We start from the raw sequence: 220,208 nt of genomic DNA, 5'->3' as shown, positions 1-220,208 counted from the left end.
CAGTAATTAAATTTCGCACTCTGTAATTAAATGTTTAGATTATTATATTAATTAAATATATTTACATTATTATTGTAATATAACAGTGCAATTCAAATATCCACGATGTGTATGAAACTAAGAATCCAATGAACAATTCATTGTTATATAGAGGGGGGATATTTATTGTAATTTTATTAATTATGATTTTAGATATTAAAAAAATGAATAAATTCAATTTCAAAATGAAGTTTAATAAAATAATAAAATGAATTATATAAGAGACACTGCCAATGTCGACTAAGCCCAATTTTATGTTTTTATTTGATTAATAGTCTTCGATATATTATTCGTGTTTTCTTATTATATCGAATGCTATTTAATTAAAATACATAGTTATATATTATATACACACATTTTTAAATACTATAAATTTCTTTGTCGTTTAGATTAGGAGGTAAGGGCGTATGAGTTTTGATTTAAGAAGTGCTTTGTACTAAAGGACTATTTAGTCAGAAAAATATCATTTTCAATAAAATTTTTTTTAAATTCTTTTTACACTAAATACAAAAATTACGAATTCGATCTCTTTAGTTTATAAACATATCCTTTTTATTTTATTAAAGTCAAAGAAAAATCATTTTCTATTGTAAAATACCTACCTTAAGTTCTCAATTCTCCTCTGCAGTCTTCACTATGTAATTACAAGTGTCTAAAATTAATAATAAATAGAGAAAACCTGCCGTACCCTGACCCTACTAGGACTAGGGACTAGGAGTCCTTATACGAATAAGATAAATGATTTGTTCCTGTATTGCTCATTGTCTTTCTGTATAATCCACATAATCAAGGTGTGTTTGCCGCAGCCACACTTTTGGTTAAAACATCACAGACTGAGCATAACGAACTTGTCCTAGAGAATCTGTTGCTTCATTCGTCTTCCCGTCATTTCTTATTTTGTGACAAATTTGTTTGATCACTTTCTCTGTATCACATTCGTAAAATTTAGTTCTAGATTGATATCCGGTTTTTAAACATCAGTATAACGGAATGATTGAAGTGATAAATCACAACAAGAGAGTCCGCAGTTTTCATAAGTGATTTCACGTTCGTCTTACGCACTCATCCATGTTGAGGCATGATTACCTAGAACTCTTAACCTGTGGAGAAGATCCCAAGCGCTTAAATAAGAATTTTTCTAATGATGTTTAAAGCAAAAAAAAATTTTATCTCACAATATTTTATTCATTTGCCGTATGGAAACAAACATTGATAATCAGTATATGAACTAGAAATAATCATTGAAAATTTGTAAAATTCAATTGTCACTACCTCCTAGTCTACGTATCTTGTTTACATTGCCTAATTCGGTGTGCGTACTAAATACTTGATTAATTGTAAAGAATGAATTTTTTATTTAGTGTCTATTTGAAAGGGCGATTCGTTAGTAGTGAATAATCTAGAATAAAATATATCAGTTAAAAAATTGAACTTAAGACAGTATGCTTTATTTTCATACTTTCTATAGCTCCATTTAACTGTTATATATGACTAGATCAATAGTTTGCACCGTTTCACTGCATGTTTTTCAAAAATTAATCTAAAAATCCATGTGGCCAAAGCTATGAAGCACAGCAATAAATGAATGTGTTTAATACGCATACTATTTGTTAATTTATGTAATGTACACAATTATTTTGGAAGTAGATTTATTTACCGTTAAAAAAATATAGTGTTAAATATAAACAATTTTTATCTTTTATTTTTAAATTTTCATTTGCTTATTATAAGAGTGAAATTTCTATAGAAAAATTATTTAATCGGTATTTAAATTTAAATTAGCCTCAATTATATAGTCCACGGGGCCCTGAACATTTTAAATTACGCAATAAGTTTAAAATTTATGAAGATCCGTTTTTGTTGTTTTTTAATCGACCAATTTAAACTTGTAGCGCAAATAAAAATTTTCTAGACCCAATAAAACTGTCACTAATATATAGTGCGGGCTAATATTATGAATCAGCAGATTTAAGTTAAAAAAATTTCTTTTTTAAAACCAAAAAAGTTATGTTTTTAATCCCGTCTTTCAGTTCAAATTCTTGGAGGGTACAGATAAGGCAGACCATCTCTGTATATAAAAAGTGTCCATTGAAATACAGCAAATAAGAAAATAGTGCAAGTTTTAAAAGAAGTGCTCAAAGTAATAAGAGTAAAATAAAGATCTAAACACGTTGTTAAGAGTAAGATAGAAAAGTTCACATCAAACACATTTTGCTATACAAGCGACATTCTGGTCAATTTTTAGAACTGTTATTTAATGTTTTCAGCTGGACACTTTTTTACTTTGGCCTCTATTTAAGATGGTCCTCCTTACCTCTACCCTCAATAGTTAAAACTATAAAGAATAAGAAATATTCATTTAAAATTTCAAACTTGGAATATCCCCCTCCACAAATTTTTTTCAAATATTGAACTATTATTTTTATATTCGTTTTTCTAGAATTTTACTCAATGTATCGTTAACTCAATAACTCAATGTTATTTTAAATATAAATATAAATATTTAAATTTTTAGTAACGATACACACTATGCATAAGTATTTACATTTTAATACTTTCTAAATGACTACAGAGGAGGGAAGAGGGGGATAATTTCCTTTACATCATTTGATTCCTGTCATTATTGTTTTATCTCAGAGCATGGATGATAACAGGAGCAAATTTAAATACATCTATCTCAAATTTAACAATAACGAAACATTGTTAAGTTTCCTATAGTAAATTTATTCAAACATGAATATCTAAATAATCTAAAGAAATTTCACTACTTTTGATATTCCTTATTATTTTTAGTGGCATAGATTTTAAATATCTACTATACGTATATATTTTAAAAAATTAATTTCAGAATTTGTTTCTTTTAATTGCTGCTAATTCAATTATATTAATCACACTTTATAAAAATTAAAATTAGACGAATTTTATCCAAAATACAAAAACAATTTTAAATTAATTTTGATATTCATTAATAAAAAATGGGACCACAGTCAATATATAATTTAATAATAATAAATAAGTTACTAATCTTAAAATTGTTTATGTCTAACATTTAAACTAATTAAATATTGCATCTAATGTGCCAAAAATCAAACCAAATATTAAACAAAAATGAGACAGATCTTTAATAAGAGTAATGTTTAATAGTAAACCCAAAACAAAAAAGTATGTAATTAATTTGCTTGAATTCATACAGAATATTAATCAATTAATTTGAATAGACTATATAAATGTGTCAATGTGACCTTGCAAAGAAAATGTGTAGATATAATGATAAATGTATAGATTATACGATAAATCTACGACTACGATTAATCTTTTTTTGATATTTTGGTGTTTGGGAATATAAGCACTTATATAGTTTATTATGTAATATTTTGTATTAAATCAAATAAAAATTATTAAAATTGTTTGTTAAGTCTAAAAATTTACAAAGAAATTAGAAGCTTAATTTAATATTTCAAATGAAATAAATTTGATTTTTCGTGTTTTTATTTTTTACTCATTATTTTTAATGTTCCTATTAATTTTCTTCTTTGGTTTAAAAAACTGGAATCCGGAATGAGATCAGATCCCCGAATGACCTCAAATAGATTCGGAATCTATATTATATTTTATTAAGGTATACTTTACCGAATTTTAGTAGTTTTCGAGAAAACATGCTCTGAAATTTAAAAAATTAAACTTCGTGCTAGTAATTATAGCACACTTTGAAATTAAAACATTATCTCTTAAGACAGCATGTGTTGGTGATAGTTTTTATATTGATAACCATACTTTTGAAACTTTATACAGAGTGGACCATTTTAAAACAACTCGTTTTGTAGTTAACCAATACAAAAATAACTTAAACAAAAGTTTGATGGGATTGCTTTAATAGTCAATTTAGATCCTAAAAGGAAAGGCAAAATAACACTTTAAATTAGAAAGTTGATTCTCAAAAAAAACTAACATTTTTTATTTAAAAGATTTTTTCGAAAATCGTTAGGTTTCGGAGGAAATGCGGCTTAAAAATGTTTCTTTATTGCATTTAATCGAAAGAAAATACGTTAGCTTTAGAAAGTTTTTTAAGACAAAAGTTATAAAGGAAAACAAAGATCATTCGTTTGTGTTAATGACTTTTAAGCCCAGATAAATTTTCAAAATCAATTGAAATCAAGGTCAAATGACCTTCAAGTTAAAATATCAGATTAAAATCATTGACACTAGCTAATTTCCGTAGCTAACGTGTTTTCTTTCGATTTAATGCAATATAATGACATTTTTTTCCAAAAGCTACCGATTTTCGAAAAAAGATCAGTTTTTTATGAGGATCAACTTTCTAATTTAAAGTGTTATTCTTTCTGTTATTTTATAGGATCTAAATTAACTATTAAGGCTTTGCAATTTTTGTTTAAGTTATTTTTTGATTGGTATAAACTATAAAAAAGCCACAATAGATTAAAATGTCGCTGTATGTACCGGTCCGATGCATTATAAATTTAAAAAATTTATTAAAAATGCATGTAATTCCACTAATATTTATCTAGAAATTCCCAATTTTATATTTTAATTTTTGAAAATATGTGTAAAATGTATACGCGCCCCGATCTTGATCAAAATGGCTGGTGCACAATTAGATATTAATTTTAAGTATCACTGTTTTAAAACAGTTCTAAAAATAAGAGTTTATCATTATGGCTAATCATTAATTGATTACAGGTGTATTTTAATGCTGACGCTATTCGCTGAATTTGGGCATCTAATTAGGTCACGTGGTTTATAGTTTAGGTCGTGCTGCCTTCTGGGGAAAAAAACTAGCATCGTCACATCCATGTCACATCGAAAGATCTTATAGGTATATACTCTAGCTTTTTATTCTCAGGATTGATCTCGACAGTACTGAAGGCTACATAAATTTATATTCAATTATCGAAAAGATATAACAATTTAAAATATTTCATACAATTTTAATTAAAAACAAACAATTTACTGAGTTTAATTGTTGAAATACCCTAATTGTTGAAACACCTATACCAAAATTTTATTCGTAGCAACAATTCTTAAGCGTTATAAACTTGGGACTAAAGTTGACATATATTACGTATATACCGGGTATAATAATTGTAATCACCGAAGTTTATCATTACCGTGTGTTCTAATAAAAATGAGGTTAGAGAATTACTTATAGTGTATGTATATCTCGAGATATCGACTTTCGATATTAATAAACATTTTTGTCGCTCATTTTTACAATTTAACGCTGGACATAACTCAATTTTTTTTCAGCTAGGTGGAACCCTTATTTGACGCTCAAAGCCAGCTTCAAGCGTTATAATGAGGTTACATCTTTATGCAAGATACATAATTGCACATACTCGTACAATGCTCTGTTTCAAAACAAACGCACCAACATACAATTCACTTTCGATAGAATGTTTAGGTTTTAAAAAAGTCGGCTATAATTATTAAATATAACTTAGTATATATTGAAAAAATAATTAAAAAGCTACCTTAAAATTCCTGCGCACACTATCGTAGTTAGTTTTCTGGTAGATTATTCATTACTACATCCAAATAAAAAGAGGTGACTAAAAATTCAGTTTGGAAAAATATTTTTAATCTAGGACAAAGTACTTATTTAGAAACGTTAGGAGTTATATTGGTTTATCCGACCTAACTATAAGTCTGTAATAACCATAGAACTTCTATTCTTAATCTTGGTTTAAAACTTCTAGTTCGATTCTGGGTCTATGGTTTTATTACGAATGTAAATACCGTTAAAGTCTAAAAAGAATAAACACGAAAATATTTTTGAAATATTATAAACAGTGACCTCTGTGTATAAATTTTAAGTAAAGTAACGAACATTTAAATTCGTTTGAAGTGCAATAAACATAAGGCAGTGTTTTTATTTTAAAAAAAATTACATAAATTTTATAAAATAATTAAAAATTAGTGGAATTAATTTTAATTAATTGTTTACGTTAATTTAAAGTAAGTTTTGAAGTGTAATTTATTGTGTTTGAATGCCACTGATGCCAGGTATGTAAAAGTTTTTGTTAAGCCACTGTTTTACCTTAAATAACGGTCATTTCTGTAAAGAAAAAAATGACAGATTATGGTTTAATATACACAATTTCATTATAATATTCCGTTTAATATTAATTAAGATAAATTTTATTTTATTCATTAATTTTAGTTGCAATTTAATTGATAATTATTACAAATTTCATTAATTCATTTACAATGGACGAATACACAAAGGTAAGTTTTAAATTGAGCAAACCTGTTTTCTTTTTTGTTAGTTGAAAAGTTTTTGATGAATTATATAACGTTTTAGCGAATGATGGCAAATGCACAAGCACGCCAAAAAAAATTAAATACTAAATTTACGGACTTAGGATTACAACAAAAAATTCCATTACATGAATCTCAACCTAACATACCCACTGAAAATAGTAGAAATCTTGATGAAATATCAAAATTAAAACGGAAAGAAGTTCACTCTGATTCAATTTTATCACATCAAACTTATTCGGTTAAAGAAAACGTAGAACGATTAAATACAGCATGTTCCAAAACAAGCAGCACAACGCGTATTTCAAGTGAAATACCAGGAAAAAATAGTCCTAAATTCACTCATAAAACTTTTAATGTTCAAAAAGAGAATTTCGAAATGGAAATTAAATTCAATTCACCCGACGATGTTCGAGTTGAAGTTGAAATTGTAAGTGATTGTGAAAATGATGATAAAGATTCCAAAGCCGGTAGCAGTCAAAGTTTGTCGTCTAAAAAGAACTTAAGTGTTGGTAAAGATTCAAAGTCTGCTAGTACTCAAAGTTTATCGTCCAAAAAGAATCCAAGTGATTCTGAAAATGATGACAAAGATTCCAAGTCGAGTAATCAAAGTTTGTCGTCTAGAAAAGACGTTAAATCACGTTTGAAACAACTTGGAAAATTATACACAGACGATGCAGAATTGTCATCCCCAATTCAAAGAACTGAAGAAAAATTCCATGAAGAATTAAGTTCAGATGATAAAAATGACGAAGAAATTCCTGCTAGTAAAAAACAACAGAATGAAGCTAGAAAAAAACGATTAGCTGCATTAGCATCAGATCGTAACAATTGGGAAGACGAATTAAATCACCAAAAAACGAATGATGTAAATTCTGCTAAAACTCCTAGAAAATCGTGGAAGCCTCCAGCACCAAAACCACCTGTTCAGGAATCTGCAACTAAGACAAAAACTCCTCCAAAAAAGAAATCTCCAGCACCACAACCCCCTGTTACGCCAAAATCTGACAATTCTGGTTCGAAATCGCCAACCAAACAATTAAAATGGGACAAAAATGTTTTGGATTCATTGGTAAGCCTTTTTTCATTATGATATTTTTGTTGTGTTAAGAAAGTACTCGAGAGTGTTTTTTTTTTATTTCAAATATAAATTATGAATTTCTCTCCTGCATGTAATTTCTACCAGGCCTCCTAAAAAAGATTAGCAATTTATAGCCATACACCAAGTAGCCTGTTTTATATTAAAACACTGGAAGTTTAATTTTGAGAAGATCTTTTTCTCTTAACGTGCAATAAAACCATTAAACTCTTATATGTTCTTAAATTAATATATTTTTGTTAGGAATCACAAGGCTTTTCTCGGATTGAATCAACATCACAAAAATTAGTATTTGATTACACTCGCCCTCAAAACGAAAATGAAACTTTAGATAAATCCGAAACTGAAGAAATTGATAATAATGAAAAAGAATGTCTTGACGAATCAATTGAGAACAATACATCGCCAGTTAAAAAAATCACCACAAAAATAAATATACAAACAGAAAAGAATGATGCAACCAAAATATCTGAAATTGCTCAAAAATTTGATAAAGAATCGAAAAAAGAAACGAAACCTGTCTCAAAATCTCAACCAAAATCACCAAGTAAAAATATTTTAAGTAAAACAGCACTATTTGAATCGAATAGTCCATCAAAAACTAAAGATCCGGCGCTTTTAAGCGTATCTGAACGCAAAGCTTTGTTTGAAAAAAATAAAGGCGAAGCTTTAATCCCAAAGGCAGCTTTTGCAATGGCTGTACCTAAACCTGCCACAGAGAATACAAAACCTACAAAAGAAGGAGTTAAACCTATAGAAAAGACAGAAATTAAAGTTGTTAAGGAGAGTAAGAAATCTCCATCCAAAAATGAAAAAAACAAACCACAAATCAAAACTAAACCAGAATCAACTGTTAAATCTGTATCAGAAAGTAGTGGTATTGCTGGTAAATTAAAAGCTCTGTTACATCAAGCTACAACCATATCTGAATCTCAAATTCGAAATGCTCGTGAATCGGAAAAACAACGTGAACTTGAAATGTTAAAGAATCGTTTTAATCAGAATAAAGAGATTATTCATGAAGAAATACAAGAGGCGAGTGAACATTCCGATATTGAAGAAGACAATGAACAATCCTCGTCAGACGAAGATAATACGGAAGTATCTGAAACAACGAAGATGATTAAACAAAAAAGTAAAATAGTTACATTCCAACGTAGTCGGGAAAGTTTAGCATCATTAGCGTCAAAAACATCGAAAACATCTAGAAAATCTATTGAATCAACCAGATTATTAAGTGTTGATTCATCAGATTCATCTAAGTCGACTTCAAACACAACTAAAAGGCGTAGTAAGAATTTAATCATTAATGAACTTGTTCAAAAATTTTGAAAAATATTTACCGTTTCTCAGGACCTTATATACCTTAAGTCTTTCAGTAAGCTATGATTCATTCTGTATTTTTGAATAGAAATTTTTTGAATAAGTTCATACTTTAAATTAAATTATAAAATATTTTATTATCAAATAAATATATTTAAAATAATTATAAAATACTTTTAAGGTTCTGGAGATAGTCCTGTAGTTCAAGCTGTATTAGAAGATGTAAAACGTATAAAGGTATCACCACCAAAAAATGGTAAATTATATCCGTGCTTATCGGATATAGAAGCATCTACAGCGAATGAAGATACCGAAGTTGAAGAACAGATTGAAGATCGTTCAGATGAAAACAATAGCAGGTGCGATACTTTATTGGATTGGATATTATTTTTCTTTTGTGTTAATTAACTAAACATGATTATTTTATTTTTATTAATTAGTTGATAGTTGAGGTACTTAAAAAAATTAACTAAAAAATGAAAGACTGTTTTTCTATAAAATACAAATCAGAATGATTTTTTAATTTTTATATTTTTTTTTATATGATAATTGTTTGGAATGTTCGATTTGGAATATTTTGGATGTAGTAATATTTAATAATCACGGATTAATTTCTAAGGCATTCCACATGTTCCAATACGAATGTGTATCCTTAAAATATTAATTTTTTAAGTTTACGCCAAAAGTTTTATCGTTCAAATAGGATTCAATTGATTTAGAATTATTTAACAAACTGAGAGAAATAAATGACAAAGATTTAATAAGGATTTCCACAAAATAAAATTAACTAATAGAATATTCGTGCTCAAAATAAAAAACAGTTACTAAAATATAACTTTTGCAACATTTTCATATTTCTTATTAGCACAGAGAAATAAAAAATTATAATTTCGTTGAATTTACCAGAAAGTTGGATTTCACTGTCGTTCTTGACATTGAATTTTTGAAAAAATGTTAAAAATTCCATAACGTCCCCAAATACTCAAAAATTTTCCGCTGAATAAATTTTCAAACAATTTGATAATTAAAATTATATCAAGAAAGGTGAACTTAAGAAAACTATTCAGGGAATTAAAAAGCTTTTAGCATAAATCAAGACAAGCATGTTATCATTCAGCGATTTTGAGTGAACAATTATGATAGAAAAAATTATTTAAAAGGATTACAAATTCAGAACTGTATTTTTACGATCGCTCTCTAAATGTTACTGTTTGAATACTTAACACGATGTCTTCGGACAGAATATATCAAAACTACCCCGGAACCCCAGTTATAGTTATTTATCATCGAACGAGGAAGAAAGGAGATACTGGCTGTTTAGAAGCTGTTAGATTTTGAATCACGAATAATAAATTTTAGAATGCAAAAGAAATACTGAATAGTATATTAGTATTGACCGGGCACAGTGATTGATACATATAGACTAGTAAATGTGTCAATGTTAATATATTATGAAAAATTTTTATTTGTGATAAAGTGGTGTTTGATGTTTTGTGACTCAACGGTTTTAAGTCACTTTTTAATTGGTTTTAACTCAATGCGCACTTTTCATTTTAAAATCACGTTTCACTTTTGTTTCGGATTCAATGATTTATAACTAATATGATAAAATGAATAACAAATATCTTCTATCTTGGTTCAATTTACTGCTGCCAGCCCGAAAAAATAAACTCTGAAATTGCCCTTATGACGTGATGAAAAAGGCCTATTCAAACAGTATTAGTATACAAAAATGAAAAGAAAACACGTGACTTTAATTAATTTCAAGAAGGCTTATTCTTTTAAAACACATTTCTAGCCTACTCCGAAAATTCTCATTCACATTTAATTTGAATAATAACGGTTCTTTTTGGATTTATAAATTGGGTCTGACCGCCATTAACGATAAAGAATACAAAATTGATAACTGGATTTTTATATATTTTAGCGTGCGTTTCGTTTAAATTCGTTTCAATTTCAAGTAACGTCAATTTCAATTTCATAAAGTAACTAACCCATACACCATTTATCAAGCATTTTGAATTGTTATAAATAACTATTAAAATTTGAGAGAAACAATTTTTAATTATAATTTGTCGAAGTAAACGAGTATGAAAAATTCTCAGGATGGGTTAGAAATGTTTTTTGTGAAAGGAATCATTAGAAGTTCGGGGATACTTTTCGGGCTAAGTACCGATTCTTTTCCTCATTTCCCTGTATAGAATACATACTCAAATTGTGTGCAATCTAATTAAAAATTCAGTATAATGAAATCGTGATAATATTGTGACTGGCATTATAATTTTTTTTGAAGCATACAACGAACATTTTTTTATCAGTATTATTTTAGAAAAATTATTATTTTATTTATTCCCTATCAATTAATAATAATGCGTTATTTATTGAAATAAAAAAAAAAAAACTTAATTCATTTTAAAATGGAAATGAATTCATTAATTATACAGTATTTCGTTTTTTAATTATGAATAATGTGATTGAATTATTTTTATAGCTTTGAAAATGGTTTTATTTTTTATTTTTTTTACTAATAAAACAAAAATACGATATGAAAAATATTTTATTGGATAATTTCTTATTTGAAAATTATACAGTTTGAGTGGGCATACTTTTCAAATCAAAAATATATCTCAATTTTTTCAAACTTCTTTTATATTTCCCAGTAAAAGCAACCGTCTCCGTAGATTAAATAAAAACCTGGCAAAGTTGTTTTTACATATTATTGGTGTAATTAATTAATAAATATTAATGCTATATGGGACAATAATTTATAATTATTAATTAAAAATATCTAACAGTATTCTGTGGGTAAATAAATCAATAAATAATGTATTACTATTTTTCGAAAATTATACCACTTAAGGTAGTACTATCGGTAATAGACTTTGCATTCAGAATTTGATGAAACTTGTCATAATTGTCCATTATTATTAACCATTTAAATTTTTAGGGGCCTTCAGAGAACTGAAAAACTGAACGTCGAGTTGTGAAATAAAATAAAATCTGTGATTTCCCATAAGGATCAATGTTAAAATATCTTTTTATCAGTTCTCTGAAGGCCCCTAAAAATTTAACTTATTAATTATGATATAATAATAGACAACTATGCCAAGTTTCATTAAATTCTGAATGCATAGTCTATTACCGATAGTACTATCTTAAAACTGTTAATTTTTGTATAAGATATTATTTAAATGGACAAGGTCGATTTATCGACCGGCCGTTGTTTAAATTGATTGCGCAGCGCAGGCGTACAAAGTAAAAAATATTTACTTGTTTATTTTCATTAGTTTTAACGTTGTATGCCTGTGTATCTTGATTAATTGAATAACGTAGTTTGCATATCGAACATGAGCAATTAAAAGACCCCGTACCTTTTGGTAGGAAAATGACTTTCGCTCAAAGTTCTTAAAACTCATTGGAAAGTATAAATTGCATCATACTTAACAAAAATTTAATCACTGTAAATTGTAATGTCTACTTTTCAACTGAATCGATCAGTTTTAAGTATTATTTCCTATAAAAATATGTGTATGTGTACACATAAGGCTGTAATCGTGTATTTTGCGATCAGTTATTATAGTATACTTGCATACAATGTACAAATACATATACATAATCTTACAGGAAATAATATTTAAAATTGGTACTCTTGATTGACTTACATGGAAAAGTAGCCATTAAAATTTTTCGTGATCATGGGAACTACATCAGGATGATTCATAGAGTATTTCTCGATAGGTTTTAAGAACATAAAACAAAGCCATTGTCCTACCAAAACGTGCCGGCTCTTTGAGAACAAATGTGTGATTATAATATAGTTACTAATAAATATGTAAACAATTAGGTTGTAGATATTTTTTTATATTATGAAAAATGACGTTCTTAATAAATTTATATTTTTTACATAAAATTGTTTAAACTGTTTTTTTATTCTATTTGTACCTTAAGAGATCATTACACTTTCTCGTACGACAATTTTTATTATTGCTAGTGTGTTCGATTTGGCTCCATGAATTGTTTTGAGAAAAATCCCCTTTTCTATGGAGCAAATTATTTCGTTTAAGCAAAAAATTTACAAAATGATGAATCTGTAATTTGACTATCTCAAAAATTTGTAACAAAAATTGAGAAAAATATTAACCAATTATTTTTTTTATAGACTATATTAAGGGTTATTATTGTTGCGTTGTGGAACATTTCAGACCAAATAATTTTTTTTTTTTTTTTTTTTTTTTTTTTTTTTTTTTGCACGGCATAGCAAAACGCGTTTAAATTTAGCAGACAATTTTCACATGTATGTAAAAATTAATCACGTCCAATCGAATGTAAGTTAATTGAAACTTGGCGATTTTACAAAACGGTCGAAATGTACCTCCCGCAATAAATTTGGCCTTCCTTATATTAGGAGTTATAATCGTACATAAGTTGGAATTTGGAATTTTCTTCCGAAAATATTATTGAAATAATAGAATATTATGGAAATGAAATTCCTTCCAATAGAAAATTTTCTAAAAGTCAGTTTTCCGTTCTCAGATAGTGTAATGTTTTCTTAAGTCTGATTATATTTTAAAGAACGAATTAAGTTAGAATTCCTAAATTTTTAATTTGTTCTTTAAAATTTAATCAAAATAAAAAACCCAAATGTCACAAAAAGTAAAAGAAATTTTTCAAATGAAAATTACAGTATTGGTAATGATGACGAGGAAGATGAATCAATTGCTGACTCTGATATTGCTGATACAAGTCTTGGTCGTGAAATATTGGAAGCTGTAAATAGAAATCACAATAATTCACGAAATAAACGGGTAAATATATTATTAAAGATTATCAAAGTGTGAATTCCTTGAAGTAAATAAATAAAATTTTGTAGCAGATTTTGGATGAAAGTACAACAACATCAGATATTTCAGATGTATTAAATGATATGAATGAATACTTAGATGAACAGTCGACAGACACAGATGCTGGACCAACACCACCAAAAAATTCACGCACTTCACTATCGGTATAATTTTTAATTTACAATATTGAGTAGTTTTAATATTTTAGGCTCCTAACTTTCTCTATTAAGTTATTCTGTTTTATTATTTAATTATTAACGTTCTCTAGACAGTTTAAAAGTTTTGAAATGCTGACGTTATTTTTTGGTTGGATTTTGGGTTCAATAACTTTAATATAAGATCAAATTTGATAAACCGATTAGGGTGTTTGAAGCTTAAAGTATTAAGATACAATAAATAATGTTTAAAACCTGAGAAAGCCAACAAAAAACAAAACCCAATCCTATATACCTTCGAAAGTTATTAAGTCGAAATTCATTACTCATACTTGCAATATCAAATTAATTTGTGTTATAAATTAAAATTATACATATTTGTACAGCTATTCAACAAATAACATCTCAAGCCAAGGCACACTAAGAAATCGATTAAAGAATGTTTATGAATTCTACTTGTGTATGACCTCCTTCTCTTAAAGGCACTGCCGTCGTCTAGTTTTTATTAGACAGTATTTTTCCCAGGTAAAATGTCCCTTCTTACGAATACCCAATTATTGGTCATCCTTGTTTTGCATAGAATCGAATTCAGCGAGAAAAACTCGCTTCCAGTTGTCGAAACAAATGTCTTTTTTTCTGCTTCATCCTGATATCCTAAGTGTTATTACTATGATTGACCAAATTTTAACTCGACAGCTTTAAAAGTAAGAAAAAAAGTATTTAGTATTAAAACTTTTATTTCAGAAAACTGGAACCGCAGCATCTCATTCATTTAATTACAAGCGCTCGTCTACGTCATCCTCGAATACATCCTCAAATTACTTATCATCACCAACTAAAGCAACAAACATTGATCAACATAAACAGAATAATGATGCCCCAACACATATTTTAGATGGCGATTCCACTGTTCCATTAATTCATACAGTCAGTTTTTATCGCCGTCAACAGAGTCAAGAGCAACGAACTCCGATTAAAAAAATTGTTCGACAATCTGCAATTGATACTGAATCTGAAGATGATTTCCAAAGTGTTTGTGATAAAGAAAATGATCAGAAGTTGATTAATGAAAAAATTCAACATCTTATGGATGAGGTAATCATTATTTTCGCTAAGATCACCAAAAAAATTTTATGTTTTTCAAATATTTGTTCGTTTTCTTAGGTTTGTAAGCAGCAAACAGTTATTTCTCAGGCAAGTCAAGCAATAAATTTGTGTACATCAACAATTGAATTTTCTGGGTCAAGCGAAGAAGTCGAAGCTGAACGGTTACTGTTACTTGCGACACAACGTCGTCAAGCTGCATTACATGAATCTCAACGGCTACGCATTGAACGAACATTGTATCCAACTTCGAATAACTCAAATGTGTTAAATGTGGATCACTGTAGTATTACGATATCGGATATTGTTCTTCCATTAAAACGGGATTATATTCGAGCTTTAACTGCTGGTAAAATTTTATTTAAACTGTAAATTAATTTTCCATCTTATGCCTTGGGTGTTATATAAACGAAGAAATTTTCATCAAACTAGAAACCAAATTTAGCAGATAGTACCATATTTTTTATGGCATATCTAGAGCTATCGTAACTATATTGGGCGCCGGGGTGCAAAAATCAGCATGCGCCTTTGTCAATAAAAAACCCAAAATTTAATTTTTATATTCCTTTTAATACTTAGAGTTAGGTATATTTTTAAACATCAATTTTTGGAAAAGGCCTTTTGCTTTCTACTACTGTTACAGGAAGTGTTAAATATATGCGTAAAAGATGTTCAAACATTAGGAAACACGAACATTAAGTTATTGGAATAAATATAATTATTACATAAAATCGAGTCTATATACAACGAGCGATGTTTTTTTTATAAAAATTAAAGACAGCAATTCCAACTCATTAGGTTCCCAAACAATATTGATGCCTATATTTTTATGGGTATGAGTCTTGGTGGTGGCTGCAAGCACCCCTTGCATCTCCGGATAAGGCGGCCCTGGACGTTAGAATTCCTGAGAACGATTTTATTTCAATCAAATTATTAGAAATGGTGATTTTTTTCCGGTTGAGTTATTATTTATACCGATTGAATGTTCTTTATCTATATGTAGCAGAACTAACTACCTTTTCCATCACTTGCTCGGATGAAATAAACAACAACTTTCTACGCTATTTAAATGTTTTTAAATTATAATATTTAATAATTTTTAGCGGGAGGACTAGGTCACCACTTCCTATGTTTAATTCGGTATGCTGAACATGTGTTCGCTACACCGTTAACTGCAACAGGAAATCCTCCAAATCCACCACAAATATGCGTACGAATACCTGGTACGTTAAAATTACAACAAGTTCATCCAGAATTTACAATCACTGTTGAAGTATATTCAATGCAAGCACACGAAGAAGTTTTACCACATGAAATAAAGTACCATATTGCTAAAGATAAAAAGGTAAATATATTGTAACAGGCTCTATACAGGACTGTTTTAATAATAGTTACCTTTTATAGAATAGAGAGCTTTAAGTTTTTTTTGCCACAAATTCATATATAAATGAAAGAATAATTAATCTAAAGTATATTTAACTAATATTTTTAAATTAATAATTCCTTTTTTTTATTAATAATTAATAAAAAATAGTTATATTTTTTATTTAAAAAAAAAAAAAAACGGTAGTGACGTATTTACAACCGTTGAGGTTGTGAGTAAATCGGTTTCTATGGAAATATGCATTATAATATAGTGAAAGCCAGTTAAGAGACAAAATATTTATCATTCATTTTATTTTATCATTTCTCCGATCGATGGCGTTACGAAAGCGAATTGTTTACGTCACTGTCGTTTGAATTTATAGTTTAGAAAATCCATTTTCAATTGTAAATTTACATGAAAAATTAATTAAAAAACTTTTGAAAAAAAATTAAATTAAAAACATGCAACTTCTCCGTGTTGCTGTATCTTCGTCTATTTAATAATGTTAATTTTATCTCAATGTACATATATTTTTTTATGTAAACCATACAAATTGTATGGTACTACTAGAAAAATAATTCTAATATTTGGATATAACTTTTAAGTTGTATGAAAAAAAAAATGAGCCGTCATGTTATGTTATGGCGACGCGTCACCACGTCACAATCGGTATTAGATGTTTTACATCAATAAAATTGGTTCTCTTATTTGACTGACTACTTTTACACAAATATACTTTGATTTAGGATAACTCATTTCTACTGTAATTTTTTACATTTTTTAGTCTGGTAAATTATTAACTCCAAAAAAAACAAAACATTCTTCCCAAGATTCAAAACTTGTAAAACCGTCCATTCAATCACCAGCTGGTCCAAACGCAGTACGAACTTCCTCTTTCCAATTAATGGGATACATAATATTCTCTATTAAAGAAGTAAATCGAACTCAATGGTCATTGAATAAAGTACCGTACATAAGCCCACTTGAAGGGAATATCCAAATGCGAGTACAATGTGATATTTCTGTAAATGTTGAGATGCGAGGATTTTTAACAATGTTTGAAGATATCTCTGGTTTTGGAGCGTGGCATCGACGATGGTGTTATTTGAAAGGTGAATCGTTGAGCTATTGGAAATATCCAGATGATGAACGTAAAAAAGTGAGTTCATAAAAAAATATGTCACCAGAAAGTGAGCTTCCTTGAATAACTTTATTTACTACTTTTTATCTTTTCGAGTTGTTCCCAATATACCAAAATTTATTTCACTCATTAAACATTTTAACATTACTACATAGTATAAAAACAAAGTCACTTCCCGCTGTCTGCCCCTATGTATGCTTAGACCTTTAAAACTACGCAACGGATATTGATGCGGTTTTTTTAATAGATAAAGTTATTCAAGAGGAAGGTTTATCATACATGCATAATGTAGTAGAGAAACACTGATATATTAAAGGTGTCTAATGTGGTGTCGTAAATAAACACATTTTTGTATATAAAGATATTTTTGTAGTATATTTAGTATCAGCATTGCACCCGTGCGAAATCGAGGCAGGTCGATGGTTTCTAATCAGCTTCTTTCTAAAGTTCAAAATATTTTATCTTTGAAAATATTCAAAAAAATATGTTTTTTTACACACTTTAAAAAAACTTGGAAACATCATCAAAAGAGCAAATCAAGTTTTTCGCACATAAATTTCTATGTATCAAATATTAATCTCTTTTGTTTTTATCTAGGCTCCAATAAATTCGATTAATTTACAAGGCTGTATCACAGAAAATGTGAACTTAGTTAGTCGAGATATTTGTGCACGACCGAATACATTTTTATTAGAATTTGTTCGTCCTCGACAACCTGGTGATGCTGAAAGTCTTGTTATGGTGATTAAAAAAGATCAAACTTTAATTCGGTAGGTATTTTATAGAGCAATATGTAATATACTGCTGCTATGTAAAATATGTTTCAGGGTTTTGTTTATAAAAAACACAATTTTCGTTTGTTGAATATTTATTTTGTCATCTTTAAATCAGACTACATTGTCGTCTTATAGTATCATGAACAGAAATGAGTGAAGGGTAATAAGTTTTGCAGCGGTTATCACTAGCTAACTACGCTCTTCTCACTAAACCTGGCTGCCACCCCCAAAAACTCATATTTGACTCACGAATAAATTAATTAAATCGATTAGTTTCTTAAATCAAAAGCATAAAATATGCATCCAATTTATGCGTACTATTCTTGCCCTCACTCTTACGTTTAGTTTGTCATTGTGCTCTAGTCTCCTTATCCCACACTTAATAACAACATAAATATAAATATTATCGAAGATAATAATAAATGAGAACTCTATTTTTGTTTTTTTTTACTTGTAATTATTTTAATAAGTGATTATAATTTTTAGGCATCTGTTATCGGCAGACACAAAAGAAGAACGAATTGAATGGTGTCAACAATTAAATAAAGCTCTATTGTCAATAAAATCATTTAAATAACGTTTTTAACACTTGTATTACTAAGAATGGGGCCATTATATTCCAATATATTTGCATTTATCTTAAATATCGTATATATTTTTTATACTTAGGGACGGATACAGCCTTTAAATTTTAAATTAGAGTGTGGTCAGGAGTGCTGGTCATGGACACGAACAATTACAATAATTTTACGCATCCATTTTTATTTTATATTGTAAAATAACTTTTTATAAGCCGTAAAATGGAGTAAGTAATTATAAAGTATTTATCCAAGATGACTTCCAAAAGATTGTATCCGCCCCTATTTATACTAACTATTAATTAAACTTTTTGATACAATTTATTTTGTTATTAACTTATTCGTAGGTATTATTATAATACTGGAAACCTTTTTTAAGGATTTCAAATAATATTAAAGTTTACAATTGTAAAAATATTTCTTCTGTATAAATAAAATTATTATTATATATATCATGATTTGTTTTTATTTGCAAGCTTTTATTTATTTTCGTTTGCTAGCTTTAGATCAATATCTTGTAAACAAAATTTCTACTAGTTGTTTTTAAGTTAGAACTTGAAAGTTTTCGCCAGACGAGAACGTCTCAAGCAGTTATGTTTATGTATTTGAAAAATTAAAATTGTCTAAAAGTGGAGTTCCAACTCAAAACAGGACTTAAAATTTTTTTTAATGGTCAAAGGGTCTTAGAAACCTTTACTTTTTAAATTTTAGACGGGAGTCTAAATCATCAGATTTTTCAGAAATCAAAGAACATCAGATTTTAATAGTTCAACTTCGACTCCACATAATCCATTTGCAATTTTGATAAAATAAAATTTTGTGGGCATATTAATTAACTTGAAATAATAATTTAGCTCAATGCCATATTTTCTTTCGTTTTCGAAAAAAATGAAACAATAATATATTTATACAATTGTTTATTATATAAACAATTTATTTAGTAATGTAAATGGCCTAAATTATAATATAGATTATTTGATTTTCATTAGAATTTAGTGCACTAAAAATGCTATTCTATTTAACTAATTCAGTTTTGATAGAACGAATTGTTGACTAGCATTAATTATCTGCCTGGAGATGTTTCGCTTTCAGGTGACAGATTGTTCTCCAGTAGGGCACCGAGGACCCCTTGATTTAAGTACTATCAATCTATTTGCGATATCCTTCTTATCTTAATTATAATTATTATTAGCTCATGTTAAAAGTAATAAAATATATTTCCCATTTTTACAGTTAATGACTCTCTCATTTAATGTGATACTTAAGTTTGGATAGTTTTAGAAACTATTTTATTATTTCACGAAGTATATATGTAAAATTGTAATTTCCGTCAAATTGTAAACTACCTAGTAAATTGTAAATTTATCTTTCAAAAAAAGGGCCAAAAACCACCCCAACCCGTGCTAGCTTAACTCAGACCAATTAAACTTGAGTTATATTTAGTAATTTCAGTTCATGCTAATCATCAGAAAATTCCGATTGATTTTGATGAAGAGTATTTTATCTTCGTAAAATTCGTGTAAAACTTATAAATTTAAATAAAAAGTCATTAATTCAATATGTTTATTTAAAAATGATTTTACGAATAGGAACAAATCAAAAATTAAAATGTGGCAAGACGCGTGTTACTTTTATTTTTATACTCTCTCTTGTAACATCTTGTAAAAAAAATAGCGCTAATTAGATACATTTCAAAAATAAACGTTAGCCGGCAAAGTAAATTTAAACATTCAATTTTCTCAAAATTTTTTTAATATGATTTAAATTTAAAAAAAATTTATTACTAAATTAAAATTTATGCAAATTAAAATTATCGCAAATTTTGAACGAAATAATGACATATAACCGTGGTTATAAACAAATAAATAAAATTTCCAAATAGAATTCGTAAAAATAAATGCATTTTTATCATAATTAAAATAACCAAACATATTTGCAATTAAAAATTTTAAGTATGCTATATGAATATTACGTAATCATTTGATAAAGAAAATATATATATATATATAATTAACATAAAAATATATTTGAAAAATAAAGTAATTAACATAATTTAATAGTGCGTCTAAATCAAAATTATAAATTATTAGTTAATTTTAAAATATTTTATTTACAATTTAAATATCCTCAAATTTTATATAATCGTAAGTAGTTAACGTGACCTTAAATGAACTTTCATAAAAAAAAGGAGGGAGGTAAAAGTGAATGCAACAGTCAAGTCACTTTCATAAGTATTTAGAGGTGACTTTAAAAACAGAATTGTTAGTATTAAAATTTATTTCCTATAGATACAACAATTTTGAAAATGTCTAACAAAATGAATCCAAAAGGCAATTTATTAGACGATTATAATTATAAAAAATTACAAGAATATTATAATGAAAATAAAGATAAATTAAATATGAATAATATGTTTAAATTAAATCCATCCCGTTTTGAAACATACAGGTAATAATTAAAAATATGTTACAACAATTAACCAAATATATTAATTTATATTTAAACATATTTAGTTTAACATTACCAACTCCAGACGGTGACATTTTAATTGATTACTCAAAAAATCTTATTAATCAAGATGTATTTAATATGTTGATCGCATTAGCAAAAAGTCGTGAAGTATTTGAAGCTCGCGATTTGATGTTTCAAGGCGCACCAATCAATATTACAGAAAATAGGTATATTCATAAAATCCGCGCCAATTTCTTCTTTTTTTAAATTAATATTATCTCATTTTTTAGACCTGTTTTACACATAGCTTTAAGAAATCGGTCCAATGAACCGATTTATGTAAATGGTGCTGATGTTATGCCAGATGTAAAATCGGTGTTAAATCATATGAAAGAATTTACAGAATCGGTTTTGAATGGAAAATGGGTAGGACATACAGGGAAAAAAATTACAGATGTTGTAAATATTGGTATAGGTGGATCAGATTTAGGTCCTGTAATGGTTTATGAAGCACTAAAACCATACGGAACCGGTATTAATTGCCATTTCGTATCCAACGTGGATGGAACTCACGTTGCAGAAGTATTAAAAAAAGTGAACGCTGAAACGGTTTTATTTATAATCGCAAGTAAAACTTTTACGACACAAGAAACAATTACAAATGCAAATACGGCGAAAGAATGGTTTTTGAAAGCAACTAATAATGATGTATGACTTCAATAACTTACGACAAGGATATTCATACACAATACTGTCTCCAGCTTGTCTTAAATTGAGTCCGTTGGAAGGTATTAATCTGGGTTTGCGGTTTTTTTAAATGTAAATAGGACTCACGCTAGAGACCTTATTGTGTACGAATATAGCCAACTTATATATTATTGAAGATTTTACTAAAAAACTTTGTATAATTTTTAGGTGAAGGCTATCGAAAAACATTTTGTAGCATTGTCAACTAATAAAGAAGGAGTTAGTAGTTTTGGTATCAACACAGATAATATGTTTGGATTTTGGGATTGGGTTGGTGGAAGATACTCAGTATGGAGTGCAATTGGACTTAGCGTTTGTTTAGCTATTGGATATGATAATTTTGTAAAATTTTTAGAAGGAGGGCATTACCTTGATAATCATTTTAAAACAGCACCAATTGAGCAAAATGTAATATATTGAATTTTCTTTATTTAAAATTTTTTCAAAAGGAGAATATTTTGCTTTCATTTAGGCTCCAGTTATTTTGGGATTGCTTGGTGTCTGGTATAATAATTTCTACGGGTGTGAAACACATGCAATTTTACCGTATGATCAATATTTACATAGATTCCCTGCGTATTTCCAACAGGGTGATATGGAGAGTAATGGAAAATATATTACCCGTGGAGGACAAGTTGTAAGTAAATTTAAAATAATAGATTTAGGATTCTCTGTAATACAACTTTCCTTGCAAGTTAATTCCGTTAAAATTTACATACATAGTTTGGTTAAAATTCTAGGCCGGTGTATGAGTTTGTAGGGAATGATATTATTCTATGAGGCATTCAATTAAAATTTCATGTGATTAAAAAGAAATACGCATTAGATCCGTAACTTTCTATTATATTGAGGTATTTGGATAATATCACAAAATAACACGTATAAACTTGAAAATCGAAAAGATGAAATTTTTTCCTGAAAGTCATAACACAGTCAGACTGATCTGGATACCGGGCCACTCTGGCGTTAAGAAGAATGAAGCAACGAACTCGTTGGCACGAGAGGGGTCGTCCCAAAAACCCCTTTCACCTGAACCTGTCATTCCCATAGTGTTCATCCCATAACAAGATGTTCCGTAATTTACCGAATCAAAGAATGGCTACAACAAGCCCATCTTGATTACTGATTACTGGGACATGCGAAAGGCCAAACTATGTATAACCACAGGTAGGCCATTCGACTATGCTCACCTGAAGCTTACTAGAACGCAGATGAGAAGAGTGGTGGAACTCTTGACAGGACATTTTCGATTGAACAACCACCTTCATAACATGGGAATCTCTGATGATTCCACTTGTAGTTCTTGTATAGAGGATCATGAAACCTCGATGCATGTTATTTGTACCTGAAAAAATCTGCAGGGCGTCAGATTCAAAGGGTTGGGTCCGAAACCTTGGATCCATCAATCCTGGAAGAGATCCAGCGAAGAGTCTGTGGACTTTCTACGTGGCGTCTGGCCTGAACAGAATACTATATCTTCATCAGATTAAAATAGACGATGAAGACGCGTTGCCTTTGAATAGGGACCCATTTGCGGTACCCTACTTATGTTTTATTATTATTAATATTATTGTGCCTTTCATAGAAGTCCGCACCAATCTTAGTACCCTATTAGAACTAATTTTGAGATATGAAAGGTCAAAACGAAAATAATTTGCATATTTCATACTCCGTCAAAAATCTATTTGACTGTCTATTTTAGACCAAAATACTAGACTACATAATTTACTACCTTTCTAGGAATTCCTTGACTGACACTGAGAGAGGAAGTATTAAATCATGCACAATTTTCCCAATACCTCTGTAACGGCAAACCGTCATTAATTCAAGCTTTTTAAAGGACTCAACATTCAAAATATTTGATGATTAACAGATTAGAAGTTATCTTAGACGTTTGAATTTCTGAAAGTGAGCGGTTTTAGAACTTGTTATAAAGTTTAACGCTAACAACCCTAAATTCGAAAATCTCGAAAAGGCGAACTAATAAAGCACCTCTCAACATTTTTATATATTAAAAATTAGTCATAGTAAAAATATTAAATCATAGAATCCCATAAAGCCAAGGGAGGTTCTTTGTTGATATTTTTAGGAATTTTCTAGAATTTTAAGAAATTTTTTACCCATTAAGTAATATATAAAATATTTTTCTAGGTAGGATATTCAACTGGACCCATTGTTTGGGGTGAACCAGGAACCAATGGTCAACATGCATTTTATCAATTAATTCATCAAGGAACTAAAATAATACCATGTGATTTTATAGCAGCGGCGCAAACCCATAACCCAGTACAAGCTGGTTTACATCATAAGTTATTATTGTCAAACTTTTTAGCACAAACTGAAGCTTTGATGCGTGGAAAATCATCCGAAGAAGTCAAACTTGAATTAGAAAAATCTGGTGCCATTTGTGATAATGTAACAGCCTTAATAGCTCATAAAACATTCACTGGTAATCGGCCTACAAACAGTATAGTTGTTCCAAAAATTACACCATTTACTCTTGGAGTTTTAATTGGTAAGTACAATTTACTTTCATCGTATTAGGTCAACAACACGTGTTTTATTGGTCTGCTTTTCACGATTTTTGAAATTTATAGAAAAGGATTCAAAAATGTATTTTATTTATTTATTTAATTTAATACATTCATTACAGGACTCTGAAACTTTTACACCAGTTAATTCTTTATGAGTTAGTTTATTTATAACAAAACTTTCGAGTAAATAACGTATCTAACGAACTTATACGATCCATCTGGAGCAATCATTTCAGAAATATCCCTTTTGGTTTATGCAAATGAAATTTACAAAATTTTAAAAAACCTCCCACAAATGCGGTTTTTTCTTTGTAGCTCCCTCCAAACTGGCCCGATTTTTTTAAAACATAGCTAAGAACACTCGCAATTAAATTACTTTTCAAACAAACAAAAAAATCCAAATCACAGACATACATAGCGATCAAACTTAACACCCTTCTTTTAACGTCGGGTGTTAAAATTAGGTTGTTTCGAAAAAAAATTGTTTTTTTGATTGTTTTTCAACTACATTTTGGTAAATATGTACTGCTTAATCAAATTTTTATGATAATATTCCTTGTTTAAATAAGTTACAATAAGTAATTTCCAAAATGTAAAAAGGACGAAAATACTTCATAAAACAGGATCGATATTCGATTTCATAAATTTGACTTTTTCGTATCACCAATTTTTTGGCATTTCCACCACAAGTTGTATACGCAATATTTGTAGAGATGTGCTAATAGTGCATCGAATTATATCATTCTATTCGAACAATTATTTTCGTATAATTCGATTATTTTGATAAAAAATAGATAATTTCCAAGGTGATTGTCTAGGGTAGATTGTGTGCATGATTCTTTAACATTTATAATTGACATCTCAAAACGAAAATAACAAACCTATAAAATTATAATACCTGCTACAAGTGTAAACTGTTGTAATAAATTGTAAATTTAAGTTATAATAATCGTTTTTTTTTTTCTAGCGTTATATGAACATAAAATATTTACACAAGGTATTATCTGGGATATCAATTCATTTGACCAATGGGGTGTGGAACTTGGCAAAGCATTGGCTAAAACGATCGCTAATGATCTATCAAATTGTGCGCCTACAACAGGAGATGCTCATGATGGCAGTACAAATGGTTTAATCAATTTCATCAAAAAACGATTCTATCAAACAAAATAAAATGATTGTGAATCACGCACTTATAAAACACATAATGCTGAATGGACTTTGTAATTAATTGCCTTTTAATTTAATCAGTCCATTGTTAGTTTAGTAAGTGCATCTTATGAATGTATAAAATTGACAATATTATTGTAGGATAAAGATATTGTTATTTAAGAAAAAAAAAAAGTTCGTAAATATTTCTAAAAATTGTCTATTATTTTGTAAATATATTATTTTTATATAAACTTGTAATTATTTAATGAACATAATTATTTTTTAAAACATTTTTAACAAATTTGATTGAAAATAATACATTTTTATTTATATTTAAAATTTATAATTTTAAAAATATTTCCCAGAGGTACACATTGATCCACTCCTTAAAAAAAGATAATTTGTACCTTTTTCTTAAATTTTATTTTTGTATGGTTAAAATTACAGCCCATAAATTAAAAGCAGGAGGGTGTATATAAAGCCTATTCTACAATTAGCCTCTTTCAAATTACCAACTGGCTTTAAGTTTATTAAAGACGATACTAGACCTTTTACGTTGCTAAATTTTTTGGATGGTATAATCCAATTGAATCAAGTCTCATGTTCTGCATGATGCTTGATTGATTGATATAATTTACCAGACCTAATCCTTTACCAATTCTGCTAGATGAAGGTACAATTTTAGCAGAATAAAAGGATGATTACAGCATTTTGTGTACGATATAATCTGTTGTCGCAATTTAAAGAAATTAGATCAAGTTATATCTGATGATATTGTTCTTAAATTATATGTAGTATTTAATTCGAGAAAAATAAATAAATATGTCCTTTCAATAATATTTATTAAAGCGAATCATTAAAATCCAACGGACGAGAAGAAAATATTATTATGACCTGGAATACTGTCAAATTATTAAAATAAAAATGTACGGAGAGTTTTAATAGTAGAAACTCTTGAATAGAGTTAGGAATCTCATTATTATTAAATTAAATCCAAACCAGTCCATAAAAATTTTTACGGCTTATTGTAGACTAGGTTTAAAAATTTATATATTAAAATTTCAAATAAACAAATTTCAGATATTTTTAAAATTAATTTGAGCTACTTAATTCTTGTCCACTTATAATGACTTTCATTTAGCGTTCTTTTAAATATGTAGCACCTTATTAAATTCCACTCAATATAATATTAAGTAAAAATAAATAAATAAAATTTAGGAATTCAATCGATCTGAATAGGTATTGGAAAGTATATAATCGAATAATACTAATTGTATACACAAACTCGCCCTACTGTACTGATATAAATGATTCACGATTTATTTTCTATCATTTAATTAAAGCCACAATCATAACTATTTTGGAAAAAAAAAGTTTATTTTAAATTTATTTTCTCTTTGATTTAACTTTAATATCAATATAATTTTTGAGGTAAATGGTAATTTCCCGTAGATATTTGGCAGTGATTATTAAATAATGCTTTTGTCATATCCAATATACACATAGACGATGCGATTCTAAATTGTAATTGAAATTATTGTAAAGAAATAATGCAAAGCAAGCATAAGTATACCTATTACTTACACGGAGCGCTTACACATCATTACAATATTAATAATTAATAATTTAACTGTACTAAAAAATTATATTAATCATCCAAAGTCTAATTTGTTACGCAATGCAATGCAATCTATTTTTTCGAATACTTAATATTCAATATTTCTTACCCCTCAAACTCCACTTCGATCAAATAGTAAATGTTCGAACATAATTTTCTTATTTAATCTTATTAAATTTCTTTGGGTTATATTATAAAATATTGAAAACAGACGTTCCAAAACAAAATCGTTATGATATTTAAAAGTTAAATACAAATGTTTTACACTCATCACATAGATTGCAGTTTTTCTAGCCCGGGTAAAGTTAAAGCTAAAATATTTTCAAATTTTATGATAAATTGATATAAGCTAATAAAATAAGATGAATAAGATTTGATTCAAAAAGGTGCTTTTTCGGGAAAATATAAATAAAGTTGTTATCTGTCAATACGTTGCTCATATATTAAGAAACTAACTACCCGCTTTGCTGTGCAACATTCCCACTTTCACCCGCCCCCCCATCCCCTTGCGAAGGGGTTATAGTTTTGTAATGTGCAAGTCGTGCTTTTTTATTTGATACCCCACTTGGGTATATTTGAAAATATTCGATTATTCATCCCGAATTTCTCGCTCCAACTTTCCACCCCCCGAAGGTTAAAAATATTTTAACTTAATTGATGCACAACTTTTTAAGTTTTTGAAACACATCCCTATCAACCCCTTACTCTATTATGCATGTATTTACATAAAAACCTTCCTCTTGAATCACTCTATTTATTAGAAAAACCGCATCAAAATCCGTTGCGTAGTTTTAAAGATCTAAGCATACATAGGGATTAGGGACAGACAGACGGAAGCGACTTTATTTTATACTATGTATTGAAGCTTGAGCTAGAAATGATTTTGATCAATTTTGTATGGGACAAAATTACTCTTCTATTATTCTAATCAGGTGAATATTTTGTGCAATTTAAGTTTTTATATAATAGTTTAACTTTCAATTAGTGGAGAATAAATTTGAGTATTTATATTGCTTGCATAGCCTAATAATTTGTAGTCATACATTTATAAAATACAATTTTTATTTTATATTTTAATCAGTTACACACCTATCACTCATGGAGCACTGTTTTATTTGAATTAAGATTGTTAAACAAGGCGGTGGGCATAAGTTCTGTTAGGGTCAAGAACACTTGTAGTTATTTGGAAGACTTTCATAAATATCTTGATGAATTTTTTGTACTATTGATATTCTTCTGTTATAAAACAGAGAATAATTTTTTTAAAAACCTTAACAAAATTCTAGGAATATTACATGTTATAGAAAATATAATAATTTGCATATTGGTAACCGTATAATTCATTATATAATTTAAATCATAAATCAAACTGTATAATTAAAAAAAAAAAAAAAAAAACCTTTCGTATATATAAATTTCCTTTTTAACAACCTTAACCAAATCCTAAGAATATTACATATTCGATCATACAATTTAAATGAAATTTCTGTGGGCAGTGTTGTTCAAAGGTTTGTTTCGATTCAATTCTATTAGCTACGATGATTTGATGCTAATGTAAGTTCAATTTGAAGAAAAAAAACACTTCATGGCGATGTATACACAACATTGACAATATTGAATTAAAATATCAATTTAGCTACAACATGGATCTTAAAAATAGATAATTTCGATCATGAAACTAAATATTAAACAGTAAAAAAGTTTGATATTTTCGATTTACGTGTCTTCAACTGTGAGTTTTACCTTACACTACATGTTTGTAATTTCCTGTTTTTATTCGCCATTTTAATAAGTAGTTTAAATTATATAAGATTTATTTTTTTAAATATTACTGTAAGATCCTTGTCCGATTTTGCACGTATGCGGACTTCAGTTTAAATTTCAGCTGATTCTCTCTTTTCGATATTTACTAATGTTACAAACTTTAAACTAAATTTTAATTCTCACTGCATGGGCGGAAAAGTGAAGTTGATTTTTGAAAATTTTTAGAAGTACGCAAAATATGAACGTTTAAAATTTCTAATTAAACAAATAGGAACATATAGGTTGATAACGTCATTGTCCATTATCAACATAGAGATAGATGTAAAACTTTGTTTTGCTAAAAGTAGGTGGGAAATTAATTTTTGAATGCTTATAACTTCTTCGTTTTTTAATCAAGTTTAGTTTTATCAGGCAATTACCATATTATAAAGTTGTTTCAGGCGTGATTTTAATCTAGTTCTAAGAGCATTATTACATTAAGAAAAATACTATGAAAAATCGTTTATAATTATGAAAAATGGACAACTAAATTAGTTTTAAGTATTATAATGTAAACTCACAACCATACTTTTAAAATAAATCTCTTGTAAAGTTACATAGTTTATTTAAGGACAAATAAAAAGAGGTACTCTTAACTTTTTTACTCTTATCATTATGATAAGCGAAACATTTTAAGTTTACAACTTTATTTTATTTCTTCATTTACGGAAAGCTAATTTTTGAAATTAACTGATTTAAAAAAAAATGTTTTTTCTTTAAATTTTTTTTAACCTCAAAGATTGGCTGTTAACTCTAAAGAAAAAAAATTGAAATTCGAATGGTTAATAAGAAAATTACATTACATTGAAACCTCGATAACTCGAACATCAAGGTAAATGGAAAAAATTTCGACTTAATAGGGAATATTCATGAAATTTAAATTTGGTTCAAACAATTTTCTTCAGTAACTTTAATGACTGCACATTTCAACTAAACCATTATTTTAGTAATTAATATCTTTTTAATTACTTAAAATTAATTAATAAAAGTACAATTTCAGTGAGGGCATTTAAAAATTTCTACAACGGAAATTCAAATTTTAATTACTTACATTTTATGGTATTTCATTAAATTATACTATTCTACGGCGTTTTATTAGAAAACTCAATAATAACGAGTGTAAATTCTGTGTTGTAAATTCGTTTTTTTAAAGTGTAAATTATACATTGAACTATCACCAATTGACAGATCACGTACTTATAAGTCATCAACAGAGAGCGCCAAAAAACTGCGTTTAAATATGTCAAAATTATACTGTATTTTAAATATTTTTTTGCACTTAAATACTGCATTTTAAGCAGTATTTATATTTTTTACTTTGTTATAACGGTGTAAACAATGAATTAAAAATATAAAAAAAATACATGAATATTCCCTATTAACAAGTTCGAAATACAGAGGGTTTAATTGTTAATATTTCGACTTAGAAAGGCGTGATTTTCAAATACATATTTTCAAGTCATTATATTTTACTAACTGCGACTTACGGAGTCTGATTTTTTGAATTCGAGTTACAGAGTGTAAATATGTACTATTAATACCCCAGAAATGAGAATACTGAGAATTACGACTTAACGAGGTTCGAGTTATCGAGGTTTCACTGTATTCCAATAGTTTCAAATAAACTTGATGAAGTCTGGACATTTATCAAAATGTAGGTACATATTTTCACAAATAATTTCCCATGTTAATGAAATTTATCATGAATGAATAATTTCGATGGTTCAGGCGATGTGACAGACGATCTTGAAGCTATTCGATCACGTTGTTTTTTGTTTTTATTATGATCCAAGTCAATTCAATCATATACTTGAATCGGGTACAATAATCGTGGATACAAATCTTTAATGGTAATTGATTAGTATTCAACTATTTTTATAATAAGTTAGATGAAGTATGGAAGTATGTCATTCATGGATTTATGAATGAAAGGAGAGAACTGCACCGAAAATAAAACATAATAATTTGTACTACAAAATTGGTTACATCACAAACAAAATGGATGTGTTACGTAAATTTAAGGATTGTATTACCAATTGCATCAGTGGACATTTTATGAGTGATTGCAAGTTCAATATTTTGTGCTGGATATATATGATCAACAACCGATTGTAAATGTTCATTTTCCACAAGTTCATGTAACATATCCAGCATTCTTGTTTCTGTATATTTCGGCGTAAATATAACATTCTGAAATACAAAGTTTAATAAAAAAATATAATTTGTAAAGATTTATTGACATTCAATGTTTTTGAGTTTAATCACTGTTAAACTTTGATATTCCATATTAATATCTGTATGGGTCGGGCCTAGGCTAGAAATACGATTTATTTGGGAAGAAAGCGTAAAACTTAATCGTGTATGAATCTTTGTATTTTTAATTTAGTATTGATCTATCGTCGCGTCGTCTCCCCATGACTGGTCTCCTGCGAGGATTATTTAAGACGTAGAAAAATTAAAAAAACCATAGCACAGAGCTAAAGATAACGAACCAAGTTTGGTAGAGAACATAAGAGGTTAATGGAGATGTTTCCTTACAAACCCCATGTGCTATTATGCATCCTCTCCATTACTTATCTCTACAGTCTTCGCCTTTTTAGGTATTATATGATTTTCAGCATTTCAGACATTTGTTTATGACTACTTTTTCTTTTCAAAGTTTTTTTTTCCCACTTTTCAAGGCCTGTATTATGCTATGCTTCTAGTAGTTTTCACGTCTTTTGGCCAGTATGTGAATGTACATTTTAAAATAGTGTGATAAATGTTTAAGTATTAGTGAAAATAGAAACTAAAACATTGAAATGGTCTTGTAGACTTACTTAAAATAAAAAATTAATTGAGTGAAATCGAAAGATTATTAAATGTATTGACTAACCTGTATAAAGTATTGTACTTTCAATGTAAAACATACAAAATAACTGAATATCGATGAACAATAATCTGAATAATATATTTTAGGCAATGTACTAACAATTTTTCCATTTTTTTTATTTAAATATTTTTTTAAATGTGATTTACTTATTGTTCTATTTTTTGTTATAAAAATTATATCAAATTGTGGTTCTTTTAATTCTAATGACTTTAATAATAATTTTAATTCGAAATCATCCTAGAAAAGAAATAGATTTTTGAATACGTTCTTTAGTACATTTAACATTAAAATTAAAATTAGTTTACATATTTAAATAAATTCATAATCTGTAATTTAAAAATACTATACCACTGGATATGTTTCCATTATTTATACGAATCCACAAAATAAAAATTGTATGTTTTTAATGACACAGGCTAAAAATTAGAAGAAAATAAAACCAGAAACCGATAATAAAACATTTTTTCATTCATAGGTTTGCAATAAAAAGTTTTAACTCAAGGAGGAGCTAATTTCTCGTTTTACACGTCAACTTGATTCGTCCCACATCTTGTTCATTTTTTTATATTACTCATCTCAAAGTACAACTACCAGCTTCAGTGAGATATGTGTAACACCGCTTGTATAATAATTGATTGAGCATTCACTACCGTAATGTTTATCTTAGCCGAAAACACATAATATTTAAATACGCAGTAAAGCAGTATGGAAACAGTAATAAAAGACAGGCTTGCGGACTACGATAAACTCTGCTTTCCTTCCAAAGTAATTTCATCTCACATTTTAATTAAATCACTTCCAAAAGGTTATACAACGTTGGATAAACTATCATTAGTTTATCGAGATCATAAAGAGTGAAGTACAACTTATTTGAAAACAGCATATGGCTTCATTTGTTTTCAGTTCATATAATGTATTTCTAAGTAAATTTTAAGCGAACGCTGATGTTCTATCCGCTTGAGTTTGGGAAAATAATTACATTCATTTTAGCAAGTTTTTTCTCACAGTTTTTGCACTTATTGTAACCCTTCCTAACTGTAAGATAACGTTGAGCAGTTCAAAAAACAGTTGAAAACTGAATCTTTTCATTCATCGAATTCAAATCACGTAAAACAAATTGGAATGAGCTTGTTAGAAATTTAACTGTGTAAGACGGGAATTAGAACCTATTAGTTCAGTAACTTGCAAAAAAGAAAAAGGTATACTTCAAAGATTTTAGCCTGTTAATCAAGCCAAAGGTGCAACCAATCGGTATTTATCTGTAGAAGTTTTATTTAGGATGAACCGATTTTATTTTTTTTGTTTTCTATGAAAGGGAATTTAATGGAAAGTGTTCTTAGCTATGTTTCAATTATGAGTTTAACTAAAAAATTCAGTTTGAGAGAAGGCTTTAAAGAAAAGGGTAATTTAATAGAGAGTGTTCTTTCAAATATGTTTCAAATGTGAGTTTAGGGTTCCGTACCAGAAAATTTTCTCGGGGGTCTTTTAAATTATGCAAATTTCACTTGTTAATAATTATTTTAGTTTCATTCTTCAGTTTTCTTTTATATTCATTTTTAACCCGTATCATTAAAAAGAAATAATATTTGCTTAAAGGTTGAAATAATAAAATTTTTTTTAAATATGCCACTTTTTTGTAGAAGTGTATAATTTTAAACCTTTAAGTAAGGTAGTTGTAGCGCCACAGACAACAAAACTCATCAAAATCGAACAAATGCAACAATTGATTAATTGTTTTTGTTGTTAGGTAGAATATGTAAACTATTTTTAAAATTGATATTTAAATTAAAATATTAAATTACCAAAGAAATTTTCTCATCATCTTTTGGAGTATAAACGATATTATCACTACTTCCCATCGCTTTGGAAACAGGAGCAGCTCGACTACTACTTGATGTGGTTAATATTGCTCCCCATGATTTAAGGACTTGTGTTAGTACACATCCTTCTGGTGTACAACAATTTTCAATGAATACCTTTTTTCCAAAGGCACTTTTTTCATTCAGTCCAATATTATCTAAACATTCTAGGGCGATACAACCTGCATATGACAGACTAGCCGCACCTTCAAAGCTAATTTTTGTTGGTTTTTTACCAACAAAACACTCTCTTGTTAAATGTACTTCACTAATTGTGCCAGGACACCATACTGGTGATGTCACCCATACTTCATCACCGATTTCCACTTTGTTGACTCGACAACCAATATCGAGAACAACACCTGAGCAAGATCGACCCAATATAATGGGGAATACAGTTTTTTTATTCTAAACAGTAAAAAATTCAAATGTTATAAACAAATTGTCGTGAAACATTCATATGACCTCTAACTATCGTATTCATTTTAATGGGAATGAAACTTTCCAACACCTTACAAATTTTACAGGAACTTCAAATATTCGAAAAAAACATTTCATATGTAAATATTTATTGTTGAGTTGGAGAATTGATAGCATTATAAATTCAACAAAATCTATTGGAATAACTGACAAACTGCTTACATATTTTTTTTTTTTTTTGACACCAGGTGTGAGGAGCGAGCACTTACTATGGTTAATATTTTAAAAGTAACACAATTTTCTCAAAATTCTTACGTTAAAAGTATTAAGGTGGAAAGTTTAGGTCGTACTGCCATTTGGAAAAAACAAACTTGAGTGAATTTCGTATGTATTTACAGGTTCCACCAAGCAAGAATTGTATTTCGACGTATTTTGACCCGTGAATCCGAATTTTCAACTTGATCATCTCTCAGAGTGGGGAGAAATTGTTATAAATAAATTAATTCTTTACACGGCCATAGCTCCTTAACTATTGAAAATTTTAGGAAATAATTTTATACATATATTTTACATGAAAAATAAATTTCTTTGTTTATTCGTCTTGACACGACCAATAGAATCGGAGATATGGTTAAAATTGTAAGCAAAAAAGATATTATATAAGGTCGGCGCACAGCATTCGGCCCATATCGCCGGCGCACAGCTCTCGGTGAAAATTCCATAGACTGCCCAATAATTAATATTTTTATACCTTAAAGTACTCATTTTAAAGGTATGGGTCTATATTTTAATGATAAGCACATAAAAATATGTTTCAACGAAGCAACGAAGCTAGCTCGATTGTAAGTATTAAGTTTTATCATTTTTCCTTTCATATCACTTTTGTTTACAATTTTAACCATATCTCCGCTTCTATTGGTCGTATCAAAACGAATAAAAAAAAGAAATATTTGTTTTTTCATGTAGAATAAAATAGTACAAAAAAATTTTAGAACAAAAGAATAGTTTAGGAGCTATGGGCGTATTAATTTGTTTATAACAATTTTTTCCCCACTCTTAGAGCAATATGCAAGAAAATTCGGATTCAGCGGGTCAAAATACGTCGAAATACACTTCTTATTCGGTGGGACCTGTAACTGCATACGAAATCCACTCACCGCCTACACTATTTCGAGTATTATTTCCTCAAAATAAAAGCCTCTCTCGGTATTCCTAAACAGTTCTTGTAAATTTTTTTAAATTAAAATATTCATATCTTACGTCATAATAGGTGGCTAAACATTTCCTAATGTAACGACCATATCCATTACAAATTTGAAAATCAACGTCATGAATTGAAGCAGATTTTACTTGAACTAAAACTTGATCTGGACGGGAGACAGCAGGTAAAATAATATCGTCCACAAAGGCAATTCTCTGTAAAATATAGGCTTTTCATTAATCTTAAAAAACGTTTTTTATTAAATCAGATTTAAGTATTAGAAATGGAGATATAAGTATATATATATATATATATATAAGTATAAGTATAAGAGTTTAGGAAGCTTTAATTCAAGTTTCACAGAAAAGATCTTTCGCACTATGACTGAAGATTGCGACTCGCATTAACCTGTTCTCTAGTTTTATTTTATGAAGTGAAAGTATAAATTATTGGTTATCTTCTGATTAATTCGAAAATAATATTAAAAATATCAATAGTACCGTTTTAAAAAATCCAAACTAGAAAGTTAAAGGCAGGTCCACAAGCTACGTTTTGCACAACCTTTTGTCTGCGCAATCATAAGACGGAATGAAAAAGTTGCAATTTTTAATTGCAATGTTACTGCGTGAATTACGTTATGAATCTAATGATTGACAGAACTACTTGAGAATGGACTTAGGCACGTATACTTATTTATTGGAATTAGTGACACCGCATATCATCAAAAAAAATACTTGTATGAGGACAGCAATCCCACCACATGAAAGGTTAACAGCTACCAAAAATCCGTATATTTTTAAAAATTTCAACTGTTTTTATAATAAAAATAAAACAATCGAAGATATGGTAACGAGTTTCGTTAAATCAAACAAGATTTAGTTAGATATTATGCCCAGAGATGTGCAAAATACTTATGAAAAGATATTTGAAATGCAAAATACAAAATACTTTTGAAAATGTATTTAAAATATCAAATACAAGATACTTTTGATTTTTTGAAAAAAGTATTTGAAATTTAATATACAAAATACGTATTTTCAAAATACTTTTATAAAATAAAATACTTTTTTGTTTTTTATTTTTTGATAAACATTTATAATATATATAATAATTAATATTATATTTTTAAGTAAAAGACTTAAGTAAAACCAGTTCTTCAAACATTTTATCGCTCATTTTTCTTCGATGAGGCCTCAGAATCATACCCCCAAAAGAAAAGAGTCGCTCCACAGGGGCTGAACTCGGCAAACAAGTGTTATATTTCAAAAATATTTTTTTTATTATAGGGTAACTATTTAAGCTCTTTAAGCTAATATCTTTATTATTTAGGTATTGCAGTGTTTCTAAGTCAGCGGTGCTGACTGTAGACCCCGTATTTTCACCACCACTTGCAAAGGAATCAGAATCCTCTAAAAACATATAATAAGATTCATCTCTTGACTTTTTTTTAATATCACTTTCAGTAGCGCCCAAAGCTTCCGACTTTTGCTTTTCAGTTCGATTAATTTTTCGTGTTTCAGCCAAGATCAGTTCTTTTACATATTCCCTTCGCTCTTTTGGTACCCATTTTATTTTAAAGAGCGGGTGTGATACTGAGGCTAAAATTGCATCATTTGCTGCTGGCTTCAGTAAAAAAGTATTTAGTATTTTCAAAATACAAAAATACTTTTCCAAAAGAATAAAAAGTATCCAAATACAAGATAAGAAATGCATTTTTTAAAAGTATTTAGATACAAGATGAAAATACGTATCTTGTATCTTGTATCTGTATTTCAAATATTTGTATCTTAGATAAGTCACATCTCTGATTATGGCTATATCATCGGTTGAATCGTAAGTAAGCCCCCATACTCAATATCTAAGTAAGGTTAGAAGGCATTGATTGACAATGTCTTATTTTGAAATAACTTACATCAATACCATTGTATCCAGAACAAACAACAGACTTCATTAGTTTCAAACATATTGGCGGTGTTTGAAATTTAGAACCAATTAAAATACCAATAAACAATCCTACTAGTATTCCAGCAGCAAAACTATATCTATTTACAGTTATATCTGAAAACAAAATACAATGAAATCAAAACATATGAAAATAGAAAATTGAATAAAACTTACCTCCATCTTTGATAAATTGTACTAAACTTGAAATAGTTTCAATCGGTGATTGAAAGAATTCATTTAAGGATATTTGACATTGTTGTAATCCATCTAAAATCTTTTCTTGAAATTCGTTCACATGTAACTTAATTACTGTTACATTTTCACTATTCCAAAATATTACAAATTTCTCGTGCGCGACCTCTGACCCATGTTGTATAATAGCTTTACTTCGTTCGCTGGTTAATGCTAATCGTACCTATTAGATACATTAATTAAATTATTCGCTTATTAATTTTTTTCAAAATATATTTTATTACTTGTAAAGTTTCCAATAATCGTGATATTCGAAATGACAATTCGTCCATAATTTCAATAAATTACTACATGATTTTCTTTTACTACTGCATTAACGAATTGCTCGGTCTATTTTTAAAACGATACTTCAAAGGTCACTTTTAATTAGAATTAGGCCAGCTATATTGTTGTAATAATGCATTGATAAAGTTTTGATTTTAATTGTTTATTTAAATTACATTGCATTTATCTTATAGTATTTCATTATTATATAACCTATAAAGTATGTTTATTTTTATCATTTTTAAATTGAAAGCTGTATTCTCTTTTACTTTTTCATTAAATACAAAGTAATGACATCTATGTATTAATATATGGAGTGTAAAACAGGTATGATCAAAGAATATAGGATTGGCGAACGAAATTACCTAGAGATGGCTCTGGTGTGAATGCAATATGGCCGATATAGAGGATTTTCGTTCAAATTGTCAAAATAAATTTTTGCATTTTTTTTGTTTATTTGTTTTTTTAACATGGAGAAAGCCCTGGATATTAATATTGGTGATATATTTTATCTACTTGGTGGATCAGTAAGGCCGTTGATGGAAGGAGAGGCCCTTTCTCGTTCCAAAAACTTGTTTTTCTGTGGTATCCAATCGAAGCAAAATAATTGTTTGTTAATCAAATCTTCATGTTTGCAAACGTCGAACATCACCGAGAAACCTCATGAGATCTAAATCAAAGTGTTTGTAGCCAATGACAACAAAAAAATCGAATGCTATTGTTCTTGCAAAGCGGGCGCGGGAAGCAAGTGCAAGCATCTTTTTGCGACATTGTGCGACAACTGACGCCTGTAGATCTTGTTTTCCCACACTGGGGAACACCACAACGTTTTTCATTTTTAATAATTTCCATCTCAACAACAAAAACATTCAGCACTTGTATAGCTGTCAAAACTCAAAATCCTCTATAATAGTTTCACTAATCCTCGCTGCGCGGCGCCACCGTATCTTGCGATCGCGAATAGAGAGCAGAAAAATAATCGTGACACTGGACTCTGTGGCTTTCAATTATTAATTAAGTTTGTCGGTCTTTGCGGGGGCACTATTAATTATGACTACTTTGCGGAGGCAACTATTGACTATTAAGTTTGAAAGCCTAACTCGGAAGGGGCGCTGAAACTCGTATACTTATTTTACATAGACCTTTTCATCATGTCACATGTGCAAGTGCAGAGTTTATTTTTTCGTACTGACAGCAATAAGTAGGACTAAGATAGAAGATATTTGTTATGCATTTTATCACATTGGTTATAAATCATTTAGTACGAAAAAAATGTGAGCCGTGATTTTAAAATGAAAAGCCCTATTAGCTCTTATTGGCTGCTCTTCTCTATCTTATACTCTTTGGGTATGATAACGAATTATTAATTATTAAATAGTGCTCCACTACGTCCACGCTTTTTTGAATGCGGACTTTCTGTAAGTTTTTTTCCTACTACATTGATAATCAATTTTTTTCATAGAAATAGTACAAAACGGGTGCTAAACTTACACAGAGACGTTCACATGAAGGAACGGGTAAGAGCAAAAGGGTGAGGGGGTTGGTTAAGAATTTCTACATGCCCTTATCTTGAAATATTAGAAATCTAGTTCCATTTCGGATGCCAAAAAGTTTTCTTAGTTCTATGATGTACACTTCGATTTACAACTTATTAAGAATTTTTTTTTGTTTATTAAAATTTAAAATTCTTAAATGGGTTCATTTTTATCCATTTTAAATTTTATAAATAACTAGCTGACCCGGCGAAAAGTCACATAAACAAAATTGTAGTCACGACGATTTGCTACAAATTATGTCTTTACAAATTTTTTGAGAAGTCAATAGTTTACAAGATACAGTTAAAAATATGTTTCCACCCCTTTTTTCAAAATGGCGGGCGGGGGAAAAGGGCGCCAACCCCACAAACTTGGGGTTAAGGTTGTATTGACCCCCCCCCCTACATGTCCCACAAATAAAATCGCGTCCTCTAGAAAATGTTCAGTTTGACATTGAAATTGTAACATTTCAATGGACTTATGGGTGAAGTTCGACCTTATACCGTCTCCTGTACTATTTTGATAGATTGGCAATAGGGAATATTCATGTATTTTTTTAATTCATTATTTACACCATATTAATAAAATAAAAAATATAAAAACTGCTTAAAAATGCTGTAATTAAGTGTAAAAAAATATTTAAAATACATCATAATTTTAAGATATTTAAACGCAGTTTTTTGGCGCTTTCTGTACGTAATCTGTCAATTTGTGACAGTTCAATGTATAATTTACACTTTAAAAAAATGAATTTACAACATAGAATTTACACTCGTTATCATTAAGTTTTCTATTAAAAGCCGTAGAATAATAGAAATTAATGTAATATCATACCAAATGTAAGTAATTAATATCATACATTATGTCAACAAAGACAAGCGTGTACTATGATGTCATGCCCATTTAAAAATTTATTTTCCCGTTTTAGAAATTTTGAATTTTCTCACTGAATTTGTACTTTTATTAGTTAATTTTAAGTAATAAAAAGATATTAATAACTAAAATTTCGAAGTGTTACCAAATTAATTTACTTCTCTAAAATACTAAAATTTGTATAATAGTCCGAAGGTTAGTGACAACAACATTGTACTTTTTATTTTGATTATGCGTTTGATACATAACTTTACCAGACCCTGAAATCAATTTGAGAAAGTTCTGCCCAACAGTCAACCCATACATTGAAGGGTGGGTTGTCTTCCTAATAAAATCAGTTTGTACAAATAACTAGAAAGTCATATGTTGGTTGAACCAATAGTCTTGGAGCCCGTGACAGTAAAACTGCACTTACACGGATTTCGAAATTTCGCGTATGAATCAATACTATTTAACGATAGGTACAATAAGGATTAGGTATGCCAGGGTTTATCTTGGCTGAAATATTTTTTGCCAGGATTTTTTTATTTTTTACTGGTGTGACAGATATTTTGGTCAAGTTTTGAGCTGTCACACCGAGATATTTCGAAAGTGGAACTCAAAACGAACAAATAAAAATAATAATAATCCCGCGATAAGAGTAAAATTTTATTGACTTTATATATTAAAAATCGGTGTGACAGGCCTTTCTGCCACGATAAGAGCTGTCACACAATTTCCAAGAATGTGCAAAATACTTGTAATTGTTAAAAATATAAAAAATATTTCTGCCAGGATAAACTCTGGCACACCTAGTTCATATTGTACCTATAATTAAATATTATTGATTCATATGCGAAATTTCGAAATCTACGTAAGTGCAGTTTTACTGTCACGGGCTACCCGCTTACAATGTTTCCAATCCTTGGCTTGACATTATTTCGAGTATCGTGGTATTTATTTCAATAACTATGTCTCAACTCGAAGTCAACAAAAATTCGTCCTTATATGAATTGAATTTTTTTTTAACCAAAATTAGCACCACTGGTAGGAGCGGTATTTAATTGGAATTACTTTTAATTAATAGATCTTTTCATTTAAAAGAGTGATTACCTTTTGTGTCGGACAGTTTGTTAAAAAGCTAATCTGATAAAATATCAAATATATATAAAATAACAAATATCTTGCATCTTTATCCAATTTATTACTGTCTGTCCGAAACAATAATGAATAGTAATTGAAATGCATAGGTCTATTCCAGGAAAAAAAAAGATTTCCCGGCAATCTCATCTCACCTGAATGAAGTCTATGAAAGCTTTGCGACAGTATTTATATATTTATTTATTTTTGATTATTTACTAAATTTTGTATAAAATTTAAACTGATTTTCGATTATTAAAATATTTATGATACAATAGCGTAAATTATAAAGACAAATAAATATAAAGACTTTCCGAGTTAATCTTAATTAAAGAGAATTGAAAAAACTACAAAAATACCAGGAATATCAAACGAGATTAAAAATATTCATTGAGTAATTTTTATACAATTTTAAATTTAAATAATAACATGTGAAAAAATATTATTTATTTTTGAAAAATTACAAAAGAAAATTTAACAAATTTTTGAAAATGTACAATTAAGTTTTTATATACAATTCAATAATAAATATAAAATAAAAATAAGCATTAAAATAAATAAAAATAGTTGCGCTGCGATATTTTTAAAAATCAATTTTATATTTTTGAAAATTGACTAGGTTTGTTATTTTTAATATATTATGTCACATTTTATGGAAGCTATTTTATTTTTGAAATTATCTTATTCATACTCAATGCGAGTATAAGAGCTCCTAAAATTCTTATGAAATGAGGGGTTGATTTGTGGATTGGACGTACTGACTTTTTATTTCTAATATTTACTTTTTAATTTATAATTTGTAATATATCAATGCTCTTATGAAAAATCGATATGTGAGATTTGGAAAGAATCACCGGATTTAAAACTTCTGAAATGTTATTAAAAAGTGAAACAAATTTTTTCTGGTATTTTTATATCATTGTAAAAGTACCAAAAAGCAAAACAATTGAAATATGTAATTAATTTATAACAATCCCAACGGAGTTACACCTTAGTATCCAATCATTGGTGAACGACCTGTATCGGATTCTAACAATACTTCAATCGGTCAAGTTGTTCCAAATTTACACGATTACTAACAGACGGATCAACGATTAAATACATAGAGATGGGACATATACTAGTATACTGGTTTCCGTTAGGGAGCGATTTTTGTAGTTTGGTATATTGAAAGGTTTATCAACAAAATAATTTTTTGAAATTTATTTTTCTAGAACGGATATTGTAATCTTTGTGTAAAAGAAAACTTCAAGAATAGGAGCCGATAATTTAAATCTAATAAAAAAATTACATAATTTTCGATACACAAAAACTAATAAAATCTATTCAAATTTTCAAAAAAAGAAAGGTTTACTTTTTTAATTAATCCCTTCTTCAAATAAACTATTTCATCGACCGGACCGTTAAAAAATAAGAGTGGGAATTCAATTATCCAATTGGCTTTTTTATTCGAATTTAATATAATGAATTAATTGTTCTATATTGATAAACCGTTGAAAATAATGAAATAATCTGCAACTAATCCAAACTTTGTCATAATTTCGTCATGTTAAGCACATTAATTTCAGTGAAACTTCTTTAAAAAATAATTCTAGCGTTTGCAATTAATTTTTGAAGCAAAAATATAAGTGGGAGGATAAATTTTTAAAGATAAATTATAATATCTTTTTAAGTATAGCATCCTCTTTTTATTTTACTCCAGTAGCACATGATTGTTCAATCATAGTGTACATAAGCTGAAACCAGGACAAAACTCATTAATTATTATTATTATTATTGGAATAATCGGATAAGCTGATTGAAAAAATCAATGTCGAAAAAATTTAACACTGATAGTATTCAATATTGATAGTGTTCATTGATCTAATAAACAGCCCTTATAAATTTTACAATTTTATTCCAATGGGTATTTCAATTATTTTAAATATTTCCGATATTGAAACCCTCAAACGGAAACTATTTACAAACAGTGTCTGCATAAAGATTTTCTGTGGCTAGTTTACGAATTACTTTTTGTAACTTATTTTTTTTCGCTTTAGAAGTTTCACATTTTAAACTTAAACCAATTACTGTTTTTAATAATAAATTAAAACAACATAGTATTTTTCAAATGGAAAAATATACATAGTTTTTGAAAATAATTTAGTAACTTACATTCAAAAGAAGTTATGCAATGAAAACCGTTTATAGCGGAAGGTATCGATAATCGAATGAATACCGGAATTTTGTAATTTGAAATAGAAGCACTTTGCATCTGTTTTAAATCGAACGAATTTCAAAAAACAAAACTCGTTGAATGAGCTGAAGGGTGTTTTAATTCTGTATTAAGTGCGCTGCGTCAAATAATACCTACTTTAAAAATTACCGGTACTTTTACTTAAAAAATTGATTAAAGAAAGAATATTACGTAATAATTCTACAAATTAATTATTTATGAATTAAAATTTAGGTTAATTCTTTAATACTTTTTAAGAATATTTTGTTTAAAAAATAAATTTAAGAAGTTTTGAATTTTTGAAGTTCACTTAAATTCAATGCCACTATAAACGATTTTTATGTATATATTTTTAATAACGATACAATAATAATTGTCATTAGTAAATATCAAACACATAATAATTAAAAATTAATTTTAAATCATAAAATTATGATAAATAATATTATTTATCAGAACACCGAATCACTACTTACTTTGTTGATGATAACAAAAATCAAGCCCTGATGATGAATTCTTACTTTAATGTCCTTATTCATTATAAAATTATAATAAATAATTGTTATCCCACTACCGAATCACCACTTTGATGGCGATAGCAAAAATCACGACCTGGTAAGGATGAGTTCTTACATAAAGTTCCCATTCGTGTTTTCGCTGAACAATTTCTTCGTAATGAACCAACTGGACTTATTGGACTTAAAACTGGTGTATTACTAAAGAAAAAATTATAATTTTTGTAAAAATCAATTGAATTTAAGGTTTTCGTAAATGTCTTTACAATGTTCGATCAGATTACAGTTATCAATCTGTACAACAAAAAACAATAAATGTCGAAACAGTTCAAATAGCTTACTAGTCAGAAGAAATGCGTTTCGTAAATGGCTGCGTTTGTAGGACTATATTGTTACTTTAAAATGTGGGGAGAATGGCGGGGGTCGACATTCTGCATATTTCTTATACATACCTTCGAGATCTTGAATGCCGAGATAAATAAACATCTTCACGTGATATGGGAGGTGTTGGACTAGAAAATTCGTGCATACTTCGACTAAATTCTGGAACAATATCATCATCTTCTTCTGCATTTAATGAATCATATTCCATATTCGTAGAAGTTGCTTCTTTATACGTGCTCTTTGTTTCAAATACATTAGGATTTGTAAGAAATTCATTTCTACTGTTTGGTCCAATATTTTGTTGATAATTTAAAGAATGTTTTGATTTAATAAATAATTGTTTTGATGATTTCACCCAAGTCAAAGCTCGTGCGGGTATGTTATTGTCTGACATGAATGTTAATATTGAAATTAATACCATATGGGCTGAAATTAAGAAATATTCAACTTTTATAAAACTATCGAAAATTGTGGGTATTTTTTTTTTAAATCTTATAAAAGAAAAATAATAATGCTCCAGTAAAATTAGGATTTTACCTCGAAAAAATTCAACAAGACCAAATTTCGATAGAAACTTTTATTTGAATGTCTGAAATCTATCCCAAAAAGCACCCTTGATGACATAAATAACTTTATATTTTGGGATGGATGGGTGTCAAGCAAAATATTTTTTCGCTTGATTATTGTAAAAGTGTGTTGTCAAGATTTTCATAAAAAGTAACGAGGTCACTTTTAGACACTGTTAAAATTTCAAAGCGTTATTTCTTCGTTTTAAATTATTATGATGACATAGAGGAATGGGTAGAAAAGGACTCTAATTAGGTGATTTTATTATCAACTATACCGTTTCTAACTTGTTCTACCATTAATTATAGCTTACTTTTTTTTATTATGCTCTACGTATTAAAAATTTAAAAAGTCATAGAAAAATTTATAAAAACTGAGTTGACTAAAATTTAAATGCCAAATTCTATGATCAACTGTTGTTTAGATTCATACACATTAAATGCGATAAAAAATCTGATTTTTTCCCTTATTTCACCCACCTGCTTTCCGAATGAAATTTATTTTTTATGAAATATAAAATGTTTACAAATATTCCTGCAATGGGTTGCATAAAAAATTTTAGTCAAGACTACTTTTAGTAAAAATACCAAAAGTTAAATTTTTAAAAATTTTTCACTGACTTGCATTTCTGACAAATTTTGATCTACTTAAAAGTAAAAACCATAAGGAATATGCAGCAGTTGCTGAATTGTCTGCCTTTTTCGTTCATCTGTTAATTCATTGACTCGCATATCTAAATCAAGATAATTTTATTGCAAATACATAAATATATAAAAAATTAAGTTTACAAGCTTTCCAAGGTTTGTTATTTTTATTAAAAGTAGTCTTGACCATATTTTTTAGTTTTTTAGGCCACCCATAACAGGGATTTTTGCTAATATTTTACATTTCATAAAAAATAATTTTAATTCGGTAAACAAATGGGTGAAGGTGGATCCTAATTCTAATAATGAAACTAATGAAACCGACATCTTTTGAATAAATTAAAAAAAAAAAGTTATGGTACATCGTATGAACATTCATCAATATTACGGTACTAAAATTTAATCGAAATATTTTCTACAAAGCTAGAAATAAATTACTTACCAATTGTTATTGAAACGATTATAAAACTTAATCCTGGTAATGGAAATGCATTTTCAATACCTTTTTGTAATGAAAGTATTAAATTTAAAGGTACTATAGTCACAACCAAATAACGAGTGATTTTGGGTGCATTTAAAAATGAACACAAAATCATTGAAAACACTAGATATAATATGTGACTAAAACAAAGATACAATTTGTCTATCGTATTTCCTAAAAAAAAAAAAAAAATTAAATATGATATATTCTGCACCATAACGAATAAGAAATTTCTCGAAGCAATTTTCTTAGGATTAAAAGTAACCTAATCAGTTTTCAGATTAAAATACACTTTCGACTAAATAATTTAATGTTTATAATATAACAACTCTATGTAATGTTTATAAAAACATTAAATTATTTCTTCGAAAGTGTATTTTAATTTGAAAAGTGATTAGGCTACTTTTAATCCTAAAAAAATATCTTATTTCCCTGAGTAACTAAATTTATCAACTTCACATTTTATAAAATAAATGGCATTTATTAAAAAATAAAGGAAATATCCCTATATATTATAAATGTGAAAGTAAGAATGTTAATTTGTTACGCTTTCACGCAAAAACTACCGAACAGATTTGAATGAAACTGTACAACAATATAGCTCATACATCAGAATAACACATGAGCTATAATTTATAAATTTATATTTTTTTTAAACTAAATTTTATCTGACATTTTACTGTCCTAGCTATGATTATCACTTTAAATTATAAATTAAAGATTTCTATAAAAATTAAATATAGTAAATGTCAAACAATCCATGGCCACCCTTTCTGATATACTTTTCTATATACTGTGCACATATTTTAGCTGCATAAAACAATTTCTGAAAATGTTATTGAAGGAGGATGAGTGAGATCAAGAGAAGTGGAGGCTATTAAGCGATGATTTTTACTTTTAAGCCCAGTGAAGCTTAAGCAGAAACAATAGAAAAAAATTTGCCTACCTTTCTAATATAGTGAATAGATTATAAATTAAAAATTCAGTTTTGAACGCAACGAATTAGAAAATGTATCACTGATTTGGTTTGATAGTGGCCTAAGCCAAATAATATTATTTCATAAAAATTTTTATGAAATACCATCGTAGAGAAACACAATTTTTAGCTTTGCATCTACCGCAAACAAAGCTGTGATATTATATATTTAATTTATATCAGAAGTAGAGACGCAGGATAACTATTAACCAAACTTTTTGGGGTTTTCTTTTACCACTGCTCTACTTAGCAAGAAACAACAGAAAATTTGGATTTTTTAGACTGAAAATCTACTATTAAAAACATAATTCTGCAGATCGTAAAGTAGGAAGACATCCTATACCTGCCTGTAAGTTTTTTCAAATATGGAAAAAGCTATTTCTTGCAATTTTTTGCAAAGCTTATTGATTGCGAAAATATGAGTCGAAATAAGTTTATGAAAGATGGAAAATTATAGAGTTAAAAAAGAAGTATAGCAAGACTTGTTAAACCATGTTTCTTTTATAAGATTGTCTTATGCATTTTTTATTATTTTGATTTTTTTGAACTATGTTGACTTTCGATAATCTATTTAATTACATAGCTTTCAGTTTTTTATACTTAATTTCAAAATGGATGGTATAAAATCCATGTGTAGAAGGGAAAGTTGATTGCATTCATGCTTTTTAAAAATTTGTCGTACTAGCATACTTTTGAGAAATGGTATATGCTTTTCAAAATTTTAAATTCCCAAATTTTATGATTTTGGAGATAGAGAAGGTGCCTATCATACAAAGTATTTTATTATATTAATGATAATTACCTGTTCCTCCAAGAGTATCAGTTAACCACGTTAATTTGTTATCAATAGCTGCTCTAGATTGTTCAACCAAATTGAATACTTCATGTACCGTTGAATTTACTTGCTCTAATTGAGCTAATGTCACCTCATATTGCCGTGATGCTCTAGCACTTTGTTCTAACATGTGCGTTGTAGATTCCTCAATACGTTGCCAAATATCTTCAGCTTTTTTTTGTATAGCCATTAAGTCTTTCAAAATTTGATTATGTTTGTGACGTTGATCCACATTTTGAAGTTCAATTTGAGTTGATGCGTCATCTGATACATTAAATATTTAGTTGAGATAGAAATTTATATAGGGAAAATCATTAATGACGTCAAGCAAACAATTTGTCAGTTATAAGCAGGCTTAAACCTTAAAATAACAGCAGTGGTCTATGGAATTTTTATTAGACAGTTAATTCATACATTTAAATAGTATTGTTGTAAATTATTATGATTTCTAAATCTCTATTTATTTAACGCCTGTTGAAACCCGGTTTAAGCTTATTATCGTAGTTCTATTTTAAATCACTGGTTGTCTGTGTTTTGATAACCTTGAATTTCAAGATAGTTTAAAAAATGTTCTATATCATAACTGAGAAGATATACATGGAATTCTTTAATAAGTTAGTTATTATTTTTAAGGCTGTTTCCTTACACTATTAGAAAAAAATTTTGGCTTATATGCACGGTAAGAGTATTACATGTTTGTCGACAAATTATGTATTATTTTTAGCTTTAGAATACCACGTAATTTTTTCTCATACAAGATATTATGTACAAAGTATTGTTTACAATTTTGTTAATATAGATATCTCTCTTCAACCACCAATACTCTAATTATAGTCGTTTCTATTCAACAATAAAATTGATTAACTTTGCGTTATTATATCTCAACAATAAAACGGTCAATAATTTTGATTTTGTTTGTTTGTTTTTAAGTCAGAATAAATACACCAATGTTCATTTAGTTTTTGAAAATATCTGAAGGTTAGTTTTTTTTCTAGAATTAAAAAACTTGTTAAAAACACAATATCTTCTATGTTCTCCATGTTAAATGTTCCGACTTTAATTAAATTTATCTCGAGTTAGAGACGGTCAATCGAAATTTTTATGGTAATTCGGTTATATTTTATTATTTTTAATAATTTTTGGAAAAAAATTAATTTATTTATTTATAAATATTTAAACTATTTAATAATAAAAAAAATGCTAAAAATTAAACGAATAGGTAGCTTTATCTTGCATATGTAACGTCACTGTGCATATTCTATTAAAATTATTATTAATAATAACCATAGTTATATAATCTTATATATTTAAACGAGCAATTCTTGTATATATATATTTACGATCTTGGAAATGGCTCCAACGATTTTCATGAAAATAAGTATGTAGGGGTTTTTTGGGGCGATAAGTCGATCTAACAAGGTTTCATTTATCAGAAATGTCGTTTTATCCGCCTTTTCATGAAAAACTGAAACATACAATGTAAAATAGGACTGTTCCTGGCATCTATTGGTGTACCAAGGGATTCAAATTGGTAGTTATGTGGAGTTTTAAACGGTTCTTACATATAATGTAAAATAGGACTGTTCCTGACATCTATTGGTGTACCAAGGGATTCAAATTGGTAGTTATGTGGAGTTTTAAACGGTTCTTATTTTAGTGATAAAATTTGTCTTTTTAAGTAAAAAAAAAAACCGAGCAAAGCTCGGTCATCCAGATATTATAATGTATAAGCTGGACCACTTTTATTTATTTATTGAAATATAATTTGTTAAAATTAAATTTTAATCTTATTTAGGTATTTTATGTATACTTAAAATTATATAAATTTTAGGTATTGATATACATAAAATATCAAAGAATTTATTAAATGAATTTTAAGTGCAAAATCATTTTCATGAAAATACTCAATTGTAATATCCTTAAAAAGTATTTATAATTTTCTGACATTATGCCCATAGCGAGGTAACAGCCTTAAAATAAAACAATTTATAAAAAAACATAATAAATTGAGTAGAAATCGAATGAAAAATCTATCAGTATTTTTTTTAAAGTTGTTTTTAAACCTAATTCTTAATTTTTAGATTTATTTTTTTTTATAGAATAATAGTTTAAAAATCACCTAATTTTAATCGAACATCTTGAGTCATTTTTGCAATCTGTTCGTGTCCCGCTTTTATTAAAGCTTTTTCTCTAACCAATTGTTGGATATTATCTTCGATAGCAAGTTGTCCCATTAATTGTGCTTGCTGCAAATCACTTTGTTGTTTTTTAAGCTGTTCTTGTCCTTCCGAAACAGCCTGTATTGAATTTAAAGTAGTCTCATGTAACTTTTGTTGACCAGCTGATAATTCAGACATTGATCTCAATTGCTCATGGGCTGTGTTCATTAGTTTATTAACCGTCATTTCAGTGAGACCTCGAAATTGTGCTTGACGAACCGAATAACAAACGGCGCGTGCTCGATTCGTCATTATATGATAACTGTTCCATATATCTGGATCCATTGAAGATGTACATTCTCGTAATGACTGAAAAAAAAATTATTTATAAATCTAAACATTTAAAATCTTTAATATGCTTATGAGATTTGTTTCCAAAAACACCAAGAAGGTTAGTCGAATATTTCTGGAATTTCCGTAAAGGTAAAATTGAGTGTTTTCATTTTTAATATATGATCATTATAATTTTCTGGGGTTCCATTGCCATGAAGCAAATCGAAACTTCTAATAGTTTGGTCACGAACGAAATTTGATGAATACTTTTTAACAAAAAATTAAGGGATAGTCTCTCTCCCATAGTTCCAAGGTCTTGCTTTGTTTCAATAGCAATTATTTATCTTCATTTTAACAGTTTTTACACTAAATTTTTGTGCAATTTAAAAAATTGAGATTTTCCAGAGTTATTGCGAGCCAAAATTAACGAAAATCTAGTTCGTTTGACAATTGAAGCTTTTTTTTTTTTTTAATTGATACTTATCTTAAAAGTTATAAAGCCAATCGTCAAAAGAATCCGTGTTTTATCGAAATTGAAGATAAAAATAAAATATTCGAAAAATTTAATAATAGAGCAATTTTAATCAAAAAAAAAAAAAAAAAAAAAAAAAAAAAAAAAAAAAAAAGGCAATTGAAATAAAAGAGAAAACATTTGATATTTTTTTCTTTTTGTAATTGATAAACTCAAAAACTATTGGACCGATTTTAAAAATTCTTTCACTAATATAAAGCTACATCATCAGCGTTCCGCACCAAAAAATTAAAACCTATGAAATTGAGAACAAAAGGGGGAATAAATGATAATAAGAGAAAAAAAGCTATTATAACGCAGTAGTCTTTGTTTTCAAGGTTGAAATTTCCCAGTAAAGCGGCCAGATAACTACTAGTTGTTCAATAATTTCCAAAATTTATTGATCCTTCTTAGATTTCCGTTACTCCCTGACAATTCTCAATTTTCCCGATTCGTGATCACTTTAAATAAACTATATTAAGTTACTTTGGTTATTCCAGCAATAAAAATCTTCCCCAAGTTTATGTTTAACGGTAATACCGACAATATCTCAATAATACTAACATTTTAATTCATCAGATATTATATATCTACATTTATGTAGACTCAAAAATACTAAACTTTTCAAAATCAAGTTCTGAGCTCTTGGGAGTTAAATGTAAGATACTTACCATGCGTTCCGTACAAGGGTAAATTGATCGACCTTCTATGGCTGATTGGCAATTCAGCAACATTACAGCTAATTTGGACACTTGTTCATCGTTTAAATTATGACATTCAGTTTGAAGTTTTAAAACTACCTATAAATGAACCAAAATATAACCTCAGAAATGACAATATTGGAGAATAAAAATTTACCCGATGTTGACATGAATCCAATTCTGAAAGTGCAAGACCTGTTAATTGTGCTGCTTCATTTATAAATTTTTCATCGATCGTTGCCACCTCATATGGAATATTTTGATCAATTACTCCATTGTTAATATCCACATTTTTTTTATTTTCGGTTTCAGAACCGAATGATAGAACATAATCTAATAATGAACTTTGAACATACTGTTTGTTTATTATGAAAAATAATATAATAATTATGTTTATATTCATGTTATGTAATTATTTGACAAATAATAATATTTATAAATATACACTTTCGTTTCAATCATGTATAATTTTTAAAAATTACATATCTCTCTCTTTTATATCCTTGTATTTGCCACTAAAAAGTTTAACGGTTTTTATTAACGTTAGAAAGTAGATTTAAATCCGATTCGAGCCTAATCAAAATTCTAAAGGTTTGTACTAATGATTCAATAATAATATTTTATAAAAAGCGAGCTCCGTATACTTAGCAGATAAAATTGTTATTTTTCACTCAAACTATTTCCATTTATTTGGGAATCGTTTGGGAGGATTTGGGAATATAATTTTAGAATTTGGGAATTATTAGTTTTCCTGTAATTAATGATTCTTTTTTCAGCGTATAGTTAGCACATAGGAAATTAAATTCACTTAATTTTTATGTTATTTGAAAGGAAATCATTTGGGAATTACGACAAACACGGTTTCAGAGTTTGGGAATGAATAATTAATTAATAACTATTTAATGTTATTAATAATTAATTAATAACACCTATTTTTTAGTTTATTTATAGGTTATGTTAATTAACCGTACACCTGAACCATTAATTGTTATATGGCAGTATGGCGCCAATATTCAAATACTACTGAATAATTTATTTTTTAATTTATGTAAATGTTAAGTTTTATTTTGCATAAAAACTGTTCTTATTCAATTGGGAATCGTTTGGGAAGATTTTGGAATATAATTTTATTATTTAGGACTGATAAGTTTTCATTTAATTAATTAGTTTTTCAAAGCGTATACTAAGCAGGTCAAAAATTAAATTTTCACCATTTTTAAGTTATTTGGTAATTTACCCGGAGACTAATCTAATTTATTTGGGAATTACATTTAGCACGGTTTCATCGTTTGAGACAGTATAATTAATTAATTATTTACATTTATTTTTTAGTTGATTTTTTATGGTTATATGAATGGCGGCAATATTCAAATATTTAGAACCACTGATATTTCAGATAAAAAGAATCTAGTTTACTAAAACTAAAAATTATAAATTGTTTGATCGGTTGCTATAAGAAAAATAAAATTTAGTACATAATTGATAATTGTTCGTAATAACCGACGTTCCCGAAAAATTACGTCGCGATGTTAAAGCCAAATCAAAAATTATTCTGATGATAGAACCGTGCAATTACGTTTACGTTCAATCAGCTAAGAGTGCGAAAGAAGTTTGGGAGAAATTATCGAATACCTTCCAAGATTCTGTTTTAACCAGAAAAGTAACTTTAATGTGCACTTAAATAACAACGAAGCTGGAAGATTGTGACTAAATGGAGAGTTATATATCATCGATTATGACAACGGCATACAAGTTGAGGGATATCAAGTTTGATATTTCTGATGAATGGTTAGCAACTTTTTTACTGGCGGGTTTATCCGACAATTATAAACCTATGATTATGGCTATTGAAAGTTCTGGTATGGAATTAAAAGCTGATGCCATTAAAACTAAGTTAATGCAAGAAACCAAAGAATCGAATTCGATCCCATCATCAGTGGCGTTATATTCTAAAAAGAAAGCAACGAAAAAATGGAAGCTTCGTTGTAACAAATTTGGTCATTTGTCGAAAGACTGTGGTGTTAAAAAAACTGGTGATGCTTCTTCGACAAAATCAACTAATACCAAACCAGGAACTTCATTATTCGCAAAATCATTAAATACAACAGATGATCTGATTCCAGGAAGTGACTCAGTTTGTTGGTATGTAGATTCCGGCGCTTCTGCGCATATGACCAATAATGAAAATTGGCTTCGAAATGTAAGAAAAACATCTCAGACAGATATCGTTGTAGCAGATAATAAAAAGATTTCCGTGAAAAGTGTTGGTGACACTTTGATACAAATTGGTTCAAAATCCGTAAACATTTCAAACGTATTATATGTTCCAGATCTATCCACAAATTTGTTATCTGTAAGTCAATCAGTGAAAAATGGTAACTCAGTTTTATTTGATTCAAAGGGTTGCACAATCTACGATTCAAATAAGAAAATAATTGTTACAGCAAAAAATGTGGATAAATACACATAAGTTGAATTGTTCATATGAAAAAGTTTTTATTGCACATGTCAATGTGATGGATTATTATGGCACCCTAGATTCGGACATGTCAACTTTGAAACCGTAAAAATGCTTAAAGAAAATTTGTTTCCTGACAAAAATTTGATTTTGCCCGAGGACAAGTGTTGTGAGATATTGTGAAAGGAAAGCAAAACATATTGCCTTTATTGTTTCTTTTAATATTAGTTCGTTGTTGTTAAATCCTTCAATGACCACTTTACACCGTTCATACTTCTGGTGTACGTCCGAAAATGCAGCTTCGACATTGGCCAGATGAACTTGGAACGTGTCACGTTCCTTTACAATACACGCATTATCACGAATTAATCTTGTAATCGTTTTTTCATACTCAGTGTTGTAACTTGATGATTTATTGGATATTTGAAGAAAATAATACTGATAATTCTTAATTATTTATTGAGCAATGCACGTGGTAATTTAACTGACATAATAATATTGCAAGGATACAAATACTGACAAATACAACTACAAAAAAACAATTCACACACTCAGCAAAAACAATATTGAGTTTTTCTTCGTTAGTTTTGACCGCAAGGGCTTGCTGAACCATATTCTCATCTGCTCTACTGTTGGTGGGGGTTAATTCCTTTAATTCTATCACACTACTAAGAATTTGGCGTGCCATAATTGTTGTATTTGGATCAATATCGTCCCGTCTTGAAATGTTTTCAACAAGTGCGTTGACGCCTTCCAGTACTTCGGATAACTCTGATTCTGCAGTCGATATGTGTAACGAATCCGATGGGTCACATTTTTTTTTGTCGTCTACCTCAAACATTGCCAATGAGGTTAAGTCGATGAGGTTACTTTCTAGGCCTGGTGTAGCTGAGTCGAATAAAGTTGTGAGATATGTGTGAAAGGAAAGCAAAACATATTGCCTTTATTGTTTCTTTTAATATTTGTTCGTTGTTGTTAAATCCTTCAATGACCACTTTACACCGTTCATACTTCTGGTGTACATCCGAAAATGCAGCTTCGACATTGGCCAGATGAACTTGGAACGTGTCACGTTCCTTTACAATACACGCATTATCACGAATTAATCTTGCAATCGTTTTTTCATACTCAGTGTTGTAACTTGATGATTTCTTGGATATTTGAAGAAAATAATTAACTTCAACACTCAGCAAAAACAATATTGAGTTTTTCTTCGTTAGTTTTGACCGCAAGGGCTTGCTGAACCATATTCTCATCTGCTCTACTGTTGGTGGGGGTTAATTCCTTTAATTCTATCACACTACTAAGAATTTGGCGTGCCATAATTGTTGTATTTGGATCAATATCGTCCCGTCTTGAAATGTTTTCAACAAGTGCGTTGACGCCTTCCAGTACTTCGGATAACTCTGATTCTGCAGTCGATATGTGTAACGAATCCGATGGGTCACATTTTTTTTTGTCGTCTACCTCAGACATTGCCAATGAAGTTACTTTCTAGGCCTGGTGTAGTTGAGTCGAATAAAGTTGTGAGATATGTGTGAAAGGAAAGCAAAACATATTGCCTTTATTGTTAATTTTAAACTAAACACACTCGCTCAACGAACGTTTAAAGCCCAATTTTAGAAGAACCTTATTGAGCTTTTGGTTCTGAGCTCTACTGGCCTGCTTTAACCCATAAATGGCTTTATTTAATCGACATACCTTAGCACCATCTTCAAAACCTTCTGGGGGTTTCATGTAAATTTCTTCTTCCAGATCACCTTGCAGAAATGCTGTAACTGCATCCATTTGATGTATATCTAAATTATATTTTACTGCCAACGACATAAGGTATCTGATGGAGGTGTATCTGACTACGGGAGCATATGTTTCTTGGTAGTCGATGCCATATTCTTGAGCGCATCCTTTGATTACCAATCTTGCCTTGTACCGTATTTGATTCGGGGACACTTTTGTTTTAAATACCCATTTACATTTTAATGGTTTTTCGTTTTCCGGCAAATCACACATAGACCATGTATTATTTTCTATGAGAGAATCATACTCTTGTTTCATAGCATCACGCCATGAATCTGCATCAGCACTATTTAAGCCATCGGAAACCGATTCAGGATCTGCGTAATTGGGGCACAATGCCTGATATAATACGTAATCTGGCATAGCTTTCGGTTTTGGTATCCGTGCTGATCTACGAAGTGTTTGATTTTCTTCTAAATATTCATTCACAGCTTCAGCTAATTCAGGTTCATTGGCATTTTCATCCACAGTCATTTCCTGAGCCATATCTGATGCTTCTCCCACTTCTTCGGTACTTAGATCTAAATCTAATAAAATCGGAGAAAAATTGTTTTCAAATTTTTTATTTTCGAAGAAAACGACATCACGGCTGATAAAAGTAGTTTTAGCTTCAGGATCATAAAGTCGATAACCTTTAGTATCAAGACTGTAGCCAACAAAAATGCATGATCTAGATTTGCTATCCAGCTTTTTTCGTTTAGTTTTCGGAACGTGCATAAAAGCTTTACACCCAAATACCCTTAAATTATTTAAATTAATGGTTTTTCCGGTCCAAATTTCTTCTGGTATTTTATTATTCAAGGCTTTAGTTGGGGTTCTATTTATAATGTACGCGGCAGTTGCTACGGCTTCGGCCCAAAATGGTTTGGATAAACCTGCATCAAACAACATGCAACAAACCTTTTCAATAATTGTACGGTTCATTCGCTCAGCAACGCCATTTTGTTGAGGCGTATAGCTTGCTGTCAACTGATGTTGAATTCCATTTTTCTTAAAATAACTATTTAAATATTTGGAACAGTACTCACCCCCATTATCAGAACGTAAAATTTTGAACTTTAATCCTTTTTGATTTTCCACAAACGTTTTGAAATTAATAAAACATTGTGTAACTTGATCCTTTAATTTTAGCATATATACAAAAATTTTGTGCGAAAAAACGTCAATAAAAGTCAAAATATACTGAGCACCACCTAAGGAAGCAACTTCTAACGGTCCACATAAATCGGAGTGGATAAGTTCCAATAGTTGCGATGCGTGTGATCCAGTTGTTTTAATTTTAAAGTTGTTTACTTTAAAATTAACAATAAAGATATATTAATTATAGCTGTGTATGTGGACGATTTTTTTTGTGTGCCAAATTCAAAATGAAGGACTTGGAAGGGGTGTGGCTAAAAATATTTTCGGTTTTGAAATATCGCGCGATCGTCAACGAGATGTAGACAACCGCCAATCTGTTACTGCATACATCTTTATGAGTCAAGGTGGTGCCATATGTTGGAACTAGAAAAAACAACAAACCGTGGCATTATCAATAACTGAAGCTGAATATATGGAACTTTCAGCTACGAAAGGCGTTGTGGCTACGAAATTTTATAAAGGGATTGGATGCAAAAGAAGCTGGACTTACTATAATTTATTGCGTCAATAAAAGCGCAATAGATTTGGCATCAATTGCGAATTATAAACCGCGAACCAAACATATAGACGTGCGACATTATTTCGTAAGGCAACATATTTTGAATAATGAAATCATAGTCAGACCGATGGCACTCGTGAAATGGCAGCGGATGTTCTTACAAAAGGACTACCACGTGAACTTCATGAAAACTGTATTAAAAAAATGGGTGTTTTAAATGATTAATACCAGCGGTCCTAGTGGGAGTGTTGTGATATTTAGAACCACTGATATTGTATATAAAAAGAATCTAGTTTACTTAAACTAAAAATTATAAATTGTTTGATCGGTTGCTATAAGAAAAATATTTAGTACATAATTGGTAATTGTTCTGTCATGTAACATTTTGGTGTTATATTAATAAAATATTTAAACAAACTATTTTTACAAGTTTTATATCCCACAAAGAAACAACTTGTTTCCAGAAACAACAATTCGTAATATACTGACTATCGTGTATTAATAAGTATATGTGTAAATAATATTAAAATAATATTACAAGGACGCGGGGGAAGTCACTGACAGTCTTCTCTATCTCGCAACGCATTTCGCATCCACTTACAGGCTAACAAACTCCTGGCGTTCTCTACTTATATTATCTCTATGAGTTTTCCAGCTTTGAAAATGAGCTTTTTCAAAGTGATCCACGGGTTGCCATGCCTTTTTTTTTGCCCTTGCGTTCACCCTTTGTATAATTAAAAACACGGATATCCATTGCTGGTAGCAATAGCCGCACTCAAAAATTATATTGATATTCTTATAATAAACTTTTTGTTTCAAGCACATTAATTTTTAGAACTTGTTTAAATATAATAATATTTTGCAAATCATGTATATATGTACTTATTAGATATTTTACAGGTAACTTGTATTAATACAGGCCACATTTTAATCCATATGTTTCGCATCCATACAATATTTTATTTAAAGTGATTTGTGTAAGTGTTTAAATTTAAATCGGTAGAGCCTTCCTTAGGTGGATTATCGATATAAAAGATTATTGTTTTTACGAGTGTAGTCGGGATTGCCAACGAAATTTATTGAAAATTCTATAAAAAAACCCCAAACATAAAAAACAACTATTTTTAACTTTGAATAATACCTCCGTTAACTTAGTCACTCAACTTCTTTTTTCGAAACTTTCATTTATGCAAATCGATTGAGAATCGTTAGAGAGGGTTTAAGAGTTTCTGAACGTTTGAGAGTTAATATTATTTTATTTCTTTTCGTTCAATATAAAATTTATATCAGCTAATAGCTGAATAAATCATATCTCAATCTAGCTAGGATTATTTTGCTTGCATAAATTAGATTTAAGATGTTGAGTGAATCTATTAAATTTTTGTAGAAGTTACAATCAGTGTCCACGCAACATGAAGATTGAGAAAATTTGCGTATTTTCGATCAGCCTTTTTTCTCTGAAGATCCGCTAGATGGCAGCACTAGAGGGAGGTGTCCATTTAAAAGCCTTTTCCATTTCGGTATGACAGAATTTAAATCCTCTTCAACACTAAATCAACATTAAATGTATTGAGTTCATTGAATGTATTTTTTTAGATTACCAAAGATTGTAAAAAATCGGAGATATGTTGAAGAGGATTTAAATTCTGTCATACGAAAACGGAAGAGGCTTTTATTGTACCCCCAGTGCTCCCAACTATTGGATCTATTTTTAATCTTCAGAGGAAAATGACGCCATATTTTGGTTACCGATTGGTAGATTGGTAGTAAGACAAATATTTATGTATTCCACTTCCTCTATTTACAGATTTGTAAACAACTCACACTTAACCGGTTTTTTTCAGAGTTTTCGCCTTGTTTGTATTTTCCAAGAGGTTGGTGAAATAATCTGTTTTCAATGAATTTAGAAATGTCGGAATAATAATAGAATTACGTGTCGTAATTTTTTGTGTTATCATCTGTTTGTAAGTGACCTTAAAATCGAGTTTCCAAGTTAAAATAAATTAAATTTTTTCAAAATTGTTTAGTAGGTTAAGAAAAAATTATTTATGGTTCTTAACAATTTTATTAAAAAGATGCATATTATAATTCCATTTCTATTTACATGAATTATTATTTAAATTATTTTTTTTCAACCGGTCCTAACATTGATGTTCTTGTTAAAATACCTGAATCTCCCATTTCTTCGTTATATCCATAACGGTATTGCATACCAGGAGCCTGAAATAAGTACATTAAATATTATATTATGAAAATAAAAAATTAAAATTCGCAGGAATTAATATACGAAAGATAAACTACAAAATTAGTCAACACCATTTTTTAATAGTTAAGCACGAGAAACTATTTATCGTGTAAAATTTTTTCCGTTAACCGCATAAGTTAGAATTTTTACTTAAAATATAAGCTCCTTGAATATGCATACGCAGTCATATTTGATCACAGTTTTTCGACAAGAATATGTTCGAATCTAAAAATGGCAATTTCAAAACAAGAAAAATTAAAAAAAAAAAGAAAACGTCGAGGGACCCAGGACAAAAGTGAAACTTAACAAAATTATTTACAATTTATATAAATTACTAGCAAATACCCGCCCGCTATGCTGGTCAAGTTCAACTTTAAAAACAAAGGCTACCGTGTTATCACTCCCCACTTATGCTATCTGCCCCCAGTATGTAATTCTTTTTCAAATTTAATATTTCTTTATTTAGAGCACAAGCGCCACCTATGAACGACGAATGTAATTATGGTTAAATTTTAGTATACGAGCACTATCTGTGAATAGAAAACTAACTTTTGTTAAATTTTAGTCCTCATCTGTGAATGAGAAATAGAACTATTGTTAAATTTTTAAACACAAGCTTCTCTTGTGATTAGGAAATCAAATTATTAAATTAGACAATCAAATGAAAAAAAGGCGTAATTTAAAGTTGCATAACATTCTAATGTCATGACATCACGTTTTTTACCGAATCACTTTCTGTGTTTCTTTTTTGAATGCGCGCAAAGAAGTTTCACTTCAAAAAGTACAAACCCCATAATAATTTTAAGTTCTTATACATGAAAGGAATATATTTAAAAATTATTATATATTTTTATTAATTTATAATTATAGCTATATATACTTTTTACACTAATAGAAGTAGCTCTAATTTTGCTGCACTTTAATAAAGAATAGTAGCACAGAAAGCTCTTACTAGCGAAGATACAACGATTACTAAGATTCTTATTCTACATAAACAAATATACTTACACTTAACCAAACCTCACGCAATTTTTTCGCATCGTATGGTTCAACAATCAATTCAGGGACATCAAATCGTGCTACATTAAAGTAGCTCAAAATATTATCCTTTTCATTTGTATATTTTATACGTAATGCCGCCCATTCCCATTCATTTCGTAATCGCCATTCCCGTAATTGTGTATCGTATTTACTAAATCGATCAAAATCTATACGCTCAATATCTTCTGTTACTACTTCAATGTCACCATGTGAAGTCCAATCATAAATTAATAGCTCTGAATTTGGTCTATAAATTAATCAAATGTTTATTTTTTGATTCATGTAATGTGGTTCAACTATATGGTGTCAAAAAAGAGGTTAAAAAAATAGCAAAAAGTGATGAGGTGTTTTAAAAAATTTTGTACTGTAGTTTTCAAATAATTTAAATATAAAAAAAAAAAAAATTTTATTAAACATTTTTTGATGGTTAAACAATAAATTTGAACAGTCACAAGCCCTTATCAAACCATTCTACTTAATAATGAAAATTTTTCGTTTAGGTGATTCCATTAAGAAATGTGCAATGAATGGAAAAAATATTACTGTTTTTGATTAAAAAAATATTTTAGTATGGTACTTTTATCTTTCAGTATTTATTATGGTTTTGAAATTCCTATCTTTTGCTCTGTAATATTAATTACTAAGGTTTTTTTTTTTAAAATAGAACTCAAAATACAACTACTAAGGTTCTTTATTTTACCATTTTCCAATAATTTGTAATTTGGCATCATAAAGTTTTATGAGCACATTTTTTTTACAGAGGGATAAATATAAAATCAACCATAAAACTAAAACTTTTAACATAATAGTATAAATATTATATATTAATTGAGATTTTAAAAAATCACTAAAATAACATTAGAAAAATGCCAAACATTCCTGGAAAATAGTCATGAATGTAGCAATATTTTGAATTTCCCTATTTTTTTTATATCTTCCTCATGATTTTTGCTAGCTAGCAATAACTTTAGTAACAGATGAAGAATAAAATCTAGATGAAAGAATTTTATTCATTGATTAGAAAAAGTAATCAAGTTAATAAAAGTCATTATAATTGCTTGAATAGAATAAAAATTAAAAACCTATTTTTATGAGTTTTGTGTATTTAAAGCTCCATAAATTTATCTTTAATATTTGGTATGTATTTAAAGTTTTTAAATGTTATTTCTCGTGTCGTGGTATTTATTTATTACTTGAATAATTGAATTTCAAATATTTTTATAATCTGGAGATCTACGAAAATTTATTTTTCCGGATCTTCTGATTTAAATGGAGTATTTTCCAAATTAAATTGGAAAAAATTCTTACAAATCCTATTTAAATAATAAACTACTAATTAATCGTTAAGTATAATACAATACTTACGTCATAGATTTGAGATATTTTGATTTATATTCATATTCAATGGATGATAAAAATTGATCAGTTAATGCTGGACTATTCTTTTCATGGGGGAGTGCACGTTTGGCTAAACGTTTCTTAACTTCGTCCACCGAAATATCCAAATATATAACTAAGTGCGGGAAAATACATTCGTCCATTACATTCTCACGAATTTGTTGATATACAGATCGAGCTATAATAAAACATAAATTTTTGTTTAAAAAAATGTTAAACAAAAAGTAGATCAGTCATTGCTAATAAAGGATGTACAAGTTACAGTAAAATTTAACTAAAATTTTTTATATCGGGAAGGAGAGCATGAAGAAAATCGTTTTTGTCTCGAAATTAGCGAATCGTTTTCGTAATATACGGATGAATCTTTTCTTCTGGACCCTAAATTTTAATAGACCTTTTTCACATTTTTTTAAACTTTTTTTTTAAATGAAAGTAAATAAAACAGACAATGAAAATCATTATTCAAATTGGCGAAAACGATCCGGAAACACACGATGTTACACGAAGGTTGGTTTGACGTCATTTAAAGTTGATAATAATGATATATTAATACAACTGTTGACACTGTTTTATTGTCATTGCTTGTCGGATTGACATCACAGATCACGTGTGCGTTGGAGCAAAAAAAAAAAAAAAATCGTTTTAAAATATTTCAAATATTGTGACTTTTTAACAATTTTTTTCATAGTGTTTTTATTGTTAAAAATGCGTAATTTTTGAGTTACAGGCTCTACTCGACCTATATTTTTATAAAAAAAATATCAAAAAGCATTTCTGTTTTTCATGAAAAAGGTCCATTGTAAAGGTCGTTTTAAACATGTAAATTAAAATAATTATATCTAAAGAGGATTGATTTTTTTCTAATAAAAAACTGTTTTGAACTATTAATTTGAAGGGGCAAAAAATTTGGAAATTTACGATCGAATCATTTTTATAATTAGTTTTTTTTTTAAGTCTTGGTTTTCTTTTTTGAATATTCTAACCTACATACAATATTGCATTCTTTTGTCTTTTAAGGTTTAGGAAAATGCTCCCGAAATTTTTTCGTGATATATTTATTTTTTTTTGTATTTTCGAATTACATTTTCTTGACTCGATTACAGTAGCTTTACATTACAGTTTTATGCAAAAGTGAAAATGAAAAACTTTTATAAAATACTGCTTTAATTTCACGATTTCACATTTGAAAGTTAGCAGACAATAAATTTAATACCAAATCGAAGCGAACTCTAAGAATTTAATTATTTTAAATTCCCCAAGATTATAAATTGTTATTTACTTAAACTAGTATTTACCTCCTTTTGAAACGAATCCACATTTATACATGGCCTCCATAAAAACAAAATCAGAGAATACGCTCCGATCTAAGATAACACCTTGGCCGGTATTTAAAAGATGTGCGATTGCATCAAAATATTGTCCAAAACGAATGTGGAACATTAAAATTTGGAAATTTGCAACATTAAAATGTTTTGGATTTTTACAAAAGTCTTTAACATCAAAGCTGCGACACGATTCTGGTAATTTTTCATCTAATTGACGCATATCGTAGCCGTAATCATTGATGTAGTACATATCCATATTAGCTTCAGGAATGTATAACATTTCCAATTCTTCAGCTAATTGTTTAGCCAACTCAGTTTTACCTGCAGCTAATGGACCATCAATAATGATTACCTGTAAAACATATCATACTTCAAAATTAGGATCATACGGATATTATGAATAGGGTTATTATGTAACAAGAAATTATTACCTTACTGTTTTCATTGAAACGACTGGTGGTCTTATCAAACAATGCATTTAACATTCCATATCCTTTAGTTTTGTAAGGATACGGTGGAGGTCTTGCTAATTCACTTCCACGTAAAGTTTTTCCTGATATATGGCATTTTTGTATGGTTATAAATGTTGTACTTTTTTTTAATAATGCTGGTTTCGAATTTAAAATCCGATTAATACTTAATCGGAATACGTTTGCCATTTTTAAATGATTAATTAACTAAAAATTATTTTTGTCTTTACAAAAATTTAGACTGAATCCTATTCCACCATAATTTCAGATGACTGACATTCACTGTTTTTGCAGTTTTGCACCCCATTCCCAATTTACAGAGTTCTCTTAAATTAAAATGTAGTTGGTTAGTTGACTTATAGATGGCATTCAACTGTAATTTTTTTCAGAATCACTGTAAAGGTAAAAGTTTGATACCTATTTCTGATTCTGAACAAAAAAATACTTCTTACCTAAAATAAAATGGAATACAAAAATATTTTTTAGTATTACCACTTGAATAACACTTTATCTCCTTTATCAGAATCATATCCATATTGATATTTCATCCCAGGAGCCTGTAACAATAAAATTAAGAGATATTTAAACGAAGTTTTTTGGCTCTCTCTGTTGATGACGTATAAGTACGTGATCTGTCAATTGGTGACAGTTCAATGTATAATTTACACTTTAAAAAAATGAATTTACAACACAAAATTTACACTCGTTATTATTAAGTTTTCTAATAAAAAGCCGTAGAATAGTATAATTTAATGAAATACCATATAAAATGTAAGTAATTAACATCATACAGTATGTCAACAAATTTGACAAGCCAGTACTATCATGTTCCGTCCGTTTAAAAATTTGAATTTCCCTTTTTAGAAATTTTGAATTTTTCTCAATGAATTTGTTCTTTAATTAATTTGAAGTAATTAAAAAGTAATTAATTACTAAAATAATGGTTTAGTTGAAATGTCCAGCCAATAAAGAAACGGAAAAAAAATTTTTGAACCAAATTTAAATTTCATGAATATTCCCTATTCCATAAAAGTTTTTATTATCATTTAAGAAAATTTGGAAAAAAAATTTTAACAAAAGTATTTTTGAAATTTTTGGATAAATTTTTAGAAATTGAAAAAAACACATTCATACAAAGTTTATTCAAGTAATCAGATAAGTTTTTTAGGCGTGACGCGTGAGCCTACGGACTAAAATATAATATCTTACATTCATCCATATTTGTAGTTTTTTTCGAAAATCTTCAGCAGGAATAACTAATTCCGGTACATCGTATCTGGGAATATTAATAGCAAGTAATTTATCTTTTTCATTTGTGTATCTAAAAATTTTGAATGACATTTAAAAAATAAATTCGCAAAGCTGGAACCTACATAGTAATTTAGTGAAGGCAATAAGTTTGCATCAGGCGGAAAATTTCCATATTAGAGGTTTTTACACTTTCACTTTCGGAGAATATCTAGGCTTTGATAGTTGATAGATTTAAAAAAAATTCTAATAAAGATTTTTGAGTTTTTTTAAGGATATTTTGCATAAAATGCATCTGTTGCCAATTTAGAATTACTGACAATAGATCTTTTTTGAGTAATAATGGACAGATTTTACAACTGTTAAAAAATTAGTTTAATAAAATTAGGATCTAGATTTTCGGATTTATCGTTATCTTTAATATTTATTTTTTATAAACAGTGATTATACTTAATTCGTGCGAAATTCCAATCCCAATTCGTTCTTAATTGTCTCCAATCAGCTAATTTGGATTCATGTGGATTGTATGTGGCTTTGTTTTTATATTTATCAAAATTTACTCGTTCAATATCTTCAACAACGATTTCCGTATCACCAAAGTGTGTCCAATCATAAATCAGCACCTCGCAATGCTTACTGTAAATATTTAAAAAAGTAATAGTAAATTTTCTGGTCTCTAAAAGTAAGAATCCCATTACGGACGTGTTTGACGGCAAACATTAATTATATGAAATATCTAACCAAACGTGAACCTTGTATCTCTAATAGTTTTAAGTTCTGATATCTCAAAGCACTAAAGGACTCCGCAATATTAGTTAGGAAAATGGTTTTCCGTGAAACTTTTTCAAACCTTCCCCAAAATGTTCTTCGGATCGTTCTGATCAAAAACATTCAAGGCTACAAAATTTTTAACGGGTAATTTTCGACTTATGAGTGATAGAAGCATACTTTTGATCAGAACGATCCGAAGAAAATTTTGGGTACGGTTTGAAAAGTTTCACAGAAAGCCATTTTCCTAGTCATATAGTTAAATCATAATATATGTGTAGTTTTGATCCCCCGTAACTCGAAAACTACTCGTTAAAAATTTTGTAACCGTGAGAGTTTTTGATCAGAATGATCCAAAGAACATTTTAGGGTGGGCTAGAAAAAGTTTCACAGGAAGTAATTTTCCTCATCTTATCTTGCGGGTCCTTTGTGCAATTTAATTTTTACAGGTTTTCTCCGAAACCACGAAAGATAAAAGGTTTCCAGTCGGTACATAGCTTTGAGGTGTTGGTTGATAGAACCTAATTTGAATAGGAATGTTTTTCAAAAGTTTAATTTCCGGAAGTGTTTTACGAAACTATAAAAGACGGAAGATTGCAAAGTGGGGAGCTTTGAATGATATATTTATTTATTCTAATACCAACCTTTACCGGTAGTTTAAGGATGGGGGACCAAAATTCTTTTTGAAAACAAAAATTATTATATTTTTAAAATTCGTTTTAGAATCCGTAGATTAAAAAATATTTTTTACCCTAGGAGATAAATATATAATTTTTTTGCAGTCAAAACAGTTATGGTTGTACACTATTGGCAGCAAAAAATACCATGTTATAGTATAGAAGTTTTAATTTATAAAATAATGGTAGTGAAATTACTACATTATTAACGACTAGGAAGCGAAATATTCCTAAAAAATAATAGCCATTTCCTTAATACTAATGATGATTAAAATATTAAACAAAATAAATGAAACAAATTTGCGGATTTAACCATGAACGTACGCAGCTATTGCTCAAAGTGGACGATAAGAGGAATTTTTAGTCTAGAGTGAGGAAATCAGAAATTATTTGCCTCATTATCTTCACCTCTCGGTACGCCTATGAATTCAACAAACCTGATGCGAGTCAAAAATTCTTGTTTCAATAAACAATTTACAGTATTAAAATATTTTGTGTCTAGTAGAGGCGATGTTTTTTGATAATCTTCACCACATGTTTTAATACGATCACAAATATCCTTCGTAGCTATATTTAAATACAATATTAAATGTGGCTTCAACAATTCATGAATTGAAGATTTTAGGAAGTCACAATACACGGACCTTGCTGAAACAAAAATATTCGTTTATTAATTGATTTCATTCATAAGTTCCCAAACTTTCACTTATCACCCATTTTCCGCCCCCAATGGCTTCCTGTTTAGACATCGTTTTTTTCCTACTAATTTTCATCTAAAGAACGACGCACAAACTTTATGGGAAATGACTCCCAGCTAAATTGCCTATTTTTATATCATGTATGTATGAAATATATCAAGGTATACTAAGTTTAGCCCCAAGTTTGTAACGCTTAAAAATATTGACGCTACGAACAAAATTTTGATATACTTGTTCATTAAATCCATTTCCGGTTGTCGTTTGAATGTCTGCCCGCCCGTTTACCTGATTGACAATACGATAACTCAAAAACAAAAAAAGATATCAAGCTCCAAGGTGAAATTTTTACAGTGTGCTCAGGACGTAAAAAGTGAGTTTAGTTCGTAAATGAGCAACATAAGTCAATTGGGACCGTAGGACCCACCTAATAAACCATTAGAAATTAATAGAACAAAATGTAAAAAATATTCCTTATAAAAAAATAAACAACTTTTGTTTGAAACATTTTTTCGTAAACATTTTTGGATTAATACCTGTTATTCAATTTCATTCATCATTGGTTAATAATGCTTTTGACTGTAAATTTGCGGACTAAAGTGATTTTGACTGCAGCTTTAAAACTAGGTCTAATCACTAGAGGTAAATCGTCATGAATAACTCGATATTTAATAACTCTAGTCAAAATAGGTCGGTCATTACAACTCTGGTAAAAACATCTCGACACAAAAGCAACCCGGTGCCAAAATAACTCCAGTCAAACCAACTCGGTACAAAAACGTTAACCCAGCGACTATGCCTTTTTTAGCGCGGGTCTGCGAATTTTTTCCCTTTTTAGTTAACCATGTGATTGCGTTCGTTCACTAATCCATGTGGGGGTCGCTTTTGTAATGCGTTTTTTTTTTGTATCGAGTTGTTTTTGTGCCGAGTTGTTTTTACCGGAGTTGTAATGGCTGAGTTGTTTTGACATGTAACCTCGCTAGAGAGTCAGTCAAAATTACTTTTTATCAAAAGCCTGCGATCAAAAGTACTTTTGACTGATTTTGCCAGTTAAAAGGAGTTTTTTCCGATTTTGACTGTAACATGTATAAAGTGTTTTTTTCGCAATTCTTCGAGAAAGTCTCTTTAAAATAAATAATTGTCGCTTAGGCATGTGGTTGCAACTTAATGTAGCTGTAAAATTTACCTCCATCAGATACAAAACCATGTTCATGCATCGCCTCCAAAAAAACAAAATCCGAGAATACAGAGCTGCCATCCACTACTACGCCTTGACCAGTGTTTAATAAATGAATCAAAGCGTTGATATACTGCGCATACCTATAAATGCGAAAAGGTCTATGAAAACGGATTTTAAGACATTAAAATTGTAGGTGTCCTATTCTCTAAAATAATCTATTTATGCAATTTATTTAGAGATTATTCATTTTATATCAATAAAAAATTTCAGTCTCATTCATAGTTTGTGAGCCTATAGACTTGAACTTTATGGATATATTAAGCCTGTACTGCGCCTAATTTACTTTATTCTTGATACAACTTATTACAATAATTAAGGACTATTTTATCCATTCCAAGAAAAAAGAAATATAAGAGAACAATTACTTAAGATTATATGTTATTATCTGTAAGGCTGCTGTATTTAAATTTTGTGGTCGTTCCCAAAATGTCTCCCAACTTAAACTTCGGCAAGATTCTGGTAATAAAGGATCTAATTGTCGCATATCATAACCACTCTCGTTGATATATAACATATCCAAATCCACCGATTTCATGTAATACATATCAAATTCACTTGCTAATTCTTTAGCTAAACATGTTTTACCCACAAATGGGGGTCCTTCAATACAAATTATCATCGAATTTTCACCCATTCGTTTAAAGGTGTCGTCAAATAAAGCATTCCAAAAACCATAACCATTCTTTTGATATGGATAAGGTGCTGGAAGTGGTTTTTGTTCTTCGGGGGGTGGATTTGTTTTACCCATAAAATAACGGCTAAATATTGAATTCACAATAATTTTATATTTTTGGGTAACAATTCTTTTCGATAACATTTTATAATAGAACGATACAATTACGATGTCTTTTTAATTCGTTTTCTTTTGTTTGTAAATTATATGAAATCTATAAAAAAATTAGAAATTTTATTCAGAAAGCTGTGCCATTTAAATATTTACATTTTTATGTTGTCGTTATGGTAAATGCAATTTACGTAACATTAACCGACTTCAAACAAAAAAGGAGGAGGTTATCAATTCGACTGTATTTTTTTTAATGTGTGTTACCTCAGAACTTTTGACTGGTGGGTGAACCGATATTGATGAGTTTATTTATCTGTTTGAAAGCTGGTGCTTCCCGTGTGGTCTCATTTCATTTTGATCCAGTTCTGACAACGGCATCCAAGAGAAAACAATAAAAGTCTAAATTTGCATTAAGTATGCATGACAAGAGGGCGCCAACCGATTTCGATGATTCTTTTTTTAGTGACAAATTAGTTAGTGTACTTCAGATTCACTTAAAATTACAAAATAAAAAACTTTTAACAAAAAGAAAACCGACTTCAAAAGAAAAACTTTTCTAAAATAAATTAATATGCATTAAAAAGTAAAAAAATAACGATAATTAAATGTAGTTAAAATTATTGTTATTTTTGGAGACGGTGTCAGTCAAGGAAACAACTCTGACAGAACAGTTTGCTAAATTAGCTTGGCTGACACCGACTACAAAAATATAAATAATTTTAACTACATTATATTATCGTTATTTTTTTACTTTTTAGTGCATATTAATTAATTTTGGAAAAGTTTTTCTTTTGAAGTCGGTTTTCTTTTTGTTAAAAGTTTTTTTTTTATTTGGATGCATGTTTACACATTTTTTAGTTCGAGAACTTAGGTGGGGATGAAGTACGCCTTGCATCTGAGAGTGGTTGCGTTAATTAACGTGGAATACGCTCTATAGTACCTAAAGCAACCATTTCTTACTGACAATTAAATTAAAATCACATTATTTAATTATAAAACTAAATCATATAAAAAAAATAGGCTAATCAAATTAAAGTTTTTCGAAGAATTTATTTCTAGCAAGCTGGAAATCCAATTATTACCTTCATTTGGTCCTAAATGCGTCTAATCCGAGTTTACCCTATCCCAGGAGGTGTGCATAACTTTTGGGAGCAAAATAAATGCGAAATTTGAAGGTTTGAAGTTTTTTACAAATTCCAAAAAAAAAAAAAAAAAAAAAAATACGCATCAAATGAAAGAAAAGTTCAAATGATAGATTTAGCTGGAGTAATTGCGCACATTTTTTCGACTTTCGAGCTTCAAAATTGACCGAGATATGCCAATTTTTAGACGGTGCATTTTTTGCTCATTCAATCAAATGGAAAATGGTGCATCTTTTAAACCGTTAGAGACAGAACAAAAGTTTAAATATAAATGTTATTCCTTATAAAAAAATAAACAGCTACCGTTTTTCGAAAAAATGTTTTGGACAAAAATTGTTAGATTATTTGTGAGGATCAGCTGTCTGATTTAAAGTGTTATTCTATATCTTACCGTTTAGGATCTAAATTAGGCTATTGAAGAAACCCCAAGAACTATACGTCCAATTTGATGTCAGAGCATGATGCCCCCCATCAAACTCTGCAACTTTTGTTTAAGTTATTTTTTGATTGGTTTTCTACAAAACGAGATATTTACGTGTATAGATTAAAATGGCTCACCCTGTATATTTTGGTTTGCGAGATCTTCTTTATTCCTTTATCAAATTCCATGATTTATCCCCCATTCTAAATTATATAGTGCCGACGAAAAATAAACTCACGGTATAAAAATGTACTGCACCGATTTGGTGCGCACTGCGGAACAGATATTAGTTAAAACGACAGAGTATATTTGTGGGAGCTTAAAAACCCAAAACACTCTCTTTTGATCGTTTAAACGCCTAAGCGTACAAATGAAATATAGCCACATATATTGGAATCATGTTTCAATGAATCCTCCTTGCTTTCTTTGAAACATTCAACAACCTTTTTCTTCATATACATCAAAGTTCAACAGTGTGATTACAGTGTGCGTCATTAAACACCTCGGCTAAATATTTCTGAAAATAACAAAATTTCCAGAGATATGTCTTCCCTTAGGTAGGATAACTTTTATTTGGTTAATCTTTTCTAATACGCGCTTTGCTGAAAATATTAATAAGGGAGAGAACTAATTCAACATGAGTTGAATTTCCAAATTAAGTTTTTTTTTTTAATAATTTAGTATACTTACTAAGTTGTTAAATTATTATTACTTTTATGGGTCAGCACCTTGACCCGTACCATTTTAAATCTCTGTATAATAACAAGGATAATAATAAAAACAAATAATAGTTTTAAAATAACTGATTGTTAATTTTTTGCATAATTTTTAATTTGAGGAATTAGTTTAACAAAACTGTTTCTTTTGCAGATGAATGTGAGTGAGTGAGTGATCTGTATGAAGTATGCATTTGATAGAGTGAACTCACGATATAATATACCTCTCTTAATATGATTTATGCAATAATTTCATAAAACAACTTACAATAATATTAATAATAATAATAAAAATACTTCATTGAAATTAAAAATAATATTAATTGTAGGGTGACAAGACTTTTCTAATTCTAAACGTGACACGTGACTAACTGATGTCTCTTTTTGGTTCGAGCAGACTTACTTTCCAAACGCGTAAAGCTGATGTATACCTATACTGAGTTATTTTACCGAGGCCAATATTTAAAAAAAAATATGAAGGCTTTTAAAGCACACAGTTTAACTTAAGTTGTTCGATCTTTTAATTTTGATTTAAAATAACTTATATTTAGCAAAAATTCGAATAAATTGAATTGTACTATTAGGCTCGAAAACACACTTTAAAGTTCAAAAAGTTGCCTCGATAAAATAACTCAAGTATATAGATAAAATCACTGCCAGGTACATGTGAAAAAGAAAACAAACAATTGACTGATTGTGTTAATTGTTGAAATACCATGTATAGACAGTTCTGATTATTCATACACATACATACATGTCACATATATTACACATACATATATAACTAATATTCCCATATAATACATACTATACAATTTGCGCCTAATTTGCACCCTCACGGGTAAACAGTGATGTTTACGAAAAAATGTTTCAAACAAAAGTTATTTATTTTTTTTATAAGGAACGTTTTTACATTTAAACTTTTGTTTTATCTCTAACGGTTTAAAGGACCCAATTGACCTATGTTGCTCATTTACGAACTCGACCTCACTTTTTACGCCCGGAGTACGCTGTAAAAATGCCAGTTTTTCCCTGCATGTGGCCCATCAAACTTTACAATTTTTGTTTAAGGTAATTTTTCATGGTACATAACGTACTACATAACGAACTATTAGCCATAATAGATTAAATTGGTCCACATTTATGTAGGCTGATAAACACTTTTTTGTATCGCGCAGTCAGGCGGACGTAGCTACAGTTTTTATACTTTGCATATATGTAATATGCAAGGTATACTAAGTTTAGTCCTAAGTTTGTAACGCTTAAAAATATTGATGCTACCAACAAAATTTTGGTATAGGTGTTTATAAAATCACCTAATTAGTCCATTTCCGCTTGTCCGTCCGTCCGTCTGTCAACTCGATAACTCAAAAACGAAAAAAATATCAACCTGAAATTTTTACAGCGTACTCAGGATGGAAAAAGTGAGGTCGAGTTCGTAAATGAGCAACATAGGTCAATTGGGTCTTGAGTCCTTAGGACCCAGCTTGTAAACCGTTAGAGATAGAACAAAAGTTTAAATGTAAAAAATATTCCTTACAAAAAATAACCAACTTTTGTTTGGAACATTTTTTCGTAAACATCACTGTTTAACCGTGAGAGCGCAAATTGTATAGTATGTATTGTATAGAAATATCAGTTATGTATGTGTGACATGTATGTATGTATAATGTGATAGAGTAATTAACACTATCTATGCATGGTATTTCAACAATTAACTCAGTCAATTGTTTGTCTTCACTTGTTTTAATTTAAAAATGGACCTAACTACAGTTTTTTAAATTCCACAAATTATATTTTTGTAATGAGTTTATAAATATGCCTGTTCGACCATATCAACTCAATAGACAATTTTTTTATCACAAATAATGCGATGAAAATTTTGCTTATCATCAAACAGGGCCTTCGTAATACGTTAAATACGTTAGAATTGCAGAGTTCCTTTCCAATTTCTACGAAACATAGCCTCGTGTAGGTATATAAACATCTATGATCGTATTATTACAATAGAAAACAGATTCGTAATAAATATGTAATAGATAAGAATGAAAGTAATTTCACATTCATAGAAAATTTCTCATAAATAAAAATGAAGCCTTGAATTATTAAAACAAAAATGTTGTGGAATGACATATTTTTGTTCACAAATGAATATAATTTGTAAATTTTAGAATTTGTAATAACTCGTAACATTTGAAAATTGTATATATATTAGTATATCTACTATTCCTGATAAAAAATGCGTAAAATGAAAGTATAATATTGAAATTATTGAATTATTCTAAAAGAAAATTTCTAAAAATTCTTTATTATATATAATTATATACAAACTAGCTTGATACCCGCCCGCTTCACTGGGCTTAAATGTAAAAACCACCGCTTTATAGCCTCCACCTCTCTTGATCACACTTATGCCTCTTCCACAACACTCGAAATTGTTTTACACAGCTAAGATCTATGCACAGTTTTCAATTTTTTTAAGTGTAAAATAGGCATAATTCATTGAGTATTTCAGAAAAGATGGCCATGAATTGTTTAAATTTTTTCCAGACATCTGTAATTTATGGTTCCCAATGATGATCATAGATGGAGCAGTAAATGGTCAGAATAAATTTAATTATATATATTTTTTTAAATATATTTTTATTAATTATAGCTCATGTGTTATTCCGGTGCATAGGCTTTATTGCTGTACAGTTTCATTCAAATCCATTCACTAGTTTTTGTCTGAAAATGTAATAAACAAACAAACATCATTACTTTCACATTTATAATATATAGGGATAAGAATTTGGAATTATTTTATGTCTTTTCAGTGAAATTTCTGAAAGAAAACGTGGCTTTGAAATTTTTTTTTGAAATTCTGCTAAAAGCTAAAATAATTATTAGCCGATATTATTTTCGTGAAATATCGATTTATATTTTCCATTTAGTCCCGTGTTTAACCGTTGCTTTTGTTCACTTTTTAAACTTAAAATCAAAGGAAATTAATTCGATTAAAAAATACGTCAAATGTCTCCCAGTGACTTTTCTCCTTATGTGAATGCATAATGTTAGATTCTGATTTTCACGCTTTTAAAGACGTGGCTCATTGTGTAAGTTTGAACCATGTTTGAACTTTTGATCTACTCATCAAGAAACTTCGATTTTCCCTACGAATCGTCTGAGGTCGTGTGATACGAAATCTGCATTTGGAATTTGAAAGAAATTGTAAATGGTAATAATAAAACGGGAGACGAGACATAATTTTTGGCGTTTTTCCACTATAATATGAAAGTATTTTGATAATACTCAAATCAAATCAAAGTTTAGAAAATAAAATATACTACAATTTATTTATCAATGAACCATTTTTAGGTTGAGTTACACTAAATTGAAGAGTTATTTGAACACGTTGATTTACAGTTTTAGCCTCGGTAGTAAGGCTGTGGGGACGTCCATCTATCGAGCAGAGAGACTACGTATTTTGTCAACATATTCTACCATTTGTTTAGCCTTAATTCACGGTCTCCATTAATCCACTGTAAGACGTGGGGGCGTGGGACTTGTAGCATTTTCTACTCTTGCTACATGGCTAATCCAATACCAACTTTATTTCAGGCTATACATATAATAAAAAATTTTTTCTACTTACTTTCGTTTACTTCCTTTTTTATACAATAATTAAAGAAAATTCTCTTTTATGCAGATCTTGTATTGCGTGAAGTGAGAATGTACTGTAACAATCACGATGATCTCAATAATTTTTCCAAGGAAAAAGGACGTGCGTAAAATTGGACTGTTTGACGCCTCTTAAGTTCATAAAAATAATTAAGTTACATTGTTTTTATTTATTTTTCAAGCATACCGTTTTTTTGTCTCTACAATGAAAATGTTTAGAAAAATGATTTTCTTTTTCTTTATATCACTTGCTACTTGTAACAAAATTTAATACCTAGAAATATCGCGACAGTTCTAAAAAAAATCTGTAGTAAAATAAAAGTTATTATACAAACACAAAGTATTTTTATTAAAGTGAATTGAAAAAAAAATTATTAAATTATAATCAAGAGACCATGATGTAAATAAATATCGTATGCATGATTAAGAGTAAACAAAAAACAAAAAGTAATAATAATAAATAAGTGGATAAACAAATTAAAAAATTCAATTTCTTGAAAAAATTGCACTCTGTAACTAGAACTCGAATAGCCTAATTAATAGGGCGCTTGACATGAATTCAAGAAGTCTGGGTTCGAGTGTATTTTTTTCAATTCTCTTTAATTAAGATTACTAGACAAGATATTTGTCAATATTTAGTTTACGCCTGTATGTATCATATTAAAAATATCAATTATAATCGAGAGACATGATGTAAATAAATATCGTATGCATTATTAAAAGTAAACAAAAAGTAACAAAGTATTTTATTTTATTTGTTTTGAAAAACATAATTTTTCTTTTACCTATATCCATCTATTATATTCCTGTATTATCGTAATAGTATATATCTATCTAATATTTTATTAAATAAATATATTTTAGTACAGTTTTTTTTTTCAATTATATATAGTAAAATATTTTTATTTCGAAACGGAATCATGGAAATTGAATTTCTCATAAGGAAATATATGTTTTTCAAATATCGATAATGGAAGAGATACAGTCATAATAAATAACATCGTAAAAAATAGGGTATTTACATGTGTGTAGTACATTCCAAATAATAAATAGGATATACCCAACTAAGTGATGAAAGTATTAAGTATGAAATTACTTGAGATTTCCGTTTCAAATTTTTGAGTGAATTCTGTTACAACTTTATACGAAAATTAAGAGTGAATTTTTCTATATATACCATAGTTTTCGAAATATTGATGTCTAAACATTTATAGGAAATCGATTTTAGAAGAAATAACACACAAATGCCATTCATTTCATCACTTAAAAATGTATTTTATGGAAAAACGATTTCTGCTTGTTATAATTTTCTTTATAGGAAAATATTTGTGATGTTTTTAACTGAATGAATATCAATTTTCCAAATTAATCCTAAGAAAGTTACTTATGTGACATAATAAAATATCTCTTTAAAAACACTATAGGAACACAATATACGATTTGTATTCTAAAAATGCAAAGTTAAACAGCTTAAGGAGATATGCAAGGATTGAATAATACTACGGATTTCAATAAAACTTTATAAATACATTTTTTGATTAACAAAGTTTCCAAAAAATCCTGGGTCAACGGGCTTTTATTATTACTTATCGTTCAAAGTTGGCTGAAAAAATTCTGAATCATATAGGTTATCCTTTTCAATTGGATATCTCTATATCAAAAAATCTAGAGAGTGTGATAAAAAACTATCTAAAACATTTAGACAATCTTGTAGTTTATAATAAATAATACCATAAAAATATAAGGTTGGCGATGATATAAAATCAAAATTTACTTATGAGTTCATCGAAGATCTATCATTTGATGAACAGAGACGACTATAGTTTGAGTGTTGATGATTGAAGAGCGATATCTATACTATCAAATTGCACACAATATAATATATGTTTTTGTAGTTGCGTGGTATTGTAAAGCCAAAAATAACTCATTACTTCACTACAAAGCATATATTTGGTTTATTTATATGTATGTACCGTGCAATAAACCAAAACTTTTTTACAATAATGTAGGTTTACAATCACCTTAAATATATAAATTTAGTACCGTATAGGGGTAGTAAAAAAATTTACCTGCTTCTAAAGGACATTAATGAGAATGCATATACACGATTTAAAGTTGATCCTAAGAAAACGTAATTTGCTTTATCCTTCCTTGGGAACGTCTTTAAGGCAATTAAAGAAAACAACTTATTGGTAGTGGAAGTAGTATGTGGTACGTATGCACTTGCAGTGGAACTTGTAAAACCCGGGCCCGATCTAGCTATTTAGCCGCTCCGGGCAAATATAATATTTACCGCCGCCTTTACACTTATACCATATACAGGGTGTCTTATAAAGAGACACATCTTATACCGGCATCGATTCGTTTTAAGTTTTCAGATTCAATTAAAACCCTACTGTGATTCATAACTGACGAACATAAGCTGAACGCTTTAAATTAGAAAGTTGATCTTTATAAAAACGCAAACATTTTTGGTTTGAAACAATTTTTTGTAAACCGAATAGTTTAGACAGTAATTGATATCAAAAATTTACCTTTTTGTGCGTTTGTTCATTCAATTTGAACTAAAACGGACTTTATAAAAAAACGAACCACTTTTATTGAATTTATTGGAAAATTTTTTTCGAAGAGTGCGTAGATTGATTATACGAAATAACAGTTTTGGGTAAAACTTTTCAGTCCGTTTTTGCCAAAACTATACGGTTTGTGGAAAAATGTTTCGAACAAAAAATGTTACTTTTTTAATCAATCACAACTTTCTAATTTAAAGTGTTCATCTATCGATCACCAGTTATGGAGTAGAGTGAGTTTGAAAACCTAGGTTACGTTTAATTAAAGCAACCACATTCAGATTCAAGACGTAGGTACCAACTTAATCTCTGCCTAAGTTCGATAAGTAAAGAAACATCCGAAATGATAATTCGCCATAAAAGAAACTTGTAAAAAAAAATTTTAAAACGTAGAATAAACTTCATAATTGATTAATTAATTTATAATGATTAAAAGCAATAGAGTTTTAGTGTCTATACATTTTTTTGTCATCACAGACATTGAAGGACAATTTTTTTACAAAATTTAGCAATATTAAATTGTATTACTTAAATTTTCAGTATTTTATTTATTTTTAAAGGAAGCAATAAATTTTGACAAATTTTTTTGAAATTTTGACAAAGTAAAAAAAAATAGATTGGGTATTTAAAATTCTGTAAATTGTATGGGAAATTCTTTATCCTGATAGCCTGACTAGAAAATTAGATTCGTAACATTTTGAATCAGTTAGTCTGTGGATATTGTATAACTACAAAAAACTAGATATATTACATACTTTTATGAAAATTTATACATACTTTTATGAAAAAATGTGCCAATTTATCAAGCAATGAGTATAAAATCATGTAAAAAATATTTAAAATGGCAAAAAACGATCAAAATTATTTTTGAATTTCATAATAAATACCATCAAAACAAAAAATGATGTACACAATTATGTAAAACGCTTTTTAGTACAGTACGAATCGGCGCATGAGCATGAACAACTATTCCACCTCCATTTTTTTATACGATTCTCTTAAAATTGTCCTATTGATGATATAAATAATGCACGTTGCCAGATTGGAAAAGTGGTCGGAAAACTTTAAAACAATTTTCCTCAATAAAATTACAAAATTGTTGACGTATTATGGTCCAGGAAAAAGTTTTTAAGATTATCTGGACAATCTGAACAAAATTCGAAAAAATACGAAAATAGCCAATCCTGAAAAACAATATGGAAAAAAAATTATTGTTGCCAAATATTCTTCAAACATCTCTTAAAAAAAGTACCATAGCGTTTTAGGCTTTTATTTTATTGTAAGCCCTTCTATTTTAATAAATAATTAAGTGCTTGCATATACAGGGCGTTCTGTTATTGACTGCAGATCGTCAGCCTACAGAATAAGCTCATAAAGACGAAGGAAAAAGTCATTTACCAATTTTGGATTTGAGCCCTAATTTGGGCGCTACAGGTATGACAAAAATTGATAAATTTGTAAATTCACTGGCTATCATTCGATAAAAAGTAGCCAATGATAAAAAGTAGATATTAATAAATGTCATTTGATAATATTCAACTAAAGAAGGGGTATGAACTGATTTCAATTGGCTTATATTATTATGAAAAAAACATTTAAAAAATACTATTTTATTATTCCATTGGTTTGATCAATTCCCACTTTTTTTTATTATTATATTTTTTCTTGAAAACATTCGATTCTTAGTAAATAAACAAATAACGTTTATTTACTAAATGGCTAACGATATGGTTTACAAACAGTATATGCAAACACTTAATTATTTATTAAAATAGAAGGGCTTACAATAACATAATAGGTTTGTCTGACACTATAGGATCTCTGAAACTATAATTAGTTTAAGAGAAAATTTGCTAGATAAACAATTTTCGCAATTTTATTGAGGAAAATTGTTTTAAAGTTTTCCGACCTGGCAACATTTGACAATTTGAAGAGAATCGTATTAAAAAATTAAGGTAGAATAGTTATTTATACTCATAAGCCGATTCGCACTAAGAAGACAAAAGCTTATGAGCTGGCTGGCCTGAAGGAAGTACGCGGTATCCAAAAATTATCTTTGTTCAAGGACAAATTTTTAAGTGTCTTGTCCATAATCGATGAATCCATTACAATAATAATCCAAAAAAGTGAGATAATTTTGATAATTAAATGTGATGTTAACGAAATTAAACTTTTTTTGTATAAATTATTTTATTTCATATAAACTATCAAATTCAAATTGATAAATTTTCAATTTATATACACGAAGAAGTTGTTATAATGTTTTGACCTTTAAATTTGAAAAATAGTATTTACGAAGGAAAAAATTAGCTTTTACAATTTATACAATACAATTTGTGGAAAAGGGTACTCATGGAAGTTATGCCAGTAAGTAAGTACAAGGAGCACTGTTTCAACATTTATTATGTTAGAATCTTATCTTCTATATTATTACTCTAGCAAGTTTTTTTTGCCCTTCCCTTATTTTCTTTATTCCTTTATTAAATTCCATGATTTACCCCTCATTTTCAAGCTTATTATGTTTAGGTTTGACGAAAAATATACTCACGATCTAATAATGTACCGCTTATGAAAAAATACGATAGACAATAGAATAATAGAGTGATGAGCAGTGTGACAACAAACATAGCGTTTACACCTATACCGAACAGGATCGTTGTTCAATAATGCGTATTGATAAACACGCCAAAAATGATAGCGGGAAAAACAAGTACCAATGACGCATCTGCAATGTAGTAATGGACTCAAGACCATACTGCCGAGTTGAACTTATTTTATACCATTTAATATTGTAAATAACGCCATAGTTATGCTAAATAATTAAACAAAATTTTCAATTTTCGATATTTTGAAAATTAAGCCAGATATCGAAAAATTTTATTCTTACTTTTCGTCTTATATCATCAAGTAATAATATAAATTTTTCATCAAAATTGAAAATATCTATTTTTAAATTTGTGCCCCCACTACCATGCTCATACATCCTTAATAAAGATTCTGTATTATTATAATTATGATATGTAGTTTGGTATCTATTAATTTATGAAGTTACTCATGTAGGTAGGTAGAGAAGGGCTTGTAAGAAGTGGTACTTAGCCGGACTTTAACTTCATATCAGTACTACATAGTCTAGAAACAAATTCGTCTTGTACACAAATGAACTGCATCATGCTGAACACATATAGCATAGCTCTTATTTTGTTTATAACATAGTATGCTTTACAAGTAATGAAATACAGTCAAAATCGGCTATAATGACGAACCGGAATAAAAGATTATACCGAAAATGAAAGGTCTCATAAGAATCCCTATAATATATAATAAAGGTATTATTATATATAATAATAAATAAATATAATAATCCCTATAACAAACGTGTCGAATCTTGTCACCAATTTCTTCGCTCCCATTGGTTATTGTCACGTGCGACCGACACGCGTCAATCACCGGCCCCGCCCAATTTCTTTCTTGTCGCTACTTGTATAATATTCGCATCCGCATGAACATTCGCATTGATTAATGCGGATGCGGAAGCAGATGCATATGTTCAAATCAATGCGGATGTTCCGCATTTGCGGATGCAGATGCGAATGTTCGCAACATCCCTGATATATATATGTGTGTTTATATAGAGCTTATATAAACACACATATATGAATGTATCAGCTATAACAATCTATCGGCTATAGCGACCAATATTCAATATTGGAATTATGAGCCGATATATCGGGTAGACAAAATAATATGGCAATATAGTACAATGAAACTAAATATCTAGAAGGGAAAAATTGATGCATTTTTGAAATTTCCCAGAGTTGTTTAGTAGGTAGTAAAAATTTCTATAAAAAAACGACTTCTCAGGGGCGTACCTAACCCCTTTTTTGGGGGAGTAGCTGAGGGGGGGGGGAGGTTTAATCAGTTTTTTAAGAATTGCAAAAAAACTATGCATCAAATAAAATAAAAGTTCAATTAAAAGTTCTAGCTGAAGTATTTCGTTTTTTTTCGACTTGCTATCTTCAAAATTGACCGAGATAATAATAATAATAATAATAATTTATTATTATAAAGCGTTAGAGATAGAACAAAAGTTTAAATGTAAAAGTTATTCTTTATAAAAAAATTAACAACTTTTACTTGAATCATTCTTTCGTAAACATCACTATTTATCCGTGAGGGTGCAATTTCTTAGTTTTAAAATTCAATATTTCAAAATAACGGCTTGGACTATAAGACCATTTTTGGTAAAAAGTTTCTAAGTTTACGAGGCATCTATGTTAAATGAAAAAGATAAGTATGCGATCAACCAACGAAATTGACAAAAATATAAGAAGTTTAGGATATTAATATGTTGTATTTATGGACGTCGGCAAGGGGGGGGGCAGATAAAGGCAATTTCCCTCCTCTAGAGATTCACAAAAATGGTTCAAAGCACACACTTGCTTTAAAAGAGTAAAATTCTACTGAATTAAATATTTCAGTTATCGGATGAATTTAGTATGTAATTAGAATCCAGGCTACCTACAAGTTTTCAACTAACCATCTTTTATAGTTTTTGAGAAAAAGGGAACTGAATTTTTACCCTACTTTACATTCTCACTGGAAAACAAAGTTATTTACGAAAAAAATTCTTCAAACAAAAGTTGTTTACTTTTTTATATGAAACAATTTTACATTTCAACTTTCGTTCTTCCTCTTGTGGTTTAAGAGACCCAATGGACCCCATGTTGCCAATTTAAGAACTCAACTTGTTGGGTGCGGAACACGATTAAAATAAATAATCTCGATATCTCTTTTCGTTTTTGAGTTATCGTGTTAACGGACAGGCAAACGTAAATGAACTAATTAGGTTAACTATTTGAATACTTATATCAAAGTTTAGTTTGTAGCATCAAAATTTCAAAGCGCTACAAACTTAGGATTAAACTTAATATACTCTGATATATTTCATATTTATTATACAAAAACTAAATAAAATCATTTTTAACAAAAAGTTTTTAGGAAAAGGACGCCTATTCGAAAGGGGGAAAAAGGAATAGTATAAAAAGAAATTTTTTGGTAAGGCCCACATACGAAAACACAAAAAAAAGTCCACGGTTCTCACCAGTATAAATCCGGATTCCAGTGTCTGTGATCCACCAAAATTTAACTCTAGATCCACAGTTGTTTTCAGGTAAATTTATCGTAAAATAGATCTAATTTTAAAATAAAAACAAGTGAAAACAAACAATTGACTGAGTTAATTGTTAAAATACCATCTATAGACTGTGTTGATTACACTGTCACATTACAAGTACATACATGTCACACATACATAATTATTTTTTTATAAGGAAAATTTTTTACATTTAAACTTTTGTTCTGTCTCTAACGGTTAACAAAATAGGTCCTACGGACACAAGACCAATTTGACCTATGTTGCCTATTTACGAACTCGACCTCACTTTTTATGTCCTGAGCACGCTATGAAAATTTCAGCTTGGTTTCATTTTTCGTTTTTGAGTTATCATGTTGACATACAAACAGACGGTCAGACAACCGAAAATGGACCATAAAATGGTGATTTTATGAACACCTATACCCAAATTTTTTTCGTTGCATCAATATTTTTAAGCGTTACAAACTTGGGACTAAACTTACTTGTACCTACAATTCATATACTTTTCCCATTCTCCACAAAGCAACTTGCACTCTTCTTTGCCATCGACTGGCGAGGCCCTTGGTTGTGTTTAGTTCTTCTTTGTAAAAGAAACTTAATAAACAAAACACGCATTTTTCTGATTTTTGATTATATCATTCTCGAAATATTTGGTATCGATATTTATAGCCAGTCTGTATAAACAACTGTATGTTTTCAAATGAATATCATATTTTTCAGCTCCAGACTTTTGATCGAAACTAAGGGCTATATTAAAGAATCCTTTTTGATAAAAAGTTTCTAAGTTCATGATACATCATTTATTGAATGATAAGTAAGCGATCAGCCAACGAAGTTGACAACAATAGAAGTAGAAGAAGTTAAGAATATATTCTGTTGTGTATATTTTGATTCGTGTATACTCGTATAATATGTTCGTTTTTACCGTAAATTGTTGTATATAACACGCGCGACATGTTCATTATTGTTTAGTATATATTATTGTATTGTGTGATTTAAGTTTTAATAGTTTTTTATATTTTATTCAAAAAAACAACAAGAAACAGAAACGGCTACAATTAATAATAATCAAATTAAAAAAAAAAATATACCCGCTTTATACACGTGCGAGTATATTTTTTAAAGTTTTAAACTATTTCGAAAAAGAAAAAAACATTTTAAACTTAATTTTTAGAAAAATATATAAATATTAATGATAGTGTGAATTGGATAAAATTATAATTTTCGGTGTAAATTTTATTGGGGGTATTTTCGGCAAAATAAAAAACTAAGTATTGATGTCCACAGATACTATGAAACAAACTGTTATCAAGTAAGTTAACTATTTTTTTTTGTGTGTGAATATTTATTTTATTATATTAGTTTGTTTTGAAAATAATTTTTAAAAATTTTTGTGTGTCATAAGGTTTTATATTTTAATATTAAATGACCCAGATTTTTTTTTTTGTTCATTCTTTATTATATGCAATTTTATTTGAATTTTTATGACGATTGTAAAAAAAAATTATTGAATTTTTGGTACAGGAAAGTTTTTAATTTAGTTGAAAGCTTTTTGGAATAAACAAGTTTTATTTTTATTTGTTGTTGCTGATGCTAATTCGATTAGATTCGTCAGAATTTACCATAAGTAAACAAAGTTATGATTTAGTATCAGCAAACATAAGACCCAGTTCTGAACACAATATTTAGACTCCAGAAGTTGGATTCATAATTACAAATATTTTTAATTATTTCCAATAATTTTTCTAAAAAAAGGTTCACCTAAAAATACAACACCGGTTCTCTTCCAGAAGCTTTTTGGTATTTAAGTATATTTTACGAGATAAAATGTCGCAAAACTGATTTTTTTACACTTACCAAACACTAACAGGATTATAAGAAGGTACCTATACCCACCTAATAGGATTAAGAAGGATAATTTAAGGACGTAAATTCGTCAACGATATTAATAGAGAAAAAAAAAGTATTATAATAAAAAAGTTTAAATGATTTAAAAAAGAATAAATATAAAATTTTTCATTTGTATACACAGTTCTTAATTTTGGTATGATTTTAAAGCTTAAAGTATGAGGAACATTGATAAAAGTTTTTTATTAAAATGGTAAAACATTTTTAAAAGGAATGTGCTATATTTTTTATATTCATGATCAAACAGGGGCTAACTTTATTTTTTTAGCCTTCTTTTATTTGAAAATTTTTTTTCGTATCTCCTAATTTCCGGCACCTGTTTTAACGTAAAACTAGTAAAGGAAAAAAATTTCGAGAACAAAATTTATTTGCTTTTAAGTAAAAATTCAGAATTGTTGTGCAAAATATCATTATTTTAAGAATTAACATAAAATTTTGTTGGTGGAAACTATTTAACCTGAAAATACATTAAATCAGCATCTGCCACAAAATATATGTAGTTCCATTTAAAAAAAACAAAGTTGACTCCTGTTTGACGGTGATGGCGTCTTCGTATACAAAAACTAAATACAATGTTTTCATTTCCTCTAAAAATGAGCCGATATGTGTTTTCCCGTTTTTAAATTTTTAATTCCGTTTTATAAGTATGGAAACTATTTTAAAAATCATTCTGTATAACGTAACAAGTTCCAGATTTTATACAAACTCATTAACGGCTAAATCTCATTTTAACTGCTCGAGTTCTAAGTTGGAGTTATGTTGGGTTGATTTATGTTGGGTTAGGTTGGAGCTATTCTCACTCTAGAAATATATTTACAAATAAAAAAACGGACTCGGCTCAGGACGAAAGTGACACTTCACTCGCTTTATATATGAAATAAAATTTATACAGAGTGTCCCTAAAAGGTCTTTACAACGCTGTACCACATATAGCTTAGATCAAAATAAGTCGATTTAGCTAAACATGCCTCAGTAAAATTTGCTCCGTTTTAGCGGTAGACGCTCTTGAATTTGTAATTTTGAAATGGTTTTTCTTCCATAACTTTGGAACGGATAGCGCAATTTTGATGACACTGTTTTCATACAAAACAACTCATACTTTTAATTAATATCAATTCATAGGGCGGGTTTTTGGTAGCTAAAACCCCCTAATTTTTTTACGTTATTGGATATTTGATCGTTGTTTTCAATTATAAACAAATACTTTACTTCTGAGAAAAATTTACATTTTTCGAAAAACCTCGTAACGAATGCAAAAATTGATGTCTGCTGATTATTTCATTTTGCTTTTTTTTTTCTATGCAGAACTTTTTATAAAGAATAACTTTTTTCATAAAACAAATAATAAAAAGCTATGTCCACATATGATGCCGACTTAATTGAACACATTGTATATATAAACATAAATCTGTAAAATAATATAATTATAATGATTTTTTTTTAAAGAAAGTATGCTCAAAAGTGTAATTTTTTTAGCAATGCTGTTCACCTTTGAAAATGGCTTTTTTGGAGTTTTTCCTAACACTAAATTTTTCAATGACGTAAAATCATTATTTGATTGGAGTGAAACTTTATTATGTTATTAATCTCTTAAACATTCGTTGGTGGAAAAAAATGTTTATAAAGAAAAGCGGTTTTCCAGATAAGAATGGTTAAAGTTACAATTGAATTTCAAGCACTGTGATTATACATACCCTTTACTTTTTCGATTTGAAATTAAGGATATGTTATAAGTACTCATATTCTACCTGCCCTGATTACTTTTATTTTTCGAAAATCCTGTTAATCTGTAGAGAACTGTCTTAAACGGTGAACTTTACGATAAAATCGTAAGAGATTTTATGGTGGTTACGGATGCGCCCGTATGTGGTATACAATATAGAGGTTGTGTGGTGGCATTTACACCAGATTTACTTTTTAAAATAACAATCTTGAATAAACTTGAAAACTTTATAATAAAATATAAATAATAATTTACTATTATTATTGTTTCTTAAAATCACTATCAATGTCAATGTCGTCATATTGAATAAAATTAAATATTACAAAACAATATAACATTGCAATATTTAGTGGGTGTATCTGATTTCTACATTATTGAAATGGAAGGCACATGAAATTGATTCAAAAAAAATAGTATGAACGTCATACTACCTCCATATCACATAAAGTGAATTGTTTTTCAGAGAGAAAATAACATAATTAAGGATGTATGAGCACGGTAGTGGGGGGCACATATTTAAAAAATTTGATATTTTCAATTTTGATTGTTCATTATATTATAACTCGACGATATAAGGCGAAAAGTAGGAATATAATTTTTCGGTATCTGGCGTATTTTTCAAAATATCGAAAATTGAAAATTTTGTTTAATTATTCAGCTGTCCATATTTGGTAAACCAAGGCAGGTATCGAAAAATTTAATTATTATTTTTCGTCTACATTTATAAAGATATACTAAAATTCATCATCAAAGCTGAAAATAAGATAAAAATAATTTCAACCCTAAATCTACCCTGCTCTTATTTCCCTTATATGGATGGAGACACTTGGCTTTTTTCTTTTCTATGTCATTGCTAATATATGTTTACTTTCTATTAAACAGATTTTTTTTTTTAATTTGTTTTCATTCATTCCTAGTGAAAATTATCAAAAACTTTCAAAATATGTCGTTTTTTTGAGATTTCTCCATAAGAGCAATGTATTTTATATCGATTTTCAATGATATTTTTCCTAAAAATTGGCATGGATTCCTAAGGTGAAATTTTAATCACATATACTATGAGTAAAAATCTACTTATAAAAAAATTTGGAGCCTTTAAATAAATTATTGTTGCCATGCTCATATTTCGTTAACAAGTGAAAATAAATAATTAACTGAATTAAGTGTTGAAATACCTTGTGTCCATAATGTTGTTAAATATTAGTGCTTGCATTTTTTTGAATAAGTTTAAAAAAGAAAAATCTTGATGCAGGAAAAACATTTTTTTCTTTTGAATCTACATGCTTTGAAGCTATAGTTTTTAAACAATAAATATTATTCCCAAAAAATTGAACCTTCTGATCCCCTTTGTATTTTTCGGTAAGTGTGGTATGAAATTGGAATCAATGCACAAAATAATCGAGGCTATACCTACATAAGTTCCCCTATCTTTTATAATTATGGAAAAAATTATTGGCTCCCACACGGAAAAAAAATTCTGTTTATGAAAAGTTGTATCACATAAGGAAAATTTTGTTGTATTTAAATTTTTGATGTATCTCTTACGGTTTACGGAGCCGGTACCCAATTGACCTATCATGCTCGTTTATGAACTCAAAACCACTTCTTAGCTGAATATTTATTTTCATTTTTTAGTGATCGTGTCGACAGACAGACGAACAAACTAAAATGGACCAATTAGGTGATTTAATGAATATTACACCAAAAATTTGCTTTGTACCATATTTCTAAACGTAACAAATTTGGGACTAAACTTAATACACTTCTGATGTATTTCATATAATATAAACAGGGTATAAATATAGCTATGCATAACGAACATTCTCACTTACAAAATATAATTCGAGCAAAAAACAAAACATAACGAACCCCGAACCAAAAAGAGGGGTACTATAAGTTTGACCGCTTTGGGTGTCTGCCTGCCTGTCTATCTGTGTCATCGTAGCTCCTAAACGGATGAAATAACCAATTTTGACTTTTTTGTTTTGCTTGAAAAGTAATTTAATGGAGAGTGTTCTTAGCTTTGGTTTAGGACTCCGTATCCGAAACAACTAAAAAAGAGGCGAATTACATTTATTGTTAAATTTCAATATAAGGATCTGTAAAAGTGGACACTTTTTATTCAAAATAATAGTATAATTTGATAGGTTTTTTCGAATTAATTAATCGAGCTAATTACAATTAATCTTTTTGAAATAAAAACTTGTTTTTCGTGTTTATTCATTTAAAAAAAAAAAAAACACAAGGTTAGTAGGAGTTATTAAATAATGTGAATTTATTTGAAACTTTAAATGATGCTAAATTTTCTTTAAGTTTATATATATGCAAAAGAAAACAAGTAAAATTTATAAAATTTAAAAAAACCCTCGACAAATGCGGTTTTTTCCTTGTAACTCTCTCCAAACTGAACAGATTATCTTAAAACATCGCTTAAAACAAGTATTAAAATTGGTTCAACCGTTTAAGCGCTACGATGCCACAGGCAGACGTGCAGGCACACACAGACAATTATACGCAAAATTCGTAAAATATTTAATTAAAGCCACCTTTCTAAGTAATATACACAAGCATACACTAAATGTAATGACAAGCCCGTTATTGCTTTCACCTCCCTTGTTCTCACATATCCCCTTTCCATAACACTCGAAATAAGAATAGGAATTGTTTTAGACAGGTAAAAGTATATGTATATACAATTTTCAATCTAAAAAAAAGTAAAATAGTCATAATGTGCATTGATTATATGTGAAAACCCTGGTTGAACAGATGACCATAAATTGGATCTTGTTCATCATTTTTACAGAAATCTTTAATTTATGCTTTACAATGATGTTCGTAGATAAAATTTAATTAAAAAAATTTTTTTTGCACTTTTATTAATAATAGCTCATGCGTTATTCTGATGTATTACCTATATTATTACTGTAAAGTTTCATTAAAATCTACTGAGGAGTTTTTGCGTGAAATTGTAAAAAACAAACAAACAAACTCACTTTCACATTTATAATGTACAGGTATATATATAGGACAAGTATAGTAATTATGCAACAAAATAATTTTGTTTTCATGTTTTGAGAACTAAAGAACTAGAACTAAAAAAATTAAATTTGTAAACATTGCATTATAGTTTAAGATAAGAAGACAAAGAACCCTATTGTTTTTGGCCAAAATCGGGATAGAGGGAGAGCTATAGTTTACAGGAGGCCAGATATGAAAACGGTGAAATAGATACAGAAAGTTTACAAGAAAAAAAAAAGTTTATTTGATAAAGACAAACAACTTTAGTTTGAAAGTTTTTATCATACAATCAATAGTTTGATAAGAATAATCGACTGAATTCCATTTTTTCCGTATGTAGTATGTTGAAACTTATCAAATAAAATCAAGATGAAAATTTTCACTATGTAATGGCTAAGAATTACTATCTGGGGTCTGGTATTTCTCATTTAATCACCAGAATTAAAATGAATACGGAGTAAATCTATGTATTAAAAAAAAAAAATCAATCATATTTTATTAGTAAAAGATACGGATTATAGTTTTTAATTTAAAAATGATCTGCAACTCCTTGAAAAACGCGCCGAGCTAGTTTATGTAATTGATCGTAAATTATACGTTATTCGTTAATATCAATTCAATTATATTATTAATATGAAAGCTTATTAAATAATTCACTTCACTGTGATCTCTAGCTGTCAATATTAAGTTAGACTCTCCCCCCCTCCATTCCTGTATGAAATTTGAAAAAACGATAAATTACAATTGAATTATTAATAGATAGAATCGAATAATATAAACCAAAGACAATAGGAGAAATATTGTCAATCATTGTGACAAAAAAAAAATCATATCGAATTTTCAATGAAAATGACAAATCTGTCAACATTTAGGGATTTGACAGTGAGAGGAGGAAAATTGAAAAAAAAAAATGAATAAATGAATGAATAATAATAAAAACAAACATGCAGTAGAGTATATATCGTGTGAAAAAGGATATGTCGCGGACTGTATGTTGTCAAAATATATAATAAATATACTAAATCAATATGAATTTTCAATTTTTATTTATTTTCTTGTCAATCAACAACAACAACAATAACAACAACCGCAATAACAACAACTTGAGCAGTTTTCTCATCAACTATGAAAAACTCGATGTGTATTGTTTATTTTTTTTTTGTCATTTTATTAAAATATTTTTACTGTGTGTAACAAACATATAATTTTTTTACTCCGAAATAGAAAAGCAGCGTCAAAATGACGCCAGCCACTACGTTTTCTAGTGAATTGGTCAGTCTTTCAGGGTAGGGATAGAAGAGCTTTCCTTCTAGTTATGCTATACTTGATATACTACCATAGGGGCTGAATCAGTTATTAGGCATCTAGCTGCAAAATTGGTAGTTAATATCCTTTCGCGATTCCTCCATTCTACCAATTTGACTCCTTATTATCCTTCAAGCCGTATTTATTTGGAGCCTGTTTTATTCTTGATGTTTCTAGTTGATTCATTAAACTCACACCTTATGGTATTCTTTTTCTTCTCTAAAAGCTTAATATAAAAATTGAGTTGCAAGATTCCATCCGAACAAACATAGTTACATACATACATTGATATTTAATATTGAGCGCCTCAAGCTTTTAGCGAGTCATGCATGAGTGACTCCCAAAAAAATAATTATTTTCTACTTTTTTTTGTACAATAAAAGATTGTTCTTGAAAAATATTTTTATTTAAATTTGTAATAAAACTAAGACTAAAAAAGTATGTATATAAAATATGGTGGAGGCGATAGGAAGATCAGAACGCCATTTATTTTATCATGCATTGTCATTCAAACTAAACGTGTATAGAAAGTTTCAGCTGAATCGGTTGAGGATAACTGCTTCAAAATTGAGTTGTACGATTCCAACTTGATAAACATACATATATATATGGTGGAAGCGATGGGAATATCAGGATGCCACTTCACGCTTTTCTTTAATGAATGTGTGAGATTTTTTTCCATTTTTCCACCTTTTAGCTGATTTTTTAGTAGTTGATATTTATTTTGTGTTTGATATAAACTTTTGATTGAATTTCAATTTTTTTTTCTTATCACTAAAAAGTAAAAAAGATGTCACTTAAATTAACGTTACAAGATTTGATGCTCCCAAGTGAAGCTAAAGAAAAGTGTTTAATAATAATGAATTTTGCTTTATAATTTTTGGAGTGTATTCTAAAGAAAACTGAAAAGAACCCTTATGAGTGGATAAACAACTTTTCGCAAAGAGTAAATGGTTGCGGATGTTTATGGTAATATGTTAAATTATAAGGCGTTAGTCTTTGACCGTTTGTATACTGACTGGGATTCGAATCCAGGCAGCGGCAGTGTGAGCAAATTAATGGGGGCGGTAGAAATGATCACATTGTCGTCGCTTGGATAAAAACGAAGTAACCGATTCCAACCATAAAATGTAATTGTATGTATACGGATGTATGTAAATAAATAAAGATTAACAAATAATGATGTGGGTGGCCTCTGTTATAGGCATATGTCAGAGAAACGGCTGTTAAACCCCATTATTATTATTATTATTATTATTATGTTAAATTATGTATCATATATGTAATACGTGTTGAAACATACTGTATTCAGAAGATATTATTTTATTTCCTGTTCATAATATTCAACAAACCATTGTAAAAATGAGTTATTTTTTACAAATTTTCCCAAGGTTAAAAAAATATTATTTCAAAAAACAAAATTGTCTAATTTATTTTTTTGGAAAAAAGTCGATGTAATTTTTTTTTTTAAATATGTATATTAGTGCTATAATAAAATATAATAATTATTTTCACTTTGAAATCGGCACAGTTTAAAATAATTATGTTTTGTTTTGATAATATTAAATTTGATTAAATAAATTACTAATTACTTTGGTAAGTTATATTATAATTATTATAATATTTGGTAAGTGTGAGTTGTATTTAACATTGAGGGCTATGTAGCTTTTACCACAAATCTTAAGAGATTAGATACATAAAATTGCAATTAGTATTTATTTTGACGAGTTGAAATATTGTAAACGAAAAATACATTCTAATATTACTTTTAGTATCGAGTCCTGGTTTTGGGGTTTAGTTTCGGGGATAAGTTAGAAAGCTAAAAAAATATGATTCCCAAGTTTATCCTAGAAAGTTTTAAATTAAAGGGCTCGTTATTAGGAAGATATATTTTCTGTTTTCCAAAATTAACAGTTTTTCAAATTTTTTTATTTCGAAAACCCTTGGTTCTAGAATATTGAAAAAATTGGGTATGGGGCATGACTTAAAGTTTACAGGAGAACTTAAGAGACAATTTGGGGGGTAATTATTTTTATGTGGTTTACTTTATATATCAAGGTATACTAATTTTTGTCTCAAGTTTGTAAAGCTTAGAAATAATGATTATACGAACAAAATTTTAGTATAGGTGATCATAAAGTATAGGTGTATCTGTTCGTCTGTCCGTCGAGACGATAGCTCAAAAACGAAAAGAGATATCAAGCTTTCAAATTTTTACAACATGATCAAATCATAAAAAGTGAATTTGAGTTCGTAAATGTCAATATAATTCAATTGGATCTTGTAAACCGTTGGAGATATAACAAAAGTGTAAATGTAAAAAATGTTTCTTATAAAAAAATTAACAGCTTTTTTCCTGGAAATGGAAAATTTTATAATGTGTTACAATATTTATTAAAGAAATTAAATTTTCGAATACAAAAATATTTCTTTCCCTCCGGCTTCAGTTCACTGAGATTATACTACAAGGCAAAATTCAAAAATAGACATTTTATGCAAATATTTTCCAATTTAGTGTGTGTGTATGCATACTATTTTTCTAACCCCAAACAAATCTGGGTCAGATTTACAAAAGCTATAGATGATTCATGGCAGAACCCTCTCCGTAGGAGTTCAACTCGCACTTGACAATTTTTTTGAGAAATAATTAGGCAAAATTTAAATATTTGCTTAAACAAATTGTTTATTAATTGGGAAAATCATAAACAAATTGGTTGGTTATTTTAAGAGTCATTATCTATTGATCATGTTTACAACTCAACGCATGCGGTGACATAATGTCACGTTCCGCACATGATATATTTATTTTTCTTTATTTACCTATTGATATTTTTATTGATTGGCTCGAATTGATTCATTGATAAATTTGATTGAATTAAAACCGCAAAACTTATAAACAAGGTTATGCAATAAAGTATTTTATTTATTTCAAAATTTAATAATATTTTTTCTAATTAAATTGTCACTAAAATATAATTCTTAATTAATATATATATGATTGATGGGTGATTAAATTATAATTGGTTAATTACTGTAGTAATTTTATCAATTATATTTAGTTTTAAAAATTTATTAAGAAAAATTTTTTATAGTTCAATAAAATTTGTGCAGTGGTGAACTTAGGTCAGATTGTTATCGAATATACTCATACTATTTGATAGTATGAAACATATTTTTTAATTAGTAATCTGTATAGATAGAATTTTAAAATCTGTTTACCGTAATCTGATAAAAAAATAATGAATTATTTATTGAAAAGTGTTTCAAGTGCGTATCGTATACGCATAAAAGTATCCCGTCAAGACTTCAATTTCTGCAATGCAAATTTTTTGGATTCCTATTTTCTACTATCAGTTCTTAAAAGAACTATAAATAGATCTAATGACTAGAAGGTTGACTTGAACGGTAATCTATCCACTGGTGATCACCTTAATATGCTTAAACTAAGTATATGAATTTCCTTAATCTAATGATTATGTTAAATAAATCTAAATCTTAAATCTAGTACATTTTGTCTGTTTAGCCTGTTCACAATGACTGTTAAAAAAACCTAAATCTTAAACCTAGCACGTTTTGTCTGTTTAGTCTGTTCACACTGTCACAATTGTCCAAGAGTTTGATCATTTCAGAGTTGGGATGCTGCTCAATGCACGCCAAGTATCTATCACTAAAACACGCAATTTCTTCACGCACTGTGGTCACTTCGAGACTTTGGTGAATATCGTCATTATACGGACATACCACGGAGAATCACTAATTGTTCGCAAAAATTGAAATCTTGCAGAATTTCGATATTACTATTGCTAGCAGTTCCCCATAGCTGAATGCTATAGGTTCACACAGGTTTAAGTATTGTTTTATTCACGAACACTTTAGTGTTCAATGATAGCTTAGAATTTTGACCCAAGAGCCAGTATAAATTAGAAAAATTCAAGATTAGCTGTTTTCTTTTCAGCCAGATGTGTTTACGCCAAGTAAGTCTTCTATCAAGGTGCATACCCAGATATTTGAGTTCATTTGACTGTTTTGTCCTTTTTTATGAGTCTACTTTAAACTGAACTATCTCAGTGAATACTTATTCAATTTAATCGAAATAATCACCATTTGAATCAGTGCACTTTTGCCAACGTAACACAAGTCGATTAATTTCGTCGGCTTAAAAATTGGGTGCTCGAGATTCGATGAAGTCGACTTAACCCGTTATTTCGTCGATTTCCGTAGGACTCTGGTGTAATGGAATGGTTTGGCTCGGTTGCAGAAAGTTATAATATGCACACTTTTCGCGCTTTTTGACTTTTTCAATACATTTTAAACCATCAAAGAGGCAAAAAATTAAAATTTGGAAAAAATTGAACAACATCAATGTATAGAGTACAAAAAATTCGATCAGTATATATCACGACACAGTAGAATATTTAATATTAGAGATATGGAGCAGAAGCTACAAAAATACATGATATAAAACGTACAAAACTTTTGAAACAACGTAATCTATAGAGTATTTCAACAATTAACTTAGTCAATTGTTTATTTTCACTTGTTTTTTTAAGTATATTGAACAAACAGTCATGTATATAAAGCTTAAAATACATATTGATTATTTAATTCGTGTACTAATATTCTTAAAGGTGTTAATATTTTAATTTCTTACATAAACTGATTAAATATTATAAACATATCATATATATCTTTTTATTTTACATATTTAATTTATAAATCACTTTTAATTCAATTAATAATTAACGACTATTATGTTTTAACTAATAATTTATTTATTTTTATTTTAATTAACTAAAAGGCATATTTGCTTTTATAGATATATTGTTAAATCGCGATGTTATTTAGAATAAATTGAACGATCATATTTTAAAAGTCGTTTAGTGCATTAAGATCTGTATGGCCATCACAACAATTTCTTAATCATTTTATTAAACAAAATTCAATCGTAAGAGAATTTCTAGGTCTGCAAATATTGCTAGAATTTCATGTGCCAGAAGTTTAACACAAAAAAATTTAAATTTAAATAATTTTTTTTTTCGTGACAGTTCTTTTTACACCATTTATGTATGATATACATAAAATCTAACTCAGTCAAAAGTTGCAAATTTTGATTCGGGACATTAGGTTCTGACATCAAATTGGAACTATATTTCTTCGGGTTTCTTTAATAGCCAATTTAGATCTTAAACGGTAAAAGATAGGATAACACTTTAAATTAGAAAGTTATCATAAAAAAACTAACATTTTTCAAATCAACCATTTTTTCGAATATCGTTCGCTTTCGGAGGAAATGCGATTAAAAAATATGTTATTATTGTATTTAATCGAAAGAAAACATGCTAACTGCGGAAAAATACTTTATCCAAAAGAAATAGAGGGCATTCGCCTGGGGTCCATTAGCTCGACCTACAATTATCGATCAACTTTAAGTCTCATTTCCTCCGAAAGCTAAAGTTTTTTGAAAAATTGGTTTTGAACAAAAATTGTTAAATGAAAATCAACTTTCTATTTAAAGTGTTATTCTATCGTTTAGAATCTAAATTGGCTTTTAAAGCAACCCAAAGAACTAAGTTTAATTAGATGCATAGATTAAAATAGCCCACCCTGTATATAACACGAGTGACTTTAACTTTCTTTACTTACTTGACTCTAAGAGTGACTCCATTCTTTACTTACATGACGTTAAAAAGAAACGATTGTGTAATCGACACTGTTTATACATATTATTTGTCGCAAATAAATAATTTTTATGAAAAATTCAAAAATTGTTTTTGTTTAAAATTTAAAATGTGTTTAATCTCTGGCTGTGAGTTACGAGACGATGGCTTAAGACTCCCATAACATTGAAATAATATCCTTCGAATTAAGGCCATTGTCTTTTAACATTAAATATCCATCTATAAAACATTAAATTTCTGTACTAACTGTATTCTTAGAAAAAAATAGAAAAATAAAAGATTATTTGTAAAATAAGTATTTCATTAGAAGACATACCTAGCAACGAAACTACACTCAATTCAATTCACAAATCATTATCTTATACATATAAAATGCTTTGTCCTGAATGACTGACTGACTGACGGATCGAGGCACAGCCTAAACCGCTGAGACCTGAAACTTGGAGATTGTGTTCTTTGCATGACGTAGACATCTTATAAGAAAGGATTTTCCAAAATTCTATCCCCTGTGGGGGTGAAAAATTGTATGGGAAAACGTGATTCCTTGGTCCAATCTACTTTAAATTTTGCACAAACATTCTTTAACAGAATTGATGAAGACGCGATTCGTATTTTATTGAAACTCATCGAATAGGGGGTGAAAAGGGGGGTGAAAGAACTTTGAATCATTTTTGAAGTTAGAAATGTATAAATTGTTATACTGTGTTACTTTTTTATTTAATTCATTCTTTAAGGGAATAAGGTGATGAAAGTTTGTATGAAACTTTCGTCATTATGGTGGTGAAAAAGGAATGACAGTTTGTATGAAAATTCGTCATTTTTGAATTAACTACATCACTGATTTTAAAGATTATTTCACCTATAGAAAGTTACATTATCAGCGAGTATCATAGGCTAAATTTCATTTTTAAAAAAGTTAGAGTTCCCCATCAAAAAATTAAAATCCATAAAATTGTTAACAAAATTGTGAATAAATGAGGATTATAACGCGGTAGTCTTTGTTTTTAAAGTTGAAATGGCTCATCGAAGCGGGCGGGTATCTGCTAGTAATATTTCTAAAATGATAATAGCCAGAGAAGTTGCATTAATTGTTTATCGCTGAAAATGCATGCATGTATAAATGAATACAATGATAATAGAAGAAGTTGCATTAATTTTTTATCGCTACAAATTCATATATATGAATGAAATAATAATTTATTTGAACTATTTTTTTAATTTATAAAAAAATTAATTATTAGAAAACATTATGTACGTTGTGAGAAAAATGTTTCAGGGAATATTTTTAGAATAACTAGAGAGGTAAATAACTAAGACATTGACTTTAACCTGGAAGCTCATTTTCAAGGTCAAATGGAAGTCAACTTTAATTTTTTAAATGGGAACCCTATATTTTGTCTACAGATTTGTATTTTCAAACGGGGAAAAATGGATAGGTTTAGTTTGTAATTTTTTTCTAGAATTTAAATTTATACAAAATGTAAGAAATTTTCAGCTTTAAAATAATCGATTTTTATGATAAATCAATATGACTTATGATCATACAAATCATTATTAATTAGAATTTTTAATTTATTTAGATATGACGGAAGAATTACCATTGACATACTTTCACGATATCTCTGAAGTCGAAGTTATAAACCGATTTAACAATTACTACTACTGAGATGTCGTGTGGACGGTCTCTATGATAATTATGACGTATACAAGGTCATTTGACTGGCAAAAAAGCATTCAAAACTTTTTTCTTTTAAATTGAGAGCTTTAAATTCATTTGAGCTTCAATTCTATCATTTGTATACCGTGTCTATATGAAATATATCGAGGTATACTAAGTTTAGTCCCAAGTTTGCATCTAATTAGTCCATTTCCATGTGTCTTCCCGTCTGGTCGTCTGTTCGCCTGTCTATTTGTAAGCACGATAACTCAAAAACGAAAAAAGATATCAAGCTGAAATTATTATAGCGAGCATAGGACGTAAAAAGTCATGTCGAGTTCGTAATTGAGCAACATAGGTAAACTGGATTTCGGGCACGTAGGACCCATCTTGTAAACCGTTAGAGATAAAACGATTTTTTCGTAAACATCACTGCTTACCCGCGAGGGCGCGAATTAGTTCAAATCATTACACAGTAAGTATTATATGGAAATATCGGTTGTCTGTGCTTCACCATACTCGTGTTATACTTTCTGTAGTTAACTTCTAATGAGTACGTAATCAACTCTATCTATACATGGTATTTCAATAGTTAACTCAGTCAATTGTTTGTTTTCACTTGTTTAGGCTAAACTTTAATACATATGCGTACCCAGATTTTGGCCCAAGTTTGACAAAAAAGGCATTGATTGCCTAGAGGGTGGCAAATCAGAAATTTGAGGTCTAATAAATTCTCTGTCATTTTGGCGTAAACACGCACGTAGACAACTAAATCAATGGTAAGTATGCCTGCTCCTTCCCTCAGTACACCCATTCTCAGATATACACAATAACGTAATAAAAATTACACGTCTTACCATTTAACATTAACAACATGATAAGATGAGTTATCCCGATGATTAACCCTTAATGATAGAAGATAAATGCACGTTTCAAGTTCACGTGCGCATATGGTTGCAGGGTTTTATTTTATTTGTTAATAAACGATGCTATAGTAGGTAATTTACAGAAAAACTAAGCTAATCGTACAGTATTAATTATATTGTTGTATTAGTACAAGGTAAACTAACTAGCTATGTCTATCAAGTAAATTAATTTGTATTTTGATTATAATTATTGTCGACGTCATACAGGTTCTTTTATTTTTATTATCAATTTATTAACAACAAACATGAACGTATTATATGTCTAACTAATTCCCGAGTAGGTAATTCTATTCTCAGGAATTAATTCATTTCGTCAAATGAATCGCTCCTTCGATTCAATGGTATTCGAATTTTTTTAATTTTCGTAAAGTAACACCACATGTGCTCAGAAAATTTTCTTTAGTATATAATTAATGAAGTAATATCAAAATCGTTAGGGAGGTAAATCATTAATAAGTTTTGTTTTCGACCCCCCATCCACGTATCCCAGTACTTCATACTTAGGTTTGCACCATTTTAGAAATTTTAATCTTTTTAAAACTTATTATTATGTAAGTACTAGCTGTGAACTACCCGCTTTGCTGGGCAACATTCCCACTTTCACCCCTCCCCCCATATTCCATATCCTTTTCTAGGTTACTATCTATCACCTAACTAAATTTCATCAAAATCCGTTCAGCCGTTTAGGCATGATAGAGCAAAACTCCCAGCAAAAACCATAAAAAAATCACTAACTCAATTCAGTTTTCTGCCTACTTCCTACCCCCTAAGTACGATGACGTGATCATTTTGATCTTATATCCGTTTTTAGGTAACCATCTATTACCTTACTAAATTTCATCAAAATCCGTTCAGCCGTTTAGGCGTGAAAGAGTAACAGACAGACAGACAGACAGACAGAGTTACTTTCGCATTTATAATATTAGTATGGATGATAAGTATGCTAGGTTAGGTTACGTTACATTGGCTGTCCACGAAGGACACACTTAGGCTATAGAACCCATTATGATATCATGTATGTGTTTTACCACCTTTCCGCTGATAATTTCATTTATCAGCTCCTCAATTTTAGAGGCTGAGTGCACCTCCTTCATGCATATACCATGCACTACACCAGCCCATCACAACTATTAATTAAATTAATAATTGTTTTTAAAAAAAATCCATTTGAAAACACACACAACTATGAAATTAAAAGTCAAAAAGTTTACACAAATAACAAAGTTTATATAAAAAGTAGGAAAATTATCGTAATAGGGTATTATCGTTAGTCAAAAATAAATTATGAAATTTGAAAAAAGTTAAAATTTATATAAAAATATACTTAAATATTCTGATTTCGAGTCATAAAAGCACATTTTTGTTATATAATTTTAAAATTAAAAATCGTAATTTTTAAACTGTATATCACGTGACCTAAAACGTGGGCAAGCCCTGATGTGATGTCATATCGGTATGAACCATAGACCATCAGTTAGTTCAGTATAGACAGCTGGGTATAATATACCCATAGATAATAAGTATTTATATTTATATTATAATCAGATGTCTATGAATATATCTATCAAACTTATTTGTGTTATTTCGTATAATGATATCGATATTACGTCATCAAATTGGATGCCCACGTTTTTGACAGTTTAAAAAAAGGTTTAAAATTTAATTTAAAATTTTTGGCAAGAAAGCGTGTGTATTTTCCGAAATAAATTTTTGGTGGCTTTTTATTAGCAAAATCAACATTTTGTAGTACTTTTTCAAAAATAGTAGAATAACCTATTATAAAAGACTCGGGGAGCAAAAATTGCACAGCACATTAAAATGTATAATAAAGCATATATCTCTTGCCTCTTTAATCATTGAATTAATGAGCTGATTGTAACGAGAATGGTTTACATTTTTTTTACTCGTAGCGCTGACATCTTAGCGTTAAGATCCAAAATCGAATGCACTGCTAAACAGTAAACAGTGCTAGCAGTGTATATCAGAACGCACCCCATATTGACGCCATCAGTGATTTTCTCAATAATAAAATAAAAGAAATCAAAGTAATCATTATCTGAATCTAACTTGTTTGTTCAAACCATCTATCACGCGTATTTCTTCAATAAAATGATTTATTAATAATAAATGATTTGTTTTTATTTTACCTGTTAAGTGCCTAGATCTAGGTATATATTATGTTTTTAATTTGTTTTTGTACTTTTTTTTTTTATTATAACATATATTGTGTTGTCTTCTATAAAAATTGCATTAACAATATAAAAAAATAACATCACATCATGTCAAGGCTAATGAATACACAATGATTTGTATTACAATTTTACCATCCGTTACACAGATTATATTCAAATTGTTTGTATTTTTTTTTAATAAAAATGTGTATTTTAGTTTGTATATAAATATTTAATTTAAATAATACTTTGAATTGGTTTTTATTTTTGAAGATATACGGAAATTTTTTACATATTTAAAGACGATCATTATTTCGATAAAGAAGAGTATGTGTATCATCCGATTTCAACTTTAAAAAGGAAAAATTAATTACATACATAGTATGATAATAAGACTCAACTAGTTGACCTCTGCAAAATTTTCGATCCCCAAAGTAGGCACCAATAATTTTCTATTTTGAAAATTCTTTTTGGTCATTTGTGGTGAAACGTCACCCTATTAGCTCTGTTGGTTAAAGCGTAACCAATTCCGTCCGCGGAATGCTTAGGGTACCGGGTTCGAATCCCGCCGTCGCGACAAAATTAATTTAATTAATAGTTGTGATGGGCTGGTGTAGTGCATGGTATATGCATGAAGAGGTGCACTCAGCCTGTTAAATTGAGGAGCTGATAAATGAAATTATCAGCGGAAAGGTGGTAAAACAATGGGCTATATAGCCTTAGTGTGTCTTTCGTAGACAGCCAATATAACCTAACCTAACCTAACCTCATTTGTGGTGAAAATGATCTTCAACTGAAGCCTATTACCCCAAAAGCCAGAGTAAAAAGGTAGACAGATAATGCAATTTTTTACTGAACGAATTTTCTTGTTTGGAGTATTACTACAGATAATATATAAGCTCGATACTCTTGTCCATAATGAACTAAATTACAGGAGTTATTTTTTTATTTAAATAGGTTCAGTATGACGTACTAAACGTAAATGCACAAAATCCTTACAAATAAAGTGGGTGGAAGTGCCTCAATTGTAGGCAAAACTGTTTTGGTCTATATCTCCGTAAACCGTTGTAACCGTTTACGACATGTAGGACTATGATGATTTACTTATTGACTATTTGATCGATATCTCTTCTAATATTTGTGTAAACAATAAAATGATGATAACTCAACTTTTAAATCAACAAATTTCCTTAAACTTTTACTTTAAACTTTTTTTTCCTATAACTTAATAATTCTGATGTTATAACGTATTAAATATTAGAAGAGATATCGATAAAATAGTCAATAAATAAATCGTTATAGTCGTATAAGTAATAAACGGTTAGTGATAATATTTTACAAGAAAGATAGGAAATTTAATTATCTACAATAAAGTTTATTATCATTTTTGATCTAAATTGCAATTTTATGGAGATGTGTTAAAAATTGGCACCGATAACTATGCTGAAATTTTAACCAATATTCTATGAGTAAAAGTCTGCCTATAAAAAAATTTGGAGTCTTGAAATCAAACATTGTTGTCATGCTCATACATGTCGAGTTTTTGGTATGTGATAATGTTATTATGCATTAAATGATTTCAAAATAGAAAACATAAAAATATTTCTGTTTCATGTCATAATTAAATCTATATTAATATTTCAATAATAATTAATCATTAACTATTAATAAACTATAAAAAAACGTATTTCTTGTAAAATTTTATACAAATTAATAAAATCAGTGGCGTCCTACATATTACAAATTATGAGAACAAAATTGTACTGGTAACAAGAGTCGAGGCTTATCAAAATCAGAAATATCTCTAAAATGATAAGATTTATTCATTGGATTGTATAGGGTGGACCATTTTAATCTATCATGACAATAGCTTGTTTTGTAGTTAACTATATTAATTAAAATATAACTTGCAACAAAAGTTGCAGAGTTTGATGGGGGACATTATGTTCTCACATCCTATTAGACATAGTTCTTCGGGTTGCTTTAATAGTCAAATTATTTCCTAAAAGTTAAGAGATGGAATTACATGTTAAATTAGAAATATGTCATTATTGCATCTGATAGAAAGAAAACACGCTAGCCACAGAAAAATTTTTTATTCAACAGTTATCAACAGCAATGTCTCTTGTTCGACTGTTTCCATGAGTTTGACCTAAAATTCTAGTTTAATGGTCTTGACCATTTGACCTTGATCTTGAAAATTTACCTGGGCTTAAATTATTAGCACAGACGAATGACCTTTATTGTCTTAAAAATTTTTCTAAAGCTAGCCTATTTTCTGTCGATTAAATGCAATAATGGCAATGCAATAAGTCATATATAAGCTAAGGCTAGAATCAACTTTCTATTCTAGAGAGAATCAAGTGTTATTCTATCTCTTACCTTTAAGGATCTAAATTGACTATCATTTTTCCCATCAAACCCTACAACTTACAACTGTTTAAGTTATTTTTTGATTGGTTAACTACAAACGAGGTATTAGTCATAATAGATTAAAATGGTTCACCCGGTATACTGACGCTTTGCGAAGATAATCCCGGTGGCCTCAAATACTGCATTTATTGCTCTAAATTAAATTGTAAAATTTATATTAATTATAAAACAACTAAAACTATAATTATATTAGAATTTAATTTTTTTTTCCTTAAAACAAAATAAAGATAGCAAATATACCAAAAGAGAGTTAGTGACGCCAAAACGAAAAGAACCTTGATTTTCGATAGAGTCGGGCGATAGATTTTTCTAGTTAATCACTGTAGATGATTGGCGTTTTAACAAGTGTTGCTCTCTACTTCAATTAACGTAACAACCGTTGGGGCGTAATTTCAATAAAAAAATTAGAATAATAGCATATTTATGGTTTAACAAAAATAATTTTTTAACCACAAAAAAACCTTTGGCACAGCTAATTCTTTAACAAGAAAATAAATCAAATATGCGTCGTATACAATGTATAGAAATGATAATTATCCATGCCAATCAATAACCATTGCAATTTAAAAAAAATTAAAACGCCAGTCGTCAGACTGACTCAAAATTGGACAATAAATCTTTGAAAATTTAATTAAATTTATTTTAATTACCAGTATGTCGGTATGCTCATCTGCTCTCTCGTATCTTCTAATCTACTAATCGTAATTTGACAAATGAGGTATCATTAAAATCGTGTTGATTGTCCGCTGGTTATAGGCTATGTGGCGTCACATTAAATTTAATATGGCGATCGCTAGACGATATAAAGTTAAAATCGAAAAAAAAATTTCGATTGAATGAGAGTGTGAGTGGTATCAAATAAAAGGGCGTAACTTTTCAAATATATTTATGTTGCTTAAATTTCGCACGAAATTATAACCCCAAAATAGATTAAATAAAAAGAAGTTCAAAAACTAAAACCTCGACGAATAGAGAAAATTTTTTTGTTTTCATACTTTTAAGAGTACACTTCTCTAGTCGTCGGGGGTTTAGTTTTTGAACTTTGTTTTTAGACCCTTGAATTTATCTTATAAAAAAAGGAAATGTAGTTTTCTAGCTTTTTACAGGTTTATTGTTAGGTTTTTATTATAGAAATTCTAACTGAGAAAGTCCCGGCACTACTTTCACATTTCACAATATATCCACATGTGCCTCGTATCTCGTTTCGTTGACACCCCGAGCGTTGATACGCCAATGAATACACAGATAATTTTAAGGAAAAATAATATTATGTATTAGACCTGTCATTTTAGCATTTCTTAGAGAAGTTTTTTGTACATCAACCTATCGAACCAGTTTTTTTTTTTTTAAATGATCACGAAGGTCCACATATCGGAATCTGCATGTAACTTTTTGCCGCAAGAAAGTTTTGGTTTTTGCTATGGGCCAAATAGGCCAATCATTAGAATCCATTGATGAGGTGATTTTTGAAAATTTTAAAACCTTGAAAATATGGGCCAGAAACGTATACTCGGGGGTTTTCGGGGACTCTGATCACTATTCCGAAATCAGAATTTCGATATAATCTCCCCCTCTTGGGGTAATTTACCTCGCTGGTCCAAAATTGCAATATTCTGTAAATGTTCAACAAAATGGATCAAAAAATTTACTCAGGGGTTTTTGAGGTCATTGATCACGATTCCGAAGTTAAAATGAAGATGTTTTCCTCTCTTCTGGGGTTTTTTCACCCTTCGTTGACCTAACACAGCAATTTTCTGTAAATATTCAATTTGGCCCAGCGGGGTGAATTATCCCAAGAGGGGGGAGTTATGAAGTCTTCACTAAAACCTTCTTCTGAAAGATAAATTGACACGCAAATAATAATAAATCAAAATTATGACTTCAGAATAGTGATAAGCGATCCCGAAAACCCGCAAACGTACGTTTCTGGCCCAATTTGTTGCATATTTTCCAGGTTTTCAAAAATCACCTCAAAAATGCATTATATTAATGGGCTTTTTTTGGTCCATAGCAATGGGCAAACTTTCTACCGGCAAGAAGTTAGATGTAGATTTTGATATATGAACCTTCTTGAACATTTAAAAAAAAAACTGACCCGATAGATTGAGGTACATAAAAATTCTTCATTTTAGCCTTTTTTGATCTAAAATGATTTGTCTATATATATCTAAAAGAAAGCGTTTACATGACGCATTCTTTTTAATCATATGATTTATCACAAATGACCAAATAAATTATTGTTGATTAAAAAATAAACAAATTATGTATTATAATTTAAATTATAATCAAAATTATTGTGAAAGTATATATTTTATTAAAAAAACAAAATTCATTACCATGTATAAATACCTATATAATTATTACACAATCCATAATATATATTTAAAAAAAAAAATATTTTAATTGTGTTTATAAATAAATAAATAACATGGTATTTTAATTGTAATTGATTATGTGATAACAACAAAAAAAAATGTAAAAAATATGGTAAACAATCGATTTTTGGGTGACTGACAACCCGTAAAATTATTTAAATACACAATATAATAATTCATTTACAAAATTTAAATGAATAAAAAAAAAAAAGAAAACTGAATTAATGGGTGAACAGAGTCAAGGCACATTAATTTACAAATTAATAATAATAATAATAATAATAATAATTATTATTGTATGTATAAATGTTTTTAAAATATTACTCAATTTATACCTGCAAACGTGTATAATACATTTATTATGTCTATTATTGTAAATGTACAGAGTGTTCAAAATGGGGAGTATCGAGGGGAGGGCAGGTTAGGATAGTTATTCTCCCTTAGATTTGGATTGACCAGGGGAGGTATGCGATTAGTTGGAAAAGTAAACTCAAAATACTGTTGAGTTAATGAAATTTTTGGCTAAACATTTTTAGTCTGCAATAAAAAAAATTATTTAAAAAATCAAAAAACCCGACTGAGTTAAATATAACCTGGAAAGAAAAAACAAGTAGTTTACATAGCGACTTTAACAGTCGGCACCCATTAAAATCTACTTTTTATTTTTATTTTTCTAGGTAAGTGATAATTTCTTAATTATACATTTTAAGAATGGGATTCCAAATTGACGTTGGGTATGTATTCTGTATTCTTATTTAAAATAGTATACTGTGTACCTAAGATGTAAGGCTCCTCCAGAAAACATTTAGGTATACCCAACCCAAAATAATTCTCAGTAATGTTTACTTCGAAGAATAACGATTTAAGATTTTTTTTAATGTAGTTTATATCGATAAAAGATGCAAAACTGAAACAAAACTGATAAACTGCATCAGGATTTTTACATATTTTATGGAGAAACAGGTAAAAGTTTCTGTAATTCTTGATCTTTTTTTGAATCGGGTTTAAATTTAAATTTAATAACTAATCCATAAGGATTTTCAGTTTGCTACTGACATAAATATAGTGTTTAGATTTAAAAAAAAAAAAAAAACTACTAGATATGTTTTTGGAGGATTTTTAACAACTAATGAGAGAGGCGTCCAGAGTACATACCCATTTTTCAGACTAGTATCTCCTATAATAGGATTTAGATCAAATGACATAAAACAGATAGGTAGAATGTGTACCTAATTATTTAGCTCACTGTTTTCGTTACACCTTGTATATTTCATATAAATTATTATAATAATAATATTGGCCGTAGTACGTATTGTTATTATAGGTGGTATATGCATGCATTAATGCCTCATTGAATATTAATTTTCACTATGGGTAGATACCTATATATAAAATATTTTTGTTTTAAATTACATGAGGTGTAAATCCTAAGATAACAAACCGTTACAATATTATTTGTATTAGGTATAATAAATACTATAGCGTATAAAGTGTTCTTTATAAAAAAAAATAGGTAATCATATATGATAAAAGTGATTAAAATCATAAAATTTTACTACGAATTTATAAATAATTTCTTACAAGAAAAAAAAAATGGTACTGGATATTTTTTTACTGTTTAAATAAAATTTCTTGTCGACAAATGTTAGGCTAGATTGTACATAATCACATTTAGGGCTGTCAAGTCTCCGGTTTTCAAGTCGTTTCTTTGATTTACAGTTTTTAAATAAAATTAATCCTTATAAATAAAAATTTACTGTTCTTTACCTTATTTTATATATAAAACAAGTGAAAACAAATAATTGACTGATTGATTACTCTGCCACATTACACATACATACATGTCACACATAGATAACTGATATTCCCATATAAATAATATCAAAGATAAAAAAATGAGAACTCTAGGATATTTCGAAATAAATTTCGAATTTTGCCCCAATTTCCTAGATCAGTTTTTTGTATTTTATAAATACATATTTCGACTTTGGTGGCGGACTGCACCAAATTAGCAAAGAGATTTTTAATTTAATATTTTTAGCAAATTTTTAATTTAATATTTTTATAAAAATTCAAAATTTCTTGTCTTAACGCAGCATAATGATAACATTTTGTAATTTGAGCCCGTAGGACCCATCTTGTAAACCGTTAGAGATAGAACACAACTTTAAATGTAAAAAATGTTCCTTATAAAAAAATAAACAACTGTTGGTTGAAACATTTTTGCGTAAACATCACTGTTTACCCGAGGGCGCAAATTGTATAGTATGTATTATATGGGAATATCAGTTATGCATGTGTGGCATGTATGTATGTGTAATGCGATAGAGTAATCAACACTGTCTATACATGGTATTCCAATAATTAACTGAGTCAATTGTTTGTTTTCACTTGTTTTAAGTACTAAATTAACACTAGATGTGCTTAATTTGTTTAATACACGGTTTGATTTGGTGTGTGCTGGAATTTTTGTGCCGGCTTAATAGACCTAAAAGGGGATATAACCCTGAAAAATATTAGGATAAGCTCTGCGAATAAGATTAAGGAGTCAAAAAATGAAAAACGATTTTTTCTATACGTTATCCTCACATATTTTAATTAACATAGAAATACTTTCTCAATTTAGATATCACAGAAATATTTTGCATTCTTCTCCTAGCTAGAATCGAGAAAGATTTCTAAATGTGTGACGTCTTGTGGCTATCATACGTAAAATTTACTATCTTAAAGTAAAAATTAATTACCTTGAATAAATGTTTTAGTAGTAACTTTGATTGATATTTATAGATATTGATTTGCTTTTATAAATTTTTCATGTAAACACTAATCATCATAATAATTACTTAAATACATAAATTAGATAGATATATATTAATTTAATAATCTTGTTACGTTATTGCCAATGAAAATACTCTTCACACTAGTGGCGTAAGAATAGACTACCTTGTAGGTATATTATTTGACTTTGGATCTTAACCTAGAATTACCAACTGTAAGGAGTAAAGCCAGACAGCTAATAATAAGATTGAATTTCAATCGTTAGCATTTGCATATATTATGAAAATTTAAGACTGGTCGTATATAAGGAAAATTTTTAAAAAGGTTTTTTTTTTCAAGAATTCTTATTTTTTAATTTAAAATTTTTTGGAAACGAATAAAAATTGCTTGCGTCAAGAACTTTCCATGGCCAAAATAAATTATATGCATGTACGTGCATATGTGTGTGCGCCTATGACCAATTAGAGACCATTCGTTAAGTACGTATGCATGACTTTGACGATTTTTACCCCCCCCCCATTTCCCCTTTCCCTTCTTACGTAAGATTCAATCTCGTTTTTCCGAATAATAAAACGTTATTAGAAAAGGATCATGAGTTACATTAAAACTCACAGTTTGACATAAATTTAATAGTATAAAAATAATAAATAATTCTAATTTCAACTCATTAAATCTTGCAAGAATGAGTTTTACCCTTCCCCTCGCTCTATATAAGCGCATGTATTGATTTTTTAAAACCTCACTCCCCCCTTAAAATTCTTACGTAATCAATGAATGACTTTTAGTCGATTAACAGAATTTTTCACTGATGATAATTACAGTCAAATCGGAGCATGGTAAAGGAAAGAAAAGTTTTCATTGATTTTGATTTTCACAAGCACCATGAATGGAATGGAATGGATGATTGGAATACGTAAATTCGGTTTGCTCTAAATAGTATTTTTTAAATTAGGATTCGTCTTCAATGTCTACATTACTGAATAATTACTAAGTATTTAAAGGATTCGAATGGAATTTAATTTGAATAAAATACAAGGTTGACCAATGAGATGTTACCGCATTTATATGGCGGCATATAATTTTTAACACGTAATATGACTTTGTAGGCGAAAATAAAGAAGGTAGCAGTTTTGTCCTTCTACGATGCTCACATTCTTCCTTTTTCCAAAGTCAGTTGTATAGAAAACTAATTATAATATTTATTAATCTACAACGATAGAGTGTAGACGAATGTTCAAGTGGTAACATTTTATTGCACAACCCTGTATAATTCCTCGATGTCGAACATAAAATTTAAAATTTCTCGGTCACTTCTGATCATATTTTTAGTGAGTCAAATATTTACTAATATTTATCATGTGTTGTAAGTGTCAATTTACAAGGATTTTTTTTTTTTGTATGATACAATACCCGGTGTATAAAAGTAGAAAATAAATTTTACTTTAACTGACAATAAATGCAATAATAAACTAAATCAGAAAATTAACTGACCTGGTGTCCAAAAGCCATATACAAGACTGCTTGCTTTTTTGTAAAATATACGATTGATATTACCTGATACTTGTGTATGTTTTCTTTACATTTTTATCATTTTTAAAATGTTTTCCATTCGAATCGTGCCAAGGGCAAGGTTACTACGAATAGATTAAATTATCTAGTATTTTAGATTGATGTTAAATTTGTGAAAATTTAAATTTTGTTATATAAAATATTTGTCAGCGCACTTATTTACAGTTTTATTAAGTTTTAAGGAAACATTCTATAAGTTTACCAGATAACATTCAGTAGAACTAAGAACCATTTTTAAAAAATATTTCTCCAAACTTTAGAATGAATATTTTCAAAATCCATTTCATTTAAGGTTAACTTTTAATAAATATTCTTTGTTTTTGTACATTTTCAAAATAAAATTGAAACAATTTATTGAGAAAATATTTATATGTTTGGAATCTTACTATATTTTTGAAAAAGCAAGTTTTGTCAAATTCACAGTTGTACATAAGTTTTTGATATAACTGTTTTAAAACATAATATTCTAGGATATAGTCTCCTGAGTCGATGTGGAGCATTTTCTCTCATAGGGAGAGAAAATTTTCAGTTTTAACTTACATTGTTTTACAGCAGTTTTCGGGATTTCTTCCATGCTTGATTTCAAATTACCGTCATACTGCCAGTCTGCGATGTCTGCCACTATTTTTCCTTAAAAGTACATGTTGTAACAAGACAATCGCACTGGAGTTTATACGATTAGGATCTGGTTTTTGGGGTTGAATTACTTCCCCCTTCGAAACTGTCAAAAAGTTTTGTCTGCTACAATTTTTCCTGGTTTATGGAAAAAAGATGCTTTGACTTACAGTTGCTTCCAGACGGTTAGGGATCACTTTTTACCAAGGCTTTGAAAATGGTCGATCTGCCATATATGTGTCCTATGAGAGAAAATGTTCCACATTAACTCAGGAGCTGATTTACTAGTAGAAAGTTAGAGTTCATGGATTTTTTTACCTGCCAAATCCTATAATATAATGGAATAAAAGCCTTTTAGAGATACTTCCTTTTATCAAGAGAAGGGTTTCTTTTTGTATTGAAACACCTATCATGTGGTATCTCAATTTAAGTTAATAAATTAAAAAAGGAGGTCATTCGAATAACCACTGACGCAAGTTCTTGAATCACCGATTCAAGTTCAAAATAATTTATTACCATCGTCAGTTTACAATAAATAAATATAATACACCATAAAATTATAGAGCCTAGCCTAAACTCTACCTGTAATACGTCGATTTATTAATTAAGTACATAGAAATATATACAAACAAACAAAAATATTTTGAGAAATGGAAATACATATTTATATAAATAACCACTACTAATATCAAGGGCACCGGACCTATCAGTGTTGCTTTTTTTTGCCGAGCTTGACTCCAACATCACTGAATTCAAAGAAATATTTATAGGTATATTTTAAATTTTTTATAAACTTTTTTGTTGCAAAAACTTGGTTTTTTTTCCTTATTTGTGGTTGGTATCTTTTATGTATAAATAAAAATTAATAAACATGTTTCAATGCCAAGGTGATTTTTAAATTTGAGATATAATTTATTCACATAAGTATAATAAATACATAATTTATTCTTGATTTTTTCCTCAGTGGTTTTTTTAAGCAAAGAATTGGTTTAACAGACCAACTTGGGAACAATAGATGACTAACAATAACTTTGATTTAAATGATATGACCCAGTGGTGTATTTGATGGTGATAGCGCCCTAGATACTAGGTACTCAAGCTACCTTTTTTGTAGCGAAATGTGCACGTACATATACATCAACGAGATTCGATAGCGATTTTTGTTAGGTAAGATTATATTAGCTATCCACGAAGGACACACTTAGGCTATAGAGCCCATAGTAATACTGAGTTAATTGTTAAAATACTATGTATCGACGGTGTTGACAACGCATTGTTTGTTTTTTACATCATGTAAATAAACACATACATAAAATACGTAACGTATAAATTTATAATATATACGATACGAGTATACATACAATATAATGTTTCTTGTCCTAAGTACGCTTCAAAAATTTCAGCTTACTCTTTTCGTTTTTGAGTTGTCGTGTCCATAGACAGACAGACGGACGGACAACCGAAAATTAACTAGTTGATTTTATGAACACCTATACCAAAATTTAGATCGATAGCATCAATATTTTTAAGCATTATAAACTTGGGAATAAACTTAGTATACCTTGGTATATTTCATATATACAAACATGGTAAAAAAATTTATTTGGATATGGTTTTTAAACTCTGTAAGATTTAAAACGAACTTTTTATATGTATAATTTCCGCCAAAGACCTAAGTGGGCATTCATTAATTACGTGAGGTATTTAGAGAGGGAGGAGGTCGAGCCGAATCTTACTAAATCTCACTTCGGGCAGGGGGGGGGCCTTGGCAAATAAAAAAATCCTTAAAAATGCCTCACGCAATAAGCCGAAACGATAAATATTCGACTAAAACCAAAAAACATTTTTCTATGAAAAATAAGTATTTTTAAAGATCTTTTTGGACAATATATATAAAAAATGAAAATAAAATGGAATAAATTTTTATGGAAGGATTTTTGATGGGTTTTTGAATTTAAATCTTTGTAGCAATTTTCATTAATGAAAACAACAAATCAGTCATCTGCAATGCAATAATTTAAATTGTTTACTTGTATACTCATGAATTAAATATGAAGATGATATAAATATTTTTGGCGTCGTAATAAAAATTGTATGTAAATTCTTGTATTGTAAAAAGAATCTTGTAAACAATGTAAACTATATGATATAAAAATAAATTTTTATATATCGTATAAATTAGTCATTCATTATTATACAATATATGAATATATTTATTCGATTATATTTTAAAACTGAATATAATTTTCACACCATGTATGGTGATGACTTATACCTTTGCATAAAGTCATGTTGTAATTCACACCAGTCTGTGAAAAGGTGTATAGGTGTATCGTCATGACAGTGACATTTATCGGTCAAAATTTCAGTTCTCATATCATATACCAGGCTCGGAAAATAATAGAGTATGCAAAAATCAGATTGAAAATTGTTGCAGTCATTGTTAAAAGGTGGAGGGGAATACTCTTCTTAAGGTGGTATAACAACGTTCTTATGATTCAGCTAAAATGGATGGATAAGAGAGGTTTTTGGCCTTTTTTTATCAATATTTTATATATTACTAGATTGATACCCGCCCGCTTCACTGGACTTAAAAGTAAAAACCACCATTTTATAGCCTCCACCCTCTCTTGATATACACAGTTTTCAATTTTGTTAAATGTAAAATAGTCATAATTCATTGAGTATATCTGAAAAGTTGGCCATGATTTGTTTGACATTTACTAATTTAAATTTTTACAAAATTCTTTAATTTATGGTTCAAAATGAAAAATATATATTTATAAATTATAGTTCATGTAACATCATGTGATTCTGATATATCAGCTATATTGCTGTACAGCTTCATTAAAAACCATTCGCTAGTTTTAACGTGAAAGCGTAACAAACAAACATGCTTACTTTCATATTTATAATATATAGGGATTCTAGTTGATACTCAGGTGCCTAAAGATTCATAATTTAGCATTTTTGGTCAAAATTTTCTTTATAGATTTTTCACCTTTTTTTTTAAAATTAGCAAAATGAAGAAACACTTTCATCCAAAATGATATTAAAAATATTAATCAAAATTTCAAATACTTATGTTCTAAAATAATTAAATATGAAAACATATTTTCGGGGTCAAAAAATTCGCCTATATTGACACGCATCTTTTATGTAATCTTTATATTTAAAGTCAAATGTTCCCATATAAAATTAAACCGTTTGGGTCACTTACACTCAAAAGTTTCAAAAAACGATTTTTAGCTTGCGAATTCTAAGTAGCTTTGAAATAAGATGATATTACTTACATCTATAGGTTTCCCGTTTCTTCTACATTTTTTGATAGTTTTCGTAAAAAATTGTTTTATTAAACCTTTATCAAAAGCAAGACGTTGTTGCAACTCTTCAAAAAGTTGTGGATAATTGTGGCATTTATCAATCTGGAAGCCATGGTTTTTTGGTTTCCTGGGATTATGTGAAACAGTCAACAGATCATTCTTTATATTTTGGATTCGCATCTAGCAAGCGTGTGTATCAAGTATACTTTTAATTATCTTTAAATTTACTGCTATGACTATCACTGAACCTTTGCTTTACACGACAAAAACACGAAAATCTAGCTCATTTTCAGACTTCAGGATATTGTCCTTTATAAAATTTTGGGTGAAATGTAAGAAATTACAAATTTAAACGTCCCGATTTTCTAGAAAAAATTTATACTGGAGAATTATTTTCAACCAAATAAGAGACAACAAGTTTTTCTTGCTTTTATATGATTTGCTTAAGAGTGGAAAGGAAACTTTAAAAAGTCGAGAAAATATCGAAAAGTTTTAGAATTTGATTCAACTTGCTAATTTTGTATTAAATATAAAAATCGGATTCATTTAATAACTGGGTGAGTAGTTTTTGAGATTCTGACTAGAATGCAGTTCGAAAAGCTTTTATTTTAGAACGATTCTGCAGGTATCACAATAAATACTCACTAGAGCTACATTTCTATTTTCTTTGAGCTCTATAATAATATTAAATAATTCATAGACATGGTTGACTTTGCGATTGAATGGCAAGTGTCGTTTGAGTTATTAACTGAAAAATTGCTCCGGGATATCAAGAGTTGTACTCAACTTTAGTCGATATCTCTTATATATCTTTCATATAAAAATGAACCTGGAAAATGATTTTATTTATATCGATGATAAAAAAAATAAGGGCGAAATTTCTTAAGAGAAGAAATTTCATTGTAAAAATCGAAAAAATGATAGCAAAAATTTTTTCCTCGGAATTTAATGTAACTTGCTATTTAAGATATTTTTAATACAAAAATCAAGTTCCTTCAACGGTTTAGTGAGTGGTTCTTAAGGGATCGACTAAAATTCTGTGCAAAAAGCTTTTTTTCGCAACGATTCAGAAGATATTTCGAAAAATACCCATCTAATCGATTTCGAAGGAATGGACTACTAAAATGATTGTCTTTGGAAAGAATTAAAAATCCAAGAATGAATTGTAAACAGTTATTCATAAAATGGAGGAGCAATGTTAATATTTTTTAGGGTTATTGATCTGGCAGATCAATATCCTTAAAGCCTCAGACCATAAATTAAAGATAGATTCAGCAGTAAATTATGATTATTAATTTCAAAATAAATCAAATACGATGGAATTGCCCAAAGTTGAACAGACACTTTTAAAATTAATTTATTTTAAATACGTATTTATTTACAATTGTTGCTTGTATCCATACAAAGTTGACTGACTTGATCCTTTATTTAAAACTTTTCCAAAACTGGTTGTAATTTAATAATAATAATTTGGGAAAGTGTCGTACCTTGGAACAAAATATACATTTGTATGTTTATTAAAACAATTTATTTAAATATTTCAACTGGTAAAGTCTTTTGTAACAGCAACATTATTCCTACACACTACGATATTTTTTTAAATAAGTCGATAAAAATTATATTTATATATTTTTATACTTATATTTATACTAGCACTAGCTGACCCCGTGAACTTCGTTTCATCTACAATTAATTTATTTGATTATAACTTTTGATCAGCGATTATTAATCTAAATTAACATTAGCAAGTCTAAGTAAACACGACGGTTGGAAGTTAAAGTAAAATTGTACTTTATACTTAAAACTGAAATATGGCTTAACAGAATACAATAATCGTGTTAATAAATAATCTGTAAACAAATTGTAAACGACTAGGATAGTTAAAGCGAAATTGTTTACATTTTACACAAAAAATTATATTTTACTTGGAAACTAAAGTATATTTGGACAACCATTCGTAGCTTCCTTTAAGGTAAGTAAACTTTGTTTGCTGTCTCATAAATAGCTTCGAGAAAATGAGGAAAGATACATTTTGTCCAAGGTACGACATTGCACCGTAATATAATATACACTTCTTCATCATAATTTGAATAATCTTTTTACATAAATAAAAGTGGTTTTATATATAAATCAAGTTTTATTTACACACAAAACGATTCGAATAAAACTTCTTAAGTCAAGTTCAAAAACCTTATTACAGAACACAAAAATCAAAACACAACAAACACATTTAGTATGCAAATCCAAAACTTCATATAAATTTTAATCACAATCCAATCCATATTAATAAAAAAAACAAATTTAAATAATATGGGTAGGTAATAAAATAGAACGGGTCTCAAAAAATTCATGTTTTTTTTTAAAGGAGTGGTCAGTTGTTAAGTTAGACCAGCATGTGACTATTTATCCGGCGAATGACCCATCATTTCATAGATCGAGTTTTTGAAATTATTTTCAGATTAAGTTCTACCTCTATGTATTTAGTGAAATAATGTACCTAGTTTTTTTTTCGATTATAAAGACTAATGAGAATGTTTGATTAAACAAATTGGTTTGCCACATTAGATTAGTTTAAGCTATGTTAGATAAGTTACGTTTCGGATATTGTCATCCATTCGCTATCGTTTTCTGATTCTATTACAATTTCATAAAATGAATGTAAATTATTTATAAGTATTGGTCCAAGAGGCCACTGAAAGATTTCCAGGGTATCTGTTATATTGATGAAAACTATCAGGAATGGTATTCACGTTTTTAAAGAATAAGCGCCATCATTTCCTGGGGAAAAATATTTAGACTGGGTTGGGTTTCGAACGCAAGTTTTCTGAATGGCAGCCTAGCAGCGATCCAATGACTAATCAAGCAGGTTGAACTCGGAATGAATCTTTAGCGTTCATTTTCGACCACATAGTGAATAATACATTCACATAGGTTTCATCACTATAACATATAGACCAAGTAACCAAGTAAATGTCTGAATTTTGGATCTAAAAATTACTTGCCCCTATCTTGGGAGTCACACGAATCCAGGCAATTATGACAAATATTCTTTACAAACATGAATAGGTACCATCATTCCCGATGATTTTTATCAATATAACAGATACCCTGGAAATTTTGCAGTGGCCGCTTGGATCTTATCTATGGAATTGTTTATAATATAATTAAGATACCTGTATTTGACAATTCGTGGAATGATGGACTCATTGGGCCATCAAAACAATGAAAATCGTATCCGAGAGAGAGAACCTTGCCAAGCTACCATATTCCTATGTATCTCACCCTATCGTACTCTGTCTACCGTAGTACCGTATCTCTAACTATGTATGCATCATATCTCGACGTTTATTTCAGCTTAACAATGATTCTGTGCAGATAATAATAACAAATACATGAATATTGTACCGTAATTAGTTATCAACTTTCTACCAAATAATAAAAAATGTAAATAATTAAATTTTTTACTGCTTAACAATTTGACTGGATTTTTTGGTCTTCTTATATTCGTTCTTATATCGAATACTTACGTATAATTCTTTCCTTATAATTTTTTAAAAAACGATTGTGGCTAATGTGGAAAGTAATTTTGTTAAGTTAAATTTCGAGAATTTTTTTAAGTACTTAATATAAACAAAATAATAAAAACAAACGAATATAGTATATACTTTATTAATTTTACCCAATCAAATTCGTATGTATGTATTTGGAGTATGGACAAATTATACTGATAACTGATTATACATTCATATACATACATTTTTAATCGACTTCAAACAAAGAAGGAGGAGGTTATTAATTAGACTGTATTTTTTATGTGTGTTACCTCAGAACTTTCGACTGGGTGAACCGATTTTAATGATTCTTTATCTGTTTGAAGCTAGTACTTCCCGTGTGGTTCCATTTCATTTTGTTCTAGTTCTGACAACGGCATCCATGAGAAAACCATAAAAGTCTTAAATTTGCATTAAATATGCACAACAAGAGGGCGAATAACCCAATATCCGATTCCGATGTTTCTTTTTTTGGTGACAAATTAGTTAGTGTACTTCAGATTCACTAAAAATCACAACAACAACAAAAACTTTTAACAAAAAGCAAACCAACTTCAAAACAAAAACTTTTTCAAAACAAATTAATATGCACTGTTTTGGAAAAGTTTTTCTTTTGAAGTCGGTTTCCTTTTTGTTAAATGTTTTTTTTACCTTATGCAGCATAAAATTTGTCTGACACGAAAAGAATCACAATATGTGCTTAATCCTAAAACTTAACAATTTTGAATGGTTCCTATATTAATCCGAGTATCATGATAACGTCATATTTAAGCTATCGGTTTGATACAATGCAGCAGGAAATTTGTCAGACACTATGACCAACTGATAACAGTAATTATTATTAACCAACACAGTAAAAGTAAACTTTGTATGTTTTGGCAAAGAAAAATGCGCAAGTACGGCATGTTCGCGGTGGTAGACAAGCTCATTGGCTCAGTATTTCTGTTGGACAAAATATTTTTGTAATTTCTTATTAAATTATCTTGTAAATGCATTAAAAATAAGTATGTATTCATCAAGAAAGAAATACTCATGTATCCAGTATATTTCGATCATGCTCATTTGAAAAGGCTGTACTTTGGAAAAAAAAATCGTATAATAAAGTTTGGTAGACTTGTCAAATGGAAGCCACTCACGAACTTGAAGTATGTATTGATCATTTTACTAAAACCGAGCTGTTCCATGGTCTATTATTCAAGTTTATTCATTTAATTTTTTAATCAGAAAATTGAAATAAATTGACAAAAGTTGGTAATTTAGAGGTTTCGTGTTTTCTAGATTTAAGTAATCATTTTAATTTTGTATATAAAAACGCTTTAAATTTTAAATTATACAAATTCCCTTGTAGACAAAATAATATATTTTAAAACTCGATGTCTAGTATAATTACGATTTTTTATTTTTTGGATCTTAAACAGGAATGCCTTAGAGTTCAAGATTTTGATAATCTCTACATATAGAGGTGGTATGAACGATTTACACCCAGTTTTTAGGTAGTCTAAAATAATAGATAACACCAACTTGATATTCTTTGAACATTTATGGATGGTTTTAGTCTGGCCTTTGGTTGTATCGTATCTCCTTGTGTTATTTATGATCATGTCTATTAAATATGTAAAACTTGTTTGTTTTGTAAGGTAAGAACGTGAATCTTTTGAGAATAGATTTTTAATTGATAATCAAAATCCAACATATATTTGTTTTTCAAAGACACTATAAGCTTCTACCTATCTATACCATTACCAATTGCAAATCAAATTCAAATTACTTGTCAGGGATATTTTTATGCAAATATGCATCATATTTACTGCAATATTATTAAGTCACTAAACTTTAAACAAAAATTTTTTCATTTTTACAATTACTTGCTTGCTTTTCGGCCATTGTAAACTCAATAAGCATATGCACAAAATTAATCGCACGGGGTACGGCAGATTTAGTCAGGAAGATTAGGATTACACATTCTGTGTGAATGCGAAAACCTCTCTCTCAAACGACACCTTAGGATGTGTCTTTCAGTAATGTCTTTCAGAAATATCCTGAAGTTTATTAAAGATGTAGGCTTTCTGAAACACGTATGAATCCAAAGGTATACAATAAAATCAAACTGGTCGCAGTACCAAAGATTTTCTAAAACTTAGTCCTAACTCAAATGTAATAAACGTCACTAAACTTAATATAATCATTTTTTAAATTTTTGTTAACATCGTAGCAGTTATAGACTTTTTTTAGTGTTTATAAAGAATATCATAAATCAGGTTCTCGAAATCTAGCCCTGTTCCAAACTTCTTATGAATTCACATCAATAAATCCTTTTGTGAATACTAGCGAAACTCATTATTCACTGATCCTAGCTGCCACTATATAGCCTTCGAAAATGAATTGAATTCGCAATTTCATTACGAATATTGTAGTACTTCGAATATTGTAAAAAATTCTTGCCAATGATACAAATCATTAAATTTTGATTCGAAAAAGGTTTAGTGACAAAGAATCATGTCTTTTAAATTGTTGAGGTTCTTTAAGTAATTGACAAAAAAAAAAAAAAAAAAAACTTTCAACTCAATAAATATATGCATAAAACCAATATTCGAACTTCGATCGAACTCATAAAAATTTTGTCTTAAAAAAGAAGGAATTAGAATTAATATACTGGGTGAGTGAGAAAACCCTTCTCGAATAATAACACTTATTTGGCATAGGTAGGCAAGTCTCCAACCAGATGATAATTAAATGGAAATTAAACAAGTTTTTGGAGATATCAACAAAATTGGACTTATGGCTACCAAAATTGGAAATGCATTATTTTACTTTTGAAGAAGCTTTGAAGGACAAGAAGTAAAATAAATTAAAATAGTTGCAAAACAATACCAAAACTATTTCAACATTTACTGTTAATTTTAGGTACTCTAATCTAATGAATAACATTCGGAGGAGCCATGATTTTACCTTAAAGCTATTGACTCCAGGTGTAGTCATAGTAGGGAGAATCAGACCGACGCCAGAGCTTCCAGTGGACACTTTTGGCAATAAAAGAGACTGTTATGACTAATTTTTAATTGTTTACATGTAAATGGTATCGGAAATGTCAAATTGAAAATATTGAAAAATAGCAAACAATTAAACTTGTTGCAATAGAAATTGAGAAAATACGAGACAAAATTGCATGCATTATTAATTATTATTATCTTAATTAACTTTTTTAAATATAAATTAAGATAATAATTATTTAAGTTTGTTAGAAAATAGTATTAAATTTTCAATGTAGACGATATATACAATCCATAGACTTATATGTTCATCCATACAATTATAATAAAGTAGTGTCTCGGTAACTGCCTGAAATAAAACTCAAAATAAAACTAATACACGGAGCGAATAAAAATGGATCATCCTATATATGTATTCCCTGCGGCAAAGATGTATGCACAAATTTTCTAAGAAAAATGAGTAGAAATTTAGAAAAGGAGCCAGAAAGTGTAAATAAAATTAAAAATCATTTATCTATGTGTTATTTACTCTGATTGGGTTTTTTTGATAATAATATTCTAAACATGATTTCTTAGTGTTGTTGTTGTTGTTAACTTATTTTTCGTTGAACATCACAGGTAGTAAAAATAAATAATGACCTAAACTCAAATAATTTCCATATTTTTTTATAAATTGAAATTCTTATCATGATACAAGAGTGCAACTTAGTTGTTATAAAACTAACATTTACTTACAAATTCGAGGTTAATGATTTTAGTATGTTTTTGAATATCAATCGCTAACAGGTATTTCTAGTTCCAAGTTCATTTTATTTTGTTTATTTGTATTGGTTGAAGGTTAATAAACTATGACTAGAATATTATTAATTAGGTATAATTTGTAAAGACTTTTATTTTTAATTTACCTTTTATCTCGTAAACTTTTTCAAGTGATTTATTTAATATGTAAATACTTTAATTTAAAATTATAAAATTCCAAAAGTAATACCAAAAAAAAAAAACTTCTCCCGAGGGAAATTTTTTTGGATAAATTCATTTAAAATACGTAGGTAGATTCCAAAAGCTATATCCAGAAAAAAAAAGCATTTATTTTCTGAAATCATTTGTATTAACGGCAATATGATCCGAAAAGAATTTCATAACATTCAAACGAGTCGGTAGAGTTTTTATTTTTTTAAATTTTTAAAACTTTTTATTACGCTGGGAAGTTATTCGTGTGGACCTCAAGGATCGCTCCAAACTTTATCCACGGCTTGTTATATTTAGGATTTAGGATTTTTGTTCAGATTTTCCTCTTTACTATGAGCGAATAATTAGTTATAATGTTATATTATATTCAATGTACGGGATAGGAGATTATTTTTATTTTCTAGTTTGAGTAATTTCTAATTTAAAGACGTTCGGGATAGAATCCATGTAACTTTCTATACGTACCAAATTCCAATAATTTTTAACCTGTAGATTTTCAAAAATTATTTGAGAGTTTATTAAAATTTTTCTTTTTTTTTTCAGGTAAGTGATGAGCTTTACTCTAAGAATATAATAAGATACAGAGGCTGAGTAAGTAGACTTATATATATTTGAACATTTGAAAATAAAAAATTGACTTACTTAATTTAATCGCATCAATGAATGATTTTAGTCGGGAGAGCTCAATGACAGCTCCGATTTGGATGATTTTTTTTCAAAATGTTTCTTTTTGTATAAGCATTTCAGATAGAGGAAATAATCTGGACTAATAAATAATCTGGGAAATAAATAGACTGATATATCGACGCCCAACCTAAGTCGCTAATGATAAAAGTTTCGAATTTCGAGAAGATATTGGTTTTATACTGTATGTGTAACATAAGAAAGAATTTAACGAAATTCATCCTCTAGAGATTCGCACTAAAAAGTTACAATCCAGTAAATAAAGAACAAAAGGGAAATTAAGAGAATTGAAGTCCATAACGTGGATAACTGCTACTTATTTATTTTGTTTAAACAATATTTTTGAAACTTATTTAAAAAATTCATTTTTGCCTAATTTTTTTCTTCAAAAATGTATTTTAACGTAATAGCAATAAAAATTGATTTTAAGTTTTGGTGCAGCATCCTAACTTTTTTGAAAATTAAGTTCAACTCATATTAATTGATGATAATGTAGCATTCTATAGGTGAAAGAATTTTTAAAATCGATTAAGTAGTGAACTCAACAACCCTTTTAGGGGATGAATTTCGAAAAATTCTCTCTTATGTGACACTTACAGTATAAAGTCAATATCTTCTCGAAATTTCAAATATCTATCATTAGCGATTCCGGCTGGGTGTCGATACATAAGTCGCTACATTGCCTATTCCCTCTCCAGATTATTTCCCCCATCTGAAGTGTTTTATGATTTTAAATAATATACAAAAAGAATCATTTTGAAAAGAAATCATCAAAATCGGAGCAGTTATTGAGGACTCCCTAAGAATCGCTATTTTATGTATTCCTTTATCCGACTAATTATTGAATAAAAAATTAAGTTTAGAAAGTCTTGAGTTGCGCTAAAATGATTCAGTGAAAAGTTGTTTATTTGTTATTTAATCAACACAAACGGAATCCTTATTTTTGAGAGAATCTTTTTTTTTAAATAAATTATTCTAATTAGTTAATAAAAACAATTAATACACTTAACAAATTCTTAAACAAAAATATTTTATTTATTTTTTAAATAAACAAATTGATTTATTTAAGTAATAATGCATTTAATTGGCTATTAGGTACTATTAATTATTGATTTGTTTATACGTATAATACTTTTTGTAAACGATTTTTATGTTTTATATGGTTTTATAAAATAAAACTTATGCATAAAAAAGTTTTATCAAGTTTATTTCAATTCACTTTTCTGAATTTTCTTGAAAATCGTGGCAAGGATCTTTTTTGAAATAAAATTTATTTGATTGGTACCTTTAATATTTAAATTTTAACGCGATATCAACAGTCATTTAAACCCTTTGTTTAGAGTGATAATCGGGAAAATTAATTTTTTGTTAGTCCTGCAGCGGTCTTGGGTTTAATTCCAGTTGATTCAGTTTTTTTTTCTACTTTTAAAATTTAAATATTTGTCACCCTGAAATTAATTTTTCCTATTCTTTGAAGATTGCTTGCAGAGAAGTTAATGTAATGGGGCCGATTTTGAAAATCTCCAGATTTACACATTTCCGCGGTTTTAAGGCCGCAATATCCGAATCAAACCTTTTCAATGTGATGTCTTTGTGTATGTTTGTACGTATGTGCGTATGTTCGTATGTTCGTTCGGATTCTTTCGCCTCGATTATTTCGCGAACCAGTTATGACATTAACACGTGGCTGGGCTTATTCGACGCGTATTTAAGAACTGAAAGAGTTTTCAGCAGAATTAGTTGAGTCGTTTTTAATGGTAATAAAAAACTGAATAAACAGAATCTGAAATGTGGATAAAACACATCATTTGTCTATGGAGATAATGATCGTTCCAGCATAAGCTGCAGTTCATGTTCGAAGAATAATCTAAGAAGACTAACAAGACCTTTTTTTAATGTTTTTCCCCTCTCTGGGAAGTTGTTCGTATGTACTACAGGAGTCGCACTCACACGACTTCAGTACAACAACGACTATGTACTACCAATTTATTTACGACTGTTTTGAAAATAAATAAAATCCTAAGTAATGTAAAACGGTTTTTATAGATTTAAAAATATTAATACTAGTAAATTTGAGACAACTTATTTATACAAAGTATTAAATTTAGTAATAAACCTATTTAGACCGGGAGCTAGGCAAACCGGATGTAACTTTCAGGCCTCCTTATGGAAACCCTGATCGGGATTTATTTCATATGAACGAGTATGAATATGGGCTAAAGCCTGTTTAACCTTAGTTAAAATTTAATCTTTACAATGTCGGATTTAAATATTATATTGCAGTCGTATAAGGCGGGAGGAAGAACTCGCCAAATAATTTTAAAAAATTGCACTTAAGTCTCTAACACAGTTTTCGAAGTCGCTGATTACGAAACTGATGTCAAAATTACAAAATTGAAAATAACTCATACAGTACGTCCGCTCATAGAAATAAAATAAATTATTTTTCGGTTTATTTGGTCCTTATCTAAAATATAATCACCAACTTTCTCTTTTGAATTCCGTTAAGTAATTTGATAATTTTACATGTAAAACAACATAGCTTTTTGTTAGCGAAAAAAAAAAAACAAATATTTTCTTAAATCCAATTAAGATTAACCCTTTTTGAACTTTGCAATTAATTTAAAATCATAAGTGAATTTTTTTATTTTAACATCAGCGACCTTGAATACTCCTTGGTTAACATTTTCGTTCGTTTTTGTGGTAGTCGTGCTAGTATTTTACGAGTTTTCAGACGGTTTAATTGTTTCAATTTTTTGAAGTCTAAAGGTTTTGATTGCACACTTTTACCCGCACCTCTCACAGGTGCATATATCACCTTTCTCAAACCATTTTTTAACCCCCAATCATTTAACCCTCCAATAATGGATGTTATAAGTTTGACCGCTATGTGTGTGTCTATCTGTCTGTCTGTCTGTTGGAACCGATTTTGATTTTTTTTTTCGTTTGAAAGGTAATTTAATGGAAAGTGTTATTTTGCTTCAAGTGCAAATTTATGGTTTAGTACCCGAAAACAAAAAAGGGCGATTATATTCAAAATCAATTAACTTTGGAGCAGGCTTAAAGGAAAAGGGTAATTTAATAGAGGTTATTCATATATATGCTTCAATGGTGAGCTTAGGATTCCGTACCCGAAAAAATTATCGGGGATTTTTTAAATTTTGTAACTTGTTTTCTACTACACCTACATAACATTTGATTTTGAAATAAAATTAAAACATGTTTTTAACCAGCGCCCTTTATCACCGTAAATAATTTTAAAGAATCCCGAACAAAGCTACGGTAAAAGGATCTGAAACTTTTATCCGATTTGCACAAAGTTCAAAATAATAGTATCAGCTCTTGGTTTAATACCATTCATATAAAATAAAATGAGACAATTATAAAATTAAACTTTCTTTTGCTGGTAGTTAATATTAATATTTTAATAATAATAATAATAATAATAATAAACGTCAACATCACACACTTCCTGAATATATAATTAACATTATTATTAATTGTAATAAAATAGAAACAAAAGTGTGTTTTTATTTTTAATTGTATGTAGGTATAAAAGTAGGTAAACAAACCTCAAAAACACTAACAATAGCTATGGTTTTTAATTTAACAATGATGATACACTTTATTTTGTCAATCCTACACAAAAATTTAATCATTTATAGGTAGGCACATAATATTTCAGTATGAGAAGTCACGTGGTTTTTATACCATGTATATATGAAATATACATAGTATATTAAGTTTAGTCCCAAGTTTGTAACGCTTAAAAATAATGATGCTAGGAAAAAAATTTTGTCACAGGTGTTCATAAAATCACCTAATTAGTCCATTTCCGATTGTCCGTCCGTCCGTCTGTGGAAACGAAAAAAGATATCGAGCTGAAATTTTTACAGCGTACTCAGGACGTAAAAAGTGAGGTTGAGTTCGTAAATGAGCATCCTAGGTCAATTGGGTCTTGGGTCCGTAGAACCCATCTTGTAAACCGTTATAGATAGAACAAAAGTTTAAATGTAAAAATGTTCCTTATCAAAAATTAAACAACTTTTGTTTGAAACATTTTTTCGTAAACATCACTGTTTACCCGCGAGGGCGCCAATTAGGCGGAAATTTTATAATATGTACTATACTTGATTATCAGTTATGTATGTGTCACATGTTTGTATGTGTAATGTGATAAAGAAATCAACACAGTCTATACATGGTATTTCAACAATTAACTCAGTCAATTGTTTGTTTTCACTTGTTCTTTTTTGTGTGTTTTCAATTGAATGGGTGAGAAAATACATTCCTTGTCACGTTTTTGTGTTTTCTAAACTGGAAATTTCATTTTATAATGCACTATAGCATAATACGTCCGTTTCGCTGTACGACTTCACTACCTTCCCCCTCCCCCATGCATAGCACTCTTAATAAATGTTATTTTTTTATAATGAAACCAAACTATTAGAGCATATGTGTTATTCTGATGTATGAGCTATTTTCTTATTGAAAATTTTCACTAAACTCCATTCAGCAGTTTTCGAAAACGTCAGCGAAGCGGATAATTGCTAGCGCTTGTTGTTGTATAGCCTATAGCCTTCCTTGATAATTGGGCTATCCAAAATAAAAATTTTCAATTCGAACCAGTAGTTCTTTAGATTAACGCATTAAACCAAACAAACAAATAAACTCTTTGGCTTTATAATATTAGTTAAGATAGGTATAGTAGAATGTCACACAGACATAACTGATATCCCCATATAATACATACTATACAATTTACGCCTAATTTGCGCCCTCACGGGTAAACAGTGATGTTTACGAAAAAATGTTACCAACAAAAGTTGGTTATTTTTTTATAAAGAATATTTTTTACATTTAAATTTGTGTTCTATCTCTAACGGTTTACAAGATGGGTCCTACGGACCTAGGACCCAATTGACCTATGTTGCTCATTTACGAACTCGACTTTTTACGTCCTGAGTACGCTGTAAAAATTTCAGCTTGATATCTTTTTTCGTTTTTGAGTTATCGTGTTGGCAGACACACGAACAGACGGACAGACAACCGAAAATGGACTAATTAGGTGATTTTATAAACACATATACCAAAATTTTGTTCATAGCATCAATATTTTTAAATGTTACAAACTTGGGACTAAACTTAGTATACTTTGCATATTACATATATGCATAGTATAAAAACAAAATTCGGGCACTTTACCGATCAATTAAGAGAGTAATTAATTAATTAAAAATACACTAAAACGTATTTTTAATTAATAATTACTGTACACGACCCAGGTCGCCTTTATTTTTTTAATTATAAAACTTTGACCTTCTTGATCGCTTTGGAAAGCAAGCTGTAGACCGATATATTTTTTATAGAAGTACTTATAGCTGTTTCTGAAAAATTCAATGCTTTTAAAATTAAGCTTTAATTGTTTTAAATTTTTTTTAGTGTATATAATGAATATCACTCAACAAGTGAAATTTACAAAATTTTAAAAACCTCACAGAAATTTTTCGGGTACGGATCCCTAAACTTACAACTGAACCGTATCTAAGAACACTATCCATTAAATTACCTTTTTCCTTAAAGCCTTCTCCAAACTGAATCGATTTTGAGCCTAATATTAAATTGGACCAGAAATGTTTGATTTTCGATTTAAACTTTTTCATTTTGAAAATAAACGTTCCAAAAATCAATTTTGATATACATACCTACAAAGAGTATTTAAATTTAAACAAAAATTAATTGGTTATTGCATAAGTTGATTAAATATTTTAATTATAATCAAAGCGTATTACGGATGTAGAATTTATGATCTGCAACATTTTCATTTTTAACGCTATCTCCCACATATTTTTGATTACAAAATTGAAGAACGTATTCCATACTTCAAACAATTACTTCAAACTACAGAGAATTTTTGTCTGCATTAAATTACAGGAGTTTTAAGAAGTTTTGTAAAATTTAGACCTCAGAAAGATAAAACGAATGAGGAATATTTAAGATTCGAGAGAGAAAACCCCATAGTTCATTCTAGCAAAAGGAAAAAGAGGATTTAAAGAGATTAAGATCCATTGAAAATTCTTCATTCAATTTTCACGTGAAAAACATTACAAAATCGATCTTGTAAGTTTCTATTATTGAATAAAAATTATACTACTTCACGCTACAGCACTGCATAATCGACCATGAAACAATTTTGATGACTTTTTATATGATTTACTATGCATTGTCTTTGAACACCTACAAACTCTTCAAATACATGTTTTCGAATATTATATAATATTTAAAAATATGATGAACTATAGGTAAATAAAATATATTTTATTTCAATAAAATATAAAAATTTAAATGTTGAAACGAGAATGAGATGAAATGTTGATCATTGTTGAAACCATTTTGTAATTCTTCTGTGCATATGGTATAATATGCTAGCTATAAATTATTCACCGTGTCCTCTATCAAGCTTGCTGGGTGTTAATAAAACAGTATTTTTTAATATATTTTCGAAAATGATTTTAAACTATTATGCTACAGGCAGACATCAAACAACAACGGATCAAACACTATAAAACAGCAACACAAAATAAATATATATAAACGTAAAAAGTGAGGTTAAGCTCGTAAATGAGCAACATAGGTATATTGGGTCTTGGGTTCGTAGAACTCATCTTGGGAAAAATTTGAGATAGAATAAAAGTTTAAATGTCAAAAATGTACCTTATAAAAAAAAATAAACAACTTAAGTTTTATCGTCAAACATTTTATCGTAAACAATACTGTGAAATTAGTATAGAACACTATACAGTACTAGCTGGATACCCGCCCGCTTCACTGGGCTTAAAAGTAAAAACCACCACTTTATAGCCTCCACGTCTCTTGATCTTACTTATCCCCCTTCCACAACACTTGAAGGGAGTTTTTTACGCAGTTAAAAGATATGCACAATTTTGCAGTTAAAAGATATACACAGAAAAGTTTGCCTAGCTTAATTAGTCAACTAGCTTAATTAGCCGTTCAATTAAAAGCCTAGTCTTTTTACTAAACGGTGCCGTTCAACCAACAGCCTCAATGATATTTAGCTGTAACGTCTAATACAATTCGTCTGTGGCTACCTTAGATTGACTATCTTTTTCTACTTACATGACGTAAAAAAAAAAAAAACAATTGTGTAATCAACACTGTCAATACATGATATTTCAACAATTACTTCAGTCAATAGTTTGTTTTCACTTGTTTTAAATTAAAAATTAAATAATTTGTTAAATTAATAATTAAATAATATTATTTGATTTATATCTTAGGGAAACATGACGCTAAATAACTGATAACATTTTAAAGAATTTAAGTACGTAAGAGTTGGCAACTTTATGGTTAGTTAATTTTATAATTATATATTTAATAAAATTTATTATTTATATAGAATGGTCCTTAAATGCGTATATTCATAGTTGAAAATAGTATTTCGCAAAAGTACTTAAAGCCTACGTAAAGGTAATTACTCCCGCGCTGGTAAAACAGCTATTGCGCAGGGGTAATCAAGTTGATAATAAATTGGCAAATCCACGAAATTTTAAAAGTGGAACTTCTGTACATTTTGGCGAAAAGTAGTATAATCAAATGGAGGTCTTAAATTTGAACTTAACCTTGACCTTGAAGATAAGAGTTCTGACATAATTTTGCATGAAATTAATGAAAAAGCAAAACGTAATTTCCAGAAAAAAAGTCCGATGCAATCAGCGACGTGAAAACATCTGATTGTTACAATTATTTAGCCCCTTTTTTTCAATGCAAATTTATGAAATCCATTTTATTCGAATACTTTTATTAAACCATTTAAGAATCTCATTTTAAAAATCGACTTGACCTCGAAGTGACTTTTACGGCCAAGGTTAAAGTCAAATTCAAGGTCACCATTACAGGTATAAGTTTTGTCTTGGTCATTATTTTCGAAAATTCAGGGGGGGGGGGGGATATGTTGTACATATACCTCGACTTCTCAATCGTGAAAGGTAGTGTATAAAATAGGCGCATAAAGACATCGCATAAATTTGAATTAGCGTAAGTTGACTGTGTACGCTGTACATTCGGGTTGAATACGAGTTAAAATCAATGATTTTTATTCCCTGTATATATGAATTATATATCAATCTATACTAAGTTTAGTCCCAAGTTTGTAACGCTTAAAAATATTGATGCTACGAACAAAATTTTGGTATAGGTTTTCATAAAATTCATTTCCGGTTGTCCTTTCCTTCCGTCGGTCTGCTCTATCCGTCCGTCGGTCTGCTTGTCTGTCTGTCCGCCCGTCTGTCTATCTGACAATACCAAAACTCAAAAACGAAAAAAGATATCAAACTCAAATTTTTATGGCGTGTTCAGGACATAAAAAGTGAGGTCGAGTTCGTAAATGAGAAACATAGATCAATTGGGCTGTGGATCCGTAGGACCCACCTTGTAAACCGTCAAAGGTAAAACAAAAGTAATAAACAACTTTTGTTTGAAACATTTTTTCGTAAACATCACCGTTTAACCATGAGAGTTAAAAGAGCAAATTAGGCGCAAATTATATATGTATTATGTATTATATGGGAATATCATTTATGTGTCTATGATATGTATGTATATGTGACTCTTTAAGAGTAGCTATCTTTTTTTACTTACATGACGTAAAAAAAACAAACGATTGCGTAATCAATACTGTCTATACATGGTATTTCAACAATTAACCCAGTCAATTGTTTGTTTTCAGTTGTTTTATTCTTCAATTTAGGCGACAATTATTCAAAATAATGATCTTATGGGAAACTGTTCGTCATACGGTTGTCACGAAGCTGGATTTCTGTTTGTTTGTACTTAAGAGCTTAATACAAACCTAATAATCAGAACGATCTCCCACATCTAAGTGTCTCTGTATTGGTGAAGTAATTTGAAAAATATGTATTATTTTTTGCTTTCTTTAGAAATAAAGACAAGAAAATAGTTTTTTTTAGTATTTGCTACCCAATTAAATCAATTTTCAATCAATTATTGTTTTATTATAGTCCCCTAATTTAATGAATTTGATAGGCTTGGGAATTCATAAATCTTTCTATTTTTGCCATAGTCCAGACATTTGTCGAATCAAGACTCGAGATCGAGATTTGGTAAAGGGCTTTTCCATTTGTCTTGATAAACTTAATTACAGAACACCCTGTATACACAATGGAATTTCAAATGGCATGGATCAAACTTTTAACCTGTAAAATTTTAACGAGATCCTATCTGGAGGATATTATAATTAAGGACACAATTGCCAATGTTAAACAAACAAGAGATAAGCTAGTTAACTGCAGTGTGGGTACATTTGTTAGAGACACCCTATTATGATAGTATCATATAATTATAATTAACAAATTATTCTATCATTTCTTCATGGTCTTTTTATATATAATAATAATTAAAAATAATTTAGATACTATTTATTTTTAAAATAATTAGTAAAATACTACTTTAATTGAAGTTTTAGAAAAAAAAACAATCAATAGTAAAAAGCTTCATCACATTTGACTTTCATATTATTATGATCTTATATATTATTATCACTATAGCAAGTTTTTTTCAGTCCTACCCTTATCTTCCTTATTCCTTTATTAAATTCCATGATTCATTCTTCATTTTCAAACTTATTATGTCTAGGTTTGACGAAAAATATACTCACGGTTTAAAAATGAACCCTTATGAAAAAACACGCTAGGCAAATAGTTTGAACGAAAAAATATCATAGATTTAAATAATAAGTTTATTAGGCAAACATGTTAATTTTTACAGATTCTCGCCTAATTGTCTAGACATAATTACTATTTTTAATACATATTCTCCTAATATTTTAATTTAAGAACCACTTTTAGACGAAATTTGTTGTTTGTTGTTTTAAGCCACGAGTATAGGGTAGCCACGGGTTACGGTACCTAACTACGAGAGCGGAATTCTTCACGGGTCGAGCTAGTGTTGTTATATTACAGTTATTAAAACTACGTTATACACTAAGTGTGTTGTAGATTAACGTAATTACATACGGGCCTTGTCGAGCAGAACCACATTAAAAACTTCAGTGAATCTTCAGGAAGAAATATTGATTCTAATATGAACTTATCATACTCTTCTGTTTAGTTTGTTCCATTGCCTACTGACACGTCTGATCGCCAAGGGGATTCTATTTTTTAACCTAAAGTTATCAAATATTAAATATTATACCTCAACTTAGAAATAGTTTTATTCTTTGAGAATTTAAAAATTTACGAAAATCGATTATGAAAGAATAAATTTGAGATGTCTTTCTTCATTTACAATGCATACATAATATGAAGGTTAAAAGTAAACTGAAAATTATATATTTATAAAGATTATTTTTAAAACACGCTTTTTTTTTTATTTGGTTTTTCTTAAAAACTAATTTTTGATAACCTTGTAAGATATGTTTTTTTTGGTTCATTTAAAATACTATTATGAACTACTATTGTGTATTATTATACCCTGTATATATGTAATATATATCAAGCTATATTAAGTTTAGTCCCAAGTTTGTAACGCTTAAAAATATTGATTTGTATTAATAAAATTTTAGTATAAGTGTCCATAAAATCTTCTAATTAGTCCATTTCCCGTTATTCTTCTGTCTGTCCGTCTGTGGAGACGATAGCTCAAAAACGAAGCAGATATCAAGCTGAAATTTTTATAGTGTGTTCAGGACGTAATAAGTGATTGGGTCTTGTTTGAACTCTACATGCAACTTCTTTTCAGAACAGTAATACAAATTTTTTTAAACGACCAAAATTATATAATAGACCACAGGTCCACCGTGCGTATATGTATCCTTTATGTCAGGTGTTTGTCTACTCATATAAAAAATTATCTGTAGCGGGGTGTTCTCTTCCACGGAGCTTGCAATCTTTAGTTACACCCAAACCTTGTGTGGTGTTCACAATTAATCCGACGATATATTTATTCAACAGTACAACTAGAAGTCTAGACAATTCTAAAAAGAAATAAACAATATCGTTTTATATTACTTAAACAGAGATAGAAAACATATACAAATAAAATATATGCAATAGAACATACGTGATAGTTCTAGAATTTGCTAGACTGTACGGTAACAAATGATTGTTGATTGTAACTATATAAATAACACACAGTGTGCGATACAGTCAAATTACAATACAGAGTCTTCAAGTTAACTACAGAATGAGTCAAGTTTTATCATCTATCAGAATAACAGTAAAATAAAAGTGTTGTGAATTATATTGTATTTGTATGTAGTAAAAAACTTAACAATAAAAATTCGTATAAGTATTTGAGTATAGACAGTTCATTTTTTCATTACACAAATTTGATTACGTTAAGCCCGCTACACTTGAAATTTAATGATAACAGTTTTTTTTTTGTTATTTTACCAGGAAGATCATCGAAAAATAAATGAAAAATCATTTTCCACCATTCAATAAAAGGGTATACCTATTCAAGAAATAACAAAAAAACAGATATTTATTAATTCCGAGCCTCAGGGTACAGACAAAAATTTTTCCGGATCCAGTAAAATAGAAAGCCCGCATGTACCGATAGTTATAAGAAAACAATCGGTACATTCTATTTAACTGGACTAAGAAATTGCCCAATAGAACATAAAGAACACATACACAAAGTCTTAATGGTGAGGTAATCACAAAGTTTTAATGGTGTAAGACATTCATATTCTAATTTTTAAAATATTTTGTATTTATTTTAAATAGCTTAATTTTAATATGTATTTTTTTTTCAAATATTAAGTGATATAGTGACGTTTTAGTTAATTTTTATGTTTATCAACAATAAACATTTACCTAACTTATTAAACACATTGTAACTGGACTATAACTTCACAATCATATAAGTATATGAAGATATCAAATTTGAATAGCGCTAATTTAATTTGTATTAATCACATGTGTGTTAATTTTAGTCACAGCTGGTATCTAATTGATTTATTGAATATTCAAAAAGAAATTATAATTATTGCGGCTTTCACACACCTAACAAAAATGATTTGATTATCAAAATTATTCTATAGTTCTTAAATATATGATTCCTGAAAGATTGAGCTTATCCCTATTATATTATAAATGTGAAAGTAAGGATCATGTCAAAACTAGCGAATGGTTTTTAATGAAACTGTACAGCAATATAGCTCAGGCATCAGAATAACACATGAGCTATAAATTATAAAGATAGATATTTTTAATAAAAATTAGAAAAATTAAATTTAATCTGACATTTACTATTTTGAATTTTTACAGAAATCTTTAATTTATTGGTTCAAAATAATGATCACAGATGGAGCAGAATGATGACCATTTTGAACCATAAATTAAAGATTACTGTAAAAATTTAAAATAATAAATGTCAAAAAATTCATGGCAACTCTGATATACTCAATGAATATTTTATTGTATTCGTAGTCATGGCTGGAACAATAAAATCAACACCAGCGCTTCCAGTGGATATTTTTGGCGTTAAATGGGACTGTTATGACTAATTTGCAATTCTTTACATGTAAATGTTATAGTAAATGTCAAATTAAAATTATCCATTAATTAAACTTGTTGCATTAAAAAATGTGAAAATAAGAGATGAAATTGCACAAATATTATTTTAGAAATGTAAATTCACATAATTAGTTATTTAAATTTGTTAGACAATAATATTAGATTTTACAATTATATTAATAAAGTATTGTATCGTTGCCATGGCCACGCATCCAATAAAACTCATGCACGGTGCGAATACGCTGAGGGACGTTTAGCCAGCATAGTCAGCGGAGGATGTCGCGTCATAATAAGTCAAGTTCTCAGAATCCTGGTAATATTTACTTGCGAAATAATAAATAATATCGAAAATTTTTAGCGTTTTGATATACACGTTGCTTACATGAAGCCTTAGTTCTGCTTAATTTTTGTTATAATTCAATGTTTTTTTAAGATTATTTATAAATTCTCAGGATCCTATCATATTATATATCTTGACCCTGATCCTAAGAAGTTTTTTGAATATATTTTTTGTGTCAAATCTATTATGGATTAACCATCCATTATGGTAAACCAGCTCAATAGTCGTGCGAATTAAATCGTCTTTTAAACGTCCGACTACTGACTGGGATGTTGCGGGTTCGATTCCAGGCACTCACATTATAAAATTTTAATTGATTATTGGATGTAGCTTAAAATAAAAATAAAGATTAAAAAATAATGATGTGGGTGGCCTCTATTATAGATAGATATCTAAAGAACGGAGGAAAAACCCCATTATTATATTTCATTTTTATGTGTCATGCTTTAATGGCTGAATAGTAATCTGGATTAACATATCTGGCATTTTATTTCTTCCTTCAATATTCTGAATCAGTTTCTTTCCGATTGATTTCTCTTAAACGGCTATAAATGTAAAACTTTAAAATATTTTTACTGTTTCACTTAACATAGGCTAACACTTTACACTAAACATACGAAATCAGACTCTTTTTTTTCTTCCTTTTTTTGTAACACCACCTTCGCCTTTTGGTTCAAATGAGCTTAAAATGTTGAGTTGTTTGTGGGATTTCCAATGACAGCCTGCTTTTTTCGAAAGATATAAATCCCATTTCAATAATATATTTCTTTTTAACAAGAAACATAGAATGATAGGAAAATATGACTATAAAGATGAAGCTCTCTTCTGCTCAAGAGTTTCGATTTTCTTATGAATAATAATATTTCGATCTTTTAGATAATTTTTTAAAGAATATATTTTTAGATGTTTAAGAAAGAAAATTTGTTTATTATAATGTCATTCCTCAGCATTAATTATAAATTCTTTAAATCTTTAAATTAATTATAATTATGATTGTTTATCAGTAAAATGATTTACATTAAGGACGTTGCAGCGAACTCTACTCGTATTTATTTTACTCGAATGTATATATTTTACTATTGTTCTTATCAAACCATATAAATTTTATTTATTTACAAATTCTGAACATGCATTATACAAATTCATTTTTTCTAAATTGATTGAAAATGGAGTGCCATTTTGCTAAAAGGACTAGATTATATTATTTAGAAATTTTAATCATTGTCTGTATTTGGTCCTTGCGAATAATTTCTTTTTCATCAATCTCTGAATGGTAATACAGTAATCGATAATCGGAATATTCGCTAATCGGAAACGTTCAGTAATCGGTTCACTTTGATTTGTCCGTCCGTGAACACGTTAACCCAAAAACGAAAAGAGATATCAATCTGAAATTTTTATAGCGTGCTTAGGACGTAAAACGTGAGTTTGAGTTCGTAAATGAGCAACATAGGTCAATTGGGTCTTGGGTTCTTAGTGCCCATTTTGTAAATCCTTAGAGATAGACAAAAGTTTAAATGTACAAAATTTTCCTTATAAAAAAATTAACAACTTTTGTTTGAAACCATTTTTCGTAAACTTCACTGTTTACCCGTGTGGGCGAAAATAAGGTTAGAAACACAAATATAGTATATATACAGGTATTGTATATATTTTATATTTATACGTTACATATAATATGTAATGCATGTGTTTGTTAGTTTATAGCATATACTATATCCAAAAGGAAAAGATACTGTTATTACTTTGTGTGTAAGAGTGGCTTCTAAGCTTTCTTTACCAACATGAAGTAAAAAAAACAAACGATTGCGTAATCAACACTGTCTATACATGGTATTTCATCAATTAACTCAGTAAATTGTTTGTTTCCAATGGTTTTAATAGGTATTACTTTATTCAGTTGTTTAAAATGTTCAGTTTTTAAAATCAAGCAATTATTGTGTGAAAATTTTTTTTAAAAAAGTTCAACGGCTGCAACCTCACAATGTCAGTGATAAATACCCATTTGAGTTAATTGGTTCAAGTTAGATTGCCTCTCTTCAACTTCCTTAAAATAAATATTATGACGGATCAATTTATACATTAGTAAGAATACATAAATAAATGCAGAATAAATATGTATGTATTTAGTTTTAAAATTGATAATAAATGAGGCCATCAGGCCTGTCGAATAGAGGCCATTGTAAAAGAAATATTATAACAAACTTTCTAAATAATATTATAATATTGACATGTTCTTTGTTAGTTTATAAAGTTGTAATTATTTATGAAGAGTTATAATTTTTTTTTCTTTTTAATAAATTGATTTTCAATATCCTTATATTACAAATTATATACCAATAGGTAATTTAAAGTGAATTTTTAATGCATACAAATAACAATAATGTTAGTTGCAAGTAAATTACAAGTAGTATTAACTGTCTAATTCTACCAAGGTTTTAACGTCATTTGATAAAGTAGAAGATTTACCAGAATTATTAAAAAATGATCAAAGTGTCAAAAATTATCATATGTCACTCTCGTTCAATATACTACAGGTAATATAGAAACTAATTACTCTTGCCCATAATACACTAAATTACAGGAGTTATTTTATTATTTAAATAGGTTCAGTATCACATACTGAATGTAACTGCACAAAATCCTTACAAAAATAGGCGACTGAAGTGCCTCCATTTTAAGGAAACCCGTTTTAGGATATATTTCCATAACCGTACACTTTAGACCAAGAATGGTAATAACTTTTATTGTAGATAATTAAATTACCTACCTTTTTTGTAAAATAATTTTTTTTTATCACTAACCGTTTATGACTTATACGACTATGACGATTTACTTTTTGACTATTTGACCGATATCTCTTCTAATATTTCTTTAAACAAGAAAATGGTAATAACTTAACTTTTAAATCTACAAATTTCCTAAAACTTTAACTTAAATTTTTTTTCTAAAATTAATATTTATGAAGTTATAACGCGCCTGAGGTAATAGAAAAACAGTTGATCCACAAGAATAAAACTAATATATATTGTATCAGATAGTCGGGCAGCTTTAAAAGCGGTAAATTCACTTGAAATAAACTCCAAGGCTATTCTGGAGTGCTTTGAATCTTGGTAATTACAACAAAATCATTATTGGCTGGGTACATAGTCACTCAAAAATCGATGGAAACTGTCTAATTAGCCAAAACCGGTACATGTGCTCCACTTAATGGTCGAGAAGCTTTTCTTCTGGTATCAAATAGCACAATGAATGCTAAAATAAAAGAATGAATGGTATACGAGTCCAACTTTTATTTTTAAACTCTTATACAAGGCTTTTCAGGGAAAAAGGATTCAGAGCGTTTGCAACTGGAGGATAATTTTTGAATACTTATTTGTCTGCGTGAAATAAATCTAGTATCACCCAGGAATATTCTAAAGTTTATTAATGCTGTAGGACGCTTGGTTCATCTTTTAAGCAAAAGAGGTACAATCGATCAAACTGGTCGCAGTACAAAATATCTTCTAGGACTTACTGCTAACTGAAATCTTATATAATATAATGACTCTCTCGATTTTCACGTTTTTTTGCACTTTTATCCAGCATACAATATGAAGTATTTATTATTACAGAATTATTATTAGAAGTTTGGATGCCTTTTTTTCTCTAAGATTAAGCCGTTAAGAAATCTTGAGCATTTTTTTGTTTACTTTAGTCGATAATGAAGCTCAGGTCCGTCACCTTGATATTGAAAGCCAATGCCTTGCTTAAACTCGCATCAAAATGTTTTCATGCTACAATAGTATTCCTTTGGCCATCAATTAATGCCATCAATGGACATTAATTAATACAGATCATTATCATACCTAAAAGGGTTGTAAATAGTAAATGATTCAAAAATATCTTCTAGAAGTCTTCAGAAATATTTTTGCCTGTTTTTTGGTTTATTTATTAATATTTTTCTTTTTTTCCAGGTAAGTGACAATTTTTCAACTCTAACTACACTTTAAGAATAAATCAAGTTACTGGTAAGAAGTATATGTTTAAAAAAAACTAAAGAATAAAGACTTTTTTCTTTGAAAAACAATCTTTCATTTTAAGAACTAAATATAATAGGAAAAAAATAACAAAAATATTTCTAATCTGTTATGTATAAACAAGGCGATGATTTAGCATACGATGTTTACAAATTTGAAAACAGTTTTTTAAATAACAAGAAAACTATTTTATGTAAAATAATCCAAAATACCACATTTGGGTAAAGAAAGCCTCATTTGGATCAAATATTGTAACATTTGCTTTCACAGTGCGTAACTTAAAAAAAATCTCGAACGAGAATCTATAAAAGTACAGTGCTAGTGCAGAAAAGTTTTTATTAAATAGTTTTTTATTAAAATGTTTAAAAAAAAGTATATTGGATAGTGTTAAATTTGATTTGGGAGTGCATAAGCTTTCGAATGCATATGGATTTTTCTTGTTTACCTACTGATTTCTTGTAAACAATTTTGCGACCCGTGTACGCTTTCAAAGTTCTTAGAAAATTAAAAGATAGCCTTTCTTATCTTTCCAACCTTCGACACAAAGCGTGCATTAAAACGTTTGGTATTAAATGTACCCCGTCTCTATGGGGAATAGCTCCCAGTACTTACACTGCAAAAAAAGTTCAAGAAAATTTTTGACTCAGGAAAAATTTATTTGTTAAAAGAACAACAACAGGCAAAAACGCGTTTTCCTCAATCCAGTATAGTAGCAGTCAACAGTAAGTCGGATTTGAATGCGGTTTTCGGCATTAGATTCGTTAGAGCTCCAGGAAATTTTGTGAACTAGTCTGATTTATAAGAAATTAAAAACATGCAATTTGCATAAATAATATGCATTTTATAATTACATTTTAGATTAACCGTAAATATATTAGACTCATAATTGGGTTAATTCCATACTTGTTACTGGGGGGTTTTGGGGGTCACTAAACACGAAAATCAGAATTGGTCTCTGAGGTACTTGGTGCCCACGGTAAACGGTATTCCCGTTGTCTCCTGGAATTTTCGGGAAATTAGTTTATATAATCGGTCCAAACTCGTAAATCGGGGATTTTTGGGGTTTCGTTTCTGCGACTAGTAATTTTTTTTTCTATATAGATACTTAGGTGTTATTTATGTGTATATGTTAAATATGACATTTTAGTCATTCATATACTTTAAAACCTGTTTTACTGTTCAGACTTATTAAGATCTACCAAGCTTCTAGAAAATTTGACCGATAGCTATTTCGGTCAAGGATTTTGTGGAGTAGATAAGTACTCTGCTATGTATATATGTACATAGATTTTCAGAATGAACTTCCCTACCAGGAATTAAAATTGTATGTTAGTATTTCATAGTAATACATCCCTGATCGTATAAAAAGTAGGTATATAATAAATAATTTAAATGATATAATTTGTGTGAGATAATGATACGGTGTCGTCAGTTGGAACATCATTTTTCTCGCATGATGGTACGATTAAATTAATAATTGGTTTGCAAAATTATACAAGTAATATGTGTGTTTATCAAATTGTTTTAAATAAAATAAATGCTTTATGTTAACGTATATTTCATAAAATTTGTATTCATATAGTGTAGGTAGCAGATATTCACATAATCAACACTTTTATTATTTTGTTTATTTTTCACAAAATATTTCGTTGAAAATTACTTCTCTAATTATCAGAATTATTTCATACAAAATATTGTTAAGTTAAAATATATTTAAGGCAATATTAAATTTTTTTATACATATATCTGTTTATGTCTTTAAATGTCGGCAAATAAAGATCCAAATATGGAATTACCTAAATTTAATTTAAAAAAAAAAGCACACAAAATGTACTTAAGGCTGTTGTCTCCGTACAATATTGTAAAAATGTTGTATACTACTTCAACAGCAATAATATGTATGTATGCACATCCTTAGCACACACACATATTCCAATATAGTATTACTTTGAACATGCTTTTAACTATACTGTACTGTACTGTATGTATTCTGTATGATAAATAATATAATAATAAACTTCTGTGATTCTGCACATAATAGATATCTCTCTTACACTACTTAAACTAATTGTTTCTGTTAAAAACAAAAAAATTAAACAAGTGAAAACAAACAATTGACTGAGTTAATTGTTGAAATACCATGTATAGACAGTGTTGATGCGCAATCGTTTGTTTTTTTGACGTCACGTAAATAACAAAAGATATTCACTTTTAAATAGGCACACACACAACTGATATTCCTATATTAATACATACTATAAAATTTGCACCTTATTAACGCCCTTGTGGGTAAACAGTGATGTTTACAAAAAAATGTTTCGAACAAAAGTTTTTTATTTTTTTATAAGGAACATTTTTACATTTAAACTTTTGTTCTATCTCTAACGGTTTACAAGATGGGTTCTACGGACCCAAGACCCAATTGACCTATGATGCTCATTTAGGAACTTGACCTCACTTTTTACGTCATGAGTACGCTGTAAAAATTTCAGCTCGATATCTTTTTTCGTTTTTGAGTTATCGTGTCCACAGACGAACGGACGGACGGACGGACGGACAGCCGGAAATGGATTAAATAGGTGATTTTATGAACACCTATACCAAAATTTTGTTCGTAGCATCAATATTTTTAAGCGTTACAAACTTGGGGCGAAACTTAATATACTATGTATATTTCATATATACATGGTATAATAAATTTGAGTGACTTTATCTCAAGAATGAAGTAGTCAATATTATTGGCTTTTTTTTTACACTCAGAATAAATGCATGAATGTTCCAGTTAGTTTTTTTGAAAATATCTAGTTAGTTTTGTAAAAAAATTTGGAACCCGTATACGCTGTTAAGATTTTTTGAAAATTTATAAAATAGCTTTTCTCATCCTTGCAAGCTGCGACACAAAGCGTTTCTTATTCATGAATATTTGAATTTGTTTAAAAGGGGCTATCAATTCCGGTAAAAATAATTCGATACAAAAACGACTCAGTGCTAAAATAACTCGGTGTAAAAACAACTTGCGTTAACTTTTTGATGGCGTTCATTCACTAATACACGGATTGGCCGTGCTTTTAATGGAATCAAGTCAGCACGGATCTGCTGGTTTGTGGCACTTGCATCAACCCTGTATTTTCGTCCATTCGCTGATCCACGGATTCGTCATTTTCTAATAGGGTCTCTTTTATTCTGTAGTGTTTTGGACTCGCGTTAACCCCGTGATGTAAAAATCTAGGCGTTCGCTCTAGACGGATCCCTCTTATAAACAATTATCAAGAAAGTTGTTTTGCTTTTTAAGGATAATTTTAGTTTTATATAACAAAAAAAAAGTAGTTATTTTGGAGTTGTTTTGTCTCGAGTTGTTTTTGTCGGAGTTGGTTATTTTAGTAAAGAGCTAATTTTAACGAAAATAAAAATAAACATTCTCAATGAAACAAAAAATAATTTTCAAATTGAACAATGCTGAATTCTCAAACTTGTATTTAATTCTCATTAATGTTTTTATGGAAGCAATGTAATCATTATAAAACAAAAATACAATTTTGGTTTAATTAGTTCTTGTTTCTTCTAGATTTTGCTTAAAAAGTTCCAGAGAAATCCACATAGAAAATTTTGTATTGTATTACGGAACACCAATATTTTATGAAACTTTGATAAAATGTTAATTAAAATAAATTATTTAAAGAAAAATTTTTTCATTTTAATACCATCATACCCTCATCTTTATCATATGACCACACGTGTTTTACCTTCAGAAAGAAAAAACAAGCAATTTGTATATGGCCTTTGGATAACAGGCTAATAACGTTCTGATAAAACTAATTATTGTATATATTCCAAAACGATGTTAAGGACAAATGCCATTATTTTCAGTTAATGCATAATCAGCATATTAAAAGCGAATTTCGTTTTTTAGGAATGAAAACTATAAACATGTTCCTGTTACTAGGATTGTATAAAAAAAATAAATAAGATTAAGTATTGTAAAAAGAGCATGGGAATGTATATATTAAAGAAACACGGCTGATTTTTTTGATTCCCGATTATCAAGACTATTTATTACATTGAAAAAACGCGTGCTTGTTTTGTGGCAAGAGTAATAAATGCTACACGTTCCGCGCAATTAAGGGACCCAGGTGGTTTTACGAAAACTAAAAAAAAAATAAAAATACGCACCCGTTGAAAATCTGCTACAGTCCTCGCACTCGGTTAGCCGGTACTGTAGTATGTCTGGATAGACGAAACCATGCCCCGATGCTTATGCTTGGGATATTCCAAATTGACATTTCACAAAACGAATATATGTTCTTTTAAATTATATGTGAAGGGCAACTTTCCATTTTTTTTTGTCACTCAAAAAATTACTATATAAATTATAATGGAATGATAAAACATCTTTTTGCGCTTGCTCTAGACAAATAATAATAATGGTTCAAATAATCAAAATGTTACAAAAAATGTAAAAATACAAAAAAAATTTAAATAATCGGGCAACCCCCCCTAAAATTTCCAGAATTGATCTATACTAAGTCTAACTTCATATACAAAAATAAATCAAATCTTTAATCCAAAATTGTCCTGACGCTGGTACATCCTTAAAGAGTTTTCAATAACAGGTATGTTTTAAATGTTAAAACAAAACTTTGGATTTCGTATTTCAGAGTATAAAGAATAACTTCCTATCAATAAGTTTACAAATGTGAAATTTTCAACTCGCTTCAAAGGTGAAAAAAACAAAATAGTTTGAAATAAATAAATTTATTAATAATAATGTTGTAATCATAATAAAAATAATTAACCACAGCCGTTTCATGGCATTTGAACTTATTTGTCTTATTTTAGGATCTTGAATGCGTTTTTTTCCATTTACAAAACTTTGCACGTTGTTCATAAATACAACATAGTGCTTCACTCCTAAGAAAAATTATTCGAACTAATGATCGTCGCTTCAACTCTCTATATTAGCTGTGTTCGATGTGTGTTCGTAAAATTGCCGTATTGTTCGACAATTGAACACGGCTATTGTTATTGTTTTTGATCATATTTCTTCTTATATGTGGCATATATGACGGTTTCCAATATGGTCCAATGTTACCTTGAATTATTTCATTTTATGGCTTCCTGCTAATCCTTAGTGATTAAAGAATTGTTAGGTATAAATCAGTTAAAATATTCACTTCATAAATCGACTAGACCCTGCCCAGATAGACAACATAAATCCATCCACGGTCGCTTATAGCTCGGCATGGAAGTTTCACGTCCTTACATATATATGTTCTTGCTATATACATTTTATTAAAACACTTTTGTAAAATAAATAAAATTATAGAATCCTTAACTCGCACTTGACTGGTTTTTCATTTTATGATTCCAGTTTTTACATTCCAATAAACCATTTACTGTTGTTGCCCTCTATGATTATCGACAAATACTATTCTTGCAATGCCATCTATTATAATAAACTAAAAAGTATACTCATATATTTTTATTTTTCCGGTTTTCCATTATTTTTAACTTCCCAGTGGGATAGTTATTGTAATGGGTCCGATTTTGCAAATTGAAAATTTAGCAACACAGAAAAAGGAAAAAACAATTTTTTACAAAAAAAATTATTAATATTAAAACATATGATATTTTTTTATCCTTTCCACTGGGAAGTTAGACGTGTGGACCTTTCAGGTCGCATTTAGACCGCTTTATCTAAATTTTATTATCTATTGTTATATACATTTTCTACGGTGTATGAGATACGGCGTGATAACAGAAGTCTTAAAATCTAATATCATTCTTTCACGATAAATTTTCGCGGGACAAAAATAGTCAAACCGTCCTTTAAAAAAAATGTAGATCTTATATGCATCAAAATTGGCCACCCTTGGTGTAAAGTAAGATCAGTCAGTCTTATGAGTTATAATGTAGATAATAGCTTCGGCCATTTATATAATCACTCGTTTTATGAGTATTTATAATTAGGTATGTAATATCTTTAATCCTGATTAGTGTCAACTGACTAAAATAACAAGAGTTTACAAATTAACTGATTCTAAAATAACTACTTAAGTTGATTGTCTGACTAGCATTAATAAATACGTAAATAATCGGATAAAATGCGTAAACATTATATACACATTACAAATTACACATATAAATAAATATCATATACATTATGCATCCTGTTTTTTAATACAAAAAATTTGCAAATATTTGTAATTCAAATTAAAATTGTTTATACAGTGTGACTTCAACAATAAGGTATTCCACTATGTTTTAAAAAGTACTTCAAAATGTTGATTTTCATACTAAAAAGCCAGAAAAAAATATATTTCGGCAAAATAAACACTCTTTCTTGCCATAAAATTAAATTAAATTTTAAAGCTTTTTAGTCTCGCAAAAACTCTGTCAGCCATTTTGGTGACGTAATATTGGTAAAAACAACAGTGTGTAACTTATTATTATATGTTTAAATAAAGTTGATGGTAACTTAACCTACAATTTCTATGATAGCCATCAACAAATTAGTAATTAATGCATATTATTTTTGCCAACATGATGTCACATCATGGCGGTCCGTGTTTTAGGTCACGTGATATATAGATTAAACATTACATTTTTAATTTTAATATAATAAAACAATAATGTGCTTTTAGTCTCAAAATAAGAATATTTTAGTATATTTCTAGATAAATTTTTTTAAATCATTTTTCATTACTGAAAGTATCCTCTCCTCTATTTAAATATCGTAGTAAACCGCCTTTAATTGACCTGAATAGTTTTCAAAGCTGTTGTCTCGTCATGGTAGTGTCAAGAATATTCTAAAATTTATTTACTCATTAAAGATATTGCAATACATTTACCATAAAAATTTTAAGTCGACTGACAGTCTCTAACTCGAGATTAATTTAATTTAAGTTCGGGTAATTAACATGGTGAGCATTGGAAAGGTTATGTATTTAGCAAGTTTTTTAATTCTAGAAAAAAAACTAGATTTAAGATATTTTCAAAAAATTAAATGAACATTGATGTATTTGTTCTGAGTTTAAAAAAAAAAAAAAATCATTGACCGTTTCATTATTGAGATATAATAACTAGAAAGTTAATCGACTATAGTTAGAGTGTTGGTAGTTGAAAAGAGATATATATTATAACACCTAGATTTTTGTTGCGAGAATATATCGCTTTGTACATTAGAGCCAAAAATTACACATTATTTGAATTTGTATGTCTATTAAGCATGTATACTAATTACCGTTCAAATAGTCTAAAACAGTTTTATAATATTGTACGGAGACAGCACTCTTAAGAATCCAATTTATTTTCTTTGTTTCATAATCAAAGGAAATAAAAATTCAGCAAATAGTTAAGAAATGTAAAAAATAGAATATTCTATCTATAATAAACCTGATAGAATATCTGTCAGGCCTATTTCGTGTAGTCAATTTTGGGAGAAAATTTTTGTTGAATAGTTCTACTCCAAAATAAGAGAATGGTTGCTCTTAAAGCTGGACACACTGTATACACTTATGTATATGACATTTAACAAGGTGATTTTTATAAATTTATCAAGTTTTTTTAAAAGTGATCTTTAAAATGTCATGTCAATCCACCCACAAATCATGTTATGTGGGCTTTAACAAATCATCAGTGTCTTGAATTTTCTTAAATTTTGGCATAATAACAACTACGGAAGGTAATGCGTATGATTTCGGATCGACATTTTTTGTACGTTGTAGCTGCGTAAATTCTATTTATTAACAAAAATACAACGTCTGTTAGCCTATGTTAAGTGGAACAGTCGATATATTTTTAAGTATTAGATTTATGGCCATTTAAAAGAAATTAAGCATAAAGAAACTAATACTGCCTGTTTGCTAGTACTTCAGAATTGGGACCAGGAATAATTATAATTATAATAAAGTATTTTGTGAATCCAGATTATAAACTATCAGTGTGCCAAATTTTATCCTAATCTATTCAGCCATTTCAGTACGATTGAAACAATATATCAATATAAACTTTTCAGGATTAATAAGATAATAATAGATCTATGACCCAGACAAGAATAAATAATAAATTTCATTATTTTGGTTTAATTTATGACCTCGTAGGTAATAAATAAATCACATTTCACTTTTGGCTAAAGGGACACTGCAGGACACTGATATGAGGGAATGACGTGTTTTACCCAAAAGTCAACCCACTCCCCTTTCAAATTTTCAGAATTGATTTAGACTTAGTCCAAATTCATACATATAAAAAAAATCAAGCTTCTTATTTAAAATTGCCCAGGTGCTCGTATTCAATCATTACCTGTATGTCAAACAAAGTTAATGTGTTGAATTTTGTCCAAATACCCGTTAACCATCTTAGATTATATTGATTATTGGACGTGATCATAATGGATAATTTAACAATAACTATTTTATATGGATTAGATAATAAATGAGGAATAATTGGAAGACCTTGCTTTCGTTTCAACTGATCTTCTATTTTGACTAGTTTAGGATAGACTGAGCGTCATCGTTACTGTCACTAAACTATTAGACACTTAGAATTACATACATTTAATATTGCAATTATTTTCTTGTGTAAAATACTTCCGCCATTCAATTCAGTAATTACTTAAAAAATATTATGGAAGTTTATTAAAATAATGATTTTTCCGTTTTAACTAATGTTCTTGTATAAAAACTATAAAATTATATTACAGTAAAAAAATTCAATTAATATAACTTTACTATTACATATTGTATTTAAGATATCAGACGGTTCTGATTTTACTCCGGTACGTAGTACATTTAAGAGCTAGCAACGTCACGAAAAAGTTGCTTTTAAGCCGGCTGGATTTTTAATATTTCTATTCCTGTAAGACCATCAGAAATATCTCTAAACGTATAATCACTTTCATTTTATTGAACTAATAATAATTTAAATAGTAATAAAATCTATTAAAAAAAAATTATTCATTAAAATTACTTCATAGCTTTTACACATTTTAAATTATTCTATAATAGTTTTTTTCTAAACGACTGGAAAAAAAAAATTGATTATTTTTTAAATAAATTATGTTTAATGTTTGTAATAATTTAGTACAAATAGCGGCGAAAAAAATTTTCAATTTAAAACAATTTCCTTAATAATATAATTGTATAAAATATTTAATACAATATATCTGATGATACAGTGAAACTTGAATAAGTGGGACCTGGATAAGTGAGATACCTCAATAACTGGAACTCATGTTGAAGTCCCAACACTTTGGCACTTGATTATAGAGGGAGAGCCAGTGACCAATTTTAGGTGGTCATTTCAAAAGTCACGAAACTTTTCATAAAAAAAAACCTCAATACCTACAGATACTGAAAAGCCACTTCTGGCAGCCATGTGTGGCCGGGATGGACTACCCTAATTTTTTAAAGAGCGAAAGAAACAAGGCTTATTTTTGTTAAAGTATAGGTCATAAAATTTTAGGAAATTACTTTCGACAATATTTTTACTTCATACAATTTTTGCCAGAACATTTACATCCCTCCTAATTGTTGACAGAACGCTATAAATATTTCATTTCATCAGTCTTGAAATTTTAACAGAATAAATAAAATAAATTAATAATTCATAATATTTAATGCCAGAACGAAATTCACCAACACCAACAGTCTGCCAGAGCGAAAAACGTGTCCGTGCGAGTGCGAGCAATGTATATGGAAACCTATGAGTTAGAGTGAAAGCGCATATTTTTCATTGTTGTATACGATTCAACATTTCAGTAGTTGTTTACGAACATTTTTGGAGTGCAGTTCAGTTTTACTCGTGCGTTGTTTTTGCTATCAGAATAAATATTTTATACTAAAGTTATATTATAACCTTAGACCATTATAAACTAGGAGCTAGATATGTGAATGTGTGTAATAGAAGTGAGAGATATTTGATTGCAAATTTTAGAATGTATGGGTTTAAGTGGGAAAGTGTGAAAGTTGATGGAGTTAGAATATGTGTATTGTGTGATTCGGCAGAAAGTGTGAAGCATCTGATAGAGGACTGTCCAGGAACTGCAGGTCAAGAAAGGGAAGAATTGCATAGATTGGGACTAACTACGGCTCAATCTATTCTCAATTGCTCTAGTTTAGAGCTTATGAAAGCAATAACGACGTATCTGCGACATATACTGTTAAAAAGACAAACATATCTCTACTAACCTCTCATGCACATATATTTAGTTTTAGTCATTTTAATTTTTTGTATGGAATGTTTGTACTTGATTTATGTCAAATAAAAATTTATATATATATACTAAAGTATATTAGATACAAATTTCGCACCTAACTAATTTTGAAGATCAGGCTAATCGGACAATTTAATTATTGTATTGTCATGGGACCGTGATTTGAAGTGGGTGAAAATCACGTTCAAAGATTCCGTTACATAGATACATATAAATTTACATACGAAGCTAATAAAAGCGTGTTAATTAATTAATTTTATTTTTAAAAAATTCGCTAAGATTTTGCAACTTGGTGGTCACCTAAACTGGCTGCCTAACTGGTAAATGCGGCATTGGAAGTTTACATATTTTTTCGCGATACACCGTGTATATATTTATTCGTGTGACAATGAGATAATATGTATTTATTTTAACAAATATACATGTTTTATTATTCTATATAATCCATAATCTATCGTAATATTTACATTAAAATAAATAGGTAAATAATTCGATGTAGGTATCGCATTGGTAATGTTTGGTAGTAAATGCGGCTCACAAGCATATATAGATAGGTATTTAGAGATCTAAAACAATTCAAATAATAATAATAGATGTTATTAATAATATAAATAATAGATTATTATTAATTATATTGCGTAGAGATTAGTTGCTCTAAATTATACAGGATGCAATCAGTGAATTTGAAACCTCGTGATAATATCGGCTCAAAATCATGGGAGTTTAAATATTATATAAAATTAAATATAACAAGTGAAAACAAATAATTGACTGAGTTAATTGTTGAAATACCATTTACAGGCAGTGTTGATTACGGAATCGTTTGTTTTTTCACGTCATGTCAGTAATGAGAGATAGCGAGCCATACATACATGTCACAAACACATGACTGATATTCTCATATAATACATACTATCAAATATTCGAACGTAATTTGCGGCCTCGCAGGTAAACAGTGATGTTTTCGAAAAAATGGTTCATAAAAAAGTTGTTTATTTCTTTTCTTCCCGCTAAGAAAATAGGGAAGTTATTGTTTTCACCCCGTTTTGCCAAAATCGAGTTTTCATCAGATCTCGACGTTTTAAGGTGTCAGGAAGCTTCCCTGACTACTTCCGCGAGGGTGTCTGTATGGCTGTATGTATGTATGAGTGTGTGTGTGTGTTGAGAAATCTGAAAAAAACTGCAAAAAAAAAATTTTTTTAAGTGGTTATTTTTGAATAACTTTTAAACGGCTGTATCGATCAATTCCAAAAACTAATCAGCTCTCAACATCAAAAAACCACGTCGATCACCACCAATCCGGTCAAAATCGGTTGATACGTTCGTGAGTTATCGTTGACGAAAGAAAACCCAAAAAAGCGTTTTTTCGGAATAACCTCAAAATCTTTTGTTCTATCAATTGAAACTTAAAGATTCTTCATGAAGCTTCAAAAACTGCGTCGAATGTCACCAACCGCGTGAAAATCGGTTTATTCATTCTAAAGTTATCGCGATTTGAAAATTTAAAAAATAGTGTTTTATCAAACGTCTATGAAATTTTTGAGCTAGAATCTCAAAAGCATCGAACATCTTCATTTTTGAGCTCAGAGAACTACCGATCGATTTCAAAAACTAATCAGCTCTCTCAACATCAGAATAGATAAAATTTTTTACACGTTATGAGTCAATACTTAGCGGGAAGTTACAGGGATGACCTGCAGGGTCAACCGTTTTCCAAATTTTTTATAAGGAACATTTCTTACATTGAAACTTTTATTCTATATCTAACAGTTAACAAGACCCAATTGACCTATGTGTTTTATTTACAAACCCGGCCTCAATTTTTACGACCGAAGCACGCTGTAAAAATTTCAACTTGATTTTCGCTTTTGAGTTATCTTGATGACAGACGGACAGACAGACCGGAAATGGACTAATTAGATGATTTTATGAACACCTATACCAAAATTTCGATCATATCATCAATATTTTTAAGCGTTACAAACTTGGGACTAAACTTAGTATACCTTGATATATTTCATATACCTGGTATAATAATGTTTTCGAGTCATATGAAAATTTAGTACGTTTTAAAGATGCATTTTACTTGCCATTTTTTCTAAAAAGTGGATAATTGAAAAAATAAAATAAAATTAATTTTTCAAATTTATTGAGGGTAAATTGCATTTTCCGGTAATAAACCAGCAACCTGCTTTAGTTTTCACCAAATGGTACACTTTTATTTTCTAAATCTAATAATACTGAATAGATGTTGGTCAATTTTTAATTTGTGTAATTATTTTGAATAACTAATATTTTTGATAGAATGCGATAAAACATATAATTAGAACGGAAGTGTTTACCTAGTAAATAGTAGAATAATCAGCTTACCATGGCTAATATTAGCAATTGATGGCTGGCTATACACACATTATATTGTTGGTAATACTAATGATTTCTATGTCTAATCTACATATGTTTTTATGATTTTTATATAAGTATTCATATTCTTAAAAGGTAACATAGTGCAATAGGAGATAATCCTCCTAATGTCGAATTGGACATATTACCCATAAAAATATAAAACTAGACTTGATATCATGAAAAAATTTGAAATTAAAATTAAAAGTGATTAAAAAACGAAGAAGTTATAAGCAATCAAAGATTGCATTCAAAGGTTGTCTATCTTCTTTTAGCATCTCTATGGCGATATCCTTGTATGACTTCATAAGTTTGTATCTCCCTTTTTGTTTAATTAGGAATTTTAAACGTTCATATTAACTTGGATACTAGTAAAGATTCTTAAAAACTAACTTCACTTTTCTATTGGTGAAGTGAGAATTCTTCATCTGAAGTGATAAAAAAAATTTAGCCCGATCCCCTATTCCTTTTAAACATCACTTCAATAATCCGAATCGCTTCCAAGTTTTATTTTTTGTACTGAATTTGATAACTTGATCCCATTCGAGGCAATGGCCAACCTGTAAATTCCACGCTAACTAGTCCCATTAAAAGCATGGCCAACCCGAAAATCCCGTGGGTATTTTAATCACACTTTAATGAAAGGACAAAAAACTCGCAGACATTTGCTAACTCGATTCCATTAGAGGCATAGCCAATCCGTGGATCAGAGAATGAACGGAATCACAGGAATTTAAAGGAAACTATTCACCCAACCGGTAAATGAATTTAATTTTTGTATTTTTTGGATCAAAATTATTCTGTGCACCTACACATTCAATCGCAAAATTAACCAGATTTTTCAAGAAAATCAATGCTCCAGCGCCAGTATGCAACGAAACAAAAAGTAAAAGCATGAAAAGTATAAAATTATTAATTACTCAAAAATAATCATGAAAAGTTCAAGTTTCTTACAAAAAAAATATTCTGCATCAGTACTACAAGTCGAAAAAATTTTCGTTATTTTGCTTGTAGGGCAATTTTCTAATATTTAAAAAAAAATAAAGTTTAAAACATATACACAGCGAAAACTACCGCTGTGTATTTGTTTTTTATATTTTCAAAACTTTTGGAGGCAATGAAAATAAAATCGAATACCAATAAGATGCCATGTTAAACCCCTGCAAGCTTAAAATTTAGAGGAGTTCATTGATTTCGTCACATTCATCAAAATTTCCAAATATTTCCTTTAGTCCCCTATATATAAAGCTCATTTTTGGTATGTGTAGATCAAATTGAATTAACAAATATATAAAATTTATAGAATTTGTGCGTACTCCTGTTCACTACTCCTGTAAGAAGTTCAGGAAATAGAAGTACCTCCCTAATCATCAGTTTGCTAATTAACCTAACAATTAGTTTATGTTGAATTTACACAAATAATAAAATAATCTAGGTATTATAAGAACATATGGAATAGCCATTAGAATAAACAAACTAATTTGTAAAAATAATAAAAAAAATAGCTTTCAACTTTCTAGTATTATTCATAACTATCATAATAAAAATTTATTTTTACGCAGGGTTTCTACCACTACGCGACGATTTTTTTCAATAATTACGCTAGAGTAAATTAGTTTAAGGATTTTGTCCGCTAAATGCATCTACAATTTTCACAAGCATTTATCCTTTTTTTTTACCACTACACAATTGGGATTTTGAACTAAATTTTTGTTGTTGACAAAAATGGAAAGATCATATATGAGTTACAGGCATTTTTAAAAGAACTTTTCAAAAGAGAAACAAAAACGCCCGACAAAAAAATGTTCCTAAACATCGTTGTGACGTAATAATGTGAATTGAATAGTAGACACTGTATACAATTATTAATTAACATTATGACGTTACACGATCATTTACTAACATTTTTTTTTGTTGGGCGTTTTTGTTTCTCTTTTGAAAAGTTCTTTTAAAACTGTCTGTTACTTTAAAATTATCATGAAAAAATAAAATATAAAAACAGTTTTGTTATAAAACTTATAAATAATTTTTTCAATTCACTTTAATTAAGATTACTAGACAAGATATTTGTCAATATTTAGTTTACGCTAAATGTATCATATTAAAAATCATCAATTACAATCGAGAGACCACGAGGTAAATAAATATCCTATACATGATTAAAAGTAAACAAAAACAAAAAGTAATTATATATAATCTTCCAGTTTTGTCAAAAAAAAAAGCAAAATTTTTTTCTTCAAAATCCCAATTACATGTTATTAATCTGGTTCTCCATATAAAAATTTTCTTGTGTTTTAACACTTGCACAGTCTCAAGAATTCGTTAAAGTTGACCACACTTCCTTTCGCAATGTATGGAAATATTAGTTCTATTCTTTTGTATTAGTCCTTAATTTCGATCATCACTTCTACAGAACATTTTGCTGGCTGGTTTAGAATGTTTATGGTGGCCCAAAAAAATTAAAAATTATTCACCTATAGAGAGGTACATAATCAGCGAGTAAAACGGGCTGTAAAATTAGGGTTTCGCACCAAAAAAAATAAAACCTACGAAATTGTGAACAAAAATTGGGATAAGTGATGCCAAATGAAGTGAAGATTACAACATAATAATCTATGTATTAAAAATTGAAGTTACGGAGAGAAGCGGGAGCTTTACTGCTAGTAATATACATATAAAAGTGAAGTGTATGAAGAAGTAGATTTATTTTAATTACTCTTAATAATTATTTATATGCTCTTTTTACTTCAACTGATTAAATACAACATGACATAAGTTGTTTCCGTGACTCTGCTGTACATATAAAATATTTCATAAAATGTACTTGTTTGAAAAATATTTCTTCTATTTAGTCCCATCAAGTACGATTTACTGACCTTTTAGATACTGCAATGCTACCTTTATCAAATTTTTAGCTTTATACTTGTAGAATAAAAATTTTAATAGGTGCAGTAAAGAAGCACGAAGTTTTAGGACGTAAAATTTTCGATCGATTTGTAAAAAAGAGAAAGATGAGAAAAATAAATTTTTTCTCATCGTTCATATTTTCATAATTTCTGGTTTGGGTGGTATTGCTGTACCCAAAACTTCAGTAAATTTCACCTAACTTGATGGGACTAATTATAATACATGAACGGACACAGTCGTATAACTAGCAATACGAATAAAACTAATAATAGGTATTTCGCATTATATTTATATGCATATAATATCACTATATTTAATAGAACATAGTGTTAAATAGTAAACATCAATTCAATATTGTATTGTGTACGAGTCAAGTAATGGTTATGTTTCCAATTTTTTCTAAACGACAATCGGAGGATACATGCACTGAAAAAAAATTAAAATAATGATAACCTCATCCCGAAGTTGGCCGTTTCATATTGAAATAAAGTAAAAATACTTTCAAACAATTGCCTAAAGATTGGAACCAGTACAGCTAAATATTTGTATTTACAATAGAATGGGATTTAATGTAAAATATGAATTCACTGATACAAAATCACTGAAGTTAAATAAACAAAATCATTTCTTCTATGAAAGAAATTGATTTTAGTCTAATATCATGCATTTGTTTGATGGAAAATAAAATTGTACTTAGTTCGAATATATAATCGTGTAAATACAGCGAATCGATGAATTATAGACTCAGACTCTAAAATCAATAGTAATTTATATGTCGCTGGTTCAAATCCAACTTGAAGAAATCTAATTTTTTTTTTAAATAAACCTATTAGCAGGTATAAACCTTTTATTTTTTTAACCTGCTCATTTAGTTGTGACAATCACATCAATATTTTGTTATAATATTTAGTGTAGAACCAATCGAAAAAAAAAAATTCAACAATATTTGAAATTTGTTAGATAGTATATTACTTTTATACAAACACCTCATCAATTTCACCACTCAACCCCGTACGGTAGTTATATCACTTTCGTGATACCATTCGCCATATTTGATCTCGCGGTGAGGTTGAGACAACCTCATATTGGTTGGTATTAAGAATTTTTTTTCAGTGTGTGTTTTACATGTATGTGGCAGGCTGTTTAATTGTTCCATTGTAGATCAAAAGCACCTCATTTAATTTTAACAACAGTGATATCGTGATGTTAGTCCGGGGAACATAGGATTCTTGACGTTAAAAAAATTATCAATATGGTGGACGTCAGCGCCATAAATTATCAAATCAAAAGTTTTTATTGGTCTGTCCTTACATGATATATATATTTTTTTTAAATCCGTTTCACGGAGAAAATGTTTTCCAATATCTCGGCTGACCCTCGCGCCTCCCTGTCTCACTGACTTGGATTTATATTCGAGGGATTTACATTCCCCAGAAAATTTTCCAACTAAAAGATCTGTTCAGTAGAAAATTGAATTATTAACCTACTTTATTTTGCTTTGGCTATTGACAAATGTTAGTCAAAGACGTTTAGTGCAATGCTGCTTTTTAACACTAATAACTGAACAAAGTATAAGTGCACCATTGCTAGAAAAAACAAGCCGTGGATAGTAACTGGTGCCACCCTTGAGGTTCACACGAATAACTTCCCAGCAAAATAAAAAGTTTTAAAAAATAATAAAAAAGTAAAAACTCGACCGATTCGACCGAAAATGATTTGTTATGAAATGCTTTTCGGATCATATTACCATTAATACGCTTCGATCGGCACCTCAACAAAGTCAATATCATTATTTGTTCGTACGATATTGATCAGGAAATAATTTAAGAAAAAACTCCCTCGGCTCGAAACAACTCGACCGAATGTTATGAAATTCCATTCGGATCATATTGCCGTTAATACGCTTCGATCGACATCTCAACGTAGAAAATATCATTTTTTTTTCACGCGATATCGATCAAGAGAGAAAGTAAAAAAACTCCTCCGACTCGAAACAACTTGACCAAATGTTATGAAATTCCTTTCGGATCGAATTTCTGTTAATACGCTTCGATCGACACACTCACACACACAAACACATACTTCTTCTCCAAATTGGTATTAATGCCTGATCCTAACCATGAAACGTAAAGAAATGTTGAAAATTTTGATTTCGAAAATTGGACGCACAAAATAACTTCCTTTATTGGGAAGTTAATAAGATTGAAAATATTTATTTGAAATAAATTAGTATACTGTTCATGTTTTGTATGTATATAAAATATAGAATAGATAGTAAATAATAATATTAATAATATATTAAACTATCATAAATGCTGTATCGTATCAAGTGTAAAGAAATGATTAACCTAGAAATTCATTCGTTTATATCACATAAACATAAACATAATATATAATATTATATTTATATGTATTCATAATATATATTATATACAACAAATAATAATATACAATGCATAAATCAAGTCAAATACTACTAAATATATCAATATTTTTTCTATAAAAAGATTCTTTTTATTAACTTCGACAAAAAACAAGTGAAAAAAAACAATTGAGTGAGTTAGTTGTTAAAATACCATGTATAGAAACTGTTGATAACGGAATCATTTGTTTTTTTAGGTCATGTAAGTATAAAGAAAGAGCAGCCATACATACATGTCACACATACATGACTGATATTCCCATATAATACATACTATACAATGTTCGAACCTAATTTGCGCCCTCACGTGTAAACAGTGATGTTTATTTTCTTATAAAGAACATTTCTCACATTTAAACTTTTGTTCTATCTCTAACGGTTTACAAGATCCCATTGACCTATGTTGCTCATTTACGAACTCGACCTCACTTTTTACGTCCTGAGCACACTGTAAAAATTTCAACTTGATATCTTTTTTCGTTTTCGAGTTATCGTGTTATCAGACGGACAGACAGACAGGCAACCTTAAATGGACTATTTTGGTGATTTTACGAACACATATACCAAAATTTTCATAGCTAGCGGGTAGTGGCTAACATGAATAATAATTTGGATGCAATTATGTAGTCTGATATAAATAATATTTTCATCTTATTACTTACAAAATTCCAAGTTTTATATCGCGATTATTATTTTCTGACCATTATAAAATACTCTTTCACTTTTCAAACTTTCATATAACCAATATCTTATTTCCATATTAGAAATAAAAAATTTAATTAGATAATATGTCTATTCGAATCTAATCTAACAAAATTTTATTTAAATTTATTATTTACTAAATCAATTCCGCGGTTAGCGACCGCACATTATTTTCATTAAACCTCATCATAAGACAAATAAATTGACCATTGTCGATAATTTTTTTTTTTTTCAAGGATACTTTCACTGTTCTTAATATTCCGTTCAGAATTCTAGGTAAATACTTCAAGTAAAATATTGACTAATAATAATAAGTAAAACTCTTTCAAATCACAAATCAAAATGTGAAATAAGCTCATAATAGGGAATATTAATAATGATGAAATTTTTTCTTAACAAAATATGAAAATACCGTAAAAGAAATGACATAAAGTGAAATTAAAATTAAAATCGGCCAGGACTAATAACTTACTAATTAGACAGATATTGGGCAGAGAGATCGATCATAGTATTTAACGTAATATATTGTGTTTGGCATAAGAACTCAATGCCAAATTCTGTTTTTCGAAAAATAATTGTTCTCTTCTGTTTATTACATGAATGAGCTTTTATTAAAACAAACAAAAAATCATGAATATTCCATGTCTTGATGTCATTTTTTGATTAGCAGTGTTAAAAATAAAATTACAATAATACTACACCAAAGAATCCATCTTTGTGAAAGCAATTATTATAAAATTTTTGATTTATATAATTTAATATTTTTTACAGTGGTACACGTATCAAATCTTATAATAGAATTTGTAATAATTTATTATAAAAAATATAATATTTATTATTATTAAAGCATATCTAATCAGTTTTAGATTTCTTATCTCGATACATAATAAACTGTTTAGTATTATACCGTGTGTAATATTGCGACTACTATAGTATTCGCTAAAAATTTAGAATTTGTAACAATTTACTAATCAATGTTATTAATTAAAAAATTCGTAACGCAGGAGCTGCGTTAGCTAAGAATTCCCCCAGAGATTGGAAAAATAACACTGATGATCAAAAAATACAAAAATATTTTTTTTTTTTTTTTTTTTTTTTAAATTCAAATTTTTATTCCCCCCACCCCTTGTTTATCGGTCGATTTTTCTCATTATCGAACTTGACCTTTCAAATACCAAAACCCTTCTTGATACCAAATTTTATTCAAATCGGACTTAAATTGCGACCGTTAGAGAGTTTAAAGACACATAAACGTATAGGCACATACATACATGCATACATTCAACCATATATATAGATATATAAATTTTAACGATGGTCATTTTTGACATCTATTAGGTATGATCGATATACATTAGAAATTTTTCCAAAACTCCACCATCAGTACAAAAGCAATAGCTCCATTTCCTTCGGCAATTCGCTAAGAAGCAAATAATTATCGATTCTAGGCACGGTTATAATAAAGAAGTACAGACATTAAGTTTTTTGGAAGAAAATCGCCAAAAGAAAATAAAATTTCCATTTTTTTCCCAAAAAATAACGTCTCGTTTAGGTATATATACAGAATGTTTGTGCCAAATTACTTTAACGAAATTTTATCGTTCATCAGATTTTTATAAACCAGAAAATGTGATATTGTTTGAGAAACAGTGGATGAATTTCCATTAAACTAGAGAGCTTTCCATTAAACTAGAAGCTAGAATCTATCCGAATTAATCCAGTTTAAAGACAATTTTTGACAATGGCAGTTTAAAGACAATGTGCCAGATAGAAAAAACTATGAAAATTGGCAATTGATGTTATGCCTACAATAACATATAATACCTATCATAATAACTATTTAAAATAAATTTATACTACATGCAAAATATATTTTAATAATTTATTGAGAACAAATCATTCCTACTGCCATGCCACGCCACATCGTTAATCACTGCATCATGTGATACAGAATTATGATAAAGAATGAATTTTATTACAATTTTTCAAAACATAAAAGTTAAATTGTTGCAAACTAAATAAAATAATAAAAACCCAATTTCAAACTTAATGAGTTATGTATTAATTTATTACTTACATTGCCAATTTTATATAGAAACTGATTTTAAAGTTTGTCTTCATTTTTACCATTACCGGACAGACGGACAACCTGAAATGGACTAATTAGATGATTTTATGAACAATTAATACCAAAATTTTGTTCGTAGCATCAATATTTTTAGGCGGACTAAACTTAGTAAATTTGATCTATATTACATTTATTATACAAGGTATCAAAATTATCAATTTAATAAAGAAAATTTTTTTTTTTTTAATTTTGGGACCTTAAAATTGAATTTTTACATTTTACAACTTCAAATTTAGATTTAGTTATCTCAAGGGACGTTTTATTTTTCTTTCAATTTACCTATTTTTGGTGAAAAATGGGAATTTTCACCAAAATGGTTTCAGAATTTTCCGGTCACAATTTTGGTTTTTACATTATCTGACTTAAAATTTAGATTCAAGAACCCCGTAAACCCCTTAAATAATTAGTTTCGGAACGTGGAATTTTGGCAGCAGTTGAATTTTTTAAATTTAATTACACAAAAATTGACCCATATCACGTCAAAATCAGTTCATGTTAAAAAAACAGGAAATCTTTACGTAATTTATCTGTAAGTACTAAAAGAAAAATAAAAACAAACACTCCTTCGCATTTAGAATGTATATGAAAGATTTATATGTGTTGAGATTTGCATGAAACAGTCAGTGTAGACATAATTTATTAGCTATAATAAGATAATCAATATAATTTTAAATGATAAGTAGTAACACAAGTGATTTAAATTATATTTTTGTAAACACCAGCAAACTTCATATGAAACATACCATAACAAACTGCCTATCTCGTTATCGTTCTCCATTCTTTTTGAACTACAAACTACACCTGTTAACTCATTTATTTGTCTGAGCTCTGTCAAAATCGAAAAAAAATATACTAATTATTACAGTCAAACCTTCATGTCTCGACTTATATTGTAAAACTATCTGTTATCGCAGCTTGATATATTTCTCCACGTAGTTTACAAAATTATAATTAAATTTTACTGTCTTGGAGAAATGATTAGCAAAATATATCTATCCTTACTAAAATTTGGGAACTTTATCTATACATATAAAATGCTTTGTCCTGACAGACTGACTGACGAATCATTGCACAGCCTAAACCGCTGATCATAGAGACCTGAAACTTGGAGAGTGTGTTCTTTGTATGACGTAAGCATCAGTTAAGAAAAGATCTTCTACCCATAAGGTGGTCGTATATTGACTTTAAATTTCTTTCTTATTTTTGCAGCTATAAATTAATTTTTGTTTGAAAAAGACAAACATTCCATTTTCGAATTTTCTTCGCTTAAATTAAAAATTTGCGAAAACTTTAACCTACAGCGAATAAGGCGCCAAATTTAATCTCTTGAACGAGTGAGTTATTGTCTAAGTTTGAGATTTGACCTCCCTTGGTCCATATCTCAAAAACCCGAATTTTTAGAACTGTGTTTGTGTAAAATCAATGATTGCTAACGTCTATAGTTTCAGAAAAGTTTGACTAAAATCAATTTTTCTTGCTGTAATTTAAAAGTATTCATTATAAAAGATTTTCCCTTATTTTCCTGGCCATTATTACATTTCATAAATTCTTAAATTATGAATTTTTGCAAATCTTATTTATTGAAGTCTGTTAAAAAAAAGTAATCAAAGCAGTTGGCAACAATTTCTGGAACTTTTTAAGTTAAAATTAAAATTTGGAATATACCCTTCTTCAAAGGCTTTCAAAAAAATTGTTTGAATTGAATTAAAACATTTTTCCTTACCTAAAGAATTATTATGTATAAAATAAATAAATTTCCTGATAGAAATATATTTTATGCGTTAATTCTTAATTAAACTAACAGTGTGTATCCGAATCTTTAGAATTTTCTTACGAAAGAATATTACAACATGATGTGAGGTATATATGTAATAGTGATGGGACGAATATTCGCATTCGCATTCGTGAATATTCGCGTATTTTTTAAACTTCACTAACATGAACTTTACTCATATTTTTAGATCACTTTTTAATCACTGTTAAATTTGAATGTTGGACAATTGCAATTAAAGTAAACTAACCTCAAATAAAAAAAAAAATTAATTTTGTTTTTAATAGACTTATACGATGGGTTCTTTTACTCTAATGAAGAATTATATGTACTAGCTCGATCCGTGCGGAAATCCGCTCTCGTGGCTACCGAAACCCATGGCTACCCTTCGCTCGTGAATAAAAAACAATAAATTTCGTAGAAAAGCAGTGAAAAAATCAAAAGTATTAAATTAATATTAGGAGAACATGTTTTAGGCAACTGTACCGTTGTCGATTCACTTATTAATGATGCCTTCAGTATTAGGAAAACATCTATAAGAACTATTACATTCGAGTCATGTTTGCGTGATACACTTATTATTAAACTCATTTAAAGTATAGATATATATATTTTTTCGTTAAAATTATTTATTATTTGTCTAGCGCTAGCCTATTTTTTCCTAAGCGGTACAATTTTAGTCCGTGAGTATATTTTTCGTCGGAATCCAACATGATAAGCTTGAAAATGAGGGTTGAATCATGTAATTTGATAAAAGAATACTGAAGATAAGAAAGATATGGACAAAAAAAATCGTTCTGGAAGTTAATACATTAAAAATTGTGAGCGCGTCATTTGAAAGTTAACAAACGCATTCGCGAATATTGTAAATAAACATTCGCGAACACGGAAGCCTGTTGGTCTCACTGTCAACTTATGAGAAAGTGGCACTATACAAGCCTAATTTTTAAATGTGTACTACCCACAAGTATAAAACCAACTTTTAAAAAAGTCATTAGTTCACTTTCAACAAGTGCACTTCTTGTGGTATTATGGAAACAAGCCTTTTTGAAGATGTCGGTATTTTGTCATACTTTTAAAGATTAGAAATGCGCAGATATGCAAAAGAAAAACATCAACAATAAATTAAGTATTATATTTTTTAAATAATACTAAAGAAAATTTTTTAACTAACTGCATAAGACCAATTATGAACATTATAATATTATTATTAAATCCGGACTGATGTTTGAATGTTAATAAATACAGTTTCGATAATGTCTAATTAAAGGATTGTCATCACCGACTAACATCTTCAAAAAGGTTCGTTTCCATAATGCCACAAGTCGCAAGTGCACTTGTTGAAAGTGAACTAATAACTTTTGGTTTTAGTACACATTTAAAAAAATAAGTTTGTGCAGCGCCACTTTCTCAGTTGACAATGAGCCAATTAGCTTCCGTACGAAAGTACAAAATTCAACATTCGTCCCATCACTAATATGTAATAAATATATCTAAAAAGAAAATTATAGTAGAACTTTCTTCGTAGTAAAAATGTTTGTAAACGGTTTGTAAATTGCCATCAGGCAGCAGGCATCCGATTATCATAATATAATTCAAATACTCGAGCGGAAAATTGAAAATATAACACCATCGTATAATAATATATAATATATACATACATATAGATAGATATATATAAAAATCTCACGACACAATTTTCATTTTTCATCGTATGGAAAATACCTTTTTAATATAATATTTTTAAATCATTTTTTTTCTTCATTTATTTAATTTCATATAAAAAAAATTTTCATTTTAGATATATTATAAATTTTCATTAATATTTTTCTGTTAGTATACCTATATCGTACAAAAAAAAAAAAAAAAAAAAAAAAAAAACATTATCTTTTAAAATATCAATAAATTTATGCAGGATATTAATTTATATTTTTATATGTATGGATTAGTCGTATCAATGAATGTTTTTAACCAGGAATCCTCAATAACAGCTCCGATTTTAATGTTTTTTTTTTCAAAATGATTCTTTTTGTATATTATTTAAAATCAGAAACATTTCAAAAGGGGGAAATAACCTGGAGAGGGAATGATAGAATGATAGTTTGAAATTTCGAGAGATATTGATTTCATACAGTAGGTGTCACATAGAAAAAGATTTTTCGAAATTCATCCCCTAAAAGGGTGAAATAGGGGATGAAAGTTTGTATAAAAAATATACAAACCTGAGTTGAGTTCACTACTTAACCGATTTTAAAAATTCTTTCACGTATAGAATGCTACATTATCAGCAAGTAAAATGGGCTATATTTTATTTTCAAAAAATTAAGGTTCCGCAGCAAAAGTTTAGTTTAGAGAAAGGGGTAAACACAAATTTTTTTTTTAAATTTTTTCGGTTGCTATAAGTAAAATAGATAACTACTTAACATAAGCAAAACTGTAAATTTTTACTACAATTTATCATTTGGCCAGGTTTTCAAATCTAATTTTCTGATATTCGCGATTTAAATGTTGTTTATTAACGTTCTAAAATACAAAAATTACAATTTCTGTGTCTTTAATTTTGTACAAAGAAAAAAGTCAATTTTTCACGTTTAAAAAAAATGTAAGCCCAAATTTCAAAGAAACTTTTATAATGGATTACATTGGAAAAAGATACCTAAATATTGAGCTAACTTAATAATAATATGTATAAAATTATTTTTAGAACGTAAATATTGATGATAAAATATTTTTGTTTCAGAAATCCAACATGGTGGCGAAGACGCACAAGCATGGAACGAAGTCTAACTATGATTGCAACAGTTGCAATTCTAGTAGCATTATCATTAATAATCGCCTTAGCAGGAGTTTTATATGTTTACAAAACAAAGACCTCCCTAGGTAAGTTCAAAACTTTAGTAATTGACATTTCTTTATCTTAAGCTTTTTCTTATTTTGAATTTTTGAATATAATAAATATACGCAATTCTTTTTAATAGCTTAAATTATTTTTATTTGGGGCCATCGCACTTTACATCAGACAGCAGCAAGTAAACTTGGTATTTTGTACCTGTGGTTTGTCTAGAAAAATTGATACCATACTTTTCCTTTACTTGTAAAAAAATTCTAAATCTGATTCACTTGCGATTTAATCCAAATTAATTTAATTAAATTAAATATAATTTTAATTAAATTTTATCTATAAAAATTTAAAAATATTTGAAAATTAGATTTTTAATTTCAATAATCACTCCTTTAGGAACTGAAAATAGAATATTAGGATTGGGATACCAAAAAAAAAGGAATAATAACCACTCCCTCACAAAGCAAAAAGGGCGGCATATCAAACCGTCGTGCCTAGGGCAGCATCAAGCCTAAATCCGCCACTGTGTATTTTGTAGATAAATTTGTTACTCGAATAATAAATTAATGTATGTTTTATTAATTATTTTGTAGAAAGTGTTCCAAACTCCGCTGAAGCATTATCAGGTAATGAAAAATGGAAACCAGATATTGTGATCAGTGCAGATGGTGATGTTAAATTAAAACCAAAATCATACGATGAAGAATTATGTTTAACTACAGGCTGCGTTCATACAGGTATATCTCTTCGATATTTCTACAATCGAATTATTTCTAAACATTATCTTTATATAATGATTATGTTTGTTTATTGATGTCATCTAAGGTGATATCACAGTCCTTAATAAGTCCAGACTCTTTATCCAGACTTAATAACTATCTTCATACTAAAGACTAAATAACTCTATCCAAACTTAATAAGTCTGGATAAAGAGTTATTCAGAATTCCTAAGACTTTTCAGAATTTCTAAGACTTATTAAGACTTATTCTTTCTTCTTATTCGGAAAAATATTTTTTCCACCAGGAAAGTCGTGAATAATGTGCTTACCATTTTATCTCCTCACATTAAAATGAAATACTACATTTATGTAATGTTAGTTGCATAAACTTACTAATAAATTGTTTTATATTTTAGCATCCGAGATATTGAAAAATATGGATCCAAAAATTGATCCGTGTGATGATTTCTATGAGTTTGCATGCGGTAATTTTATCAAAAATACAAATATACCTGATGATAAAACTAGTGTTAGTGAATTCTCTGCCGTTGATGATAAATTACAAGAACAATTACGTACGATGATTGAAGAACCAATAAAAGCAAGTGATCCTAAACCATTTGTATTAGCGAAAGATTTGTATAAATCTTGTATGAATAAAAGTAAGTGGCTCATAAATATGGGTCTTAATCAATTAAAAAGCATAAAATAATGCAATCGTTTTGTTTTACAGCTTTAATTGAATCTCGTGGTTTAACACCATTATTCAATATTTTGAAAGAAATGGGCGGTTGGCCAGTATTAGATGGTGCTATGTGGAACGAGAATGATTTTACCTGGATTCAGTCTGTATATAGATTTAGAAGATTTGGATACAGTGTTGATTATTTCTTTGATTTTTCAATTGGTATTGATTTAAAGAACTCAACAGTTCGTAAAATTGATGTAAGTATTTGCGTTTAATATAATTAAGTCAACATAATAAATGCACAAAAAGTTTAATTTTTAGTCAAAATGTTTCTTTTAATAGTAGAAAGTCATAATTTTTCGGCATAATATCTTGTAAATAGTATTATCACTTTTATCATTTATTGCAACAAATGATAGAAGCTATTATTATCGTTTTTCCTTTCCTTAATTTGCGAAGCTATAAAAGATATTCTGTGAAGCTATAAAATATATAAGGTTACAGCTGGGTGGCTTCGTACTGTAATTCGTAAGGCATTTCTCAGAAACTACTCATCTAATCGATAGAGTGGCTGTCCTGGTGTGGGACACACTTAGACCATAGGGTCCGTTGTGATAACGAAAATTTGAAAATGAACTATTTGGAGCTGTTAAAAACAGCAGGAGTGCTTTGACGTCAACGGACTACAGGTCGAAGAAATTAATTGGACTATCTTATAACCTTCATGATACGTACATTAATTTTTATTAGTTTTTTAAACTTTTCCATGTACACGTATTAATAAAGGTTTTGCTTATCCTATTTGCTGGTAGACCGTTACCTTGTAAAAAGTCAACTTTTACTATCTCAAGAGAGAGGGAGTACACTTTACGCTATAGTTAACTCTGACTAGTAAATGATGATCAAATTTCAACAATTTTCGGGTTTTATCAACTTTTATTACTGGTCTTTGAAAAGACCAGTAATAGTAGACTCTACCAAGGAAGAGTCAACTCTTACAGGAGATTCAACTTTTCGTGTAACATATATAAATGTTACGTGGCCATTGTGGCCGGGTATAACTTACCCACGCGCTTCTTACAGACGTACCACCTCCACTGTAGTCACAAGGAGACTAAATAGAATAGCTAATACGCTTAAAGAAATCAAAGACCGCAGCTACTATGAGCGGCAACTAATTCGCGTATTTTGTTTTAAAGTTATTAGCGTTTTAAAAATCATCGTGTATTAGATACACATCAACAATGACGCCCGATTCAACCGAATGTAAATAATGTATGCCAAAAAATAAACTTCTTATGATCTTTTTTTGTTTTTTCAACAGTTAGATCAAGCTTCATTAGGATTACGTCGTGAATATTTAACCAAAGGATTCAACGATAAATTAGTAAGCGCTTATTATAGTTATATGGTTGACATTGCTGTAAAAATGGGTGCTGATAGAGAACGAGCATCAAAAGAACTAAAAGAATCACTTGAATTTGAAATAGCATTAGCCAATGTAAGTTTTATAAAAAAGATTTAAAATTAATTTTATTAGTTTGGAAAAATTAAATTGCTTGTTTCTCGTTTAGATATCGTTACCAAATGAAAAACGGCGAAACGCTACCTTACTATATAATCCATATACTCTAAAAGAATTACAAAATTTATTCAGTTATGTACCATGGGTTGAGTATATCAATACAATTTTACCAAAATCCGTACGAGTTGATGAAAATGAGATCGTTATTGTTTATGTTCCATCATATTTCCAAAAATTAGAAGCATTACTTAGTTCAACGCCAAAAAGGTATGTTAAAATTTTTTCATATTTTCTATTACTACTGAATATAACAAAATACGTTTGATCATTTATGAAGCGTATTATTCAATTCAATTCAATTTATTCATTATTTCTTTAAACAAATACAACATTGTACAGAACATGTCATAAAAGGGATAGGGAAAAAGAGGCATTCGCATACATAATGGTAATTGTTAAATAACATATGTTAATTTACTTCATTATTATTATAAGACTATCCGACTATTGATAACTGGAAATTGAAACCCCGCCAGCTGGCGATAATAATTCGTACTAATTAAAACAGGAAGTGGGCCTCTTACGGTAGTTCCAATTTAGACTACCTGGTGTCAATACTTGTTCTTGCCCTTTTTAAAATCTAATAAAAATATTCAAATTCAAATAAGATAAAACCCGCCAACTAACGATAATAATTCGTACTAATTAAGTGGACCCGTATTCAGTAGTTCCAGTTTAGACCACCAGGTTACTTACCTTTTATCAATAATAAAATATATTCTTTTCTCTTAGAAAGTTGCATTTTATTGATTGAAAAATATTTTGTACTAAATTTATTCCATCATTGAAGGAATTTTGAGGAGTAGTGGGCGGCAATTTTCTCAACTACCTATTGGCGGCAAATTTCTAAATCCGGGCCTAAATATACGTTTACTTTTTAAGGAAATATTGTACTATAAATTTCCAATAAATCTATAATTATTTCATAAACTTTATTTTATTTTAGAGTATTAGCAAATTATGTAATGTGGAGAGCCACTTCAGCATCTATCAGCTATTTAACCGAAGATGTTCGCAAACGGCAACTCGATTACAGTTCAGTTTTAAATGGTCAAACACAACGTGAATCGCGATGGAAAGAATGTATCGATATAGTTTCATCAAGGTACGGTTTTTTTTTTTTTAATTCAACTATTATCTAATTAAAAATACTCTCGCTTAAAAAACAAGTTTAATAAAATTTATATAAACTTTTTTAGTTTGTCAATATCTGTTGGTGCATTGTATGTACGTAAATATTTCAATGAAGATTCTAAAAAAGAAGCTTTAGAAATGGTTACTGGTATTCGAGAAGAATTTGCAAAAATATTACAAGAAGTTGATTGGATGGACGATGAAACCAGATCAAATGCTTTAGATAAAGCAGCTTCAATGCAAACACATATTGCATATCCTGATGAACTTTTGGATGATAATAAATTGATTGAATTTTACAAAGGGGTCAGTAAAATATTGATTTTTTTTTTTTTAATTCTTTTTATTATTAGGAATGAATCGAAATTTCCGATTGAATTCGGATGAAACTCATTAGTCCCGATTCCAGATTTTGAATAAGTTTCAAAAGGCATGAATCTAAAAAATATATTATTTGCTTCCATTGAAACCTAGTCATTCCTACTCCAATTTTTGTTATTATCATTTATTTTGATTGAATGTTTAAATGGATGTCATTGTGTGGAAGTTGATTGGTTTCCAAACTATCAGAAATAAATTATAGCTGAGACAATTTTCTACAAATAAAATTCAGAAGTATTTTTTCGTAAAGGTAATTATTTGTGAGACAAATTTTATTGATGATGATTTCTGTTAAAACTCGGCGAAAACTAAGATTATAGTTTAATTATTATTTATTTATTATATACATTAAATTAGTTGAGTTAAATGGTACCTTATTGTCCGAAATTTTCCGGGCTACAATTTATTACTGAACAATATATTATTGAAATATCCACTGTTTTCAAATTATTTGCGTAAAATATATCTTATTTAACATCATTTGAATCCGCATAATTAATTTCAAAGGTAATATGAAATAAGATACGAAGAATACCCTGGTGGAAAAAATATTTGAAAAAATAATAAGTCTTAATAAGTCTTAGGAAACTCTGAAAAAGTCTTAGAAACTTTAAAAAAGTATTAAGAACTCTGAATAACTCTGAATAAGTCTAGTCCGAAAACGTTGAGAAATTCAAAGTTCCTAAGACTTTTTCAGAAATTCTTATTCTTTCTTCAAATATTTTTTCCACCAGGGTAATGAAATTTTCACGGAATAAACACAACATTAAGTTGATCTAAGCCGCCTTTATGGTCGACGTCCTCATTATATTTCCTCATCATAATAAAAATTGGAAGAAACCGTAATATAAAGAATTCGTATAGACATGTTTACGGCTTAAAACATTATTTTAAGGCTTTATATTTGATTTAATTATTTTCTTTGAATTTATTTTGTATTTTTGTCATTTATGTAAAATTCTAGCTTGAAATAACACGACCCTTATACCTTGAATCAATATTAAACCTCACATTATTCGGTACTGAATTCTCATTCCGTCGTCTACGTGAACCAGTCAATAAAACAAGTTGGATATCACATTCCAGACCTGCCATTGTCAATGCATTTTATTCATCCGTTGAGAACAGTATTCGTAAGTACAAATAAACAGATCAGTAAATTACTGACCATCTGTTTTCTTTTTATTATATTCTAGTTAATATTAACTGAAGATTCACTATTTGAAAATAAAATCAGTTTGGATTTATTTCATCAACGTATCACATATGAAAAATTAAATTTACCGGTAAATAAATCTGATTGGAGATCAGGCGCTCCCGTTACATTTGTAAATGCATTTTATGAATGGAACGAAAATGTTATTCGTAAGTCCATAACAAGTCTTGTACACTATTTTGGGTGTACATTAAAGTTTTAGACGTGTTTTTAATGTTTTTTTTTTTTTTTTTTTTTTGTTATATTTGAATGCAACTTACATTGCATGATGTTGTTAAACTTTATAAATTTTTGTTTTCTTTCTTTGCATTACTAATTTATTTTTGAAATTATTTCGAATGTTAAATTATATTGCCTGATTAATTTCGATGTTAAGACATTATCATTGTGTTTCTCATTTATGATATTTTTTTCGATTACTTTTATTGTTGCTTGAATTTGGTCGAAAATTAAGGTACGTTGGATTGATGTAAAACGTGCCATTTTTTCATAGCCATAGCTATTCTTTTTATGAAATCGATTAAAGGAAAGAAGAATGGTTCCAAACAGCTGCTTTTGTTTTTACGTAAACGGGGAAAAATTCATCATTAATTTTTGTCGTTATTGAATGAATATGTAGATATGTTATGAATATGATGTTCAGTTAGTGATTTCATTTTTTGTTCAATTTTACCAGATACAAATTGCCACTGTAACAAAAACCCTATCTCAAAATTCGATTTATTACTTAAAATTCAGAAGACCTCTTAGCTACCAGGGTTTTGGCACCCGAATAAAAATGAGCGGTACCGGATTTTGGTTAAAGTTCTTACGTTGCTTGCGTCTATGATTATAGATATTAAAATTATTTAATAAACCCATATTAAGCACATAAATCAATTTTTTTCGAAATCATTCTTATTCAAAATCCATTTAATGCCCGCTTACTTTTTCCAAGTATGTAAGGAAAGCTTTTGATACCGGAAAAATTTCTTCATTTTCCTTTATCAGCAAATAAGATCAAAATAATCGCTAAACCATTACACAAAAATAAAATAAAAATAAAAAACACATCTCATAATCGCGAAGGTTTTAAGATAAGATATAAACCCTTTAAAAATTGATTCTTTTTAGTTTCGGGCATTATATCAACAAAATTTCAAGTAAAGATGTGTAATATATTTTAATCAAAAAGCATTTTTTAGCAATGATAAAACATTCTTTTTTTAAATAGTTTTTTGTCAAATGTCCGAAAATCAAACCGTTGAAAAAATCAATTGAGATCCTTTTCAACTTTTGCAGATAACTGACAAAAAAAATTTAAACTTAAACGCAATTTTGTATGTGATTCTGTTACAGCGGTAGTTAGTATCTCGAAATATATTTAAATTTTTACTGCATTGTTTGATATTTTAAAATTTGCTTGCTAAGAACAATTTTTAAAAATTGACACGCAAATCGAAATAAAATAGAATATTTTTTAAACTAAATTAAACGTTCACAGAATTCCCTGCTGGTATTTTACAAGGAAAATTCTTTGGTAATGACCGTCCTAGATATATGAATTATGGTGGAATTGGTTTTGTAATTGGTCATGAAATTACCCATGGATTTGATGATCAAGGTCGGCAATTTGATAAAAATGGCAACCTTGTTGATTGGTGGGCAGAAGATACAAAACAGGCGTTTATTAAAAAATCACAATGTATCATCGATCAGTATGGAAATTTCACAGATCCAGAAGTGGGATTAAATGTAAGTTATAAAACAAATTACAACTTTTACAATGTCACATGTTAGCTTCATAATAATAATCTTTTTCGAAAAACATAGTTAGAAAATTCAAAATATCGCTTGACTTTGAACTTTCAATTACTTTATATTACTTCCCCCCAGTGTTTTATTACTTCCCACATTTTTTGATGGTCGGAAAGGGCCCAAAAAAAAATGGTAAAGTAGCCTAATCCGGTCTTTCGCGTCAGACACCGTCGGATTGAGTTAAAAATAAAAAAGCTTTTAATAAGCTTAGGCGCCGTAAAAAGACGAAAAAAAAGAGCTGCGAATGAACCCGATTGGTAAATCGATGTCCCCACAAATTGCAAAAAACCATCGATTTTGCTCGAAATTTCAAAAATTCATAACTCTTGTTGTTTTAAAGATTAAAAGCTGAGATTTAAATAGATTGTAGCTTTTATGCCCATGAAGTAGTATCACACACAATTTCAGAAAGATCGGTTTTTTGCAATTTGTGGGGACATCGATTTACCAATCGGGTTCATTCGCAGCTCATTTTTTTCGTCTTTTTACGGCGCCTAAGCTTATTAAAAGCTTTTTTTATTTTTAGCTCAATCCGACGGTGTCTGACGCGAAAGACCGGATTAGGCTACTTTACCATTTTTTTTGGACCCTTTCCGACCATCAAAAAATGTTCGATTTTAGTTTCTTCAATTTGTAGCATAATTATCTACTTAATTCAATTTTTTTTCCGAACTCAGAATTAAAAAATTCAAAAAGTTAATTTGATCACACTAGGGGGAGCCTATTAATGTGTAAAAAATGTTTAAAAAATTATTATAATACTGACGTGTGAACACATGATAAAAATGAAAATTAATTTTTTATAATTTTAATTAGTTGAATGGTGTAAACACACAAGGTGAAAACATTGCTGATAACGGCGGAATTAAAGAAGCATATTTAGCATACAACCGTTGGGCAGAACAAAATGGTCCAGAAAAGCAATTACCCGGATTAAACTATTCCCCACAACAGATGTTCTGGATATCTGCTGCTAATACATGGTGCTCTAAATACCGGCCAGAAACCATGAAAATCAGAATAACGACTGGGTAATTATTTATAAAAATTTTATCATATATAATTATTAATTAATCGTTAAAATTTAATTTTTAGATATCACTCACCTGGAAGATTCCGAGTAATTGGACCATTCACAAATTCTGAACATTTCGCCAACGACTTTAACTGTCCTAAAGGTTCTAAAATGAATTCCGTTGAAAAATGTAAAGTTTGGTAAACAATTTTAATCTATTAAATAATTGCGTATAAAAAAAAACAAACAAAGAAAATCCGGCCTAAAAGACATAATATGTCGGCAGTACTTGAAATTGAGTGGTGTTCGCAATATTTAGTTTAATTTTTTAAGTTAAGGATCAAGTATTAATAAAATTTAAAATAAAAAATGTATAATTAGCAAAGTGAAGATTTTTTTAAAGACAACAATTTTATTTACAAAAACACAGGAACATATCTCGTAGAATTTAGTAATATTTCTTTTGAAATAAAAAGACAAGTGGGTTCGAATTCCACTACAAGTTGAGTGTATTGTGATGATTATTTTGAAATAATTTACTTGCTAATAAATATTAAATTTTAGTACTTATAATTTTTGAGTAAAAAAAAAAAGTATTTTAATTTTAAATTTAATAAAAAAAAAGTTGTGTGTTTTTAAAATAAAGAACTGAAAAATATTATTTTATTTGTTTATATGTAATAGATGACAAAAAAATAATAATAATATGTATTAACGGATTTTATGAATAAAAACTTAAGTGAAAACTTTGTATAAATTTTGTTTTACTTCTTCAATGTAGTTTTATTATAAATGCCTGCTTTTTGCAGAATGGATAGAACATGTATGCTGAAGTAAAAATGGATTGTTAATATAAGGGGTTTCGGCTGAGGGCTCGGGATATAAGCAAAACGAAGCTAATGATGAAGCGATCACGATGCGAGGGTCATATGGGAACCTTTGAAGTCAGTTTGTGTATTTTTATTAGTCATAATATAAACTTTCCATCAGATTTCAAGGTTAAGCGCTTAAAATGTACTTATATACATTATAACGGCGCGTCCATATAGTCAATAAGGTTGAGCGAGCGGCGTTGTACCAGTACTGGCTAAAACAAACGACTGTTAAACAACTTCATTTTGATATTTTGATATTGGCTTGAAACTTTTCAATTCACCCTTGTCTATTTTGAAAATATTCTGCATCAACGAATTGTTTGATCAATCTAATCTAATTTGCAAGCCAAACAAAAAAATTCATTCTATAAGAAACACAACTAAAGAAATTTTTGTAGCCACTAAAATATCTACTCTTTAAGATATTTGGGAGGGTTTCATCCGCTGATTTTAAATGAAAATTGATTCACGATTGTTTTTCGCCATATCTTATAAATAAAATTATCGTGTCGCGGTGTTTGTGGTTAAACTCCTCCGAAACGGCTTGACCGATTCTCATGAAATTTTGTGTGCATATTGGGTAGGTCTAAGAATCGGACATCTATTTTTCATCCCCCTAAATGTTAAGGGTAGTCCACCCCTAAATTATTTTATTATGATACAGCATTAGAAAATACATACAACCCTGAATTTTCAACCCCTATTTTTCCATCGCGATTTTTATTATTAATAGTAGATATTTATACAGTTAGTAGTTAGTAGATAGTATCTACAGTTATAGTAGATAGTTATTTTTATTTAAAAAAAAAAAATGTTTCCTAGAAATAATATACATGGCAAAACAACGTTTGCCGGGTCAGCTAGTATTATTATAAATTTCCCGATGCCCACCCGTTTCATTGAACACCTCCAAGCAAAAGCAGCTTAATAAGTTCACTAACTCCTTAGACACTCAAAACCAAATTGCTCTGGCACATCAAAAAAAAGTAAAATCGCGGCTTAAGTACATAAAATGTACAAATAAGAACACAAACTATAAAGTTTACGTAAAGACTATAGGAGCAAATATGGCTATAGTAAAAGACTATAGGAGCAAATATGGCACAGCATATTAAAATATAAAATGAAGTAGGTATCTTTTGTCTTTTCATTCAATGAGAAATCAGCCGATGTTAACGGGTATGGCTCACACTTTTTTTACTCGCGGTGCTGGCATCTTAGCTTTAAAATCCCTAACTTATTGAACAATCTGTTTATTTATATTACATATTTTGTTGCAAATATAGATAAAATACAACAACAAAATTATTAACCATAAATTATAACAATTTATTAATTTGTAATAATGTACATTTGGGTATTTATAAACAAATAAAAATTATAAAAAAGTACGGTTTATAAATAACAATGAATATAATAAAACTTTCATTATTTACAAACACAAATAAACACAGCACTTATTCGTCTCATTAAATTTATTATATTCGTGTGGTGTGTGCTTTATACGGAATATCGCGATCAACTATCATAATAATATGGAACGCATTCAAATTAATTAAAATTCAATCACACATTGCTTGTCACTTTTTATCTCATTTTATAAATTGAGATAAATACACAGATCTTTTGTTTAAAAATGTATGATTGTATTGTGTTCTTCGAACCGAGAATCAAATAATTTAGGGGACCATAAAATTTTATACTTTAAATTTGAATCAATGCATAGTAAAAACAATTGCATTTAACAATAAATTCGACCGTAACATTATCAATAAAAAAATAATCCCACTATGATTTCATTATTTAAATATTTTCCAATCGCTTGCCTAGAATTAAATATTAATTTATTTTTAAACTAATATGGTTGGGGTGCTTGTGTCACTATCAGATGAATCAGATGACTTTGATGATGATTTAGTGGTAGGTGGTTCATATTTATTTAATGTTTTTGATTCTCTACGTTCTTGTTCTGATTGCCAATTAACCTTTTGTTTATGTTGCTCAATAGCATCTAAACAACGTTCACGAATCATTTTTTCTGTTAACAAACCATCTTCAGAAGCATAAGCAGCTGCTTGCCATGCTACACCTAATTTTGCTATTTCACGACCGCTCATTCCTTCTGTTAGTCGTGCCATTTCTGAACATAGTGCACCATAATCGAATTGTTCGACTTTTAATCGTCTTGCACCTTCTGTGGCCGGTTGTAAAATAAATTTATCAAAGTATAAACGAATTAAACGTTCTCGTTCGTCTAGACCAGGTAAGTCAAATTCAACCATTTCATCTAAACGATCATTTACTGCCCAATCGAATTGTTCGGGTGTATTTGATGCTAATACTAACATGAATTTTTGACTTTGTTCACCTGTACGGTATAAAAATGCATTCAATGTTGCACGTAAGTCTTCAGATATTTGTTCAGATGATCGTTTACGTAAGAATGCATCCGCTTCATCGACAAATAATAATAAACCTGAAAAGATAAATATTTATTATCAAATCTGCTTTTGAATTTGACATCAATGATCAACATCAATAGAACACAAAAAGACTTAAATCAAGGTGATCCCACAAGAATCAAGTTTTAAAATTATCTGATTATCCCCAATTTTCCAATATAATTGATCATACTTTTCACTGATTTTTTTCCAATTCTTAATAATTAAAGTTTAAACGTCATTCATAGGTAGAAATTTTGATCAAATAAGTTTGATTTTCGTATTTTGCCTCATGAGAATTTCAGGCAACTTCTCGCAAATGGTGAGGTAGTCAATAAATTAAAAAAATTTGCATCAGTTCTGCAATTCCAAAGGTAGTTAAAATTCAATAGCAAAGAAAATCCAGTTCATTTGATTATTAGACAATAATTTTCTAAGAATTGTCTGAAATCGATCCGAGAAATCACTTTTTGTACGATATTTTCGAAATTATTCACCCAATCATCAAATGAAGCCGATTTTTGAACTTTTTCAATCGCAAGCGACTTTTTAGATAAAACTTAGTATACAGAGTAATTTTGATATAAAATTCAAAAACCGGGTTAATTTGAGTATTAACCGTTTATTTTTTATAGTATAGCCCGAAATCAGAATATATATTAGAAATTTTCGGCACTAACTCGAGTATTAGTCATCTACTCGTCAAATAAACTGGACTGTGATTTTTTAATCTTCTTTACGACTTTGTGTGTTCCAAAATCAGAGACAATAAACATTTCCTTGGTAAAGAAAAAAAACAGGTAAACAGGTATTGTAATTGAAAAACAATTATAAAAAGTTTGTTTGTGATTTAAATAAAAATCATTGTCATAATATTCGGCTAGGCACCGTCAGCATTTGATGTCATTGATAAATACATCTCTAGAAATTATTTTATGGTTTAAATATGGTTTGCATAGCAAATTTTTCGCCTTAAAAAAGTTCTCTAAAGCAAAAGCAGGTCGTTCTCTTTTATGAGTTCTGGAAAATTTTTGATAAAACGGACGAATATTGTTTTTTTTTTTTTTTCTCTAATAGAAAGGTAATTAAAAAACAGTTTGCAAAAATCATTTTTTTCGACAATCGATAAAACGGAATTTTTTTTATCCCCTAAAAATTACAGAAAATTGCATACCTTTCCTAGATGTGGTAGCCCAATCGAAAACTTTATGAATAGCTGTAACACCTTCCCGACCCATTGGTGCGACATCACCACCAGTCATAATAGCATAGTCCATTCCAGAATGCATTGCCAGCCGCTAAAATTTATTATTAAAATTTTTATTTCTTTTAAATATTAATTTAAATTTAAAACAATTTTCAGAAAAGCTTACTTTAGCAAACATAGTTTTTCCAGTACCAGGTGGTCCATGCATTAAAATATTCCTATATAAACCTTTGTTATGTTTGGTATTGCTTGTTGCAATTGCTATATCACGTAAACGTGACTCTAATTTAGGACTTAAGATTACACCAGCTAATGCATCTGCCGGTTTTCGTTCACGCCAACGTCTTATAACAACCATAGGATTTTTTAGCGCATCAATCAGAGTAAATCGTGATGTTTCACGTACTAATGATGGTTTACCTAAACGTGATTCTATATAACGTGCAGCAACACTTGTGCCACCTTTTGCTGAATATACACCCAATGCTAATAATGATAGACCACCAGCTGCTGCAACCACTTTATCCCAGTCTGTTAACAGTGCATGTACACCAGAACCAAGTACTGAACCAGCAGTTCTGTAAAATAAGAATCACCAGTTATTCTTCTCTAGTCGGTATTCTAATGCTGATTGATTATTGATAAGGGTATTAAAAATAGTAAATAAATCGTACTTTATACTCTCCATGACTGTAACACGATTTTCTGCAGCCTTCAACCGAATTTGTTCCAATGTTAAATCATGATTTTCACGATCAATTTTTGCTTTTGCACGTAGCTCATGTTCCAATTTTCGCATTTCATTTTTATGTCTTAAATCCATTTCATGTTCAATTGTTGCTTTACGCATTGCTTCCTGTTTTGCTACAGATTCTTCTTGCCTGAAAGAAAATGCAATTTTTGTAAGCGTTATGGCAACGATCATTATATTAAATTAACAACACCAGTGGTGAATTTAACAGATGGGCAAAGATGGGCAAAGAAGCAGAGGATCCAAATTGTGTTAAAATATTTTCAACACATTAGTTTCTTACCTATTACTTTAAGTTACCTTTACTTTCGATAAAAACTAGAGAGTAGAGCACAAAATTCGATGAGGGGAGTCTGGTACTTTATTTTCAGGGACCCTAGAGAAATTTTGTCCACTGGGACTTTTTCCTTAAATCTGCCACTGAACAACATATGCTGATTTTAATGATAATCAAATATTCCTACGCTATATATTTCAATTATTTTGAATAAGATTATGTAATATATCTTATTATACGCGAACGGTACCTTAGAGATTGATAATTTGTATTGATTGATAATATTACGTGATTTCTCTTTTATAATGTTTCTAAACTTCGTAGATTTACTTCGAAAATCTTAAACAAACATGACATCACATTGATGTATAAATTATATTTTTTAACAACGAAATTGTTTTTGGTTTCTTTGTAAATATGAAAACTTTAAAAGTTTTTTGGATCCAAAACTTACTACAAATGAGGCTGTATGTCTTGGGAGAAAAGAGGGATTGAAATACTTTTTCGTTTTTTCGCAACATGTATATATAACGAAAAATACAAAATTTTTAATTTTCTTGAGTTGATTTTTTGTTATTAATTATTTTCGTATTATTAGTAATTTTGAACCAAATTTTTTTATTAAAAATGTGTAAGCAATACAAAAATTTTTAACTAATAAAACATTAAACTGCTTTAATCAACAATGTCTTTATTTTATTGGTTAAATTGGATAGTGCCCATAACTCCTTAACTGTTGGGTTTTGGAGAAAAGTATATAAGGTACTTTCGACTTAAAATTGTCCAAAAAATACGTTCTTAAGCTATGTCCATCAAATCACGGGACACCTTGTATATACATAAACCAAAATCAAGAGTTCACAGTAAAGTACTTAACGTGGTAAATAACAGAATTTAATAATTTAATTACCTTCGTAAATTTTCATCGTTCATACGCTGTTGTTGTAATAATTGATCTTCGTAACGTTTTCTAGACAATTGATCTTGATAATTAGCCATTTGTTGACGTTGTTTAGCCTCTTCAGCTAATGTTTTCCGTTTTTCTTCGCCATCAACTCGACGTTGATCAACTTGCATTTGTGCAATGTGTGCTTCATATTCTTTTGTTTTAGTTACCAGTTCTTGTTGTTTTGTGACTTCTTGCATTTTTGACAATTCCAGCGCTTCTTTGGCATGCCCTTTAAAATTACAAGAAATGATTAAAAATTATATTAAATATTACTTTAACTATCCCAAAAAATAAATTCAAAAGTACTTTTTGTTAGCTAGCTAAATTGTTTGTTTATAAATTCAGCAATTCCTCATCCTTTTACGAAATACCATGACGATGCCATTGATAAATGACTATTTTATAAGGGCCAGAAAAACCTATTTATATAAATTAGTTGCAAACCTTCCAATGAAAATTACAATAAAATTATTAAATTCTTAAGTGATAATCTAAGCTACGTATGGCAAAATTTATGTTTCTTCTTTTTCAACATTCTAAGAGTTCATCATCAAAACTTATCGAGAAGGCGCATAGAATACCGTAAGCACAGGTTTAGTTCTTACGACGAGAATTCCAGCAAAAATATCTTCCCAAAGAAAACTTTACAGAAATTGAAAATCGTCACTCAATTTCCTTAGTTTGAGATTGGAATAAACTACAATAAGTGATTTTTTAATTGGAAAGGGTTCTTATACCTAGATCATTCGGTAATTTTTGAAACCGAGATCTCAAATAGATTTAATCCAGCTTTTCTTCAAGTGTTCTAAATGCATTCATCAATACAATTTGATATTTAAATCTCGGATTTTCAGATTCTGTATTCAAAATATCAACATCTTATAATGAACCAAAGAGATATAAAATATCCAGCTCGTAAACGGTTGCTTATGAAACGAAATAGATTTTGTAACAAATTATTTTTGAATGCAGAAAAAATTATTTCCTCTTACGAAATTAACTGAATAAGTGCCGAATGTCCCATATAAAATACAGCGAAGCCCGTTTGCTTGCGTAATAAGTTAGGAAAAAATCTTGAATGATGCAATATATTTTAGAACTTACTAGATTTTTCGAGTTCTTTAGCTGCGGCTGCAGCTCGTTCTAAAGCTGATGAATCAAAACGATATGCCTCCATAGCTCTACGTTGTGAACTTGTCATTTCTGGAGGATTTTGTCCTCCTTGATCACTACCACCTCCACCACCGGTTCCAGGGGGTACTTGTAATCCAAAATTTGACAAATCCGACGGATTATTACGATTATATCCAAATAACCACGACATTGTCACACAATTTTATGCTCACACACTTAAAATATACTGTTAAAGGAAATGTATTTTTGAAAAATCAATTGAAGGTTATCTCAAGCATGTGAGAAGGAAGGCTCAAAGAACAATTTATACATGCTCATGAAATTACACAACACACTCCGTATTATCCTCACGCATTGTCAACGGGTTGATTATCAAATGTAACTAGAAAAGAAAATGACACATGCGCATATAAAAATTTTTAATAAAATATCCTTGTTTGTCTAGTTCATTTTCATATCTATCTATCTTTTGTTATACCTCGTTGTTAGTACAAACTTCCAATACTTGAATGCACTAGGTACGTAATTCGTAAATTTAAATATTTGATTTAATTATTTAATATTCTTTAGCATAAAATAAAAAAAAATACAAAACAAATCGAAAATTGACATACATTATTTATAATTTTAAAAACTTGGATAGTTTTTAATTACGTTAATTTGTAATCATTTAACAGAAAATCTAATTTGGAAATCAGTTTTTACTTCAGTCATCAATAATACTTCTTTTATTTAAAAACTAAGTAAAATGTCAAAAAAATCAATTTTTGGTGTATATGTACTCTATAAATACGCTGAAATAAAAAAGGCTTGGATTTAAACCTCGTGAATATATTCAAAATTACAAAAAAAATATTTTTGCCCAAAATCAGAAGAGCGCCAGAAACTTTTTTGCTGTAATCACTATTTTTCGAGTTTGACCTGCTGTTTCGGTACCTTTCTGCACCCTGTATGCGTGAGTTCAATTCTTTAGGAAACTGGCAATTTCATATTTCACTAATTATATTTTTATTTATAATGATTTAAGAAAGCAGTTTCGATCAGTGTATTGAGGGAAGGGAAAGATGGGGCAGATGTCTCCACCCCTGTATACGAACTTACTGCAAATTTTGATATTTTGTTGGCCAATTAAGTTGTCTATTGAAGTCAGTTTCCATTTTTTTTATTTCTATATTTCCCAACAATTGAAAACGAATCCAACTTTCAACAACAATACCTACCTGTAACATGAATAGGGTCATACTTATAAAATATGATTGGACGTCAAACTATATGAAACCGAATCATCAAACAGTTTTGTAATTCGAATTCGAAAGAATTTATTCCATTTTATCTTTATTACCACAATATTATTGGTTAATATTTTAAGCATTAAAGGAAACGAGAAAAATTTTTTTTAAACATTTAAATTAAGGATGTACGAGCGCCGGGACAATTTTGGATAAAAGGCTTGGTTTTTTTCATATGAAGTTGAACTAAGTCTAAATCAATTCAGAAAATTTTATGGGGGGTTGCCCGTTTATTTTAATAAATAAATGACTTCAAAAGTAGGCATATATAACATTAGATGGGAAAACGGTAGATGGATGATATGTTTTCATATAAATTTCTCCAAAACCTTAATAAATTATTGAAAAAAAAAAAAATGAAAATTTTTTTTTGCATGTTTGGCTCTCCATTCAGACTTACGGTTCCCCGTTACCTGGCCGATGTTTTGGTAAACTATTTTTAACATCTCTGTTAACATTCTGATAAAACATCAGCCACGTACTGTTCGTTGCAAAAAAAATTTTTTTTGCATGTTTGGATCTCCGCTCAGACGTAAGGTCCCCAGTTGCTTGGCTGATATTCCGGTATTTGTTAGAGTAACCTAAAATCTTTATTTTCCGCAACAGAAAACTCACGTACCTGTTCGAGAGATATTGCCTATAAAATACTTAAAAATTAAATTAACAAGTGAAAACAAACAATTGACTGAGTTAATTATTGAAATACCATGTATAGACAGTGTTGATTACACTGTCACATTACACATACATACATGTCACACATACTTAACTGATATTCACTTTCCCATATAATACATACTACTATCATTTGTTTCTTGACGTCACGTAAATAAAGAAAGATATTCACTCTTAAATAGCCACACACACATAACTGATATTCCCATATTAATACATACTATAAATTTGCACCTAATTAGCGCCCTCGTGGGTAAACAAATAAATGGACCTAATTAGTCCATTTCCGGTTGTCTTTCCGTCTGTCTGTCCGTAAGCACGATAACTCAAAACCGAAAAGAAATATCAAGCTGAAATAGCTTATAGCGTGCTTAAGACGTAAAAAGTGAGGTCTAGTTCGTAAATGAGCAACATAGGTTAATTGGGTCTTGGGTCCGTAGGACTCATCTTGCAAACCGTTAGAGATAGAACAAAAATTTAAGTATAAAAAATGTTCCTTATAAAAAAATAAACAACTTTTGTTTTAAACATTTTTTTGTAAGCATCACTGTTTACCCACGAGGGCGCTAATTAGGTGCAAATTTTATAGTATGTATTAATATGAGAATATCAGTTATGTGTGTGTGGCTATTTAAGAGTGGATATCTTTCTTTATTTACGTGACGTCAAAAAATAAACGAATGCGTCATCAACACTTGTTTTTAAGTTTAATTCTGTTTTCACTTGTTTTTAAGTTTAATTCGTTTAAACATACTGCATACTGCATAGAAAGCTTTTATGTATTACCATAGATAAAATTAGCGTAATTTACTTACTACACTGTATATCATGAAGGCTATAATAAAGAAGGAGAACGATCGCTGAAAATTTGTATAATTTGTAACCTCCATGCTGTATATACAAAATACTGTATATAGAGGTTGTATAGAAAACTCACATACCTATAATTTTATTTATTGATATTATTTAAAAATAATATTAATGACGTTATTTAAATTCGAACCAAAAACCTTCTCATTGAATAAGGTTTTCAATTTTATGAAAATTATAATTTAAAAAAAATTGTAATTTGATACTATAATATCAACTAAACTAGTTTTGAGGCTTTAGTCGAAATTAGCCTCATTTTTAGTTTTTGTATTATCACTTTTTTGCATCTAAAAAATGTTGAATTTTTAAATAAAGTTAGATCGCTTATCGTAAAAAATTATTATTGATTAAAAAATATTCAGAAAACATTGTTTATATTTCAACGGGTATTATCAAGTAAATTAAAGAAAAATATTTGAATTCGTTAAAATGTTTTAGTTTTTATAGCAACAATTACGAATATCTAATAAATTTATCATAATTGTATTAATCGTTTCAAAAAAATTAAATCCAAAACTGAATTGAAAACAAAAATAAAACAAGAATTTAATGAATTAATATTTATTTTAGATTATAAAATTTATTTATTCAAATTAAAATATTATTTACAGATAAAAACAAAAAAGGCTAATCAGTTTGTGCCCTCTAGAACAAAAACAACAGTTTCACTGATAAAATACATAATATTTCATTGTTGCATGCATTGTTCTAATATTCTCTACTGCCGTAGTCTTAGTCGTATATCATGGGATGGGGTTCTACTGTCAAATGTATATTTGACAGTTAGTTCATAAGAGAAGTACAGATACCTATCATAAAAACTCAAGAATAATATTATAAAAAAACTAGCTTTTTAAAAGTGATTTGTGTTTTAAAAAAATAAAAAATTAATTTTTGTATACAAATATGGAATATTAAAAAAAAATATTGAAATCTAAAAGATGCTTGAATCACCAAACAGTTTACAAGATCTGTGTATCGATGTAATATGTGATAATTTACATGATATATTTGAAGCATGTTTAGTACAAGTTGACATTGATGTTCATAATTCAATGAATGATGAAGAAATGTTCTTACATAAAACGACAACACAAAATATGTTCTTTGATACACAACAAATTCATGAACCCACAAATATGTTACGGACCACAAATAAATTAAAATATAAATTTAAAGAGAAGAATCAATTTTTATGTGAAGTCTTATCGCAATCCTTGTTTGATCGTATGGTGTGTAAAGGTTTATTAAATGATGAGACAATTACGCTTTTTTCACCTAATAATACAAAATTATTGTAAGTTTTTCTTTCTTATCTTGTTTTTAATATTAACCAATTGAATTTGGTATACCAAAAATTTAATGTCGTTTGAAATTGAGGGAAAAAGTCAATTTATTCATTCATAACAAACTTCTTTCGTTATACACAGTTTCGAGATCCCACACCTGACCACTAAAACCGTCTCAATTTTAACAATATGACACGTTTGAAAGTATTATATCGCTACTCAAAATATCCCAGAAAGAGTAAATTTTTTTCGACATGATAAAATGTTAAAGAACAGGCAAATAACCATTAGAAGGGGCAAATTTTTTCTATCTATGTCAAACTCCAAAGATCGTTCATAAAGGCAAATTAAACAACCGTTCGAGGAAATTTTTGAAAGCGGCTTCGTGGCTAAGATACGAGGCAAAAAAATATGGCAAAACTGCAAAATAAGTGCAGATCAACCGAAAACAATTAAGTAGGCCCAAATGTGCTAATGCATAGAGTATCATTAATCCGACAATATTAAAACCAGAAAGAGTCGAATTACTGGGATTGTTTAGAAACTAGTAAAAACAAATGACTAACAAAGTAAAGCCTTTCATAATTTAATAAGGTTTTTTGATTGAATGTACTCTGAAAACCGTAAACCACTCTCTGGCAGAACACTTCTAAAACGCTGAAAATTACCATGTTTCTTTAGAAAGTTAGATCCTTATTTCATGAACTTTTGCCAATTGCAGCGAATTGCAACATTTGTGCTTACCGGTTTCCGTTACTCGATGTTGGTTCTATCGTATAATTCATTTGGTAAACTTATACATCTCCTATACTGTTCGCGTTCTATACTAAGGCTATATAAGTCGAATATTTAAAAATAAAAACCTTAATTAATCTCCATAACTCTGATAGTGTACAGTTATTCAAGTTGTCGAGGTTCTACTGTGTAATTAACTATCGATTAGGTTATTTGAGCTAAATATTGTGTATATATATATGAGGAAAAGTTTTGAACATATATAAGATTGCAATATTTTCTAAAAGCTTTTTCCTATATTGCTTTGTCCAACAATAACTTTCATAAATTTATCAACTTTATAGCTTTCATAAATTTTCCAAACATTCAGTATAGTGAATTGATTTTTAAATGAAACTATCCTTGTTATACCATGCATATATGTAATATGCATGGTATACTAAGTTTAGTCCCAAGTTTGTAACGCTTAAAAATATTGATGCTACGAACAAAATTTTGGTATAGGTGTTTATAAAATCACCTAATTAGTCCATTTCCGGTTGTCCGTCCGCCCGTCCGTCTGTGGGCACGATAACTCAAAAACGAAAAAAGATATCAAGTTGAAATTTTTACAGCGTACTCAGGACGTAAAAAGTGAGGTCGAGTTCGTAAATGAGCAACATAGGTCAATTGGGTCTCGACCTATGGGTCCGTAGGACCCATCTTGTAAACCGTAAGAGATAGAACAAAAGTTTAAATGTAAAAAATGTTCCTTATCAAAAAATAAACAACTTTTTTTTGAAACATTTTTTCGTAAACACCACTGTTTACCCATGAGGACGCAAATTATTCGTAAGTTGTATAGTATGTAATATATAAATTGTATATGTATGTGCAATGTGAGAGTAATCAACACTATTTATGCATGGTATTTCAACAATTAACTCAGTCAATTGTTTGTTTTCACTTGTTTTCCATTCAATTTGAAATTGTGGAAAATACAAAAAAAGCTTTTATTTTTTAATTTCCTCTTGGATCTTTATAAAAAAACAGGTGTACATTAAACAATATACATTAAACTTTTCCATGCTAATTTTGAGAACATACAAATTTTGTTTCGTAATATTTATTGAGCAACAATTATACTTAACAATATTTAAAAATATATTTGTTATTTTTAGTCATATAAAATTAAAAGATGTACTTAAATTAACAACAAAAGGACTTATCCAAATATCAAATCATAAAATAGTTAATTTAGAATGTGTAAATATGTCGATACCAGTCCCTGATGTCATACGTAAGTGTACTCAATTATTGGATATTCGACTTATGTAAGATGTTTACCACCAGCAAGACTGATGGTTTCTGCGTATTCTCGATTGCGAATCATTGCGAATGTATCAATCATCAAATACGTTCAGGAACCATCGTTCTTGCATCCTATATTAATCGAATTTGATTTTAATCAACATTAATTTGATTAATAATTATTTTTATTTTTGGTTTTTAGGATGTTTAAGCGAATGGTCAATTCAAAATTTAAAATATTTAAATATTTCTCATAGTATTTTTGATAGTTATAAGTAAGTATTTATAATAACGTATTTTGTTTAGCAGATAAAAATGTTTATGAGTGCTAACTCAATGATCAGTTCGGTATCGATGAATTTTTACTCATTTTTCTAATATAGACATGCACTGTATCGAAGATGAACGGAGAGGAGTGGGGTTTTGTTATAATCCGTTTCATGAATAAGGTGACCTTCGGTTTGGAAGGTTGTTTACTAGTATTGATTATAGATGTAAAGAAAAACTATCTTATATGGAGAAAAATTGAAAAAGTAGTAAAAAAACACGGAAAATTAAGTTTCAGTGAATGGCCACAATGGCGCTCGTGAGAAAGAGGACTTAGTTAATCTACTTCTCTATCTTTATGTTACTACTAGCTTCGCTCCTCAGTTCCAGAATTAATTATTTTCCAACGCCTCCAAAGCGTGTTGTATCAGTCTTATCCTATATAAGTTAGCCTTATCGCCTTCATTTAGGCCTCTAGTGCCAACGAGGGGGCGTTATCTCCTACTTTGAGAATACTGATATAGAAGATTGAAAATCAGTATGAAGGTTGGGTTAGTGTCAAGAATGTGCCTTTTAGCGTTGTCAAGTCGCTACCCTTTTTTATGTCGTAACATTATGTTTTTGGCGATTTTTATTGATTTGAACAGCTGTTCAAAGCTGTACAACCGCTGCAAATTAATCTAGAAGGTTCAAAGTCGGTATGTATACCTAGTCCTATATTTGACTTTTAAGCTGTATTAACGACTAAACGTATCCTATATTTAACGAAACTTGTTTTTTTTAAACGCGATGTTAGTTTTTTTACGGGCGTCTTTGACTATCATTCTTAAAATAATTTTTTGTTTTAGTTATAGTCCAATAATATCTATATCACAATTAAAAAATTTACGTACACTAAATGTATCCGACACGGAATTTAATACACATGCGTTGGAAATTATATGTGATGATTTAATACATTTACAATCGTTAAATATATCAAATACAAGAGTTGTTGATATAAAACCGTTAATAAAATTAAAAAATCAATTACAATGTTTATCAATGTTTAATTTAATAACGGTAAGTAAATTTTGACTAGTGATTAATTAGTTAAAACCGATTAATACAACATTATTTACGTTTTCAGGCAAGTTATGATTCAACAATGATACCTGTGATAATACAATTAAATAATTTAACATATTTAGATATATCCTGTGAACCTCCTGGAATGAGTCCATTTGAAATAATCAGTAGAGTGTGTGATTTAGATAATTTATTAAAAAATGTTAACGCCTTACCAAATTTAATATATTTAGATATGTCTGGTATGTACTTATTCATTTTGACTACTCTCAATTTAAAATTTGATTATAATATGTAAATGGTTTTTCTTTAATCTAGGAAAGCAAGATATGGAAATGAATTATTTAAGTGAATTTATTTTAAGTCATCCCAAACTTACATTTTTAGGATTAATGTTTAATAATTGTTGTTTAAATGAAATGTTTATAAATCCAAATCATATTCATTATCAAAAAAATTTAACTGTAAGTATATTTTGCATATTTTTATCAGCTGCATTCAAAAACAACAAATCAATAGTTATTTTACCTCTTTCTAAAATAATCCATTTCACCTCGCTGTTAATTAAGGGTCTCTAAATTTGTACAAGTCTTCTTATTTTCCTTGGTTCCTGTAACTTCCAATTGTGGACAGATTTGGTGATATCATCGTACCACTTCTTGAAATATTGCTTCACTTTCGCATTAATGAGCCTTTAGAAAGTTTGTTTCAACTCTTTACTACCAAGTATTTAAATTGTGAAATACCACTAGAATAAAATTTAAAAACAATAAGTTTGCATTGCTGAGTCTAATAGACTAATTATCTTATCAAATAGATTAATTATCTTATCATAGATATAGGGGTAGTAAATTTTTTAAATATCGATAACTGTCAGCATATCAAAAGGTGTAAGACAAACATCGTCAGAAGCATATCTTAATCACTTATGTTCCCCGTGAGATAAATGTGCATGCAATATCAGAAATTTGGTTTAAGTTTGAATGTAACCAAGGACTGACTGGCGGTAAGCGGCCTATCGGGAACTTATAAACGAGTAAATGGATTTTACTGACAGCAAATCATCGTCTGTAAAATCAGTTTACCTTTGTTTGCACTTTGCAATGAACTTTAATTGTAGGGATTTTATCATGTTGAGCTAATTAATTACTCCAGAGGACGCGTATCAATGATCCAACACAAATTTTAATTATGATTTTTATTACATTAGTTTTTTATCAATCATCATGACAAGTTATTTAACTTTTAGACTCATAAAAGTCGTAAATTTCGCACATGAATGTAGCTATTTAAATGTATTATAAAAAAGTAAGTAAAATTAAATTTTCTATTTTCATTTCTAGGTAGCAGGTATGACTGATGAAAAACAAATTTTAACATCGCTCAAAATGTATACTGATCGCGCCAATTATGTTCAAAAATCTTTATATTATTTATTTAGGTATAAATTATTTATTAACAAATTTTATTAATTGAAACATCGTCCTCTAACAATGCATTTTTCAGGTTATCACCGACGTTAAACGAACCACGTGCTGATATTATAAACCTTGTATTACCTGGTTTGTAACTTAAAATTGAATGATTATCGTCAACGCTTGGAATTTAACATTTGTTTGTCAAAATGTAAAAATCTCGCAAAAAATCAGCGTTTTCAAACGTGTTGAAAAACAGACGTTATGTTGACCTTTTAGATGTTTGGCTTTTTTATGCTATTTTCTTGTTTTGTAGTAATTCAGATCTTAAGATCATAGCTATCCCGACTGATTATTACTAGTTTCTGCTTTCCCAAACATGTTTAAACAGACAGAGCTAATCAAATGCAGGCACAATGGTTTTTTCTTGGGTGGAACATTCCCCTCGCCTAAAGTCGGACTTTTATGCTCCATCCCTTATTTTATTCTATGTCTATTCATACAACGGACCGTGCTGTTTTTTTTACATGAATTATAAACCAATGTTAAAATGCCATCTTTAACGAAAATCATATTTCGGGCTATAATGAAATAATAAAGATATATTTGTTTAAACATCCTTTTAGCAATGGCAAATCATCCAAAACAATTTGGTGTGCAAATGGCAGCAACTGCATGCTTATATAATTTAACCAAAGGTGAATTTGCGTCGAAAATCCATCCAAATTTATTAAAAAATGTTGTAAATTTAACAATTGATGCTATGCATAATTTTCCTAGCCAAATACAGGTAAAAATTGATCAATATTAATATTTTTTAAACTTGTTTCTTTGTACTTTAATTTTTTATTTATCCGGAATGTTTTAGATTCAAAAAAATGCTTTATTAACATTATGTAGTGATCGAATATTACAAGAAGTAAATTTTGAAAAATTTCGTTGTGCAAAATTGGTGATAATGGCTTTGTGTTCAACAGATGATCCAAGTATGAATCGAATGGCTGTGGCTATAATTAGTATATTAGGTTAGTATATATTATTCATAAAATTAAAATGACAAATTAGTACAATCAATTAACTAGACATAAATAAAAACATGTTAGTTTTATACTCTCAGAAAAAAATTATTATATTTTAAGAAGTAATAGGGAGAGAAGTGTTGTGAGTCAGTAAAACAAAAAAATACTGTAAGGAGCAAGATTTATGTTTTAATTGCTTCCAAGGTGGATCCAAAAAATCCACTATCTTTCTCGACTGTAACCTACTCAAATTCAAGCAAACGTAGCTAGTGATTATGCACCCTGATAAAACAGTCAGATTCATGAATCATAAATTTCGGATTCGTCATGTTATTTCAAATGCCGTTTTTGCTAAACGGTGACAATGTCAAAGTGTTGGCCAAACAATCTCTTTTCATTTGAAGAAAAAATTTGAGAAGTGAATCCCTGAATTATCAGGGAATAACTTAGCCTGTCACATGTCCTCTGTGAAACTCCAATAATCAAGGGAGACTTGATGTAGCCACTCTCAGAATATTGGTTTCACCGATTCAGGCAAGAAGGATGCCAGAATGACTTCTTCCGTAACAGTCATTCCACCGCAACAGTAATTCCATAACAGGCAGTCCGCCACCAAATTAGCAAAGAGTAACATTCATAATAAGAGTAATCACGACTAGCTAATTCTTACTGATGATGACTACATGGTAGTGGAAATACGTATTTATAAAATACAAAAAACTGATCTAGAAAATTGGGACAAAAATCGAAATTTAATTCGTAACAGTCATGTTTGCGGTCTCTTTTAACATCACGCCTGAAAGATTCGCTACTGCCAATTAGCCCGATTATGTTATTCAATGTTAGAAAACTCTATTCTTCGAAGCATTTATATGCGAACTGCCTGTTGGAGAAAATGCTGAAATGTGCTTCACTATAAAAGACAGGCATACAAAGTTTTCAAAATTATGACGAATGCTTTTGTTCCGTCAGAGTTAAAAATATAGAAATATTAATATTTATAAGGTAATTTTTTTACAGCTTCAAAAATCACAACAGAAGAAACAAGTATTATAGGATCAGTTCCAATGTATATGAAAAAATTATTATCAATGATCAAAGACAAAGTAAACGAACGTAATTGTGACATAACTATGAAATTTACATTAAGCGCTTTGTGGAATTTAACAGGTTTGTTAAAAAAATTTCTTAATCCTTTAAAGAAAATAGTGCTTACTTTATTTCTCCTAAATTATATTTTATAGATGAATCATCCATTACGTGTTCAGTATTTTTACAAGAAGGAGGAATTAATTTATTTTTAGATGTTTTAATGACTTTTGCTGGTGAAAGTTCCATCGAAACTAAAGTTTTAGGTCTTATTAATAATATTGCTGAAGTTCAAGAATTGCGGCATCAATTAATGATACCAAATTTAATAAATAAATTACAGTAAGTTGTTTTATCTTTGAAATTATCAATATATTATAGATTATTATTTTTCTTGCTTTTTAGATGTTTATTACAATCAGAACATATTGATGTCAGTTATTTTGCTGCTGGAATCATCGCACATTTAGCAAGTGATGGGGAAGAAAAGTGGGGAGTTAAAGAAACACCGCGATCTTTTATGTTGGATTCACTTGTAAGTTGATTACCAAAAGTAGCATGAAACAATCTCTTATAATAAGATTCAACAATTGATGAATTCGACCAACAGCGGCGATCAATAACACATCTATTTTGGTTAGATTACATTAGTTGAAACTTGAATGTTTTGGAAGCATGAATATTAAAATTATGCCTTTTTTGAGCAATTTCTTACCAAATCGGCGGACCGCATGCGATACCCGATTTGCGAAAAGAACTGTTTAATAAACATGTGAATTTATGGTTACTGATTGAAAAATCTGTAAGACATTAAAAAAATATCTTGGCCACCGAATTTCGATCGTATATTTTTTCTCCCTTAGGAGTTGATATACTTATTATGTTATTTGGTTGGTAATGTCAAAAATCTACGAGATGACACTCTAGTAATGTCATATTAATCTTATTTTGTTTTGATGCCACTTGTATTTTGCACAAAAAAGTCAAACGTTACGGAGCACGACATACAATGATTATCTTATATTTGTGCGAGATGATAAATATATAAGCATTGCTATGAAAATTAATAATGTGTAATAAAAATTTATATTCAATATTTTGTTACAGGGGCATGTTGTATCGAATTGGAAAACACCTGATATAGAAATGGTTGCATATCGAACATTTCGTCCATTTTTTCCATTGTTAAAATCTGTGGATAATCAAATACAATTGTGGGCGGTGTGGGCAATACATCATGTTTGCACTAAAAATCGTTAGTATTTTAAATATATTTACGCAGTGAGAATGTATTTGCTTACGATATTTGGGAGAATTTCATCTGAACCAAAAATTAGCATTAATTTTAATAATTTAAGGCAATTGTTTTCTATAATATCACACAATTCAATTATAGTCCTTGAGCCCGTTTAGTGATTAACCAAAATTATTCTGCTGTAATTTCGTTCTTCGCTCTAATTTGACGATAAAACATAAAAACTTGGAATTTTTGAAAGTTTCGGGCTTGCTAGTTCAGTTATAAAGTTTGCATTATGAATTGATCAGTGAATTGATCGATATAATGTTATGGGAGTAAACCGTGTTTTCCTATGTGCGTTCATAGGGAAAAAGTATGTAAATTTTAAATGAATACAAACTTGAAAATTTTTGTGAAATTCTGAAAATTTTGATAATAATTATTCACTTGTAAAAGTTTCAAGTATATTTGTGGAAATTACTTCTGAAAAATATCAAGTTTAAACTTATAAAATTCAATGAAATTAATTCGTCGACAGTATTGAAAACTGGGAGCTACAATCCCGCCAACTGGTGATAAATAAATAATATTAAAATAGCAAGTGGGCTGACTCATTTTGAGTTGTTCCAATTTAGACTACCAGATGGCAATACTTGTACTTATCACTTATCAGATAATAGGGCTTTTCATTTACAAAATAATTCTTTTTTGTTTCGGACTGTTTTCAATCAAGTAAAGACATATCTTATATATTCTACCCTTGTCAAAAAGTGCTGCTTAACAAGATAAAATACATTTAACTTTCTTAGGTTGAATAATTTTTTGACAACTGTCCGAAACAAAAGCAAATCGATGAAAAGGTCTATTGAGAGGTGTAACTCCACCAACTGGCGATAATAATTCGTACTAATTAAAACAGGATGTGGACCCGTTTTGAGTAGTTCCAATTTAGACTACCAGGTTGCTTATCATTCGTCAATATTTTTTTCTTTTTCCAATCATTCAAAATCATTTAAAATTCTGTATTATCATAATTTTTCTCTACTAATATCGTTGACGCATTAACATCCTTAATACATTCAACTATTTTCTTACATCTTTTATAAAACAATGTAAAAGAAGGCGCTGATTAACAGTTTGGTAACAAGAAAATTTTATAAATGTACTTTTTATATTTTAGCAAAAAGATATTGTCAAATGTTATTTGAAGAAGGTGGTAATATATTACTGGAGACAATATTAGAGAATACCGATACGGATTTACCAATACGGCAACTAGCAACAATAATTTTAGAAACTGTACAAACTGAAAAAATTAATTTGTAATATTTAAATATTTTTAGCCTATTATTATTATTATTAATATTGTTATTTATTTTGAATTTTGAATTTAATATTATATATTATTATTGTGAATGTATAACAAAGTTTTAAATGAAGATTGATAATAATTAATTGACAAAAAAATGAAGAAAAAAAAACGTGTATTGTTGAAAAACAAGTTATTCCTTTTTTTTAAAGAAACAAGTATACTTATGAACAACAATGGTAGTAAAAAATTTACAACTGCTTTCTCTCGCTCGTTTTGAAGGTAAAGTAACAAGAACGCGACATGGCACAAAATGTAAACTATTTCATCACGTAATAAAGACAAAATATTCGTGTTTACGTAAATGAGTAAGATTACGAAAACGACATGTACACAAATACACTGTGTTTATACAATGGAAATAATATAACGAAGGAGACGCTGTTACATTCAACGATTTCCACATAAAACAGCATTACTTTTAACTACCGACTAACAAATATGTAGTATCAATAGTACCTCTATGGTTTATACCAAAAGTAGCTTTAGACTATCGCATTCAACGATCTATACCAACTTGGTTTACTTTTTTTACCTTGTGTTACACATGGCTCGAATCATGAATCAGTACAAAAGTAAAGTATGGTAATTTGAATGTGATAAATTAAATAAATTACATAAAAAATCCAGCTCATTTGAAGGTGACATGGGTTTTTTCAAGAGTATGAGTATCTTCAAAACCACTCCGTGTGAAAAAAGATGAGTATCTTCAAAACCATTCCGAAATAAATTAAAAATTCGTATAGGCTTTTAGGCGATATCGCAAAAACTACTTTCCATTAGTTAAATGATTTTGATTTTTTATCTAAACTACCCTATATACTCACCGGCATAGAATGTCGTCCAAATATAATTATCCAAAACAAAAATCTAATCTTGACAATATACACTTCTATTGAAAAAGCATACACTTTTTGAAAATGTGGCTCAAAATTTATCATCATTCCGTACCGCTTTGGAGGGGCGGGTCGTGAAATTATGAGGCACTGAGCTAAAACTAATTAGGGATCTATCCAATTACTCATTTAATTGCCATTTTGTCAAAAAAACTCTTTTCTCAAGAGATGCAAGTACACGGTGTAGGAAAAAAATAGGACAACAATAGTATATTAAACAGCTAGGGAGTAAAAGTATAGAATGTCTCAGATCTCATGATGAGACATTGTTTACTTGAACCGTGGTGTGTATACTATTTTTCTCCCCGACGAAGGCGGAAAGCGGCAACTTCGTTTTGCACAGTGAGCAGAAAGTTGACGCTTTCTGCACGGAGGTGGAGTAAATATTTTACTTGCCAAACTTCTGATCGGTTTTTTTATTTAGATTTTTTTTCACAATATCAACTATTGAGTTTAATGAAGGCCGGAGGTATTCTGTAACCACGGGGCTTCAACCCAATAAGCCCTTAAGTAGATCCGTCCTGCCGCTTTCGGCCGAGGCTTGAAAGGGTGGGAACATTTGTCCATCTTTTTATTATCTTAAAAAGTAACACCGAGTGCAAAAATTGATTTGCATGAATATATCGTATACCGATATTATCATTAGCAAGCTCGTTCTTTTCTCTGGAAAAGCCACTATTCTTCGTTGTCGGGCGAGCATCTTTAAAGGAGTTATTAACTGTCGAAGCGAAATTATTACGTTTGATTTTGAACTACTGAATCTTCTTCCGTTACTTTTAGTCCTATAGAGAAAAAGCAGAAACACTTTGTAGAAAATTTATGGAACTACAATAAGAACTTACAAGTCTTTGTAATTGCCATTACAATTTTTTTAAACCACCTTGACAGATGATTTATGCAATTTTAAACTGGAATATCAGCTATGTGTGTGTGTGACATGTATGTATGTGAGGCTATCTAAGAGTGACTATCTTGCTTTACTTTCATGACATTAAAAAGCAAACGAATCTGTAATTAACACTGTTTATACATGGGGTGTATTCCGAAATATACACCAGTATACTGACCAGTGTTGCACACAACCTATAAAATATATTATGACAGATTGTCATCATTATATAAATATGCCATAATATATTTTATAGGTTATGTGTAACACTGGTCAGTATACTGATGTATATTCCAGAATACACCCGTTATTTCAACAGTTAACTTAGTCAATTGTTTGTTTTCACTTGTTTTAAGCTATGTTTAATAGACCTTTTCATTTCAAATACGATTTATTATTGTTTCGGACATACAGTAATAAGTTGGGCAAAGATAGAAGATAATTGTTATTCATTTTATCACATTAGTTTTTTGACAAACTGTCTGAAACAATAGGTGAACATTTTTTTAAATGAAAAGGTCTATGATAAAATGTAAATTTACAATAAGGGTCGATACCACTATATACCAATAACATCAGTTTACTTTTTAAAAGTTGGGCATTAGAAAAATTTATATAATTACTGGACTAATAAAATTCTTTATAATCTGTTAGATAATTAAAATTATAGCGTTTTCAAGCAATTTACTATAGCATTTTTAAAAATGGCGCACATAACTAATAAGACGAATAAATCCGATAAAATAGAACCATATCTATAATAAATTGATAAAACTATTTTTTTTGTGTATATTTATGTGATATGTACTTTATAGTGTATGTGTACGTGCAGTAATGGCGACCGGAGAATATAAATAATATAGTTATATGTGATATGTGAATAATAATTTGTTTCAAATCAAAAAACACAAATAATTGCTATTGGAATAATGTTATTCTTTACCAAAATAAATCAACGATTACAATTAATTGAATTGAATTTAATAAAATAGATTAAATATAAAATATAAATCGAATGTCAATAAGAGTACTTATGATGGCGTCAGTGAAAAAATAACTTTTGTAAACATTAGTGTGAATAGTTAATTGTTTTCAACTATGATGAAAACATATTTCAAATAAAATTCATTACAATATTTTATTATTAATATATAGTAAATTAAGTATTCAAAAAAATGGCTGATAATACAACAAACCAGGGAATACCCAGGTTAGTTTTTCTTAAGTTATTGATGTAACAAATGTTGAAAAACTTGGTGAAAAACATCTTATAAATACATTCATATAGCTTGAAGATGATTAAAATCATTGTACAAAGAATTATATTCATGATTGATTTAATGTTTTAGGATAATGGTCTTTCGACCTACTTGGGAAGAATTCAAAGACTTTTCGAAGTATGTCGAACATATGGAATCAAAAGGTGCACATAAAGCCGGTTTGGCTAAAGTAATACCACCGGCTGAATGGGTGCCACGCAAAAGTGGTTATAAATTGAGCGATTTAAAAATCACGATACCTGCACCTATATGTCAAGTGGTTACCGGGAAACAAGGATTGTATCAGCAGATAAATATTCAAAAGAAATCGATGACTGTACAACAGTATGCAGATTTAGCGAATTCAGAGAGGTGATTTCCAACTTTATATCATTTTAAATTATATTATATTAGTTTCCACGTCGCCATTGATTTTTATTATTCATAAAGCTCGTTAAATGTTAGATAGCATTATGTATTTTCAAATATTTTAAGGTCAAAATGCTAATATTTCTTAGCTTGTGTTACTTATTTGGACACAAGTCAACCTTTTAAATATCAAACTAAAAAAAATTCTAATAATGGGAAGAATTCTACTTAAAAACATACACTAAGTCCAACATATCCTAAGGGAAGTCAAAATTTTAACAGCCTGATATATTTTACATACTTTCCTGTACTTTCAAAATTATAAGATTAATTTTGAAATTCATATTATTAATGTTTAATTTATTAAAATAAATATTTTTAACTGAATTATAAAAAGAAACTTAATGAGTGCCGAAATATTTAAATGATAAAATTGCAATTATTTATTATAAAGTTAATTTTACCCGCATATATATATGGAAGTCTGAATGGCTCATTGTCAATTTATGAGAAAGTGGCGCTACACTAGCTTAATTTTTAAATGTGTACTACCCACAAGTATAAAACCAACTTTTAAAAAGCCACTAGTTCACTTTCAACAAGTGCACTTGTGACTTGTGGTATTATGGAAACGAACCTTTTTGAAGACGTCAACCGGTGCTGACTATCCTTTAATTAGACACTGCCGAAACTGTCTGGAATTATTAATAATTATTTGTCCGGATTTAATAATAATATGATAATGTTTATAATTTTTCTTATGTAGTTAGTTCAAAATTTTCTTTAGAATAATTTAAAAAATATAATGCTTTAATTTTTGATGTTTTTCTTTTGCATCTGCACATTTCTAATTTCTAACCTAATTATTATATGTTTATTATATGACGTTATAATTAGAAATCTGCACAAGATAAAATACCGACATCTTCAAAAAGGTTAGTTTCCATAATGCCACAAGTCACAAGTGCACTTGTTAAAAGTGAACTAGTGACTTTTTAAAAGTCACTAGTTCACCTTTTGCATTACCTTTTACTTCGAAATATAATAATTTAACTTTTTTTTTTCCATTTTGTGACATTTCAAACATTACAATGAATTTTTTACAGTTAGAAATTAAAATATTTTTTTAAAAACATTTTGTTATTTTTTGTAGATATAATACACCAAGACATTTTGACTATGAAGATTTAGAACGTAAATATTGGAAAAATATTACGTACGTAGCGCCAATTTATGGGGCAGATGTTTCTGGAAGTTTAACAGACCCAACCGTTAATGTAAGATTAAAAAAAAAAAAATCAATATATAAATTCATAGAAAGTCATAAGAGTTTGAAGTACAAATTCGTACATTTTGATACCCGAACAGTACCTATTATGAACACCCCATATAATTTTTAAGAACATATAGGAGCTACAATCGAAGACAAGTATGCGATAGTTTTTTTAATAAATTTACAATTCGCAATTTCTTTATTTGAAATACTGAAATCGTCTAATTAAAACATATAATTTTGCTCCGAAAGTGATTCCCCGAAGTTGACACATATTGTTAAAAACTGCCTTTTAATTATGTAAATGACTATTGTACTCAAAATCAACAAGAATTTATTTTACTATTTAAAGCTCGATTTATTTTATAAAAATGTATTTCATGAAATTATACCTTTCAAAATTAGGAATGGAATGTGAATCGGCTAGGAACAATTTTAGATTATGTTAATCAAGATTATGGTATATCCATTGAGGGTGTAAACACAGCATATTTATATTTTGGAATGTGGAAAACAACATTTGCTTGGCATACTGAAGATATGGATTTATATTCAATAAATTATCTACATTTTGGAGCCCCCAAAACATGGTATACCAATTTTAAAATTAAACTTTCAATTTTTATCCTAAAGTTGGATTATTTGTCTCAAATTTAATGAGTTCACAAAAAAAATGAAAACAATTCTTAAAGTATTCTTTCTTTACTTTCGTGGTTGAATATATTCAAAATCTCTTTAAGAAGACTATACTATTTTTTTTATTCAAATACCAATTCACAGAGAGATAAAAGTAAGGCTACGGACAAAAATCAAACATTTTTATTAAATGTATCTTGTTTCGTATGAAATGCAAGGTCTTAAAGAGCATATTTCAATAAAATATATTAATTAAAATATTGCGTGCGCATGATACACTGTTAAAGTTCATGATACAAAATATTTGAGATAAATCACGGGCTATTTTGTTTATGCATAATTTATTTAATATCGAAAAATACTCTTCAAGTCTTTCAATGTAACTATAGAGGTTTTGTACATAATGTTGGACATGTTTTGTACATAATGTTGGACAATGTTTTGTACATAATTGGATCTTCAAGACTTTTAAACTAAGGAGATGTTCAAGTATTACGTAAGCAAAATTCCTATGATTTTAGACCCCTTGTATAAGCCAAAATAAGAAAACGGCGAACCTTTCCATTCAAATGATAAGACGTAAGCATTTTTTCAAAAAACTACTTGAATCGAGTTATTCAATATTTCAATCGTCAGTAATAATTTTTCAGTTTTAACAATTATTATAGATACAAATTATTTTATTCTCAATGCAAAATTAGAGTAAATGAATGATGTAAAAGTTATTTATCTGAGTAAAAACCAAAATTATTGGTGTTGATAATTGCAATTCGTTCTCAATCTTTTTCATAACAATTTTTTCAGGTCTTCTTCAGGCCCCATTTTTATAATTTTCCCACAAATCGTTTAGTTTGTTTTTTTGTGTATATATACACCCGATATACCAGGGTGAAATGTTTCAAAGCATCAAAGAGTTTTTGGTACAAAACTAGATTATTATTATTATTTTGTGATACCATTACCACATTAAAGACTAACGAACATAAAAAAGTATATTTAACACCACACGATACTTTTCACTACTTATTCACAGTTTAGAAATTAATTACATTTAATTAATTACTACTTTTAAACTTGCATAGTAAAATTTTTATTTAAACTAAAAAAATAAAACAGTTGATAGACAATATTATAACCATAGAATATTATACATAGATAACGCGAGGTATATGCTAGCCTGTAAGTGGATGTGATATGATGAATGAGAGAGAAAACTGTCAGTTAGTTCCTATGTATCCTTGTCATAGTCATATAGTCATAGTCATAATCATATGATGCATAGAGATTTTGTGTAATGTAAACAATATCTAGCCAATGACAAAGATTAGACAAGGGCACATGAAAACTAACTCTATGTGATTATAACAGAGAACAATGAACAGCGATATCCATAATTATAGTAGGGTAGAGTAAAGTCAATTCTCAGAAAACTCATTTATTTATTTTTAATAATAATATTAATAAAAGAAAAAAGAGAAGAAATTCGAAATTACGCCATAATAAAATAATAAAAACGATTGTTAATTTTAACTATTAATAACACTTATTTTTTTAAATCTTACGTAAGGGTTATAATATCCCCTAAGCCAGAAAAATTGAACCCTCCCCTTAAATCTGCTTAAGTAATACTTGAAAGACCTCTAATATCAAACAAAAATATATAACTAAGATTTTTTTGTTCCTGTAGCTTTACATCACTCGCCCTGGGTTCTGGAATATAAAATCCCATGTATATGTGTGCATCATTCTTTGACTTAATCTACCTTGCCTTAGTTATTTAATACATTGTTGAATTTATACTATTTTTATGTGTAGGTATTCGATACCCCCCGAACATGGACGTCGTTTGGAACGTTTAGCGAATGGTTTCTTTCCAGCAAGTTATAACAGTTGCCAAGCATTTTTAAGACATAAAATGACGTTGATATCCCCTCAAATATTAAAACAGTATTCTATACCCTACAATAAAATTACCCAAGAGGAACGGGAAATTATGATAACATTTCCCTATGGATATCATGCTGGTAAGTTATCAGCCAACTATACATTTAAAATTTAATTTGTAATTATTTTGACTTTATTTTAAATTTCAATTATGTTTATAGGTTTTAATCATGGATTTAATTGTGCCGAATCAACAAATTTTGCAACAGAACGTTGGGTAGAATATGGAAAACGTGCTTCACAATGTACATGCAGTAAGGATATGGTAAAAATATCTATGGATACATTTGTAAAACGTTTTCAACCAGATCGTTATGAGAAATGGCTTATTGGTCAAGATATTGGACCACATCCAGAAGAGCCTAATAGAAATGTAGCTGCACCCCTACCTACAGAAAATGACATTTTATGCAACAAAAAGTATGTATTACTGTATATTTTAATTACTGTATATATGTCTCAGAATTCTTAAATCTTATTTCAACCAAAATTAATTTAAGATTTAAGTGATTGACATTTTGTTAAAGTAGTTGATCAATGTTGAGGCGGGAAACAGTTTAATCAAATCAGCAATCATTTTTGAATTGTTTTTTACAACTAATAAATTTTACTAAAATCGCGAAAGTAGATAGATATTAAGTTATAGAACCATAAATGATGAAATTTTCATATATGTAGTGACACCTATCGAATTTTTCAATTTGCGAAATTTTATTTATCAAAAATCCTTTAGTCATTTTGAAATTTGAATACTTTCAAATTTAGTATTTATTGAAATATAATGTAATTTTTATTTTAGCAATTCAGCGTTGCCACAGAGTTTTGTCGATGGATCTCAGTCGAAACGACATCCTATACATCATAAAAAGAAACGTGATATGTCATTTGCAGCAAGGTAATTTGTTTGTGTAATATACCGAGTGTCTAATTTGAAGCAATCCAACTAAATATTTCTTCAAAGGAGCGTTTTTGTACACAATTATACAAGTAAAAAATTTTCTGTGACGGTTTCAAGATCGTTCGAAATGAAAGTTATTCTTTATTTCAAATATAACTTTTGGAAAGATTTTTTCGGAAAAGTAAATTCGGCGAAAATCGAATGCAAAAACATATCCTATATTTTAATAATCTATACTTTTACAAAAATTTGTTTTGCAAATAATTTTAGATATAGCCAAGAGATGAAGACAAACTCGTAAGGACGTAGTTGGTCTATTTAACTCTTGTTCAAAATATTTTTTCGAAGTCAACATCCACCCCTTATCAGTTACAAGATGAGTTGATTGAATCTTAAAAGACAATATTAAATTCAAGAACACTTTCTTTACATAAATTTTATGTTGGTGTTTTTTAAAATGAACCACCAGTTTTTATAATTTATGATTATCTAATTTATTATTATTTTATATAGAAATCCAGATATTGATATCGATTCAGTGAAAGAAGATCCAAATATTCCAGCCGAAGTTCGTGCTGTATTAGATGAATTACAATTGGAAGATGAAGAAGATGAACCAACACCAGACGAACAACAATTAGAAGTACTTGAAGATATTTGGTTGAAAGCTGGAGAAATTGGTATGTTGTCGTTGTTTACTTGGAAAATTTGTCTTGCTTTTTCCTCAGATTAGAAACTTTCTTGGATACAATATCTTAATTCAAGGTTAGAAGATTTAAAAAAAACACGCAGGAAATAAATAAAATTTTTAACTTAAGTTTTATTAATTTTATTTTATTATATAACAAAATTAAAAAAAAAAAAAATTGACAGTCATAGGGACTGCCGATAGAAGTGAAAACTTAGAAATTTTAGTATAAAAATTTGAAATTTCATAATATTTGAATTTAAATTATCAACATCAATCTGGTTTCCACATCTGTTGACACTCCGAGCAACAATTATATGCATGTTTATATGATTTTTTATTATTTAAATATATTACGGGCTGTACAAGATTATGACAAAATAGAAATACAATTCAATTGAAATAACAATATATAATCATATGATTTTTAGATAGTATTTGTATTTACATAAATTTCAATATACTTGTTATATACGCATCACTAATGTTACACAATACATCAGCTGTATAGCTACAGATATACTGCTATAAGCTTGCCGGCGTGCGCACAGCATGTCGATGACGCGAACCTATAACATTTACCCCTATCAAAAAGTGCCCAACATCGCTAAAGAAGTTTTAATTTCAAAAATGTATTGCTGAAAATTTCAATACCTGTGTAACCCCATAGTAATCTTCATAATCTTTTAGAAAATGAAATTGATGCTGATGGCATTTGTGTTATTATTTTTTTAGATGTGAACCAAGCATCAATTGTAGATGCCGGATGCCGTGTTCGTTCTAAGTATAAGAAACGTAAATCAAAAGAAGATAGTGAATGGCATCTAAGCCAGCGCAGTCCAAGTAGAGTAAAACCTCGTCGCAAGAAAAAGAAATTTGGTAAACAGCAAGAACGTAACATTGAACAAGCAATACAAGATGCTATTGATAAAGTAATGAGCAGTACAGTAGACACAGAATCTGATGATGATTCGGATGTAGAACTCGTAGAAGAATCAACAGCATCGTCAATAAATTCAACGCCAATTAAGTCACCAGATACCACAATTACCGAAATAGACAGTAGTACAAATGGGACACCATTAAAATCACCAACCAAAGGTGAAAAAACACCTGTAATACATGTGACCAAAAACTACAATTATGTGACAAATAAACAAATTGTAACATCTTCGAATAATTCAAATGTTACTACGACATCTTCATCAAGTTCCGCAAAACATTCTCATTCATCTTCAAATAAATCACATCCCAGTGGCAGCACCTCGAGTGCAGGAAATACAAATCAACAGAAATCGGGATCATCAGTAAAGCCGCCAAATTTATTACAATCGGCTACATTGGATAAGAAGATTGGTAATTCAATATCACCAACTAAATTATCAATGGGTACAGTCAATTCAAGTATGTTGAATTCGTCATTAATGCAAAATTTAATTGCAGAAACGACTACTTTCAAAAATGGTAAGATTTAAAAAAAATATATATGTATATTGTATGCTTTATATTATCCATTCAAAAATTCTTCTGTAGCGAGGGAATACAATTTTTCTAATCTCGAGTTTTATTTATATAAAATATATAAAAGTTTATTCATGGGAAACTTTGAATGGTTATTTACTGGGGAATAATCTAAAATTCCATTCGATTGATTTCTTGAATAGATTTTAAGCAATATCTTAGAATCTATTTGACTAATTTGTAACATAAATTAAAAAAATTTCTACAAAATCGATGAAATGTATGATAAATAATACTGAAAATCGAATTATCAGGGAATTTTAAAAGGCTGATCCTATTTTTGTGTTCAGTACCTCAGTCGTCAAAAAGTTAGAAAAAACTCCATCCAGAAAATCTTTTTACATTCTTTATGACGATAATAGCAATTTTCTCTGAGATTTAAAAGGAAATTCAGAACAAGGGTGTGTAGTTTTCAGTAATTGACTGTAAGTAGCTGGGTAGTATGATGATTAATTGGTTCCCATATTATATCCAACACTATTGAGATGTTTACTATCCAACTAACCTGACAATAAATTGTTTGAACAAACTCAATAAACTCCTTTACAGGGCTTAAAAACAATAATTATAACCAGTAAAATGAATTAACCACTTCCAGCCTCAAGTTTAAAAGAGAAAAAAAAAATGCGGAATTCTATATATTGATAACAGAAATTTTAAGACACATTTTAGGTTATTAAATATTATAATTTACGGTGCGAATTTTAAAATTTAATTCAACACAAAAATTCTCTGTTATTATTAATAAACAAAGCTTTTTTTAGTCTTCATATATGTATTATTTTTGTTTTATGTACGATTTCTTAGTTATGCTCGAAAAATTGTTCGAAAACATCTATTTTTTCAATTATGACTTTTTTCCTAAACACGTAATGTCTTAATACATTCGTAACGTACAAATTTCTAGATTCAGTAAATAACAAGCCAAGTTCACCAACCACTGGGATAACAACCACCGAAGATACTGTCAGTAAATTACTTGAAAGTGAATCAGAACGTATCGGATTACATCGACATAAACATATAAAGAAACACCATCATAAAAAGCACAAACATAAGCATACATGTAAACATCGTAAACATTCATCATCAAATAATAAACATGAACAATCTTCACCATTATCATCATCTAAATATTTAAAACCTAACAAGAATTCACCAAAATCGGTTGGATCTTCAGCATCATCATCAACTAACACATTATCTAAACATGACATTGCAACTACATCGGGATCAAGTGGAAGTACTACTTCTTCGTCGATAACACAAAGTAAGTGATGACGATTTTTAATAAACTTGTATTTATTTTTCTTTACTAAAAACAAATTATAAAAGTCCATTCGCACATATCAGGAGCATTGTTAGTACTTTATCAAAAGCTTTGCGTGTTTGTTTGGCTATATAGATCCCAAATTTGCACAAGTTAATGTTAATTTTTCTTTGTTTAGTTAATGTTTAATAAGCATCTCATTTGTCATTTTGAATAAAAATGTCACGTCATTAAAAAATGAAAATACAGTTGGCAATAATAAATTATTATCTTACCTTATGAGCCATCTAGCTTACTGATGACTGGCTTATACTTTTCTTATAATTACCTTAACTTGAATTTAATTAACAACTGAAAATTTTTAATTTAAGTTCAATTAATTTCTCTTAACTATAAGTGATCAAAATGAGTATTAGTATTTTAACATTTTTTCCCGTAGGGACGATACAATACAGACACCACTGGATAAATGCACCTTTGCAATAAGCAGTAAAATATATCAAAAAATTAATTCAGTGGACTGTTTTCTTCACTTGTGGTTAACTGAGAAATTAATAAATATTAATTTAAAAATTTTCAGTTGTTAATTAATTACAAGCAAAGAAAATGGCTCTAAGTTAGCTATAAAAAAGATATATGCTAGTTAGATGGATGATATAGTGACTGCTATGGAACCATGATTACAAGTTGAACAATTCTGCAACATTTGTCTAAGTCATAACACATTTTATTGTATTTTTGATTATATTGTCCCTATAATCTATTATATATAATAAAGTCTAAAATAATGTAGTTCCACAAATGTTGTAGAAATAATTACGTAACAAGTGACAATATAAACGATATCATATATTCTAAAAAAAAAAAGCTTGTTACAAATAAAAATGACGCGTGTAGCTCAAGTTCATTTAATCGTGTAGATCGACGATCAACGCTATGACAATGTGTATTTGATTTAAATGTCAATGCACGTACGACGTTAAATTCTATATTGACTCAGAAATTACTATATTAAGTAAAGGGTAATTTTCGTCGTAATTATAAATATTTATTTAGTCAGCTTGAAAGTACGCTCTTGTACAGCATATTATCGCCAGTGATTATTCCATTTTATGAAACATATTGTAGGTGCACTCGGCAAAACGTACACCAAAGAGTAAATTAAAAATTGTAGTTATAATAAAACTAAGGTGATGTGCGTTGGTGATTTATCGTACAGATTCTATGAATTTTTTTACAAATCTGATCAATTTTAATCAAAATTGGTCACCTTGACTTTTGAACAATTTTCCCTGAACGCTTCGTACCGCTTGGAGGGAGGGGGGCTTCCCCCCTACCATTTCGATTATGTTAGTTCTTAAAGAGTAGAATAAAAGTCTTAATGGCCACATAACTTAAAACTTTTAGTTTCCAAGATATTTTATTTTGTAGTTGACAGACATTATGTTAAAAGCATATAGTGTTTGTGTATATACTATGAAAAGTTAGTTATTATGGTATTTATATGAGCGAATATTATTTAAAACTATCTTTTGATTAAGCGATGTAGTATCACGTAGTGTGTTATGCATTTTTGTCTAATGAACTATTTTCATAAAAGGACTCTTACACGTTTTATATAAAAATTTAACTCCCGAAAAGTTAGTATTTAGTTCAATGTTGTAGTTTGTAGTAACCTGGCCACATGTCTCAGTGGCTACGTAGATCTAAAATTGATAGTCTTGAAGTTTCAGAGCGGAGGAAGAAGAAAAAACAATAAAAAAAATTAGGATACAGTGGCGTCTAATTTAGTCAAATTGGTTGAAAAAATGTTATATAACTACAAACAAGTTTTAAATGTTATCGTAAAATATTCAACACGCGAACTGATTTTAAAATTTTAACTATTTAATAATTGGAAATTAAGCTTTAATAATAACTGGAAAACATTTAAATAAAAGTCATCTTTTTCTGGAAAATAAGTATCTCAATGTACAAATCTTTCGAATTAACAATAAAATATAACTTATTTATCTTCAAGTTTTCTTCTTAATAATTCCCATGCCATATCAGAATGTTTTTCTAAAACAATATAATCAAAAATCTATTTTCAATTTCTAAAAGAAAATATAAATAAAATAATAATTTAGGCGTAAAATTCGTTAGGCCACTATAAGTATTCATAGTTATTTCGAATAGTAAAAACTTGTGTTTTATTTGTTAGTTTTACGAACATATTTTATGGGAAATAGTTCAGTAATGTTAAGCATTCTTCAAAAGTTAATTATCAGGATATTTTTTAACGCTTTGAATTACCCTTTACCTAAAAAACTGTTAACAGTCGATAATGGGCTTTGATTAAAGAATAATATATTCGAGCAATCCTTTCTTCATGCTTTGGTATCACTTCCCAGCAATAATTACACCACGCTATTAGGAACAGTCCACTTCATTTGATAGATTTCTGTTTACTTATATTATTAATTTTTAATTAAATTGAGTTTAAGGATTCTTTACAAATTAAAATGTTGAATATAGTCTTACACTTTATTTAGGCGAGAAGGGAGAGTAATGCCCTTCGAAATTTACTTGTATATGATATCATAGGCATCAAAGCAGGCGAATCACAAAAGACACGAACGATTTCATGTAAAACGATGCTTTTATGAGGTAGAAACCCGAAAGCTACCTTCATAAGAGGTAGAAGATGATCTGAGGTTTAAAGAAGATGCAGAAAAAATGAGGTTAGAGGCAAAGGTGGATCAAATAGAATTTTGTGGATCGAAGGTGCAATTGGTCAACTTTGACCATTAATTTACATTATCATAATTTTTTTACTTAATTACGAAACCGTTTAAAAGTGCTGCCTTGTTTGTATATCTTATATCAATCGTAATTTTACAGTTAAACCAAGAAATAATCGTAAATCGCCGCAGTACAGATGAAAAAGTTCCATTATAATCAACCTCATACTTTTAGGTAAAACCGTTTGCCACTAACCCTGCACTACAATAGATACTTTCACTTTTTTGGAACCCCCATTTCTACTCTATTATCACTGTTGCACCTGTCTCTAACCCTCTTGATAGAATCTAATTCTTCTTTAAAGATATTCAGGAAAATGAAGAGAAGGGTCACTAAAAGTAAAAAAATTAAAAATAATTAAATTAAAAACTACTATTAAAATATTCCACATAATGGGTTTAATGAAAAATGTTTCATGTTAAAATTTTAAAATTTACAGAAATATTGTATCTATAAAAATTTCAGTTAAAATTTTTTATTTTCTAATTCTTCATTGGAATAGGTTGTTAAAAATAAAAATCTTCCAGTGTGTTTTATCTATTCATTAAGAACTATCAGAATTAATAATTACAGAAATTTTAAGTGAATTCCATTTTCCATAAGGTTTCTATCGATCGCCAAACGATAGTCATTCATTTTCAATTAAACTGTTTTATCGTCAAACGTAATTAAAAGATTATTGCGATGCACCACTTTTTTAATGACTGTATATATTATCCCCAAAGAAATCTATTAATCTCTTGGAACGTATAAAACTCGATTAGAATTATTGGACTCCAATCTCTAAAAAATTTTTAATTTTGTGATTAAAACTTTATTACTCTTTAGGTAAACCCACAAAAAATGGATTAACTTCACCTCCGTCACAAACAAATGGAACAACAGTAAGCACAAATAGTGTTATTTCATCTTCATCGCCGACATCTTTCACGACCGTAACATCACCAATATCAACCACTTCTGTTCTTAAAACAGCTCTATCTACTCCACCAACGGTATCTGTTCAAACAAATAATAAATCGACACCTCCTGTATTATCACCGGCTATACCCAACTTAAAATCAACAAATAATAACATAATAGCATCTGGTGAAAATTTCCGAAATTCAATGCTAAAATATAATCAAAAAGCTCAAGCACAAGCAGTGAAACCGCCGATGATAACAGTAAATACAACACGACCATTTATGAATCCCCGAATGAGAGAACCTGCCTCGTTCCATGATGCCTTCGCTAAGTTTTTAACGAGTGATTTAGAACCAGTACCGCAATACGTGACTAAAAAGGATACAAAAAAAGTAACGAAAAAAGAACCACCGAATATGATGTCACAACCACCACAATTAGAACGACAAACACCAATGCCACCAATCTTAACACACCAAGCTACCGCTGCTCCAATGATGGTATCACCACCGCTGTCTTCTACCATAAATGGTAATCACAAATATTTACAACAATATTATGATCCAAATTTATACTCGAATCCAAATTTAAATCAAACAAATATAAATCCAACGTCTACACAAAAATTACAACATATACAAACAATTCGTAATTATACAGTAAATCGTGTGAATATACGTGCAATAGCGAGTGTACATGATCGTATGTATCCAATGACATTACAACCAATTGAATTAAGTACAGTAAAACCTTTTGTTATAACTGATTATGTAACATGTGTACCATTACAGGTAACAGTGACAACAACAAATACAAATAATTGTACAACAATAACAAATTCACAACAATTATCACAATGTGTAAGTAATTTTTTTGAAAATTTTAATAACAATTGTACTAGTCAACAAAATCAACAACAAGAAAAAAATATTGATAATTGTGTTGTTAAGACTGATGATGATGTTGATCATAAAGACATTTTTTTAAATAAGACTGAAAATTTAGTAAATAATTATTTTAATTTAACAAAAAAAGTACAAAATAATCATGAAAATTTTGACAAAAATTTTATTTGTAATCAATTTGTGACAACACCAACATCAGTAAATCATGACCAAGAAAATTTAAATCAAAATAATTGTAAAGATGAAATTAAAACAGAAATACCTAGTGTACAAAATAATATTAAATCAGAAGTATCTAGCGTTCAAAATGACGTTAAATCAGATATAAGTGTATATAATGATATTAAATCAGAAGAAACTAATGAAAAACAAGAAACAAAATCAGAGATACCTACTGTACAAGGAGAAATTAAATTAGAAGTATCTGATGAACAAATGGATGCTAAATCAGAAGTACATACGGCACTAGAATATATTAAATTAGAAGAACCTAGCAAACAAGAGGAAGTTGAATCAGAATTACCTAGTGAACAAGAGGAGTTAAAAAGTGAAATGAAATCAGAGGAACCTTTTGATGCAAATAAATCAAGCGTATTAGTTGAATCAAAACCAGAAAAATCTAGTGTACAAGATGAACCAAAATCAAGTGTATCTCAAGATCAAAATGAAAATAATTCAGATGATGAAAATGAGGATGGAGAAAAAGACATATGGGAAGAATTCGATCAACCTGATGGTACAAATCCCGAATTTGATGTATATGTTAAAAAATATTTAACAGAAAATCAACATTTAAAAGAATTATGTGATAATTATAAATGGACTAAACATATAAAAAAACCGTTACCTGCGAAAGAAGTGAATAATTTACAAAATTTCTTTTATATAAATTTCTTCGAAGATTGGTGTACACGTTTAGATAATTTAAGTATAAAAAACGAAGATGCAACAATTTCAGAACAATTAACAAGTATTGTTAATATTAAAAATACTGAGTTAAATTCGTGGATGGGTTATGATGGATATTGTAATAATCGTCTCGATATTAAAAAAAAAGTACAAACTTTGGATGAAAATATCTCCACATCGGTTCCACCGATTGATATTAAGAGTGAACCAATAGACCGAGGCTATGATAAACATGAAATAAAGAAAAATGAACCGTTAGCATTTATAGATCTTATTAGTGATTCGTCAAGCGGTGGTGAGTCATCTTCGGATATAATTACGATAGATGTAAAAGATGAAGACAGTAATAGTAGCGTGGAAATAATTGATATTGATCCTATTGAAATATCTGATATAAAAATAAAAAATTCGATAATTAAATTTGAAGATGGTGAAGACGATGATGATGATGATGATGTAGTGTCCATGACATCATCTTCATTTTGTAACATCGTCTCCAGTACAAGCAGTAGTGATGAAGATATTAGTTTAGCACAATATTCTAGGCAAATGAAACGGCGCTTTGATGATATAGATGAAATTACATCATCTAGTGATTACTTAATACATAATAAAAATTTACGTAGTAAACGAGTTAAAAATATAATTGATTCAGATTCGGATTTAGAAACATTAGCGAGTAAGAAAATTGGTACAACAAAAAATATAGAGAATTTTCAAATTTTTAATAAATCGAATTTAATAAAAAATGGTACGACTATTTATAAAACGAATTTAAGTATGAATGAGACACAATTAAAAGATTTAACGATACGATTAACGGATTGCCAAAAATATAAATCCGATTTACCTAAAACGAAATTAATTACATCCGAAAAAGAATTACCTGAAGTCACCTCAACGACGCCAATAAATTCATTTGATGATGACGATGAAGAAGAATCGAATCTTTCATCCGATAAAAATGATAAAGATTTTCGTGTAAAATCGGCATCACGAACATCAACAATTGTAAATAAAAATTTACGAGTAAAGTATAATAATAAATCGAATAATTCATCGTCAAGTAGTGATCAGCGTAAACCTAGAATACGTATGACATTACGTAATGTTAAACAAAATAATGGAACAAATGTCCGAAAATGTAAGATAAATTTACGTCCAAAATCATCCAAAAAATCTACAGTATCGACATCCGAAACATCGTCTCGGAGTAGTAGTAGTAGTAATGTTGTGCTCGACAAAAAAGTTAAAAAGGTATGTGGTAAATATATAATTTTATTTCAGTTTTTTAAATTAGATAAAAATCATATTAAGCCCTAAGAACTTTTGGGGACATTTTCGAAAGCATTTCAGGAAATACTTGAACCACGGACTATTAACCCGGTAACATTGAAATGGCTACACAGAGGCCATTCAATTTAAATTTTATAAATTAATATGTCAAACTTGGTGCTATGGGCTACATAGTTTTGAATAGCTTGAGATATTGTTCTCACATAGATAATTTCATGCGCCACTAGATCGTAGATGGAACATTCACCACTCATTAAGGATCTTCCGCCGGTTCTAGAATCAGAGTGGTAATTTTCTAAAACTCTGGTAAAAGTCCAGGAATTTTATTGACAGAGAAATGATTGAAAATTTAGATGGATCGAAGTCGAAGTAATTGTTATTGGACATAAATTCATAGAATCTGTGCAAAATCGAAGTATAAATTTATTTAGTAAATTTTAATATAAAATTGATACGTTAGTCCAAAGTATCGTATCATAACGTAGTAATTTGATAATAAAAAACATTGGGGAAGTATCTCATTATTCGATCATAGAACATAAAATATGCTTTAAATCTTTTTAAGTGTGTTTATCAGTTACCTCACTCACATCTCCTAGAATGTTGGAGAAATTTTTATAAATGAGATGCTCCGCGTGTTATAGGCTATTTGATACCAAAAGCATGGAAATTTATTTTTACAAAATAAGCTGTTCTCCACAGCTTTGCCACATGTATTTTTATGTATGTAACTACTTATGAATACAAGTATTTGGACTATTGCTATAAAAATAATTTTTAATTTTAGGAAAAACCAATGTTAAAGGTTAATGACCAAATTTGGGGGAAGCATAAAAATGGACGATATTATCAAGCTGTTATTACGAAAATTGAAGATGTAGTATTTTATAAAGTTATTTTTACATGTGATGGAAGTTTTTCAGAAGATGTTTATCCAAAAGATATTGTTGTAAGTAATGTGAAATAAATTCAATATCAGAATTAATAGCATTTCCTTTTCTTGATAAAAAAATTTTTTTTTATAGAATATGGATTGTATTAAAAATGGTCCTCCGAATCCTGGAACACATATAGACGTTAAATGGACTGATAATAAAACATATGACGCAATTTTTAATGAAATAAACGAACAAAAATTGTACCATGTGAGTAACAAAATTTCATCAATTTTATTATTCCATGTATATATGAAATATACATAGTATATTAAGTTTAGTCCCAAGTTTATAACGCTTGAAAATAATGATGCTAGGAAAAAAATTTTGTCATAGGTGTTCATAAAATCACCTAATTAGTCCATTTCTGGTTGTCCGTCCGTCTTTGGACACGATAACTCAAAAACGAAAAAAGATATCGAGCTGAAATTTTTACAGCGTACTCAGGACGTAAAAAGTGAGGTCAAGTTCGTAAATGAGCATCATAGGTCAATTGGGTCTTGGGTCCGTAGAACCCATCTTGGAACCGTTAGAGATAGAACAAAAGTTTAAATGTAAAAAATGTTCCTTATAAAAAATTAAACAACTTTTGTTTGAAACATTTTTTCGTAAACATCACTGTTTACCCGTGAGGGCGCAAATTAGGCGGAAATTTTATAGTATGTTCTATACTTGAATATCAGTTATGTATGTGTCACATGTATGTATGTGTTATGTATAAAGAAATCAACACTGACTATGCATGGTATTTCAACAATTAACTCAGTCAATTGTTTGTTTTCGCTTGTTTTAGAAACGACTTTGTTTTAAATATTACATAAAATTCATATTGTGTTTAAACTAATGCAAATAGGCTCTCATTTCGAATTTTTTTTTTTTAAATAATCGGTTTTGAGCTAAAATTATTTGTATTAAAATTACGAATGATTGTGATCAATTGCTAAATATTGTCGTTAACATTTCAAAACTTCTTAAATATACGAATATATATTAGAGAGTTGTTTTTAACGCCTGAACTTTTATTAATTGAGGCTGCTTCTCGTTTCCAAATCTCTATAAAGGTGAAACTGTTATTTATAATCAGAAAAAACTTAATAAGAGATTTCCGATTAATGAATATTTGCATTCGATTGTATTACACATTATATTTTGTTAGTTAGACACCCTAAAATTTTTAAACTTCTATAAACCGTATTAATAAAAATTCGTTATCAATTGTTCGTCGAGTTGTTTATCGATAATGCTTTTATAAAATGTAAATAATATTTTTGCAGGTGAAATTTGAAGATGAGAAGGAGCGAGTTCTAAGACGTGATGTTATTTATGGTTTAGATGAAGATATTCCAAACACAATTAAAAAAAAATTGGTAAGTGCAGATGAAAGTACCGATTCGTCGTCTAGTAATAGCGATTGGTAATATCAAAATTCAACACCCTTCTTTCTTTCTTTTTTTAAAAATTGTTTTAGTTAAATTTAAATCATGTCTAAAATTTAAAGTTTTATGTTATTATTTTTTTAACTTTTTATACGTTTTTTTACAAATTTTTTTCTTTTCCTTTTTTTTAAATTTAACTATTGCAAAACAAAAATCAATTGTAAATAGGAAACATAAATCGGATGTAAAATTTAAGATTTATAAAACACAAATTTAAATTCTTAATTTAATTGCCATATTTTAAGATTTTAAATTTAAATTTTATTATAGACAAACAAAAATGCGTGTATTATTTTTAACTAATTTTTTATTAGTATTATTTTTTTATTTTGGTTCGAATATTATGTTCTTTTTTTAACAGTCTGTAGCAACCGATATGCGTAATAGAGATCATCTTTATGATTTAGAAAAGCCATTAGCTCGAGTTCGTAACACACGAAATAAAAAATCATGGAAATACGACGATTGTATATTTTAGCAAAAAAAAGGTTGGTGTTATTTCATCACAGAACTCGTTTATTTTGTTCATTTGTTTTTTATTACCTTTTCTAATATTTATTAAAAGTGAATCGAAAAAGAATTAAGCCGTATATTTGCACAATGCAAATATACGGCTTAATTCTTATTTCAAAGTGGTTTATATTAAACATTTTTTACAGTATTATTTGAATTGATTTCTATGAATTTCGACAAATTTGTAAATATTTTCCATCTAAAATTTATTGAAGAAATTCAAATAATATCTAAACTTTAAAAATTATTAATTTTCAATTTGTTTCATATACGTTAGTCCACACACAGTTAGTTCAAACAAGCATCTCTTAAATAAACTGATAATTACCTTTAGCCGCTATGCTGTGGTTCACCCGTAAGAGCTTAAATATTTAATCAAAACAAAACAACATTCTGTAGTTTAATTTATAATAACTCAAGGAGTACACTTTTATCAGTCATGAAAAAATATTTTTATGTAGTAAGACACCCGACAATATTAATGAAAGTTTTTTCAAGGAACAATTTTCACATAAAACTAAATTTTATAAATATGGTTACTTTAATTCAAATCCATCGTAAAGTTTTTTCACAAAATTAAATTATAAGAAATGAATTACATATTTTTTTCAAATAATTTCGATCGAATTATTCGTAGTGAGAATGATAATATACAATTATTTCAGGAATCACTTGATACATAAATCCACAAAACTATATGTAAATTATTTATTACTACTTTCCCGAGCACTAATAATCTTAATAAAAGCTTTGAAAGGGAACATCACAACAGGCGTTAAATTTATTTTAAGAGATGGTGAATTTTATTTAAGATGATATGAATCCATATTCGATTCACATAATTTTTTAATTTATTTAAAAATATTTTTCCTCTGATATTGTAAATAATATTTAAAAAAATACAAATTCAGGATTTGTGAACCTGAAAAATATTTTTTTGTCTCTTTAGATTTTTAAGATACAATAATAACTAAATTTTCTTTAAATTATGATAATTTTTAAATGTATTATTATATTTACGTAAAAAAAATAATAATAATAAATTACCGGTATCTATTATTTCAATTTTACACATAAAAAAAAATCAGCTGTGTGTAATTTAGATTTTGAATATTATTATTAAAAATAATAAACAATAAAGAACAAAACAAAAAAACAAAAATAATAAAAAAAAAATAAAATATATATTATAAAAAGGTGATTTTTTTATTTAAATTAATCACAAAATAATTGTAAAGTATTATAAATATTAAATTTTAACAATAATTTAGAAAAGTAAATATGAAAAATTGTGTTAATTATTTGTCATTAATTATGTTTAAATGTAATCCGTTTTTTAAATGTAAGTAGATGGCAAATGTTTTTTGTGACTTATTTAATATTATTAATACAATCACCTATAGTTTGTATACTCACGTTGTAAATAAGTTAAAATTAGAAAATTTATTCAGAATTTTATAAGTATCTTATTTTATAAAATTACCATTCATTATAAGTAACAATTTAAGTGCTTTTCAGGTTTATTTGTTTTTTGAGTGTGTTAACCAGAGACTACGTGAATAACGTTTATCGACCGTAAGCAAAACTAATTCCACCCATGAATTAAATATCTACAGGAATAATAGGTACTAAAGAGTGAAACCAAAAAAGTTGATACTCATTGTAACCGATTGAATGTAAAATTATATAAGAATAAAAAATATTTAAGTAAATTATGTTTTAGTCTAGCATAGTAAATAATAAATATTAACGTCATCTAAATTATTTTAAGAAGTTACCCGAAATTGCTTCTTTTTTAATTTTTAGCACCGATGCTGTGAATGTAAAACGATTAAAATAGATAAAATTACATAAAGAAAAAAAAAAGTGAATGTTGTTAAACCTAATGAATTCGGTAGAAATTAAAGTTAAAAATCTTCTGTACATATAGGTATAAAAGTCGGGTTGACAACGGGATATCTATATTTTCAGTTTATATAAATACGATTTACCAGTAGAACACAGAATAGTGGTAAAAACTAATAACATTATCGATAAGCGTTATCATTTTCATGGTCAGATTGACATGAACAAATTGAATGGTCTTAAAAATGGACGGAAAAACGCAAGGTGGGTAGAGTATATAGGTGTGCTTGTACCATGGTTTTATTTTGAACTATTTTTGGATTAAATACAGATTAAAACAAAAATCGCAGGATTGCATTTTTTATAATTAACAAGTGAAAACAAACAATTGAGTTAATTGTTGAAATACCACGTATAGACAGTGTTGATTACGTAATCGCTTGTTTTTATATGTCAAGTAAAGAATTATAGCCACTTTTATTAGATAGCCACACATACATACATGCCACACACACAATACATACCATATAATTTGCGACTTAACAAGTAAAAAGTTATGTTTCCGAAAAAATGTTTCAAACAAAAGTTATTTTTTTTGTAAGGAACATTTTTTACATTTAAACTATTGTTCTATCTCAATAATTTCAGCTTGATATCCCTTTTCGTTTTTGTGTCGACAGACAGACACCTATTGATAGCTGGGAGTTGCAACGAGCCAACTAGCGATAATAATTTGTACTAATTAAAATCAGAAGAAGCTCCGAACTCAGTAGTTACAATTTCGACTACCAGGTACTTACCATTTTTTAAGGCCAATAAAAATATTCAAATTCAAATCAGGTAAATCTCGCCAATACCAAAATTTTGTTCGTAACATCAATATTTTTATGTGTAACTTGGGACTAAAATTAGTATACCTTGATATATTTCATATATACATGGTATAAAAATTATTTGTTGTAACATGATCTTCAAAAGTTTAAGAAGGAAATATTTTAATAAAAATTGTTAAAATTCTATCCGAGCATATTTTTAAGAGCATATAGGGCAGCTCCTGGAGTATTAAAAAACATAAAAAGCTCGGATATCCTAGATAGTGAATGAAAAATAAAAAATATATATAGCGTTAATATATATGAAAAAGTTGACCTCTTAAAAAATTGTGTTCCCGATTTATAACCCCCGAAGAGTCGTGTTCTATGTTTGACCGCTATGTGTGCCTGTCTGTGGCATCGTGCTCCTAAACGGATGAATCGAATTTGAATTTTGTTTGTTTGTTTGAATATAATTTAACGGAGAACGTTCTTAGTTATGTTTCAAGTGCGAGATTTAAATATTTTACAATTTTTTAAAATTAATTAAAAAGAACCTATTTTGTAAGCCGTTGGAAATAGAACAAAAAGTTAGTAAAAGTTAATTCTTATAAAAAAATTAACAACTATTGTTTGAAATATTTTTTCGTTAACATCACTGTTTACCCGTGAAGGCGTCTAGAAAATATCTTCAAAAAATTTGCTCATTCAATCAAAAGAAAAAGGACCTATCTTGTAAGCCGTTAGAGATAGAACAAAAGTTTAAATATAAAAGTTATTCTTTATAAAATAAATAAACAACTTTTTTTTGAAATATTTTTTCCCAAACATCACTGTTTACCTTAGAAGACGCCTTGAAGATACTTTCAAAAATTATGATAATTTCCAAATTTTCGATAGTATTTTCTAGAATTTTTGTTTGTTTTCCGAAAGTGCTATCTCTAACGGTTTAAAAGATACTCAATTGAACTTTACGAACTCAAACTCACTTTGTACGCCCTGAGCACGATATAAAAAATTCTGCTTGATATATCTTTCTCACCTTGCTATGTATTTCATATATACGGGGTATAAATACTATTTAAAATATAATTATATGCTCAAATATTTTATTTTAGTGGAAAAATCAAGAGCACAAAAAAAAAGTGGTAAACTTTTCAATTTATGCCATAAAAAACACAATTCCACCTCGACCGTACAAATACATTAACTATTACGGAAATCTGAGGCCAAAACTCCCAGGCACTGGGCTAATATAATATTTTTCATTGTGATTAAAAAAGTTCCTCTGATTATAAGAAAACTAACTAATTACACGGGTTATTCTGTTTTTCTCTAATATTTCTAATTTTTAAAC

The 220,208-nt window shown here is 28.8% G+C and overlaps 10 protein-coding genes across 13 annotated transcripts; 5 read left to right on the top strand and 5 right to left on the bottom strand.

Annotated features, from left to right (window-relative positions):
- The first annotated feature begins 5,981 nt into the window (after positions 1–5,981).
- On the top strand, positions 5,982–19,022 carry LOC123300571 (anillin-like). 2 transcript variants are annotated; one of them, XM_044883170.1, is made up of 13 exons: positions 5,982–6,060; positions 6,218–6,282; positions 6,359–7,387; positions 7,658–8,705; positions 8,919–9,096; positions 13,422–13,542; positions 13,611–13,742; positions 14,478–14,828; positions 14,898–15,186; positions 15,941–16,182; positions 16,988–17,362; positions 17,942–18,114; positions 18,607–19,022. In XM_044883170.1, the coding sequence occupies exons 2-13, from the start codon at positions 6,265–6,267 to the stop codon at positions 18,695–18,697; spliced, it is 4,047 nt and encodes a 1,348-aa protein (XP_044739105.1). In that variant the 5' UTR covers positions 5,982–6,060; positions 6,218–6,264; the 3' UTR covers positions 18,698–19,022. The 2 variants fall into 2 exon arrangements, with proteins under 2 accessions (XP_044739105.1, XP_044739097.1); XM_044883162.1 differs by having other exon boundaries at positions 13,608–13,742.
- A 1,807-nt stretch (positions 19,023–20,829) lies between these two features.
- LOC123302392 (glucose-6-phosphate isomerase) lies at positions 20,830–25,794 on the top strand. Its single transcript, XM_044885316.1, has 8 exons — positions 20,830–20,929; positions 20,987–21,146; positions 21,212–21,376; positions 21,440–21,857; positions 22,065–22,304; positions 22,369–22,533; positions 24,048–24,411; positions 25,398–25,794. The coding sequence occupies exons 1-8, from the start codon at positions 20,866–20,868 to the stop codon at positions 25,601–25,603; spliced, it is 1,782 nt and encodes a 593-aa protein (XP_044741251.1). The 5' UTR covers positions 20,830–20,865; the 3' UTR covers positions 25,604–25,794.
- Positions 25,795–30,341: 4,547 nt separating this feature from the next.
- On the bottom strand, positions 30,342–37,985 carry LOC123298533 (reticulon-4-interacting protein 1, mitochondrial-like). Of its 2 annotated transcripts, XM_044880574.1 has the most exons (8): positions 37,776–37,985; positions 37,474–37,714; positions 37,268–37,413; positions 35,415–35,570; positions 33,678–34,142; positions 31,879–32,112; positions 31,037–31,193; positions 30,342–30,942 (listed from the first exon to the last, which is right to left on the bottom strand). In XM_044880574.1, the coding sequence occupies exons 1-8, from the start codon at positions 37,821–37,823 to the stop codon at positions 30,923–30,925; spliced, it is 1,467 nt and encodes a 488-aa protein (XP_044736509.1). In that variant the 5' UTR covers positions 37,824–37,985; the 3' UTR covers positions 30,342–30,922. The 2 variants fall into 2 exon arrangements, with proteins under 2 accessions (XP_044736509.1, XP_044736501.1); XM_044880566.1 differs by having other exon boundaries at positions 30,342–31,193.
- Positions 37,986–43,014: 5,029 nt separating this feature from the next.
- On the bottom strand, positions 43,015–52,093 carry LOC123300536 (protein brambleberry-like). Of its 2 annotated transcripts, XR_006535389.1 has the most exons (8): positions 51,821–52,093; positions 51,634–51,762; positions 50,079–50,487; positions 47,927–48,223; positions 46,110–46,322; positions 44,525–44,882; positions 44,034–44,273; positions 43,015–43,078 (listed from the first exon to the last, which is right to left on the bottom strand). XR_006535389.1 is itself a non-coding variant. In XM_044883124.1 (7 exons), exons 1-7 carry the CDS (start codon positions 52,064–52,066, stop codon positions 44,120–44,122), a joined length of 1,806 nt encoding a protein of 601 aa, XP_044739059.1. In that variant the 5' UTR covers positions 52,067–52,093; the 3' UTR covers positions 44,005–44,119. The 2 variants fall into 2 exon arrangements, 1 of the variants encoding a protein (XP_044739059.1); XM_044883124.1 differs by lacking the exon at positions 43,015–43,078 and having other exon boundaries at positions 44,005–44,273.
- Positions 52,094–59,602: 7,509 nt separating this feature from the next.
- LOC123302536 (NADH dehydrogenase [ubiquinone] 1 alpha subcomplex subunit 10, mitochondrial-like) lies at positions 59,603–64,337 on the bottom strand. Its single transcript, XM_044885509.1, has 5 exons — positions 63,998–64,337; positions 63,537–63,918; positions 62,209–62,419; positions 60,811–61,090; positions 59,603–59,777 (listed from the first exon to the last, which is right to left on the bottom strand). The coding sequence occupies exons 1-5, from the start codon at positions 64,223–64,225 to the stop codon at positions 59,679–59,681; spliced, it is 1,200 nt and encodes a 399-aa protein (XP_044741444.1). The 5' UTR covers positions 64,226–64,337; the 3' UTR covers positions 59,603–59,678.
- A 187-nt stretch (positions 64,338–64,524) lies between these two features.
- On the bottom strand, positions 64,525–69,481 carry LOC123302348 (NADH dehydrogenase [ubiquinone] 1 alpha subcomplex subunit 10, mitochondrial-like). The gene is made up of 6 exons (XM_044885286.1): positions 69,030–69,481; positions 68,611–68,744; positions 67,167–67,377; positions 65,735–65,920; positions 65,246–65,357; positions 64,525–64,593 (listed from the first exon to the last, which is right to left on the bottom strand). The coding sequence occupies exons 1-6, from the start codon at positions 69,479–69,481 to the stop codon at positions 64,525–64,527; spliced, it is 1,164 nt and encodes a 387-aa protein (XP_044741221.1).
- Positions 69,482–84,291: 14,810 nt separating this feature from the next.
- On the top strand, positions 84,292–174,163 carry LOC123302194 (neprilysin-2-like). The gene is made up of 13 exons (XM_044885034.1): positions 84,292–84,424; positions 164,985–165,124; positions 165,680–165,823; positions 166,222–166,467; positions 166,539–166,750; positions 167,818–167,994; positions 168,068–168,285; positions 169,025–169,183; positions 169,278–169,518; positions 170,558–170,726; positions 172,293–172,543; positions 173,423–173,637; positions 173,702–174,163. The coding sequence occupies exons 1-13, from the start codon at positions 84,390–84,392 to the stop codon at positions 173,823–173,825; spliced, it is 2,331 nt and encodes a 776-aa protein (XP_044740969.1). The 5' UTR covers positions 84,292–84,389; the 3' UTR covers positions 173,826–174,163.
- A 1,727-nt stretch (positions 174,164–175,890) lies between these two features.
- LOC123292804 (ATPase family AAA domain-containing protein 3A homolog) lies at positions 175,891–181,611 on the bottom strand. Its single transcript, XM_044873874.1, has 6 exons — positions 181,226–181,611; positions 180,083–180,350; positions 178,819–179,025; positions 178,311–178,722; positions 178,112–178,235; positions 175,891–176,972 (listed from the first exon to the last, which is right to left on the bottom strand). The coding sequence occupies exons 1-6, from the start codon at positions 181,443–181,445 to the stop codon at positions 176,347–176,349; spliced, it is 1,857 nt and encodes a 618-aa protein (XP_044729809.1). The 5' UTR covers positions 181,446–181,611; the 3' UTR covers positions 175,891–176,346.
- Positions 181,612–184,881: 3,270 nt separating this feature from the next.
- LOC123302272 (protein zyg-11 homolog B-like) lies at positions 184,882–194,832 on the top strand. Its single transcript, XM_044885165.1, has 16 exons — positions 184,882–185,386; positions 187,274–187,392; positions 187,606–187,678; positions 188,519–188,732; positions 188,800–188,984; positions 189,057–189,060; positions 189,167–189,202; positions 190,082–190,179; positions 190,245–190,300; positions 190,780–190,943; positions 191,022–191,178; positions 192,193–192,342; positions 192,417–192,603; positions 192,667–192,796; positions 193,369–193,516; positions 194,679–194,832. The coding sequence occupies exons 1-16, from the start codon at positions 185,031–185,033 to the stop codon at positions 194,822–194,824; spliced, it is 2,223 nt and encodes a 740-aa protein (XP_044741100.1). The 5' UTR covers positions 184,882–185,030; the 3' UTR covers positions 194,825–194,832.
- A 2,799-nt stretch (positions 194,833–197,631) lies between these two features.
- On the top strand, positions 197,632–217,102 carry LOC123302182 (serine-rich adhesin for platelets-like). The gene is made up of 17 exons (XM_044885054.1): positions 197,632–197,862; positions 198,002–198,283; positions 199,434–199,557; positions 199,959–200,143; positions 202,005–202,213; positions 202,295–202,553; positions 202,933–203,028; positions 203,545–203,711; positions 204,455–205,183; positions 206,148–206,510; positions 210,123–211,060; positions 211,256–213,271; positions 214,098–214,259; positions 214,336–214,455; positions 215,520–215,612; positions 216,043–216,169; positions 216,860–217,102. Exons 1-16 carry the CDS (start codon positions 197,828–197,830, stop codon positions 216,157–216,159), a joined length of 5,895 nt encoding a protein of 1,964 aa, XP_044740989.1. The 5' UTR covers positions 197,632–197,827; the 3' UTR covers positions 216,160–216,169; positions 216,860–217,102.
- Positions 217,103–220,208: the final 3,106 nt, after the last annotated feature.

This window comes from Chrysoperla carnea, chromosome 1, assembly GCF_905475395.1.
Source record: "Chrysoperla carnea chromosome 1, inChrCarn1.1, whole genome shotgun sequence".
Taxonomy (NCBI): domain Eukaryota; kingdom Metazoa; phylum Arthropoda; class Insecta; order Neuroptera; family Chrysopidae; genus Chrysoperla; species Chrysoperla carnea.
This window is presented reverse-complemented; position numbering and strand designations above follow the sequence as displayed.

Excerpts from the sequence above, each read along its gene's own strand:
- LOC123292804 (XM_044873874.1), bottom strand. The coding sequence starts at position 181,445 with ATGTCGTGGTTATTTGGATATAATCGTAATAATCCGTCGGATTTGTCA. Across the intron at positions 179,026-180,082 it reads AACGATGAAAATTTACGAAG|GCAAGAAGAATCTGTAGCAA; the intron begins GTAATTAAATTA and ends ATTTTCTTTCAG. Across the intron at positions 176,973-178,111 it reads GGCTACCACATCTAGGAAAG|GTTTATTATTATTTGTCGAT; the intron begins GTATGCAATTTT and ends TTATCTTTTCAG.
- LOC123302536 (XM_044885509.1), bottom strand. The coding sequence starts at position 64,225 with ATGGCAAACGTATTCCGATTAAGTATTAATCGGATTTTAAATTCGAAA. Across the intron at positions 63,919-63,997 it reads GTTTCAATGAAAACAGTAAG|GTAATCATTATTGATGGTCC; the intron begins GTAATAATTTCT and ends TATGTTTTACAG. Across the intron at positions 61,091-62,208 it reads AAATATCTCAAATCTATGAC|ACCAAATTCAGAGCTATTAA; the intron begins GTAAGTATTGTA and ends ATTAATTTATAG.
- LOC123302272 (XM_044885165.1), top strand. The coding sequence starts at position 185,031 with ATGCTTGAATCACCAAACAGTTTACAAGATCTGTGTATCGATGTAATA. Across the intron at positions 190,180-190,244 it reads TCTTTATATTATTTATTTAG|GTTATCACCGACGTTAAACG; the intron begins GTATAAATTATT and ends TGCATTTTTCAG. Across the intron at positions 190,301-190,779 it reads TATAAACCTTGTATTACCTG|CAATGGCAAATCATCCAAAA; the intron begins GTTTGTAACTTA and ends ACATCCTTTTAG.
- LOC123302392 (XM_044885316.1), top strand. The coding sequence starts at position 20,866 with ATGAACTTTCATAAAAAAAAGGAGGGAGGTAAAAGTGAATGCAACAGT. Across the intron at positions 21,147-21,211 it reads TCCCGTTTTGAAACATACAG|TTTAACATTACCAACTCCAG; the intron begins GTAATAATTAAA and ends AAACATATTTAG. Across the intron at positions 21,377-21,439 it reads ATCAATATTACAGAAAATAG|ACCTGTTTTACACATAGCTT; the intron begins GTATATTCATAA and ends CTCATTTTTTAG.
- LOC123300571 (XM_044883162.1), top strand. Across the intron at positions 8,706-8,918 it reads AAACACAACTAAAAGGCGTA|GTTCTGGAGATAGTCCTGTA; the intron begins GTAAGAATTTAA and ends AATACTTTTAAG. Across the intron at positions 17,363-17,941 it reads CAGATGATGAACGTAAAAAA|GCTCCAATAAATTCGATTAA; the intron begins GTGAGTTCATAA and ends GTTTTTATCTAG.
- LOC123302182 (XM_044885054.1), top strand. The coding sequence starts at position 197,828 with ATGGCTGATAATACAACAAACCAGGGAATACCCAG. Across the intron at positions 203,029-203,544 it reads GATATGTCATTTGCAGCAAG|AAATCCAGATATTGATATCG; the intron begins GTAATTTGTTTG and ends TATTTTATATAG. Across the intron at positions 213,272-214,097 it reads TCGACAAAAAAGTTAAAAAG|GAAAAACCAATGTTAAAGGT; the intron begins GTATGTGGTAAA and ends TTTTAATTTTAG.
- LOC123300536 (XM_044883124.1), bottom strand. The coding sequence starts at position 52,066 with ATGAATATAAACATAATTATTATATTATTTTTCATAATAAACAAACAG. Across the intron at positions 51,763-51,820 it reads TGGATTCATGTCAACATCGG|GTAGTTTTAAAACTTCAAAC; the intron begins GTAAATTTTTAT and ends GTTCATTTATAG. Across the intron at positions 50,488-51,633 it reads ACCCTTGTACGGAACGCATG|TCATTACGAGAATGTACATC; the intron begins GTAAGTATCTTA and ends TTTTTTTTTCAG.
- LOC123298533 (XM_044880566.1), bottom strand. The coding sequence starts at position 37,823 with ATGGACGAATTGTCATTTCGAATATCACGATTATTGGAAACTTTACAA. Across the intron at positions 37,414-37,473 it reads ACAATTTATCAAAGATGGAG|ATATAACTGTAAATAGATAT; the intron begins GTAAGTTTTATT and ends TTTTGTTTTCAG. Across the intron at positions 32,113-33,677 it reads ATGATGAGAAAATTTCTTTG|GATGATTTCGAATTAAAATT; the intron begins GTAATTTAATAT and ends TTTCTTTTCTAG.
- LOC123302348 (XM_044885286.1), bottom strand. The coding sequence starts at position 69,481 with ATGTTATCGAAAAGAATTGTTACCCAAAAATATAAAATTATTGTGAAT. Across the intron at positions 65,921-67,166 it reads GAATTTTTGACTCGCATCAG|TAAGCATTGCGAGGTGCTGA; the intron begins GTTTGTTGAATT and ends AAATATTTACAG. Across the intron at positions 64,594-65,245 it reads AACTACAAATATGGATGAAT|GCTCCTGGGATGAAATATCA; the intron begins GTAAGATATTAT and ends TTATTGTTACAG.
- LOC123302194 (XM_044885034.1), top strand. The coding sequence starts at position 84,390 with ATGTCCACAGATACTATGAAACAAACTGTTATCAA. Across the intron at positions 168,286-169,024 it reads CTTAGTTCAACGCCAAAAAG|AGTATTAGCAAATTATGTAA; the intron begins GTATGTTAAAAT and ends ATTTTATTTTAG. Across the intron at positions 169,519-170,557 it reads TGATTGAATTTTACAAAGGG|CTTGAAATAACACGACCCTT; the intron begins GTCAGTAAAATA and ends GTAAAATTCTAG.